The following is a 288,358-nucleotide window of genomic DNA, read 5'->3' as shown; positions in this document are numbered from 1 at the left end:
GATTAAAGTACACTAGGGTTCATTTTCCCAAGAACTGGGCAACATTTTAAAGGGACACCGATACTGAAACGAATAAACAAAAGTACTTGTAACAGAAGTTACTGGCTTGTGTCATGAGATGGGGCAGGAAGACTCTTCGGTCATGTGCATGGTCCTCTGGATATTCAACATTAAAAGGCGAGGCAAGTTTTTAATGTAAGAAAAGAACCTATCACTGTGCGTCTGTTTAAGTGGTAAAAAAAAAGGCAGCAAAGAGCTAGAGAACTATAGATTTACATCCTGCTCCCCCTGTAAAAAACTGCATTTTTTTAGACTCATGTTAAGTCAACATGGCTCCGTTGTGGTATACACTCATTTAAGTGTGTGTGTGCGTGCGCGTGTGTGTGCGTGTGTGTGTGTGTGTGTGTCAGTAGGTAAGTGAGATCTGGGAAAGCTCACGGTAGCGTTTGGCTGGACTTTTCAGTGTGCAAAGCCTCACAGGATAAGTTAATGATTCTCCTGACTGCCAAGACATATAAAGAGGACTCAGCAAGGCTTTCATAAATCTTCAAACAATGAAATTCAAAGATTAGTCATCTTTCAGCAAGCAAAGAATGTTATAGTGTGAAAAAAGGATAAACATAGAACAAATGTCTTCCTATGGGAACTGAGACGCTATTGTCATAAATGTAAGCATAAGCAGTGCAAGACCTAGTCTGTGCTAGAGCGAGGAACTGGAACTGAACGCACACCCACACTGACACACTCACAAAGACTGATGCGCATGTATGCTTTATGGACCTACGCTCTCCCCTTGCACTAACACACATTACCCAACCCACTACCAGCCACCACAAATCACTAGGCCATCTCATATAATCCTACGCCAGGCAGTGCCACAGCATTAAACGTCCAAACAAATTGTCCTTCGTCAAGTGCTCGCTGCAGGGGAAGACATAAAGCAAAACCAGATAGCTGGGCAGAACTATAGGCTTGGATCTAGAGCAGTGGCAGTCTCTTCGTAGCTTTAGGAAACAGAACGATAAAGTCTTTGCGACTCTCAGCCTGTCAGCCTACATTAAACTTCCCTTTGCAACTTTTTGTGAAAGAGATTTCAAGGATAACAGAGGCACTGAAGGACCACTCGATAAGACAAACGGGCACATGTGCTCTTCTCTCATCTTATTCCTGCAACGGTTTATCAGAGTCAAATAAAGTAAACTCCTTCAGTTCTTTAGAGTCACAAGACTACAGTTTCACAAATAACTCCTTTTTAGACTAGATTAAAAATAAAACATGCATGTATAAGCGAGCAAATCCTTTGAATGCCTGCTTTCAAGTAGATTTATAGATTTTTATCTGCTCTTGTTCTGTGGCTCTGGAGATGGAGATCCACTAGTGGATTATTATGAATTTTTTATACAGATAGCCATGGTGCCCAGATGGTGACTCCAAAGGATGATTGTAACTTCTGACTATTCATCTAGCACCAACTTTATCAAAAAAGTATTTCTGGGAGTTGGGTGTTATGTGAAATTGTTACCTGTATTAAATAAAGAACTATGAACAATTCATCTAAGATAGAGCTAAATCTACACATATTTAAGCTGGTTGTTGTTAGCTAGTATACTTTATTCACCTTTAACGTTAAGCATCAATAGCTGTACAACATTTGATTTTTACTTTTTTCATATTGTTTTTTATTTCAACCGTAACCCATAAAGGAAATGGTCATCCCCTTGCTTTATTTGGTAATGTGCTGTTTTTTGCAACAATGACACGAAGCACAAACAATAACGCAACATATTAAAGAACAAAAGAGATACATGTTTGTTCCTAGTGTAGACATCCTGGACATCCTTTACTGGGAGATCTGAGATATGCATTGGTCTAATAGGAGCTGGAAGTGGGCATGGTCAGGTTTCTGATAAGAGTGAGGGCACGGCTGTATCTGGGAGATCTGAGAAATGCCGAAGGCTCTTGTGAAAAGGAAGCTAGACTTAAGCTGCTGAAGAGACTTATCTTTACAGTTTCCTATACCACCTGCTGACAGATCCCAAGACTGTGTAAATTCCTCTGCCCCTTGAAATGACTCCGACCAGACAATGAGACGACACTTTGTGTACTGATGTTTACTATAACACAGAGAACAGAAGAGATTTTACAAGGTATGTGGGACACAAAGACAAACACAAGTTACATGTGTTGCAAATTGTGTTTGAAAATGGACAATCCTTGAAGTAAACTAATGGAGCGTGCTTTATACCCTGTCTGCATATACTCACTCTGTGATTTAGCACAAAACTCCTGCAGGATACATCAGTATATTAAGTAAGTATATTAATTTACTGTATTTATCAGAAGCTTTGCTTTGATGGCTCAGTAGCATGAGTACATTTTACTTAAAAAATCTCCTCTAAATAGTCATACAGTTTTGTTCAAATTTGTAGATGACAAGAGGATGATTCAATGTGTGAAGAACTCCAGGGTTGGAAACATGGCTCAGTGTTATTGTAAAATGACGGTGTATAAGTCACTCCTGAGATGGCTTTTGTACTATTGGAAAGAGTTATTTACATCCGAAGAGCTGGGGGCATTTATCATCCGGGGATAGTGGCTCCCCTTCAAAGTTTTCCTTTTTATGACGTGCATTATTTCTCGTGCACACACATAAACAAAGCCAGGGCTGCCGGCACTGAATCAGCAGACTGTGTCACCGAGTGGCCTCTGGGTCAGGCCAGCTTTCTTGTGCCGCCAGTGCTTACATTAGCATGTGAAAGGCTAAAGCTGTTCCAAATATTCCCTCTAAACATTTATCCTGCCTGAACCCCGCATGGAAAAATTCCAGGGAGAGGGATGGATGTAGGATGCAACTACTAATTAGCTTTTGTCATGACAAATCAATTAACAAGGTGACAAAATGCATGTTCAACCAATAAACAGAGAAAAAAGGATTCTAACTGACTGAAAAAAAAAGTTATTTACTCTTGGGTTTGATTAGGAAATAAGTTTGCGTAGTTGGGATTTAGGAGTTTATATATTTGCATTTTATTTCCATTTTCACATGGGTTTAAAACATGTTCCACATGTCTCTTCCTTCATCAGAAAAGTCCAGCCTGTCTATAGTATGGCAGGCAGGCAGGCACCGGGAGTCTGTGTTTACACTGGAAGTGCCTGGAAATGAATTTCCCCACACTAGTCTCATTTGTCTTATCAATCTGTAAATGTGCTGCCTTGATGATGGAGAGGCACATTTAAAACATTCAAAAAGGTGTTTCTCATATGCTCGAAACTGGCTTCATTCCTCTTTATGCAAAGCAATAAGCACCAAGGAGCAGCTAGAAGTGAAAAAACAACATCCTGTTACTTGGAAGCACCCAATTTTTGCTGCTGCACTGCTGCACATTTTTTAAATTAGCAGAGTGCGTCTGCTGGGGGAGGACCTTGGTGGGGCGTATAAATATTCAAAAGGTACATGTCGTATTCCCAGTCTGCTCATTCTGTTAACTTTTCCACACTGCGAGCTGAATCATCTGTCATTCACCCTAATTTAATCATCAGCCACTCTCATTCAATTATCCAATATAATATGCAAATGAGGTGAACAATGGCCAGCTCGTGCTAATTATGTACATCAGAATAATTAAATTGGATAGAAGTGGTGGAGGGGAACTGGACAATCATAAAATGGGGAGCAGATTCTTTAATTAAGGCTGCAAAAATTTTATTAGAATCTGTAATCTGCCCGTAAATTGTTGAATGGTGGCCATGCACAGGGGGGACATTACTCTTATTGGAAAGCGCTCCCTGAAGACTGGTTCACGGAAGCACAGTGGCTCATATCAAGGGCAAATCCATTCTAAAACAGGATTCCTATTTATTATAGCAGTGATCCTGGAATGTGAGCATAAACAACTTCCCTCAAAAGACTGCAAACCGTAAAACTGTTATCATACTAAAAAATCTTTTACAAAGAGAAGCGATGACTATTGTTGGCACTGTGACAAAATAAAGCAAATAAAATGTCAATACAACTTAGTGAGCAAAATGTTCTCTTTTCTTCTTGGTTGTTGCCCCACCTTAATGAACAATCAGAACTCTATTTAAACTGGATTTTCAGTCAGCAATAAGCAGAACTAAATGATGTAAATTGTGCATTCTGTGCCAAGTCAGCAGAGCATGCCTGGCAGCCAGTTAGACAGAGAAACACCACCCCTAATCCTCTCCTCTGCTACTGCATGCATGCAGGCACTGCTGCCTTCCTACAACAGCACAGCCATGTCCAGCAGCACAACACAAAACAGTTTGCCATGGGACACACAATGGCTCAGTCCGAGGACCAGCAGACAGCGAGCAGCAGGGCTCTGGACGAGGTGCTGAAGCCACTGAAATATTTACAGAGGAGTGTTTTGTTGCTTTTGTGCTGAGTGATTGAAGGGAGCTGTTCAGGCAGTCTGTGTGGTGCTGCTGCTGTTGAAAAGGAAGTCACTGGATTAAATACAGGAAAGGGCAATACATAGATCACTTTTTGTCTTTTAAAATTAAAAATATTTGTATTTCAAAGATTTATCTGTTTTTCTGCCTTGAAGAAAAGAGCAGGGGCGTTTGAAGTTTGAAGAAGTTAGAATCCTGCATAATCCATCACCCTCTGTGGCGACAGACAACAACACCTCGGTAACACCGTGGTCTATCCCGCCTGAACCAGACAGTATTTGTTAAACATGTCAGGGTGACAGAACAGCAGCAGGTCAGGAGCTCAGTAGATTAAAGTGGGAGTGAGTTTGAGTGAGGATGTAGAGACATGTAAACTGACACATGACAAAATACACTGCAGTGATAGCTTGTCCACTATCTCCCGCTCTGCCAATATATCCACAGTAGATGTGCCCATAGAGAAATACGATTGTTTACACTGCACATCCTCTTTGTAGTGCATAATCTTCATGTTAAACCAACATAAAATACTAGTAGATTCTTTTTTTCAATCAGTGAACTTTTTTCCTTATTTAGGAAATTTGCAACATTGACGGTGTTAGGTGTGCAAATAGCTTAAAGACAGACATTTTCTGAATATTTTTTTCATTTTAGATCATAAATGCTGCTCTTAAACTTTGTTTCAGTGTTTAGTGACTATGTTGCATATATCCTAGGATAACCAGCTAACAGTCAGTTGACGTGACAATAAGAAATCACAGTTTTGCGTCCCAGTAAACTTCAAAAAATAAATCTTAAATTCATCTTTTTTTTCTACGTTTGGAAGAAATGTAAAGTATATTGACTGCAAGCACATATTTAGCATCTAATTTTTAAAGTCAGCTGATTTCATTTTGTCACCATTGTCGCTGACTGAGTGAATGCTGTGCTCCTCCTTTTAACATTTTTTCCCAAACCTTGTGGGGATTAGGTGTGCCTCAGTGTCACTACATATTGAAATAAAGTGTAGTACCTTTAAGATCTTAAATTGAGTTAGTGTAGCCTGCATATTTTTGTAAAACTACTCCAAAAAGTCATCACTACCATCTGAATAAATATTTTCATTCAAATGGCACTGCATTTAGTAATCTCGCATGAGTCATTCCACTCGTGTCTGTCACACAGCTTATTGTCCAGCCAGCTGTACAAACTTGGAAATATTTACTCTTCTCATCGTGACTGGTTCTGTAGTAATCAAGTTAAAGAAACCGTATATATTATAGACAACTGCAGTCTGACTTTTGGATTTCTTTAAACTTGAATCACTGACCACACATTCAACCTTTGCGTCACGTCTTTGACTGGCTCTGAGTCTGTGCTGTCTAACAGATTTTTTTTTTTAGGAGGAAATATTTCACAAGTAAGCTCTGAGTTACAGCAGGGGCAAGGGAGGAAATCACATTAGAATAATTCAAAGTAATCACACTGAAACTCTGATATATGGACTCTTTCTCAGCTCTTGTTCCTCCTGTTTGTTTGTTTATGGCTTAGTGCCTGTCTTTCTCAACAGAACAGTTTGCAGATGATCTTAAAAAGCAAACTTATTTATAGACACTTCTCCTAAAACACCCAAAGCAAATAACAGAAAAAATGTGTTCTCTGCCTTCTCATATTACTCAGGTTGCAAGCTTGAAAAACAGCAGGTTTGCTGAGTTTGGCTGACGCAATAAACAACACTATCTCATAGCTCTGTCTTATCCACCCTGAAGATGGATGGGCGGGGGCCAAAGGTCACACTTGTTCATTCTTGCAGAGGAAACATCTTATCCTAATGACAGTTTAGAGGTAAAATGAGAATACTTTTCCCTGAGTACTGGCACATTAGGATGGACTTGTGGCAAACAAGACTTAGTCCCTCACATATGTATTAATATTAAGGCAACAAAAAAGCGATCATTTGGTAGTGATTTAAAGCGATATACTGAAGAAGTCATACACTGTGTTTTTTGTCCTAATGTCTGTTAAGTAATGAGTATAAAACGTAATTTACACATTGAGTAAAGCATAAATATGTAACGTAAGTAGAATTGAGTGACTCAAGTAGAGTAACATCTCAGTGACTGTGCTTTCAAATAAATATAAGGTATTTATTATTTTGACAGCAGAAAATTTGCTCATTGTTCTAAACATTTTTCCAAGATACTCCCTTTGTGAGAATATTACTTGTGCAAATCATCAGGGGTGTAACTGACTTACATTCAGCATAATAAAAAAAATGTTTGCAGTCTGTCGGCAAAGAAGGAGACGTTAAATGTTGAGGTTTAGCTGTCAAAGTCCACATCCTGAAAAGAAATCACTGTGCTGAGATGAAAGGATGGAAAGCAACAGGCTGGACAAGCGATTACTTGATTTCACCTAATTATCCAAGTTGTCTAAACTAATTATGTAATTAGTGTCCAGGTCCAACCCAATAAATGTTAAACTTGTTCACAGCAAGTACACAAACAAACACCAACATGTCTGATCTCTCAGAGTGCTGTGACTTAAACCCCTTTCAGGATTTATAATGAGTCAGCAAACATTTTCATTGCACATTTGCACCACTTTCCACCCTAAATCAGAGAGACGGACTTCCTCCTATAAATACCATGGACAGGTATCTCTTACTCAGTGGCATGCTTAGCACAGGATGGAGACCTGTATGCCAATACCTCCACAGTGTAAGGGACTGATTGTGTGTGGGGTTGCCTGGTCACACTTAATGCTGCACTAAGACATTTGAGTATGGAGCACATCTATTGTACCTCAGCCAACGGTGCTCTGTGGCACTCTTGTCCTCTCAAAACCAAGGCAGGAAAGAGGAAGAGAGAAGAAGCGCTCATTTCCACCTCCTCTGCCTAAAATCAATGCATCTCTTGGACACCACAGGGTCAGGGCTGTCAAATGGCACTAAAGAGACATCATTAGGTCTCCTAGATGCCACGGGGTACTTCTTGATGGACTCTTCTGAGACACTATCAAAGACAAGTGAGCCTCTGTGCAAAAGGTAATGTTTTAAAAGATAGATACACACCAGGGTATGAGGACTAAATCTTGGATAAATGCATAGTGAAGTGAAGCCTCTTTTCTCCTTCTCACCCGGCCATGCTGCTGTAAGTAACACAGCTCCAGAATTCCCAGACAATAACTCTCTCATATCCATGACTATAAGTTACATTTACTGGCTACTGTGAAAACTGCTGTTATGATGTGACTGTGGAATGAACAAGGGAACAAGGGGCAGGTTTCTCACACATATTCAGTGACAGGAGCACAGCCGATCAAACAGCTGGCTGTCATTAGAGCATGGCAGCTGGGGCTGACATGGTAGCTGGCAGGAGCAGACAGTGAGGGCCGACGCTGACACAGACAGGAATCAGTAACGTAGATGTAAGATATGTCATACTGCTGGTACAATTTCTTTTGAAGAACTGGAATAAACATCAGGCAAAAAAGAAAAGTGACATTAATCATGTTTATTAGTAACGTACTGTGCAGTGAGTGAGAGGCAGAGTACATCCTGAACAGGCTGCCAGTCCACTGCTTTGCCAAACAACAGCCTTAGCATAATATCTCAATGGACTACGACTAAAATGCAAACCATGACCATCAAAATCCGAGGAAATAAGGGGATGTACTTCTATTTCTCCTAAATAAACTTAAAAAACCCTTCCTCACACTTACATTTGTACCTGAATGAAAAAGTGGCAACTTTTAACTGCTACAATGAAAAAACAAAACAAAACAAAAAACCCCAAAAATAAAAATAATGAATAATGCAGACAGTAAATGAAAGGCACCTTTTGCTGGATGGCAGTGGAAAGTGACAAAGGAAAATTTGATAGTCGAAGAGGAAATAGAGGAAGTTCTGTGCCAAAACGACTGCTTCTGAAGCAATGCCAGCAAGCTGTAGTGGAAAGAGACAAGACAGATCCTGGAAAAGTGGATATTCTTGGGGAAAACAATTAGACATACATTAAATAAAAATAAACCTTATATCATATTTCTCTCTGTTTATTTATTTATTTGACCTTTTTAAAAAAGTATTTATTTTTTGTTCATATGAAATGTCCATCTGGCATATAGCAGCAAAGTACAGAGGAGCAGGGAATGACAAAACATTCTCCAACAATGGGAAAATCCACCAACAAAGGGAAACTGAAACTCAATACTCTAACCTTTAGAAAGAGTCCACCATGACAAAGCACTATTGGGATATCACACATTTGTCTGGCAGTGACAGTTCCAGAGAACTTTCTCTCTCCGCCCACTGTAGGACAAATCACTGGTAATTGGCCTATTACCCTGTCACCAGGTCTGCTTCTGTAGTCAGGCTCTATGAGCCCTGTGACGAGCCAGTGGAGGGATCTGTCTCACCTTGTCTGAGTGGCTCAGGTATGTCTGCCCCCAAGGGACTGCAGTCCACTTCTCTTAAAGGTATACCCTGCAGAGAGAGCTGTCCATCACCAGACCTCCCAGTGTGTCAGAATACATCAAGTCAGCTCTGCAGGCTGCGCCGCGTTCGATCATTGCTGCTAAGAGCCCTTTTTCAGCTTTCCCCTTCTCCAAGACAATTCCACTCATTCACATCGTTGTTAGAGCTGTCAGTCACTGCGGACTTTACATGCAGCAGTAATTACAATTTCAAACTACTCACAGTCTCCCTACTCTGTGTGTCACATGTCACGATAGGACTTAAGCTTGTTGTTATGACAATCTTTACCTAAAAGGGTTTGCTAAAGCATCTATTGTCAGTTTGTCAGTCTTTGGACATGAAAGTTTATTGTGATTTACCTCAAATTACAGACTTCTCTGTGATCTTTTAAGAGGTAGGTTATGTTAAAATGCACACCTTTATGATGCTATGTCACTCATTTTATGTAATGTGGCTCTAGTTTCAAATTTCCAAACCTAAAAGATATCTTTTGCATATAATCACAATAGTAATTTGTATATCATTTGTATATATTTACAAATTACTATTGTGGAGTGACATTTACAATAATCATGAAGATTTGAAAGTCTTAAGCATCTTAAAATAACATGTTTATATTTCTCTGGCTTTTAAGCAGAAGAAATATGGCTCTTGCAATTATATCATCATAAACAATGAAAAAACTACATGAAATGTGAATAGCACAAAAGTATTTACAATAACTAATGCTGAAATCTAAACAAGCTGAAATGTTTACAGGCAGCAAGCTGAGAAGAATAATCCTTCAAGCACTGTCATGTAAGACAGTGCTTGAAGGATTTGAGTCATTTACTGACTGACCAGTACTTCACACTTGCTCTCAATTCAGCCGCATTTTGTTTATTGTGGATTAAAACCCCTTTTCCTCGGCCTCTCCAATAATGGATGGCTGGCCTTTCCTCATTCCATTAACTCAAGCATAATTTGATCTCTGAATAAATTTTAATGAACACAAATTTCACTGCGAGCAGACAGTTAGTTAATTGTAGCATTTTAAGAGTGACAGTATCTGTGCATTACCTAATTGTATCTCAGTGACTGGCCGTGATCATTTACGCCACAAGGCATCACTAGAAGACTCTGCCAGCACCCAGTGAAAAGTGGGCTCAATTAAAAACTCTTCATAAATATTAAACACTATCTATCAGCAAGTTATTCATATAAATGATGTATCCACTTGTAAGCACAGACGATCAACATCTGAATGTCCTCTGTAAATACAGCTCAGTCATGGAATCCTTGCTCTGTTCTAATTCCAGAGCTGGCCAGTTTTAAACAGGCACCGTGCCAGGCCAGCACTTCGCCATGCTAGCTAACAGAGAGGTGGTAGTACTAATGTTTGGCTCATGTTCATACGGTAAGTGATCGCCTTCGTCAAAGCAGGGAAACCCTGCACAGGGCTGATTCGTCTGTCACCATGATGAAGGAGGCCTGCTGAAAGACAGAGAAAGCTTGGAGGGAAAAATAGGACTGGTGAATTTATTCATAGTTACAATAAAGCATGTGATATTTCACAGCTGAAACTCATAATAATGCAATTTGCTAGAGTTGTTTCCCCACAAGACAGATGTCAGATTACTAAATATGAAAACAAAAAATTCTACTAAAAAGCATCAGATGATACTTTGATAAATTTTAAAAAAAAAATGGCACAATTTTAAATTTAAATTACTTACATTTTCATTGCATAAAATTTCAAAGCGCATTGTATCTTCTCATAGATGATTAGTCTCGGTGAGAATCCCACAGCATTGCAGCATGAATAATAGCACATGTCTCTATATTATTAATAAGCTCAGGGCTGAAGCTGGTTAGTAGAAGTCACGGTGACAGATGCTTTCTGGTTGGGTGCCAAAAGAAAGGCAAGTGAGAAGTCTCGGAAGTGTTTGCAGCAGGGTATAACAGAGCCCTGCAGGTCATGTTAGCCCTGTTCAGAAAACCACGGCTAAACACTGAGCCAAACTAGGGAAGCTTTACAGAGCCAACCTTCCAATCCCAGAATTAACACTTCAGAAGGACATTATAGTCTGAGCTCAAAGGAAGCTTGTTAGATAGAAAGAATGTAAAGCACAGACAGAAAAGGACAGAAGCACGGAGAAATAAAGAGGAGGAAAACCAGACAGTACAAGTAACAGTGGAAAATAGGGAAGTCATCTTTTAAACTTGATATCAACTGGAGTTTTTGGGACTGTGACACACTTACTGTAAATGTATAGGAGTCTAGTTAACAAAAAATAGCGAGTAATGTCAAATGAAGAACTGTGTACCACACTTTGTGATAATTAGGAAATAGGATTTAAAAAAAAGAACAAAACAAACTTTTAATAATATGACATCCTATCATGTTCCCTCGATTCTAGCTTAGATATTTTTAATACCTGATGATACATTATAATAATAATTACAATAATAATTATTTTGCATAATAAATCACATAATCTCTAATGCTATCTTTATACAATGTGTAATTTGTGTTTTATAGTTTTATGGTATTTGGAAACACTTCTTAGAATCAACTTTCTGTTAGACTCTCAATTCAGTGGCCTCACAGACCACAAATGCAACAGTCAAAGCCATTTGATTTGGGTGTTTTCTAATATGAGCCATGTGTGTTTCATTCTTTTGAATGATTCTGACAAGTCCACATTGTTTAGTCTGCCTCGTTCCGTTTATATGAAAATGTGACAAATTCAACATCGCTGCCGTCTTTTGATTAAAAGATAGGCTTTAAAAATAACCCATTATTGCACCGTGAAACAAATTAAATTACCAGAGAAAACAGAGAATTTCTTATATAACCAATAAGGATTCTTTCAGGGAGGTATTTATGTGAACGCTACAAATGTGTGGCTCAAATTTTTTAGCTTGAAAAGCTATAGACGAGCTTTGAGCCGTTGAGATTTAATTTTAAGAAATCCACGCAAACAGAGGTGACTCTATCTTGCATTTATACTGTTGCCGGATTCATTTGTGACTCTGAATGCAGTGCTAATTCCTCAGACACTGTATTCAATTATTCATGCCAAGTACATAACTTTTCAATTAACTAATTGCCAGGCTCTGGAGAGCTCTGTGTACATGGTGCCCCGGGCAGGTCATCAGCAGCTATGAAGGCAAATTCTTCACCTGCATCCTTAATACACACTGACTTTAAGAGAAAATAATTTCATAAATATTTAAGAGAACAAAGTGAGCTTTTAAAATTATATACCCACAGAATGAAGTAAAACCTTGATCAGTCAAAGATTTTATAATTTTGCAGACATGCCATTCAACCACCTGCACATCACCTATGTTATCTTTATCTGAAAAAAAAAACATAGCCAGAAATATTTAATGTTTTTTAAAAAATATGCTATGTATCCTATTTTAATTATAGTAGCATTCAAAGATTTCAATAAGCACGAAATGGGTTGGAGCAGTGATGGGTGAGGAAGTAGCAGACAGCTGTAAGGAAACTGTTTGACTCACTTCCCAAATTCTGCCATGTTCCTCACAATCTAATCTCTCTGACCTGCTGACCTGCCCACAGAGATAAGAAGCAAGAACAAAAGGGGGTTCCCATGACCAAGCGAGCCTGCGGTTCTACATTGACAGCTATGATGGATTTGCATGGATTCTGTAGTTTCTCATCTTCAAGGACTTGCAACACCAGCACATCAAATAAAACCCTTTTTTAAAAATCTTTGTGTTTATGAAACATTACTAATATATCAAAACAAGACACATATAATATCTAAAATCCAACGGCCAGCTGCGGAGATAAAAAAAAAAAAAGGAGCCAGGGTGGAAGTGGCAAAAACTGCAGTAACTCCCAAGACTTGTAACATTTCAAACTTTACAGCAATAAAAAAGCATGTATAGAGCCTGGTACAGAATATAGTTTTGGCCATATGGATAGCTTACCCCGTCATAACTGCTTTTCATGGTATTTTATTATTATTATTACTGGATAAGTGAGTTAGGGATGTGGCCTTGCTGACAGACAGATGTCCAGATATAGGCTGCAGGGTGTGTGCTAGGCCTCATTCATTGCTCTGAGTCTTTAAATAGTAAATCTTTACCTTGTTGATATGCTGTTTGTACTTTATGGATTTTATAGGGTTCTATGGCTAATATTTTGAATTACTTTGTGGTACAGGCCATTCCAAAAGTTTGTGCTTCAGTATTTGTAAGTGAAATTCTAGCGTTCAATAATTTGTTAAGTTGCTGATACTAATTAGCTGATATGTGTGTCTGCTCATTTCCCATAGAGTGTTTGAATATAGCTTGCTAACCCAGCTATTTAAAGAGCACTAAAAATGTAGCACATTACCCTTTCGTTCATACAAGGCAACTTCTGGCTCAGAAAAAAAAAAAATCAGCTTGGTAGAAAAATGGTCACACAAAATAAGTTGAAAAAAAAAAACAGCTGCTATGTCCAACTTTTGCAAATCCTAATTATAGATAACTTCATTTTGCAGTATATAAAGGCTGGAAGTTGTGAATAGCAGAAACTTTTTTCATCTGTTTTTCTGCAACCATTTAAGATTTCAACATGAGCGAGACCTCACTCAGAACAAAAAAATGTGTCCAACATTTCAACCAGAAATAGAAGTCAAGGGGAGAGGCTGAGATTTGTGATATTTTAAAGCAAGCTCCTGTTTATTCCTTGTCATAAACATCTCAGTGTCCATGATAACTTTCTCCATCTGGTCCTCATTCTCAAACCAATACTCACTGGAATAACAGCAGACATTATAAACCACAAAATATATCAGCCTAAAGAAGCTAGGCACGGAGCTGTGGCCATTCCAGATCGAGCAGATTTGAATATGGTTACAGTACGACTGCTTCCTCCTCCAGGCAGGTAAACAATGTAATAGGAAACTGTCACAACTGATTTGAGGGGCATACAGCCAATGAGGGGGGACGATATGACATGTCTCCTCAGATCACAGCTTTCTGATGGCAATCTGTTTAGCTGGAGAGTGTGTAAAGAGTAGCAGATCATGCGAGGGGAGGGAGAAGTGGAGAATGCAGGCAAGGGCAAAAAAGAGAAATGATGATGGTAGAAGCGTAGAACGGGACCAAGATGACGAGACGAGAAAGAGCATGAGGAGGAAGCAGAGGAAAAAAGAAAGGGGAGGTGACAGGGTGAGTGCTGGATAGTGATAATACTGGCTCCTTTCAGTCCATGCACAGGGGTAAGGTGAGACTCCCTCCAAACTGTGCTTTCTGGGCAGTAGCCCAAACCTGGGGCTGCCTGATTGATTTGCCCAGTAAAAAGCCCACTTGTGCAGCTGTGCCATAGCTGATTTCTCCCAACCAGCCTTATGCAGCTCCCACTGCGGAGAAACCACATTAACCAACATGTAGAAAAGGCTGCTGAGAGCAAATGAAGGTGACAGCACTTTTCTTGACAGCCAGAAGATTTAGAAACAGTTTTTACTACATAAAATACAGTGTAATCAGAATAAATAAGACATGTTTGACCTGCTTCTAGGTATGTAATATGTTGGATCTATTTTATTATGAAATGTATAATGTTATTTAATGAGACAAAGGATAAAATGCAGAAATATTTATTTACCATTGTTTTTATTGCTGTAGTAACAGGTACAGTTTAAAGCACAGTGGAAAACAGCTGAGTATAGGGGGATGCTACAGGAAGCTTCTTCTCAGTTTCTTACAGGTGGGCAACGTATTCCCTAGATGTACATCTCTCTAGATGTGCTGGTAAATCATAACTTCAACCAAAATTGATCTGATATCCATTATTGTTCCTTGTTGTTCCCTCCTTTGCCACTGATACAAAAACATAAACATGGTTAAAATATGTCTAATGTCAGTTAATACACAATATTAACAATGTCTTCTTTTGGCTGAATAAGTGAGTTTTTACATTGAGATCTGTGTGCAGAGATGTGCTCTTTCTGTTCCTGTGTGAATCAAACCTTCCCCGATTAGACATTTAGAGTGGATGGGATAAGGCGGGCCCCAGGTGGCCCCCTCTGTTAAATGGCAGATTAAAGAGTGCACAACTAATTTCTTTAGGCTAATCTTATTAAAGGAAAAACAGCTGTCAACTGTCACCATGTGAATACAAACGGTCTGCAACAAGCTCAGAAGTGCGTCTGCGCCATGTTGGTGGGATGCACATACAAACACTATTTCATGTATGTTTGTTGCCTGCAAATTTTAATATAACACATATTGTTTATTCAAAACCAAGGGCATCCTAAAAGCTGAAACACAATATTGCAACCTCTTTGTCTTCCATTATATTCGCCCCTAATCATAGTTTCTAGGCTACGCTAAACTGCATCAAGCAATACATACAGCCTTTTTTTTTAAAATCTGTAAATATAGGCAAGGATTAAAACTGGCTCTTTGTAAAGCAGTAACTCATTGTGAAGCTAAGGTATATTTAAACTGTGATTTTACTACACTGCAAGTAATTAAAGCTATATTTCCATTGGAAAGAATGAAACTTTTTACAAGATCAGCATCTTTTCATGGTCATCACTCGCTCACATTCACTGTAGTTGGAATTTTGGCCCTGTGCCCTCTGACATGAGCTGACACCAGGTGCTCAGTACCCCAGGGTATTTTGAAGACCCCCCAGTTTAAAGCCTCATCACCTCTGAATCCCCACCCACATAATCCCACCACTCAGATACACACAAACCGACAGGATCCCTTTTTAACACTACATTTCTTTCAACATTTTACATAGGACCATTATTATATTCTTTTCATCATTTGAAAAAAAGGTTCGTTTGACTAGCAGTGGCTTATGACACCCAAGTACCGCAGCCTACACACTTCAGCGCCGCACCATCACGGCCTTTTGATTGCTCCACCTCTCTGTAATTGCTGGTGATTAACCCTGGCATGGGAGTCGGCCAGAAAGAGTTCCTCTCCCTTCTCTGCTGACAGTTCTTGTCAGTGGGTTTGAGGGGCAATTTGGCTGCAACATGCCTTCCCCAGTCTCTTGTTACTGGGGAACTATGCTGTGCTTGACCCAGCACTGCGAGACTATCTGCTGAATTTCTCCCCCTCCTTCTTTCTCTTCTCTGCATTTCTCCTTTTTGCTCTCAGTTTGTTCGTCTCTTTTGTGTCATTACGTCTCTTATCCTTGCTCTAACCTTATTCTTTTTCTTCCACTTTTGCTTCAACACTCCTTCGATCTCTCTTTCCCTCTTTCTTTTTTATATTTGTCTGTCTTTCTGCTAGAGTTCACATCGGACAACCCGACTCCATGGCTTTAGTGCCTGGGCTGCCTGTGCCTGCCTGCTTGCAGGACTGCAAGGGGCAACAAACAATGGGCATATTGTTAATCTGTCCGTAAGAAAGCCTTATCTTGTTGTAGACATGGTATTAAATTTCGGAGTGGCCCCATGCGGCCAGGCTGGGGGAGGGACGTGTGAGGGGGGGAGAGAGAGAGAGATGGGGGGGGGGGGGGGGGGGGTGAACGATGTGAATAATAAGCTGTGTAATCTCTTCACCTACTCCAAACAGCTTAACCCTGTCAGTAGTTGCCGGTCCAGTGGCACCCTGGACCTAGGTTAATATTTACTGTATGCAACCCAAGCATGTATGACAACACTGGTTACAGTTTAATGAGTGAATGTAGATGTTATCCAATAATTCAAGTGTTTTTGTTTTTGATTTTGTCAGGCAGATTGTAAAACTGTTTGTTTGCTTGTATATTACAATACTGTAATTTTGATCCTTTGGGTAACTATCATAATATCATTTCAGCCTCAAAATCCCTAAAAATAATCTACAATAATAAGCAAACAATAAATATTGATATTTTCAATGTGCTGGAATGATCTTAAAATTGTGGGATATTGTCTGTTTAGCTCATCTTTCTTAACTCTAAGATCCAATCCAAATTCCAGAACAGATGCTTTATCTGGTTGAGGGGAAGAGGATTAGAATAGCTACAAATTACATTTTATAGTTTGGGGACAGTACCCATTCTTCCCTGAAAAATCTTTACTTGTCATTTGTTCACTCACACAATGTCATAAGGAAGACGTAAATATTTAGTTTGAGATGCTTACAGTGGTTTCAACATTTTTAAACTAAAAAGACTAAAGATCCCACCTGTGGTGAGGGATCATTCAAGATGAGCTTACTCGGGGGTGTGCACCCAAAGTCCGGATCCCAGAGTTCAAAGTGGACCCCCTGTGATTACAGGAAATAAGAAGGTGGATCAGGAGATCAGAAAAGTGTGGAACACATGCACACATTGCCATCCTTTTTACATCCAGGACCACAGCGCATTGTTGAGTGAGATGAAAACCATGATTATGCTACTTTAACAAGCAAAACAGATGTTGTACAGCAAAGATTTTCCAAGCTGCAGATGAGAAACTAAAAATGACATTACAGCAGTGTTGCAGAGTTATAAATTCGTCATTTGTTTCATTAAGTAAATGAAATAAGTAACATCACAAATCAGCAACTATGTCAAGTAATATTGGCGCTACTTGTACCTGCTGTCAGGTGTCTGGCAAACAGCAATGATAAAGCTGATTTTTTGTTTTTTTGAGACAATAAAAAAAAGCTGACATTAAATTGACACATCCGCTGTGACAAAACACCATTTTTGACTTGTTCTCCTCTTATACCACTGCTGATGAGGAGGTATTGAAGCCTATCATCCGCGAGAATGCTGCACTGAGTACCTGGTACCTGATTATGGTCAAAAAACCCTTTTCAAAGCCCTCTGTGAAGCAACTGTTGCTATTTGTGAGAAGGCACATCATGAAACAAACACATCAGTAAAATAACAGAAAGCTTAATAATAACAAGCTTGTCTTTATTTGCATGCAATTTCCAGGTATAAGACTGTACTGTGAACTTCCTGTGTGGCATAGTGTAGAGGGAAATTTGCAGGACTTACTTAACCTGTAAGGAATACCAGACTAACCTGGCTTGACTATAATTTCACAACTTTCCTCACCATGAAATAAACTGCCTTTATTGATTTGTTATGAACATATGAAAGAGGTTTATGTTTATGACATGCATGCAAAAATGAGAATCTTTTATTGCTTTTATTTCTATCTGATGCAACAAAATCGCACACACTATATATTGTAATAAAAGCATGATAAAGTGTAATTTGCAATTACTGTCTCAGGTGTGAAGTGGCACTCAGTGTTGCTGCAGCGTTTTCTATCAGTGTCTCCCTGGAGACGATGTGATTCGTGGTCTTTTCTGCTGACAGGAGGTTGGTGGCGAGCCCAGACAGCAGAGACAGAAACGCCACTGTCAACTCAAGCTGCTCTCCAGCAGCACCTACTGGAGTATGCATGAGCCTACAGACTAAATACAGAGTCTATGTAGAAACACAGCCCATGCCACCTATTGCACTGTTTTTTCATCTTGTTATTTAGAATATTAGACTTCCTTAAGGCAATCAACTAATGTGTACTGACAGCAAAACTATCTATACCTAAATGTGTTTTCATTTCAGAATCCTGCAGTGACCTGTTGCAAAATTGTTTGGCGTTATTAGTTGAATAAAGACTGAACATTATCACAATTATAAAGGAAAGAGGCGGTGGACACTGTGTGTGTTACCGTGAAACCCTGGTGAGAGACAGTACAATAGGGAGAAGCTGCTGTTCCAGGTTGGAAGGAAGAGGATTATTGTAAAGAGTGGATACTTGAGCTGTATAAACTGTGCTTCATCATGTCTTACCATTCACATGAATAATCACTACGGAACACACAATAAAGCTTTGATACACAACAGAACATAGCAGAAGTGAGAATTTACCGATATAGATATAAGAGCAAATTCAATTCGAAACTGGAAATAAAAATGATAAAAAACATACACAAAAGTACATTGATTATATATGAGTCATGACCATCTTTTTATCATACTAAATGCATGGGGGTAATAAAAAGTCCAAATTTATACAATTAATATCATAGTTTTCCTAAAGTCCAGTCTTTGCTCATCAGTGTATAAATATGGCAAGTAGTTATTATCTCGCTCCCAAATGATTTACAGCAATAATGGGAAGGCCAGTCTGCTGGGTCAGTTCAAGGAAACCTGTGGGGAAGCAACATTACCAAAATAAAAATCAGTCATTGTCCATTTCAGGCTTACAAAGAATCAGGAAGAAAATTTTTGTGTGTGTGTGTGTGTGTGTGTGTGTCTAAGAGGGAAAGACAGACAGACAGAAAAGCAAGCAAGAGGATGGATGGGCACATCCCTAGAAATGGCAAATGCTACTAATGTGTTGTGTGTGAGCTTGTCTTTATTTATTAGGGACGTTTAGGGTCAATGTCTTGGAGACTGTCCATGTACATTACATGCATATTCTGGCTGCAAGTTCAGGAGCTGGTTATTTATGTGGACAAGAGCAGCTGCTTCTCCCTTTGAGAACTACAGTCATCACTCTTTGCAGGGAGAGAGAGGTGTATTTTATTTGCAGTTACTCAAAAAACTGAAGGCTCTCATACAGATGCGCAATAGCTACTGATACAAAATCTAAGGAACTGCCTCTCATTGTCATTATAGCTGCAGAATAAGGCTAATGCAACAAGAAAAAAATCATGATGAGCAATAATAATAAAGAAAATATACATAAAATGTTGTACAGGCCACAGGTTTAATATAAACTGATATGTATTTATAACATGTTTTCCCTGAGTCGGTCTGTATTTTCTGCTAGACTCATGTTATTTGTTGGATCAGTATAAGTCGATCACAAAACACTCCAAGCTTCAGTAAAGATTTTGAATCAGTTTACTGAACAATGTTCAAGAATCCAACAGAAATAAAAAAAACATGAGAACCATGCAATTTTTTCCCCCTTTTTTAGCCTCTATTTTGGACATACTGAGGATGATGACTTTTTGTGCCTATTGCATGTATTCTGTTTGGCAATGATATCTACCTATGAGGTGCATGACTGGAAATTAGAAATAAGAAATTACAAGTCTGGCTTTCTTTACCTTTGTCTGAAATCTGAAACAGAACAGTTGCTTCAAAAGTTACTCTGAATATTAAGTTTTGCTTTCTAAGTGAAGAGAAAGCAACAACTATAAGCATGATAGGTGCAGCTTAATGAACTCTCAGTTATGTCTGTCTACTCTCAGTCCTGGCACTGAAGACAAAATTCTCCAGGTTGCATCTTTAGAGAATAAGCAGATTAACAAATCCCAGAGGTTCTTTGAAAGGCAGTTGTTGTGATCTAGGTATCTTTTTTGCCTCTGTAGTCTTTTTAGTTAATGACTTGACTTACTTAAGTGGTGCTGATCAATATGCACCGGAGGTAAACTTGCTGAAGTTACTGTCTGGGCTGGCATCAGCACACTTCACACCAGTAGGAAGTAAAAACACAGGATTAGGAGGGGAGAATGTGTTGATCCAAATGTATCATTCATATGAGTTTGACCTTGGTGACGGAGAACACGTAATAAAGACAGCAGTCTTTGGTGGTGCATTCAGCAAAAAATGAAGTTTGAACTGAGTGTGAGGGTATGAGAGAGACAGGGAGGCAGACTGAAACATTAACAAAATATGAAGGGAACAGAAAAACAAGTTTTACAAAAACATTAACCAACAGTAAATAAAATAAAAGAGTGCACGAAACAAGACAATAAATGACTGAGGATAGTTGTTGCATGCAAATACAGAGAAAGAATGAACGATGATAAAACAATATGTGTGAGAATGATGTGGCTTTTGTGTCCTTCCTGTGGTCCATTACTGTAAAGACAAACCCCGAACGAAACAGATCCCAGTGGACCACCATGGCTGTTGTGGGTTTTTACAGCTTCCTGGTTTGTCTCAGTGTGAATGTGTGTGTGAGTTTCTGTGCTCCAGGTATTGCTCATATTGTGGGGACCTACAGTGGCAATAGGGGGATGTGTCATCCCTACAAAAAAAACAAAACAAAAAAAAAACAAACAAACAAAAAACCCCAAACAAATTCCTATTATATAAATATGTAAAGTTTAAAGTTTTTAGGTGAGGGTTTGGTTAAAGTTTGGGTATCTGTTGGGTAAATTAATGTAATTGCATATAAGTTATTATGTGTAAGTGTGTGTGGGTTCCCCTGCTATTTTATATGCACTTATAAACAAAATGCATAAAAGTATTTTTTGAGGTCTTAGAAAATTATTTGTAGTCGATGGCAAATACCAAAGATACAAGTATGTGTGTTATTGTTTACCCCAGAGCGTTAGCACCATATCTTTATGAGGAATAGCTAGCAACTAAAGATGGGATCCCTCACTAGCATCACAGTCCTCTCTGGCTCACACTACTCAACATTAGCGATAACGCAAGAAGACTAATCTCTCTCACACCACATAAGCACACACAAACACTTCACACATGGGAAAGAAAGGTTCAGGGGAAGCCCACTTTAGATGAGAACCGTACCCACTTGCTTATCTTACATACACTCTTCACACAAGAAGATTTACAGGAGACTGTCTTCAAGAGCCAAAAAAACACAATAAAGTCAACTAACTTTTGTAACACTTGACAGCCTATAACTTTGGCTAATGTTTGCAAAATGTGCAGTGTGTCAGCCTTCCTGACACACTGATCAAATTTTAAGTGGTATTCATCCATTTCGGGTAGTCTGCATTTTCTGTTTTGGTTTTAAAAAATGAATTAGTAATTGCTTGGAGAGCTCAAAAGTTCCAAGATTCGATAGAGCAAACTTTCGAGCCATTAATAAGTTTTTCAGTAGCATAAACAGAATCTCTTTATTGTTCTACCTATTGCATTAGGATTCATATATCCCCTTTAAACAACAACCACACCCATATCAAAGTGTTTTCTTGTTTTGCAGCTCAAACCAATACTTTCTCCCTAATGCACACAAAAACCTTACTTCATATTCCACAATCGTGTAGATTATGATATTGATCGCCCTTCTCTGTAAAAGCATTATAAATATAAAGAGCATTTCTCCATTAACGGAGAGTAGGAAGCTGGCTAATGCTAATGAGCCTCAGAGTGGCCATTCCAGTCCATTAAGGGCTCTTAGCGCTGGGAAATGATTGTGTTTTTGTAGGGAGAAAAACTAACACAGTCACGCGGACTCACAACTTACACACAGGGAGGTTAATGATAAATGGTACTAATGGACTTTCTGTACATTTAAGGGGAGAAAAAATAGGAGATTGGAAAATGAGAAAATGTATTTGTTGCTGTAAACTTGAAAGACTCAATTCATTTGAGGATCTAATTTGATTTCTAATGCATGACATGGAAGTGAAGGAGTTTTATGAAGCTCAGGAAAGTTACACTGCTAATGTTACGTCATGGATTTTAAGAAGTTGTTATAAGATTAACTTTGTATGGCAAGGGTGCTTCAGTAGTTACTGATGTAATAATAATGCAAAATTATATACTAGGATACAAGGGTAAGAGCACCTTGAATAATGATGTATGCAGTCATGTCATAAAGAAAATTTCTACAGGACTCTAAGCAACCTAATGAATCTTGGAGTGTACAAGTACACCCTATAAATTAAACTTGAATCATTAGCTTGAACCAGCTTTAGCAGCAATAACTTAAAAAAAACATTTTCTCTATTACTTCATCAGTCTCTCACATTGTTGTGAAGGAATTTTGGCCCATTTGCCACATTGCTTCATTTCATTGAGGTTTGTGGGCATTTGTTTTTGCATGGCTCTCTTTAGGTTTCACCACAGCATTTTAAACAGGTAGAGGTCTGGACTTTGACTGGGACAGTGAAACATCTTCATTCTTTCCATTCTGTTGGAGATTTGCTGCTGTGCTTTGGATCATTGTCCAGTTGTATGAGCAAATATCAGCCAAGCTTTAGCTGTTAGATAGATGTTTTCACATTTGACTCTAGAATACTTTGGTATACAGGTTTTATGGTTGACCCAATAAAAGCAAGGTGTCCAGGTCCTGCGTTTGCAAAACAAGAAAAATCATTACCCCTACACCACAGTGCCTCAAAGTTTGCATGAGGTTTTTGTGGTGGTAAACTGTGTTTGCAGACTGGCCATAATGTGGTACTATGCATTATGGCTAAATATCTCCCCTTTGGTCATTATTCCAGAAGTCTTGTGGTTTGTTCAGATACAACTTTTTCTCCTGACAATCCTTCTAAACAAGCTATATGCATTTTTACAACTGTATTGTAATGAACTTAAAAATGTAAAATGTTAACTGAGTTACAGTGGGGCAAAAAAGTATTTAGTCAGCCACCGATTGTGCAAGTTCCCCCACCTAAAATGATGACAGAGGTCAGTAATTTGCACCAGAGGTACACTTCAACTGTGAGAGACAGAATGTGAAAAAAAAATCCATGAATCCACATGGTAGGATTTGTAAAGAATTTATTCGTAAATCAGGGTGGAAAATAAGTATTTGGTCAATAACAAAAATACAACTCAATACTTTGTAACATAACCTTTGTTGGCAATAACAGAGGTCAAACGTTTACTATAGGTCTTTACCAGGTTTGCACACACAGTAGCTGGTATTTTGGCCCATTCCTCCATGCAGATCTTCTCGAGAGCAGTGATGTTTTGGGGCTGTCGCCGAGCAACACAGACTTTCAACTCCCGCCACAGATTTTCTATGGGGTTGAGGTCTGGAGACTGGCTAGGCCACTCCAGGACTTTCAAATGCTTCTTACGGAGCCACTCCTTTGTTGCCCGGGCGGTGTGTTTTGGATCATTGTCATGTTGGAAGACCCAGCCTCGTTTCATCTTTAAAGTTCTCACTGATGGAAGGAGGTTTTGGCTCAAAATCTCACGATACATGGCCCCATTCATTCTGTCCTTAACACAGATCAGTCGTCCTGTCCCCTTGGCAGAAAAACAGCCCCATAGCATGATGTTTCCACCCCCATGCTTCACAGTAGGTATGGTGTTCTTGGGATGCAACTCAGTATTCTTCTTCCTCCAAACACGACGAGTTGAGTTTATACCAAAAAGTTCTACTTTGGTTTCATCTGACCACATGACATTCTCCCAATCCTCTGCTGTATCATCCATGTGCTCTCTGGCAAACTTCAGACGGGCCTGGACATGCACTGGCTTCAGCAGCGGTACACGTCTGGCACTGCGGGATTTGATTCCCTGCCGTTGTAGTGTGTTACTGATGGTGACCTTTGTTACTTTGGTCCCAGCTCTCTGCAGGTCATTCACCAGGTCCCCCCGTGTGGTTCTGGGATCTTTGCTCACCGTTCTCATGATCATTTTGACCCCACGGGATGAGATCTTGCGTGGAGCCCCAGATCGAGGGAGATTATCAGTGGTCTTGTATGTCTTCCATTTTCTGATGATTGCTCCCACAGTTGATTTTTTCACACCAAGCTGCTTGCCTATTGTAGATTCACTCTTCCCAGTCTGGTGCAGGTCTACAATACTTTTCCTGGTGTCCTTCGAAAGCTCTTTGGTCTTGGCCATGGAGGAGTTTGGAGTCTGACTGTTTGAGGCTGTGGACAGGTGTCTTTTATACAGATGATGAGTTCAAACAGGTGCCATTCATACAGGTAACGAGTGGGGGACAGAAAAGCTTCTTACAGAAGACGTTACACGTCTGTGAGAGCCAGAGATTTTCCTTGTTTGAGGTGACTAAATACTTATTTTCCACCCTAATTTACGAATAAATTCTTTACAAATCCTACCATGTGAATTCATGGATTTTTTTTTCACATTCTGTCTCTCACAGTTGAAGTGTACCTCTGGTGCAAATTACTGACCTCTGTCATCATTTTAAGTGGGGGGACTTGCACAATCGGTGGCTGACTAAATACTTTTTTGCCCCACTGTAGCTGACTCTGAGGCCTTTAGACTGTGAATGCTCCAGACCTGCAAACATCTAAAACATATGGTTTTATAGAGGCGCTTAAAAGTGCATTTCTTCTAGATAACATCTTGATTCTTGTTTTGAAAAGGACATATTAAAGACAAAGGACCCTTATTGTGAAAAGGTCTGGTAAAGGTCAGGACATTAAACAAAGGGCAAACAGTGTGTGCCTGTGCTTTATTCTGAAACCCAGCAAAGGAATGCACATGGGACTGTGTTAAGGATTGGTGGTGGAGGTGCAGTTGGGGTCTGACTAAACAGTCTGTCTATTGAAACAACAGGAGACTGAGGGGGTGAGAAAGGGAGAGAAATACAATGAGAAAATAAGAATCAGGGGGGAAAAATGGGAAGAAAGATCATCCAGGGGTGAGAGCAAGCATGTGAGAAAAAGAGTTGGAGGTAGTGTGTAGCTGAGTGTGAGAGACACAGGAATAAATGGTGGATGCAGGGAGGAGGAGGGAGGGGCAGTGACTACCTGTCTGGAGAATCAGTGTTCCCTTCCGACCTGTAACGCTACTCCATCTGCATTGTTCAGTGACGGACAGAACAAGACACAGTCAAGAACGGCTAGCCAAGCTGGGGTATCAAATTATTCTAAGGGAGGAAAGATTTACCCTGCACCCCCGCCCCAGCCAGCCCACCCTCATCTACCCACATTCTCCTTCCTTCCTTTTTCTCCCTCTCTCTTTCTCTCTCCCCCTTCTCTCTCTCTCTCAGTCTCCCCCTTTTTGATCCCTAGCCATTCCTGCTTAATCTCAAAAGGCAACGCATGCGCTTAACCTCCACATACACACACAAATGTCCATGGACAAACGCAACAGAAACAAATAACATACCAGCACACAATTACACACACGCTGAAACATGCTCACGCACTACAATGCATGTGTGAATGCAGACTCACAGACACACAAAGGGGTTAGAATGGAGAATGAAAAGTTGAGAAGAAGCAGGTCTGTGTGAGACCAGCAGCAGGGAGGTCTCTTCTAATCCTGGGAGTCCAGAAAGAGAAGGAGCAGGAGGAGGAGGAGAACACGCAAGGAAACTGTCAGAAGGAAGGCGTTAGTCAGCCACCTGGGAGAAAAGAATACATACATAGAATTATTTTTGTAGACTTTAATAAATGAAGGAGGGGATCAGGAAAGTGTCCACAATGAGCCTTCATATTTGATTACCAGGCTCTTATTCTTTGGAGCTGCTTCTTTTAAACACAGCTGTTGTTTTTGAGTGTTAAATGCTCATTGCTGATAAGAAGTCTGTAGTAATGAGTTTATTAATAAAAAAAATCAATATGTTCCATGAGAAATCATTCAGCTCCAAGGTTTTTGTTTGAGAAGGAGTTTAAAGTGAAAACAAACTCTTTAGCTAACCCTAGAAGTCAGATCATCAGATTGATACGAAATTCATCAAATCTGTGAATGTAATGCTGCCAATGAAACTTTCTTCAGATATGATAAGCAGCTTATAACATAATGCCAACCTGACAGATTTTCAGGGTGTCCTATAGCTTTTGTGGAAGACCTGTGTGGAAATGGTGAACCCACTAAAACTGCTGGAAAAATGTATAATGTGTGAGTTATAAACACCTCCCACTTCAAAGGGCTAAGAGGTAGAAAAAAAAAGAAATATATGCTCAAGGCTTAAAAAATCCAAACTGATAAATTATTCAATTAAATGTTTAGATATAAATGAAGGTACTGAAAACACTGTATGTATCCAAATGAGTATATTTTATCCTTCTTCCTTTAATAAAAATCAGATTAAAATAAAGTATACATGACACAACAAGTAAAAACGCTTAAAGTGTGTCACATCTAAAGCCAAAATCTCATATATCTTCATGATTTTCTGTGCCAGAGTTTGTTTTGCAACACCTGGACTTTGGCAAAGTTGGCAATGATAAGCAAGCTTTGTCTTAAACAGATCTGAAAGTTCAAAGATGTACAATATAATTTTAACCTGCCCTGCCAACTTCAAACAGACACTATGACAGTCTCACAGTGTGGGTGCTTTGTTTCCGACATATTGCAAGTCCCAACGCGTTACAGATGGAAACATGGCAAACGTTCCCCTCAATTGCATCTGTGCAGCTTCCTGTCTGTAACTTCAGCAAGCCAGTGGTTTCATCATTCTTAAGTCACCAGCAAAATGACATGTTGGCATGCAGCAAAACGCTAAGGTTTCAGCTGGCTGGATTCCACTTATTCTGTCGACTACCGTCTGAATGGTGATTTCCTGACGGGACATGTATCTTTGAGAACAATCATGAAAGTGTTTACTTAACAAAACCCTGTGGACGTGTGTTTCTGTGGGTGATTACCACAATGGCAGACTCATCCCAGCACAGGCGAGGGCAGGAAAAAGTTTACCATATAAAAGACATTTAAATACACATGTAGGGAAATCAATGGTATAAAGATGTTTTTATGTTTAACAAGCTGTTCCCAGTAATACTGGTCTGTGTAGCTAGAGTGGCCATTGTGTGGCCATCTGATCAGTTGTAGATTTTAAGAGACATACTGTAGTTTTTAAGGTCATCAAAGCATTGTCCATATACATCTGGTGTTTTCCAGGAGGAATCCTCTAAAATATGCTGTTATCCTCTTATTTAAATGCTTGTCTTTGCAATGTCAGTTGTCTTTGTTGTACAGTTGTCTTGGTAGTTTATGTGCATTAAGAAAGAGCATGTAATCAGAGGACATATAACCATAGGGCTGGCAAGAAAAACAATATCTCTTACAATGACAGACAAAGCACAGAGACAGAGACAAAATGTTTCCTTCACTGACCAGCGATTAGATTAGAGGCTCAGTTCTTGAGCAGCAGACCAAAGATAAGCAAGAGAGGTGGACGGGGTGGGATGGGAAGAACGCTGTCCCAAAGGTAAGTGACACAACTCAGCCTGTTGTACCCTATGATTAGCCCTTTGTGTCCAGTCATTTTTGGCTGTAATAAAAACACTAAGGCAGGGCTAATAATTAGAGAACTTATGCCTCGGAAAAGGTGGAACAGGGTCAGCGGATGGTCCAGACAAAGTCTTTGTACTGCCTATTCCTCACCCCCCACTAATTAGCTGGAGGGTAGAGGAGGGTGGAGAAAGAGAAATACAGGGGATGGGAAGAAGTGGGAGAACTCAAAAGGATGGCTGGAGAAAGAAGTGGAAAACATGACTATTCAGTAAGATCTCGGGCAACAGATGGAGAACAGCTAGGAATGAAGTCGATCAGACAGCAGTGGGAGTGGTGAAAGGGGCCAGGCCTGCTACTGTTACAGTACAAGACACGGGAACACACAGTGTGATGGAAGTTGACACGCCATCACACACATTTTAACATAGCTAAACAAATCCTTAGTCAAGTAGCAATGAATGCCCTTAGGTATTCCATTCAGCTGTGCCAGAGTCCTGCTGTTTAATTTACAGTAACATCAATTATAAATGTACTGCAGCGACTACATCAAAATGTTTACAAAAGCTAAATGCTCTGAAAGGTTTATGGATTCATGAAGAATGAATTCAGTGTACGAGGTGGGGGGTACTAATTTTAAAGTTGTTGTCATTGTATATAACAGGACATAGACATTTCACTTTTATTATCCATTCTTTTTTCAAAATAAAACCTTATTGTGACTATAATCAATATTGCCATAGCAGTGAATTTTAAAAAAACGTGCACCTAAGAAAGCTATTCCTAAATATGCATATGCAGCAGCCACAGGCTTAATGCTCTTGGTTACTTTTCAGTACTCTCAGGACATATTGTTTACATCTGTTTTCAGTGAAAAAGTTCCCGAATGTCAGTACAAAGACATTATTTGGAACCAGATACTGAACATAAATGAGCATTTATGAACTAAAGTTGTACATGTTAAACTGCAGAGTTGTAAAAGACTAAAAACCAAGCAAACAACAGAAAAACAAAAAAACAAAAAAGGAGGACTGCTTTTGGTTGACTTGCAAGTAACCAACTTCTTTATTAAACGATGATATTGTTGGTCAGTGTTGTGTATGTAACTTGTCTCTGCTGAAGAATCTAGTAAACTCCCACCGTTTAATCTGCACAAATATCACTAACTGATAACCCGTCTCTCATGTGACTTTGGCATACATTTCCTTGCACTGTCTATACCATACCAAACCAATCTCCAATGCCTTTCAAGTAGAAAGTAAATGAAACATGAGAAACATTTTTCTACCTTTTTGCAGATGTAATATTCTTTTGGCTTCTGGAGACCCTCTACTAGACTTGTGTTTTGTCAGAGTGAGGCCATTTTTCTTATCATATTGTTCAATAATAGTCAGGTAGCTGAGGAGCCAGGGAAATCTGCACGGCTGTGTTGAAAGTCAACAAACTTAATACCATACCACCTTTATTTATAAAGCACTTTAACATAAAACCAGAGTTCACAAAATGCTGTACATGCTAATAGCATAAGTAAAGAAAATTAGAGAACAGATGAGAGACTTGGCTGACATTCAACTTCCAAAAAGATTATCACTGGGTTTATATTCCTTCGCTCTAATGATTATAGGTTCAGGCAGTAAGAGCCCCACTGCATAATGCACAGGGTAGTTTTTTTTTTACTTTGTGCTACTTGAAACATGTTGAGAGTCTGAACTGTGGCTGCCTGAATGGGGTCCTGAGTCGATTTGACAAGGGAAGCCTATAATCATCTGTTTAATAATAGTATTTATAAAATAGAATAAGGGACAAGGGTCAATGCAAACATGCCAGAAGCAATAAATTAACACTTCCTGTTTTTCATGAAGCCATAGTACTGAGGAGTACAAAGCAAATGGCCATAATCTATTAAACCACTGTTTACACCACTATAACTTACATGCCATGAGAGTGACCATGAAGTGTCAAGACAGGCATCTCTTTGCCGCACAAGGGAGGTACGGGAAAGCTCAACAATCATCAAATTAGCCTCTAAACACCCTCCCAGTGGACAAAGCTGCCAGCTGTTGTGCCCAGCAGCCCCCAGCAGCTCCCGGTATCCTGTAAACACTGTCTATCTTGGCTACCTTTTATTTGAAAGGTGTGACAAACAATGGCAGCCCTGCATTGTAAACATGTGAGCTCATGACTGGTTTGAATTGCACAACTGCTGAATTTGTGCTGCAAATTTGAGCAGAGTGGAACCAAAATGCACTTTGACACAAAATAAACCATTACCGGCCACTGAGGGAGTTGCACTTGGAGGGCACGGGCTTTGCCAAACAAGTATATGGGTGGAAGGAGAGAGGGGCAGACTGTAGGGATGGTGTCTGCATTTTCTTCTCTCATTGCTTTTAAGCAGAACTGGAGCACAAGGTCAGATAATCCAGAAAAAAAAAAAAACTTGATGTAAAGGTGGCTCCAGGATATAAGAAACGGTAGTTAAGTTTAAAAAAAAAAAGACTTACATGAGTTGTCATGAGAAATGTGCACAAAATGGTCAATGTTTCCTGGAGCATAGATGGTTGATTCAACTTCCTTTCCTGCGCACAACTTGAACTACCACGAGAAGAATGAAAACTGTGATGCCAGATTAGCATCAGTACATCCATTTTTTTGCTCTATTAGGATTAGAACTTGAAGTGCTGTCCACTTGGTCCCTGATTGCCAAAGACATGAGTCGGTAGTAGCTCAGAAGTAAACTAATAAAGTTTCAGTCAGCCAAAATGAACAGAAGTAACTAAGGCAGGCACATTTTAACACCACGTCATGGCACCAGCTCAAAGATCAAACAATATTCTTATACATATTTGAAACTTAAAATGCAAACTATGTCATTTATATAGAAAAATGCTGTAGTAAAGTAAGTAAGAATTAATAAATGTACAGTAAATCACGGCAACAGATATCCAAAGACAGTGAGTCTTTAGAAAAAGGAACAGTATTGTTGGTGTCTGTAACAGTGACAGCAGCCAGTTTATTGACTGAAGTTGATATATGATCTGAGTGTTCTGCAGGGGGATACCGTGACCTTTGACTTTGTAGCCCTCCGGCATTGCCCTTGTGCTCAATGGCAGATGTGACTGCAGCAGACTTTTCTGCTGTGTGACAGCTTGTTAGCCCCCTACTCCTCTCCCCACCCCATTCTGCACTCACACTCACAGTTTTAAGCACAAAACCATCACCAGTGCCTGTGCTCTTATTGCAGGTCTTCTTCTTACATTGAACCCACACGATTTCTGCACCCCCCGCCCCAACCTCCATCCCACCCCAGGAGATTGACTAGAAGGTCCAGCTCCTGTGCATTTAGCAGTGATGGATACTGTCTACCACCTATGCACTAATCTCCACATACAGGATCAGTCCTAGGCTCTATGACCGACCGTGATATAAGGTATCCAAATAAGAATGGTTATGTCTCTAGTAATAAATGCAATAGTTATCTACCTTGTCTAGCCTTTTTGACTAGCACAAAGGGGTGGGAATAAAAATAATAAGGTTTTACATCATGATATTGTTTACTAGCCTGGCTGTTGCTTTGTTCTCTAATTTAATTATCTGTCTTTTCACATGAATGCCAATGACATCTTATACATTTGTTTCTCATTACGCTATGGTTCTCATAAAAAATAAGAAATACAGTTTGCACATATAATAGTTGTGTTTTTTCTTTACATTTGTCATTTTAAATACCATCTTTTATCATTGTAGATACTGTAACAAGTTTTTGTATAATCAGCCGTACAATATTGCACTATAGTCTCCACGAGCATATCTTGTGCTACTCTGCTGTGGCTAAGTGGAAAGAAAACAGTCAGTGCTTGCCAGTGAGAGGTGTCACTTGTTCTCAGTATTAGCAGTAGAGTAGATAAGAAAACAGATGGGACAAGGGAGGTCAGAGGGCTATGCTACGGCTGACAGGTTTGTTTATTTGGCCTGTCTCTGATATCCTGCTTTCCCCCTCCACACCCTGAGCTGACTCTGCCTACAGTCTGACCTGGAAGTGACCACGCAGAGATGGATCAAGGCCACTTTTCACCAAGAAAGTCAACACTAACTGCCCCACTCACCACTCAAGCCAACTCAAAACACATGGGGCAAGTGTGGGCCTATTACCCCTTCTCTGACAAGAATAACAATTGACTAATTTGTAGTTGCATAGCTGAGCTAAGTGTAAAAACTGTAGGGGGGATTTTAGCCAAAATAAATATGGCTGACTCTAACAGCAAATACACATATCAAGTTAAATGATGGAAACTGGTTGAAAAAAGTCTCTTGACATTTTGCAACGTACTGTTACTATTACATGGATATATGTTACTTAAGAACTTTCTGCAAGGAATAACTGGCTAAATTCCAATATCCAGTGTCTGTGTGAGGTCTGAGGTCCTTATTCCTGAGGTAGGCCAGAAGTGATAACCCTGCCTGGGCACCAAGATAAGACCATTTACCAAGATCCCACTAACACCAAGCCTAAGAGGCTCTGTAGGCAAAAGGAAGATAAACTGGATCCAAATTCCCGAAGACTTCTAGAGTTGACATGACTCATTTCCATTAATGACAGATGGCACTAAACAGATGGCTGAAGTCGGAAAAAATTTATAAAATTTCTAGGGAAACCTTTGAGTCTTATCTTAATACACACTATTTTCCACTAAAAGTTTATTATAAGTATCAGATCCATTCCAGACTCATTCAGTGAAATCCCCCTCCTTACATTTATTCTCCAATCGTCTGTAGTCTTGGTTGTGTATTTAAGAAAATAATCATCAGTCGTCACAGAGTAGTGCAGGAATGACTAACGCTCAGTAACTGGAATTTTACTGTGATGTAAGATGAAAATCCCAAAATTGAGTAATCTCAGTGTGTTACCATGGAGTGTATAAGGATTAAAACAAAGACTGTGTTTTGTAGTATAAGCCCTTTTCGAAGTGTACGTTATATGTAGGCAGCATCAAGTGCTGTATAAACACAGGCAAATAATTTTCTAGTCAAACTTGAGCTCTGCTGAAAAGCTGGTACAACTTTTCTAGAATAAAAATAAAAGGTCAAATGAAGTGTTTAAGATGTGTTTAACATACTATGCCATGCTTAATGTATTCCAAAGAAGGATAACAACTGAGAAAGCTCTTCTTTTCATCTGGCTTAACCTTGTAAATCCATGTTTGAATGATGCCAAGATAACCAGATGGCACAGACAGGGTTTAACTAGCACCTTCAAACGTCCCTCAGTAGATGGGAATGGGATGTAATCCCTCCAGTTCTAAACAGACGAAGGAAAATCAAAAACAATGTAGAGCTAAAAACAACCAAAACATCTGCAGGACAGCCACACGGAGGCAGAGGGGACAGCAAGCACATGATTTAGCCAGACAGATGGTTTTGCTCCACCATCACTTTTACTCACATAGCCTACTCTCTCTCTCTCTCTCTCTCTCGCTCTCGCTCTCTCTCTCTCTCTCTCTCGCTCTCGCTCTCGCTCTCTCTCTCTCTCTCTCTCTCTCTCTCACACACACACACACACACACACACACACACACACACACACACACACACACACACACACACACACACACACACACATTAGGGCAGGGCAGGAGTGAGAAGCGGAGCCTGGGAGTGTAATGCTGCAGTCCAACCCACCATTCAGCAAGGGGTGGGAATGTACTGCACAAAACACCAGTTGGTTTACATTTATCAGTCGAGTTGTTCAGTTTACAAAATTACACTCACCATGTGTGCAGTAGAAGTTGAACAAACACCAAATTATATCTGCACTGCACATGTGAAATAAACACATATGACTGCAGAAACATAGAGTTACTTACTTTATTCTGTACAAGTGTCCTCAAGGTCATCATACTCATTGCGGCAGTAAGAACATTGCGTTAATAGTCTCCACTTACTAACAAACAAATAGCATGTGCATGCAGGAGGAGATATGTGTGTAAAACATGGGGAAGATCTGAATCTTGATTTCTCTCTCACTCCTTGGTATATGCTCACTGTGAATCAGACCTGCTCAGACAGCCAGCAATGACTCCTGTTTAGACTGGTCCGGCGCCAGCCATCCCCGCACTTCGCCTCAACAGCGACAGGTGAGAGCTTTCGGCTGACTATCATCACACTCACCACTGACAACACCATTGCACATCACAGTCAATCCATCATTCTTGTCATACAACAAACTTGTACTTCTACTGGTGTTAAGGAATTAAGCAGGAATAGTCTCCAGGAATAGTTTCTCCCACTCTAAAGGGGTTTTCTTTGGAAAACAGTGGATGTAGCAAAGGACAAACTGGAAAAATTGAGAAAACCCCCGCAAATACACAATAAAGGACAAACATGTATTGTTATGGTTAAATTTTTAAATGTTATTTTATTTAGAAATATGTGGGTTGCAGTCATGAGATGAAAACACCAGAAATACAATTTTTGAATTTAAGAAAAATAATTAGCACATAAACCTGTGTAAAACTTTGCAAGACAGGCACTCTCGTCTCTTTCAACATTTAAAAAAAATGTGTCAGTATATTGTAGTATGTAAGGCAGTTTAAAAATCAGACCACACAGTGGTCATGAGAACAAAATGAAAGGTGAGGTACAGTATGTCAAAAAGATGAGCAGCTGCAGCCAGTTCAAACACAAGCTTTAAACATGGCTGGCTTAAAAATAGCATCTGTATTGATAGATGAAGTTCATTAGAGACCTGTGTGCATAGCTTGGAGAATTGTTTTGGGTAAGTTATTAATAGTCATGTGATTTCGCGTGCATAGATGGTTTAGATTTTCCAGATCTATGGTGGTGCAGTATTGTGTGTAAAAAGAATAAAAGTGACACATAAGTACAGACAAGCACACTGAAACAGAACAAAGATTAGAAATGCATTTATTTCTGGCCCTGGATCAACTGTGTTCTATTTCCGTATGACTAACTTTTTGAGGAGGAAGTGACCGATTAATAAGTGGATTAAAAATATATCAAGAAATATCACTGCCATAAAATCAGATCAATTTCAATTTAACAACAGAAAACTAAACCCAAGAGTTGGATAATATAGGAATTACTGAGCAGCATTCTGTGTTGTAGCTGCATAGTTTTCTTAGTAACGTTTTTATGTTATTTTCTTAAGACCAGACAACTGAAAAAAAGTCTAGAGTTATATAATCCACCTTGTCAATACAGCCTGAAAGTGTAAACCAAAGTTTTAGTCTTTAGTCACCCACTGTGACCTTTATAAAGGTGAATATTACACTATTCCTTCATGACAGCTTTACAGTCTTCTAGGTGAAAATGAAGACCAAGTGTGAAGTAATATATTGTAGCTAGTCTGGACTCAGTTAAACGGCTGGTGGTTATAAATATTAGCAATCAGCTGGGGCAAAGAGGGGGAAATATGCAACTTCAAAGCTGAACTAATAATCAATTAATCAAAGTGTCCCTGCATTCACCCCTTTGTGGGACTGATGCAGACAATCCTCGTCATAAAAAGAGATCAGTGAGGAATTTGGGTTTAAAGGCTGCTTATCAAGCAAGTCAGTAGACATCTGTTTCCAAGGCTTTGTCAGTGCATGCATCCATCGCGTTACATTTTCATAATGTGTAGTCACCCAGTCATGTGTGAGAAACTGTGTAAGTTTTATTTTGTAATGTGAAAATTAATATTTTCACTTGGTAACATGTGTGGGGATTTGAATCAGTCTACATGTGAAATGTCACACAGCTATCATAGTGATTCCAGATGACAGACACAGACATTTATTACCATAGATGATGAAAAAAACAAAACAAATATTTTTTAAATTTTTTTTTTTGCTGATAATAAATTGTTGTAGAAATAAGTGCAGATTGAAGAATCTGCATTTATTTCTATTTTTTAGCTTAAAACTGGTCGTTAGTGTTAAAGACAGGATAAAAACAGTAATGTCAGAAAGGCACAGCAGTGTTTCATGTACTACAGAAAAAATGAAAATAGTCACAGAATCACCTTTTCTGACATTTGAGTTAACCTGTCTTGCCAAATCCCTGCTGTACATACTTCCTATGTGTGCAATGTACATGCACAGACTCACATAAAGTTGTGTCTATGATTTCAGACCACCACTAAACTGACTCACAATCATTGTTCTAACCAAAGCTATTATTAATACCTGTGAAATGCAAACTCTTACTGTACTGTATGCCAAAATGGAAACATTATAACTTAGAACATGTGCATACTGTACACTATGTCTAAGCATGGCACATACACAAACATGAATGAGACACACAATGTGCACAAACATGAAAACTGACTTCTCTCTTTCTCGGTCTCACACACACACACACACACACACACACACACACACACACACACACACACACACACACCGAATTGTCCGCTGTGACCCACCTCCCTCGCTCCTTCCGCTCCCCATTTACAGCCTCTAAAAGCCTTTTCCATTTAACAGTGGGCCTGGGGCTGTGAGTGACAGGGAACAGAATGGACCTTATGTTGTCACTTTCGCAGCGCTGTGGCCTGCAGGGAGGCCTGGCACAGCGGTCTGCTCCTGGTGGCAAAGTGGGTGGTGGGTGAGAAAGGCTGTGGGGGAGTGGAGGAGGGCAATGCTACACAGACCTGCAAGGGCACAAACAAAAACTTTGCTAGTTTCAAATTTATGTAGAAAGTGTAGCCTGAAGGGAGGCATGGTATGGCTTTCTGTAGTTTTTTTTATATATATGAAAGGAATGAAGGTGCCATTGATTGACATTTGACCAGAATTAAGTGATCGTAATGGGAAACCATTGGTAGCACCTGCAGAGAATTATTGTCAAAACAATATTTGATTGATTCTTGAGTTCAGAGCAACCCCAGTCAGGAAACACGCTGTAGAGTAAAAGCTTTTAGAATGTTTCCCTGCTGCTCGAGAGTTTGACCAGGACTTATTCTCACTTTTGAGCTCAAACCATGTCCTGAAGTTGCTTTGAATGCCAAGTACAGTGTTAAATGAGTTAGAGGTTGAACACAGTTTCATTCAGAGGAACATAATATGCTGAAATGTCTCTCAGCCTGACAACTTTTGGATAATTTTACATTTGTTCTTTGTTCCTTCAAACCAGACACTTTCTGTAAAGTATGCTTTTCATTTTTTTGAATCTCAGTTTTTTTTTTAAAACTTTTGCCATTATTTAACACTCACCACACATCCAGATAAGAAATGTAGAAACACATATGCACAACTCTACAGTACTACAGTGCTGTTAAGCTTCATGATGACCAGCTTCCTGAAATCCCCAAACTGAATTTTATTGTGAAAAAGAAAAGTTTTCCTAAAAAGTATATCCCTCCCTGGAAACTGTGAGGATCAATGAAAAAACAAACAAACCTGGATGAATCATCTCAAAAAGATGCCGGTCAATTGTTTGGCACCCATGTGTGTCTGCCCAGATCTATTAAAATGATATAAATCAGTTATTCAGGGTTTGGTTACAATTTTCTTTTACTATGGGTCCAAGATTGGCTCAACAGTCAGGCATGCAGCGAGAAACGGGACATGTGACATTGACATATGACTAGGTGTTGACAGTGAGTGGCAGGTAGACTACCTGTTTCACAGTTCACTTGGAGATTCATTAAGCATTTTGGACAGGATTCTTTGGAAAGGGTCTCTTTGGTGAAATCTGATCTCCGGCCTAAGGGATACTGTAATGTTTTTACATGAATTGCCCCAACTATGGGTGAAGGCTCTGCTGCAGGCCAGAGGAGCAGAGGAATAGTGAAGCGAAGCGGAAAAGGAAGGAGGTGGATAGGTTTGTGCAGGGTAAGCCCTACATCCCTGTCTCTTTATCTCTCTTCCTCTCTCATGACAAATGGCTCATCCTGCAATTTACTTTCTATTCAAACAGGTTCTCAACTTTTTTTATGTCTCCCCTTCGTCCCCATGTTGTGACAGGCATCTAAATTGATTAAGCTGTGCCCCAGGATCTGACACTACAGCGTGTTGCCTTCTATTTGTTGATTACTATTGATTTTCTTTGATACTTCATTTAAAAATCAATGGTCAGAGCAGAAGAAAAATAGGCACAGTTTACACATACTTTAACATACTATTGTGCGGCAGAGAAGGCCGCAGTTTTGGCAGTCGCTGTGATGGCAGCAGCCAATTACGAGGAAAGCTCTTAACAGGTGAAAGAGAGAGGGCCCCAGATCGATTCTAAGCTTTCTTCTCCAATCACAGAAAGTGGCCATAAATTAAAGCGCATCTGTTTTGTTCTGAAGACAGCCATGAAGCATGGCGGCAACTTTTTATTTATTTATTTTTTATTTCTTGATATCCCTGGGTCTTTATACAACCACCACTGAAATAGTGGCTCTATCCTCCAGCATTACATGACAGACAGAAAGGACAAGCGTCAAATAACAGGCAAACAGTGTGCCTACAGCTTGATATATCAGTGAAATTTGACCTGTCCCACCACATTTGAATTTACAATGGCAGCATAAAGTAATTTACAGTAAGTTATGCTATTCCACTCTTGAGATCAGCCACTCAAGCTGTATTACTTCAGAATCAGTAAGTATGAGGTATCTGTGTGTTTTCCATAAAGCTCCGGTCTGTAACTCTTCACTTAAGTTCATGGATATATTCAACAGTTACTGTTTTTGTTAGCAATAACAGAAATAGTAGTGGTTGACATAGCATGAGATCATTTGAGGGCAGTAAAGATGAAATTGACTGACAGATGCATGCAACAAAACTGAAATGCACTCAGTTGTTGGATGCAGTTAAAGCTCACTTAACTTCTAACTTCTTCAGTAACACACAAACACATGCTCATACGCACACACACATACAGAAGCTCTCTAAATGGCTTTTAACTGCTAAGTTGACCTATGCTAAACAATTAATGTTAATTATTAAGGTTCTTTACTGAAATACAACAGAGGTGATTCTGATCTAATGTGAATTTTAACAGAAAAATCTATCTAAGATCTAGGTGTCTTTTGTATCTAGTATGGGCCAAAGCACACTTGCAAGTCAATTTTTTAGTTTATTTTAGAAACCATTGTAGTGATAAACTAAGTAAAAATTTGTGCACTTGTGTTGATTATGTATGTTGCTGGAAATTATGCTCTTGAGGTCAGAAAACACAATAGTTTTGAAGAAATCTGCCTAGAGCCAAGGGGAACTGGAAATTGTCTGCAGATTCACTACTTTGATGCACAGTCAATGATCCGCTGCTACTATACAAATATTACAAATGTGTTGGAGATGACTTTAGATGAATTAAACTATGTTTGCAGTGTTTATAGCATCTTCAGTTGTTCAACAGTTCAACTGACTAATAAAGAGGCTCACATCTTATCACTGCTGGTGCTATTTTTTTCACATGTGTAACTCCCACTTTATCTCTCTCTTTTTTTCGCCCTGCCCATGGCATTCGATGTCTGTCATTTCTCCTCGAATCCCTTTCTCTCACCTATTCTTCTCTCTCTACCCTTGTGTCACCCCTTTCCCAAACTCAAGCAAGCAGAACGGAGCACGCAGGTCTTCTCCAGTGGACCAGAACACTCTGTTCTCAGAGTTCTCACCTTTCACCCTGGGTGAACGTGAGGCGACACTCAGGCCCCCAAGCCCCGCGGAGACTAGAACACAACACCTACCTGACTAGCTGGGCTGTATGGAGAATCGGCAGTACAGTGAAAGACACAGGCTTGTAGGGAGAAATGAAGTAGAGCTAACAAGTGACCGACATTATAGAAGAGTGTAGGTGATGTACAGACATCAAAAGCTGGTTTTAATGCAAAAGTTTTCTGTTAAAGTCCCAGTTCTAGTGAGATGTTGAGATCTTCAGTCTGGAGACAACATTGCAGAGTGGTATGAATATGCATTATGTAGTTGTCCTGTTCACCTGCTGTCCAAGAATAGAGTGAAAAAACAAGTTGTCACAAAGACATATCAGAACTGTGAATGTATGAATACCTGTTTGCTATATAAAGTGATTAATTGTGTGTGAGTGTTGGGCTGCTGGTTTCACATTGAACCAACATAAGATTTTAGCTAATTACACTCACTGCTAACACTCAAGCAAACTGTGCTAAAGCGTCATACAACACACACTATACATTTTTATCACACTGCCATAATAATTCTAAAAAATCTGTGTGCATGATGGCCTGTTGGCCTGTATACGGTGTGACTGTGCAACTGTGTGCCAGCAGTAGCGACCTTGTCCCTGCCCCCTCCAGCAGGAGTGCCAGATGCTCAGTAATCTGTGTGAAAGGCGATCCACCACTTAATGGGATTGTTTCTGTTGCACCTTAAAGAAGAGGCGAACAGCAGACCAGAGCTGAGCAGTCATCCTCCATAACTGCTGTCCTGGGACCTCAGGTGGACACAGTGGGTGAAGATACACCACAAGATTGCTGGGGAGAAAGGAGGGGGAGCTTCACACCTCGGAATCATAAAACAGAACTGAGCTCCTCTTCCCTGCAGAGTGCATTGTCTTAAAACAGATGGCTGACATATTGACAAGGTGGAGAGAGATGATATGGTTGCAAGTGTGAAAACCCTCGAACATATGGAGGCCTGATTATCTCAGTTAAATATGTTTTGAGGCTATGTCAAACAGGTGTCTTTTCATGCTAATCAATAGGTAAACTGCTCGTTATAGAAGGCAGCAACAATAACCTGATCTAATTAACACCTTGAGAACTGTTCATATCTTATTCATCATGGCTGGACTAGCAGTTCAGCAAAATGAGCAACTGTCATCAAGGGTCCAGTTTTTAATTAATTTTATTTCTGCAAATTGATCGAGTGATTTGTTCCCAATTGCTTTGGTAATTTGTGCTACTAAAAGCACAGCAGCAACCTGATTTGTCCACTGAGTCTCAACAATGAGTTTTGTAGAAGGCACAGTTTGAGTTTTTGAATATAGCTTTGAGTGCCAGTTGTTCTAAAGAAGAAAAATCCAGCTGCTGAAAATTATGATCTCACTTTAGCAATATATGCCACTATTGAATATCATCAGTGTTTTTCAACATTCTTCACTTTCTTATTTGTGATTGATCAGCGATTCCGCTCTCTGAGCCCAATCCTGCTTCCTGTTAAAAGGGAATTCTTCTTCCCCATCATCACCAAGAAGTTTTGATAGAGATTGTCTAATTGTTTGGGTCCTTGCTCTTCATTTTTCGCTTTTCCTTTTTCGGTAGTTTTAGAAAATCTGAAATTATTATGTATATAGGAAAAACCCACAACTAAATAAGACCCTTAATGGATTAACTCTGCATGTTAAAATGGGACTTACTCATCGAGCTCAATTAAAATGCCAAGAGACTGTCTTTTTGATGTTCAAACTGGGCACATCTTGGCAAAAATCCAGGACACTTTGTCCATAATCTGAATACATCAGTGACTTTGACAAAACACCACTATTTAACACCCTGGAAAAAAGAACAGGTTGGTTTTATGCAGATAAGCTTATGTGGTATTATTTACTAGGTTCTGTTGGGCTGTATCTGGCCCATGTTTATTGTACAATTTAGGTCCACATGTCAAATTTAGGACTTATACATATTTAGCAGTTAGGCCTACTACACTTTCTTCACCATCAAGCCCAGTTCTGTGCCAAAGTACAATATCTGCATTATACAGTAACCTATTTATGACATCAGACGCGTTAAAAAGCTGTAAATTCCTTTTTATCTCTTACGCACAAAACAGTATCAGTTCTCATCCTGTATTGCCATATAAATATGGGACTAATCAGATCCTTTCCTAATGGTAATTTGTGATCAATAAATTGTGGCTAAAAGGCACAGTTTGAAACCAGTGGGGTCAGCAGGGGCCAAACACCAACTGTTTGCCCCGGGGCTGCCTTATTAATTATTCAAGTCTGGTCATTATATACAAAGTTTATTATTATTCTGCTTAATAGATGTGGGGGTGAAAATGACTTTGATAAACATAATAAAAATTTACTGAAATACATCTTTTAATCATTATTGTCACCAAAGACGCACGGCCTGGGACAGAGACATGAACAGCAAAGAGAAGACAGAGAGAGACCGGATCAAAGAAAAGAGCAGATACATAAAAAATATAGAACGAGGCAACAACATATTTATCTGTATGTGCGTAACATGAGAAGTGGTTTCCTTCCTTCCACCTCTGGCAGCAGTAAAACTGTCCGTGTCATAACGCCCAGCGTGTCAAAATGATATGTTTAACCATCTCCTACCTATTATGCAGGACAATAGTTGCTCAGGATGGATTTCCTCCCAGTGTGAAACGACAGATTCTTCTTCTTTCTTGCCGAATGCCCACTCGGCTCACCGCTTCTCTTCAAAAGACCGCGACTATGTGTCACCTGTGTAGAATGCAAAGACACGTTAGATAGAATTTCACAGCAGACCTCTATTCATGCTTATGATTGCTTTGTTTGGTGGAGAGATTTCAGTATCCATAGGGGATGAGAAGGTGGGACCTTTGCTTTATAAATGAGCCGTTGCTTTGTCAACAGAGGAGTGGGGTTATCTCAAGCAGCAGCTGAAAGAGTGATAGAGGGAGATGATTATCTGGGAGACACCGGTATGGCTATTGGGCCATAAGGATACTGTATGCATCGAAGATAAAAGAATAAAGAATTAAAACTCAGTAATTCTATCACTGTTCCAGTGCTCCAGTGGGGACGGAATAAATTCAAATCAGAGCTCCAATCAGTTACTAGTTGATAGTTTCTCAACTGAAAATTAATCTGCAGCTATTCTGATAATTAAATTGAAACAAAGTTTGCAAAATGCAACATTTAGAGGGTTCATGCTTCTTTTCATTTCTTTTGACATATATGCTGCGGACTGAATAATGTGTGGTTTGTGAATGTGGGAATCGGATATGTTGGCTAATTACTTTATGCTAATGACATCCATTACTGACTCATTCAAGAGTAGGCAACAGGTCAAGGGGATAAAAACTGCGAGTATGCTTTAAAACTGTATTGAATTTATTTAATTTTGTCATACATTTTGTGTTCAGACATTAGTTTTTGCCTGGTTTAAGCACGTTGTTACTTTTTTTTAACAGTTACTATCCATTAACTACAACCCCTGAGTTATATAACACCACTCTATGTTTACATCACTATTTTTTCTTTACATTTTGTATAAAAGAGAAAGATATTAACAATTGTGTATTTTACTGAAATGTGAAAATTCATCTGAATTTCTTCTTGAATTGTATATCTTGATGAAGAGATCAATGGATGATATGAATGAACAGGAGAGGGAAAATGGAAAACAATAAAGAACTTTAATTTTAGTTAATTTTATTGATTACAAGTTAATTCGGGTTATTTTTAATTACAATTTTTATAAACTAAATAGACCAGTTTATGTTTTCTTCACAACTGATAGTTAGAATTTTGAATAAAAGCAACACCAATACAGCAGATCCAGATCAATCCAAATAACTGTAATGAGACCTGTCCACTCTACAGAAGCTATCATTAAGATGCATTTATAATGTTTCAAATGACAAACAAATAGCAGGAAAATAAACACACATCAGAAGACTGCAGATACTTCAAAGTATTTTTAATGTCTGAATCCTCATTTAAACTTAGTCTTTATTCTGAAAGACAGAAAGAGACACATGCACAGTTGAATGAGTGAAGACCAGAGGGTCACAAGGGAGGGGTTGGGGGCTACAGATCAGGGGTCCTGTTCCTTTTCCAGCCTTTTCAATTAAGCCCCAGCACACTGGTAACAATTTATGAACATGACCTTCCAACTTTCCAGCTCCCACACTCAGCTCTGGGAGCCAACCTCTCCAACCCCCCAACAACATCAAACCAGCCCCCAGTGCACCTCTGACACTCTGACCCACTACACATAGCCCATCTTGACAGGAAAAACCTACTGCTACATGCAAAAGCATATGTGCATTATGTATGTATTCAATGCAGGCGCAGAACCACACACTTGCGCACAAGACTGGGCCCCCTGCGTTCACTTTGAGGGGTCAGTGCTTATTCTTTAGCACAGGCTCAAAGGTGAGTAATAAAAAAAAATCCAATACAGTAAATGAAGAGGGTCACCGGCATATCAATATATAATACAGAAAAGGGACAGATGACAACCCATAAGCCGATGGAAAGCAATTGAATTCTCTGTTTCTCGCTATCTCTGGATGCATCAATCTGCAGCTGTTGATAATTGAATTAAGAAGGAGACGTGATTAACAAGTTCTTCAAAAAAGCTGGAATTGCCTGCAATCTGACGCTTGAAGGTCTTGATGGGCTTCCTCGGGTGCAGAAACTATTTGTGACATCTCCACAGTTCAGCCAGCTGTCTTCATTTTAATTAAAAATCTTTCACGGGTATAAGAGTTATGGAAGGTGCAGCGAGGGCTCCTGGCAGCCGCCTGAATGAAATACCACATAACAAATTGTGTGTGTGAATATAGTAAGCAACAGCTACATCAATCGAATGAGACGGAGGATGCGATTTCCCAAAAAGGGGCCATATCCGAGGCAGCCAGTGTCCAGTGATGCTAGACAACTTTATTGAAACTATGAAACTTTATATGATATTATAGGACCTGCTGTCATTAACCTGAGCACATTGCATCACCGATAACTTTACTGCAGCGCTGTTTGACTTTGGCAGGACTGTAATAGATGCCTGTTTCATATCTTGACTTTTATTCAACCTGATACATGTAGTCAAATATCTATTAGAAGTATTACCTTAAAGAGCAACTAAGTTTTGGTGCCAGCACTAAAAGCCTGTGAATTTTTATTAAGCTGCATTAAATAAATGTTTCTGATGTTACAGTGTTTTCATGTCTTTCATTCTTCTTTCTTTTTCATGTACTTTGAAGTTGCAAACTTAAATGTTATGAATAGAGAGGCTATGTCGGTCAGAATTTCAGTTAAAATAATTCATTTTAGATATTTATTTTATTCAGCATACCTCTCGTTAACATTAGAGGTAATTGTACACTGTTTACTTACTTATATTTGATTTTTAACTGTGATTTTTAACCAGAGAGAACATAAGCATAATGAAAACGTGCAAACATAAATCTTGTTTTAAAAAGTTATTTTTTATGCTAAATGGAAAAAAAGACAGAGAACACTCTACTGGGCTTATGAATAAGATGTCAAACAGATACTGGATTATAGGAACAACTTTGCTGTCAAAGTAATAATAATAACAAATACAATTAACACTGCTGGCATAGCAGACACTTGACATTGTTCATCACAAAACAAATTAGTTCTGATCTCATTGCTTATTATGTCATGTCTGTGCAAACCAATGAATATAAAAAAAGACTACATGCTATAGCTACAATATATCGACTGTGGCAGTAATCCGAGACACCTGTGTTTAATGACTATGTATGTGGGGGCCACATTTGCAAATCATTTTAAATACCAATGAATGAGACATAACTCACTGACCCTATGAGTCTTCTAACAATTACACCTTAAAATGTGTCTGTTCTGCATGAGAATGTAAAAAGGAAGGTCATTTTTTATAGTTGGTTATTATCCGATTTTTATTATGCAAAACAAATTTCACTCTCCACAATTCCACAGTCTGTCATCTTTATTCAAGTTCACTCTCGAAAGACCTCCATCCAACTCGCCACTACTCCTTAATAGACTCGGGTCCTCTCAGTGACACCATAACTCACACACACATCTCTCCTGAAGCTATTGTTCTCTTCGCTATATCGCTACAGCAGGACTTCTGCTGCAGGGATAAAGAGTCAAAAGTCTGTCATGTGTAAGTTAGCATTTCTGATCGCATAAATTTTTACTTACATTAATACAGTACGTTTCTTCAGTCGTGAACACACTGTCTCAGTTCTGCCTTCATAAAAACAAATATCAGATATCAGAGAGATGCACTAAAGATCAAACAGGCCCCAGCCATAACAGGGTCCAGTGTTGTGCATGTTATTAACCCTTTAATGTCATGACCCTTGCAGGGCAGTGGAAAAGGAAGTAATGAATTAGAGTGGAGCTGGGAAGGCATTAGAGATTAGGTAGTAGAGAGGGCTCAAGTGAGGAGCAACTGCAGGGTCAAGGGTTAGGTATATGCCAAGATTTGTCAAACAATCCCAGCATGTGTCGTAGGTCGAGTTATTGTGCTAGTAAGTAAACAGACTGTTGTACCGCAATGCAAGAAAGATTTCAAGTTGTGAAGCTCAGTCTCAAAGTAAGATCAGTAACCGTGAAAAATTAACATTATTTGCCTGTAAAAATGGAAAAATTGAAAGTCATGTATTATTTGCTCAGGCCAATCAGAAAGATTTGGCAATAAAAATGCCTGACATCCCACAAGTTTATTGCTTTTTATTGTGCCCCAGCATGGCTACTTTTAATCGGGTTTTTGAATTGAACGTTTAATTTCCTTGGTAACTTTTAATTTAATTTAATTTACTTTTTTTCCAGAAAGTGCCAGCGGTTCCTTTCTTTTCCATATTCCATAAGACTAGGCATCCTAATTGTTTTGGGGTTTTTACTTATAATTTTTTTTTTATTGTTATTTTTTAATTTATTTTATTTCTATTACTTTTAATGTAGCAATACTGTCAATGGTAATTTTTTAAAATTTCATATGCACATCTAACTCTAGCTCAACCTTTGAAAGTAAATTAATGCAGGATTCATTGCTTTGTGCAGCTGATCCTTCCCCTTTCGAATGTAAAGAAGCACTTTAGAAAAAACCCTGACGAGGTATAAATTGCGCAATGCTCTGTGAGAAAAGACCTAATTGTCTTTCCCTGCATGCCTGCCATCATAGGTGCCATAAGTAAAGCATCCCAATAAATCTGGCGGTCATCAAAGAAGTTCTGCTTCCAAGACTCGTAACAACAGACTCTGATCTGAGAGACAGAGGGGTCAGTCACCAAGCCTGACTCACACAGAGATCGTCAATAACAAACTCTCCTCAACTGTCCAGCTTCGGGACTTGGTTCCTCTGATACATCATTTTGTTATTCTTATGGTGAAACATTACACACAGAACAGCCAGACATACTGACGATGTCATAAATGACGACAAGCCCCAGATGTGGGAATCTAAGTAATCTTCAAAGGTCAGTAGATCTTGTTGTGGTGTCTTTCCTGGCGGCAATGACGAGAAGTCATGTTATGTTTTCTGCTCATCATTTGACATATCTGACAGTTATTTACAATGGTGGCGTGGTAAAAGGCAAACCCTGTTTAGGAAAAATGTAAGTACACAAAGCAACAGTGTATAAACTGCTTTGATACATCTGCGGCTGATAAAGTTTTTCTCACTGGTGTTTAAGTTAGATACTAAACTGGGAATGGCCTGTTTCTTATAAGAGTTTACATATCGGCAGTGCAGCCATCTTTGCCGGGATCAACTGACTGTGGGGATACAAGCACTTTCTCTTAATATTTAGTAAGGCATGGTATTTATTATAGCATTTTGTGACATCTAAATGCTATACATACAGGGAGTGCAGAATTATTAGGCAAGTTGTATTTTTGAGGAATAATTTTATTATTGAACAACAACCATGTTCTCAATGAACCCAAATAACTCATTAATATCAAAGCTGAATGTTTTTGGAAGTAGTTTTTAGTTTGTTTTTAGTTTTAGCTATTTTAGGGGGATATCTGTGTGTGCAGGTGACTATTACTGTGCATAATTATTAGGCAACTTAACAAAAAACAAATATATATCCATTTCAATTATTTATTTTTACCAGTGAAACCAATATAACATCTCCACATTCACAAATATACATTTCTGACATTCAAAAACAAATCAGCGACCAATATAGCCACCTTTCTTTGCAAGGACACTCAAAAGCCTGCCATCCATGGATTCTGTCAGTGTTTTGATCTGTTCACCATCAACATTGCGTGCAGCAGCAACCACAGCCTCCCAGACACTGTTCAGAGAGGTGTACTGTTTTCCCTCCTTGTAAATCTCACATTTGATGATGGACCACAGGTTCTCAATGGGGTTCAGATCAGGTGAACAAGGAGGCCATGTCATTAGTTTTTCTTCTTTTATACCCTTTCTTGCCAGCCACGCTGTGGAGTACTTGGACGCGTGTGATGGAGCATTGTCCTGCATGAAAATCATGTTTTTCTTGAAGGATGCAGACTTCTTCCTGTACCACTGCTTGAAGAAGGTGTCTTCCAGAAACTGGCAGTAGGACTGGGAGTTGAGCTTGACTCCATCCTCAACCCGAAAAGGCCCCACAAGCTCATCTTTGATGATACCAGCCCAAACCAGTACTCCACCTCCACCTTGCTGGCGTCTGAGTCGGACTGGAGCTCTCTGCCTTTACCAATCCAGCCACGGGCCCATCCATCTGGCCCATCAAGACTCACTCTCATTTCATCAGTCCATAAAACCTTAGAAAAACCAGTCTTGAGATATTTCTTGGCCCAGTCTTGACGTTTCAGCTTGTGTGTCTTGTTCAGTGGTGGTCGTCTTTCAGCCTTTCTTACCTTGGCCATGTCTCTGAGTATTGCACACCTTGTGCTTTTGGGCACTCCAGTGATGTTGCAGCTCTGAAATATGGCCAAACTGGTGGCAAGTGGCATCTTGGCAGCTGCACGCTTGACTTTTCTCAGTTCATGGGCAGTTATTTTGCGCCTTGGTTTTTCCACATGCTTCTTGCGACCCTGTTGACTATTTTGAATGAAACGCTTGATTGTTCGATGATCACGCTTCAGAAGCTTTGCAATTTTGAGACTGCTGCATCCCTCTGCAAGATATCTCACTATTTTTGACTTTTCTGAGCCTGTCAAGTCCTTCTTTTGACCCATTTTGCCAAAGCCTATACAGCTTGGAGTAAGACAACATGCATGAAGAGGATGATGTGGACAAAATACTCATTTGCCTAATAATTCTGCACTCCCTGTAAATAATTATGAAATATGAAAAACTATCAGTTAATGGTATTCAATTTGATCATATATGGACATTTTTATGAAATTTGAACCCTGAAAAATCTTCACTGCCTGATTCATGTCAAATGACACGTGCATCCATTCTGCAAGCAAAATGAATCTTGGTGAAGAGCAGCAAGCCATATCCTGAAAATGTCTTTTAAACACAAAGGAAGGAGGAAAAAAGGGGAACGAAAATAGCCAAGCTACAAAAAATTTGTTTTAAATTAGTAAAAAAAACCCTGAATTCCTGATCTGTTTGTGTTGTTTATACACACCCATCTTCTTTGTCAATAGAGCTCAAAAAGTCTTATACACGGGCCTCTGAAGACATTGAATATGTTTTTTAAATGAATCTTTTTTTCTCTTTAGTGATTTTAAATGAGTAAACGATTAACATCTCATGACAATAGAACTAAAAATGAAGACACAAAAAACATCATATATCACTAAGCAATTATTGAGCTAACCTGCTATTCTTTAAATAATGATAAATAAGTGATTAGTAGTTGCACATGTTAACTTTGCTGTTTTGCTTGTAACGCTGTAAAATTCGGTTCATTGTCATTTTACTGGTAAAACTAGTGGTCGGCATCTCCCTGAGAGAAGCATGAATTGTGTAGGTTCTCCCTGAATCTCTGTGAAACCATGCCTAATGTCAATTAAACAGAGTGGCTTAGTGACTATGACCTAAAGATGATAGCTGGTGTCAGCTGCTGGCCAAGGTCACGCCACAGCGTTAACAAGATTTGATCCTCTGTGCACTTTCCTCGCTTCGTTCATTTTATCCTTTCTACTTGTCCTCTCTCCAGTAACAATATTTCACTGTCAGCTTTTGATGCTCTTGGTTTTTACTATACACACACTTGAACTCTTTCCTGTCCAGTTTATGTCTCCAGTCCAGTCCAGTCTTTGTCTCCCCTCTTGCTCCTCTGTCTCCATGATCATTTTAATCAACAAGATGCTGGGTGACATTCATTGTCTCACCCCCCATTTCATTTTGTCCATTTGCAGATAAACGTTCAGCATGTTTTGATTTATGGCTTGCTGTCTCTCTTTTATAAGCATAAACATAAAAGATCATTTATCACCATGGACACTTCATGTTCAATGTAAGTAGTTAAATGCTCATTTAAATATGTTCTCAGCAATAATGAGAGAACTCTATATGACAGTAAGCATGCTGAAAGAAATGGAAGAGTAGCATCTAATATCTAATAAGTCTCACAAGTCTCAAATTTTTTGGTAAATGGTAAATAACTGTGTTATTTGAATTTAAATGTTTAATTTTTCCCTTATTAAAACCTTAATTTTTATAGTCATTATTTACAAGCAGGAAACTGATAACATTAAAAACATTAAAGGCTTCACATTACTGACATTTAACTGCACTTTCAGAGAGAAAACAGTAAAATATTAAAACGGCATTTTTGTGCGTCCGTTAAAGCGTTTTTTTTTTGTTTTTTTAAAAAAAAAACTTTTATAATGAAATGCTTTTTGGCATTTGTTAAAAACGGGATTTTGAAATCCTGTTCAAACATACTTTGAACTTTAACTAGTCTGTATGCATTTGAAATTTATTCGATATTAAACTTGTGATAAATTTTATGATACTTGACCACCACCTTATGTTTTAGTGATTTTTGGCTGTGTGATTTTAAATTGGTTGTAATGGAGCAGAATGCTTATTTCTGAGTGGGTGAATCAGCGGTGACTCTAGCATTTAGATTGTTTTACTTTTTAAAATTTTTGCTCCTCTTGTTGTGCCCACAACTTTTACTAAAGACAGCTCAAACATTAAAATAAAGACAAATGTGTTCTCTTGCACAGAGTTTAACTTCCAAAGCATAGTGACCCACAAAACACGGGCAAGTGTCCTTCCTCTTTTTCAATTCTTTCCCATGTTAAACTTATTATACTTTTTTCTCTATGAGTTTTATTTTCATTCTTTTGGTGGGAAAAAATTGATTTGACTGGCAAATGTCCATTTCAACCATCCATCAGTTCATTGGTTGAACAGGCCCATTATGGCTGTATCCTTGGGGCTGTGTAACATATTAACTGTGTCCTGTTTTTGCACAACAGATCATAACATACTTTCAAAGCAAATCAATAAAGCTCTTACCAATTATATTAGCTATAAATAGCTTTTTAAGATTTAACTAACAGTTCAAAACTACTGTCGTTCACATGCACACATACTGGTGCATATCTCCATCTTCAAACTAAAAGCCTTTACTAGATAACAGAACCTTGATGAGAAGGAAATTCCTAAAATAAATTGAATTTCAAAATGCTTGTGCCAATAAAAGCCCATAAATATTAAAAGTAGAATAGCATGGGTTAGTGCACCAAAACAAATGGGTTAGTGATGCACTGTGCAGTAGTAGTTTTTTTGGGTTTTTTTTTTCCATAATAAAATCATTCATTAGAGGGAATGCCTTGATTCTTTGAAACGTGCTAGACTGTCAAAATAAAAGCTTCCAGATGGTAAATACATGCAGAGCTGAAAAAAAGAAACCAAAAACAACAAAAACTGCATTTCCTCTGAATGTCAGGCAGCAAAAGAAAGTCAGTCCCCACAGATTCCCTTGTTAAATGTCCAACTTAACAGCATAGAAAATTATGTTTAAAGCCTGGTACAAAAAATTACAATTTTTTTTTAGGTCTTGTCCACTACATTCAGTTATACCTCTTTTGGAGCTTTTTGAAGTATTTGCAGTGAATTATCTGGTAAATGGTAAATGGCCTGTATTTGTATAGTGCTTTACTTAGTCCCTATGGACCCCAATGCTTTACAATACATTCAGACATCCACCCATTCACACACTGGTGATGGCAAGCTACATTGTAGCCACAGCTGCCCTGGGGCGCACTGACAGAGGCCTTAACTTTGGTACAGGCCATCCAAGGCTGTACTTTAGTTTTGGTGAGTGCAATTCTAGTATTTTCTTATTCTGTGTTACGTCCCCTGGCTAGTCTAGGGGGTTGAAGGGACGAACATAAAGGTGGATAGAGAAGGAGGAGCCAAGATGGTAATTTTAGAAGGTTTATTTAATACTGGTGATGGGATCAGACTGAGGTATAACGTCAGGGTGAGCCAAGGCCAACATAACAAACAAAACATCCCTGATGTTGAAATAAAAGAAACTTACCTAACTCCAAAGAAACAAAATATACAACCCATAACCATAACCTACCTAACAACACATAAACAGGAGAAAACAGGGTGTCAAAACAAAAGGCAGCTCTCCCCTACAAGCAGTCCGAACATGAAACAACAATGCTCACACAAGATACAAAGGCATGCAAGCCTGCACAAATATGGCAACCAAAATGGCCAGAGGGCCCAGAAGCACAGCTCCACAGGCCTTAAATAGTGCTCTGCTGATTACCAATTAGCCGGACTCTGCGCAGCATCCAATCAGGACAGAGGATGTGGAGCCTGGACAAAACAAAGGGTTAGTAGGGAGAAGAGACATCCTCCTGGGGGATGTAACATTCTGTTACATAGCACAATTTAGCAAATTGGCGTGTCTCTGCATTGCACTGTTCATGAATGCAGCTTGGTGACCAAGATTCATAGATGAGCTGCTAACATAGTTCCCTTTCCTCCATATAAGGAAACTTCTGGCTACAAAATACTAACAGAGGCCAAAATAGTAACACTGAAGCTAGAAAATGCAGGGTCCAAAACCAATGGATCACATCTTTTATACTGACTGTGTAAAAGGAGCTCTTAACTCTGTTGGCTTTTAAAAATAAAACATACTTTATCACAAAAAACAACTTACCCTTGTTTACCATGTTATAATATAAAAGCTCTGTCTGGTAACAGAATCATATATGAGAGTGAGGTCAAGCTATTTAAAAATAATCATAAGAAGAACTGAGAGCCAGTGAAACTCTAAGAATAACAATATCTCATTTCTCACTTTGAACACAAGATTTGAAAAGATGAGGCACACTCATAAAGCCATGTCAGTGTTTCTGTAGATATTTGCTACAGTTACTGAGTCATCATCAGAAAATCAATTCATTTTACCAGACATACAAAAAGCCATACATTCATCTCCGGTAAGTAATGCTTAGCTCATCACTCAGGCTCAGTAAAAATGATTACTCTGCTCAATAAAGACATTTTTATTAAAAGAAAAAAATCCCAATAAAACATGGTTTCAACAAACAAATGGCACAAGGAAAACCACTTAAACACAGGTATACACAACAACACAAACACATTCACTGTGGACTCAATCATGTATGTGACTTGAAATCATCATGTTACATTGAAAACGCATTGCTCAACAGAGGTTCAGACACACAAGGATGTGCACACACAAAGCTCACAATCCACAGTCTTTTTTGGGGCCTGAAGCAACACAAGTATTATCTTTAACATCATCATTATCATCAGCAGCAGCATTAGAGGCCTTGCCAGGCTTTACAGGTCTGACTCAGATGATGTGATTATCTGCTCCACTGGCCACTGTCTCCTGGCTGGTTAGAACATATTAGCAAGTGGGATGTTTCTGCCTGGCAGAGCCACCACCCTGTGTTTTATATATATGGTTGCACTGGCCCGATGAAACATATTACCCCATCCCTAACCCTACCCACCAGTAAAATCCTGCCCAGGAGGGTCAATACGCCATACTGCTTTGTTTCAGCTGTAAGAAGAGATATGTGCAACAAAGGAGAGGGGAGCAGAGCTTATGTGTGCATGTGTATTATTTTACACTTGTGAGGAACATTTCTGATATAGGGTTAGTGTAAGGGGTTAAAAAGTGGCAGGGTTTTCTTTCTGGGTAAAGACGTCATGGGTGATGATTGGATGATTTCATGTCTTTGTTGCAAACACAGATGTGCATCATGCATTCATACATACAGCATCTACTATGAGGAGGCCCCCTACTATGGACAAAGCAACCAGACCAATATTCTCTCAGTCAGAGAAGCAGTGAGATGAGACAAGGATCAGTCAGACATAATGGCTGAAACCTGTCGGAGCGCCGGGCTGGCCCACCAGAGATTTACTCCCAGACACAGCAGCACTGTACAAGAGCCTTTAGCACACCTGCATGCTTCACTGAAGCCATGACAAGTGTGAATATCTCAGCCCAGGTTCAGTAAAAGTGAATACCCCAGTGGAAACATGATAAAGGTTTCACAGTACTAAGAGTCTAAAATGGATAATCATGATGAAACCACCTGTATAGAACTATATTTGCCCTTTTGGGAATTTCCAGGTGTTTATTTAATTAGACACGAGGCAGATTTTCTACCAAATTTACTGGGAAGGCATGCAATTGAGCAATAAATAGGAAAGATTTTTATTTTGTGTTTCCAGAATGTAAATTAAAATCCACTCTTAGCTTTGTTCAAACCTTTAAGTAAATGCTACCAGTGATTTCAATACTTCATAGGTATGCCACTGTCAGATTTTTCCTGTGTTTGTTTCAAGTGATTTCAGGTGGAAGACATCAGAAACTTAAAAATTGATGTTTCCACATATGAGCTACTGCATAGACAGTAATAAATGCAGGCGTGAAATCTATCCAAACATTCCTTGTGAAGATTTAAGCATTATTTTATGAAACTAAAATGAGACTACATGAAAGAACTGATAGGTCTACTGGGTGCTTTGTATCCTAACAGCCACCTTAGCCAACTTACTGTGAATGAGCTCTCTGTTAAGTCCTGCAGTAAATTTCTCACCAGTTAATAGCTTCTGGAGGGCTTTCACTTAACCGCTTTCACACTTCTCACTGTGGCTGTTACTTGGCTGCTGCTGATGCCAATGTAGCCATCACCCATCTCTCAGCTGCTCTCCATCTATGGATGCCTACACTGTTAACTTTATGGCAGGTCTGTCTGCGAGGGCGGTACTACCACAGCTCTGTCAACATATTGCCAAGAAACCTGTTGCCTGAGGTAAAAAGTGGACACACTCGTCTTTTTGTCTATTTAAGTTCTTTCACACAGCTCTGTGCCTTACATAAATTGCCTCCAGCCTTTGGTTTGTGTCTACTGCATACCCACATGTAAGACCGTCAGGCAGCATACACAGGCCAACACATACAAGATAATAAACCCTCTACTGCAGACATCAAACTACCCTGTACTACCGCAGGGATCGAGGAAGTGTTTCACATCAGATGGTATGAATTATTTGCTGGAGTCTCATTTGAGGCTTCTTGACATCTTGGGGTTTTTGAAGGTGAAATATTTATGGGGCCAGTGTTAGCCAGTGCAGATGGGCACCTCAGTGTTCTCTTGTTGTGTATTTGTGAGGAAATGAAGGTAAACCACAAACAGGGCGTTGGTCCATGTGCTAGATGATTTCTGACTGCTCTCTCATGTGTTATCAGCACTGACTTGTCAGCTATGGTTATGTTAGCTGTCAGATAAGTTTAGATCAGGCTATGAGGAGAAGCCTTCCATGAACACAAATGGTAAGAGATAGGCCATCTCACTGTGCTTCAATCTGCCAAGACTAATATCATCTATGATATGAAAGAACCTCATCTCTCCAGAATAGAGTCTCAAAGTAGCATAAATAATTTCGACATACAAGCTGAAATTACAGTTAATAGTATTATTATAATGCATTTGGCATTTTTTCCAAAGCAATATTAAAATATGTGTATTATGAGAATGGATAAGGTTTGATTTATTGCTTTATTGCAGATAATTTGGCTGAAAGATATCAGTCACTTTACCATACAACAAAGTTAAGTGTATGATAATTTAGTTCTTTTTTTTCATGCATCCTTGTTAAACCAATAACAATTCTAAAGCCAACATGAAATATTTCCACATTTGTTTCTTTGTTAAGAGAAAACTTAAGCATAAAGAACGGTCCCACCATGTTTCTATCTAGGTACATGTTTCTTTTTAGACGGTGAGTGCAGAGGGTTTTCACCCACCACAGGTTTTCATCCACCCAAGAAGTGCTTCTATGCAGTCCCCCAAAAGTGCCCATCACTGAAAGTGGGTGACATATCTGCCAAATGCTGATTATTGGACAAGTGGGCTGGAAAAGGAAAGGAAGTGAAAGTGGAGTTCACTAGGACAGACAAGCGCAAAAAACTTCATAGATCAAAAAAATACAGCATGAAAAGCACAGACAGTGGCTGGAGGGGACACGTTACATTGTTTTTAACACTTATTTTCAGTTCAGCTCATTGCATGTTATAACTTTGCTCTTTGTGGATGGCTGACAGACCATCAACAGTACAAGCAAGAGTGGCCCACAGACTGGTTGCATCACATACTTTCTACATTGCCTCCATCAACAACAGAACTCTCTGCAGGTAGATGGGCCTTCCTGAAATTGGCAGCAGACTGCAAACACAAAATCTTGTATAGTAGCATAATTCTTTATAACTCTTCGCTTTCCAGGTGATATTGCATGATGCATAAAAAGAATTTTCTGTGTTTGTAATTCAATCAATTTTACCAAGATCCCCAAAACCACTGGCTGAAGTGCAGCCAGTGGTTCTTGACAGCTACACATCCACTGAGACCATTTCTGATGAAATGCCAGTGAATGGACCAGCTGAAGGACCTGATTTAAGGTCATGACTTAAATCAGGTATCAGGACACCAGCTATCCCACATCTTTGACTAATAGCTCTTTATTTTATGCCAGTCAAACTGAGCTATCATTTAAATTTTTGTAGGTCAGTGGTTCAAAAATTGATGAGATACAATGACTGCACTGACGATGAGTATCAAGGCAGCCAGTGCCCAAAACTTTGTAAGACTTTCATAAAGCCTGAAGAACTATAGAAGAAAGTCTGACTACTTGTAAGCAAAATATAAAGAACTAAGAGGACTCATTACTTTTGCACAGCACTGTATATTGTATGCTTTTGGTCTTTGGTGCCAAAAGCCACATCTCCTCCTCTTAGAAACTTGGTTGCCTGGTACAGTGGGTCAATGCATTTTCCTGTATTGTATCAATTTACAAGGCCACTAATTTAACATTGTTGCAGTTCATTAGGTTAAAATATACAACTGACCTCAAATTAAAGATGCAGATAAAACCAATAAATAAAGCTAAGTGAGGAGACTTTGCAGCAAATATCTTACTGAAATTTCTGGTTTACTTTAACCCTCAGGCTCAAATTAAACTGTTTGTTGCTAATGCACAACCAAGTCCTGCAGTGGTACTTCTGAGTAAAAAAAACCCCCATAAAACATGTATGTGGGGTAATCAGGTTGTTAGTTTTTAACTGTTGCAAATCGGCAACGCCTGCCTTGAGAGGGTTAAAGAGAAGCCTCAGTAGAATATGACTCTGGCATAAGGCTAGCTTGTTGTGCATGTCCATTAACAACAAGCCGTATTTTGTGCATTTATGTCTCAGCTTTCATATATATTAACTTTCAGACCTCTAAACAATGTTTTAGTGAACCATATATAAGTTGTTATGGAGGCAAGCTGTCTGAGCCTCATGCATTTAGTTTTGAAACACTTATCCTGCTGCTGACAGATAAGACTAGAGTTTTTCCATGACAACCCCAGATTCAGACCACCTAACAATAGCTCCACAACACTCATTGTGGCAAATGGACTACAACAGGCCTTAATGAGGACAAAGAGAAACCAGCTTTTTCAGTGATCTGATTGTTGTCACGGTAGAAAAGTTTAGACTGAATCTTATACTTTCTTCAATAGTTTAACTATAAATGTAAACATACAAAGGGCCTAAAAACACCCCAATTTACTGTTTTTGTAAGAATTTTGCTGAGACTTGATTATTTTGAAAATTAAGAATATATAAAAGTGCTTAGGCTGATGCTGATGTCTGTAGAATTGAAAAGATACAATCACTCGCAAAACATTTAATTGAAAACCCAGTTTTATTAAGTACAAGAGAAAAATGTGTATTTTAATTATTTGAATCAAGTGCAAAATTTTACTTTGTTATAGATACGTAGTGTGTGGTCTTTCATGTCTACTGCAACTCTCTGTATAATTTTACACCATGGATGTAAGCTGGGCAGGAAATAGTCCTTGTTTAACTCCTTTCTTTGAGTAATGAGTGGATATTGTTTGGGTGGCATTCCTGAAATGTGCTGGATAGTTTCAGAATTGCTGGACAGTCTGTCCTTGTTGCCACCTAATCTGGAGTTATAGCCCACACTGAGAGAAAGAGCTTGACCAGCTTCCTTAGATTAGTATCAATCCCAGAAGGCTATTAAAAAGCCATTTGTCTCAATACAAATGGCAGGCAGTCATATGTGACCCAAGTGTTGCTTGTTTTATTTTAACCCTATAGAGTCTCTGTCTGCCACAACACTGCTTGTGTTACAGCAGAGTTGCTAATTTAAAAAGGCAAAGGGGGCCGTTTTACCTTACCTATATTGGATGTGCATGTGGCAAGTCCATGTGAACTCCTCTTGTCTAATTATACGGATGAAGCATAGACTAAATAGGCTAAATTGGGAAACCAGAAAATGAGTAACTGAGTTTGAAATAATAAAGCTGTTCTGTTATGACAAGTCAAACAATTCCCATTAGACCATAACTGGGTAAAGCTAACCTTTATAGAATATATGGATTGTGTGATTATCCTAGCCAAACAATGCATGACACAAGAGTCAGCTATGCTACAGTTGGTAGTGTGTATGTTTTCAAAGCTAACTTTAAAAAAAGTAAGCAATTTCCCCCAGTAGATGTTAGGCTACATTTTAAGCATTAAATTAAAGGCATTTTCCAAGATACTCTACACCCTGAATGTTTTTAAAGGTCTTTTTGACATCTGATTGCTACGATTTTTGCCTCATGAGAACACTAATGCTAACAGTCTGATAAATTCACTGCTAGCAAGTGATCATTCTGTATCCTGCCCCCTGCATGCTTATACACAGGTAGCAGGCTTGTCTAAACCAAAGCTGATGCAAAATTTCGAACAAAGTCCCACTATGATTCACCTGACATTTTCCAGAGTGTGCTGCAGTTACCTTGGTGAAAAATGTGTTATGTCTGGGGTGGCAAGGTTGCTCATGTAGCAAACCAATACCCAGGGATCTTTAAAGCAGTAGAGGAGCAGCGCTGTAGAGAAAGAGAGCGAGACAGATGACAAAAGCAAGAGAAAAGAAAAAAGAGATGAGGATAGAGACAAAAAGAGGGCACGAGTGAGAGTTGTAGAGAGCAGGCAGGTTGGAGTGTGCTGGCAAGGCCCCAGTGGAGCCATCGATCCAGGCTGGCCTTACATCAGAGACAGGAAACCTGAGCTGCATGCTTCATCACCTTCCCCACGGAGTCCTCCCTCACTTCTCTCTTCTCTTCTAAATCTCTCCCCACAACCATCTTCTCTCCTCAGCTCTCCTACACAGCTTACTAGCGAGTACGCAGCTCCATTTTTACAGCCTCTTCTCTCCTCTCCTCTCCTCTCCTCCCGCCTGATCTAGAGCCTGTCAGCTTCTACTACATGCTTCTGTCAATTCATCATCTACGGCTGAGACTAGCTGCACCAGGCACTAAGTGCACATAGCTATCCATCCACAACCACTCATTCATTATACTCCATGTGTATGCGTGCACTTGTGTCATTCATTGTGCGCACACGCATGCACATCAGTGTGTAAATAATGCACAGCTTGTCTCTCCTGTGTGCTGAAGCTATTCTTTTGAAAGTGGAGGGGTATTATGGGGGCCAGCGCAATGCAACTTGGGGGTAACAAGGTTAGGTTATCGAATTTGTTTAGGCGTCACAGTCTCCTGAGGGAGCAAACCCAATCCCCACACCACCTCAATTTCATCTCTCACCCTGCTCAGTCTAAAATATCTCACCAGCACAGTGCTAAGGGGTCCGCTGAGTGGCAACTTGGGAGTTTGCTTATATATGTTTCATGACACTGTAAGACTCCATTTACCATACAGTTTAAAAGATGTTATCATTTAAACTCTGTAATTAGCCACACCAAATTAAAAGCGGAGTGTTGTAGAGTTTCTTAAGTTTCCTTGGTGATTATGGTAACAGTGACTATTGTAGCGCCAAAGTGGCTCTACAGTGTGTGTAAAGCACTTGTTTTGATCCTGTTTTTTTATATCACCAGTGTTCCAAAAACTTTGCTGTAACTAGTAGCCTGTATTGCCGTCACAGTGAAAGCAAAGCTGCTAGTTTAGCAGTTCACCGGTAAAAGTGTGTTAAATACTGTCAGAGTTGCTGAAAATAGGAAATATCAGGATAATTAAAATGATTTCATACACTGAGTGTAAAAGAACAGCCACTGAAGTATTTACACTAAATTAAGATTCAGATCAATTTGGATTAAAAAGAAAAACAAGAACAGGTTTATAATACTCAGAAATATTTATTTACCATTTTACCAAAGCTTCTTTATCAGTGAAAGAAAAAATATTTGTTGCCAGTGTGTCTCATATGGTGAATGAAACAGTTGTGATTTGGCCACTAGAGGAGAAGCCCACTCTTGCATTAGTCATGCGAGCTTTTTCAACTTAACAGAGCTGTAAGCATATAGCTTCAGTTATTATATATTAGCAATGATAGCTGTGCATTCAGCAAATGAACTCTAAATTTAAATGTCCCACTAAACACCTATCCATTGTTATTCATCAGTTAAACATCATCTTTCAGGCCACACATTCTACACAGCACTCTGTGAGGAACTCTCATCTTTCACAAGGAGACATGAGAATAATGAACAACCCAAACAGGACAAACACACGTTTTCTTATTTCTTATACTGTATTGATCTTTTCTATTGATATCATCCCCTTCCTCTCTCTGTGTATCTTGAAAGACACGCAGACACACATGCACACACATTTTCCGTCTTTCCTCACACACCACTCTCCATCAAGGCTATATTTCTTACAGTTTATAGTAGTATTATAGTATAGTATTCCCTCCCTGTAAATTCCCTGCCTTCTTCATCATATTCCCATCCTGTGCAGCCTGTTCATCTGCCGTCCAAATCAATGCTGATGGAATTCCCCGGACGAGACTGTTGGAAATATACCATAAATATACTGTATATACAGTATCTGTCTCAACTAAATGTGATTACATGTATCTCTATAGGGTATCTGCCTAATATATATATATATATATATATCTTGGTGAATGTTGCTTACTGAACTTCAAAGAAGGGCTGCCAGGATTGCAGGTGGTAGACTCAAGGAATGAAACACCTTCTATGCAAAAATGTAGACGTAACAGAGGAGAGCCTTCATGAAACATTACCCCCAGGAAACCAGTCTGGCTGTTATCATGGCTACTCTAAAAGGGCATTAGCCTGTTCTTTTTACATGCATGACTAGTTGGTGCATTTGGCCCCTCCAATGAATTTTTCAACATCACAGGTATGTTCAGCATCCCGATAAAGAAAAAATGCAGACACTAACAGAAACTGAAAGGCACGGTTTTAGATTTAGGGGATCTGAATAATATAAAACCAGAAGAGAGAAGATTCATAAATAGCTCAGAGAAGAAGAGGATATGGCTACATCACGTGTTGATGGCATGTAACAGAAAAATAGCTTTTTTGTTAGTTGTGCCATTAGTATAAAAAATTTTATTCATTTTAAAGTGGCACCTAATGTTTGCTGAATTTGTTTGGGGTTTTTTCCCAAATTTATCTGTTCAGCCTGGTCTTAATTAGGGACTTGTGAAATAGTGATGAAACGTGTAAAAAGGGGATTTGTCTATCTGAACAGACATGGATTTAATATGTGTAGTATCTTGCATTATACTTGAACAAAATTGTCTGAGAAGAAGCAAGACAACCTAGAAACTGAAGCTTTCAGGCTTGTGGACACACCATCTGTTTCTTAACCTAGCAAAGAGTTTTTGGTTAAACTAATTTTTAGTCTTTGTTTGTCCTCTGCTCTCGTTTCTCTTCTCTTCCCCTCACCCCCAACTGCTCATGGCAGATGGCTCCCCCTTAATTGTTCTGCTGGAGGTTTCTTCCTGTTAAAAGGTAGTTTTTTCTTTTCCCTGTCGTCTAGTGTTTGATAATAGAGATTGTTTTGATTGTTCGTGTTTTTCTCTCTGATTCATTACCTTTACCACAAACTGACTGTTGTGATTGCGTGCTGTTTAAATAAACTTGAATTGAACTTGAACTGAACTGAATCGTTTTATGGACTAAAAGCCAAATTCTAAATTTTTTAAAAGTGGTCTTGGACAATAGTTCTTCAGGGTTTCTAAAGTACTCTTTGTACTTAACCATTTTCAAAGTAATGTTTTTATCTACAGATCTACAGATCATTCAAGCACAAAAGAAGGATAAACATAACAGACAACTTAGGGAATAACTGATTTTAAACTGAATCTTTAGGGATTTTTTTTACTATTCAGTTCAATTCATTTGAATTTTATTTATAGCGACAAGTCACAACAAAAGTTGCCTCAAGACAATTTATATTGTAAAGTAAACAGAGACCTTAGACTTGGCAGACTGCAAGTAAAAAGTAAAACAAATACTTTTCTTTACTTTAGGCGTTGGACACAGATTCGAATTGTAGGCAGATTTTTTTCATTGTTTGTTTGAGTCTTTTTATGTTTTTTCTTATCACTGGATTTAATTATTAAAGATACACTTGTCTCTTTGAGAACTAAGAGTTAATGGTGCCATCTTTACTAACATCTTGGTAGGCCTTACTTTGCCTCTCATGCAGCCACACAGTGAGTAAATGGTAATCATGATCAATATCTATTTCCTGTGGTGTCAAGTTTCAGAATAATGTCCATATTGAACCAATGTTTCAGCAGACTCCAACCACAGTTTTTCTCTCCCAGCCATCCACCGTTTCCGTTGCTGAAGGAGAGAAAATCCCTACAAATCAGATTAAACAAATGATTTTCAGACAAGCCATTGATCATCCATCTTGTTTCACTGGCCTAACTAGGAGATCCTAACAGTGCAGACTGGGCATCTGAGAAGGGAATGTGCCTCTAATAAGGTTTGCGATTCCTGTTTATCCTGCACAGATCAGCAGTGTTAACTTAATCTGTGGAAACTCTTGATCTCACTCCTGCTCTGAGAAATTCCACCCTAAAACTGAACTCAGCTGTTGTGCTCTGAGCACAAGTGTTTGATGTGAGAACACAAGTCTTTACAAGGCAGAAACTCTAGCATGTGATCTCAGTAAAACCAGCTTACGTTCATGACATTTCTGTGGACACTAATTTTGGAAAATTTAGGGTAGGTCAGGTCACATTTTCTTGTGTTGCTGAACGCTGTAAATCAAGGGATTCGTGATCTGGCATGATTTTGGGGTTTTAACGGTGGGAAAGAGTTAAATTCACAGACATCTCAAGATCAAAGATCCAAAGGCCATATATCCTGCTCAATATAGATCTTTGCTTTTAAGGGCAGTTAATATTAATAGAAATCTTTGTTGAAATGTATGAATGGCATCTATGATGGTGAGTAGAGCTCTCAGTTACTAACTCACCCCATTGGGAATCTTTGTAATACTGCAAAACAGCTCATGTAAAATGCATTTCTACATCAGTAAACTGAGTTATTACTCTTGGGGGAAACAAAAAGACTAGAACCCATGCTAAGGACTAGTAAGGTAATCAATGTACAGTCTGTGCTGAAAGCACAAATTGGGGGAGGGGATACCTACTTAAAAGCTTGCACTTTTATGTCTTAATCAATTTATGGGTGTACTGGTCAATAAACTGGTGGATTACTTTGAAATACTGCTTAGTCCATTGACCACCTGTGTTTATGACAGAAGCTACAGAGGTCGTGTGTGTGTGTGTGTGTGTGTGTGTGTGTGTGTGTGTGTGTGTGTGTGTGTGTGTGTGTGTGTGTGTGTGTGTGTGTGTGTGTGTTGCGAGTATGTTTTTGTCTTTTTTTCTAGTTAGTTGAACTCCTAACATGGTGACTGGTACCAAGACTTCAGTGTCTTGTTGGATTGTTTACCACATCATTAAAGAATTGAGGTGAAGAAGCAAAAAGCTGATGTAGTAATTCTACACCTACCAGATAAGAAGGCTGACATACATTTTTAATTATGTGTGAAAATGCCATTTAGCTATTGGAGATTCAGGTGACACAATAATCCACCATTTTCTGCAAAACTTAGAAGTCCTGTGTTATATAACACTTATCTATAGCTGCTCAAGACTGACTTCTAAAATAATTACAATTTATTGTGACTAACTAACTGTTGTTAGCTGCCATTAACCTCCACGAGTTAGCAGCAGGCACGAAATGTCGTGAATGTTTTTCTTTTTCCAAATATCTGTTTGTTTAACCTACATCAGACCCACAGGGTAACAATATAATTTTATGATCACTTGGGTGTATGGAGGCTGTGGACCTGCCTAAACTTTTGCTGCATGAGGATTTGTTGTGTTCACCTAAGTGGGAATATTTATGTTGATGAGTGTAATAAATGAAATAACGAGAACTGCTGGTATCCTAAATTTCACCAGTCAGAGTTGAGCCACAACCATCTGTTTTAAAAATGCTGCCAAGATGTAACTGAGTTGCCATTTTCCTGCAGTTGAAACTGCCCCATAACCTTATAGGGTTATGTGGATGAAAACATTAGGTAAAGGTAAAACATTAACATATTTCCCAAGAACTTCATCTTGACTCCATGAAAGATGTGTACTATGGACAATAATTTACAAATATCTTAAACCTTCTCATAAATTTTATTTTATATTTGTTTCAGTGTAGCCATTTTTCTTAAATTTCAGCATTTAAGAAAATCCGCACAGGAGCAGACTGTATATTTGTATTCCAGTGACTCCCTTATAATACGGACTCACTTGTTCCATTTTACAGACAGGTCCAGGGCTCCTTTCACTCTCCTCCTTTCAGTTTCATTTTTCATCCTTCACACTTTCCCTTTTGCATCCTGCACTCCCACTCCTTTTTCGTTTTCTCATGCTCAGGCACACAGGAAGTGTCAGGCCAGGCCAGGTTATTTCAGGCCTAATTGGGAGATTGATGTTCTTCCAGAAACCTGGCACCTTGACATGCCTTTCATCCTCCCTCGTGCACTTCCTCCCAAATGGCAAGAGCCAGACATGTTGACGGCTGACTGAAACACAGACAACTGTCCTTTTTGGGGACTTTGCTCAGTCAATCAAAGGCAGGACTGACATTTGAGTGAGAAATGACGTCACCAGGAGAAAACCACAAGCACCAATGCACTATTTTAAGAAATTACAATTTGTCTTGAACAACTTTATCTAAGACGATTTCATAGCACCATTTATACCTATTACTAAGGCTATAGAAAGACGATAAAATAGGATATAATTTATTTATCCCAGAGTTAGGAAATTCTTGAATGGGCCAGAAGGACTGGGGCATCCATTCCAGCTAATGGGCTTATTTGTGGGGAATGTCGAGATGGGATCAGTAGGAGCAGTAGCTCTATCATGCCCTATCATTAGGCCACGTCGGAGTGGGCTGTAACCTGAAGCTCGTGTCGACCACTTCTACAACACAAGCAACAAGAAGCTGGGGCAGGCAAGGGCCACTGGAGCATGTCCTGACTGGTGCTGTCTGCCTAAATAAGATGTGACTTTGAGAGGTCTGGACCAATTTGAAATGGTTTGTTCACCTAATTACAAAAATCACATTTTGTCACAAAGGGGCCAGTATGACTGACAGTGTGTCTCAATGCCAACACGTTGCCAACCCTTCCAAATTCAGGCTTTAACTCTATGGAAAATTAAATCTGAAACCAATTTTATTCTAGAGTTGGCTGGACATGCAGAGGTAAGTCTCTCCAAAGTTTGGAAAAAAGGTTTTTAATGTGTTCCAATAATATTTTTGTTAGAAACAGTGAGACCCTCTGATGCTTTTGAAAGAGAAATATCCAAAAGAAGGACTAGTAGTTGTCATTTGAACCATGTCAGTATGTCCTTGTCAGTGTAGCTGTTGGTTCTTATTTTGAGATATTGATTTGTGCTATGTGAATCAAATTTAATGTATTATTATTATTGTAATTATTAGAAAATATGCATGTCTTTACCAAAAATATACAAAAAATGTTTCTGACAACCACACCCTTCACATAAAAAATGCTAACAGGCAGAAAAGTGAACTATGACTGAACCAAAGCTGTCATCGGTTATTTCTGTAACACTCTAACAACTGAGCTTTTGGCTTGGCCTAAAGCTAAAAGGTTTGCTTTGTGTGGGACAGACTACAAAAGTCCATCTGAAGGGTTTCCACCGAGAACACCAGCACCAATGGCCACAGCTAGATGCCCATCCATGGCTAGATGGGCAGCTGAAATTACCAATTAGTTTACCAATTGGCTGCAGCAGATTCGATTGGTTTGTAATTAATTCTAGTTACTGGCCCGTAGAGCAGGACGGATGGCGCCATGCCTTTGTCCTACTGACACACTATCCCACAGAGCTGGGCCTCGGGGGGGAAGCAGCGGACATCAATACAGGGCCCTGCAGCTACTGAGCCCTCCACCTCCTCCTCAACACACACACACACAGACAGACACACACATACAGGGACACAATATACCTTACAGACTCTGCTACGCAAACACACATAGATGGACCCCCTTGCAGCGCACAACTGATTCCGGAGAAGGCGAAACCTCAACCGCCTGAGAAGGTGCTGACGACAAACAAAGACAACAGAAATCTTGTGTTTCGAGACCCTGACCCTATCCATGTGTGTTATTGTGTGTATGTGCTTGCTTGTGTGTTTAGATAGGTAGGTAGGTAGGTAGGTAGATAGATAGATAGATAGATAGATAGATAGATAGATAGATAGATAGATAGATAGATAGATAGATAGATAGATAGATAGATAGATAGATAGATAGATAGATAGAATGTGCAGGCAGAGATGAAAAAGAATATCATATTTTCAACATTTTACCAATTTTTTTTTCTGTTATTTCATCCACAACACTCAAGTAATTTTGCATGTGCAAGCAGGTGTGTGTGAGACTCTGTGTGTATTAGCAAATTGTGGCGTAGCACTGGCCCAGAGCGGAGGTCACATGGCTCACTGATACCTCCCACACTGAAGGTCAAGGCTTCTACACCCAGAAGGAGAGGGGGGAGGTTGAAACAGATCGATGATCCAGATAAAAATACACTGCACCTCAGCGAGTCTGCTTTATAAACACAAAGGCACACACACATCCACAAACATATTCACACACCCCCAACAAATGACTTCAGTGCCACTACAAATGATCCTGGCCTCTTCTTAATGAAAGTGATATCAAAGTGAGACGCCACAGCAGTGACTGGTGGCTTTTAGCATAACGATACAGTAATAGAAGACCATTAAAAGATCATAACAGCTTAAATGATGAGAGGTCTCTGTTGTTGCTCTGGCCTAAACCTCCTGCAATCAAAGCACTGTTTGCACTCAATATAAAGGAGAACAAGTTGAGAGGTAAAGTTACACCTCATAATGATGGTGTATGAACCTCCTCAGAGCATGCAGGTGAACAAAGTCCGACACAGAGCGGAAAGAGCGACTGTGGGGGCCTGGAGAGAGACCAGAGAAAACCAGACAAGACTGTAGCTCATGAAAGACGACAACGCGTGATTTATGTAAGCTGTGAGAGGAGTGGTAATTGGAAGTAAAGCTCCACAATGCTTTTAGTTAATGACAAGTCGACTAGTGAAAGATGTCTGTGCCACCACCGCCCATTATTAAGGATGCTGGTTAACAGAAGCAAAAGGGCCGAACCGGTGAGCACTCATCATGTAATAAATGAAGAGCAATGCTGACAAGGAATAGAGACCTTGGCAGCTACAGTCCCAAACAAAATGTGACAAATCCAGCTTTGCTTCTTAATGTCATGCCCAGCATAGTACACTAATGGCCAGCTGGTATTCTTGCTTTGGCTTTTAAAATATGAAAAAATATTGCAAATTTTAGTCTGCTCTCTTCTGGTGCTCTACATAATTGCTGTAAGTCCCAAACTTTTCAAATTTGAAAAATAACCCACAGAATTAAACACAGGAAGCCCCGAATGACTAATAGCTCTCAAGACATCTGTGTAAAGAAATGACCACTTCATCCTAGAAAATGAATGAGCAACACATCTGATCTCACCGCACTCCTCATCATTAGTATGAGCCGCAGAGACAGATGAGTAAAATCACCAAAGAGAGTTAAAATCAATATTGTTACTATCTTTCAGCATGAGACGACTGCTGGCATGACAGTATTTATTAGTACTATAACTAAAACCTATGTTGTTTATTAGCTCATCTGTACAATCAAAGGAAACAAAATTGTTCTGAATTTGAATTTTAATGAGTTTGCTGCATGAGGTGCTGATGATGAGATGATGGAGAGCTTTCATTTGCAAGACAGTGCGAAGTGCCTCTTGTCCTGTAATGTATGAAGTGACATAAATCAAGACAAGGCAGGAGAGAGCATTTGATAAAAACTAATTAGGCATTCAAGCTCTGGGTTAAAGGGGTCCTGGTGTTATTCAAACAAATTCATTAATCACAATGTGCATGTCAGTAGACAATATACAGACAGAGGCATAACAGCTTTAGCTAATTCGTTTGCTGATGTTAATAAAATATAGATGAATTAAAACTACAGGCTCATGATATATTAGTTTATATCTTGATAACAATACTAAGCACAGCTTTACATGCAGGCGTGAACAAGGTTTTGTCTACAGACATATAGACTACTATACATTTACAATTTACAACCACAATTCCAAAAAAGTTGGGATGCTGTGTAAAAAGACAGAAAGCAATGATTTCCAAATCTCATAAACCCGTATTATATTCACAATAGAAATTAAAAAGCATATCCAGTGAATTTTTTTTTATAATTTTAAAGAAAAATATTGACTAACTTTGGGTAACAGGGACATGTTTACCACATCTTCTTTAAGTCCATAAATATCTGGGAACTGACGAGACCAGTGACTGAAATTTTGGGAGACCTGGAGTTTTGTGGTGTGAGGTTTGTGATAGAGGATTTCAACTGCTAAGCAGTACTCGGTCTTCTTTGTCATTTTTCTTTTTATGATATTCAATTCAATTAAATTTTATTTATATAGTGCCAAATCACAACAAAAGTCGCCTCAAGGCGCTTCATAGATAGAGAGAAAAACCCAACAATCTTATGACCCCCTATGAGCAAGCACTTTGGCGACAGTGGGAAGGAAAAACTCCCTTTTAACAGGAAGAAACCTCCGGCAGAACCAGGCTCAGGGAGGGTCGGCCATCTGCTGCAACCGGTTGGGGTAAAAGAAGGAAGACAGGATAAAATACATGCTGTGGAAGAGAGACAGAGATTAATAACAGACATGATTCAATGCAGAGAGGTCTATTAACACATAGTGAGTGAGAAAGGTGACTGGAAAGGAAAAACTCAATGCATCATGGGAATCCCCGGCAGCCTACGTCTATTGCAGCATAACTAAGGGAGGATTCAGGGTCACCTGGTCCAGCCCTAACTATATGCTTTAGCAAAAAGGAAAGTTTTAAGCCTAATCTTAAAAGTAGAGATAGTGTCTGTCTCCCGAATCCAAACTGGAAGCTGGTTCCACAGAAGAGGGGCCTGAAAACTGAAGGCTCTCCCTCCCATTCTACTTTTAAATACTCTAGGAACAACAAGTAGGCCTGCAGAGCGAGAGCGAAGTGCTCTAATAGGGTGATATGGTATAAGGTCATTAAGATAAGATGGGACCTGATTGTTTAAGACCTTGTATGTGAGGAGCAGGATTTTGAATTCAATTCTGGATTTAACAGGAAGCCAATGAAGGGAAGCCAAAACAGGAGAAATATGCCAAATGTTTTCAGTTGGTCAAAGATCTGGACTCAAGGTAGGTCAGTTCAGCAACCATGCTGCTATAATAGATGTAGTATGTTATTTAGCATTGCCTTGCTGAAATATGCAAAGGCTTCCCTGTAAAAAGTTGTCATGTGGATTGGATCTTATGTTGATCTAAAATATAACCATAAGCAGTGATGGTGCCCATCCAGATTTGCAAGCTGTCCATTCCATAGGCACTATTGCAGCCTCCTACCATCAGAATTGCAATCTTTTGACCTGAGTGCTGAAAGCAAGCTGGAGGATGCTGCATTCAGGAATTTATATTTCAGTTCGTCTGACCACAGAACAGTTTTCCACTTTCTCTAAGTTCTTTTTAAGTGTGCTTTGCATGATAGACCTTTAACCTGCATTTGTGGATGGCACAGCAAACAATGACTTCTGGAAAGTTACAGAGCCCATGCAATGATTTCTATGACAGAATCATCCCAAATTTTTATTCAATTCAATTCAATTCAATTTTATTTATATAGCGCCAAATCACAACAAAAGTCGCCTCAAGGCGCTTGTGTGACATATTACAGTGCCACCTGATGGGATGAAGATCATAGTTATAATCTTTAGGAATCTTCTGATGTTACACACTGTATGATGAGAAACTGAAATGTTTTACAGTTTTATACCTAATCATTTCACTGCTATGTTGCCAATTATCCTAAATGGTTTCAAACTGTGGCAGCATGGTGGCACGGTGGTTAGCACTGTTGCCGCACAGCAAGAAGGTCCTGAGTTCAATTCCAACACCAGGCCGGGGTCTTTCTGTGTGGAGTTTGCATGTTCTCCCCGTGTTTGCGTGGGTTCCCTCCGGGTACTCCGGCTTCCTCCCACCGTCCAAAGACATGCAGCTTGTGGGGATAGGTTAATTGGATAATCCAAATTGCCACTATGTGTGAATGTTCGAATGAATGTGAGTGCAAATGGTTGTCTGTCCCTGTGTGTTGGCCCTGCAACAGACTGGCAACCTGTCCAGGGTGTACCCCGCCTCTCGCCCTATGACAGCTGGGATAGGCTCCAGCACCCCCCGCGACCCTGAAAAGGATAAGCGGAAGCGAATGGATGGATGGTTTCAAACTGTTCCTGTAGCTGTTTCTTTTCACTTCCTTTTCCACTGAATTCAAAATGGTCCAATATAAAAGTACATTTTCTCAGTCTAAACATTCAGATTGTTTACTGTTTCCTATTGTTGATAAAATATGGGTTTATGAGATTTGCTAATCTTTGCATTCTGTCTTTATTGACATTTTACACAGCTTCACAACTTTTTTGGAATTGGGTTTGTAGAAACCAGGTCACCAGATTGTTCTTAGGTCATGCGTTCGGAAGTGCGTGATGATTAACTAATGTTTGGCCAATAAAATGCTTGAACAGAAATGTTTTGTGTAAATGTATTTATACAGTCAATTTCCATGGTTACCAAAAACAGATGACTGTAGCCTCCATCCATTCAGGCCAGAATAAAGCCTTCTAGTTTCAATTGTGTTGTGAAAATTTGTGCAAAAGTGCATTAACTACACTATAATCAATAGCACAATGTGTCAACAATAAGATGTCCCCATTCCACCACGGATGTATCGAAGCCACTCAAGCTTGCGAAACATACTGAGGGAGGACAGAAAAAGGATGTTTAGGGTGCTCGGAGCATGCCTGTGGCAAACCTCCGTCAGATATTGTTTGTGTTTAGTGCTTGGCCCCATGAAGAATTTATGAAGCTCTCTGGAACAGTGGTATCATCGGGACAGGGGAGAATCAGAGCATAGCAAAAACTCCATCTCTGCCTTTCCTGTGCAAAGCTCTTGGCATTTATGAGAGCCATCCATTAGCGTCAGCCAGAGGGCCCAAATCTTGCACATGTATGTGGTCAGTGTGGAACGTATATGTTGTGTATGTGCAGAGAGGAGGGACAAAAAAAGAGAATGGGGTTAACAAATATTACTATAAGTAAGACAAACAAAGGAAAGAGGAGGAGGTAGAAGAAGAACATGCTCAATTGACATATTTTATAGTTTTTTTCTATGACAACTCAGTTAGTCAAGCTGTAAGATGATTGGATAGAATGTTTATTGCATATTAAATTATACGCTCTGGTACGGGCATAGACTCTCGGGCAGCAAGGCCATTAGTACTGGTGGCTTGTTTGAAGCCTTAGGCAATTCCCAAATGCTCAACAGTGAAAGTACATGTGTATTTTAAGAATCTGTGCAAATGATGTGGCAGGAAATTGAACAATTGCACAAAGATTTAAAAAAATTAAAAACAAAGAGACAAAACTAAGTCAAGCAGTAGAAAAATTAGCTTGGAGTGGAAGGAACAAAGCATGAAGACAATAGACGAAGAGTCTAGCACAGTAGAAGAAAAACACACACTCATTCGCTCACACAGATGATCTTCTTACACAGCCTTGGCTGTCTGTAGACTAACCACAATCCTGCTCCCTGCAGTGCTGACCGCAAAGCAGTCAACAGAGGCACACTGGGCCTTATCCTGCATGACACGCTGGTCGATAATCATGCACACCACCGCATAGCACAACACCACTGTAACTGCGATACCTGGGCCTGCCTGCCTGCTTGCATAAACAAACACGCCTGGATGGAGCCACACTCCATCACTATTTTGTTGTGAGAAAATAAAGATATATGTATTGAATATTTGATATTTTCCACCCACATGGCTATGTACAGTACATCTTTTGTAGGTTATTTTATTTGAAAAGGGACCATTTACAATATTAACATAAGTGTTGCCATTCAAGGCATTGTACCAGAGCTAGCTTAAGCTAAATTGCATCAGTAGTCCTATGCAGAAGATCATAAAAGAACACGCGAGAGAATGGTTTACAGAAAAACAACAACAACTCTGAGCCTCTTGAATTTGAGTGTATGGAAAATTAAACAGGACCCAATTTAAACTCCTACCTATCACATTAAAAATAACAAAACATTTATATCTGTCGTACAAAATCTACAGTTTAGAGGTACTTTTAAGATAAAAGTAGTGGTTTCACTGGTACCTCTGCTGAGGCCTTCCACCACCAGTGGTTTCTGTGTGGGTTTGTTTCAGTTCTAGTTTGTATGAATGTTTACATCTCAGCAAGATTACACACAAACCACCTGAAGGAATATCATGAATGGAGTAGGCAAAAGATGGAAAAATATGTGGCTCCATACCAGATTAAAACCTAAAACACAGACAAATCTCTCACCACCGCACCTAGAAAAACTGAATGAAAAGCACAAGAAATTTTCCTCAACTCAAGTCGGGGTATCTTTTACTTTGATAAGAATGAAATAAAATATACTACAATAACTATAAAAAATGCTACAATCCCAAACAGTAAATGTAAAACGTCTCAATCTTAAAAAAGCAAAGAGAGAAACAGCAGTAATTTGCTGATACGCCACCATTTAGATAAAGACCACAGAAGGATGAAGTTAGGGTTTAAGCATTTAATAATTAATTTTGAAATCTCTTTTCTGTGAGCAGCACAGGCTTCCCTATCTTCTCCACTTATGGTGGATGAGTAGAAGAGGAAACCTTGCTTTCACTGCTAAAACTGAATGGAAAACAAAAGGAACATGGATGGGCAGATGGCAAGAAATCCTTTATACTACAAACCTAAAACAAACCTCAACAGCCCCACCTGCTGTTCCATATGGGCACTGCCCATAATAATATAACATAACATAGAACTTGTTGTCATTTTCATGTAACACTGGAGTACAAACAACAATTGAGGACTAAAATAATTTAATTTAATTAAAAATCAGGCTACTATTCAAAAATATTTTTGGAATAATTTTTGGATTCCATAATCACCGAGAGCAGAAATCTAACAAAAAAACTTCAGGTAGTCGAAAATGTATTGGCAGAAGAACCATAGCCATGAAACAAGTGTACGTAAAATGTTAGTGTTTTATTCTTCACAAGATGAAACTGATAGAGCACCCACAACTGAAATAAAAATGCCACAATTTTCATCCACTCTAAACTTAACACATAAATCACACAACCATTTCTTATGGCTTCCATCACCTCACAACATCAAGTCATTTTGCATTTATAAATGTTTGTGCTGCTAGCATATAGTTCTCTCATTTAAGTCCTCTGAGATCAGTTTGTTATGTTTGTGTGTGTGTTTGTGCGTATGTGTGTTTTAAAACACTTTTTGAACTGTAAATCACTTAGTGCCTTACAATTTTTTCAACAGGTTCTTCTTCTTTTTTTCTTTAATAAAATTAATACTGCTATAGGCTGCGTTGGTAAAGATCATTTCATTTCATATATTGAAGCTACAACTTTGAAAACCCTAACCACTAGAAGAGAATGAATGAATGAATGAATGAATGAATGAATGAATGAATGAACGTTGGGAGTGAAACCCTAACACAATGCTGGCTATAAATGTCGACCTTCTGTTTTTTAAAGGGTTATTTAAGGACCGTGTGTATTGTAAGATTAGACAAATTAGTAAAGCTGTGTTAGTTATGTGGCAAAAAGCAGCTGTACTGTAGATGAGACAAACAATAACATTATGCACAACTCTCTGAGTTACCCACATACCACATAACACACTGTCAAAATGCTATAGCTCAACTTAAGAAGATATAATAGCCTAAAAATGTAACTTGGATATTAGACTTGGGTGACAAAACACTTGCTAATTTCCATTCTTTCTGCTGATAATATCTCAGCTCTTATTGTCTAATCCACTTTTAGTAACCTGAAGATATTCATTAAAACATAGTTCTGGGATTTGCAGTCTTCTAGCAGTACATCCAACTACACTGCAGCTTTTCAGACATTTGTCATCATTTTACTAACAGACTGAATAAACAAAGACACACCTTCGCATAGAAATACTCAGTGTGAGACAGTAAAATAAAAATTTAAGACGCCTTACTTAACAACAACCTGAAATTTTAAGAGATAACACAATATTTTGAGTTAGAATTGGCTGAAATAAATATATAGTTTATAAAAAATAAACTATAAGAAATAAATTTCTTGCAATGAATTCCCCCTTCCCCCAGTGAAGCTAATTTAATTTATTTGAAATGTCCTGAATTAAAGAAGTAGGACAGCAACTGACAGCATCAGGATGAATGTACTCAGTCCATGTCAAAGAAAACAAACTTGATACCTTTAATCAGTTTGTCAAATAACAGGGTGCTTTTCACTTTATGGCCCTTTAAACCTTTCGAACAAATGCAAACAAAGGATAAGTGCAGGTATGCACACGCGCACACATGCAGCCCATTTTCTTCCACTAAAACGACACAGTCCTACATGCATGCAAACACACATAGCTACACTCTAAAAAACATTTTTTAGTCTCTTTGAACAGCAACAACAAAGCAAAGGTGGGACCTGGTCAAAACAGAGTGGCCACCTGTCTTCACCTCCATCAGACTTTGACTTGCCTTAATTAGGGCAGTGAAGCCAAGCATAATCTCTGTCCTATGTCAGTAGATGAAACCACTTAGCAAATTAGCAGCCTTCTCTTTCTAGATTCACAACACACACGTGGACAGATGTGGATGCATAGTATAAACACATACTGTAAAAGCAAAAGTACAGGAATGTGCGAGTACATACACCTGCATGCACAAACAAGCACCATGGGTTATTAAAAGGTCTGGAGAAACTATAGCACCAGGAACATGTAGAGGCTGGATGAAGAAAAAAAGTAAGAGGAATGGAGTGAGAAAGAAGAGGAGAGCATGAGGGAGGTGAGAGAAGAAGGGAGGACGATGACATCGGGAGTGGAGGTGGAAGAACTGAGGCGAGAGGAATGGAGAGGAAACAAAGGCAAACAAAAAGTAATAAAAAAACTGGGACTGGGAGGCAGGTGAGAGGGACATGATGTGTTGTAGCGGAAAAAATGGCCACTGGTAACACCACAGTCCAGTCTGCTGAAGGGACCATGTGGGGGGAAGAAAGGAGAGGAATAAGATGGAGGGGGAATTGCTTATGGCACGCAACCCTCATGCAAGGGTCAACACCAGTACACATCAGCTTAAATGGACAGCTACATCCAAACAAGTCCTCATGCACCTTTTCTTTTTTACTAATATGGTATCCATGTATAGAAATTCACTCAATCCACTGAAAAACAGATGTCAATGCTAATCAAATATTTATGCAAACAAACAAAAAAATGTATGTGCATTTATACATGTGTGCACTTGCTGCGTTCATCTCAGTGTCCAGGGAAGCACACCGGGGAATAAAGAACACATGAGGATCAAATTGATTAAAGCTGGAGTTCTTAGCAGTAATACTGAGGATTAGGACAGCTAATAAATGTTTCATTCAAAGCCAGACATAGCTCAAACGTGAGAAAGGTCTCAGCTCACTCTCAGGGTTTGGTGTGACTCTGCTCCTTTCGCTCCTCTTCTCATTCTCCTCTGCCTCCTTCAGCTGTTAGTTTTCAGCTGTATTATGACAGCCACTACAGATCATCTCACTAGCAACTACAGGCCCTGCCCTTGCGCCTACACATCATTAACCCTCCATCTGTCAGCTTCCTAACAGGTTCCCACTAATGTGGCCAAGGACTCATTTCATTCCATTCTTAGCCAACAGGCAGAAGAAATTAACTTTCAACTTTACTTTGTCCTGTTCAATCCAAACCTGCCTTTTTTCTCTGACTTTTACTCCTCTCTCATTTACCTTCTGATTCTGCTTCCTCTTTCATCTTTACATCATCCCCTTCCTCACATTACCTTTGCTTATCCTTTTCCATCTTTCTCTGCACTCCTCATCCACTTTTAACCTTTCTACTGAACAACTCTCACACCCTCCCCCGTTTTCGTTCACTATACCTGTTCTGTATCTGGTGAGATTTAGGGCTGGGGCCAATGGTCAGCCGGGGATTAACAAGATGGAGGATAGAGAATGTGTGAAAACCAGTTAAGTCACACACCACTCTGCCTGTGAGAGGCTAAAATGCACAGAGAGAAGCGCAGATGACTTACATATATGTCCAAATCCAAGCAACCAGGCAGAAGCAGTTTCTGACATCACTCTCAGCCTGTGCACACTGTTTGGACCACTATTAAGTGCGAAGACACACAAAATCAATATAAAATTATTGCAAGTCTTGTTGCAGAATTGATCTAGAAAATCAAAAAATCAAAATGTACTGAAATTTGATACAAAAAATTAATTTTGTGTAGAATGCGCGGTAGGATGTAATGGTTCATGGTAGCGCTGGTGACACTGGTCTTGGCAAATGGGCTGTGTGGCTATGTGTGTAACTCTATCTGTGGAGGGGGAATACAGCAGTGGTTGGGTAATGGAAAGGTCATTTAGCCAATCCCCCAGGTAGGGGGGCTGGTCTGACACGGCTCGTTTGTCACAGTTCAATAACTACCACTCCGGAGAGTGTGAGGGAGACAGAGAAAACATGTGAGAGAAGGGTAGGAAGTGTGTGTGTGTGTGTGTGTGTGTGTGTGTGTGTGTGCGTGTGTGTGTGTGTGTGTGTGTGTGTGTGTGTGTGTGTGTGTGTGTGGGCTTGTGTTCAGCCCCTGGAAGCACAGCTGATTCCCAGGGCTTGTCCCTCCATTTGAGGCTTCAAACGGGGTCACAACGAAGGCCAAGCATGATGGACTCAGACATCATGATGTGAAAACTTGTGAGCCTTGGCCTGGAAGAATTATTTTCGCTCTAACTGGTAAGTGTTTTAGCTTTCCAAGTGGGAAAACTGAATTATTATTCTCCTCTTGAACCCAGCAATGGCCACTCTACTGATAGCTAGCTTTAATCTAAAGCATTTGGTAAATAATCAGAATGAAAACCAAAACAGCATTTCCTGAATACAAATTTTCTGTGGTTGGGAACTGATGAAAAAAAAAGTTATTGTAAGTACTGATGTAATTTCCTACTATTTTATGTCAATTTATTGGATGCTTTTTCGTTCGTTATCTATGTCAGCATTGGTATCTGATATTCCACCATTTCAAATCTGAAGGAGTACCAGAAATTACTTTGAGAAATGACAAACACTGATTAACTGTTACTCAGTGAGTTGATGGGATTTTAATGCAACCTATTTAAAAAAGAACACTAATTGGATAAATAAAAAAGAGTAATTATAGAACAAAATGCATATGCAATGCAAATAAAAAAACAATAAAATAAATAAAGCCCCATTATTCTGAGTTAGATGTATTGATTTGTACAGTCCCTTTAGCATGTTGTTCAGTGTGTGACAAAATGATTTTCCAGCTTTGTGAGAGAGTCAAAGATTTTCACACATCTCACTGAGCGACTGGTGAGAGACGCCACAGCCTGTCCTTCTTCTCACTTTGAAAATCAATATTAACCTTCTATGTGTTCATTCACGTGTCTCTGTGGCTTCCCTTAGAGATGCCCGAGGCACAGATTTGTATTCATCTCAACTGGGTCGAGAGATTTGGGATTTTATGTCAGACATCCCATACAGATTTAGGAACTGTTGATTCAGGTGGGTTTGATTCCCATAAAGTAGACTTCTTATATTTAGCCAGTATAATATTACAAGCCTTGATGTTTTACAAAGATTTTTGGCTCCCTCTTGTGGTAATCTCTGGAATGTACATGGCAACAATAGTTTCTGGAGCTCTAATGACAGAAGGTTAATATGCTGATGATGACATATTATTAAAAATAATATTATCTAATTTTGCAGCACTTCATAATGTCATCTTGCAAAACAACATGGTAAATGATTTAAGGAAGAAAAGAGAGAATCAAAGTAGTCTAACATCACCTTAAAGCACATTTAATTGTATAATATTAATGTCTTAAAATACTGATAAAAAATGTCACTGCAACATAATTAAAATAAGACAATTATGATTTACCACTAATGCTACTTGCAGCAAGTAAACCATCAACTTTTGGTTACAGTATGTGACACTTAAACATATTGCTTGTCTCTGTGTAAGTATTGATTACATCAGCAATGCAACACATCACACATAACACATAACAATGCATAACAATACAAAGACATACTGACACCTTTACCTAGCAAGGCACATGTAACTGCTGTGCTCTGACACAACTGTTAGACCAAACATAAAGTGAAAGAGTTGCCGTTTCACAAATGGGCTGAGCTGTCTGTGGTCAGTGACATCACGGGACAAAAGCTCTTCCTCATTCAAAGTGACTCACTGACGTTTCAGCCATACAAGGTTGTTGGTAAGCTTTTAAATTTGGAGAAATGTCCTGTAAGTGAGGTCGGCACTAAGAGTTGTGCTTAGTTCAAGGAAGTAAAAAATACAATGGCTCCTTTGATGTTTAAGGATGCTTTCTGGGTAAGTATATTTTTGTGGTATTGTTGTCTACTTGCTTTGTTATAGTTTCTAAACTATAGTATGTATTAATTATGTTGAACAGACTGTTTTAGGAACCCGAGAAACACCACGAGAAACACCACGTTACAGTCAGCTATCGCTTGTTAAAACATTATATATTTTACACCCTAACTGTCATCTGTAAGTTACAATTTGCCAAATCAGGTAAACCACAAGTGATTATAGTTTATACTAGTATAGACACACAGCAGTATGGGGTGGGAGTGGGGGTGGGGGGGTTAAGGTAAGCTTTACAACTTAAAAAAAATACTTAATATGCACAATTATCAACATCATACATGTAAAGACACTGTAACGTGTTGAATCACCACTGCGTGCACTTGAAGCGATCTAGAGGGTTGGTTTACCAAGTGTATTAACTCTAAGGCTGCCATGCCACATACAGATATCTTTGCAGTACACAAGTGCTAGTTCTGCATTTTACCACAAAATGAGCCTAGAACATGTTGCAACACCTTTTTCAGAAATGCTGTTTATTGCAGCAGTTTTCGTTTTTTGTGTTTCGTCAATGCAGGGGTCTGACATCACTTGCCACGCTGGGTATGAAGCCGTGACCCAAAGGTTACGAGATGGAAGGCAAATGTGCAAAGATGTGGAAGAGCTATTGAAGATGAGGTTGGATCAGCTTGTATTTGTGCAATCAAAATAAACTTAAAATCATGGGTTCTGTGATTTTAATCATAGCTGCGCTTCTCTTTCCATGATCTTTACTTTACATGACTTCATACATGGAATCAACTTCCAGCTTGATCATAACATTAAGAAAAAAATAGCTATCTAGTTGTCATTTCACTCATTAAACACCACATGTGGCTAGTCATGTATGAAAGATAGCAGGCCCATGACTCATTTAGGTCACAAGATATGAGAATTTAGCTATTTCTTCTTTTAATTCTGTGTCTTGAAATATGAAAATATTCTGCATTAACACTCATTTGTGATTGTTGAAATATATTAATTGATAATGACAAGTAATTCAAGATAAACCTTAAGATGTCACCAAAATCATCTTTGTGATGTTATGGCCTGAATAGAATGACGTAACATAAAGTCAGTGATCCTTTAGGTAAAAGAGCAACAAGAGTTTAAGTAGCAACAAAATTTCAGGTAAAAATGTTGGTATATGCATGTCAAGGCAAATGTTGGACTGTTATAACAGACTTTATATAAGCTAATTCAGTTTTACAAATAAATACTAAAATATACATTCTGGGTTCTAATGATTTGTCTGCTTATTTATACTCCACAGGGCACTGGCAGAGGAAAAGTATGGAAAGGAACTGGTGACTATTGCTCGCAAAGCTGGAGGACACATAGAGATAAGGTGAAAAACTTGTTTTGAGGTCAGCATTATGTATTGTATAGACTGCCCAACTAGTACATAAATATAGCAATTTGGACAAAAACTTTTATTTGGAAGGGTTTTGGTAAGGGATGGACATGTTAAGGGTGACTGGCACTGACCAGGAAGACTACATATAAAACTACAGTCAGGCACATCATCGCCACATTCTTTAAGAGGAAACACATTTGTGCGTGATACAGAAAGTGAGACACAGAAAAAAAGAGACTGAAGTGTAAGTATGTGTGTGTGCATGTGTGTGTGTGTGTGTGTGTGTGTGTGTGTGTGTGTGTGTGTGTGTGTGTGTGTGTGTGTGTGTGTGTGTGGTAAGCCCCTCGCTCAGTGTACAGTAGGTCATAACTTGTCAGTTTCCTGTTCCCTGCTATCTCAGACATCTGTACTGAACTCAATATATTCTAAGAGCCGCAAAAAGGAAACAATGAGCCTCCAATAAAAGAATCATCTAAGTGCAGTAAAACCAAATAAATCTTTTTCTTTTTTCTTTTCTTTTCTTCTTTAAACAAAAAACAAAACAAAACTAGGGCACAAAGTCTGCCTGTTAAGGTTTGGGTGTCCTCACGGTCTTGGCAGCTGGTTAAACAATAAAACACAGTGCAGAGTTCTAGCAATAAAATTGTACTCAGCTGCTATTTTGCTTAAAATTTTGCTTTAAAAATGTTAATCTGCCTCTTTGTGAAAGAAACACAAAGTGCAAGCATGGTGAATAATTTTGATTATGAATGTGTGTTGTTTTTCCAGCACTTTGAGGGCATCATTCGAACAACTAAAAACTCGTAAGTCCATGTGCTGTGTAAAGTTACACCCATATATGTGTCAAATGTCAAATGGTTCACAGTGCCATTTCGATGTTTTTTGTTGCAGAAATTGAGAACATTGGAAACTTTCACATCCAACTATCTGATATATTGAAAGAGGAGGTGAAAAAGATTGAGAGTTTCAGAGAACGTCAGAAAGAGCAGAGGAAGAAGGTATTTGGGAAATGTGTGTTGCTTAACAACTGACTTATTAAATAACCCCCCCCCCCCAAAAAAAATGGTTAAGGTGTGAATACTCTGAGGATAATATAATTCTTTATTACTTTTAGTATTGCACAAGTCATTAGAATAATATTGTAACTAATGGCTGTTTCCTGTTTGGAAAACACTGTGTTACGTAAGTGTTGACTTAATCCTGCAACCATTTAAATCACTTTACAGACACTGAGTGTGATAGCAGCTGATAAGGGGAAACCTATAGTTTCAAAAATCAAACGATTCAAGACTTGAGTAAAGACTAATTCAGTCTTTATCAAAGTGACATCAAGACTTTTATCACATTAACAGTAAAAATCCAGGTCTTTTATTCATTAATGAACAATAACTGCAAGTATCAGGTTTGCATTGAAGCAACATATGCAAGTAATTTCAACCTTTTATCTTTAGTTTGAAAGCATCATGGAGAAGGTTCAAAAGAAAAAAGTTTCATTCTTCAAGAAGACCATGGAGGTAGGAGACACTTCCACTCCTATCATTTATCACTAACACATGGAACCAGCGTGATTTAGAAATAAACATGAAAACTTAACCACATAAAGGTTGTTTAATTTATGTTCAAGCAAGCACAAAAAATAGAAGTCAGATTTTTAAAAAAATAAAAAAATTTTGCATCACTTATAAAAAGTGTTCTTCCTGTTGCTTTGTCGGAAATAGAACTAATAACTTTTGTTTCTCTTTTTCTTAGTCTAAGAAGAACTATGAGGTGAAGTGCAAGGAGGCCGATGAGGCAGAGCAGGGGGCTGAGAAAACAAATGCTACGTCCAAAAACCCTGAAAAGGTAAAATAAGTGCATGAGCTACCTCGCTAAAAGACAAATGTTTTTATAAGCAACAAAATACAAACTTTTAGATTATTTGAGAAATTCACCACAAAATATGCAAATGCCCACTGTCAGTTCTATTTATGAACTACAAGTTTCCAGCTGTCAGCGGTGCAGTCTTTATGATGGGACTTTTCTGCAGTTGTGCAACAGTTTGCAAGGCGGAACTAAAGTGTGTTTGTGTGCTGGTGTGAGATGTTTTCTTTTCTTCTTCTATCTCTTTCAAGACCATTCCCTATACAACGTATTTATATATCAGTCTCTCTGACTGGTGTTAAAATGGTTACATAACTCACTGAACGTGGCTTCCTGTGCACCGATTTCATTCACAGGTACGTCACAAGATAAAGCAATGCAGGCAGGCGGCCAATGATGCTGGTATGCCTTCACATTTTATTTTTAACTTGCATGCATTTTTAGTATATTGCATTCATTGTCCACTACTTTTTTTGAGAATATTTCATGGAAAAATAAATTAGGAGAGTGGAAAACAGTGCGGCGGTCATTGTTGTGTTCTTTACCAGTGTTTCATTTGTTAACTGTAACTATTAACTATGCTCTATTCTCACAGAGAAGGTGTATTTTAACAACATTGTTCAACTAGAAGCTGTTCGCCAGGACTGGGAGGGGACACACAAAAGTACATGCGAGGTACTGCAGAATATTTTCTCGTTAACTGCTTTCTAACCATGTCTCTATTCAAAATAATGGCTTTTAACCACAGAAATAGCTTCACACCACAACCCCTATAACTGTGAAAACCTTCCTGGCAGCGACCATTTGCAGAAGTACATTTCATCTTGCGCTGAGAGAGCCACAAATGGAAAAACATACAACCATGCAGAAACACACTTAATCACACAAAAGTTCTGCTTTATTTTTTTCGAACGACAGCCTCTTTGTGTTGACTTTGCTGTCACTAGTGGACACACACACACACACACACACACACACACACACACACACACACACACACACACGCACACACACACACGGCACCTCTTGGTGGTGCCCCTGTAAGTAAGAAGAGAAAAAAGAAACTATAATGAGCTTTGTATATGTTAAGGCAATTCAACCCTATGTCACGGCAAATATCACGTTTTGCTGTGATACTGAGTTGATCATTACCCAACAGGGTATCATTTCAAAATGCGTAACAAACACACAGGTTCACTGTGCCCATTTTGCCTCTCTGAAACGTGAAATGGGCACGCATGCAGAAGTTGCATTACTGCAACCCAGTATCATGGCAAATCTTGAAATAGTACATAGTACAATAATACATTGTTGGTAATAACACAGAATTCATTTGATAATTATAGGTGTTCCAACAGTTGGAGGGAAATCGCATCAGCATGCTCAGGTGTGCTCTCTGGGACCACTGCAATCATTTCTCCATGCAATGTGTCAAAGATGATGAGGTGAAGTAGTTTTCCCTTTATTTAATATTTAAACAGAATAAAAATGTCAAGAAGAATAAAAATGCAAATTTCTATTCTTAAATCAAGTATAAGTACATTGTCTTGCTGGATAAACCTAAAAAAAGTTTTCTTAAAAAACAAAATGAAACATGCAAGTTCGTAACAGTTACAAAAAACTGATTTTAAAATTTTATTCCCAAATGTTCTTTTAATGAGAATTTATCAACCAGAATTGTAATAATAGTGCAGTTTTCACTCTTTGTCGTTCTTCTGATCACATTTTAGTTCAATGAGGCTTTAATTTTCAAATCTTAAGTGTGCTTAAGTTGAATGTCAGACCACAGCTATGGCCTGCTACTGGATAAACTAATGGATTGTGACTTGAAGCATGTTAGTAGGCTCATGTAGCCTTGACTTCTTCTTGAAAGTTATTACAATCACTTGGCCGATAGTTTTATGGGCTCCGTACTTGCCACTTTCTTAACCATTCTAAATATAAATAACTGGCAGACAGAAAAAGTGTGTTTTCCAGGATTTAGGAATCTAAGATTTTGTAAGAGCTGGTGAGCAGCATTGGTTGATTGTATATAAACCCAAACCGGGATCTTTTCATAAACCTAATTAACTATCACTTATGCATAAACCTAAATGAAAAGTGAAAGTAATATAATAGTAATATAAAATGTACTGAATTCCTCCTTTTTAAAACCAGTCTTACGAGGAGGTGAGGAAATTTCTGGAACAGTGTGACATTACCAAAGACAACAACTCTTTCATAGAAATGAAAGGCACTGGATTGAAGCCACCAGGTGAGCTTTCACAATTTGTATTTACTGGAAAGATGGTTGTTTTGTTTCCTTTACTTATAAGTACAAAGTTGAAGTGAGAAAAGTTCCACTACAAAATAACAGGATATAAAGAGTGCAGCTCAGCTTCTTGACTTTTTCTTTCAATTGACAGACAGGCAAAAAGTATCACTTGGCCTCATTTCTCAAATGAGCAGGTTCACTTTTCTTCTTGCAGAGCCCATAGTGTTTGAAAGCTATTACAAGACGGGGACAGTCAGGGACAACAATGGCCAAGCTCATTCTGTAGGAGGAGAAGAAGATCCCTCAAAGAGGTGAGACAGAATTAAAATCTTCTTCTTCCAAGCAGTTCATATCCTGCGATGCAGGGTCCGATGTTTTGCATGTCTTCCTCCAATTCTCCCTATCCAGGGCGTCTTCTGGTGTAACATTCGCAGCCTTCATATCATTTTTGATTCGGTCCATCCATCACTTTTTTGGTCTTTCTCGTGGCCTGTTGCCACCTAGATCTAATTGCTGTGCTGTCTTGTCTTTGCGATGGAGTTCTTATCGCTACAGGCAACATGGCTGTACCATTGGAGCCGCGCCTCTCTTGTCCGTGATCGGTGTCACTCCCCATCGTTTCCTGACATCTACGTTCCTCGCTCGGTCTAGTCATGTGAGACTCAAAGGCCACCTCAGCATCTTCATCTCCATGGTGTAAAGGGCTTGTTCGTGCTTGGTCATCGCTGGCCAGCACTCTGACCCGTAGAGTGCCATTGGGCGCACGATCGTCTTATAAACTTTCACCTTAAGATAGATTGGCATTCTCTTGTCGGATAAGACTCCACTGATCTGACGCCACTTCATCCACGCTGCGTTGACACAGAGTCTAGCGTCTGGTAGAGTTTTGCAGTCCGAGGTGACAAGGGACCCGAGGTACTTGAATTGGGCAACTTTAGTCAGTGGCTCACTGTCAATAGTGATGGTACTGTTAGTCTGGGGGCCGCATTCAAGGTATTCAGTCTTCTTGATGTTCAGGTGCATGCTGTTTTTGGAGAGCCGATCTTTCCACACTTGTGTTCGGGTTCGCAGGGCTAGGCAGAATTAAAATGGGAAAAAGAAATCCAGGTGAGGCCCCCACTTATATCACTGAGCTTCTGCAACCCTACTCTCCAAACCGGATCCTTAGATTCACTGATAGTGGTCTTCTAACCATTCCACGGACCCATCTGAAAAACAAAGGGGGATCGCGCTTTTCAAACCTTGGCTCCAATATTGTGGTACAGTTTACCTCCCCCACTACGCAACATCAACCCTTTAGCTACTTTTAAAACAAAGCTCAAAACACATCTGTTTAGACAGGCATTTAGGTAATATTCATGTGTAGCAAACTGTGTTATTGGATGTGCTATTATACTGTGTTTTACTGTTTCAATTGATATGCTTTTATACCTTTTTTATACCATTTTTATTGTTTCATTTGATATGTTTTTATTCCAATGTGAGTTACTTTGAAATAACTTCCTGTTTTAAAAAGCGCTATATAAATACATTTAACTTACTTACTTATTAATTCCAGAGGAGACCTGCTTCAACAGTATTTATAACATACTATATACTATACTATAGTGTATATAATATACTATATAATATACTTTAGTTCATATAATGTATATAATATACTTTGTACTCTGCAAACTAAACACAAACCATGTCCTGAAAATATTCTCTTTGTTAATCATCATCTTTATCTTCATCGTTTGTTGTTATTTTTTTAATGTTAGAAATTTGGACCTTTGCTCGGTGAATTCACAAAAGTAAACATTTGTATCTTAAATATCTTTCTTGATCTAAAGGTGTTCTGATCCCCTGCTTGGAAGGTCTCTGAACATTGGCATGGACAGTCCACTCAGCCCACGATCTACACTGTCATCCATTGGAGAATGTAAGTACTGCAACTGCTCACTCAGTTATATTGTTAAACTGTAGGAAAGACCTAAATCTTCAATATTTTGTTGGTTCTGCTATATTTTATGAATTACATATATAGAGAGTTGGTCTTTCTATTCATATATTGGAGGTTAGAGCAGTCAATTAATTTGAAACATTTCACTATATGAATCAGAGATAAAAATGATATTCTAATATTATATCAAGAAAGTACACTTTAAAAGTAAGAAAGAACTTTAAATTTGCTATAGTGGACTTGATGAGAGGCCAATCTCTTCTCCAATGAGTCATGTATGTGCCAAATGTGTAAAACTGTATAGACTGTTGGTTTTGAACAGTAACACATCACAGGCCCTGTTGGTCTCTTAATGTATTTGCATGCATACACACTGCAATTATAAAACATGGGGCTAGAAAAAGTATTATATGTAGTCATGGGTCAAACACATAGGTGTGTGAATTTGTTGGTTTTTGTGCTATTTAAAGTTGGACTCTGTGGGTGGATGTGGGTGGCTACCTTTGCCCTTAGTGTGAGAAGCTGCACTTTGAAAATCTTTGTCATGGAGCTTAAAAGACATAACAGATTAATAAATTTATTTATTTATTTTTACATTTTGTGTTTGCACTTTCTGACATTTAATTCTGCTTTAGTTCAGCTTTCAGATGACGGATATGCACCCCTTCCATGCATTCACCAAGAAGTGCCACTGTCCACGGGTCCACCTGATGAAATCTTCTATGTTGTGCTTTATCAATACACTGCAAAGGTGATTTGCATGATTATTTTAAAACCTACAGCAAGAAAGTGAACATTGAGCAAGATGATCGAGAAAGAAAAGAAGAAAATAGACAATATTAGCAGTACTGTATTTAAGCGATATTTGCCTGTAATTAAGATGTGCTTTCTTTACATCGACTGATCAGGAAGAAGATGAGCTATCTGTGAGCCGAGGAGAAGTAGTTCGAGTGCTGGACCAAGAACAAAATGGGTGGTGGACGGTGGAGAGGAATGGGTTTAGTGGACTGGTGCCAGGAAATTATCTAGGCAAAATTTAAACATGTACGCAAATACAGTAATTTTCTTTATATCTCAGGAGAAATTCAATTTATTTATAGTAATTTCATGAAAAAGAACCGTAAATCCAATTCTTACTTGCCTGCCCCTTTACCTTAAAAAAGTAGTTCACAAAATGTGGGTGGGCTATTTCACTGATAATATGCAACTTTATTTAAGTAAAATGCTATGTGCATCATTTTTTATCGTTAATATAATTAATCAAATTAAATACTGTGGGGGGTGGGGGGTTTATAGCTTATGATAGAGCATGCAAAAAAAAAGAACTTTGAGAACCACTGCCTTACAATGAGTTTTATCATAAAATGCAATAATTTATGTTATTGGTATCTGATTTTTGCCCCCAGAATGACTGGTTTTGGGGGACAAACACACTGTGATTGTGTAAACACAATTGTGCCCCCACAACATGCGTGGTATACACAGAACAACAGTTGCAAATGCAAGAAAGTAGACACAAAGAATGTCAATACATCAAAACAGATGTCTCATATGCTTAAAAACTTGCACGCTTGCAAAGACACACACCAAAGCGAACACATGCCACACACAATACAGCCTACAGACACACACATTTTTGCCAGGCTTTTTTTCCCAAGTGCTCTTACAATACTGGCTAACATGAAAAACTAACCAAAAACCTGAACTAAAAAAGATCATTTAGTAAGCAGTAGACTACCTAAGCAATTAATGCAAGTTAAAGGAAATGCATTCACCAGCTTATATCAGCCTCATTGTTTAAACTGGTTTGGATAATCAGTATAGCTATACTGTTTATCTCATCTTTAGTTCCTATACTTGTAATATATGACTAAAGAATGGTTAGCCATCTACTTTAGAAAACCAATGAAGAATTTTAAAATTCCCTTCATTCAGTCAAGTTACCATGTTTTCAACATGAATCTGTATGTTACTAATAGTAGCAAACTAGTACTGCACCAGTACATTCTAAGCACTGTAACATCACATACTTTTTTCATTAAAATTTGAACTTAAATGACTTGTGATAAGATGAATCATCTTATTCATCTCAAATGACAAGAAAACAGAATGAGTACCATGTGTAAACCACCAGTGACTGCTAAGTTTAACAGCATTAAGCAGCCACATATATACAGCGGAAATGTTTATGCTTCTGGCTGTCAATCCTTCTTTGTTTAGAAATGCAGTTTGTGACTAAACTATGACATAGTCTTTTAAATCATCCATTTATTTGGTGCACATGTAAGCTGGTGAAAATAGAGGGCTGGATTTCTAGGAAAAGGAAGGTTTTCATAGAACTCTATGCTGTCCTTAACAACTGAGTACAAATTATGATTCACTACCTTGTAGAATCACCTTTAGCAGCAATAACATGAAGTAATCGTTTTTATACTTCATCCGTTTCTCACGCTGTTGTTGAAGACTCATCGTTACAACATTGCTTCAGTTCATTTAGGTTTGTGAGCATTTCAGTCATGTTGAGGTCTGGACTTTGCAACATATTTTCTATTTCAGCCATCCTGCTTATGTGTTTGGGATCATTATCCTATTGCATAGCCCAGTTTTGGCCAAGATTTTGCTGTCGGACAGATGGCCTCACTCTTGACTCTGGTGTTCTTTGAAATACAATGGCTGCAAAATGAGCCCAAATTATCAGCCCTCCAAAACCATGCTTAACAGTGGTATGGGGTGTTTGTGCTGATGCGCAGTTGGCTTCCAATAAATGTGCCCCTTTGCATTATGACTAGGCATCTCTCTTTGGTCTTGTTCTGGAGGTCTTTTGGTTTGCTCAAATACAACTTTGCAAACCTAAACTATTATTCCATCTTCTCCCTACAATTCTTCCAAACAAGCCATACTCGTTCAGGAATTGTACTGTCAGGAACTTAGATATAACACCCTAAATGAGGAATGTAGCTCTTGGCCTTTTGCAATTTTTCTAAGTATTGCATGGTCAGACTTTGGGTGAAATTGCTGGGGAATTTACTACTGGGAAGTAGATGTGGTCTTGTAGCGTTAACATAACAAAACTAAATGCTCCAAATTAGTAATCTGCCAAAACTTCTTCTTTTACAGAGGTGGTCACACTTGCTGATGATCAGTTGCATTTGATTAGCAGCACCAGGCTGATAATTACCCACTGTGTAATGTGTTTTTCACAGGACTGCATAAAATCCTGCAAAAACGTTCCTTTTCATATGACTGTAGTAATCATCATTTATATCTGCTGTACATAAAAGTTTTTCTGTAAACCTTCCACAGACCATCAGCTACAAAAGTAGCACATACAGATGAACAAACTACTAGAATAAACTATTTTTATGCTTGTCAAGTGACGGCACATTTAAACATGTTTAATATAATTCCATGCGCCTGATGATATAGCCATATGATATTGCTTGTTTAAGTACTTTGTGTCGGTTTGGGTTTTTTTGGTAGCATATTTACTGTCACGTGAAAAAAAAAATTAAAAGAATCCAGTTGAGGTGTATGAGTTTATTTGTCTCCTTTTATCGCTCATATTTTTCTGTGGAACTAGCTAAATATGGGATCAACTTAACAGCTTAAAAATATTAAAAGGGTACACACTTTCACTACAAGGTACAAAGAATGTGTATTTTTTTAAAAATCAGGTTTAAACTTAACAAATCAAACTAAACAAGTAAATGTGTGACTGTAACCGATTAAATCTACATATATAAATCTTTAGGTAACACTGATAATACTCCTACTGATGGCACTGGAGACCAAATAGTTAATTCACAATTTATATCTTAGCAATGCCTTGTTAGTGAAGCCTGATTTGGAAATTTACAATCGGAATATTTGTGAACATAAACAACTCTTTCACCAAACATCGCTTTGAGAATGAGATGCTGCTCCAACACCTAAAAAAACCAAACATTCATAATTCTTATTCTGCAAATCTTAAAAACTAGACTGCATTCATGGAACAGCTATGATTAAAACGTCAGATCTGTACTATGCTAAAAAGATTTGTCTGGTCAAACCAAGGCCTTGGTAACAGAGTACATGTTATTTTTAACACAGCTTATACATTTGGACAACCACTAAATATCTCCAGAGTTCCAGCCATGGTGCAAAATAGCACGCCAAGAAAAAGCTTTCATACAACACGACCAGTCTTATTTTCACATTTAAGCTTCTCGTCATCCTTATTGGGCATATACACAAATTTTATGAAGCCACAATTTAAAGAAAAAAATTGCACATCAATAATCAGAAATCAATTAGCCATATACAACTTTGGCTTTTGTAAATATTTCAGTATTTGTAACAAAAGGATAAACATTTAAAAGTAACAGGAACTTGGAAAGCATGTCAATAAATAAATGGTTTTCCCTTGAAGCCCCCACCCAAAACGTCAGTGTTCGCTACTTTATCATGAATTGTGCAAGGTGTGCTTGAGCTTATATAACTATAGCTGATAACTAGTGTGAACATGTCCTGTGACGCTCCTGTTGATTTTCTTAGTGTTTTGTTGGCCGGCTGCATTCTTCATGCATAGCTGTTGGTTGTGACCAGCAGCTCATACGCTGGGTCGTGGCTCCTCCTGCACAGCACCACGCAAGCACAGAGCATGCCCAGCATCTGCAGGCAGACAGCACAGGGATCAAAACTGTGAAGTAAATTTTTTCCCTTCAGCAACCTCCATGTGAATTTCATTAAACAGCACAACTCAACAGTTTCAAATTTTAACAGGAATATTGGGACACACTATAGAACATACTCTGTAATGTATAAGAACTATACTTGTATTTATCACTATATGGACTCTGGCTGTAAAGTTGGATGTTATGCTGACAACAACCACAGCATAGATGCTTTGTTAAACATAGATGCTTTGTTAAACATAGAGTCTTTGACCACATTTACTTTGTCTCAATTAGGTCAGAGCTACTTTCAGTTCACTTGTTACCAAGACAACTGCAGTTTCAATAATACACCCTACTCACCTGAGTCTATTGCAAGACTCTTTAAATATAGTTCTGATTATAAGCTTTAGCTGAGAGATGATGCGGCATATAAATATGTAAAATCTCACTATAACTATCTGCAAGACAAAATATAGGTGTCAACATTTTAAGACCCTTGTGTTTGCAGCTTATATTCCTTACCTGTATAGATGCAAAAGTCAACGCAGCCCATATGACATACATCATAATCTCCTTTAATTTATTCACAACAAGAGCTTCACATCCCTAAAGACGAAAAATAAAAAAAGTTCTCCAGCTATAAACACACTTGTAACATGCTGGAAAATACTTACAGTCTCTGCAAACGATTTAATTACAGACGCCAAACTAGTGGTGTGTACCTCTTGGTAAAGATCTGCTGGTCGAGTGAGCGTGCCTGTACAGTTGCTGATGTTGGGCTGACAGCAACTGACGGGGACGCTGTTGTTCTTGGATTCTTTAAACCAGTGGGTGTTCTTCCAGTCAGAGTAGTTGTGAATGCCGCAGCAGTGAAGCTAGGACAAACGGTGGATGAAAATGTTTAATTACAATTTTAAAATTCATCATCATCTAATATATATATATATATATATATATATATATATATATATATATATATATATATATATATATATATATTAGGGGTGCAACGATATTCGTATCGATATTGAACTGTTCGATACAGTGCTTTCGGTTCGGTACGCATATGTATCGAACAATACAACATTTGTAATTTATTTTATCAACTTTCCTTCTGACGATGCTGTCTGTGTTGAGCGCTCAGTGAATCTGCGTTCGACTACTCCGCCTAGGCTGCACTGTCGAGCGCAGATCCACTGAGCGCTCAACACAGACAGCATCGTCAGAAGGAAGAGCGCAGGGCACCTCCCCCACCCTCATTCAGATCTGGCGTTTGGAATTATTTTGGTTTTCATGTGACGTATGACCCTGAAGGTAAGCGAGTCATGGACTAAAGTAAAACAGTATGTTGGATGTGCCATGCAATGCTCAATTACATGGGTGGGAACTAGTGTGTTAGCGCAGTTAGCTCGTTAACGTGTTGGCCGTCTAGCCCCATGCACGGGGCGATCGGCGGTAGCTCGTTAACGGAGATTTGCCGTGTTGTGGCGTTAAGGTCATTTCAACGAGATTAACCTGAAAGCACTAGTGGGAACACAACGAATATGACTGCACATTTACGCCGACATCATCCTAGTGCAAAGACAAAAACAACAAGCATGCTACTAACTTTACCCGAGTCATTTAGACAGCTGTTAGCACATGATTCTCCTTATGCTGCTGAGAATATAGCCCAGAAGAAGCGGATAGTATAGCTTTTATTTTGGAAAGAGACATTTCTCTGTAATAAACTCTCTTTTCCAAAGATGAGTGATTCCTCAATCAGATACAGGGCTTGCAATATCGCTAGCCCGACGTCCCGGAGCTAGCGAAAAGTCGGGCTACCAAAATCTATCTCTTCCCTGCCCGTCGGGCTATTGTAGGAAGGAAAAATATATGTCAATGCTTTTGCATTCTTTCAGAAATGTAGCTGGGTAATTATGTCATTGGCATCGGTGAGCCACTGTCAATATGTGACATATTGAAATCGCGTTTGAATTTGCGCTTGTTTTTTTGCTTTCACTTTGCAATCGTGCGAACTGTGTATAGAGAGCGACAGCACTGATCTGTGAGTGATGATAATTTGTGCACCAATTCCTCTGACATCGTCTTATTAATCGTTAGCTTACTATGCAAACATGACAAGTGAAATCTCCCGCAGCTTAAACATGTGAGAGGTTGATCGCGCAGAGAATCGCTGAGCTTATGTGAGTGCGTGTGTAAAAGCAGCAGGATTTATATTTGACTACGATGACCTGGATGACTGAGAACCTTCACAGACAGATATATATTTTAGTTCTGCTGAGCCAAATAAGACAGGTCAGGGTGAAGAAGTGACAGCCAAAGAAAAGCTTACCACAAAACGGAGAAGTTATGACAAATCAGACTATAAGGCAAAAAGAAAGTGCAGCTTTATGGTTTCATGGACAAAATAATTTCTGTGGCTGCAATATGACGAGCTAAATAACCAGGGCTGCACATAAGTGGTCCGCAGGTGCGCATTCACTGTCAAAATAAAAAACACGCACAAGGGTTAGGGTTAAATTTAAAAACTGTACTTTTGAGTTAAAATATATATTTATAATTTTAATAAATGACAAATTAAAAAGGCATGAACATTTTTTTTGTATTGAAAAAATATCGAACCGTGACACCAAAGTATCGAACCGAACCGAACCGTGAATTTTGTGTATCGTTGCACCCCTAATATATATGTATATATATATATATTAGAGCTGGGCGATAGAACGATAACGATATGTATCGCGATATAACTTTTACTCGATAGAGAAATTAAGCTATCGCGATAGACCTCGCCGCTCTTGTCCTCTTAAAAAAAAAAAAAAAAAAAAAAAAAAGGTCAGCCAATCCAAATTAAGTAGCGCAGAGCCGAACCAATCACAGCCGCAGCGTCACGTCGCGTGACTTGTTACGTACAGCACAAGTGCCAAGCCGCACGTGTGTTTGTTTGGGAAGCAGCCAGCGGGTAATGGAGCCAGCGGGTAATGGAGGAAATGAGTGTGCCGACTAGAAAAATCAACCGAGCGTGACCGAAGAGAAAACAGATGATGGTTCCAATGCCGGAGAAATTGTCGAACGGAAGAGCCATAGAAGTTCCGTAGTGTGAAGGTATTTCGGCTATTTCAAGTCTGACAAAAAACAGAGTAGCGTGCACTGTAAATTGTGCCGAAAGCAAGTCTGGAAATACAATAAACTGGTGCATGTGTCACACTGTGCGCCACGTTATTGTTTCGGTGAAATGAATTTCTACAATACTGTTACTGTTAATTCTACTCTCTGCAGTGTTTAAATGCTTACATATACACACAGTTACTGTCCCTCCACACATACGACTCGGTTCTGCTTCTATGCCCCAGCTTTGTTTACTTTTTCCCACCGAGGCTTCTAGACTTCTGATTGGCCAACATTTCTGCACGGTTAGGAATCTAGCGCCACCTGCTGCTTTGGCATGTTCATAGCAGCGTTTTCCTTCATTTCTGCCTTTATGTGTGGACGGGATTATTTTTTAAAACGAAAACGGAAAATCTCCGTTTCCAAAAATACCCATGTACGTGTGGACGTAGCCTCAGTCTCTGACTGGAAGCGCTAATTCGTCATTCGGCTTTTGTCAGACGAAAGTAACTGTTAAAACTGTTTGAAAAGCTAAGCTATACAAGGAGAGATTGAGAATTTCCTTTTAGTTCTCAGTTTATTTGATATTGACAAAAGTTAGTCAGTTTTGTCTGTTCTTCTGTAAAACAAACTAAGATTTATTTTTAGAATTAATATTTTGTTTCTAAGTGGAATTGACAATTTAGTCTGTTTCGTTTGTTCTATTTTGAAACTTAAACGCTTTAGCGGCTGCCTTTTGTGTAGTTTGCAATATTTGCCTTTATTTATCTGAAAAAGTCTCATGTTCCTTAAGTACATCTACCCTGTTGAACTTATTATGGGAAATAAATATTTAAATAAAAACAAGCTGCTGATTATTTCACATTTTACTTGTGAGCAACGGCACATTTAAATCTTACAAATATAGTTATTTGGCTGATATCGTGATAGATATCGTTATCGCCTGAAATGAAAAAAACATATCGTGATATGAAAAAATCTCATATCGCCCAGCTCTAATATATATATATATATATATATATATACTACCACCAGGAAAGCATAAAAAGTAACGTAATTAAAAACTGCACGCACTCACTTTTTCCTCAGTTTTAGATGACAAAATCATTTGTCACAATAGAAGTTTTTTTCTCACCTGCCTCTGCACATAATCAATCGCCCGGCTAGGAGCATCAGTGTTGGTGCCGCTGTATTCATTGTAAACTTTTTGAATGGAGTGATTCACCTCATCTTCTACCTATAAAAACAAAGAAAAGAAAAGAAAAAATAACACAACTGTCACTATTCACCACTCATTGCTCACTCAAAGTAATTTGCTGACTTAGTCTTATAACATTGTCAAAAAACTAATTATAGAAGCACTTTAATCCAAACAGATTAAGGATAAATGAGAGCGGCTAATTTAATTACATTTATTCTTCACAGCAGAAGGAGCTGTTTTACACACAGTAATAAACCATTTATTTGTAAATTACATAAAAACTTCCTTGTTCACAAGGGGTTGCCACAGTGGGTAATTTATCCTGAAACAGGAGACAAATTAAGATTTAGCAGCAGCATTACATTGTCGCCTTTAACAGAAGAGAACGTGACCAGCAAAACAGTGTTTACCTTTGCTCTGTATATGTAGCCGAGCACCACCACCACACACTCCGTTACAAATACCAGCAGGAGTATGGCAGCAAACTGAAAAACAGGGACAGAAAGCTGATGGTAAAATTGATCTAAAATTAAAGAAAATATTGAACATAAGACATTTCCTCTCTGTCTTAAAGCCTATATTAAAACTCTTAAATCAATAGGCAGTTGGCCACTGAATGCATTAGTAATTAATAATAATAATAATAATTGTCCCCATTTATAAAAAGTGTCTTTTCTAATGTAATTTCAATGCAATGTGAGGTTGTATCAATCAAAATTGCCAAAACAAGGGAAAATGTCAAATTATTGGCATTTTATTTTTAAAATCCCTCCCTGCATTTTTACCGCATTTTAAGTATTTTCTTCCACTACTGCAATTTAATTCAATAAACTCCCATTAAAACCCATATTGCATTATTATTGCTTTAGCAAAGCCATGTATGTACATTCCCAGCAAGAGTCGGTTGTCAGCATCCCCCAGTAGTAAATTAAAAAAGGGAGTTTCTTCACCAACTTTCAACAAAGCAAAAAGTTCTCAAAATGTGCAACAAACTGTTCTCACTAAAGACATAAACTTCTTTCAGCACTTGAGGCAAAAACACAACCATGCTATGAAGGTAATATAAAGGCTATGATATACTAGCAGCTGCTGATGTCTGACTGAAATGTAAACAAACGACTCCCCCAAGCGCAGCACTTGCAAGTTATGCTCAACACCACCATTAGTGATGGTCGAAAGGAAGGGCTTTAAAATGCTAGTTAAGAAGCTCAAAGCAATATACAGCATCCCAGGTAGAAATGAGGTTTTAGTGCCAATATTGTGAAAATGCCCTTCCTTTACTTACAATATTAATGGTGCTGCCTGAAAACTGCAAGCATGAAAAACACCATTCAGTATTTTTTACTTTATCATCAGAAATATAGCTATTGCAAATTTTCTTGATATATATCACCCACCTTCCTTGGCACTTCTTAACGTGTTTCCTACAGTTTCCTACCATAGGCATACAACCACTTTTTTCACTCACCGTTGCCAAGCCACAGGAGCTTTCACGTATTGTTGCGCAGCAGCCAATCAAACCGATGATGAAGAGAAGAGTTCCGACAGCTATGATTACAACAGCTGGAATCAACGTGTACACATCTTCAAAGAAGTGGTCATAGTCATCATATGTGATAAACACATAAGCTCCAATGTAGCATAAAATTCCAGCTGCAGCCTGCAGAGAGAAACAGGGAAAAATAACCTGCTTTTCCAATGCTTCAATTTATGTGAGTGCAAATCATTTAATAATACATTTTCGGCCTAAAAGAATTTAACTGACACTTCTTGCAGTTGCACCACCTGACTTAAGCCATCTTTGCAACTTTTGTAATTATTTTCAATTCAGACAGGCTTTTACTTAATCGTCTGTGTTAACGTTTTTATTTGGTAGCAAAAGCATACACTTCTCCCCTATTATTAGTGTGAATGCTTGAAAAGCATTCACAGTATTGTTCTTCTAATCTTTATTATTATTAGTGTGAATGCTTGAAAAGCATTCACAGTATTGTTATTCGAATCTTTATTCTATTTTATTATTATCTATTCCGTACGTTTTTTGTAATCCTACTCCTTCAAAACCGTTCAACTTAGAAAAACCATTCAAACACCGTTAGATTCCTATTCTTTTGGACAACACTGCTTCTATTTTTCATATTTTTAACATTTATATTTTTAATTTTATTCAACTTTATTCAACAAAAATTTATAATGTATTTCAATGGGGAGACCCTTCAAATCCTCATTCAACTTACTCATTTTTAAACTCTTACTACTTCCACATACATTGACATAGAGCCACCATTCAAACTTTAAAACGAAGACAAGACATTCAACTATTCAACTTGTATTTATCTTTTCAATACCTATTATACTTTTTCTTCAGTTCCAGTTTAAGTTTCATGATGTTTTTTCACCCGTTTCAGAGTTTATAATGGGTGTGTATGGGACGGAATGTTGGGGCTAGAGTGAGAGAGCTCAACTGCTAGAGTGAGAGGAGCAAAAAAATTAATCTTAAAATATTTTTTAAAACTGCTGCTGTGTCCACAGCGTTTGCTCTACAGCCACCATTTTACCCTCAAAACGTAGCCATCGCTGTCCTCTTTCATCCAATGTGTTTACTATTGTCCTAGGTGTTATGGTTCTTTCATAAATGTCACCAATGCACAGCCTCCTCCCTCCAACTCTTCCATAGACTCTAATGTTAAAATGGCTCAGAAGGTTCGTTTGAAAATCAGAAGAGCATGGTGTCTTTACACTGTCACCACGTCCATATAATAAACTCCACAGGCATGAAAACTGAGAATTCAGTAGACTAGACATTGCTGTCGCTCACGGTGAAAGAATTTCGTCAATACGACTTGTACTTTTCATATGGGAACGATTTGTTTCGGCCTGACTTTTCTGTTCATTTTAAGCAGCAAAAGTGAGGTGCATGTCTGTGTCCGTGTGTATGGAGCCATTGGGTGCGGTCACTATAGCAACCAGGCTCACACCTGCCTGCTTAACGAGCTCTCTCTCTCACTCTGCCAAGATTCATCTGAAACACTTCTCTTTCAAGTGCTGCTGTCTCCACAGTGTTACAGCCATCATTTTACCCTCAAAACGTCGCCATCGTTGTTCTCTTTCCAACATCTTGTCTTTCAAAGCTCAGAGATGTAAACTTTTTAAACTGTGTGGATCCAAGTGGAGGGATCACATTTTAGTCATTCAGTGATTCAAAGAATATGACCTTTTAATATTCTTTCAGATGTTTTCTGACTCTAAATGTTCTTTTCTCATTTCTTAGGTTTTTCTAATTTACAATTAAAACATTTTCAGCTTTTTTCCAACTTCTTCTTCTGTGTAACCTTCAGCTTTTAGCAGTTCAGCACTTTTGTTTTCAGGTTAAATTCGGGTTGTTTTTTTTTTATCTCATTCAAGATTTTTAACTTAAATTCAGTAATTAATTCATTTCAATGCATACATTCAGATTCAAGCATTCACACTGCAGTTTCTTCAGAAAATGCACTTTCTAGTTAGTGTGAATGCTTGAAAAGCATTCACAGTATTGTTATTCGAATCTTTATTATTATTATTATTATTATATATTCCGTACGTTTTTTGGCATCTCACTCCTTCAAAACCGCTCAACTTAGAAAAACCATTCAAACACTGTTAGATTCCTATTCTTTTGGACATGAATGCTTCTACTTTTCTCATTTTTAACATTTATATTTTTAATTTTATTCAACTTTATTCAACAAAAATTTATAATGTATTTCAATGGGGAGACCCTTCAAATTCTCATTCAACTTCCTCCTCTTTAAACTCTTACTACTTCCACATACATTGACATAGAGCCACCATTCAAACTTTAAAACGAAGACAAGACATTCAACTATTCAACTTGTATTTATCTTTTCAATATCTATTATACTTTTTCTTCAGTTCCAGTTTAAGTTTCATGATGTTTTTTCACCCGTTTCAGAGTTTATAATGGGTGTGTATGGGACGGAATGTTGGGGCTAGAGTGAGGCAGCTCAACTGCTAGAGTGAGAGGAGCAAAAAAATTAATCTTAAAATCTTTTTTAAAACTGCTGCTGTGTCCGCAGCGTTTGCTCTACAGGTATGATTTTACCCTCAAAACGTAGCCATCGCTGTCCTCTTTCATCCAATGTGTTTACTATTGTCCTAGGTGTTATGGTTCTTTCATAAATGTCACCAATGCACAGCCTCCTCCCTCCAACTCTTCCATAGACTCTAATGTTAAAATGGCTCAGAAGGTTCGTTTGAAAATCAGAAGAGCATGGTGTCTTTCCACTGTCACCACGTCCATATAATAAACTCCACAGGCATGAAAACTGAGAATTCAGTAGACTAGAAGCTGCTGTCGCTCACGGTGAAAGAATTTTGTCAATACGACTTGTACTTTTCATATGGGAACGATTTGTTTCAGCCTGACTTTTCTGTTCATTTTAAGCAGCAAAAGTGAGGCGCATGTCTGTGTACGTGTGTATGGAGCCATTGGGTGCGGTCACTATAGCAACCAGGCTCACACCTGCCTGCTTAACGAGCTCTGCCTGCCACTGTGCTAAGATTCATCTTAAGCTCTTCTCTTTCAACTGCTGCTGTGTCCACAGTGTTACAGCCATCATTTTACCCTCAAATTGTCGCCATTATTGTTCTCTTTCCAACACCGTATCTTTCAAAGCTCAGGCATTTAAACTTTTTAAACTGTGTGGATCAAAGTGGAGGGATCACATTTTCTTCATTCAGTGATTCAAAGAATATGACCTTTTAATATTCATTCAGATGTTTTTTGACTCTAAATGTTCTTTTCTCATTTCTTAGGGTTTTCTAATTTACATTTAAAACATTTTCAGTTTTTTTCCAACTTCTTCTTCTGTGTAACCTTCAGCTTTTAGCAGTTCAGCACCTTTGTTTTCATGTTAAATTTTTTTTTTTTATTTTTTTTTATTTCATTCAATATTTTTAACTCAAAATTCAGCAATTAATTCATTTCAGTGCATACAATCAGATTCAAGCATTCACACTGCAGTTTCTTCAGAAAATGCACTTTCTAGTTATTATTATTATTATATATTCCGTACGTTTTTTGGCATCTCACTCCTTCAAAACCGTTCAACTTAGAAAATCCATTCAAACACCATTAGATTCCTCTTCTTTAGGACATGAATGCTTCTACTTTTCTCATTTTTAACATTTATATTTTTAATTTTATTCAAATTTATTCAACAAAAATTTATAATGTATTTCAATGGGGAGACCCTTCAAATTCTCATTCAACTTACTCATTTTTAAACTCTTACTACTTCCACATACATTGACATAGAGCCACCATTCAAACTTTAAAACGAAGACAAGACATTCAACTATTCAACTTGTATTTATCTTTTCAATATCTATTATACTTTTTCTTCAGTTCCAGTTTAAGTTTCATGATGTTTTTTCACCCGTTTCAGAGTTTATAATGGGTGTGTATGGGACGGAATGTTGGGGCTAGAGTGAGACAGCTCAACTGCTAGAGTGAGAGGAGCAAAAAAATTAATCTTAAAATCTTTTTTAAAACTGCTGCTGTGTCCGCAGCGTTTGCTCTACAGGTATGATTTTACCCTCAAAACGTAGCCATCGCTGTCCTCTTTCATCCAATGTGTTTACTATTGTCCTAGGTGTTATGGTTCTTTCATAAATGTCACCAATGCACAGCCTCCTCCCTCCAACTCTTCCATAGACTCTAATGTTAAATTGGCTCAGAAGGTTGGTTTGAAAATCAGAAGAGCATGGTGTCTTTCCACTGTCACCACGTCCATATAATAAACTCCACAGACATGAAAACTGAGAATTCAGTAGACTAGAAGCTGCTGTCGCTCACGGTGAAAGAATTTTGTCAATACGACTTTTACTTTTCATTTGGGAACGATTTGTTTCGGCCTGACTTTTCTGTTCATTTTAAGCAGCAAAAGTGAGGCGCATGTCTGTGTACGTGTGTATGGAGCCATTGGGTGCGGTCACTATAGCAACCAGGCTCACACCTGCCTGCTTAACGAGCTCTGCCTGCCACTGTGCCAAGATTCATCTTAAACACTTCTCTTTCAACTGCTGCTGTGTCCACAGTGTTACAGCCATCATTTTACCCTCAAATTGTCGCCATTATTGTTCTCTTTCCAACACCGTATCTTTCAAAGCTCAGGCATTTAAACTTTTTAAACTGTGTGGATCAAAGTGGAGGGATCACATTTGAGTCATTCAGTGATTCAAAGAATATGACCTTTTAATATTCATTCAGATGTTTTCTGACTCTAAATGTTCTTTTCTCATTTCTTAGGGTTTTCTAATTTACATTTAAAACATTTTCAGTTTTTTTCCAACTCCTTCTTCTGTGTAACCTTCAGCTTTTAGCAGTTCAGCACCTTTGTTTTCAGGTTAAATTCGTTTTTGTTTTTTTGTTTTTTTATCTCATTCAATATTTTTAACTCAAAATTCAGCAATTAATTCATTTCAGTGCATACATTCAGATTCAAGCATTCACACTGCAGTTTCTTCAGAAAATGCACTTTCTAGTTAGTTTTTTGATTTCATAATTAAACTATAGTTTTTGTATGGTTGCACCACCCTGACATTTGAGAACATGCAAACCATTAAACAATTATTTTAATGAGCTGAACAGCTTTAAAATGATTGTTATATCAGATTTTGAATGTATAATAATTTAAACCCCAGCTTTAAAAGTGTTCTTAGTCTTCTCTTTTTTCACTACTTTTATTTAACCAAGAGAGTCCTGGACAAGATAGCAGCCTTACAAACTCAAAACATTTTTTCAAAATGCTACAAACACAACATTATATATAAGATCTACAACATGATATCCAATAGAGAAATATTCCTTATGCTGTTTTTATACTCACACACAAATATAGGCATGTTTACCAAAACGGAAAAATTGTAAATCATATATATTTTTTGAATAAACTCAAAATATAAATATATTATTTATTTATCAAATTAAAAACCTACAAGTAATTCATTTAATAAATGATTTTAAATAGAAATCATGAACTTGGACACAAAAACAAGACATTTCAATCACCCACATGTGCTATAACGACATCATAGCTTCACATGAATAATGGTAATTCAGGCTCGCAGACAAAGCACGCATAAGCAGTGTGGACTGGGCCTCACGTCTCTATATTATTCAGTCATCCTGCTTGATCGTATATTTTGAATTTTGCTCATCTATACATGCTTTAATTTAGCTCTGCTGTTCTTTTAATATACTAGCATGATGCAGCTCAAACTGCGCTGGAGGTTAACTCAGCTGCTGCTGCATAACGTCATAGCTATAAGTTGTGGGCGGCAGCTAAAGAACACGCTACAGCTACAGCTACTGCTAACCACTCAAATGGGTTTCCAGTTAAGGTCCGTGCATCTTACAGTAAACACTAACGTCAGAGTGAGTCTGTACACATAATTACCGCCATATAATGCATCTGTTTTATCGCCTAACTGCAGTGCATCTCTGGCGCAGTTTGCTAACAGTCTCCATCCTTGGCCTTACTGGGATGCTGCACATTGTTCAAGCATCTGCCGTTTCCTTACCCAAAATATTAGATTGAGGAAAACCAAGACGGTTTTAGATGACGTAATCCCACACTGGCCCATCGTATCGAGAGAGCTTAAATGGAAAGACTTAGTATATATGTATATTTAAAAAATAAAATACTGATGCACCTGCACCTTTGCTGTTAAAATAATAAAATGGCTTCGTCCTGCCCCACTGTGCAGATTCTTCTAGGTTTGACCAATAAAATAGCCGCAAGGGAGCGCTGCTCGGTCACGTGCTCTGGTGACGTCACCATTCAAAACAAACAAACTGGGGGTAATGCTGGGACGTTTGTCTACAACATTGTACTACATTTGAGCTAATGATCTGTGAGTCTGTAAATCTATCGTGCGCTGTTATTTGAAACAGCATCTATTTCATAAAGTTCTGACACAGCACCAGAGTTAAAGTGAGCTTGATCAGTCTTTTAGAAGTAACTCAACAAGTTTGATATTTAGAATTTGCATGTGGGGTGTTTCTTTCTTCTCCCTACATGCTGCTCTCCACAGCTGCAAGTTTCCTTCATGCCAACTACCAGCTGTGCTACTCCTATTTTACTGCAGCTTTCCAATATTGTAGGCAGGAGGTTTCTGAGAAACATAAACTGGCATGAATAGACTAATGCATGTATGTATTTTTTAATTTTATTTAATGTCTTATTATCTTGATGACTGCACTCATTAAACAGTTTTTCCTTATCTATGTCCTTTGAGTTTGTTAACAAAGCTAGCAAAGTAAAATAGCTTCATGGTGTCAAGCTCAACCCTGTCTTTAAACCTTAAACCTTATCACTTAACTCATTAATGACTGAAAACTTTGGGAGTCTTTTTTTAAAGCATGTTAACACCGATATACAATGAAACTACCTAACATGAACTGAGACTGAATGCCTTGTTTTTTTATTTTGACCTATCAGATTATATTATAAAACTCAAGTGTGAACAGATTAACATTTGGTATTTTGCTGTTTGTAATCTCATAAATATACAGCTTAGACAATAGCAAACACACTGAAACTTCCTAAAATCAAAAACACTTAAGTGGGTGAAACTGAAATGGTCACAACTAGTATTTAAGCATCATTATAGACCAGAATTTGTCCTTTAAAACTCATGTTGAAAAGCTTGTGTCCAAACTGAACTTTTGCAAACGAAACTGAAATTGAAAATTAAGTTTATTTTATACAAATAAATACATTCCTCCAGGTGAGGAATTTTTATTAGATTATGATGATCTCGTTATAAATGCACCTGGCCTAGCACCTGTACCTAAAGAGGTTAGATAATGTCTACCATTGTGCTTTACATGTTATTACTGGTTGATGAAATTGTGTGTGCTGCTGTCCGCAGACTTCCCTTTGGTTGTTTTTTCATATATAAATCTCAGCTTGGGCTCTTTCCTTCTTATTTGTCTGTTTTTATGTGTAAAACCTGCTGCCAGTATGCCCTATCCTCTCATAATATTTTACAAGTGTTTATCTCTAGAGTCAGAATGGAATTAGAAAAAATGCTTTTAGATACCCTGCACTGTTTCCTTGAATAATCTACACAAGGACCTAAAATTGTCAGAACTGGTTATGATGTGGGAGTAGTAGTAGTAGTAGAGAATAGTTCTCTTGTGACTGTTTTTGATCCAAGTATTGTAACTGTTAGGTATTTTAGTACCATGGTAGCATTTACTGGATATTGTTTTATAGTGACATTATGCAGGAAAACTCTGTCATTCAATAAGGCCCCTTTGTTTCAGTGTTTTTCTCTTTGACCCAAGAATTGATGTGTGAGAATCACAGGCTGGTACAAGGTTGAAATACCACAGAGATCACTCCCTCAGCTACATTAGTTTCTTAATCTTTTAGACGCCTGTTGAAGGCCAAATGGTTTGTTTCAGATTTCACTAATGAAAGAACTCTTCGTTTTGTGCCTTGAAAATATGTCGCTGAGATAATCACAATTGTAGCTGAACTAATAAACTACACAAAGGATGCTTCTTCACCCATGGGCAGGAAGACACTGCCTTATCTTGGTCTGTACTGGTTTAAACTGATAAATCTGCTGTCTCATGAATTTTACCCTCTATATAAACTGTTGTACTTGTGAATAAAGTTGAGTCACTTTGGGAAGACAATCTAAAGCAGTCTCTGTTTTCTTGTTCTCCCAAGCTGCTCCCGAGCTGCTCGTACTAACACGCTGAATGGCATGCTTGAATATTACTTGAGAATATATTTGACTGTGTTACAGACTAAGGGACATTCTCTGCTGATAGGTGAAGGTACATTCTCTGCTGATAGACGTCCACGCCTCGGAGGAAGCCGATCCACGGAGTAGGCCCTGGAAACAGTTTCCTTCAATTTTGGTGTCAGAAGTGGGATCCTGACGAAGGTAGGCACTCGTCTTTTATTTTATAAGACTGTGTTATGCCTTTCTCAGTGATCCACATAGAAACGGGATACGCTGACGAGGCCTTCTTCAGTGGCCCACATAGTAACAAGTGGGATACACTGAGGAGCCTTCTTTAGTGGCCCACATAGAAACACAGGAAGTTGCCTGTTGTTTTGTAAATAAAAGCAGAAAGGACACAGGAAGTTGCCTGCTGTCATAAACTAAGAAGTTGCTCACCAGCAGAAAGGACACAGGAAGTTGCCTGGGGTCATAAAACGAGAAGTTGCTCGTTAAAAAGTGAGAAGTTGCTCACTAAAAAGATAAAATTGCTAGCAAAAAATCAAGTAACCTCAGGTGTGCCACAGCAAAAATAAATACTAACCTAAATCCTCCTAGCGTGTAAACCCCTCTGGAAATCACTGAACATGGGTCAGAATTATTCAAAGACCACAGACAGGTCCGATAAAAAATCTAAAGTACCTGTAAAACCAAAAATTAATAAAATACAAAATAAAGTCTCAAATAAAGGCTCAGTACAACTCCCATTTCCGGTTACGTGTAACCTACGTCCGCGAATCGGTGAAGACGTCCATGATCACGTATCCAGAACATGCGGAAGTGCTTATGTGACTGACTTTGTTTACAACTTACGGACTGTAAGTTCAATGCATTCTAATTTATTTCCGGAGCCCTATCCCGAACGATTATCGCCAGAAAACAGGTCAGTAAAACTGAAGGCCAGTGCAGATACTACCACGAAAGCTAAAAGTGTTAAGATAAAGTTGAATTTTGATGTAGAAGGCTCAGAGGAAAGTGAGAAACTAATGTATGCAGGATTACCCGCTCCAGCACAGCAAGGAAGTTTCAGAGGACGGAAGGATAAAAGTAGAGATATGTGTTTTTATTGTGGCTCAGTTTTCCAGCAGCCGCAGACACCCAGAGCAAAAATGAATTTGTGTATTTCATTTAACATAAAGGGTGAAATGTTTGCTGACACTGATAACAGCTTATGTTTTCTCTGCCCTATGTACCGACATGATGGAGAAGGAACATCCTCTGTGTCAGCTGGACCCTCAGCAGAGAATGAACTCAACATCCTTTTTGTCCGGTACTCTATGTCACACACTGTGCCAAAAAAACGTGTACAGACGCCACTACCAGGTAATCCCATGACTGGGAGCCACACTTTTGTTTCTCTAAGGTCAAACAGTGATTTTGTCACATAACTCAGACATAGTTTATGACATAACTACACCATGTCGTCACATAGATCTAACCTACCCTATCGACTGTACTATTTCTGCACTTACCTTGCCAGCTGAATACCAGAATATGACATTGTGGTCTAAAAGTGAGAATGATATAGGATTTATTGACTGTACACTTTATCACGTACACCTATTAAAACACAACAAGCCAGTATATGTCAAGCAACATCCCATTTCTGCCGAAAAAGCCGCAGCCCTAGATGTCATGATAGGAGATTTATTGACTACAGGAGTAATAAAGCCCACACTCCTGTCAATCCTGTGCCAAAGCCTAACAAACCTGGCGTATGGCGTTTCATACAAGACTTAAGGCAAATTAATGCAGTCAACATTCCTCTGCCACCTCTCGTTTCAGATGTTCACAGCATATTGACATGCATTGCATACACATTTTACCGTGGTGGATTTATGCTCCGCTCCTTTTTCTCAGTACCTGTGCATGAAGACACACAGCCGTTATTTGCATTCACACATAGAAATAAGCAGTACACTTGGACTCGTCTGCCTCAAGGCATGATAGACAGCCCTGCTGCTTTCTCAATGGTGGTACGTGCTACCCTAGACGGCTTCACTCCTCCAGAGGGCTGTACTCTGATCCAGTATGTAGATGATCTCCTCCTCTGTGCTGAAAGTGAAAAACTATGTCAAACTGCCACACACATGCTACTCCAGCACCTCCAACAGACTGGCCACAAAGCATCAGCAAAGAAAATGCAGTACTGTCAGACTTCTGTTCAATATTTGGGATTTACACTGTCTCACGGACAACGTTCCATGACTACAGACAGGGTCAAAGCTGTGACCTCTGTCCCTAAGCCCACTACACAGAAAGAAATGCTGTCTTTCCTAGGCATGGTGAACTATTGCAGACAGTGGATACCAGACTGTTCTTTTCATGACCACATTCTGCGTGAATGCTGCAAAAAAGACAAGCCTCCTCGAATACTGTGGTCCACAGAAATGACTGCCTCTTTCAATGCATTACAGGGAGCGCTGACCTCCGCCCCTTGTTTGGGTCTGCCTGACTACCACTTACCGTTCCACCTGTACGTCACAGAGAACGGCACAACCTGTGCAGGTGTATTGGCCCAAGAGCATGGCTGTGGCTACCGTCCAGTAGCCTTCTACTCAAAGGTGCTGCCAGCAGTAGTTCAGGGGATGCCGGCCTGCCTGAGAGCAGTAGCAGCTTGCTCTATCATGATAAGGGACTGCGAGAAGCTCACACTCTCACATGACACTATTCTACACACCAATCACCAGGTCACGACCATTCTAGCAAACATAACTACACAACACATGACCGCACAACGTCGCTCAGGTTATGAAGCTACACTGACTTCAACAGCAAATCTCACTATAAAAGCAAGCAGCACACCCAATTCGCCAGCACACTTACTTATTCGTATGCTGTGTTCCTCTGACCGACAGGATGGTTCAGACGACCCTGACGATCATGACTGCATGACACGTATACAGGAATCCACAGCACCATGTCCAGATTTAGAGCAAACACCTATCCCAGACTCAGTCATTGTTTATGTGGACGGGTCCTGTTCAAAACCAAATGACAACTTATTTCTTTGTGGCTATTCGGTGGTGACATTGCCTGACATCATACTAGAGGCTCACTCATTACCATTTCACTCAGCACAAAAAGCAGAACTCATGGCTTTAATACGCGCCTGTGAGTTACATGTGGATAAGCGGGTAACAATTTACACTGATAGCCGTTATGCATTCGGTGTGGTGCATGACTTTGGCACATTGTGGAGACAAAGAGGATTTAGATCTGCTGATGGAAAATCGATCGCTAATTCTGACCTTGTTCAAAGACTTTTGCAGGCTATACAGCTGCCATCGGCAATTGCAGTTGTTAAAACGAAGGGGCACAGCACGGCTGACACAGACGAAGCAACAGGTAATGCCTTAGCAGACGTGACAGCCAAGGCTGCAGCTCCCACCTCCGCAGGAAGTATTATCTGTGCCCCTACAGCTGCCACTTGTTACACTCCCAGACTATTTAGAAACAAATGTTGATTTAAAATTTATACAAGAGCAAGCCTCTGCATGTGATTACACCTGTTGGGAGAATAATGACTGTACCTTAGATGACAGAGATGGCTTATACAAAATCTTAAGGGTTTGATTGCCCTCCCATATTCCCTGATGCCAGTCCTTGCCCGACATTTTCACTGTGTGAGTCATGTCGGACAAAGAGGGGTAATAGGGGCAATAAAATCAAGATTTGTAATTGAGAAAACATCACATGCAGTAAAAGCATATTAGCAACCTGTCTAACATGTGCACGAACTAATGTAGGAAAACCAAAAGCAAAACATCAGCATTTACCACAACCAGATTTTCCATTTCATACATTATGACTCCATCTGCAGTAACCAAATTATTTCCATTTGAAATAAGACTATTTCCAACACCATGGTCAGCTTCCAGAGGGGCACCGCTAGTAGAAGGTGATGTATATTGCATTGTCCACTGATGTTCACAACCTGGTAGAAAAACTGAATAATAACTATCAGAAAGTTTGTCTCTCTCAGCCTTTCCCCTCCACGGTTCCACAAGTGGAGACAAGGAGATGCGTGTTGGTAAAGTCACTAAACCCAAGGACACTCTGGGAGGCCGTGCGTGTTCCAGCCCCAGACTGTACTGGCAGTGACGAAGAACCAGCATCCTCACAGACGGACAACCTCAGTGGATTCATGCCAGCAGGGTTAAGACCAGCCCCACCAAACCACCTAAGGCGTCGGATCAAGTAGATGACGTCTCCGGCGAGCCAGCGCCCGGATTCAATACACCTATAGATGACGACTCAGGCGAGCCAGCGCCCGGATCCAATCCACCTACACACACACAATCACTGATTAACACACAACGCCTGAAAGAGCCAAGACTCAGAAAGCCCTCTGATCCCCCGCCTGAACAACAACAAGGTACTCGAACATCCAGCAGGAACAGAAAGCCTAGAGTACCACACAATGTCTAACCTAATAAAGATAGACTCGTTTCATCCTGATAATGGAGAAAATGAAATGCCCATTGTCATCACACGACGCTTATTCTGTGTCTCTCGAACCTGGGACCAGGCCAGGAGACGACTAAAGAACTGTCTTTTTTATATATTTAGGTTATTAATCATATCTACTGCATTAACCTTAGGATTTTTATTTACTATTTCGTATTGTAAAGTGCAACCCTGTTCACATTTCTGCAAGCCACATTTTCAATGATAACCCATATAGCTACTAGTACAGCTACTTCAATGTATTTGCAATTAGCACAAATTGATCCTGAGGATGTGCCAGATGTTACCAATGATGTTCCTGATGTGTATATTGAACATTAGGTTGTGAACTATTACATTTTATGATTTGCTTTTTATATTATGTTATTACATTTGTGATTTTTCCTTTCTATTTGAGTTATTATTTTAAAAAATAATAAAAGAGGGGAACTGTTAGGTATTTTAGTACCATGGTAGCATTTACTGGATATTGTTTTATAGTGACATTATGCAGGAAAACTCTGTCATTCAATAAGGCCCCTTTGTTTCAGTGTTTTTCTCTTTGACCCAAGAATTGATGTGTGAGAATCACAGGCTGGTACAAGGTTGAAATACCACAGAGATCACTCCCTCAGCTACATTAGTTTCTTAATCTTTTAGACGCCTGTTGAAGGCCAAATGGTTTGTTTCAGATTTCACTAATGAAAGAACTCTTCGTTTTGTGCCTTGAAAATATGTCGCTGAGATAATCACAATTGTAGCTGAACTAATAAACTACACAAAGGATGCTTCTTCACCCATGGGCAGGAAGACACTGCCTTATCTTGGTCTGTACTGGTTTAAACTGATAAATCTGCTGTCTCATGAATTTTACCCTCTATATAAACTGTTGTACTTGTGAATAAAGTTGAGTCACTTTGGGAAGACAATCTAAAGCAGTCTCTGTTTTCTTGTTCTCCCAAGCTGCTCCCGAGCTGCTCGTACTAACACGCTGAATGGCATGCTTGAATATTACTTGAGAATATATTTGACTGTGTTACAGACTAAGGGACATTCTCTGCTGATAGGTGAAGGTACATTCTCTGCTGATAGACGTCCACGCCTCGGAGGAAGCCGATCCACGGAGTAGGCCCTGGAAACAGTTTCCTTCAGTAACAATCTGCTGTTGCATATGATTCAGGTTCAACTGTGTTCACTCGCCTGTATCAAATGTCAGTTTTATATGTTTATTTACTTACATATAGACTCCCATAAAGACAAATATTGATTTACGTGTTTTTCGTTTTATTTTTTATACTTTCATCAGCACCTTCCTTTGAAGCTCTTAAAAATCCAACAGGGAAATTCCACACTGAGATGTCAGTGATGTGTAATGAGTGGTTTTATGCCAGAGGGTGGCAGTGTATCATTGCTAGTTTTACAAAGGCACACAAATTGTGAGACAGAGATTTATCAAGAATGAGCAGTTGGCAAGAACAGCCTACAACCATATAATAATCTGTTTTTCAACTCCATGAATTTTTTAGGTGTTCAGTATCAGGCTTGAATAAATAATAACAAGCACAGCGTGCCCACACAGTCCCCTGGCAAAAATAAACAAATGTAAGAAATACATGTCACCTATGAGGCTCGCATGTTTCTTAAGAGTGCAGGATGGATTACACAGGAGAAAATTAGATGCAACACTCTATCAGTAATGACCTAAAGTGGTGCCCAAAGCCATGGCTTTATTGCAAGAACACTGGATAAATTCGTCTCTGTGAGCTTTTGGTGTTCAAACTAACAACAATGGAATTTACAAATTTCACTAGCAGAGATTGCCTGTTTTGACACAACATATATTCACTATGTGAATTATGCATCAGGTTTGCCTGTGGCAATCACTTAATTCATGATTAAAATAGCACAATATAAAATATAAAAAGAAAAGAAAAGACAAAAAATGGAATACCAAATGTTCCAATGGCAGAGGCATACATAACTGTAACTTTGGGCCATATTCTTAAAACTAATTACCCCTCAGTAAAATCATGAAATTCTATATTTTTATCTATGTATGTGCAAATTTTATTTATGGGCAGCACGGTGGCACATTGGTTAGCACTCAGGACCTCACGGCAAGAAGGTCCTGTGTTCAATTCCGCCACCAGGCTAAGGTCTTTCTGCTTGGAGCTTGCGTGTTCCCCCGTGTTGGTGTGGGTTTTCTCTGGGTACTCCAGCTTCCTCCCACAGTCCAAAGACATACAGTTAGTGGGGTTAGATTAATTGGTAACTCTAAATTGCCCATAGTGGTGAATGTGAGTGCAAATGGTTGTCTGTCTCTATGTCTTAGCCCTGCGACAGACTGGCGACCTGTCCAGGGTGTACCCTGCCTCTCGCCCTAAAACAGCTAGGATAGGCTCCAGCCACCCTGTGACCCTGAAAATGATAAGTGGAAGAGAAGGGGAGGTACACATTTAAAAACAGGACCACACTGGGACTTGAAATTGACTTGAGATGCAGACTGAGTTGCTTAGTGAGGATGTTTTTTTGGACAAAGCTTTAATAACAGAATGATTTCATAGTTTTGCATTATTAGGTTCGGTTTAAGTAATTTCCTGTTTTATTCAGTAATGACTGGTCCTTGTGCATTTCTATTGTTTGCACTTCCTCTAGATGTTAATTTTCCCTCCTTGGTATTTCGATGTGGTCAAGTAGTCAAATTTGCTCCAGTGTGAAATGTCCAAGAAGTATGTATGTGGCAGTCATAACACAATCTGGTCAAAATCTCTAACTACCAAGGAAAGGTGCTTCCTTTAGCATAAGATATACTGGACCATTCTATATGAAAGAAAAAGAGATAAGGTCAGAACTCATAAATATAAAATAATCAACAAAAATAACAAGTGATGGACCACTCTTGTTCTTCTTCTTGTTTCAGTTGGTCCCTTTAGCATCGCCACAGCAGATCTGTCAACATATCGATATCCCTAGCATCCTCTTCTGTCACACCAATGCTCTTGATGTCCTTGTTTGCTACATCCATACACCTTTTCTGTGTTCTTCCTCTTGTCTTCCTGCCTGGCAGCTGCATTTTCAACACTCTTTGCCAGTATATCCACCATACCTCCTCTGCACATCTCAAAAATGCTCAACTTGACCTGTTCCTGACAGTGTGTTTTCCATTTGATGCCATAAACTTGTGACACAGTTCACATTATCTCCAAGAAAGTTCTGGCCTACTCCTACTGATACATCTCTGAATCTTTCTGACACAAGCTTTTTCTGACACGTTGGCTCAGAGATCCTTCTCTATCACTCTCTAGTTCTATCCCATCTATAATCAGCATTCTTTCCTCAGTTAAATGAGCAATGGAACAAGTGCAAAGTAAACAGAGAATAGAGGAACAGTGTTTCTCACTTTCCTAGTAGTAAGTAAGCACATGCTCAGATTTTATTAAAACATCACCTTTCTCAAGAGTTAAACATGCAACATGTTTGGACTTTACTAATTATTTTACCACTACATCAAACTGCAACAGTCACTTGCCTCACATTTAAAATAAATAAATAAGAAAAATACCAAAATTCTCATAAAAATCAAATGCTTGTACATTTTGCATATCTATGTGATGACTGCAAAGTTCCAGGACACATGTTCGCACTTTTAAACAAAAGAAAAATGAAAAGAAAAGAAAAAGGAACGAGAATGGTTTTTTTATCGATTTTTTCCTTTTGTCATTTTTAAAAGCATGTTTTAGTGCTTTTCATTCTCCTTTAAATTATTGTGCAGGCTTATTTTCCTGTAAAAATTGTGGCCAATTTTCTAGCCTACTAACCTAGTTGGACACAGCATCCTGCACCTGAACATTCCAGGATCTAAAAGCTGTTGTTTACTGGACAAAGACTTAATTATAAATGTGTGTGCTCCAGATTCTAATGTGAAATACAAAAATCAGAAGTTACAAACTTAAGGGTCAATTTTGATAACCCAGTTTCTAACAAAAATAGACAAAATGTTAACAGCCTACAGCAGTCTAGAATTTACCACTCAATAGAATATGGCACAGTTACAATTGTAGCCAGGTAACAACAGTTTGTTATTTGCAGTACTGTGATTTGTGGTTGAATTGTGCATGTCAGTGGGACTCCCACACTACTAAGAAGCAGACACATCTCCACATGTAACTTTAGCAAGGAAGGAGCTCTATCCAGAAGTAAAGTAAATCATTTTCAACTCCTCTTTATCTATAGTGACCCTTCCCTGGAGTTGATTGTAAATGAAAATGTATTAGAATTAATTATTCATTCATCTGTTTATTGGAATAGCATTTCAGCAGTTTCTGAAATACTCAGACCACCCTGTCCAGCATCAACAATCACGCTATATTCAAAATCACTTCGATTTCCTTGTGTTTGGCTAAACACTCGTTACTCTTTTTTTAATGAAGAGAAAGAGAATTGATTAACTGCAAAATAATTCAGTGTTGATTTGGTGTCATGAAAAGTAGGTTTTGAAAGCGTGAGCAAAAGTTTTGAGGATTATGATTTTCTGATCAGCACTAGACACGAAGCAGCCATCGTTGTATTTTTACTCAGTTGTATATAGTATTTGTATTTGTATTCTATTTTTATCTTATTGTATATTTATTTTATTTTATTCTACTGTATATAGTATTTTATTTTATTCTATTCTATTCTGTACAGTTGTGTACTGTATTTATTCTTATTGTATTCTAATTTTTGCCTCATAACTTTTGCACTGTCCACTTCCTGCTGTGACAAAACAAATTTCCCACGTGTGGGACTAATAAAGGTTATCTTATCTTATCTTATTGAGACAGAGAATCATTTGGTTGTAGGCATTTTCATGAATTACATGTTTATCTGAGTTTGGCACTAGTTCTTTTTTCGTGTAACAAACTCAGTGAGCCAAGTGCCCAACAAAAGAAAATTATGGATTTTTCTTTTTCAAGAAAGCTTCCCACTTTGCACAGGGCTCAAAATAGTTATAATATCTGGTTCTTACCCATCTTCAAATGTACATATTCAGCAGAAACTGGCAATAACTATCATGGATACATGTTATGTTTTTGCATGACTATAATTTTAAAAGTTTTGAACAAATGGTGTATCATAGGTAATAGGGTTCATATCGTACTGATATCAAGATAACAGTTCTTGACCCTCTCAAAAACACTGCCGGAAAGGTGTATTAGAGCTTATAAAGACTTCCTCTACTCACACCTCTCACCACGTTGGATTTGATGCACAATCCACACCTTGAAATGACACAAAGCAGACAAGGCATTGTGGGAGAGAAATTGAAATAGCCTATCCATTTCAAATACAACAGAATAGCTCAAGGCAAAGAAGTTGCATGGGCCATCTCACTGCGCTCAACCAATATTGATCGAGAGAACAGATCATCCCTTTATGCAAAGGACAAAAAAAGTACAAAGATTATATTGATTTCATGTCGAAATATTCAGGAAACTAAGAAGTGTGATTTATGTAAGCTTCCTACATTTATATTTATATAAGTGTTATTTTTATAAGGGAAAAAAAGGTTGACGCAAATGTTAATGAAAGGTGTATAAATAAGACCTTTATCCATATCTGTAATACTGTGTTTTAGGCCACAAGTGTTACCAAAGTATGAATTCAACTCATCTCAATGAAAGGTGCCCAGACATTATAGCATTATCAACCTGCATCTTTTCTGTGTTGCTCATTCTTGTGCAAGTGGACACCAGCGGTGTATATATAATAAAATCAGTGTTTAGGCTCACTAATGAATTGTTTGGGAGGGGCTTTTGCAATCAGAAAGAACAAATCGATCTATAATTTATCACACATCAAAGTCAAAGCAGTGCAAATCATTATTTTATTTAATACAAATAACTAAACAAATGACAAGAACATGTAAAATAGATCCATCAAAATAATTGGAAAAAAAGATGTATTGCAAATGAGCAAGCCAGTTACAGTAAATTACAATCATGATGAGCATGAGACTGTACACGATTCTTATTTATTTTAACTCATAAGCCCAGGTGACCTTCGATCCATGTTAATGCGTGCCAGGTTTGTATCCTTTACATCACTTTCTGGTTCGGATGTAGTTCTCTAAAATCTTCATCAACAAGTCCGCCTCCTGAAAGAGAGAGCATGACATTGCGAGTTAGTATATTATAACACAGAAACAGCCTTTTGACATCTTATATCAAAAACGTGGGAAAGTTTTCTCGCCTGATTTTTCGAACGACTTTCTTGTGTATCCATCTGCGCTTGCAGCGCCACCCGCAGAAACTCTTGGAAAAGCTCCCCGAGCGCACTCTGCTCTGCAGGAAGGGTGACTTCCAGCGCATCGGCACCTTGGTCCTCATTTGAAGGCAGCATAGGAGTATCCACGACACTCTTCTTGCCCATGAAATGTCCTTCCAAATCGAAGAAACACCCATTAATTATTGCTTAAACTAAGCAAAAATTGGAAGACATAAGACATAATAACTTTTCAAAAAAACATAACACAATAAAAATGTTTTTTAAAAAAAGAAAAGAAAAAGAAGGAAACATGCTATCTATTAAAATACATACAAAGATGAGATGGAACCCAACATAAATACGACCCATGTGTCTACAGTGTAACTTCAGATATTCTTACCTGTAGCCCAAAGATTGCCTCTTGGATGCACTTTGATTTTTGCAACTTTATTTCTGAGCTCAGTCAGGTCGAAACTCACTGCAGCGGTGAAAGAAAATAAAACAAGATATGTAAACAAGCCACACTGGCAGACATTATTCAGTGTAAACCCTCTCATTTCAGCGTGTCAACTAGTGAAGTGTCCTCCAGCGCGCAAATTTCCAAGTGTCTCCTGTTGGTTGTAGATTGCTCCGATGTATCCAGCTTTTATAGGCTCTCCCGACCGGGGTGGGCTCTTTGTATGATGCGTATATTTTTCAGTCAGCTTGCTGCATAAATTGAAATGAAGACAGTTGAGTCATTCTCAAGGTTTTGTTGGTCTGCGCGTCGGGCTGTGCGTATTTCACGCGCCACGCGGTTATTCTTACTCAGAGCAGACAGGAACCTTTGCTGAAAAACACTCCTCTGACCAAGCTATGAACAGCAACATACCGGTACACATATGTGTGTTTATTAACTGAAATAAAATTCTGTATTTGGAATTGTTTTCAGAAGTTCCGGAAAATGGAAAAGGTATATGCGTGGATGCATATGGCATTTCTTTTAAGAGAATTCAATCAAATGCGTCATCATGACCTTTCAGTTTATTTTTAATCTGTATGATTCTATATAGCATCGCAGTAGACTATATTTTAACTATTAGTATAAAAGTGTCATAGGTGAGCAAAAACTAATGATTTTTTAAATGTTGTGCACTGTTGGTGCAAATTGCTGGTTAGAGCCACAAAATTACACAGGGGGTAGCTAATGCTTTCCTCTCCAGCATAATCACACATATAATCATTTCCTGCTAAGGTCCCTACACCCCTTCTCTCTCCCATGGCCATGCCTAGCCCCTTACAATGAGCAACATGACATTTGGCCAGTTGCAACATGCCACTGTGATCACCGTCAGTTCTCCGTGGACAAGAGAACCTGCTGATTCTCACTGCTAATTTAGAGCTGAAAAGACAGATGGCCTCTCTGTCACTTCAGGGTGCTAAAGTTACAAGTATAGTGAAAGAGCTGCAGTTTTAAATCTTGCTCTTTTATAACCTTTCACATTAGCACACAATCTTGTGATTTCATAAATTGTGCACAGCTGAATGTCAGTTTAATTAGGAAACCACCTCACCATCAAGACAAACCTATGTTCACAGATTAAATGGTAAGAGACAGCCACGGCTGCCTTACGATATGTGGACATCAGCATCTAAGGGTCAAAATAATAGATTTAGACACGAAAGTCTACAATTAACTTCATGGATTGACTAATGCTTGGGGTTACTTGGATTTGCTTTGTTCATTGAAGGCCAAACCAAAATTAATTAACAAAGCTTGGTTCAAAAATCAGGGTTTGAGAAAATACTTCTTTAACACTTCATAACTCATATGAAAGTTTAGTGTCTGAAGTCAAGACTGCATCATATTTATGAAATATTGGTTTATAAATATACATGGCTTCAAATGGAAGTGGCAATCCACACCTAACAAGGTCGTCTCTCAGGTCAAAGGAAAACTGCAAATGCAATCAATTTCAATCCGAGTTCAGGTGCCTTAACACAATTTCAAGTGGATCCATAGTAAAATTATAGTTTACACCTCCCACTATATGATTACATATTAAAGCTGGATATCCAAGATTTGATTGCAAGTGTGTTGATGTCATCAACAACCATTTCTGCAGTCATTAAAGCTCAGCCCATAGAAATAAAACACTGGACCCCACTCCACTGACCTTTAAATAGAAATTTACCAAACAAGCCATTACACCATTTAATTTGCAACAAAATGTGCGAGCAGCAAATTATCTCTGGCACAGCCCCAGTTTCTCTCTCTCACACACACACACAAGAATCAGATGGTGAATTTATGGGGGGTGGGGACACACAAACAAACCCCAAAACCAGAAAGAACTAATTATTTACCATCAAAACTCTTAACTTTCTTTACCAATTCCACATGAAGAAATACATGAATTCTATAGCATTACTAACAATGCTTGAAAACTTTAATGACAACCAGCAACAGAAATACAAAAACTCATTTTTCAAATATTTGAAGAACTCCAAACAAATAGCAAATAAACTGTATAATTTCTTTTTTACGAGAAGGTATAAGATGTTTGACACTGATTTCAACAGGCAGAGGAAAAAAGAAATCACAGAGACACAGAGTAAAATAATTCATAGTGGATGGTAACCAGATTTCATATTTAATTTTCATTCATATTCAGTTATCATAAAATACTTCACATATTGGTCACATAAGACAATGAATTTAACAGGAAAGAAACGACTGAATTAGTCATTAAGAACGCCGTTTCACTTTCCAAAGATTACAAATAAAGAGCGACTACATGCTAGTTTTAGCCTAATTCCCTCACAAAAATATTTTTAAAGCTTGGATATTTCAAATGTAAACACCCTATCCACATTTCTACAAAATGTTCAAACAAATGGTACAAAAAGCCAGTTGGGTTTGACAAAGTCTAACTTAATTCTGTTCTGAAAGGCATGACTGAGGTTTCCTGGACGTAGTTTATCCTTCTCAAGTGCTGAAGCTTGGGCACCTCACTCCCGATGGACCAACACAAATAGACCCAGCAAGAAGAGCACAGCGTACTGCAGAATTATAGCAGAGGAAGAAGAAATCAGAACACATTCTACATTTTTAAGCCTAAAAACCAGAGATTGTTTGCAGCCAACATACTTTAAACTTGGGGTAATCATTCATGAGGATGGTGACAATTCCGATGTATGGCACAAACCTGGAAATGATTAAAAAGAAAATGCTGTTAAATGTTATTGACACATACTGTAACACAATGTAATCCACATAAACAAAACATCTAAAACTTCCTTCAATGAATTTTAGAATGAGCAAGTATGAATGTTACACTGGATTTAAAATGCTGTTTTAAGCACTTACATTTACTTGTTGTAGCTATTAAGTGCATAAGCTTCAAAGTCAACAGAATAAACTTCTATATTCAAGCGAGTGGCCTGTTATTCAGTATCGAGACCAACCTAACATTAAAGCTTCCTTAGATGCATTTGTTTTTTAAACCTACATGGACTGTTTTCCTGCTTGTACTGTTCTGGACCACTCGCTATGTAGTATGTGTGTGTAAACTATTCATATTGTTCTTCTGGCTAGATTTAGATAAGGAAATGTGTTAATTAGCTGTCACACAACAGTTTCCTTTTGGATCTTGGCTTTAACCTGGTTCACAAACAACACCTAAAACTTTTCATTCGTTTCCATGTCCAGCAAGAAGTTTTTCAATATTCCAGGATAAGCAGAAAAAAATGTAGCTTCACAATGGGACTTCACCAACCAATAGTGGCTGTTATATTAGTTACATATATTTATAAATATACAGTCCAAGTGTGGAACACCCAATCATCGCAATATAACACAAAGTTGGTGAAAAGCAAACGATACTGATGTCATATGAAGCATAAACCCTTGTGAATTCATTTATCCTGCTTTGATCCAAATGAAAGTGACAACAGTTGCACTCGAGAGCCAATAACAAAGCAGGCCACAAAAACATTTAAAGGTTATGGCCACAGTACATTGCTTTCTCCTTATGGTGTTTTTATGCTCGCCGTGCACCCCCATCATGGGTAGTCACATGCCGATTTTGATCTCACATCACAATGCCTGTGGCACTTTTGCCAAACATGCACCTCGATTTTGTAACCTGGCACATTGTGCCACAGCCGCTGCAGCAGGATTTAGACAACAAGTCTATCACAGTGTTGATTTCCACTGCTACTTTAATTGATATTCCACTACAGAAGCTCAGAGATGCACAGATATACAGAGGGAGATGTTGATTTTGTTGATAAAATGCTGTGCAAGTGTTTCCTTCCAGTTTTGACTTCCTCTCTTCCTATATCAGCGCTTATGTGGCGCTATTGTCTGAGGGGCAACACCTATCATTCAGGGTAATACTGCAACAGCTTCCCGTGCCTTAATGGCAGGCATAAATAAAAGCAACTGTGTGACAATATCGCAGCAGCAAGCAAAGCAACCACTGCGAAGAGTATATCTTAATACCTTATCCATCGAGGCTGATTTCTTTCTAGTTCTGATTTTTTGCTTGTGTCCTTCTCACTACTGGTAGCATAAGATGGTACACGCAGCACCTTTGGGCTGTACAGGTAAACCATCTCTTAGCACATCCATATACATACCATGCAGGAGCAAAAACCTTACAAGAAGGTTTACTGTGTCTTCAACTACAGTCGCAAGCATTATGTAACTTCAATCGAATTCTCTAAGAATATGGCTTCCCAGGCTATCGCTGAGCCTCCAGAACTGGTCATGCTAGATGATGTTGCAGAGAGTATAACATCACCACAACTCTGGACTCTTTCACATCTACACATGTTTATTTTGAACCTGCTCTCACCTGTGACAAGACTAGAGCATCAGTCGACATAGCGTTTTCAGTGGGAGAAATGTGAAATGAAAAGTCATTGTGCAATGTATTGTTTCTAAAGTTGGGGAACCTGCAGTCAACTGAGGCTGAAAAAGTCACTTGGATGAGTGACGAAAAGTTTCTCCCACTGAAAACGCTACGTCCAGATGAACAGAATCAACCTTTTGGGATACATTTTATTGGAGTTATCTGTATCAAATATGTTTTAGGACATCTGTCCTCCTATGCATTTTTTCCCAACCAAAATACTTACCCCCTAGCTCGTCCCACCACATCTTTTTTCTCCAGCCAGTGTTGACCCTGCTTGTACAGCCCTCTGTCATCAACTGCGTTGTTGTCCCCTTTGGTCAAGAACTTAATGTCTCCATTTTCCCTGTGAACAAAGTATCAGCATGATTTTCAGACCGCAGCGTCACTAAATACCCATTTCAATACTGTGTAAGGATGAGGATTCATGTGTGTAATATAACAGAGGCTTCCTAGAACATTAAATACAAAACTGGTGACAAATCAAAGGAAATCCAACAAAGTGCAGCAAGGTGTTAGATCACAACATGCTACATTAATAGCTTAACTTTCTGCTGCTCTTGAGTGCCCCATCCTTTTCACCACATCAGTCAAAATATAATAAAATTCCGGTTTAACAGATGGGAATGGGAATCCAACCTAACAAAACAACACTCATAAAATACACATTCATACTTTTCATGAATCTTTAGTACTCTGTGTACTATTGGGATCTCTCTGCCTTCTATCCTGAAGACAACAATCTCTCCAACTCTGATTGGATCCTCTACCCGGTTGGTCAGAAACAAGAGGTCTCCTCTGTGGAAAGCTGGCTCCATACTTCCACTGAAATACAAAAGATGCCCACATTAGTAAAGCTGGCAACATTTAATTTTTTAAAGTTTGGAATAAGCATTAATGCCTACTTTAAAAATGACAGTTTTATGCTGCATAGCTTATATAAGGTTAAAAATAAATCAAGACACTAGCTAAGAAATTTTTAATTGGGTTATAAAACAAGTTTACCTATGCCAATATGAATCTTACTTACACAGGGTCATAAAGTAATCTGAATCACAGTCATTACCAGCTTTGGCAAATAATGGCGTACATAAAGTGGTAAACATGCCCCTCGCTCAGTCTTGAAACCTGTTGCTGCTATCAGATGTAAGTAAACAGTTAAAATTCTAACTTTCAGCATCTTGATTTTCACTTAAATATACGCTTTACATGATTTGCAAATCATCACATCCTGTTTGAAATTAACAGTTTACACAGCTTCACAACAATGAAACAGTTCATTTAATTCATAAAGAGTATGTTGTCAACCCCCAAAACTATACAAAACGCCATATAAGAAAGAGCTAATAAAAGTATACAGGAAAACTGAGCTTTGCATCCTAATAGGATAAGGCAGTGTTGAGTGTACAGTAAAGCATGGAGAGAGTGAGGGGGGAATGACACATGGTGCATCTGAACTCAGTCTGCTGCACATTCTTGGACAACCATGTGAGCTCAAACGCATTAAAATGTAAAGAAGAAATGTGCCTTTTGAAGGATGTGTACAACTCTCCTAATATGTACTTCAAAAATCATAACGTTACCCACTTCTAAGGTATAAAGCTTAATATCCTTGGAGAATATCATTGTTTTTTTATCTGCAAGAAAGTCCAATCACCACCATATGGAACATGGTTCTTTACTACACAGAGGAATTTCCTCCAGTTTACACAAACATAAATTATCAGCAGATATTAAAAAGGGACAAGATTTAAAGTAACAACAAAAACACCGAACTCACCTGAGAACAACAACAATAGGACTCTCACTGCCAGTGACAACCATGAGTCCCTTCCAGATCATCAGCGCAGAGGAAACAATCATACCAAAATTCAGCACCTGATAGTAGAGCTGCAAACAAAACGAGGGAAAAAAACGAGTTATTTCAAAATACAAGTCTGCATGCTTAACAAGTATAAACTAGCCCAACTTACTGAACACGGCAACATTGCTGTGCGTTTGTGAATTCAGTGGTGATTCATTTTTAGCACATTCGGCATTTGACTTTTGCTAGCGGTGCTATGACAGTAATGTTAAACCAGGAAACCAGCTAGCTACACCAAAGTCATCTATTTTTATTTTATTTTTTACACGTGGTTAAAATAGGCCCTTCGTAATGCATTAGAGAGGACGAGCTTTAAAATATAAATGCGCATGAAACAAAACACTTTTGATGGCGCAGAGAGGTTGCAACGGTAAAAACGGGGTCGGCGGCTAGTCATCATTAGCTATGAGCTCACTTGCCATACAAAGAGGTGGCCGTGAACTAACGGTCTGGTACCTACCTGCCGCTTATTCATGCGACGAACATCGTCGAGAAAGTCTAACGATAACATCTTTGCAAAACTAGGGTGTAGAAAAAGTCCTAAATCACATTAAAACGTTTACAGTGACGACCATATGGATGCACGGTCGGGCAGTAAAACTTGCATCCGAAACTTCCGGGTGCGCTCCACCGGAAGTCCCGCCCGCGCAACAGTGCTGTGTTGAGGTGTCAATTCAGGATACGAGACGCGAGCAGAGGGGGGGTTTCCAAAAAAGGACACCACACTGTCTGCAAGCGTGCAGCTGGCTGCTGTGTTTTCTGTTGGAGTTTACTGTAGAATTTAAGATATGTCCTGAAAATGAAAACAATGAACATGGACACTATATTGAAAAAAGGACAAAAAAGGACACATCCATTTTTCATTCTCTTTTTTAATTCAAAATGAAATATATACATAACAAATATATACATAGATATATATTATTTTAAATTAGTTAAAAAAATAAAAGTCTAGGAAATATATAAATATATTTGCACACTTTGTCCAAATAGAAAATTCTAAAGTAAGGCTCACTTTTGGGGGGAATGGGTGTTGGTTAACTGTGTGGCAGAGCTTTGGTGCTTTTTCACAAACAGCTCACATTTTGACAGATTTCACCTTGCGTTAACCAAAGGAATTTTAAACATCTTCTGTGGGAGAAAAAAAAAAAACAATAATCAGAACACATCACACTTTATAAACCATGTCTGTGAAGGTTCTCAGTCATCCAGTTCTCGTAGTCTAAGGAGCTTGGAAAGAAAAGCGCTTGGACTTCTTTAAGTTGCTTGAAGACGTTTCACCTCTCATCTGAGAAGCTTCTTCAGTTCATTTTTTAAACCACTTCCTTATGTTGCACACACACATCCACATACCCACATTTCTTAATTATTGAATTCAATATTGCTATGGGGTTGTATTTCTAGTGTTTGACACGGGCCCCTTAGGCCCAGCATCAGGTTGGATGAGTTTGGTGTGGGAGAATGTGACTGGCCCGCTCAGAGCCCCAACCTCAAACCCTGAAAGCTTTTGTGATAAACTAGAAGGGAAATTGCAAGTCAGGTGTTCTTGTCCAACATCAGTGTGTGACCTCACAAAAGCTCTCCTTAGATAGGAAGACATTCCCACAAACACACTTCAAAATCTTGCAGAAAGGCGTCCCAAGAGACTGGAAGCTGTTGTAGGTGCAAAAAAGGGTAAAAGTTTAGAAAGGGCTCTCAGAAAAGCTCCTTTAGTAGGTGTAATATGTAGGTGGCTCAATACTTTGGCTGATATAGTGTATGGCAGTACTGAATGTTAATAATCATTTTCAGTGTCCTGCCTTAGAAGATTTGTGCAGGTTAATTATTTCTTTGGAATAAGATTGATTTTCAATATTCACTGGCGTGTGTTCTCTGCTTCCTCTTTCACCAAATCCTGGCTTATTTCTAGACCCCAATTGCTCTGCTTACATTATCAGTTATGTACTAACTTTGGCTGATATTTGGTTTGTGGACAGGTAGTCCTCATTGAGTTTATAGGATCTTTTTTAGTAGCAATTTCCTGTTACTCATTTGATTTGAAAACCAGCACAATTGGCTCATCAGTGCAAAATCACTACAGAGTTGTGATGTCCTAACCTTCCAGATTGCATCAGAGTCCCTGAGTCATTACTTTCACATTACTGAGTGCAGCTTTAAATGTTCACAGTGCAAACAGCAGCCATCCTGTTTCCACTTGTGATCCAGATGAAGTAAAGCTTGTAAACTGTGATGTACTTATTGTGACTGGGATAGTGTCATTATCTAAACAGCCAACCATAAAATAATCACTTAAACTAATAATTTATTACATTAATTGCTGCCTTAAAGGTGGCTAAAGTTTATTCTGCAAATTAAATAGCAAATGTAATTGCATTGACTTTCCACTGCAACTTTAAATAATGCGTCTCCTAATTAAAAGTGCAATAATGTAACAAAAATGACCAGTAATTATTAACCATTTTCTTCTATCATAGACTACATCTAATTTCCTAGAGGAAGTGCGTTTGACTGAGCAAGTGATAACATAATTAGTGGACACACACGTGAAACCTACAAACATTGCTTGGTTGTTGACTTAGTCTGATAACATGATCAGTAGAATATATGTCACGTGTGTTTGAGCCACAATTAAAAAGCCATTTAATTGTGTTTTTGTTCCCAATTTGTTCCAAAGTCCATTTTAAATTCTGCTTTTTTCCAAATAGGGTTATGTATATTTGGATATGTGTTTGAGTAACACTATTGGATTTATGTGACACATTGTCATCTGATATGTATGCATATTATTGACAGGGCTGATCTCATGCAACTGTGGGGGCCTAAATCTACAATAAAAGGTAAGCTTTAAAAAAAAATAAAAGCAAATATAGTATGGTTTGTGCTTATTATGCACAACCTCCAAATGCAGGAAATGCAGCTGTCCAGTTCGCACACACCACAGAATTTAGTTATTCATTAATGTCTGTTTGGCTTCACAATTGGTAACCTCTACAGTAACTGCTTTTGTTTATTCCTTAAAGACCAATGCGACTTAAATTCTGTTTGAATTTATATTTTCGTAAAAGCACAAATTATCAAAACAGACTATTGGACTGAATTTGTTTGTCATGTCTTTACGCTCTGTTACAATAGTTAAATTGTAGTCTTGTAACTACTAAAGGTTAACATTATGATGCAGAGAATGCTGTTGTTCCTGTGTGTTGTTTATTGGTGTTAAAGCAGTCTTCCTCCTTTGAATAAAGGACAGCTTTAATAAGGTGATGGGTTGTTCTTTCCAAGTCATACTAAATATAGCAGGGGTGCTGATTGGTATTGTGAAAATTACATTTAGCTGATTTACTGAAGCCGTTCACCTGCATTCTACAATGAACACGAATATCCCTACAAAACTTTTACATGATATCCCAGGGATGTTGTAGACATACCCTTTGACTCCCTGTTGTCAAAACAGGTTGCTGTCTCCTCTATGTATCATCACTGCTTTCTTGTCTCCAACATACAGTATGTAGACAACATTGATTTTATTTAGATTTAGCCTTTAAGCTCTCCTGTGAGAGAAAATAACCCGAGATATGTATCAGAACTGTTTTGTTTCATAGTCAGAAAAAGCTTCCTGTGATATGGTAGAATAACTCACCACTGGCAGTCAACTTAGCGATGCCACTGAGACCACTGGCAGCCTGCGACTTTTGGAGAACTGGAGATAAAACTTTTTTCAAATGCCAGCTAGTCTGTGGCATTTAGGAATGTGTGATCCTTTTCATATAATCTACCTAAATGGTCACACCCATGATGAACCAGCAATGGTAATTGAGGTCAGTCAGCCACAACAATGTGAGTCAAATAGTCAGCTCTGTAAGAGAGCACGGTCTCTCTGTTTCTGCTTATATCCTGTTTTTCTATTTTAAACCTATTTTGAACCTTGCACAGCCTGTAAAGAGCATTTTTATTCTTTCACAGGTTTCTGCCAGTGTTCTCTGCTGAAAGTATCGAATGCAAATAAGCTCCTTTGTGATCATCATGTTTTATATATTGCCACATAATAAGCCAGAGTGTGAAAATCAACGCTGCAAATGTGTTTAATGTGCTAAGGATCTGGGTGCTGAGTGTGAGATCTTGACATTAACTCAACATTACGTCCTATTAAGTGAAATGGAACTTCCTTTGGCTTAAATGTGCCAGTAAAATTTCTACAGTTTGTGACTAATAATTCCCTCATTTACTGTGTCATGTCATGAGTATTAATGCTTAGTTCACGGCTAGTGATCGAGCTCCTTATTGCATTTTATCAGAGCTACTCAGTGCACCATGAAGAGCAGTGTCAGTGCAGCTTTTCTCTGTAATTTTCTCACCTCACCCATACTTTTTTTTATTAATGTCTTGTAAGAAACAGTTGGATTATATCATTAGTGCACATCATTTTCTGACGCTGAACAAAGGTACAGAGGTATAGAGCATTGTCAGAATGAAGATGATGTTAATTAAATTCTTAAGCAACATTAATTTTAAATACATTTTTTTCATTCGGTGGCAGTTTTGTGGTAGAAATATGATCATTTAAAATATTGAAAAAATGCTAACTCTCTCAAGTAGCATAAAAATGTACTCAGTAGTTTTAAGCCCAAACAAATGTGACATTAACACTAAGAGACACTTCTCATTTTGGCCCACTACAGCATAATATTCACCTAAAAATTAGTCAAGTTTAAAAGAGACATACTTTAGATGTCCAGTTAAAACAGACAGAGTTTAATGTCAGTGTGAAAGTGTTTTTTCTCTCTCTTAGTTTTTGTCAAGAGCACAGTGATTGAACTAACAGTAGGTGGCAGGAGTGTTGTGTCTTCCTCATCTTGTTACCACGCCTCAGTCACACTTCATCCATGGTAAATTAATAAAGTAATGAATGAAGCAGACCGTCTTCAGTGTCATGTGAACATGATAGCTATTTATTAATCTGTATAGCTCATGGGCCAGTCGGTTCGTTTTTTTTTCTATTTGACATTAAATAAAGATTTGCTCTTATTGTTAAGATTGTTTGTTTTTCCCCAGCTTGCTGGAAAGTCTTTTATTGCTATTATCCATGCTTATGTATAGTTACCTGTTTTTATGAGGCTATCAAAGACCTTTTTTGTTCATTTCCATGATATAAAGATATATCAGCTGTAAATTACCTATGAATTAGTTACATACTGTAGTTGAATAAGCTTCAAGGAAGTATATTTTACTTGTGTCAAGTGAAAATATATTTCAAAGCTGCACTTAATTGCAAGCTATTATATTGTTTATTAAAATTGTAATGAAAGGTTTCTTTTACAGGCAAATTTGTAATGCAGTACATTCATGGTAGCGTGTAGGAAGTATGAAATGTACAACATAAAGCATCAGGTATTCACACCAATGTCTGTCATCTCTCCCCTCTGGTGACAACCTCTAACCCTCTTGTGCTACTAGACAACATAAGAGGTGACACTAAGTAACACTTTTTTGCATGAATTTAGCTTTCCAGCACTGTTCACACTTATGAGCGAGGCCACCACTTACATCAGCAATGACTCACAAAATCAAATATGATTAGTGTGATGAAGTTAGCCTTTCACGTAGTAAACACACACTGCTTGTGTGATCCTATCAAAGATATTACAGAATGTAATTGCATTTGCCCCTCAGCGGTAGTGTTATTAAACATGCAATGGCCAAATTTGAACACTATCCTGTTTCACAGGAGCCACAGCATTTGATTAGAACACAAAATCATAGACATTACAACACATTTAATGTCAGCACACACTCTTTTCACATTAATGCACATTTTTGCCACCAAGTGTTGTTTATGTTGGATTTTGTACCATCAGTTAGATGATTTACTCATTCCAAGATGTGCTGTATACTGATGCTCCACTAATGTGACTTGAAAGACAAGACAAATATATTATTGTATACATTTTCTGCTGTAGGTAGGAAAAATAAAGCTAAAGCATTTAGAATTTTAAAAACTGTCTTAAGCTGTTCTCATGCTGTAATTAGAAACTTCATGCTTTGATGAGATTTCAAAGAGTCTGCATTAATAACAAGGGTCACTGAGATACAATCTTACTAATCTTTCTAAGTAAAATACATATATGATAATGAGTGAAAGCTGATGTCTGAGACAGAGTGGGATGGCTTTTATTAGTCAGCCCACTCCATAATAGGCACATTTGTAAGAGAGACACTCCAAATTTAAAAGGTACATTTTGGACTAAGACAGAGTCTCAGAACATACAAGATCATATCTTTTATTGTGCAGCCAGTTGCATTCAAATGTGCAATTTCTAAAAATGCAGTGCAAATTACAGTAGCAAGTAAACATGTCAGGTTATAATATAAAAGCACAGCACCGTTAGCCACTGTACAACAGTGTCACGTGAACAGCTGCATTTGGCTTGATATTCCTGAAAGAGAAAACTGGCTGGTTACTCTCAGCCTTTAAAACCTGCATTGCGTGATTGGCTTAATGCATATCCTGTTTCAAATATCTTTTATTAGAAGCAAGTATCACAGTTGTTACAAATTAATAGAACTTATGCCCCCTTTTTCTCTAAACAAAACAAGACAAAACAGACAAAAAAAAAAAAAAAAAAAAACACCCACTAGGAGCCCCGGTCCCCCGACTGCCAAAAATTTATATTTTCCCAAGATATGCAAGTAAAGGGTGCCAAATTAGTTCAAAATCTTTCACATTGCCATTCATGGTATATCTTATTTTTTCAAGGTGAAGAGTATTTGTAAGCTCTGCAAGCCACATCTTTAACACAGGAACCTCTTTGCCTTTCCAAAGCTGCAGGATCAGTTTCTTTGCGATGATCAATGCATATGAAATAAACCTTTTTTGAGAATGTTGTAAAAGGTAAGTGTGACCTCCCTGTGTTAGATCAGGTCGATCGGCTTAATGCATATCCTGCTTCCATTTTTCTTCTTGACTTCATTTATGTGACCACAAAAGAGTAAAGTTGAGAATTACACATAGACAACATAGAACACAATTCCACTTCAGTCCAAAGTGTCTGACATTCATATAGGATGAATACACTGACCTGTGAGAGGCATCCACAATCAGTAACCTATGGTATTTGATGAATAGAACAAAAGCTTAATGCATTTCTTTACAGAACAGCTTTAGCCCTAGGATTTGCTACACTAGATAAATGCCTAAGTCCACATTAAATAGCAAGGAATGATGGCTGTTAATAGTAAAAAGTTATATCATTAATAAACATCTTTTCCTGTCTCTGTAAGATTTATACTTTCTAATAAGGTACCAGCAGGCTTCTATCATTCCACAAGCTCTTCCTGGGCTTGCTGTGAATATATCCAACATCTCACGTCTCATTAAGAGATATTTATTCTATGCCATTTTCATTGTTTTGGGAGCATCAGCAGCTTTCTGTTTTGTTGCCATCTTGCTTCCTTCTTGCTCAGTCTTCCTCGACAGTCTAGGGCTACCAGCAGCTTTCCTCCCAGTCTGTGGGCTGGAGGAGCCTGCAGCCATCTTGCGCTGAAGCAAGGGACTCCTGGAGCTCTTTGGCTTTGCTGGTGTCAGCAAAGAGTCCATAACTTTTAGTGACCGCAGGCCAAGTAGACCACAAAAGTAGTTACACTTGTGCTGAGAGACAAACTGTTCAAAAACTTTGGGATTCGCTTCGATAGATAAACCTTGATGCCTGTAGCAATGCAAAACAGAGAGCAAAGCTAGATGTAACAGACATGATTCCTATAAATGTAAATTACCTGTAAAATGAGGTGTTCGCAGTATAATTTGCAGAAACGAACAATTCAAATAATACTGACCCTGTTGATTTGACTGAAATTCCAACACCGGTGATCTTAGTGTCAACACCTGCAAAATGACACCCCAAAATTACTTGTTCATGTAACATAGTCATATTGAAAGATGTACAATTTAAATACCCTCTGCAGTTTTAGAAATGTGAAAGACAACATGTACATTTTCCAAACCTCACAACCTAAAATATATCAAAATAAAATAAATGTCCGTATTGGGCCTGAAAGTATCTGGAATACTGTTGCTACTCTTTCAATTTAAATGTTAAAACTGAAATATCCTTTCATTATTGCAAGCACAATTTTAGCCTATGAGGTCATGTATGTAAGCAATATTTTCTTCAACCAGTTTGAGCTTCATTTGCTCACTGGACCTTTATTATACTGGAGAATTTAACACAAACTTGTTAAATGTGAATCTTGTGATGTGGGGTAAGGTGGGACATAAGTAGACAAGGTGGCCTCTGGTAATTTTCTGTGCCAAACCACAAGACATATTCCAAATTATAGCAAGTACAGGAAAAACACAAACGTATTACTTATTAAATATTACTCTGGCTTCATGTGTGACCATACCTTCAAGTCGAGTGAACAGCAGATTTCCATTGGTCCACTGAAAGATCCAATGCTGCAGGGTACAGCACTTCTGCTCCACCTCAGAGCCAGTCCTCATGTCTATTCTGCCAGTATAGTCCAGGTCAGAGAATTTCTGATACACTCCTGTGAGATCTGTCTCCACTGTGGCGTATGGTACAGCGTTCGCTGGTCGGTACATCAAATAGACTGGAATCACCCTGTTTAACAAAGATTGTCAGGGTGTAGGAGATGCTTAATGGTCCCTGTTGTATAGATAGATATACAAAATTATTATAACTTTTTCAAGAAAAAATAAAGTGTACTCACTCAAGAGAGGGACCAAAGTTTTCTATAACTCTTGTCTCTGCAGCAAAGATTTTACAGTATTCCCGAGCCAAGTTCTGAATTTTACATTCCTGTATGTAGAACATTGGAGAATAGCCAATAAACATCAGCTCCACCTACACCATTTATTCAGTCTTTACTGGATTAGTGCCATAGTAATCCTATTAAGGTGGCAGAATTGACACCTGATCCACTTTAATACGGGAATTGCTGTTTATCGAATGACATATTTATGAAGGCATGAATAAATTATGACATTAGCCCGTTCTTATATACCTGCTTCATGATGTCCAGGTTTGTATCTATAAGACAGCTGTCCTCTTTGCCTCCATAAGCGATGGGGTTGCATACTTTAATGATACATGTGTTACCAGACTCAAACACAGGCTCCAGACCGTAGATGACTTTTGCCCTCCAGACTTTATGAGAACAGCCATCTCCAATATGAGATTCCTTCATCATTATGCGACCAAAGAATTTGTTGCCCCAGACACCAGAATCAGCCACTCCCTTGCTGAATATTAGGGGTGTCATTTCGATTTCCTCCCCAACTGCATTCACAAGTTTTTAATGGTGATAGTTAGAAAAGAAAAGCACAGGAAAAAAAATGTTATCTTAAGATGTGAAATGTCATCTTACCCCCAAGGTCCTCGCGTATGGACAGTCCAGTCAAGACTGCAAAATAATAAGAGAGAATACAGAAAAGTAATCATGTTGCAGACAGGAAATGAAAGGAAAAAATTAAGTATCTAGTATTCCAAAGTTATTTTAAAACAGTACATACTATCTGCACTGAGCAGAATGTCTGTGGAGTCTGTCCCATAGTCATTTGTGATTGAGCATCCGTAAACACCGGCATCTTTGGAAGACGCCTGAACAATGGCAAGATTGACCTGGGCTTCATCCCCTGCTCTTGAAGACATACAATTAAGAAATAATATAAAAATGTTTAAGAAGACCTAAACTTACAGTACATATTGAAAGAATGTAACATATTTCCAAAAAGATCACTCTGAGAACTTACTTTCTTTTAACCTGAGTAATCTCCACCTCATTTTTGTACCATTTAATAGTCGAGTCACTGAGAACGTTGAAAAACTGGCACCACAGTTTCAAGTGTCCAGAGGCATCTGCAAAAGTTTCAGCCCTAATCTTACGGATAACTTGAGGAGCTGGAGAGAAATAAAATTAAACAAACAGACACATTTTTCCATAAGTGCCCAGTTTTATAAGTTTTCCTATACAAATTAAATAGCAAAGGTCTGTTATACAGTGGGGCAAAAAAGTATTTAGTCAGCCACCGATTGTGCAAGTCCCCCCACTTAAAATGATGACAGAGGTCAGTAATTTGCACCAGAGGTACACTTCAACTGTGAGAGACAGAATGTGAAAAAAAATCCATGAATTCACATGGTAGGATTTGTAAAGAATTTATTCGTAAATTAGGGTGGAAAATAAGTATTTGGTCACCTCAAACAAGGAAAATCTCTGGCTCACACAGACCTGTAATGTCTTCTGTAAGAAGCTTTCCTGTCCCCCACTCGTTACCTGTATGAATGGCACCTGTTTGAACTCATCATCTGTATAAAAGACACCTGTCCACAGCCTCAAACAGTCAGACTCCAAACTCCGCCATGGCCAAGACCAAAGAGCTTTCGAAGGACACCAGGAAAAGTATTGTAGACCTGCACCAGACTGGGAAGAGTGAATCTACAATAGGCAAGCAGCTTGGTGTGAAAAAATCAACTGTGGGAGCAATCATCAGAAAATGGAAGACATACAAGACCACTGATAATCTCCCTCGATCTGGGGCTCCACGCAAGATCTCATCCCGTGGGGTCAAAATGATCATGAGAACGGTGAGCAAAGATCCCAGAACCACACGGGGGGACCTGGTGAATGACCTGCAGAGAGCTGGGACCAAAGTAACAAAGGTCACCATCAGTAACACACTACAACGGCAGGGAATCAAATCCCGCAGTGCCAGACGTGTTCCGCTGCTGAAGCCAGTGCATGTCCAGGCCCGTCTGAAGTTTGCCAGAGAGCACATGGATGATACAGCAGAGGATTGGGAGAATGTCATGTGGTCAGATGAAACCAAAGTAGAACTTTTTGGTATAAACTCAACTCGTCGTGTTTGGAGGAAGACGAATACTGAGTTGCATCCCAAGAACACCATACCTACTGTGAAGCATGGGGGTGGAAACATCATGCTATGGGGCTGTTTTTCTGCCAAGGGGACAGGACGACTGATCCGTGTTAAGGACAGAATGAATGGGGCCATGTATCGTGAGATTTTGAGCCAAAACCTCCTTCCATCAGTGAGAACTTTGAAGATGAAACGAGGCTGGGTCTTGCAACATGACAATGATCCAAAACACACCGCCCGGGCAACAAAGGAGTGGCTCCGTAAGAAGCATTTGAAAGTCCTGGAGTGGCCTAGCCAGTCTCCAGACCTCAACCCCATAGAAAATCTGTGGCGGGAGTTGAAAGTCCGTGTTGCTCGGCGACAGCCCCAAAACATCACTGCTCTCGAGAAGATCTGCATGGAGGAATGGGCCAAAATACCAGCTACTGTGTGTGCAAACCTGGTAAAGACCTATAGTAAACGTTTGACCTCTGTTATTGCCAACAAAGGTTATGTTACAAAGTATTGAGTTGTATTTTTGTTATTGACCAAATACTTATTTTCCACCCTGATTTACGAATAAATTCTTTACAAATCCTACCATGTGGATTCATGGATTTTTTTTTCACATTCTGTCTCTCACAGTTGAAGTGTACCTCTGGTGCAAATTACTGACCTCTGTCATCATTTTAGGTGGGGGAACTTGCACAATCGGTGGCTGACTAAATACTTTTTTGCCCCACTGTAGGTACTATAAGAACCAGCCTGTATACAGAAAATGAATTCATGAAAAGGAGAAACTTCTGGTTTTGTTAGATTCTAATGAGGAGGTTGTGAATCACGTCTCTCTGATGACCTGCAGCATGGATTGCTGCCTTTCACGGTGTCTTGTCTGATATGGCCAGAAAAGATGCAATAGTGGCTTTTCAAAAGTAGTAAAATACAAAAGTACTAAAACATTTCCTTTGTCTCACATGAGTGAATTCTGATAAAGCATGAGACCTTCAGGCCTTTTTTTTCTTTTTACCTTTGAATGGGTTACGCTTGTCCTTCTCTTCAGGTTTCCTTTCAGTTTGAATCTCCTCAGCAGGCAGCTGGCTGGGTGTTTCTGATGCCATCTTCTTTCTGCTCAAGATGGGTGAACGCCTTTCTAGTAGAGCGGTTTGTTCACCTGTGGGCTGAAGTGCAGATGACCGTCGCAACACGCTTGGAGATACAGAGAGGGCCACAGCAGTTGTGGAAAGCTTGCTGCTCTGCGTAGATGCTTCCCTTTTCAGAGTCTGGTTATCAGTTGCTGATGTGACCTCTGTGGTATCGTCAGGTTTGGCCTTGGGTGTTAGGATTTTGCGGCGAGCCCCAGAGGCCAGCTCTTGTGGAGTAGCAGAAGGGATGGGAGAAACACAGGTTCTTTTCTTCAATGATGGGCTAGGTTCTGCAGTTTGATTGGCTGTGGAGTCTGACGGTAAACCTTCCTTAACCTCCTTGAGAATAAGTGGAAGATTATTCCCTTGAGTGTTAGACCCAGTTTCAGAGGGAAACCTTTCATTACTTTGCAAAGAACTTGTATTTGTGTACTGCTCTTCCATTTTGCACTGATCAGAAACTGTTGTCAAATCCCTTTCATTTGTGCTGCTGAGCTTAATTTCTGGAGTTAACTTTTGCGTGAATTGCACGTCTTTGCCTTGAACATGTTCATCTTTGGTACGCTCCGAATTTACTATATTTGCCTCTTGAATACTTTGCTTCTTATTTGTCACTGTAAGTGGAGACTCAGGTTCCTGACTGGCAGTTCCACATAGATTTGAAAGTGTACTGATCAGTTTGACTTCAGAAGTTAAAGAGGGAAAATTTAGTTTGGGTGTTGTTTGTTGAGAAACAACAACAGAACAATTTTCTGGCTGAACTAGAATTGAAGGTTGGATTTCCTTGCCAATATCCATGGCACCTCCATTATACTTTTCAACACTTCCGTGAAGTCCTGCCATGACTTTATTTGTTCCACTGTCTATAGCAGAGATGGGTGGCATCAAAAGAGCCTGAAGAGGCTGTGATGTTGCACTTTGAGTCTTAGATTGCTCGTAGTCTGTTTTATGAAGTTGATGATAAACCTCCATAAGTGTTGCCTTTATGGTTGTGGGGGGTGACTCGTCAACGCCTTTCTTATTTTCTCTTTTAGGCATGAACTTTTTCACCTCCAGCTTTCTGTTATCTTGTACTAATTCCTGGCGTGCCCTTGCTGTTACACTCTGATTTTGTAGTAAGTTAGAATGGGGTGGTATGTCAGATACTGGATTAGCCAATGCTGATTCAAGAGCTTTTATTTGTGATCTTAAAAGTTCAGCAATAGAAATTATTTTTGTTTCAGGTTTTGAAATTTCTTGAAAACCTTTGATGTGTTCTACTGAGGTTGTGTTCTCTGCGCTTTTTGTTAAGCACGAGGGAGAGGTGTCATTTATATCTTCCATCAAATGTTTTAAGTCTAAACCAGATTTCTTCACCACTTTTGATATGTGCTCTTTCTGCCCAGTTTCATTGCAAGGTGCATCCACAATGATTCCTCCAGTGTATTTGTTCCTTGCATCTTTGCTCTCTTCTGTTTTAGTTTGTTCAGTCACATTTACAGCAGCAGTTTCAGTTTCCATCTTAACTATCTTCTCATTTGGATTGTCACTCTCTACCAACAACTTAGTGAGCTCTGCCTTCTCATCATGTTGTATTTCTGTCCCTTCAACAGCTTTTATAGTTGTGTTAACTTGACTCTCCAGGATACTGAGCGAAATATTACACCCTAAAGCGTTCTCGCCACTGACAGGGCTTTTGAGGGGTGACTTCTGCACTTTTGTGGAAAGAACTTCATTTGATGCCTTGGGATGATCCCATGCGTCCTGTGTCATTGTGTCAATGGCTGTTTTAAAACCACTATGCAAAAGAGGGGTCTGGATGTCATCTGCCACGGTCGGCCTTTCTATTGCAGTCTTTTGTTGTCGCGAGCTGACCATACACTGGTCTGGTGGTAGCTCAAGGCTGACAGGTGCATCATTCCTGTTCATCTTTGTGGGATCTTGTGTAACCTAGGGACATAATACAAGCACAGATTTTCCAAGCTGTAAATACATATTCCCTTATCCCTGGCTATGCTGGTCATGGATAAACACATGCAATTTTTATCAATAGCAACTGTGTAACCAGCAACAAACAGGGAAAGGAATGAGAAGACCTTAGGACAAAGAGAAATTTATGAACTGGAGAAAAGTTTAAGTGTGTTAATCTGCTCCATTGCCAACGCCAAACAAGAGTTGAGTTTTAGTCGATTCTTGAATTGATAAATAGGTTAAGAAATATTGCTCATCATTCAGTAGACAACTTGCCAATATACTGGAAAACCTCAAAGAAGTGTGATTTCAATTAAGCATAATTAATAAAGGAAAACATAAATATGGTATAAAAGCACGTTTGTGGAGAGGCAGTTATTAAAGTCTGCTAGTGAACTGAACCATGGATGACATAAGCCTTAATATGACCCAATATAGTCTAGGATATAAAGCAATACTGTGCCTCAAAAAGCAGCCTTTAGTCTACACAATCAAGAGAATTACTCTATATTTCTGCTTCTTTCTCTTATCCTCTTTGCAAGTCTGGTATGGGAAGGCCTGTTTAAAATGAAGGTTGCTATCCTGCACGCAAGACTGGCCTCAATTAAAGGGAATGCAAATTATTTTAAGTGCCGCTCCAGCCATTCAGTGTTTTGTCTCAGTCATAGGTGCCGTCAGTATTCAGCTATGCAGTAGAGGTTGATGTGATTGCGTAAGCAGTATAAAGACTGACAATCAGTGATAACTTTGTTTCCCAGCCAGTCATTTATTTATTTTTTAATGCAGTGAATTAAAATGACAAATTTTGTTCCTATCACAATTACTTTCATTCAATTGCAAGGAATGATAAAACTTTTAAAGGATGACACTTTTTTGTTTTCTAGAAAAGGATCTAAAGAATGGGATGTGATAACTGATCCAACTCTGCATCATTTTAAGCTGCAGCTGGCAGTGAAATATTGACAGGAAACAGCTAACCAAAATCCATTTGCCAGGATAGTCGGCTTACCGAATAACATATTACATCTCAGCTATTTTATCTGTGCAAAAACATTTTACAAATCTTGCTTTACCCATTCACAGTCTTTCTGCTAAGTTAGACTAACTGAGAGAAGCTTTAATTTACAGACATGAGAGTTGTGTCGATCCCTCAATAAACCAAAGTGTAGGCTTCTTCAAAGTCATTACTTTAACTTTCTGGTAGTCTGCTTATTTCTTGTAATAATGTTTCAAAGAATAATAAAATTGTTTATATTTAAAAATGTAGAAAATCTCACTTTCAGACCTTTAAACTTAAAACAAAATCAGACCCACTACATCAGTATATCTACTGCAACTGTCAACATGTGCGTCATTTAATTCTTGTGACCCAGTGGGGGATACTTGTAAAAGCTGTAAATAGATTTTGGATGCCTGTGTTAGTGATGGGACTGATTTTGGCAGCACAAAGCACTCATGAGCTCATGTGAAAAGGTTCCCTCACCTCACTTGGCGTGGGTAGTTGAGACGCAGGCCCCTTTTTTTGGCTGTGGCTTGTTTCCTTCTCAGACAGCTGGTGTCCAGCCGGTTTACATGGATGCTGAAATAAAGCAGTCCTGCTGTCACAAGGTGTATCCACTGACTCACTGTGTTCGTGGACTAGAGATCCATCAACTGAAGGCTTTGTCTTTACATCACCATCCATGATTGTTGCGTGAATGTCCTCTTTTAATTTGGTTAGGAGTGTTGATCTAACACTTGACAGTGGCTGTGTTGAGGAAATGTAAGGTATTTGCTGTTGTCTTTTCAAACTTTCTTCTGTACCATTACATCCAATTTTCGGCTCATGTTTTGCAGCATTTTCACCTTCGGTTTTTGACCCAGGATGGCGTGAAGAAGCAAAAGCAACAGGGGACAGTGGCACAGTGAGTTGCTCTTTCTTTGAAGCCACTGTTACCTCTGTACATATCTTTTCACCCTGTGACGGCCTTTGAGGAAACACTGCCACCTCTGATGCAGATTTCTGATCTTCTTTTATCATGTTTGTCACTTCTGAATGTGTAATTGATGAACTAGAAATAATCTCTACTTCCATAATCTCATCTGAATTCCTCTGGATCTGGACTGACTCTTTACAGGTCAGAGCTGCAGAGACCGAGGGCTCATCTTTCAGCCTTCTCTCCTCAGACACTCTCTCTGCTAGACCATCTGCTTTTCCAGCTTTTGCACTGTTGGAAATTTTAATCTTTTTCTTGATAAAGGGAGCTTTCGTTTGGTGTGTCGTAAAAATCTTCTGGGGAGCGTCATATAAACATTTCTCAGCCTTACTGCCAGTATTATTAACAGGCTCTCCTTTAGATAAACTAGACATTGTGCCATTAGGGATTGGGACTGGCTTTTCTTTAACCTCCTCCCCAGGGGCCCCTTGTAACCTGGGCTTTGTCTCTAGAACAACAGCTTGATGGTTCTCCTCGTTACCATCATCCTCCATTGAGCTTGGTGTGCTAAGAAAAGCCTCCATTGTCGAGCGGCGTTTCCTCTGTGTACGATCGGGACTCATGGTTCGTGGTGGCTCCTGGTTTTCTTTGCCTTCTGCTTCCCTGCGTCTGCTCTCAGCCTTCTGTTTGACCTTGGCAAAGTAACGCTGGTGGATTTTGAACTCATTCATCTCACCCACCTCCAGAACACCAGAGCAAGAAACAATACCTTTACTGTTGATGGCTGAGGCCTGGTATATAGCTGCATCCTCCACAGTGCACCTGGAAATTAATCAATATCACATCAAGCAGCAGTTGTTGGAAAGGAAAAACATTTTAGATGGCAAAGCTATTATTTGAATTTTCTTTATATCTCCTTTGTGGATTTCATCAAACAGCATTTTCAAGTATACATACTTGTAAATATGCAGGGAATGATTTTGTCCATTGTGGAATATTTCATATTTAGGAAGTCCACAGTATCTATCCAACTGCATGTCGTCTTTATACCACGTAACCTGAGGGGCCGGGTATCCTAGAAAACAAAACAAACAAACAAAACTGCAATCATTTGTAAATAGATACTGGAATACCATAGGTCAACAATATAATTTAAACTGAGACATTTTAATATTTCATAACATGTATTAGCTTATTTTGATTTTGATGGCAGAAATATGTCTCAGAAAGTTGGGACAGGGTCATGTTTACTACTGTGTAGCATCTTGTTTCACAATACGCAAAATGTTTTCAATTAATGAAAAGTCTGGACTGCAGGCAGACCAATTCAGCACCTGGAGTCTTCTACTACAAGGCCATGCTGTGTTAGATACAGTGTGCAGTTTAGTACTGTCTTGCTGAGATAAACTGAAAAAGATACAGTCTGAAGGCTGTATATACCTTTCAGCATGCTGACTTCCCAGATGTGCAAGCTGCCAATTGTTGATTTTTGGAAGTGTTTCTGAGATCATACACCTGGATCATGCAAAGCTGCTTCATGGCCTAAAGATCACAGGAATCCAATATTGATGTTCAGCCTAGCCCCTTGTGTAAAGATATTTTTCAGATTCTCAGAATCCTTTGATAATATTATGTATTGCAGATAATGACATTTTTACAGAACTAACAATTTTATGTTGATGAGAATCAGTCTGAAATTGTGCTACAATTTGTGGATACTGTTTTTTGCAGATTGGTGAAGCTCTGCCCAATCTTTGCTGCCAACAAACTGCCTCTCTACTGTTCAACTTTTTATACCCAGTCATGTTTTTGACCACTTGCGAGTTAACCTAATTAGTTTCTTCTCTTTTGTTGCCCCTGTTCCAACTTTTCAAAGATGTTTCTCTGCCATCAAAATCAAAACGAGTCATTCAACCACCCATCCATTTTTTTTTTTTGCTTTTCCGTGTCAGGGTCACGGTGGGGCTGGAGCCCATCCTAGCCACCAGAGGGAGAGAGGTGGGGTATACTCTGGACAGGTCGCCAGCCTCACACAGGGATAGCAGAAAAACTAATACACATCAAGATTTTTCATTAAACTGTAAAATGTCACAATTTAAACAATTAATGTGTTTTCTATTTTTAATGTGAATAAAACATGGGTTTATGCAATTTGGAAATCATTGCATTTTCTTTTTAACTTAAATTTGACAGTTTCCCAACTTTGTCGGTGTTCAAAAGGTTTATCTTTGTATTATTCTTGTCTTTGACCTTCTTTAAAAAAAAAAATGCAGCATAAGCACAAAAACATACAGTGCATTGTTTTTTTTTAGATTATTATTTTTGTTTCTTTGTGCTATATTTCAGTTCAGTTGCTCAGATGTATGGAGTAGGCAATGCTTACCTCTAACCACACAGGAAAACTTCACGTTTGAATTTTCGGACACAGCTTTTGACTTCAGGGTAGCTTCAAAGGACGGCTGTGTTTCTTCAGTTAAATGAGCAATCACACTGCAGAGTGTGCTCCTTACAAGAAAATGGAGTTGGTCAGTCATGGTACTTATTTGGATTCATATGTCTTTTATCATTTAAAAAACCTTGTTTATTGGAGTTTTTTATCTGTATATATTGGGCTTGATTGTTTGTTAGTTTTTTCATATCATTTAAAAGAAAGTCCCAAGTCAAAATATATGTAAAATGATGAATGTAAGAACTGAAATCAAAGGCCAAAACAGTTGTGAGTTTTGGAGGCAAATACAATTAACTTGTTTTTTTTTTTTGGTTTTTTTTGGTTTTTTAATAAAATGTTTCTTTGATCTTTCACTACAGTATTCAGTATAAAAAGCTTTACATTTAGCCCATATTTACATTCATTGCATGAAAAATTTGATTGTCCAAAGATATGAATGAAATATGAATATATGAATGAAATGATAAAAGCTTGAGTATTAGATCAGTGTACAGTCAGGTGAGATCATTACGCTTCACTGAATATTACTCATGATTAATAAACAAGGCACTAAATGTTATACAGTTGGTACTATTATTGTTTTGAAGCAAACACTAAACAAGATATTGTGAATATATATACATTTAGCAAAACAATACAGATGGAGAACAGAAAATTAGATTCAGTAATGATTCAGTAACTAAAATCAGGAACACAAATCACTGGTAATTCTTGATTTTAGCTTTGGTAATACACTAGATATGATAAGTAAAGGACATAATCAGTGGTCTCTGCAAAGTTCAGCTGAGGCTGACAGAGTGAAAGTTCCCCTAAAGCAACGATGCAAGATAACTGGCAGATAATGTTACTCGGTTTGTCCTGCGTCAGTAGTTTAAAGAAGAACAGCAGTTTAATCAAATATTACACAAGATTAATTAAAAAGGGGACCTGAAGAGCAACACCTACTTGTGCTATAAACAAATCTTCCCATGCAGACGCTGTCGTGTATCCTTGATGTGAAAAGGGGCCAATGGTGCATAGCTGAGATTGTGTTCTTAATAAGCAGTTTATTTAAACTCTGCCGTCCATGGCAACAACAAACAAAAAAACACCATGCAACACATGCTCATCCCAGGTTAGGTAAAACCCTGAATTATAGATATATTATAGAATAAATACATGCTGGGATCATACATACTGCATGTTCCCAGCAGAGATGGTTCAAGTGGAAGGACAGCACCCTGAGTTAGTCTGGATTCTGTACCTGTTTTCTGGCCTCACATTAGAGAGGTAGCTGCAGCCACCAAGGCGGCCACTTCCATTGACATCTTCCCCATTGGAAGACCGCCCATTCCCATTAGACGAGCGTCTTGTTGTCCTCCATGAAGTCATTTTCCACCAGATGTTGTTTTGTTGCCAAGAGAAGAGTTTAAACTTTAAAACAATAAAGTTGTAAAACATTAAAAACAAATGTTGTATATTAAAAACACAATTATTCAGCACAAGAGATGCTAGGTTAAGATATACTTTACATCTTCTGCATGTGCTTATCCAGTAGCTACATAAACAACATTCAGCAGTCTATTTTACACAGTTAACTCACCATACACAAGTTTCATTCCTTCCTTTGACAGACACCCCACAGCAATGGCTTAAGGCACTGCAATTTCCAATCAAACATGAGCATGCGTAGGTTCCTGGACTATTTATAGTTGGCCTGCAAATAGGCACAAGAGCACATCACACTTTCCAAAACTCATCTTTATAGCTGTTTTATAAAGAGGGGGGAAAAAACTCTAATGGATTCACCAAATATATATCTTAAGTAGAGAAATAAATGTAAAAAAAATCAAGAAGATGCTTTAAAAACAAAAACAAAACAAAACATTTTCCATGTCCAGATCTGTTAGTTCACCAGATACCAGGAAAAGAATTTAAAGAAACATGGTTAAGTCTTTTTTTCTCATTCTGTTATTAGTGAATTACAGTTTCGCAAAGACAAAAAAGATTTTCTCTTTGGGTATCCTCTGTCCAACTTTTTAGCTGTGTTTACAGGCTGTGGTAAAGAATCATTTGAGCCTGTCAGTCAAAAGGATGACGCCTTTAGTTTTGAGTGCATTAACATGAGCAGCACATTCTTACGGTCACATAGTTTCCTATTTAAAAAGTGTGGCGTTAGGAAACTCTCGAGTATAAGTAGAACATAGCAAAAACAGCTTGAAGTCATCATGCAACAGCATTTAGCCCAGTATTTCCCAGAATCACCTCTTGTAAAACCATTTATATATATATGTTTATTCAAGACAGTGAAGTTTGCTAAGTTCTCAGACATGTATTGTTCAGTGGCTGACAATTGCATTGTGTCCCCAGAGGAAAAGCAGTAGGAATAGAACAGCCTTATATAGGCAGATCCCACTGACTCCCAAAGAGATATGGGCTCTAATCTTCATACAAGGATGCACAGACACATCTACACACACTTTGCTGCACACACACAAACAGAGAGAGAGAGAGGGAGAAAGAGAGAGAGAGAGAGCGAGCATTTATGAACAAGTTCATTTAATTTTTATTTATTTAGTCAGACTAATGTGGTTTTATTCTCCAGGGATTCAAGACTGATTCAAATACTTGGCTCAGTATGAAAACAAAATGCTGGGACAATCTCAATATTAAGCAGAAATTAAATTAACTTGCAAGGCTGATAACTGGATGCATAAGTGACATTAACAAATGTTTTATTTGTCACCTATATAGACTTCTTCCATGATAAACACACTCCAAACCCCCAAACTTGTCTTTGAACTGACTGGCACTGATACTACTACAATGAGTTACAGCTTCCCGAGTGTGTTCGTCCAAGTTCAAAGGTATCAAACTGCATTATCTCTCGGGTTACTACGTATTCTCATCATATTACACATGCCTGCATGACTTCCTTACATCTATTTACATTTTTCTGTTCCATCCATTCGTCATATTCTTTTGTAGCTCCCTGCCAGGGCCGTGACGCAGTGATTTGATTTAACAACCTAGATTAAATTAAGAATTTAATTTTAAAAGAACATTTTTAAATGGAATATGTTAAGACTCTTGGAAGCAATGGAAATTGAACACACAGTTGGGCAATTCATTATGGATTCCATTAGTTATAGCATACCACGCACACACACACACTGGTGACTGACATGTATAGGCTGCAGGATCTTGTATTTGGCTGTACGTCAGTCAGCTGTAGAGAGGCTGGAAAACACAGTTGCGTGTTGTGGATATTCTCCAGTGGGGTGTATACAGAGTGATGAAAGCACATCAGGGCGGTGAAACAGAACAGAAACCAGAAGACTCTGGGGATACGTGTTCAAAGACTCTGTCATGTGACTGTGTTTGAACATGTATCCCCTTAAGCATGTAGGAAACCTGCTGATGGAAGAGGAATTTCCAATATATAATAACTGGAAATAAAAAAAAGAAACATATATTTATGCTTCTGGTCAAGTGGAGAAAAATCTTAAGTACACCAGTTTATCTGCCTGCAAAATTACCATCCATATAAAAAATAAAGACCTGGTTAGATACCAGCTAAAACATCAATAACCATTCCAAGGTTTTCTCAGAAGTTTGTTTTCCTTACTATTTGGAACATCCCAGGAATGTTATGCCCTGTCCCATGTTAAGGTCTTAATCTCTCTCCAAATCTCAGTGCACGTGAGGTCTGTAGTGGAGTGCATAATTTTAGCATTGCATGTCTATTGCCTCATGTTTTGCCATTTATAGCTCTACACAAAATCCTGTAGTGGCTTAGTGGTGCAGATTTATAGGGGGGCTACTAATGATGCTCTCTGAGATCACTACCTCTGGCTTTGTTTATACCATTATCTCTTTTGCAAAGATAATTGTGCTTCTATCAGAAAATAAAAGGGGGGTCCTGTGGGGCAAATGTAAATTGTTATAATCAGTCATTAGAACCTGTGTGGTAATGGACATCCCACGACAACAGGACCATTGTCATTCAGGATGTGTACAGAGGGGTGTGTGCGTGTGTGTCCCCGATGGTGACAAACATAGAGCAAAAAAACTGAAGCAGATTGGACACCCATCAGCTCTTCAGTTTCACTGTGGCATTTATTTACCACCTCTATGGACTTCTAATAAATAGTGACCTTTCAGCACGTGTTCATGAACCTTTTACTCGCAGCTTCCTCTTGTCCTTCAATGTTTCTCCAATTATAATGTCATTGGTACAACAAAAGAGATAATTAGATTTTTCTTTAAAAAAAAAAAAAATTAGCTTCACTATTCTTCCTCAGCTTAGTCTTACTTGGCCACCAAAGAACGTTACCCTTTGGTCTTTAACAAATAGTTATGACTGTTTATGTACTTTTTTTGCAATTTAAGAGTTATAACATTTGTTTATGAATAGATGGTCTGCAGTTTGTCATGTAAAACCATATTGGTACCTTTGTATTGATCAACAGAAATGTATGTCTGTTATTTGTCTGCTTTGAAGCCTATAAACAGACGGGCATGTTCACTGGTGTTGTGGTAATCCTCATAAAATGGTGATGTAAACTTACACTGACCCACTTGACCCACCGTGCAGTAGCTTGTATTGAGAGCTTTGCTAATCAAGTGTTAGATTGAACTCATATTATTTTGTAATGTAACCTAAAGAAGAACCGTTTTTGAACCTTGGAGAGCCCCTGTCCTATTATTATGGCCATAAAAATTTGTTGCATAAAGTGGGGATTAACTCTTTCATGTTGCTGCCTGTGGAGCAGCCTCCTGAGATAAATCACTACTATTTCAGCTACATGAAACACCAGCTGCATGGGAACACACTGTTCTAATTCAGCTGGGATGTTACAGTTCCCAGATCCAAGATGGTTTGAGTGGTGAGGTGACGACGTGGACCCATGGGGAGAGGGGTACACCCACGGACAAACAGGAGGAGCCAGCTATTCTTGGAATTTTGATTGAAAATTAATTATTCTTTTTGGGATTAAGGCTAAACATTTTCATAATATCAGAAAATGTTGGAATGCATGCAGGTACATTGTTGAATAGGTGATTTCGGTTCACCCAGGCTTGCTGAGCTCTGCTATGAAAGTTTACCGGAAGAGTGACCCAATGCCAAGTGTACCCCAAAACCCCCTTGTACATTAATGCACAGTCAGAGAACAGATTGTTTTGATGTTTGACAGGTCTCTGTGGAAACTGAGCTTGGCTTTGTATGGCCGCCTGGCCTGCTACTGAGCCTGTGACATCATCCTCTGGTTATTCACACCAGTGTCAACTCCAAGGAAGCAGAAACAGGAGAAGACTTGAGCTCCAAGAACAGCTGTGTGCCCCAAACACACTCACTTACATCTTTGCCTTTATGTCGCACAGCCCTGTTCATACTGACTTTCACCAATTGTGCACTGACACAATTAGTAATTGATTAACAGGCCTTATGTAATACTGCATCTCAAGCATAATCCTGATAAGAAAAAAAACTGATGCTCATTGCTACATTTAGAAAAAAAAAGGAAAGCAAAGTTTTAGGAATGAGGAAGCTGGAAAAATGAATTCCTTATAGAAAGCAGACAAATGACATTGTAGCTAGAATCAAATTAAATAAAATTAAATTTGATTGTTTTTATTTTTAATATTCATTGAGATTAATTGAGATTCAATATTATTCACCAAAAATATTAACAGATCACTTCTACTTTCTGTTTCTTTTCTGCAAAGAGTTAACATATAAAAGGTCAGATGTTCTGTGCTGACCACAGATACTCTAAAAATTTATTTATTTATTTCTCATTTTTATGACAGTTAAATTAACTCCATTACAAATGTTCCAAAACACATAACAGATTAAATCTTTAAATAACTTTTAAGAATATACTTGGGGGAATATTCTCTGTATACATGTACTTGAGTTGAGTTTTTCTTCAGGTATTGCAGCGCCATCTAGTGGGAATAACAGTACATAGACCTAGCAGTTTTAGGACCCACACATTTTATTAGTTAAGACACAATATTAATTTTCCATTTTGACATTTTATTAAAGAGCAACAATTTTGAATGATATGGAAATGACATAAAACTTTGCAAGCTGATAAAATGAGCTGAAAAGATCATTTCACCTAAACAGTTGTCTTAGTTTTGAGTATATGAGACAGCTGTACGATTGGACACAATCCTCTGTGTAGTCACGTCCAAGTTCTAAGTGTAAGATTTTTTTATTTTAATGGCAGCAGATAGAAGACAGAAGTGTATGCTTACTATTAATATAACAAGAATCTTATTTGACAGTGATACAATCTGACTCATAAACAAATCATGTGTAAATTGTGTCAGTTTGTTTGCAAATGTCAACAAACTGACACAATACAATTGATGTCTGATGTCAATCAAACTGAGATGTTGGATTATCTTATCCAAGATTTAAAACTTTAAATTTTCCACTTTTCTTGATTTTCTATTTTTTTAGAACCATTCTTTCATTGTCTATAATTAATGTACTATTTTCTGATGTGCTCCTTGAATTGTATGGTGGGCGAACTGACCGAACCATTAAAGTTAATGCATATCTACCATATTTACTGTCTGCATTAATTTTGTTTTTTAACTTAAGTCTATTTTTACACCCTTCTAACATGGAGACATTCAGACCTGCTTATTTTTTTCCCTATGTAACATAATAACAATTTGACACAAGGTTATTAACCTTTAGAAAACATGACCTAATCTCTGTGCAGTCTCTCACCTGACCTTTTTTAAATCCAAGAGGGACTTTTAAACACTGACATAAATACAACATAAAAAGTAACAATAATAATGATATAAAAAAATAACCAATGAAAATCCCAATAAAAACACAATATAGAAAACTGTGGACTGAGATAAAACTAAAGTACTGGAAAGATACCAAAACGTGAACATGATTTCTAATTACTTTACTTTTGCTTTCTTCTTGATAATTTCAATGATGGATGGAGCCTTCCGCTTTACACCTTGGAGCAAAACAAAGAAATAAAAACAAAAGAAGAAACAGAATTTAGTTGAAGCATGACTAATATAAAAGGACATAATGCTCCTGTATGTTTCTTGCAGTACCTTTGCTTTTGCTAGGTGACTCTGGGGATCTCTTGGCATAAGCAAGTTTCATCCTCTGAATATTTTTCTTGCTGATCACTTCGTGCTGTACAATGGGATGTGGGTAGTCTTTACCCACAATACATCCTGCTGCCTGCTGGATACTGCGTGGAGCTTTCCAAGGTTCATAGATATATTCTGCTGGGAACTTCTTCAGAAGAGGGAGGTACTTCCTGTAAACATAGGAGAAATGCTAAATCATTATAAACGATACATGTAATGAATGTGAATTGTTTAGGTAATACGTTTGGCTGATAGATCTTACCTGATGTAGTCTCCATTTTTGTCTGTCTTCTTCCCGAAGGCCACTGGAGAGTAAACCCTAAAATACTGGTGGAAGAAGGTGCTCGCTGATAGCCACTGCCAATTTCCAGCATTCAAAGCCCAGTCGCCATCTAATAAAAGCTGCTCAAACACCTTCATGAGCAGTGAGAAAATGTTACAGGTACCATACTGATTTAGCATATGTACTGCTGGACTCATGATAGAAAAAAAAAACACAAGTGTTGTGTATAGCTAATAATAATTACTATTAGTAGCAGTAGTATTGTAATATTTGTGATATTAGCAGCTGCAGCCTTTGCGAGCTGACCTTCTGCCCTTCTTCCCAGCTGATCCAGAGGTCTCCCCTAGTAAGGAAACAAGCAACAGCATGTCTGGCCAGGTGGTGGATCCAGCCCTCTTGCCTGAGCTGAGTCATGATAGCATCAATGAAGGGGTAACCAGTCCGAGCCTTTAAGGAGAGTGTGAAATAACAATGAATCATCTATGACACAGAAAATTAGATTACTCCACATTTAACAACAATTGCATAAGTACATCAACATGAAAACTCCTCTTCTCGCACCATCAATTTTCTCTAGAGACACTTCATTCAAGGACTCAATCTCAATACCTCTCTCCAAGCAGCTAGATAATCAGGGTTTGTGTCCCAGTCCACCTGAGTACACACGCTGTTACCCTCCATCTTGTTAAAGCTAGGAATGCCCAAACTGGCTGTGTAGAAGAACTCTCTCCAGAGTAACTGGCCATGCAGAGAAACTGGAGGATCTGAGTGTTTATTCTGCAAAAATCACACAAGTCAAAGACAAAGATTACTGCAAATACAAGCACATTGCACGTACAGTGTCTCACCACAGGAATCACACAAGGAAAGTATTTGAAGTGGCAATGATTAATTCAGTTTCTTTCCTGTTGAAATGTATTAAACAATACTACAGCATAATTTTCCTTACCATTATTAACTACAATATCTGTATGTAAAGTGCATCACTCACCCCTCTATACACCTCTGTGAGTCTCCACCAGAAGGTTCTGACTGATAAGCATCCAAAGGTGACATAGGGACTGAGAACAGTTGTACTGGGGCTCAAAGAGTTTGGAGAAGTCTGTGGCTTCTCAAAGGTGCAGACCCATTTCTGAAAGGCATACACAGAAATGTTTCAGAGAATGTAGGCATGTCTGTTGTTACAATCCTGCAAATAACAGGATGTAGATGTGAATCTAATTTACCGTTCTTTTCATATGTTCATCTAGTCTCCTGAGAGCCTCCTGTTCTCCTCCTGGAAACAGATCCTCTCCAAGAGGAGCAGTGTCCAGGCCGAGCTCCTCCAGTGTAGGAATCCCATATTCCTTCTCGTGGTTTTCTGAGGATGGTGTCTTTACATCTTTGACAGTGGGGATAGATTTAATCTAATCACTTCTAAATGTTGACATTTGCTTTTTAGATAAATGTCCATACATCATTGCAAATAACTTTGTCTGACAATTCAGTAACACTAGTCTGTTTTTCTGGTCTTGTGATACCTTTCATATCGTCCATGGTTGGAGCAGGGATTGGTCTCTTAGGGGGACCAATCGTCTTCGCTATTGCTTGCAACTTGGTATAGGTAAGTGGGGGTTTTCCATTATTTTCCTCAATTATTCTATTAAGACAAAAAAACAAACAAACACACAGTCAAGAAATGACAACACAAGTAGCACAGAAAAAAAATCCCCTGTCTGAAAATGCTCAGCAAGATTTTTACCTTTCAATATTATAAAGAGTGTGTGAGACTTTGTAGATGACTTCAACTCCACGTTCTTTGGCCAGTGACGTCACTTGGCTGTCGCGCTGCAGGCTGTAGGGCTCTGTGTCATACTCATAGGTCAGCCTGGTTACTTTCCACTTGGTGAATAACTTGGGGAGCACATCTTCTGGCTTCCCTCTCACAACAAACAGCCTAAGTAGATTAAACATACCATAACATGACAATATAGGTTGATGGCAGCTGTCTGACTTTTTAAAAAGTGTTTAATGTTGCTGAGTGTCGACTGTGTCTCTACCTAGAGTTGAGCTTCCTGAGGCTTCCGTCAAGGTCCTTCAGCGCTCCAATGAGGAACCTCCAGCGGTTGATACCCACACACGCGTTGTTGTGGAGGTAAGGGTCCAGTATGAACACAGGGTACAGCTGCTTACAGTCCTTGAGAGCAGCCATCAAAGCTGGGTTGTCATGCAACCTGAGTCCCTTGCGGAACCAGTGAATACACGTGTGAGCCATACCTGCGGACACGTGAATCACAAACATAAGGCACCAAAACATCAAGTTAATGATCTTCAGTGAGCTTGTGTCAACGCGTCACATAAACTAAAATTTTAAAAGAACTGATGCTGTAGGTTAACATCCATTCCTCCTCTCCACCTCATGAATTTCAGTTAATGGAGAGCACATCCTTACACAGACACGAAACCTCAGAAATGTAAACGACTAAGAGTTAAGATCTTTAAAACTACGGTAAATACAGCACAAATCTTAAACCAAACAAAACAACATTACGTTTCACAAAACAATATGATGATTCCTTGGAAGTTCTGAGCATCCGCTTAAATTTACACTTCAGCGGCAGAACCTGCAGAAACCTCTAAACTGCAACTAACATGCAATGCAATAAATCAACGGTATGATAACTACAGGATATAATAACATTCAAACATTTCAAGCCAAAAAAAGAAAAACTTTACCTTCTTAGGGCTTTTCAACTTTGCGCGATTCAGATCAACTGCTGTAGAAAAATTCAGTGTTTGGTAACAATCACATTCAGAGTGTTACAAAACAGGAAGACGTGTTACGTCTGCAGCAAGGGCAGCCAACCAGAGCGAGGAGGCTTAGCAAAACCACACGTGGTGCGGCTGTAGCAGTTTGTCGGTTTATCCACCAGGTGGTAATGTCGGGCAGACAATAACCGAAGTTATGCTCTTATAATGTCACACTAACTCCATTTGCTGCCGATAATTATTAAAAGTTGTGCAATGTATGTGTGTATATTGCTTATTTAAATCATATATCTGAAGCTTACCTCAATCACTAACAATAGCACCACTTTGACAAAGTTCCGGGGAGGGTTTACTAAAGAGACCTCGTTTTTGCCTCTCTAAACCCGTCAGCTCATCGTAGCTCGCCGTGATCGTATAGTGGTTAGTACTCTGCGTTGTGGCCGCAGCAACCCCGGTTCGAATCCGGGTCACGGCATTGTGAAACAATGTCACGGCAGATGAGTTTCTTTTCGACTATGTAAGAAAAATATGTGGCTTCGTGATTATTTTTTAAAATTCCGGCCGTAAATGTGTACGACATGAAACAGGTCTAAAATACGTGGTAGTTCACTCGTTTCCTACCACTGGGAGTATTTTGGAAACCGTATCCAGCCACAATACAAAGGACTAGGGCCCTGTTTCCCCCATTGCTCCATTGTAATTACCATTAAGCACCCCCAGAGAGAGACGTGGTTGAAGAAATTTGAGTTTTCAGTTTTCTGTTTGGTCCAAACTCATCCAGCCGAGATCTTTCTCTGTACAATAAGCTGATCAGTTGTAGGATAATAAATACCGCCTGTCCTCCGCTGCTCGTGAGCAAGGCATGCCAATGAATTATGTTGGGTCGCACTCGGGCATAAAAGCAGGGAAATAATAAACAAAAAATAACTTGTCATTTAAAAATAGCCTGGCAGAAACACAGACACATAAATATTCTACTTTCTGATAAACAAAGTGCATTTGAGTTTAACAGCTTCGTCATCTATAAACAATGCGTCTCTCTGACTACATAATTAAAGACTGGAAACCAACCTGTGGAGGTGAAGCGGATTGAATGCTAAAATATGCTGTTGCCTTCACGTTCTGTCGGAAATATCCATTTTAACACACACAATAATAAATTAACTGGAAAATTTGGCACGTGAGGTGTGACGTTGAGCGTAAGTATGTTTCGGGAATGTTCAGCTGACGCATTTCTTCTTTTATTGCGTTAGTTATTCGTTTATCACCTTGAATTAACTGAGCAACTTCTAAAACAGGACAAAGCACCTGCCTGTTGTTTTACTTGTGAAGCTGTGTTATTATTCCATGTGGATTTAGTCACGACTTGCGGCAGCCTATCGGAATTTCGACTTCTGTTTTTAACTCTGCGAAGGCAGCATCAGTTCCCGCTCTGTTGGCTGACAGATTCGCCATTCATCAACCAGCCCGCCCAGCACCATTGAGAGCGGCATGGCAACGGCGGAGACGGGGGGAGAAGGTGTGGTGAGGGGGTGACAGTTTAACCGGACCAGAGAGGAGCAGCAGCAGCAGTTACAGCAGTGTTCCCACTTCTCATTGACTGGAGAAACGCAGCACCCCGCTCAGTCCGCGCTCACACACAAATAAAACGATGCACCACCGCCGCCTGTCTGCACACGCGCTGCCGCTGACCAGGTGTTGGAGCAAAGACCAGGGACGCCGTTAACGCCTCAGAACATAAACTTGTATGTATGTGCTGTGTGCACCTCTCTGTGGTCCCGTTCGCAGACGATCGAGAAGATGCTGAGCCGACTAATGAGCAGCAGCATCAGGAGTCTGGACAGGGAATGCAATTGCACCGTGAGGCTGCTGGACGACTCGGAGTACACCTGCACGATCCAGGTCAGTGGAGACCAACATTTCCTGTTTCTCAAATCACCTTGTTGCGGAGGACGTGCTTTTGACACGTAACAGGGTGGCGATCAGGTAAAGTGACGTTTTCACCGCTCGCCCGTCACATTCAATGTGATGCTTGCAGGAAACATTCAGATTAATAGAGGTGTCATCTACGGCAGGTCCAATCATCTTCACATTACACCTGATTGTATGTTTTATGGTGCAGCCTGTCATTGTGTAGCTGCGGATGTTAGGCTTTCGTCAGAGAGATACCTGTGTGGACATGCCATGATGAGCGCATGTGGTTCGTGCATTGCGTAGCAAATATCAAGGATGGCCAGATGACTCTATATGCCAACAGAAGGAATACACTAATGTTAAATAAATACAAAATAAAATATCAGCATGAGCTGTGTTTCTTGACAGCTTTTTGCATGCATTGATTAGAATGCATTATAAAACTAATCTGGATAATCTGATCTTGAACGATTTCAGTGGAAGAGACAGTCAGGATTTCTAGATTCTTTAGCTACATCAGCCAGTCTGGTTTTATCATAGAATGACAGAATGTTAGATGTTTATATACTAATTATGTTTATAGTTAGTGTAACCAACTCAGGTGTCATAGTCCCAAAGGTGGTTGACCTTCAGACTGACCTCATGTTTGGCTGGTAAACTGCACTTGTGATGAGAGGGATGTACATACATTTTTGCATTTGTGGTTGTTGTTTTGAGCCATTTAGAAAGTCTTTTATATCTGAGTCAGCTTTAACACAGAAATATTCTTTTCCAAATCTATAACGAGTATCATATTTACATTTTCAAAGAGTTCTGCGGCACAAACCTTAACGATCTAAAAATTGTTTGAGTTTTTAAAAATGTGAACATAAATGACAAATACATGGCTCCAAAAATTATTTCTCAGAAAATCTTATCTTATAGAAAAGGTAAAAAAACAGAAGCCAGTTTCTTTCTATTGTGTACTTTTGCGTCATTAACTGACATTGTAAGTAAAATAAAAATCACATTTTCCTTTAGTCTGAGTTACTTTAAATAAAATAAATTGGCACGAATAAAGGCAAAACATGATTGCAGTCAATAATTGCAGTTTGTTTATAATGAGTGAATGCAGGAATAAGAGTAAGTGATTAATGTGCACTACCTCCTCTGTAAATCAAGTGTGTTTGTGTCTTTTGTGTTACTGCATACATTATAAAGTATGATTTGTGCGTCGTCTAACCTGGTCTTTGATTTGCTGGAGGTGCGTTTGATGCCTCTTACTGGAAGAGATTCCAGCGGTGCTGAATTAGAGATGACAGCAGAGAAAGGCCATCAACACCTGCTCATTTCTACGATCTGACAGCAAAGGCAAAGCAAGGCTTTCAGCATGTAACAACTTAAAGTGGCGGTGCTCAGGGGACAGATAAAATAGGGATTTTGTCAGTGTCAGGTCTTTTCCTATCTGTAAAAAAAATCAGCATTATCAACAAGTTGGGAGAAACATGAATGTTTTTCATTCAAATTATTCAGTTTTTTTAGTGTAGCATGTTGGTGAGTACTCGTTTAGATGACTTTGAGGCTGTCCTCATAGCTCAATACACATTACTGTTGAGAGAAAATGATGTGCTTTGTAGATGAATTGACTTTTGACCAGCTTGCCAATTTACCTGAGTGAGTTTTAACATTACTGTTTAACAAGCAAAACACCATGTACCATTTGTTGGGACGACATGGTGTCCTTGTGCTTTCTTTTAGTTTCAGCCTGTACTTTTTCCCCTTTGACTTCTAAACAGCTCCTTCCCCTGAGTGTGATTCAAAGTGTTTGGCTGTCAAGATATGCTGATCCCATCCTTTAAGCAACTGAAACCACACAGCAGGGACAGAATGCCTAATTTCTAGTGGAGCTTGTATTGAGAAGGATTAGCGCTCTTTTGGCGTATGTCATTATTTCCAGCATGGGAAATAATGACATACGCCATTATTTCACACTATGGGGCCCTTGATGAAGCACAACTGGTCTAAATGGAGACATAAATAGGATCATCGGCTTAATCAATCGTCTATTATTCACAACAACAATGCCATTTATTTGCTGACATCCGAATGGGTGAATGCAGTATTTAGGAAACTCTATTTTATGTCTTACACAAAGCATCTCTAAAGCTAAATAGACACTGGTGTTCACTTCATTTTGCATCGGAGTAAAGGACATTACAGTGTCCTTAGTGCAGGATGACATAATTGTGGGCTCAGGGAAATTGAGAGTGGATGGTAGCTGTCCTTTCCTGGCCCACCTTACAGAGGTGGCCCAGAATAAAGGGTCCTCGTGGGGCCCAGTGGTCACATTCTCCATTTAGCTCAATTAGCCTACACCTTTAACAGCTGCTGTTAGAGTGAAATAACATCTTTTGGGAACAATGGGAGATACAACCTCCATAATTGGGAGAATTTCTCAATGTGAAGACAAGCTAAAGTGGAGTAGGAGAAGGTGAAGGTGTCCTGTTGTTTTAACATGGACTTCTAACTTTGCCTGTCAGTTGGCCAGGCCTGCCTACAGTATAATCAGACTGAAGAACGGAGAACCATGTTCACTCATCTGTCCTGTTCTGACAAGACTGCCCTTCACAATATTCACAGACGTCGCACATCCACAGATGTTTAAGCCTCAGCTCATGACTGAGCAGTTTATGCAGGGAAAAATTAGGAAGGTAAATGGTTGCTGTAATGAAAAGGTGGAAGGTGGTGCTGAAAACCCCAAATTTTAAAGAATATCAAGTTCAGTAACCACAGGATCAGGACTGGGACCACCTGTTGCTTATGAACCCCATCAGGAAAACTTTGAGATAGTTTTGAAAAAGCAAAATTTCAGCATTTAAAGGTAGAAATGGCCGTGCAGAAGGAGTAACCTAATGGACATATAGAGCTGTGCAGTTAATTGGATTTTATGTTCAGTTACATTGTGTAATAAATCCAGTGTTCCCCTTTTCATTACAGTTGAGACTTACTTTAAAGGCTAAAAGGTCAAATTCACTTTTCCACAGGCTGCTTAAGGTTTACTTTAGATTTAGCCAAGATAGAAAGACATTGGTTCAGCTGAATTCAGCTGTTTAGAAACACTGTGCTCAGAGTGACTATAGCTACACTACCAGTCAAAAGTTTGGGCACACCTCCTTTAATGGTTTTTCTGTTTACCTTGTAGATTCTCACTGAAGGCATCAAAACTATGAATGAACACATAGAATTATGTAGTAAAGAAAAAAATGTGAAATAACTCTAAACATGTTTTATATTTTAGATTCTTCAAAATAGCCACCCTTTTCTCTGATTACTGCACAGTCTTGGCATTTTTTCGATGAGCTTCATGAGGTTGTCACCTGAAATGGTTTTCCAACAACCTTGAAGGTGTTCCCAGAGATCCTGAGCACTTGTTGGCCCTTTTGCCTTCGCTCTGCGCTCCATCTCATCCCAAACTATCTCCATTGGGTTTAGGCCATGTGACTGCGGAGACCAGGCCATCTGGCACAGCGCTCCATCATGTTCCTTCTTGGTCAAAGAGCCTTTACACAGCCTGGAGGTCAATGTCCTAAAACTAAATGCAAACCCAATGGGATGGCATATCACTGCAGGATGCTGTGATAGCCATGCTGGTTCAGTGTGCCTTCAGTTTTGGAGAAATCCCCAACAATGTCACCAGCAAAGCATCCCCACACCATCACATCATTCCTTGTGTTTCAGGGCTCAACCAAATCTCTTCTGCTTATTGCTTTTCCTTAGTAGTAGTAGTAGTTTTTTTTAAATCAGCTATTTGACCATAAAGGCCTGATTCATGCAGTCTCCTCTGAACAGTTGATCTAGAGACGTGTCTGCTACTGGAACTCTATGTGGCATTTATCTGGGCTCTAATCTCTAACACTTGATGGCTTTGCGACTGCACTTGGGGACACAAGTTTTTGCAAGTTCTTAAAGTAATGATAGACTGTTGTTTCTCTTTACCTAGCTGATTGGTTCTTGCCATAATATGAATTCTAACTAATAGGGCTGTCAGCTGTGTACCAACCTGACTTCTGCACGGCACAACTGGTGGTCTCAAAACTGGAAAGGCACACCTGTGAAGACAAAACCATTTCAGGTGACTACATCATGAAGCTCATTGCGAGATGGCCAAAGGTTTGCAGTGCTGCCAACAAAGCAGAGAGTGGCTACTTTGAAGAGTCTAAAATATAAAACATGTTTTGAGTTATTTCATACTTTGTTTACTACATATTCCACATGAGTTCATCAATAGTTTTGATGCCCTCAGTATGTATTGTCACAACCTGGCTCAAAGAATGTGACAAGGATAAGGGAGACCACACCACTGGCTGTCACAGTATCTACAATGTAAATAGTCATGAAAATAAAGAAAAACCATTAAATAACAAGGTGTGTCCAAACTTTTGAATGGCAGTATATATGGAGAGGTATAGCTTGTATAACCTGAGAAAGCTTTAGTATTACTGGAACCAGTCCTTTTATTCTTAGTGATCTTTGGCCAAATATAAATCGACTGGATTTATGATTTTATACACTTTACCAAGTTCTATTGCTGTTTCCTTTAGGGGTATCCACAATGAACCATCTGCCTTCATCTAATCCTATCCCTGGCATCCTCCTCTATCTCACCAATCCTCTGGATGTCCTCCGCATCCATTAATCTTCTCTGAGGTCTTCCTTTTTTCCTCATGCCTGGAAGCTCCATATTCAACATCCTTTGTCCCCTATCTCTCATCTGCACATGTCCAAACCATCTCAGCCTTGCCTTTCTAATTTTTGCTCCAAACTGCTCAACCTGAATTATCCCACTAACTTTCTCATTTTTAATCTTGTCCATCCTGGTCACTCTCAATGAAACCCTTAACGTCTTCGACTGTTCCACCACCAGCTGTGCCTTCCATGTTTTATTAGTGCCATTATCTCACAGCTATACTCTCACTACCATCTTGTGAACCTTTGTCCTCTCTGGTACCTGCGTCTTACTGCAGATCACAATGTTGCAAGCATCATAGTCCACGGGGCCCCTGCCTAATCTCATCTGTCCACTTCTCAGTGTTATGGTCCTTGGGTCTCGGACGCAGGTTTTTGAGTTCTTTTAAGGTTTAGTTTTCATTTGTGTTTAAGCATGTGTTATATTTGAGTTTGTTTGTTGTTTAGAGTTTTTCCTTTACAGTTTTTCTCAAATGCTAAAACACATGTCACAAATGTTACCACCAGGTCCCCCAATGTCCAAACACAACACCCTTCTCTAAAGCTACATAAACACAACCACACCTTCCCACTGCAAAACTCAAACTCCCACACCAAGAGAGCAGCTCGAAGCTGTCAAAACTGTAAACACTATACACAGCATTACACACTACAGCAAAACAATTGAAAACACAATGCTCAATTTGTGAGAAGGTTCTTTGTTCCATAACTGCCAATGCATATTTTAGAAACTATACAGTAACGGATCGTCGTAGATCTCTGCAGAGGATTAGGCATTTAGATTTGTGAGTTTCATATGAGTAGTATAAATCTATAGAAAATCCTGCATGTACGTACACTACTGTAACACAACTCAATGCAAAAACAGAATCTATTGCACACAACAGTAATCTTGAAAACATGAACAGGGTGTGAAGTGTATTTACGTTATTCACACCACACACACACCACAATCGCTGTGCGGCATCATGTCGCTGAGCTGTTGCTCGCATCTCGTCCGTAATGATGGTGCGAGGTTGTCTTGCTCTCCCTCCTGGACCTTCTCCTCTCCCATGTTGGCCTTCTCCTCTTCCTCGTTGGTCGCTCCTCTTCCTCCTCTCATTTGAACTCCTCTTCCTCATTGGCCTGCTCCTCTTCTTCCAGGGCCAGCTCTTCTCCCTCCTCTGCATCAAATTCCTCTTCTCCTGACTCTGCCTTCATCCATTGTGTTTGTTTGGAACCTTCAGCATACTGTGCACTCTGAACTTGCTTTTACATGTGGGTACAGCATTAGCAACAAGTGTCTTCAATTTTGAGTCATTGTGTGTAGTGAATGACGCCAGGTGTGTTCCCTGTGTTCAAAGATTGGTGACTGTGGCAAGCATTTTGCATCACATGGGCTTTCATTTGAGGATATGAGCAGAGTTGTTTTGCAACATGTGTTTTAGCAAGGAAAAATGTGTTTAGATTTATGAGTACAGAGGGTTGTGTTTTGTGAATTGTGTCTTCATGTGACATGTGTTTATGGTACTGGAATATGGTGGCTACATTTAGTAAATGTGTTTAGACTACTGGTCATTTGGGTTACAGGATTGGCTTTTGTGTTTTAACATTTGAGAAAAACTGTAATTTAGTTCTTCTTATTACAAGACTTTCAAGTCTTGTTTTCTTATGTTTTGTATAGATTCTTTATCGTTTATTATTTATTTTATTGATTATAGACTCTTCATCATTATTATTGTTATTAGAGTTGTCTGTTCTTGCTCACTAAGGAAATTCTGTTTATTGTTAATTGATTATTCATATTTGATTCCTTGTTTTCCTTGATTCCTGCTCCCTCTGTGTTCCTCATGTCCTGTGGTTGTCTCAGTCGCTGTGTTTGTGCTCATATTTTGGTAGCTTCCTATTTTATTTTGGTAGTCCTTTGTGTCCTCTTGTGCTCTGTATTTAGTTTTATTTCTCCCTTTTCTTGTTATCTTGATTTCTGTTCGCCTTGTTTTCTCCAGCAATATTTGCTCTTTCTGATTACCTCATCTTTCTAGTTACAAATGTAAGTCTACATATTTGTGTTATTGTGTAGCATTGTTTCCCTGCCTTCCTCTTTCCCTGTTTGTTCTTGTTCTTTGTATTTTTGTTACTTGGACTCTGTTTTAGATTTGTATTATTTTTCAACCTAATAAATGACTCATCATTAATTTTTTTGAATCCCACCTTTGCGTCCTGCATTCTGGACCCTCACTCCTTCTGAAAATCACATTCTTGATGATCTGCATGTTTGATTTGGTAGTGATTTTACGCCGGATGTCATTCCTAACACAACCTTTCTCATTTATCTAGGCTCGAGCGCTAGAAGTACACTCACTTGTGGCCCCCTGTGGTTGAGTTTACCCACAAACACATTGATGGTGGCATGCTACCATGCAAGGCATTGCCTTAACCAAAGGGAGTAATTTGGGGTACTTAATGTAAGGCAGCTCGTAAAGAGGAGGAGCATAGATCGAATCACCAATCTGCAATAAGCAGATGCCCTCTACCTGCTGAGTCACCCTATCCCAATCAATACGAGGATGAATAGTTTCTTCATTCAGTATTACAAAAAATAATAATAGTATTTTATCCAGACCATTCAACAGTACAGGCATGATTGTCCAAATCAATAAGATGATAGGACAGGGATTTAATCTTTAAAACCTGTTAAAATAAGTGAGACACACTGTTGATTCACTACTGTGAATTACATTTTCCTCCCATCTGCAATGCCTTGATGCTTCAGGTACCTTGCAGTTGATCTGCAATATACATTAAAAAGAACAAGTTTACATTTAACTTCAAATTTTATTGCTTGACCAGTTTCCTTTATGTGCGTCTTTTGCCTTTTATTATTTTTGTCCTAGAATATATTGACAGTGTTACTCTGGTTTGGATTTAGCCTTAGCTCATGAGTATCTGTGTCGGCTTCTTTACTCTTCTGAATTAATCACTGTAATTAAAGAGGTGTACAAATACAGGGATTATTTGGATCTACGTGTTGTTTGGCAGTTATGCCCTGGATGCCTTTGAATTATGTAGTCAAGGAGTGTGGTTAAACAGCCACGGTCTAGCACTAGTAATAAGCAGTGTCTCAACACAGAACAGCAGAATCAATTCTCCAATAGCTCACAAACCAGTGAGTTACATTTCATGAGATTATTCTATGAAAATACAAGCTATGTAATTCACTCAAAGCTCAATATAACATACAGTTGAGCAAATATCATCCAGCAGTCAGGCAGTTAATATTTGGAGTTAAATATTGCGGGCCATTTGCTCTAACTTAATATTCCTGTTGTGAACCAGAATATGTATGTATTAGTGATTGAAAGCTAGGTGAATGATAGAAATGCAGTGATGCAAGGAAAGGTACCTTATCACTGTGATTAAGTGACTCAGTCACCTGGCACCAACTCAAGCCCTGGATAAGTCGCTAATGAAATTAGGATTGCTGTAATGAAGCCAAATGCGCAACTTGGAAGAAGCTTGTCTTGTTTGCATTGTGAATGCATTATTGAAATAGGCTTCCGTCATCTCCAAAGTGGTCTCTGTCCACTTGTATTGTTTTCCACTTGGTGTACTCTGCTAGAATTTGAGTAGACGTTGTAATATTGTGTTTGGATACATGCAAGGGCCTCTACTGATTATGGTGTCTTCATCAAGGTTCCACACTAAAATAATGAACATAAGAAAAATAGCAAATTACAAATTTTTGAGTATCTCTCACAAGAGACCAGAAGGCACTGGGGCATTCAAAAATATCAATTTGGTGTTAAAAGATTGTTCTATAGTAAAACTGGCAAGTTTATAAATGGTCTTCATACACTGAACTACAGCAGGTATTGATTCACTCTTGATAAATATTATACTTTGGCTCCCAAATGGTTTGGGTTTCAGGTTGTTTTCAGTTTGTACCTTGAGGACAAACAATAGTCAAAGCACTTATGCTGTGCTAAAATTTCATTTGTATTCTTCGGTTAATCCAATTCATGGTCGTGGTGGGGCTGGAATCTATCCCAGCTGTCATAGATTGAGAGGTGGGGTACACCCTGGACAGGTCGCCAATCTATCACAGGGATAACACAAGGAGACAAGACAACCACTCATCCTCATATTCACACCTACGGGCAATTTAGAATTACCAGTTAAACTAACAAGGATTTTTTGGGGTTTGGGAGCCTGAGTACCTGGAAATAACCCACACAGTCGCAGGGAGCACGAGCAAACTACACACAGAAAGGTCCCAGCTGACCAGTGGATTCAAATCCAGGACTTTCTTGCTGTGAGACAACAGTGCTAATGCCATTGTGCATATTACTACTTCTGGTAGTAAAAATCTTGATATTTCATGGCACTCCATCAAGATATTTCACCAAAAAGCACAGACATAAACCTCCTGGTGGCCCTTGTGGAAGAGCTAGGGGATCACGTAATGATTCATTATCTGAATGTCTGTGCACAATGTCATAGCAGTCAAACTAGTAGGTACTAAAATACGTTGTTCAGAAAAAATGTGGTGCAAGTTTTTTTTTGTTTCTTTTTTAAAAAAAATGCCATTCTTATTGCTTCATATTCTTGTTCATTTCAGGGGTTGTAATTTAGATTGCAGTTACTGACGAATATAATAGTAATCATGGGTTTTGCCCTAATTGAACAGCCCTGGACAAATCTGACCAAATTTCTGGGACTTCATTGATTCAATAGACAACTAACCAGCCTTCAATTTGGACTGTGCATTCTGTAAATGTTTGCGCATCAGATCAGCTGGTGCAAGCACGGATGCTGTCACTCCTGTCAAAATGTCTTTGATCAGAGCTTTCAGTCTCAGCTCTGTTGGATCTGCCAGCTGGAGACAACAGAACTGTCTTTGAATTTGGAAGCTCCCAGATGTTAAAAAAGAGCTAAATGAGGTGTTCAGCCTTTAATTTTTGGACAACTTAACAATGAAAAACTGTTGATAGCTTTGTTCTCTCATCACAGTTCGTGGCGCTTCACGTAGCACCTTCAGAGGTGCTAAAAGAAAAGCCCAGCATGTAACTCTCCTTTGATGAGTGTTTGGGATATACTATTGAACATATAGTTACAGAATATGCAGATATAAATTTCAACTGATGGCCAAAAAAGCACAAGCATAACATTCAGGGAAAGAATTTGGCCTCCTAAGTAGATTTATTTCTAACCTGTAAAGGCTTAATATAGAATAAAAGTAGGATGTGCTTTAAACAGAGCTCTTGCTTATCTGCCTCGCTTCCAGCTATGTGCCACCCTGCTGACATGTCTGTCTGATGAGAAGGCAAACTGCTAAATAACATGTTAATCCATAATGTGCAGAATTGATGGGATGAGCCTTCAAGGCTTTGGTGTGCTTTAATCCTGGGACTTTAGGTGTTGGCAATGACACTAATGTGTAGGACTCCAGTGAAGTCAGGGCAACTCTGATTAAGAGGCTGATTCATTGTCTTAGTCAGATATAACCCATAATCCATAGTAGATTGTATGCCATTATGTATTGTATGCCACAACTGTTCAGCAGCTCACATAAACTTTTAACCACTGATGTACTGTTCAACGGTTAATTGAAAAGTGGATATTCTCTGTGTACACTAGTACCAGCAGGTAACTGAGCTTAATGTAATTACTTTTATTAAGAATTAGAGAAGAGAATTTAGTATGTGAAAATTAATCATAAAGTGAATCGCACAGGGACAGATCTTTTACATCCAAAACTGAGACTCCTAAAAACATTTTGTAGCTCTTGTTGGCTCTCAGATTGCTTTTCATGGAGCTCATCCCACACTGGCTAACCAGTATTTGTATAAGGTGTAATCAAAAAGTGACTGTGACTATAAAAATGAAACATTATACCTGATTTAAATTTGCTTGCTATCCCCTTCAGTTTAGTCTCCTTTAGCAGCTATACACTGCTCTCAATCGGCCATGTTTGAGTCGTTCCCTTGAAGTTCTGTTCTGACCTTGAATGTGATAACAGCCATACTGAGATCCAGTGAAGTTTTTAGTTTTTCTAGGCATAGTTTGGGGTCTTCTTGATTGCATCTCATATTTTAACACTGACACTGGCACTAAGTTGCTCAAGTAGTAAAAGGAGAATTTTCCAGTACACATAAAGCATTTGTCTTTGTTATGCCATTTGACTTGTTGTATAAAAGCATATGAAAAGAGCCGTATAGTAAAACAAATCTTACTCTCAATGCTCTAACACTCTTTTTTTCTTTGTCCTCGGTCTCTTTATCAGTCTTGTTCTGTCGGCCCCGTTTGAAGTATCTTTCATCTCGCCTCTTTTTTTGTTCTTTGTCTCTTGCCTGCCCCCTAAATTCTGTAAAATCCCCTCTTTGTTCTGTCTCACTTTCATTCCCCACTTCTTCTCTATGCCTGTCCTCTCTCAGCCCGTAGCACTGCAGCTGAGCAGATTAATGAGCTTGGCCTGAGTGAACCTGACACCAGTAAACATCGCAGCAAAGACATTCTATACATGACACAGCAGATAGGATGGTAGAGGCACTTAACTCAAGACTAGAGATTACAGCCATTGTTTCATACATGGAGGACCCTGTGTTTTATCTACACTAGCAGCATGATTCTAGAAATGGCCACTTCTTTGGTTCTTTAACTCACATTGAACTCTTAGGGTAGACTGATGTTAAATTTTGTGCAAGATTCAATGTTTACAAGTTACCTTTTTGACCACAGTGTGAACATCTGGATATCCATACCTTGGTTCTTGACCAAATTCCAGCAAAACTGTTGACATCCCTGTGAGGGTTGGGTAATTGAGCCAGTATAGTGTCCATTGGCAGAATTCATGATAGGATGACTTTTACTTATTTTACTTTTTTGTGATGAGGAGGTCAGTATGTAGCCTACTGTTAAAGCACTATGTTGGAGCTCTATTCTAGATAAACTATTGCCTGTTGCTAGAAGTGTGTCTGGTTGTGGGAAAGTTGTGTTGCACACATGTCAGCAAATATATTGACAATTAGTGGTGGTTATACTGATGGTAAGCTGAAGGTTTTAAGAATTAAAACAGTTTCTCTTTCAGACAATACTAGCATGCTACAGTATGACAGCAAACTGAAGCACAGTAGCATTGTGCTCAAGCCTAATAGTGCATTCCAAAGGTTGGAATTGGAACACCTGCTAAAGTCGAATTTCCAAATGGTAAAGCTGAAGTAGAGCTACCAAACCCAGCTTAATCCAAAATGCTGTTGCGTATTTGTGACAGGTTGAATAACATACATACATGGATCACTGCTCTGTCCACAAATGTGCTGTAGTGGTGTTTTTAAGTGCCAAAAACAAGCATTGTGTTGTATTGCTCGAGATACACTAATGGATCTACCCTGCTAAGAGGGACAATAAACTGTATTTTTCATTGCATTACTGACTTTACTGCTGGAACTGCACCTCGAGGTCCAACTTGCACGATAAATGAAATGCACCATCTGTACAGTGTCATGGAGTCAGTAACATGGCCTGGCATATCAGCGTTATTTTAATGTCTAGCATTCGTACATAACAGACAGCAGTTGTTGTTTTTTTTATCCACATACCTATCACACTCAGAATGCCAGAAAATGAAATACAATATATTTATTCTCTGCTTCTTTTTCACGGTGGTGATTTATGTCTCTCAGGGAGCTGGCGTGTCTTTTGCTGATGCCTTTGAAGCATGCAGGAATAAAAATATGAGAAAAGGTGTAGAGAGCCGTTCACTGTTGGGAGGCAGTAAATATGAGTGTTTCTGAAGCCTGCTGATACAACCGAGGTGTGCTTAATTCTCAATAAAACATAAGAGAATGCCAATGTGATTGTAGGTCAATACAATATTGACTCAAGGTGAGATTCATCAGTTTAATTCTAATAGTTACGCTTGGCGTTAGAAATGATCTGCATAGTATAGTGTGAATAGAAGACACCTATGTTGCTAATTTTAATTATGCAGCTGAAACACAATCAAGTAATTTTCCTGTCGTACTTGGGAGGCATCAAAAAGATTATGGTATAATGTGGGGAACTGAGTAACAGACAGACTGTAACCACCCAAACTAAATCACCCCTCTGCATGTATAGAAGCAGTTGTAGCTCAGGGATTATGTACTACGATTCCCATGAGACTGCAAACACCCTCAAGGTGATGGTCTGTAAATGGATGTTTCTCACTTTTGCAATTTCCTCTGTCTGTCTCTTTGTAACACCAATTTGCACATTACTCAATTAGTGGATTCTCCATCTGCAGCGTTTGGCTGCAGCTACAATCAGGTGTTAGCGGTACTGTATCCCACATCTTCACAAAGAAGAAAAAGGAGAATGAATGAAAAAAAATAAGCAGAATGGATGTGTATTAGCCTTTCAACACTAGTTGATATCAGAAGCACAAAGAAATCTTCTCACCCTGGCACAGGCTTTACAGCAGGGAAATCTTTAAGACTTTACAGAAATGAGAGAGCAGTCTCTTGTTCTCGCCGCAGTCTTCTCTGGTGCTCCTATTCCCCTTTTGTCTTTCCTTTTATGTCAAACTTGAAAGGGGAGACAAAGCTTGTTTTGGAAATGCAGGGGCTTGCTGTGGAGTTGAGAATGTTGCTTGAAAGGGCGAGCTGAGGCACAGTGGCAATTCTGCACACGCTGATGTTGGCCTCACTGATGTCGGAAATCGTTCCGTTGCGATTTTTGCTCAGACACGGGTCAAATGTTTTATTCATGACTCAGTTCCCTATTTAATCATCATACTGATGATGTTCTCATCGAGGTGCTCTTAATTGCCAGTGTGAGTATTAGTGTGTGTGTGTGTTTTCTTTGCCTGTGTTTCTGATGTGTAATTGTGTGTGTCATTGCTGAACAGTTTATTTGCGTATCTGATTTTCTTCTTTTCAATGTTTGTGTGCAATTTCTGCGTTAATGAGAGATGGCACAAAAGATTTTGCTGGTGTCCACTGGTGGAGGGTGCCTCATAAACAAAAGGCATAGAGCTTTAATTACACGTGGATGCTGACATCCTGTTGGGGGGCTGCTGGCTTTGCAGATTGCAGACAACAGTATCCTCTGTTTGTGTGTGTGTGTGTTTGTGTTTGCATGTGTGCATCCAAGTGCTTCTGAATGGAGGTTTTGGACTGGACAAAGGAGAATGGAGACATAGCACCATAAGGATCATTATAATGACTTTGGGATTCTCACTTGGGTAACACTCTGTGCGTGCTAATTACTTTGTTGCAGAGACAAAATGAAAATGCTAAATAATTAGCGATGCTTCAAGAAACAGCCGAGATCACTCAAAGCGGTAAAGGATTGATTTTGGGCCTGTCAGTTAAATCATTTTTCCTTTAAGTGAACACTATGTATATGTTGCATTTTGCATCTCTGTGGGCTGAGATGCCTGTTGCAGGGGCACCAACGAGTATTAAGGCTGTACATATCCATGCAAGTTAGTTAACTAAGAGTGCCTCGGTCTGTGAGGTAATTATTGAGTGTGTGCTGTGGTTTGTGGTGTATGTGTTTGTATTGTAGCTGACTTGTTTGTTGTCTCTTGGGAATATGCGCTTGTCTGTGCCATACTATGAGATGATGGTGTGCTCTTCTTCTCTTCTTTGTCAATTCACAGGACCAGTTTAAGGGTAGAGGTGGAAGCCACACAGTATTCAGCGCAGTCTGATCATGTTTGAAAAGAAAATCTGAAATATGCATGTTGCATCGCTGAGCATACAAGAACATAATGATGCGAGCAAATAAAATATAAAGTGTCAATATCTTATTAGTTAAGGTATAAGAGTCAGCATGCAACAAGTATTCATACACTTATTTACAGTATTTTCTTTTTTTAAAATTTGTGGCCTGATAAAAATTGAGACAGATACATTTTTAACCTCCTAGGACCTGGCGTCTACATATGTGGACATCACATTTTGGGTTGTCTAGACCAAAATACTAAATTTTGCTCTACAAGGGCCTGATATCCACTTACGAGGGCATTATACAGCCACTGTTCTATCAAAATTTAAAACAAATGTCCTCTTATGTGGATCTCATTTTTCTCAGAAACAAAAATCAGGTAAAAAAAAATAAAAAAATCAGGTAATTCTTTTTTTTTTTTTTTTTTTTACATTCATCAGGTCCCAATCAGCCCAAATAGCAAAGAGAAATTGAAAATGCATGCCACGAAAGAGTTCGGGTCTTAGGAGGTTAATGCATTTTATGATGTATAACAATACTGTGCACAACATTTCAACTAAAATAACCTTCATGGATGTACACAGAACTGCAAGACTGTGGTATGCCATTTATTATATTTATTTATAATAATTATTTATAATACCTTTCAATGTGAAAATTAGGAAAACGTGGCCATATATGTGTTTCTCAGTATGTAAGGTACTGTATATGTTCTGAGACTGCAGTTGTTCCACCTGGCATTTCAGCAAACGTCTAGCAGGGATCTAGCTTCTAGTTTGTGTTGTTATCTTGAAATGCACATTACCATTTTTTTCATCAGCAGTGATGGTGTGAAATCATCTGTGTTCCATCAGCTAAATTGTTTGCAGTGGCTGCAATATAACAAAGCTGAATACACTATTGTAGTGTACCTGTAGTTGTATTAGGAGTCTACTAACATGTCCTTAAAACAGAATATAATGCTAACGTGTATACCAGTCACCCAATCACCATGCTAGTGGTTTTTTAAATGGCTTCTTCTTGTTTTTTAACAAAATACTCAAAGGCTTTTATTTTGAAGCAGCTAAATAATGTGCAGATTTAATTACAGATAGTAGCATGCTTTTTTTCATTAAACCAAACATTAAGCAAAACCAAGTTAATGCTGTGAACCATTGGGCTGGACAGAGAGGCACACAAAAGAAAGCGTCTTTCTCTGGTGGGGAAAATATTATTTTATTTTTTTCATTGTTTTAAAAAGATAATTCGGCATGCTTTCTTTTTTTTCAGAATCACAAAAGTTACATTCGACTTTTAGTCACAGTTATGCAAATGCCAGTGGACATGTCTTCTAGGAAAATAGAAGTAAAGAGCAGAAGTTAAACAAATCACTTCAGTCCTTCAGATGGCTGGATTGAGATTTTCAAGAGATCAGCTGGGAAAAGAGCAAAACTCTGGCTGCGGTTTGCACTGATATAAACTGTATCTAGGCTTATGAATCTTTTACAAGGCTTTGGAAGAGAAATGCTGCTCCCATGGTCCCATGGCATTTATTAACTCTGAATTTAGATATTTCTGCAATATAAAATGGGTTTATTGTTTTCAGTTCTGCTGTTGTTTGCATACAGAGGGTTTTTTTTGCCCATTAATAAAATCAGCCCTCTGATCAGATCATTTTCCCTCAACATCATATAATTTAGTGAGCTCAGTAACTTCAAAATGCATTATGTCACTGTAAATCTTTAATAGCTTACTAAAACACATTCATAAATCTTTAAAATTGTGATCAATGTAATTCAGTAAATAAATAAATCTACACCAGTGCACTTTCAAGTATAAATCCTGCTCTAGTGTAAATCCTAGACTTCACACTCTGACTGTTTACTTGTGGTTCCTAGGCTATTTAAAAGAAGAATGGGAGGCAGACCCTTCAGCTTCCAGGACCCTGTTCTGTGGAACCAGCTCCTAGTTTGGATTAGAGAGACAGACACTCTCTATAAAATTGGCCTTCAAACTTTCCCTTTTGATCAGGATCAGGTGACCCAGAACCCTCCCTTAGTTATGCTGCAATAAGCCTAGGCCGCTTGGGGCTTCCTCTGATGCACTGAGCATTTCTTCTTCACTCACCTCTTTTCTCTCTCTCTGTGTGTTTATACAACAGTCTGCATTCAATCATTAATCATTATTAAAGTTTCTCCCTCTTTCACAGTGTGTCTTTTATTCCGTCTTCCTTTCCAACCAGTCACAACACATGGCTGCCCCTGCCTGAACCTGGTTAATCCAGAGGTTTCTTCCTGTTAAAAAGGAGTTTTTCCGTCCCACTGTTACCAAGTGCTTGGTAATCAGGGGTCGTCTGCTGGTTGGGGTTTTCTCTGTATTATTGTGTCTAAACACACAGCCTCAATATAGTTTACTTAGAATAACAGCCAGAGGCCGCGGGACTGAGCGCTAGATTGATTGTGCTCACGGACTCCAATAAAATCCAGAATTATTAATTTTTTTCTCTCATTTGTTTAAATATTTAAGGTATTGATCAGTTCTCAAATTTGTTGAGACAAAGTAAGATAAATTACTGCATGAAGTAACCATTATTTAGGTCTTGCCACTGTTTTCATTTTATGTGGGTCTGTTTAATCTTAGCACCCATTTTTTTCTTTTAAATCTTTTATATCAATCAGTATATTATAGAATACTAAATTAATACAATACATTTCTAAGGAAACAGCATATTCTGATCTCACATTGATACCAGTGTCATGTGTTAGGTCAAAACTCTACAATTCATTAATTATCATTACGAAGGACTAAGCCATTTACTTCCCTCCCCTTCACATCATCCAGAGCAGTCTGGATCCCCCTCTTCATACGCTACGGCGCCTCTCTTTTTAGCTCATCTGCGGTCTATTTTTAAACTCTTGCTATAGTGGAGAGAGTCTGTGTGCATGGAATATTAAGCGCTCCCCCTGTTCTTACACACTCTTGCTCTTCCCCTCTCTAACTGTGGGTAACTGTAGTCATCATCGGCTCACTTCTATGCAAAGAACAGGCCACACTTCAGTCAAGTATCAGTCAAAGAACTCTCGCTTTTTCCTCCTGGATCTGTTGCTTTCCTTCTTTTGCTCTTCTCTGCACACAGAAATAGACAATCTATCTATTTTGTTTCATCTTCCTTTCATCACCTTTCTAATATTCCTTTTTATCTCTTTGCGAAACTTAGTTTTTTCAACACCTTCTGGCACGGTAAGCAGTATAAACAGTGAGCAGAATGGCTAACTGACTATTTTGTAATCTTATGACGTCTTGGCGAGCGGCTGTTCTGAAGCACAGGGCAGCTCAGCGTTGCCTTCCGCTTAGAGTGTGCGTGTGTTTCTTAAAACTACAAGAGGGAAGATTCAGCAAAGGTTTGTCTGCACTGTGAGAGCTTTCTTCTCCTTTCTTCACCTCTCTCTGAGTGAGGTAGACAGCATGAGAGTGACTCACTGAGAGGGTTTGATCTCCTCTACATATAGCTTCTGGCATTTTGTATGCTGCTATGCTAAAACTGAATTGGTGTTTTGGATGTTTACAGACCCAACACTTGCATTGCTAGTGGAATGGTTTGTGAATTCCAGTAGGGATGCACCAGTATATTGGGAAATCAGCTGATATCAGTCTTATTGTTTGATATCATTCTTCCTGCAAATAAGATAATAAGATTTGCTGGTAGTTATTTGTGGTGTCACAACAAAAAAAGAGGAACCAGTTACAAAAAGTAAAAAATTTACTGCACATTTTTATTTTAAACATTGTGATCCATATTGGCCCTGTATTTCAGAATCAGAATTTCTCTAGCATCAAGGGATTGAGGCTTTTGTGTGTGTGTGTGTGATTCTAAAATAGTTGACATACACTAAAATACAGATGCAAAATAGGGAAAGTTAAGCATATTATGTTACATAAAAGTTCTCGATTTAGTATAATTTCAGAAGCAACTCCTCATACTCATGTCACACAGAGTCAAACGTGATCGATGGCAACAGTTTCCTTCATTCATCAGTGCCAAACACACAGCACTCATTTTCTTTTTGGATGTGACTGTAGTATACAATAAAGATCATTTGTCAGTGTGCACATATTTGCATAAAGAATAAGTGACAGACACACATACACAGCAAAAATAAACACACACACACCTTCTGTCATTAGCACCGCTGCTGGCAGTGAATCTATTTCAGACACATTTTTCATCAGTTACTGCTGATCCAATGGTCACAGTATGAAATATGGATTTGAATGTCCACTGAAAATGTGATGGCTTAGATTGGCTTCCAGCCCTGATGAGAAGAGTTTCAAGTTGCCCATCAAAACAGATAAGAAATGGGGAATGTGGACTTATGTTTGTGGATATATTTCCCCCTTGAAAGGCACTTGGAGAATCGAAGACATTTAGGATTTGGATTTTTAGGGTCAGAGTTTTGTGTAAATAGCATCAAAAATATGAAATCACGGCTCCATTCGGCCTTATATCAATTGCTTAAGCTGCTGCTGGTGATATATTAGTGGGCAGGATATTTTCTTGGCACATTTTGGCCCCCTTAGTACTGACAGAGCATCATTTAAATGCCATGGACTACCGGAGGATTGTTGCTAATCTTTTTGACCACAGTGCACCCATCTTCTGATAGCTGCTTAAAACAGGATAACGTGACATGTCACAAAGCTCAGATCATCTCAAACATGACAGCGAGTGCACTATACTCAAATGGCTTTCACAGTCACCAGATCTCTACCCAGTAGGGTGGAATCTGGAATCTAATTGGAATCTGACAGAATGGGAGATTCACATTATGGATGTGCAGCCAACAAATCTGCAGCTACTGTGTGATGCTATCATGTCAAAAATGGACCAAAATCATTGAAGAATGCAATTATATTGTCATTATGTAGCTAGGTACATAGTGACATTATGTACCTAGTTACTTCCAAATGTTGTTCTTGGGCGACAGAAATGCTCCTAATCCAGATTTTAAATTATTCATTATGTCCCTCAGTCAAGGCAAGAAATGATTTAACTTTCAAAATTTACAGCTGGAGAAGTTAGCTCTTCAGATGAAATGATGTCCAAAAGCTCCTGAAGACATTATGATATGCTGCTTTACAATGTTTTCCATTTCCACTTTTCAGTTACACTTTTGTGTGGATTTAAAGAATGAAGCCATTAATCACAAGATGATGTTTATCTAAACAGACGTCTACTTAAATTCCCGGGCCCTGTTTCAGGCCTCAGAAATCATGACTCCCTTTGCATGTTTAGTAACAAACCCCAGTCTTTAATCAAAGATGTGATATAGAGCTATAGTCCTGTTTTCTTTGTTTTCTATTGTTTTTATTTTCTCGCTGTCCGACTGTCCATATTTTTAAACTCTTTATTTTCCAGTCATTGCAGGGACTCTGTACCTCATCTAAATCAAGAGAACAACAAGCTTCTCAGTCTTGATCAGTGGTGTGTTAGGTTTGTGCTCTGATTTCAGGTTAAAAATTTTTGCTTCATATGGCTTATGGGATGAAAAACAGAAGAGACTTTCTTTACCGCTCCCCCTTAACACAATTGCACACAGATGTTTGATTGAAAGACTTAGTTCCTCTCTATTCGCTGTGGATTTGGGCTTTCCTGATTCAGCCGTTTTGACACCAAAGCATATTTTAACAAGGTTTCAGTGACTTGGCATAAAAGCCCAACCGTTTTCCAGTAAAGTCTTTTTCCTATTCATGTTTCTTATGAAGCAAGTGGAAAAACCTTTAAATCTAAAAATCTTTAAAATCTTATCCTGCATGGATTAATAATTGAGCTCCTATGACTCTGAATGTGCAGCCGTGCATCGTCTCATCACAGCAGCACTGTGTCCCAGCCAGCCAGCCAGCCTAGTGACTTTCCACCGCCCTTGAATTTTTGGAGATGCTGGGGAACCACTGGTCTCCATGGCAACAAGATTATTACATCACTACTCTCCAGCTGCTGTCGTCAGGCTGGTGTTTGGCCAAGCTCTGCGGCAGCCTGGTAGTGACTCCACACACTCATCACATACACTCACTGCTGTGCATGTCAGAACCCTCACTGTGAACTCTTCCAACTGTAAGAGGAGGTCCATATGTCCACAAATATCACGATTTTGGTGTGAGACTTTTAGCTGTGATTAGCATAAGTTAAAATGGATTTGTTTTATCTTATGAGTAAGGTTTACAAAAGTTTGTTAATCCATTTTTAATGTTTTTGGGACATTTTACAGACAGAAAAGTGTTGGTTAGTCCAGAAAATTATTTGATAGAGACAAAAATAGGTAATTTCATCTCTTCTTGAGGTTATATATATAATCAACATTCCTATGAGAAAAAATAGTAGTATGAATTAATAAAATAAATACAATAAATATATGAATACATCTAAAAGGATGTGTAGTTTTATATTTTACCATAATTACAAAGGATCCAACCAACATCAAATGACTATAAATTGGAGATGTTATTCCTCAGTGCTTCTGAGACTTCTAGGCTGTCTTTACCCCAGTTTGGCTTTCGCCTCAGGGAAGGTTAGTTCCTAAAACATTTGGCACTATTTAAATGGGGTTAACAGTTTGTGTTAGCCCAGTTTTCAGTCAGCTTGGTCCCTGTGGGTGCCTGTGATAGATGGCTACATGAAAGTAACGTACCTACAGTTGGCTGTAATGTGCAAATGCAGAGGATGGGGTTATGATTGGTACAAAGTATTCAAGGCTTCAGGCTTGTCATCTGTGTAGCTTCAACAATCCTGTCTCCCTTTCCTTAACCCCTGTACCTGCCAGCCAGGTTTTCTCTGGTGGAAGTGCATGAAGGCAGAATAATCTACTATGTCCCTCAGCTACATCATTCATCAAGTTGTTATTACTGTTGCAGACTGGACAGCATATCCCAGAAGAGCATGTGTACTTTCAGCTTTAGCAGAGGTCAAAGTGACCTTGCTGCCTGACTGAACTCTTCAGTCTGACTTTGGTCCCTTGGCTATTGAACATTTATTTGCATGCAGCTTGCTGCATGCTCTAGGGTCTCACTAAGAGGAGGGAGTGATGGATGGATGAGACAAGTATCAGGTGAGCTGTAACTGGAATAAGAGTAGAGATGACAGTGGGAAACAGTCGGTCGAGGAGTGAAAAATCATAGTCAAATGGGTCTCTGTGACTGTGGATCATAATAAGTTTAAAAACACTGTCCACTTGGCATTTCAAGGCAAAAGTCTTCTTATGTAGTTTAATCTAAAATGAGAACACATCTCTGCAGAACGGTCATGAAAGGTACAAATGAAAATATATACATCTTCAAGAGAGGTGAACAATCTCCTGAATCAAAGGTAAGGTCCAAGCTGATGTGCCTAGAGAAGAAGACAAAGAAGAAAAGATAGAAAAAGCTAAAGTGAATTTAAAAAGACCCATTAATTGATGTATTTGTTGGTAAGCCTTTTCACTGTTGAGCTGCTTCTCTATCCTTCAGCATTTTTCCATCCGAGAAGGCTTATGGATAGCTTTTTACTTCAAACCACAGATCCGATAAAGCTTTTAAATGTTTTCCTCCTTTGCTTTGATTTCATGCAGTGTGGACTAATAAGTCTGAGAAGTTAAGATTATAGTATAGATTATAGATTTGAAGATATATAGTAAACTCTTCATGCCGAGAAGAAATGGAAACTTGTTAAAGAAATGTTACTGCCAACAAATTATGGGTTGACAGCGCTTTCATTTTGAAATCTTGCTACAGTATCTTGCAAATATTCCATCCTTCCACTTAAACGTACCGGGAGAGGGTATGCAGAAATCACGCAGACACAGAGCAAACCATTCACCTCTTTGTTTTTTTCCCCCCCAGTAGTTAAATAAATATAAATAGTAATATTAATATTTTAACTCATTTTAAGTGAAGGGATTTAAATTTGGCTACTCTCCAGATCAGTTTAATCTCTTCTCATCAGCAGTCATTTACAAATCATTCCATAAAAGTACCGTTATATCCCGCTGAATTTGTGCCTCCGCAATGCAAGGTGAATCTCTTCCAATGTTTCAAAATCTTCAACTTCACCTTTTCAGGAAGTGGCCAAAGTCACAAGGAGAGATAACTGGTAAGCAGTCCTGGTTGTGAGCAATTAAGTTGTGCTGTGGTAGCTAAAAAAAATACAACTATTCTTTATTTAACTCTTACATTTAACAAATTAACTCTTTTAATGTTCAGTTTTCAGTTTTGTGCTATCTTGCTGGCATTATATTCTCCACCAGAGGCATCAGGATATTTCAGTAGAACACTGAATTTAAATCAGGCAAGGTTTGTGATTTGTATATATAGACGAGTAAATAAGCAACAGTTTGTTGTTAACTATGTCTAACTACCTAAAAGCTGATGATAAACTACATTATTTACAAAATCAAACATGAAAACGTCTTTCGGACAGCTGTGGTTCACGAGGCAGAGTGGGTCATCTACCGAATGGAAGGTTAGTGGCTCGATCCCCAGTTCCTCTCCACTGAAGCGTTGCCAAACCACTGTGGGGTGAGATGCTGATACTAATTACCTCCGATGTGTGTGTGTGATAACTAGAATGCACTTAGGGGAGACTAAAGTGCTGTGTGAGTGGGTCTGTGAATGAGGCTTGTAGTATAAAGTGCTTTGAGTGCTCATTTAGTCTAGAAAAGGGCTATATAAGTACCAGTTCATTTATCTTGCTGTTTTTACCTTTCTTTCCTCATTACTTCTGGATTTAAAATGCAATTTTATTTATGCAATTTTATTATTCTTTACTCTTCATCATTCACACTCGGATCCATTGAATCAAAAACTTAGCTCTATGTTATATTCAGTTGACCCATTACTTAGTTCTTCTATATCTATGGAAGGGTAAAAACACTATTTTTTTTAACTATATCATTATCATTAGTGCACTGGTGATGTGGTTGCCGCTCAATATTCAGATGTGAAAAATCAATGAAAACAGGATTCAGCTGCTGTGTTACTCATACATGTTAAATAAATAGTTTCAACAGCCAACACTAAACTGGGAGACATTATATTTAATCTGTTCCTTAAAACATATCACATTCAAGTATTGAGATACAGAGTTAAGAAAATCCACTAGCTTGGTATTAAGAAAATCAGTTTTTATATCAGTGGTTCTCACTTCTGCAGAGTTACATGGTGTTAATTAAGGAAGTTGTTAATTCAATTAATGAAATGTCACCAATTTGACATCAATTTAGAAAGACGTTTATCTTAAAAATGATAAATGAGCAGTTATGCCAGAATCTAGAATGAGTACATAAATTAACACATACTCAAATTTGCTAATTGAGTGTATTAATGAATATTTACACTAGGGTGGTTCATTTGGGATGAGAGGGGAAGATTGGATAATGGAAAAAAGAGTAAACATGTGAACAATTTTTGTATGTTTGCATTAATCTGACAAAAATCAAGAGAATTTGCACAAAGAAAGTAACTTAGATGGGTGAATTTAATATTCTGTTTTTTTTACACTAAAATGGATAAATCATAAAACCTATTCCTGGTTCCCCGAATAACTTGAAAACCCTTGAAACTATAGTTGTTCATTAAGACTATCTAGGTTTTTGTGCAATTGCTGTTAAGCATTTCTGTTAAGATTCTGTTCACATTGTTGTTAGTTGGTATGAAATAGTGTCATCTGCATGTGATGACTTAACAAAACTTATTTAAGCTTTTGCCTTGCACATCTTTTTTATCTTCGCTGAGCTCTCCTCTGTTCTGCATAAGGGTGGCTCAGCTGTTGGTAATTAGTCACTTCTGACGTTGCAGAAACGCCTGACCTCAGTCTTACCTGGATACTTGGATGGATCGCTAATTTACTCTGGTGGGGATAAACCACTATGAAAGTGCCTGTCATGAATTCCCGCTCTTGCTGTAGATGACTGTACTTGTTTAGCTGTTGATTAATCAGCAACATTATTCTCATCCAAGGGCAAAACTTTCACTGGGGACTGGACGCCAGGAATGTCCCACCCATTGCTAATTATATTCCATCACTTTTAAACCTTGACTTCAATCTAGTGACATAAATGTTGTTTTTAAAAATACATATATTTGTTCTTCATGAGTCATCCAAATAAATAAATAATTATATAAGCAATCTATACAGGCATTCTTATTTTACAATGTGATAACCATAATTTTCAGCAATGAGTGTTATTGGGATATAAAATTTCAGACCAGATAGAAACTAAACAAAACTACTTGCATGGATGAAAATGCAATCCATTCGTAATAAATAATATTTTCTCCAAAGAAACATCAGGAGTGATAATCACAAATAAATCTCTAAAGGTCAAGTGCTGATTTATTCAAATACATCATTACTATTGGAATAATATGGGGGACATCCTGCAGAGGTGTACGTCTTCTTCTACCTCTTAATTTTCGTATTGTCTTATATTATTTTATGTAAAGCACTTTGTGACTGAGGTCTGTAAAAATCTCTAAACAAATGTTGTTTCCTTGTTTGGTTACTTCAGTTGGCTTTTCATTAGCCATGGTAATTGATAAGAATGTAATGTGATTGGAATTGTAATTCCATTGCTTATCGATTTGATTCTTTAATGATTCATTTACTGATTCTCATTGGGTTTTCACTGGCTCCACTTTGATAGTTATCACCATCTCAAATGTTTGTGCATGTTGGAGGCATTCATTGTTGGGGTCACTACTCAAAAAAAGTAATGTATTAAACATATAACACTAAACACTTTATTTAAAAATAATGCAAAGTGTTACTTAATTGCTCTCAGGAGAAGGTAAGTAGGTTGTTACACTACTCGTCACATTACTTTCTAGTTTCTCCATAAATGACCTGAAATGCATGTTCTCATAATTACCATTTATCAATATAAACCTGAGGCTACACTCCCGCACACCAACACAAATCCCTTTCCTAACAAGGACACAGACGTATGAGCACAAAGCCAACAGCACAAAGCAAAGATGAAAACCAGCAGAAACAGACTTCAAAGTGATCGCCACAGTGATCCTACTTTAGAAACATAAACAGGTAGAAACAGAGGCTGCAGCCTGACTGCTCATCCCTTTGTTACCTGTTGAAGTTCAGGGTCTGGCTGCTGGGCGTGGGTCAGCATTCACTTAGCTTTATCATCACTCACAGTCTGTGCAGGGGTTTGTACGCAGTTTGCACGTCACCATCTTGCTCTTGTCCTTTTGTGTAGGAAAAATAAAAGTAATGTCCATATCCTCACTGTAAACAGCAACACTATTTTCCTCCTCCAGCACACAAAATGAAATCAGCTGAGTGTAGTGCAAGTGCAAGTGGAGCCGATAAGCGGAATCGATAGGCAAGCAGACTAACAATTTCAAGGAACCAAACCTCTTTGATACAACTGGTCTCAAGTCCCATCCCTACTTAAGATGCTTGAAACATTTCATTTAATTTAATTATGGAGATTTTGGAGTGTTTAAGTGTTTCTGTGATTGTTCAGGGGATAAGAGGTCCAAAACACAGGACAAAAGGATGGGTAATAATCCACAATCCACATCCTTAATGCAGTGGTGGGTCATTAATAAGTTAAGTAGCATAGCAAACAGTTGAGTCAAAAGGAAGGTAAAAGGTCTCGCAAAGGTCAGGGACAAGGAGCAAATGGGGGAATACATATGTATATACTGGGAATATTTTAAACTAAAATGATTCTGTAATACTGTTTAATTTTTTTTTTACCCACCAAACAGTACGACTGGTTTGATATTTTTCACGTCAGCAGCCAAGGCCATACTTGTTTGCTGTGTATTAGGACAATCTGTATGCCATTCATGCTGTCTCTCCCTTCCATGGCCAGCCTTGCTAACATCATTTAGAAAGCATCTAAAAGTCAATTACAAACTCAGAGGATCAATAATTGCTCTGTTCTTTACAGCAAACGGGGTCTAATAACCAAGGCCTCAAAGCCCAATTTTCTCTAAATTAGTCTATGTTTGGTTGAACAGCCTGACTTCTAAATCTAGTGGGCTACTTTACTCCAAACATCACATCATTTGTTAACTTGACATTCCTTCAATATCCAAAATTGGGACAATGATGGATGATTAGTAACCACAGCTATTACTAAGAAACACAGTATAGCCTTGCTTGAAAGATCTGACAATATTTTTACTGCAACTAGTTATCAAGATGCATGTGCTTGGCAGTTTATTTTCGCATACATTATCTGTTCTCCATCAGATGAAAGAGCAGTGTGCATGCAGACATTGACGCTATGGACGTATGGCTTAAATAGGGCTTCTTTAAGTGTCAGTCATCCTTCCTAATACAGTGCATCAGAGAAATGAGGCCCGCTATATTGGCAAGAGTTGGCAGCACGTGATTGCAGAGAGCTTAGCAGTCAGCCTCCCTTTCCTCCTCAGTGCACAGCTAGAGTGACACAATTGTCTGAGGTACTGGAGCTTTTAATTGAAAAACTTGTACTGGAAGTATCTTTCCTAAATGAAGTGTCATCTCAGTGGGATTTTCACTCTTACTCCTCAGCTTGGAACACTCGAATGAAGAGAGAGAAATCATTTTAAGCTATTTTTAAATATCCAGCAGGGTAGAAAGATGTTTATTTTTTACATGGCCTCTAAGAGAGGAGTGTATGTTTATATACTGTGGGACCAGTTACTTTTCATTGCAGTGCCCTTGCTCTGTACTAAAAGGAAGACTAGAAATGAATCAGCCCATTGAGCCGTGTGAAATAATGAAAAATTAAATGAAATACTTTAGGAAGAAGCCGTGATATACTACTGTGTACACAGCTATCATTACTGTCTGCCCATAATTTTAAGCCCAACTAAGAGTCAGCTATAACAGAATATTCATCTTTCACCTAATATTGTTGATAATGGACTTTATTAGAATTCATTTAGAGTCTCATTTCTGTCCATTTGATGAATATAATTTCAACATTTACTGTTTTTTGCTTTAAGTTATTAGCTTCTTAGGGAGGATAGAGGTTTTTAGCAGTTAGTTGCTCGCAGACTGCCTTTGTCTGTTTAGTGCTAAGCAGGGAGTATCATACAACAGGTAGTATACAAACTGTTCAAACTGTACTTATATATTGTTAAGCGCTGGTTCTCATCCAAATCAGACCCTAAGTGGTCTCAAGAAGGGATCAAAACATGAAAGTGGCATAAAAGAAAAAAATAATGATGATTTTAAGGAATCTTATTGACAGGCCATTACAAGTAGAGATGAGCTCAGTTTAAATGTTTGTAAGCTAAAATGTCATCCAGCTCATTTTCCATCTACATAAAAAGACAAATACTGAAGAGAATGGACTGTTAACTCTCTTGTTGCATTGGATGCTTGGTTGGCAGAGGTTGCCTGTCCTGTGCAGCTTGCCCATTTACAGTAGCCTACAAGAGGAAGCTGGCATTGAATGCTGGGTTTAGCTGGGCATGTGCCTTCACTAGAGGCTTTGCTCACACTAGGATAACAGACAGTGTGAAATGTGAAATGAGCCATCTTAGCCCTGTGTGTACTTTTTCGCTTTAAATAAAATATTACGTGAAGTCTGACCTGAAGAAACAAAATGACCTCCTGTCTTAAGTTGAATTTGAGCCCTGCAGGTTTAAAAAAAGTCAATTTAGGTTAAAAGACAAAAAAACAAAAAAAAAAACATCAGTAATAATGTCAAGAGGTCAGGGGCTAAGCTGTAGCAACATGAAAGCAAGGAACAACATAAACTGTCAAACAGGTGAAAAGCATCACAGTAATCTTCTGGTTATGTGAAGGCATCCCCTTCTTGACCTGTCTGTCTTGTTGGACAATAACGTCGGGCCCAGACTTAAACAGTCTCAATCACGGCACAATCTGTTTCCCTTTTACGACTGTCTGATTTTTGTGTGAGGAGCGTGTTGCGGAGCTCGGGGCAGTGTGACAGGAATAAGAACGACTCCTGCTTGTCCTCTCAGGGGCTCGGTGAATATCTGCAGCTATGCAGCTAATTGTCTCTGCCGCTTTGCGTCGGCATTCTGAATAATGCTGCAGCAGTGTTGTTCCTATCACAGGCTGCTGTTTGCCTCTGGCAGTGATGAAAGGGAGGGCCAGCTTTACCTGTGAGGATTTAATGAGCATATAATATAATAACAATAATTACTTTTAAGAATTGAAACATTACCTTCCTCCTCAAGTGTTTAAATTTTATTTCTGAGAATAAAAACATTATAGCCTCATAAACCCTCAAAAAGCACAACTGCAGGAGTCAGAGACTTTCTTGTTGCCTTCCTTTAACCCTTGGAATTTTTCACAAGTGTCATTGTGTGCTCATGAGGATCGATGGGTCTGTGTGTGTATGTGTGGGCATCCCAGTTCCAGAGGGATCTCATGCTCCACTGTCATTAATGAGACAAGATTTATTCTAAATATCACTGCACCCTTGTTCAGCCCCAGAGTCTAGTATGGTGACTGGAGTAAAATAAATGTGTCCACCTCAATCCATCTCAGACCTCTCTGCAGCACACTTTGGTTCTTTTTTTAACCACAAGGGCAAATATTTATGTTAAATTAAAATCAAATTTCCACTGTGCCTTGTGTTGCAAAAAATTCAGTGGGATTTTGGACTGGGCTGGCACGCTGTCAGTTCACTTCAGCAGACAAGCAATCAACCCGACTTTTCAGCCAATATAATTGTTATGCACATATTTTTAAAAAATGTTAGGAAAAACCTTCTTGTACCTTTTAATCAGTCTCTCCGACTGTCTTGTAGCATTTTAATTTGAAAGGGAAAAATCATGCACTGTCGTGAATGTATGTCTGCTGTACCAGGACACTTTTTCCTGTCATATTTGAAACTGTTATCATGTGAAACTAATCTGGAGCTGACTTTTGCTGCTATACAGCAGCAGACTATTGTTTAGTTTTAGCCCCCAGCACTATATGGACCTCATATCACATGCATGCATTCACAATTGGTATAGTTGACGGGTGTAATATTGTAGGCTAGCCTTGTGTAATTTGTCTGTTCATTGCCTGGACTTGGCTGAGCATTAGTGAATGTGTTTCCTTTCCAAATATGTTTATTTATAGCTTGCACACTTGCTGTATTGCAGCTGAGCTGCATTTTAATGATTCAGCAAAATTCTCTTTCTGGCTTTTTTTTTTTTTTTTGCAGCCCTCTTGATATGTACAGGCCTCTGTGATGGGCTTCCAACTATATCTTTGAAGTTGTTGTTTACATGGACCCCAGGAGACCCCAGGCAGAACAAAAAGGTGGAGAGGGATTAATCAATAGTTTTGGTAAAGGAAGGGGGAAGGAGGGTAATGTCTGCGCCCCCAAAACCTCAAAATTCCCACTCTTCCCTCAGGCAGAGATGATCAGGGTTTAATGAACAGAATTAGTTGGGAAAAAAAACTTAATGTAACAGAAATATTGCCTTAAAAGAATAATAATTTTGGGAAATAGACATATTGGCTTTGTTGACAAGTCCAGTACTTCTTTAATGTCTGTACATAAAAATTAAGCTGGAGCCAGGATTTGTAAGCTTTGATTAAAACGGAGACTGAAAATACTGAGAAAAAACTGGCATGGCTATGGACGAATGGAGGCAGATATTAAATAAAGTAGCGTCTAGAATTAGTAGCAAAATGAAGCATTACTATAGCTTTTCATGCATATGGTACATTTCTATGTCTGAATAGATAAAAGATTATTCTATTTTTCGCCAAGCAGTATAATTACACTTCAGGATCAGATTTAAGTTACTGATGTTTCTCTGTAAGAAACTTAGTGAGTTTTAAAACTTATGCAAATTTTCTATTTCACTAAGCCTGACATGGTGAGTGCTCCTCAAAGGTCCTTCACTAATGGAATCCAGCAGTCTGAATATATTGACATGATGTGACTAGACTTTCATGTAGTTGTATGAGTTGGTGTGCAGTAACTCTTGTCATCAAAGATATTTAAATCTGACGCTGCAGATTTAATGTGACAGGGAAGCTGGAGGATGAATAGATCAGCAAAGAAAGGAAATAAAAGACTGCAGAATTTGTGTCTAGGCAATGGTGCAAATATGGGATATAAATGTGCTTGTATACTCCGTTCATATCAATAACTGGTGATGCTACCATTCAAAAAATAGCAGTGTCTTTATCTGCACCTGCTAACACTTAGACTATATGGCCATTAGTGTGATAGGTTTCTCATATTGATGCTAAAGGATGTAATTCTATCACAAGGTTTTGGATAAAAGACAGCTGGCTGTGTCACTGTTGGGTTGATTTGCTTTACTAGGAAAAGCTCCAAAATTGTACCTCAAGCTCTCTCGAGTAAATAGAGTGCTATTTTCTCTCCAGTCTTCTTTAGAGCATGCCAGAAAAACGCAATATGCTTTTTCATCCTACAGTGGTCTTCATGCACTCACCCTACTGTCTGGCTTTCTTCTTTAATTTAAGTCCTTTTTAAAAATAAAAATAAAAATAAGGACAGAGGTGTAACATTGCTCCTTTATTTGCTGTTTAATTAAAGAATGAAAAAAGTAAAACTTATACACATATTATCTGAAAATAAATCTCTAAAAGCAGAGTTTTAAAGGTTAGACTTTCAGAGTGCTGCCCTTCAGCAGACAACCAGAGTTTACAAAAGAAAGGTTAGAGATGGGCATAACATCACAACATGATAAAAGAAATTTTTTGGGGGTTTTTTGTCCTGCAGTTTGGACATGAGAGGTTTTTTGAGGGACCTTGTCCCCCTTTGTCTTTGTTGGTTTTCAGCTTTAAATCAGAGTTTCTCAAAATCTCTTCCCCTTTCCAAATAACTTAAGATACTAAAAGCAAATGTTGGAATAACCAGATTTCCAGTAGGATGATGATTTTCTTAAATACAATCACTCCGAAGATGCCACCTGTTGTTTAACATTTTTGCTGTTTACACTGAAGCAGCAGCTTCCTCTACACATTAATCATGCTGTTTTCGAATGTAAAACCTTCCTTTTCTTATCTGCTTGAGGCTGTTCAGTGGCGTTTGATCAAGTTGTCCAGCTCACCTGGTACACAGAAGAGCCTGTGTGTTTGTGTAGGAGATTTAATATCACAATGCAATAGGGCGATTGCCCCTTTTATGAATGTGGCGAAATCGTGGGAGAAAAATTATAAGGTAAACCAGACAGCAGATTTATATATAAAATGCAGTGTAGGCTCTCAAACTGGAATAATATGAAATAATATGAAATAAGTGTATGTACATATACACTTATATGTTAATGAAATGTTTAGATTTTATTATTCTTATTTAGGGATGAAACACACCACAAACCTAAGTGATGATACTGGGGACCAACATATGATTATATTAAGTCTCTGAAAGAGTCCAAGTGCCTTTATGTGAGTGTGTGTGTGTGTGTGTGTGTGTGAGTGACAGAAAGAGGACACAAAATCTATCTGAAAGCAAAACAAACTACCTGTGAAAAACATTCTAACTAGGTTTTTAATATTGTAATAAACATAAATTTGTCTCCCAAAAGCAGCCTGAACTTGTTTCTCCATGATTTATTGCCACATCTGTGGATTTATTTTCTTTTGTGGATTTAGGCACACACTTATTTTTCCCCATTCACTTTGCACTGGGTTTTAAAATTGTGCCAGTATATAGAACTTTAAATTTATGTAACGCCACCAAGGCATAAAATTTCATTTGAACATGGTGATGGTCTGGTTGCTTCTCTAATTTGTCTATTTGTTCTACTTTTAGGCTTCAGCAGATGGGTGGAGATCAATTTGAGTCACCTGGGGCCAGTGTTTCTTCTATGTTGGGAGGGACTCTTGCTTTCATATTTTATGGTCCACATAGGTCACTAACACAACCTCATAATTCATGCAAATGTGTTTATACAAAAAAATAAATGCAGATATAAAATACTATAATTTCACTCCGTTTCACAATAGACCTGCAGGTTTATTGCTCTGGGTCACAAAATAAACTTTTAACATATTTTCAGGCGAGAAAGTAGCTGTGTAAACATCAAATATCTGCTCGGTTTATCAAGATATCGCATATTTGCAAAAGTGCCTCGACGTTTTCGGAGACGTCTATACCCACCAGCTCGACAGCTAGCCGGGAGTCCGAGGGTCACTGAAGCCGCCGAGAACGGCACAACTCCCAGCACATCATTTTCAGATCACCGCAGACTTTTGGTACTCTGGTTAAATGTAATATATAAGTCACTTAGACAACCTAAAAATGTTATTGTTGGGCTTTTTTTAGTGTTTTGTTTGTTCGTGAGTAAATCAGTTTGGCTGAGATTAAAGTTATTAGATTAGATAAAATAAAACTTTATTAATCCCCCGGGTGGGTTCCTCCTTGGTTTTTACACAGCTGACTAAACGTCAAACAGAAAACTGATTAAACAGAAGTATGAGACGGTCGAGAATTTACGCCAGTGTCCTGTTATATTTTAGATAGCAAGGAGCAGACGGCTGAGTTTATTAAACTCCACCGAGACAGCGGTGACGCTAATCAGAAGGCTAGACCGTCTAATTTCCCCAGCCGTTTACTTCCAGCCTACCCGACCTTCTGAGGACCCGGCCCACGTAGACCGCGAAGGCCGGGTCCTCAGGAGGATGCAGCCCATGAATTTGGACACGACCACTAAACTAAAATAAAACAGGAAGTAACTAACAGAGGCTGGACACACACACACATAAACAGTAACTTTACACCAATAGAAACAATGAGGAAGACCAGGAAACTTACATTAAAACTATATGCAGAGAACCCCTACAGAGTACATATAGGAGCAAAAAGAAAACAAACGTCAACAAAGTAAACTAGTGACTAAAACAATGAAAACAGGAAGCTGTAAATTCCAAGAACTCCAAATAAATAAAAGCAAAAAGACCGTGGGACTCTGACATATGCATTGGTAAAGGTTCTTTGTGGGCGGTTAATCACTGCTCATGTGCTGAGGATGAGATGAAAACAGCAGGCAGCTATAAATGCCCACAGATTAAAACACTGAAAAATATAATATTGTAAAATTGTGTATGAAATAAAAAGATTTTTATTAGAGTATTCAGAATTGTAAAGACAAAAAAGTAATATGAGTGAGATTTTAGGAATAAGAGCATTTTCTGTAAGGTACTGGGTAAACAGGAATTATTGGTCATGAATACAAAATATGTCCCCTGTGATTTATGTTGTATGTAAATAAAGATAAAGCTGGTGAGATAAAGATGGTCAGCAAGGTGGCTGTTTTTTTTGTCTGTGGGCAAGTACCATGTGGGCATTAAGATAGATATATAGCTTTTTTTGGAAGTAAGTGCTCACGGAGATTCAGATCAGAAAGACTAAACATCAGTTTAGTGTGCTCTGCACGCTGGGGACAGTTAAAAAAAAATTACAATATGTAATGTCTATAATTTTGTTTATTCTTTTTTTTTCCTTTTTTTAAAATTAGAAACTGGAAAAATTAAAGCATGCTAATTTCAGCATAACATAACACTTAGAGAATGTCTAGAATTATGACTATTAAGACGGATGTTAACCTTGGTTGTGGTTTACTGAGATTAGATTACATTCACTAGACACTTTATTCATCCCCAGGGGACATTCACAAATTCCAGCACATCCTCCCTTCTTTGCTTAATGTATATAAAGTAAAGGTCCCTTTGGTTTTTCTCAGGTTTTCCACTTGTCTTTATCAGCACATAAGTTAGTAGAAGAATGAAGCCGCTTTAGTGCTTCTCTGGCGCAGTTTTCCATTCTAAACCTTTCTGGCAACATCACGAGTGTTATGACGGTCCACTGATGGCCACTTTGTCCCCAAAGGGAAAATAAACAATTCATTCAACGCACAAGCGTGCTCATTGTACATTCTGAGGAGCAGGGGGAAAGCTAATAAAAAATCTTTTGTGTGAAGGATGCATTAGCGTGACTTTGTCTGAGTGAGAAGTCTTTGTGTGTATTCGTGTGTATACACACACCATCTGGTGCATTTGATGAACGCAGATAATGATAGCGTATGGGAATGTGTGCATGTCTGCATGTGTAGCATGGTTTTAGGAAAGCCAATTCCAAGTGGCTGGTGTCTGTGAGCCCTAAATCACCCAGTGTCCTTCCGAATCCTTGTCTAGATGCAAGCACAGCAGATGCAGGGCGCCTGCTTCCATCATGGACCGTGATCACTAATACATTTGACCTGCTGACTGTTCGGTCAGGGCAACAGTATTGGCTGTTAGCACTTTTTACAGAAGGACTTCTCTGATACCATAGATAGAACACTGTCTATGGTATCAGAGCTCAAAGCATTTTGTTGCAGTCCTGCCCTTAGGCATGACAGTGAAGCTGCTTTTACAGGAAGAAATATTTCAAAAAATATATAAAGTATTTGTACTGAATATTGTTTTTCTCAGTGTCACAAAGTTTTTCTTTTCTTATTGTTTTAATTGGGTTTTGCTGACCCTTTCCTCTCACTAATTTCACCACAATCTAATCCTATGACTCTTATAACTTAACGTTGTGCAGTGAGCCAAATAATCACTCAGCCAAGTAATAACATCTGATTATTAGAAGTCCTCCTTGAGTTATTCTGTTAAATGAGCTGCCGTTACAGTGCCTAGGAAACTGAATAATTATTGGGCAAAGTGACTTCTGGGCATTTACTGCAGTTACCTGAACAAGTATTTTTTTTCTGCCACTTTGCAGAAACAATCTAGGAGCCATGTCCACAATAGTGTGGTTTAAACCCCTCCTACTATATACAGAAGAAGTTGTTTGTACAGGGATATGTCAACCTTTCACAAATGCTCCACAGGGAAAAACTCACCAGATACATGACATTTGTGCTGCTGCTTTACACCACCGTTACATAACAAGTGTCACGGAAGGTAAACACTGCTTGATGCTAATCGAGTAGACGTTGAACACAGACAATCATTGCGCTCCTATCATCTGTAGAAAATTCCACAGATTTTTGTCACTTACAATTTGTTATTTTACAAAAGTGAGAAGTGGGTTTTGACAGCAAGTAATATGTCCAAAAGTATCCTGCATACATGTCTATTTTTAAAAATAATAAGTGTCAGCTTAACAATGTTTTAGTTCTCTCCTAATTGATCTGTTTTTCACACAGTAGCTATAGTTTTGCTTTATTTAACTGTTTTTATAATCTGTGCTCTTTGATCTGCAGTTCCTCTTGGTTAGAGACTTGTGAGAGAACTGCTTAAAAATTGCTGAGCTCAAAGCCGTTGTATACTACAGTAACACATTTTTCACTATCCTACAAGTATGGGTCAAGTTTGTGCTGCCTGATTGGCTTAAAATTGATTTGAACATTGTGTGAAGGTTTAGCTTAATGAAAATTAAAGGTTTTCTGCATTGTAAGGGTTTTTAACACTTTTTTTAAAAGCCTGACTTCTCCCTTTTTCTCTGGCTTTGCTGTATACTCTCAGCTAAGTCCTTAAACTCTTTAACAATCAATGAAAGCCAGAATCTTTTTGCCTTGCCATGTTCTCAGGTGACAAAGTGATTAGTATCCTGATTTAAAATGTGCAAAATAGCCATGATAGCAACATGGTAGTAATAATAATAATAATAATAACGGATTGGATTTATATAGCGCTTTTCAAGGCACCCAAAGCGCTTTACAATGCCACTATTCATTCACTCTCGCATTCATACACTAGTAGTGGTAGTATGCCTCAGTCAGTTAGTTAGTCCTTCTCTATATGCTATACTGCTTTTTTCAGGCAACCTTAGGAAGGGATAATGAGTCCACATATATAATCCTGTTATGTTTGCACCAAACCAAACTTACGATGCCATAGGGGATACCACAGATGGCAGAAGAATGTGATGGTGAAAAGGTACAAATACTCTATAAAAGACATAGAAGCACATTCAAGCCAAAAAAGGGCAAGAGCAAGTCCAAAAAATGAAAAATAACCTTCATGGCTCAAATTTTCACCTATTTATTGACCAACCCCCCCTCCCCCCCCCACCCCAAAAACCCCCCAAAAAAACCAACATGATTACTCCTCATCAGAGAAAACTTTGGGTGCCTATGCAGCTTCTATAGCTGATCCTTGTAACTTTTTAATAGACTGCAGTAAACATTTAATCTACCATCTTCTTCACAGGCAGTTTATGCTTGTTGTCATAATCTCTGTGCAGCAGAAGGCACCAACAGAGACATTATTACTGTTGGTGCACGGTAGGGCTGGGCCATATTATACCGTTCACGGTAATACCGGTATAATGTTAGGCAACGATAGGAAAATGAAATATCGCGATAGAATGGGAGTAAAACGCACATGGCAGTGCCTTTGTTTTCATACGCACATGGCCGATTGTTGAGTGAAACAGATGAACCAGAATTGGTTTGTAAAAATGGTGCAACTTCCGTGATGTGGAACTGGTTTGGTGTTTGTCCGTCAGATACACAACAAAGCACATTTTTTGCAGAACATGCAAGCGGCCGTTGTTATTGTCGTATTTGTCGGACTAAGATGCTCTTAAATCTGGGAGTAATCTGGGTCCTAAACTCCGTAAACTTCAGGTCAAACAACACTGCAGCATCACTTAGAGTTAAAAACTGTCTAAATTCTTTCATCTTTAATAAAACGATCAGCATTGCTGCTTTACCAGGTGTAACTATAAAGTTTAACTTCCAGGCATCCATGAAAACAAAAGTTATTACATTTAACGGAGTTAGAAGTTAGCAGGAAGCTAGCGGAAGTTAGCTCGCTAGTTTCGCTAGTTACCTAAGCATGATATTGCATGTTCTGACTGAGAGATTTCTGAAAAAAAATCAAACGTACAGCTCTGCTATCACTTCCAACATAAATGAAGACAGGAAACTAAACAGCAGTGACGTTTGTAGGGTTACTGAAGTTGGGCTAGCTGGTATATAATGATGTGCTACGTGATCGCTAGCGACACAGCTATGTTAGCATAACATAAACAGTGAAGCTGGAGGACTAACACTAACACTTTTCCACTTATAAAAGTTAACGTGAAGGTTCTTCATGGTTAGAAACAAATGCAATCGCATGGCAGGATGCTGTAAACGGACCAAACTTCAGTCAGGAGAACAACTGAGATAATCCATCCACAATACGAGGTTAGTCATTAATATACTGCAACAACATGGGAATAGAGCAGCTGCCAGAGAATTCAACATTAATGAATCAATGGTACAGAAGTGGAGGAAGCAAGAAGAATGAGTTTAATAAAGTTTGATTTATCTGACTGCTTTGTTTCGCTTAATGTGCCTTATAATCCTGTGCACCTTATGGTCCGAAAAATACGTACTGCACACTGCAGTTTAATGTTGCAAAGCACCTCTTTTTAACTTCAGTGGATATTATACATGGTTATGCTCAGGATATGTCAGCCCATTTCTACTGGAAATGCCTTTTGGTTAAACTTTCAGCAAGGAATTTGCATTTGCACTGTTACATTTTTATAAAGCTTTAATGTACATAAAAACCAGCTTCTTAAGTGAAAATAAATGGAAGGTTGTCTTTTTGCGCTAGTAATGTTGTGGAGTTGTATTTTGTCTCGCATCAATTATATCGTCGGTTATATCGTTATTGCAAATTTTCAAATATATATCGTGATAAATATTTTTGGCCATATCGCCCTGCTCTAGTGCACGGTGAGTGTTTGTATTTTGACTGGTCATTTCCTGTAAGTGCTGAAGACTGCGCAGAAGCACAAGTCTGCATCAGCAGGATACATTAATGCAGGAGGATTGATGGCACAGATGCCAGTTGCTGGAACAGGTGGAAAACATGGGACGCACTACAGAAAACTGCTGAAAACCATCTGTGTTTGCTTTGTTTCCTGTTTTGACATTTTCGGTTCCTGTTCCAGCTGTGAAGCTTTTTTTTTGTTTTTTGTTTTTTTGCAACAACACCCAAAGTTTAGAAGAAAAGTGGAGCAAGCAAAGATATAAATTATTATGCCGCTGTGTATTCTGAATGTTTATCAGTGAATGAGTTGAACTGAGAAGGTGAACATGGTAAATAAAATGCATACTTTATCATTGCACTTGTTATCAAAGTTAATTTTATTAAAGCCATCCATTTTCTAAAATAGCTTTAGAGTCATTAATTAAAAAACATGCATGTGTGGGGAGGAGGCTAGAACCGCCTCTGGCACGAGGAGATCATGAAAACTCCATAAAGAAACCGCTCAGCAGATTTGAACCCAGGACCTTCTTTTTGTGAGCCAACAGGACTTACCATTACACCAGCTGTGATAAAACGGCAACATATTTAACTGACAATTGTTCTAGTATAACATTGCTTCTTTAACAGTAATGCAAGGGTTTTCAATTAAATGTAGGTATTGCCTGATATTCCTCCACAACTTGCACGCCTAAACAGACATGCACACATATTATTTGGGGTAGTAATTGTAAAATGTAATTAATTTCTCTACCATTATTTCAGAAGCAAGCAAAGGGAAAGCCAGACACCCAGTTTTCTTGCAGGTGAAATGGAGCTGGATGTTAATCTGCATCTACATTTGTAAGGCTAATACAAAAAAACAAAGATGTATACACTTACCTTGGTTCTGCTGTAGTTTAAATTCAACAGTGAACACCATTTAGCAGCTAATATAGGTTAAAGCTAGATTTTTAAACACCATTATATAAGACTCCAAGACTAAAGAAAACGTCAGTCTGATGAATTAAAGTGTGAAGCATATTACATTACTATTTGAAGAAAGTCTCTTGTGATCACAAGCAGTGTTCCAGATTTTTGGCACAGTTTAGCGAATCTAATTTAGAGTATCCCTTCATTTTTTAAAAAGACTAAATTCAGAGAGACAGTAATAGCTTAATATGAGACAAATGACCTGTTAGTAATGTCTTGAGGCCAGAGTTACCTCCAGTGATTTGTTTCGGCACAAAATAATATTGTATTGTCAAGCCAAAATTCAAAGATGGCCACTCAAATTAAATTGTATTTTTAGGCTTATATTGAACAACCGTAGCCACAGGGATGTTCTTGATCTGTCATCTGTCCACGTGGCCCACCCTCTTCTCAATATCTCAGAAACAGCTTTAGGGATTTCTCTGTGATATCTAAAACATAAAAGACAAGCTTCAAAGGTTAGATATCAAATGAGCTGTGTATGTATGCATTACACTTCTAAAAATGTCCACTGAGACCCCAGTTACCAGATGGTTGTTAGTGTATCTTTTACCCATATATAATGAAAGAATGAATTTCTTCATTCTCTCTCTCTTTTTGTAAGACATATCAGTCATAATCTAACAAATAAAGAAAGGAAGTTTAGGCAGAAATAACTCAGATATAGCTGACTGTGTGTCACAGAGAGCAGTAACTGGAATGTGATCCATTTAATTTATCCAGCCTTACATTTGCCCTCTGTGATCTTCAGTATCAAGATCATGAGCTATACAGTGAGCAATTCATGTATCTAAAATGACCAGGAAATTTAAGAACCTTCTGATTGCCTTTTTGATGTGCATGTGAAAGAAAGTACATGTACAGCAATCATGTAGCAATAAAATGTCTTTCTTCAACTTTATATGTCACATATTTATAACGAATGCAGCTAGATAGAATATATATTTGTTGTATGTGTGTTTTTAAACGAAACTTTGACTGTGATCCTACAGTAAAAATGCTGACAGGGCGTACACTGCTGCAGAGCTTGTTAAATGCCAGACACGGCTGCAGCTCTTTCAGCAGTGATTCAGCAGCTGTGCTTCCACTTGACTTTAAAATGTTTCCCTGGTCTCGTACTTGTAGTTGCATGGACATAGAATAACACCATAATCAAGTTTTGATATAAACCCTCAGTGAAAAATTTGAAAGTGTAGCAACTACAAGGAAAGTTATACAGAATTTTAATGAAGACTTTTTAGGGGCTCTGCTCAGTGTTAAAGGCAAAGGCTGCAAAGTCTGTGCAATGAAAAGTCTGATGCTATTTAAGAATTTAAAATGTTTCTTAAATGACTGATAATCAGAGGGTGGTAAAAAGGCATTTAGGTATTAATGGGGACTGTGCATTGGGAAAAAGTTACAAACATGTATTTTGATTGCATGGAGAATGCAAATTAGCTGCAGCTTTCTTCATAATGATATATTGTCTTGTAATTAATGGGTTAATTATTAGCATTTTTGAGACAAAAATAAGTTACCAGTTTGCTACTATAGTTGTTGCTGATAGGTTGAGGGCATTTAATGTTAAAACAGTGCAGAAACTATAGTCTCACATCCTATAGAGCAGTGGTTCTTAACCTTGTTGGAGGTACCGAACCCCACCAGCTTCATATGCGCATTCACTGAACCCCTCTTTAGTGAAAAATAAAATGTGATTTTTTTTTTACTGGTGCACAAAATGAGCCATGCATGTCATGGCGGAGGCTCTGCCGAACCCCTGAGACTGAGTCACTGAACCCCTAGGGTTCGATCGAACCCAGGTTAAGAACCACTGCTATAGAGCATACTGTATGTAAAGCATTTCTCCCACACAAATTACTGTGTATATAGCAGAGCTGAACTGTTGCCAGCTACAAAGCCCAGGTGTTAGCCGTGAACATGAATATTATTTTGAAATGCAGCCTATTTCAAGAAGGTTGGCCGCTGTTTATGGTACACGTCACCATGTTTTGTTTGCCTATCTGGTCTGAAATATGGAATATTGAAAATATAAGACTGGACACTTGTAATTAAACTTTTTAACTTTCAGCCAAAGTTTTGAGATTGTGTCAGGCTTTATTGTGAGAGCAGTGCTCAGTGCTTTGAATCAGAGGTTAAAGGAAGGACGAAAAAACAGGTGCTCTGTGGTTTGGCTTGTTTTCATCTCATGCACATCACAAGATTTTTCTAAGAGAAAAGACAGAGAGACTGCTCAGCTGGGGCTACAAGACATCTGTGAAGGTTGTCTTTCTTTTTGTACTGGCTTCCCTCTATTTATTTCTTTTCCTTTTTATATCCTGCACTATCCTGCGTTTTCCACATAGCCTTTTATCTCTCTGTCCAAAACTCTCTCTCCCCCTCTTCCGTCTTCCACTAACAGCATGTTTAAGCAATAGCGTACACTGAGTATGGTTGTCCTAATAATTCTTATGGGTTTCCTGATCTCAGGGACACTTCTCCACTGTGGCATCTCTTTAATGAAGGCCCCAGGAGCTCGAACCTCTACCCAAGAAAGGATTTATAAGACCAAGCCGAGGAGTGATTGCGAACAGTCCCAGCATTGTTCAGTCCCACTGGGCCACTTCAAGGGCAATAAAGATGGCAGCCTGCTGACAGTGAACATCTTTTTAAGAGGATCACTGTCTTTTCCCCTTGCAGCTGAGGGTTGTTTTAGGGGCATATGAGTGAGAAAATAAAATATGTGTATTAAACTGTAGTCAAGCAATGTCATAGCATGTTAGTGTCTCACAGATTGACACTACATTGTATATAAATTTTTGCTTAAGCATGTCTTTGTGCAACTTTAACAGGGTTACATCACCCTACATTATATTGTTAGTTATTCTCTTTTTCTGATGAATAAAACACCCACTGAACTCTTTGCGTGGGTTGGTCGTCCGCGCCATCATCATAATGAACTTGAAAGGGTGGTGTTTATTCTAAACCTTAAACCAGGGGTGCTCACACTTTTTCCGCATGTGAGCTACTTATAAAATGACCAAGTCAAAATGATCTACCCACTACAAAAATCCAAAACATATACTTATTTATAAATATATTGAGGATTCTTTATATCTACAATGTATATACATGCATAACCGCAATATCCAATATTTCACAACACAATTAACTATGTAAATTTTTTGTCATTACCTGAGTTTACTCTGATGACTTGCACTGAATTGAATCAGCCAGGGATGCATAGTCCGGACAGTAGCTGCTGACGGCCAGGTTTAAGAGAAAAAACCGAGAGCTAAAAATTGGAGTTAACTCGCTGACTAGCTTGTCAGTTTTACTACACTTCGCGCCGCTGTTTGCGCATGCGCAGCGACCTAAGCGTCAGAAAAAATCTGATGTCATCTGACTGGCTTCCCTGTATCAATCAAGTGACGGGATGGATGATAGGCTGGCATCTATTTTTTTAATGCCATGCGATCTACCAATACTACCTTTGCGATCGACTGGTCGATCGCGATCGACGTATTGAGCACCCCTGCCTTAAACGAATCCATTCATTTAGAGCCCTAATCTATTCAACCACATTGTTAAGAATAAGAAAAGGTGACTAATATTCTGAACAATCATGCTGTGCCCATCAATTTGGAATGGCAGGCTGGTCTATTTTATAATGGTCAACTCTGGGTTGCCAAGGAAAAGAGGCCAGTCAAATCATCATATTCACTGCCATAGCTGTTGTCACAGTGTGGCACCATAGTTAACAGCCACTCTTTTGCTTCCTTACACCCTTCATTAGCAGAATTTTAAATTCAGTGATTGTTTCTTGCTGAATTATACCTTGTGACTCACAGCTTTGCCTACAAAATGTTTATGCTTATCAAAAACCAGACACTGCATCATGGTCACTGCCGCGTCTTTTTTTTGCTTGTTTCCATTAAACACTGGCTTGTGTGTCTGTGTTTGTTTTGCTTCCTCTCGTTGGGTTTATTTTTCTCACTTTTTCGATTGTCACCTCTGCCCTCATTAATATCACCTCTAGTGTGCTCCTCTTGTGTAGTTACTCTGTGTGTTGCCTTGTCAGTTGTCAGTTTGTCTTTTCGGCTGTTTATCTTTCCTGTAATTCCCCGCATAACCTCCTCTTGCTTTTGTTAGTTTTGGATTTTTTTTCTGTAGATTTTTCTTTGTTGGCTTTTATTCAGACTTATCTGTTCTTTCCTGAATCACCAACCACCTTTTTTGTTTGTGTGTGTGTGTGTGTGTGTGTGAGCGTGTGTGTGTGTGTGTGTGTGTGCGTGTACGTGTATCCTTTTATTTGGTTGTCCATTTGAAAAAAAGACTATATACTGATCAGGCATAACAGTATGACCACTGACAGGTGAAGCAAATGACACTGATTATCTTTTCATTATAGCACCTGTTAGTGAGTGAGACATATTAGGGAGCAAGTGAACATTCTGTCCTCAAAGTTGATTTGTTAGAAGCAAGAAAAATGGGCTAGCTTAAAGATTTCACCGAGTTTCACAAGAGCTAAATTGTGATGGTTTGATGACTGTGTCGGAGCATTTCCCAAAGTGCAGCTCTCTGTAGGCATTACTATCCATCAAAAGTGGTCCTAGGAAGGAACACTGGTGAACCCGTGACAGGTTCTTGGGCAGCCAAGGGTCATTTATGCGCGTAGGGAGAAATGGCTGGTCTGATCCAACAGACGAGTTATTGTAGCTCAAATAGCAGAAAAAGTTCATGCGCGTTCTGATAGAAAGCTGTCAGAATGCACAGTGCAGTTTGTTGCGTTTGGGGCTGTATACCTGCAGACAGGGTGCCTATGCTGACTCGTGTTCACCAATGGTTGCCATGTGTGCATCAGAACTGGCCCACGGAGCTATTGAAGCAGGTGGCCTGGTCTGATGAATCATGTTTTCTTTTCTATCATGTGGATGGCCTGGTGTCACTTACCTGAGGAACAGCTGGCAACAGGATGCATTATGGGAGGAATGTAAGCTGGCGGGCAGTGTGATGCTTCGGGTAATGTTCTGCTGGGAAACCTTGGGTTCTCCCATACATGTGGATGTTGTTTTGACACGCTGCAGACCCTTTCATCAAAACAGTACTCACTGATGGCTGTCCCCTCTTTGTGCTCTGCCGCAAAGTAAGAGGAATGGTTCAAGAATGGTTTGAATTCTCCAACAATGACTTTGAGATGTTGACTTGACCTCCAAATTCTCTAGATCTGGACAAAAAAGTCCAATCCATGGAATCCCTATCTTGAAATTTAAAGGATAACGTATTAATATCTTGGTGCAAGGTACCACAGTACATCTTAAGGGGTCTAGTGTAGTCCATGCCTCAATAACTGTTTGGGCAGCAAAACCAAAGAAATGGGCACTTACATAGCATTAGGTAGGTGGTGATAAGGTTATCCCTAGTTGTTAATATGTTTTCAACGTTTTAATGATTTGATCATGAGAGTTTATACTGTGAATCACCCATATTTTTTTCATGAAAAAAGCCATATTTCACGAATCCTGTTCTAAAAGCTAAGATTTAATTGAAATGTTCAGCTCAAAATGAGTCACTTTACTCATGTCAAAAAGTCCCTCTCCTAACATGACTTCATACTCACTGTGTTTTTCTTGTGTTGAACTGAGATTAAATCTGAGGACGAGCAATATATTCTGAGCAATTTAAAGTAGTGTCACTGTGCTGTGCAGCAAGAATGAATCACCAGTAAATTAATGGCTGTAGAGGAAAATAAAGACCCAGTCTCATGCAATTTGGGGGAAAATACATGGAAATGAGAGAGCTTTATCTACAAGAAGTGGTGTGAGTCATCCCCATAGAAATGCCATTGAGTACGGTTTTATTCAGTGTGTCTACTTTCTTTTTTCCAGTGTCAGCACGGGTCTGCATAGCCTTGTGCTTTTAGTTGAGCTCTACTGAATTCAGAGAAGAATTCCATGCTCTTTTTAATCATGCTGCTGAGAAAGAAAAGTGATGTTTTGAGTCTTGAGTTTGGATCCATTGAGTTCTGATACAAATCCTTAGCTATACTTTTAGATTATGCACTTTCAAAGAGGCTATTCGTGCAAGATGTCAGGGATAAATAAATACTGTTCTTTAATACTGCTCTCACATGCGTCCATGAATTATGCAGCTAGAGCAAACAGCTGGGTGACTACAGCTGTTATGGAGACAGCCTATTTATTTAAGTAATGTAAGATATACTAAGCAAACATACAGAGAAGCTTAATGAAACCTAGTATAATATACAGTGCACATCATCACCAGGTTATTTAAATGTATAGTAGTACTATTACATCACCATGGTGCTGGTGCCTGTTGTCTATTTATTTAAAGTAACTCGTGTATGTTCAGAATATACACGAGTCACTTTCTTTCTTTCTGCAAAAGCCATTGCAATATAGCTGATTTATTTCTTCCCTGAGATTGCCAGTGAAGGCATGTTGAGTGTAAATCTTCTTACCAAACAGCCGTTGACTGACAGGAACATCCACTACAGTCTTTCGCTCTGTAGAATATGGAAAGTACACATTACCATATCATAAGATTATACTAAGCCATTTACAGGCTTGCAGCTTTAGGGACAGCTTCTTAAAGAACAGCAAAAATCAGCGTAAAGATCATGCAGTGGAGCTTTGAGATATGCTAAATATTAACTTTGTTGTTGAGCTCCAAAGAAGCAGGCAACGTTTGAGACCACCGTGAACCATACTTCCATTTAATCATCTGCTAACCTAAAGCTGAGAGCTGTGTGGCGTTGCAAAACTGGAACAAAACGTTGTCAAGCACCACTTTTACCAGACGCTATTATAAGCAGTAATTTTTTCAAAACTATTCCCACAGTTGTTGCAATTTCCATCCTCTAGCTTAAAATGACACCATTATTTATTGATGTGGTGTTTCCCAAGCTGATATGGAACCCCTCTCAATAATTAATCTAATGCAAGGCCTGGCCATGCTGAGAGAGCGGCGTGCTGCTGCTGTTGATGCTCCCACTAAAGGAGCACAGTGATCATTTGGCCCCAGTCTGGGTTATTTCCATCTCCCCGTTTATCACTTTTATTGTAGCTGTGATGAAACACGGCGCGTGCCTTCATAAAGCACTTACGGGCCTCTGCTTGTTTAATACATTCCTCTCCCTGTGGCAGGTCTGCACTAATCTAATTTACCCAGAAGTCACTGTGGCTAATATCACAGTGCACACATGCCCATGCTACTACACTTATCACAACGCATCTCATAAGAACCCCGATACATACATGAACATGTATATATGTAAAATGCTACGATTCTTATTACTCATAAGTTTACTGCTATTGCCACAAATAATTCATTCAGCTTTCCCAGATTTATATGAGTTTGAGCTGAGCCTAAAACGGGTTAGTGTACTTTAGCCAAACTTAATCCCACTCCTCCAGGACTCACCATGGAAGAATTAGGATGTGCAGTTTTTGAGGTCAGCTGCTTGTATTTGAAATCTCATTGTTTCAGATGTTAGCCAGCATTCATGAGCCTTGTGAAGGTTAAAACGCTTGCATGTGGTCAGATTTAGTCATGCACTTCATTTAACCTCATTCACTGAAGTATAGGCTAAATTTTATTTCAGTTATTAAAACTATCAAACCCATTTGTGTAATGACACTGTGATGAAACCAGTAAGAACTAGTTTATCATCACTATAAAATAAAAATTGTAACCATGACATTCGCAGACAAAACATAGCAAAGATCAAATGGCTCAGCGCTGTGGTCTTTCTACCCTATGTTCCTGCTGTACATCTTCAACTATACATCCTGAAAGATGCTGTCATAAGCTTTAGTAAGTGCACAAAGACTGGATTAGCAAATTCCCATAACTGCTTGAGTGTCTTCCCAAGAGCAAAGAGCTAATCCATCGTTCCTCAAAGGCACTGAATGTGAGTCTTGAATCTGAAGCCAGTCTGTCTCGATCCAACTAAAGCTTTCTCTGGGAGGACTGATAAATGGAGCATACTCAGTGGACTTCTTTCTAAAAAGCGGGAAAGGCAATTTTCACCTGTAAGAACAGTGTGCATAGTCTTCTCCTCAATTTTTGAGTTATATAAGAGGCAAAAGAAAATCCTTTTTCGGATCCTCATCTTTTCTAGAACTCAAAAGTTGATTTCTGTGACCATAAAAACTGGTTTTGGTCTACAGATCTCTGTCTGCTTTTTTGTGATTTATCACAAGTCTTGAATGTTCCCCTTGGCTCGCATAAAATCCATATTCATGAGATGGTTGTTAAGATTATTTGATCTCTTACATTAAATTATACCTGAGGTTGCAGGCACTCTCAAATACACCTGAGCAAGCACACATGCAAGTGTTGGGGAACAGAACCTCTAGGCCATTCATTTATTCTGATCAGGGAAGACCAGTGAAATCAAATGCCAAAGCTTAATGATTTTTTCAGTGAATTTAATGTAAGCTGACAGGATAATATTAGCCCGAGCTACTTTATCGGTACAAGAATACACACATAATTAATTAATTAAATAATTAATAATATATACTCATATATGTACTCATTTTAACTGATCATACACTGTACATCACAGTATAAAGAAAACATAGTTAAGGCCTAAACCTTTAGAAAGTAGAGTTATTCTAGGAAAGTGGTTTTAATGAATATGTGTGATTAGTTTTTATGCTTTTTTTGTCTGTAAATTTGCTATAAAGCAAATTTAATTCTAACAGTCTAACCCCAGGGTTCTCAATGTGCGACCTGTGGGCTAGTGTTAAACTTTACTCATGTACTTAATAAGAAAAGAGTGGACTATTAATCTATAGTTTTTATCAATATCATACCATTATATAGGAACAGAGCAAAAGAAAGGGGGATTCTCTTCAATTCAATATCTAACAGACTGAACCTTTAAATGCTGAAATACACAGCTGCTGTAAAGAAATATAACAAAAAAAACACTACAGTTACAACAATTACCACAAAAATCATCACCCTCTGAGCAGATATATGACAAACACTACAATAAAAGCAAAGTCGGTGAAGCAGTCAGTTATATGATGGCTCCCTTAATTGACACTCAAAACGTTGAGAACTCCTGATCTCAACCCAAAATATACTTGCATGAGAGACATCAACTGGACAATAATAGAAAAGATATTTCAGAGTGGCTGCTGACAGAGGATGTGGTAAAATTACCGGAGCATTTTACTTCAGCCACATTTCGATACTTGACTTGCACAAATGGTAAATGGCCTGTATTTGTATAGCGCTTTACTAGTCCCCAAGGACCCCAAAGCGCTTTACACAACCAGTCATCCACCCATTCACACACACATTCACACACTGGTGATGGCAAGCTACATTGTAGCCACAGCCACCCTGGGGCGCACTGACAGAGGCGAGGCTGCTGGACACTGGCGCCACCGGGCCCTCTGACCACCACCAGTTGGCAACGGGTGAAGTGTCTTGCCCAAGGACACAACGACCGAGACTGTCCAAGCACGATTGCCCCACAAAGGCATGAAAGCAGTCTGGTTGCCATTTTAGCTACAGGAAATAAATGTATTCATGTCATTTCAGCCACTTAAGAAAAGTATGAAGTGTGTTAGCAACTGTACAGGGAGTGCAGAATTATTAGGCAAATTTTGTCCACATCATCCTCTTCATGGATGTTGTCTTACTCCAAGCTGTATAGGCTCGAAAGCCTACTACCAATTAAGCATATTAGGTGATGTGCATCTCTGTAATGAGAAGGGGTGTGGTCTAATGACATCAACACCCTATATCAGGTGTGCATAATTATTAGGCAACGTCCTTTCCTTTGGCAAAATGGGTCAAAAGAAGGACTTGACAGGCTCAGAAAAGTCAAAAAATAGTGAGATATCTTGCAGAGGGATGCAGCAGTCTCAAAATTGCAAAGCTTCTGAAGCGTGATCATCGAACAATCAAGCGTTTCATTCAAAATAGTCAACAGGGTCGCAAGAAGCGTATGGAAAAACCAAGGCGCAAAATAACTGCCCATGAACTGAGAAAAGTAAAGCGTGCAGCTGCCAAGATGCCACTTGCCACCAGTTTGGCCATATTTCAGAGCTGCAACATCACTGGAATGTCCAAAAGCACAAGGTGTGCAATACTCAGAGACATGGCCAAGGTAAGAAAGGCTGAAAGACGACCACCACTGAACAAGACACACAAGCTGAAACGTCAAGACTGGGCCAAGAAATATCTCAAGACTGGTTTTTCTAAGGTTTTATGGACTGATGAAATGGGAGTGACTCTTGATGGGCCAGATGGATGGGCCCGTGGCTGGATTGGTAATGGGCAGAGAGCTCCAGTCCGACTCAGACGCCAGCAAGGTGGAGGTGGAGTACTGGTTTGGGCTGGTATCATCAAAGATGAGCTTGTGGGGCCTTTTCGGGTTGAGGATGGAGTCAAGCTCAACTCCCAGTCCTACTGCCAGTTTCTGGAAGACACCTTCTTCAAGCAGTGGTACAGGAAGAAGTCTGCATCCTTCAAGAAAAACATGATTTTCATGCAGGACAATGCTCCATCACACCCATCCAAGTACTCCACAGCGTGGCTGGCAAGAAAGGGTATAAAAGAAGAAAAACTAATGACATGGCCTCCTTGTTCACCTGATCTGAACCCCATTGAGAATCTGTGGTCCATCATCAAATGTGAGATTTACAAGGAGGGAAAACAGTACACCTCTCTGAACAGTGTCTGGGAGGCTGTGGTTGCTGCTGCACGCAATGTTGATGGTGAACAGATCAAAACACTGACAGAATCCATGGATGGCAGGCTTTTGAGTGTCCTTGCAAAGAAAGGTGGCTATATTGGTCGCTGATTTGTTTTTGTTTTGTTTTTGAGTGTCAGAAATGTATATTTGTGAATGTGGAGATGTTATATTGGTGTCACTGGTAAAACAAAATAATTGAAATGGGTATATATTTGTTTTTTGTTAAGTTGCCTAATAATTATGCACAGTAATAGTCACCTGCACACACAGATATCCCCCTAAAATAGCTAAAACTAAAAACAAACTAAAAACTACTTCCAAAAACATTCAGCTTTGATATTAATGAGTTTTTTGGGTTCATTGAGAACATGGTTGTTGTTCAATAATAAAATTATTCCTCAAAAATACAACTTGCCTAATAATTCTGCACTCCCTGTATGTCAATGAAAGAGGGTTAGATTTAACTAATTAATATGTCTAATTCTCTGCAGTTCAATGGGATGATATGGCAGCAATGATATTTACTCTGTGTGATGTGTAATGTTATGTGGCATTACCAATTAAGAGAACTTAATAACTCTGTTTTTAAAGCCCAATTACTATAAACTTCATGAGTGTTAAATCTTGAAAAAGAGGATGCATAACAGACTTCGTTACCAAGGCCTTTTTTCAGTCCTTATGTTGAATATAAAACAAAAGACAATCTCACTACAAAGCCTCTTGTACAAGGTCTTAAATGTGTGTCTGTTTATCTTAATAGCAGGTTATTATATTTCAAAGTTTCATGATGTTTTGACTATAAAAGGGTTTTAATCCAAATATAGCACAGATCCAATTATTTCCTCCACAGCAGTAAAACCAAAGGAGAGAAAGCAGTGAGAGAAGCAATTCCCACAATGAAATCACATGACCACAAACCACATAACAGAGCTGCAGTTTATCTACTCAAAAACAATAAAACTGTGCTTTAACTAGAAACATATAGCATTTCCTCCCTGTAGCCAACAGTGTATTGCTGCTTAACTCTGAGTTTAAGGATGTTGAAGAACACTTAACTTCAGATCGATAATGTTTCAGTCTTTGTCTCCCAGTGGAGCAAGTGAAACCTTACTGAAGTTCAGTGAATCTTATTAGTATGGAACACAACACCATCCATACATTACAAGTGTTTGGTCAGCTGCCTATGGGCAGTTTTATTCTGGTGCTTTATCCTACATAGTTTAGTCAAAGCAAATAATGAGCACAGGACAAAGTTACAGTGTGCTTTGATTTCAGTAATACAAACTGCATCACAGTGCAGAGTCAGGTAAATTACTAGGGACAACAGGATTATATCATAATGCACAACAGGAAAATCAAGGTCAGAAGTTCTTTACTTAGTCAAACCACTTAAAATGTGCTGTAAGAGACACTGAAACCATTGTAGAACATGTATGTGTTTACCTCTGCTGCAGCTATAAAAAGCACGTCTGCTTGCTTACCCAAGTGAGGAAATATTTTCTCGGAAGACTAGTAATCTTGATGAATGGCTTTTGCAATTATCTTTCATTCCTCTTCATTTATATTCTAAAGTGTTGGACAGAGACAAATCATCCTGCTTCTTCTTTTGTTGTTTCATAACTTGTATGGATATTGACCATCAGTTACTCACTGACACACACAGGGAAACACAGGCAGACACACACACACACTAAGATATGGCATATACTAACACTCGAGTGCACATATTAGCATAGCATAGTGATTAAGTGGGATTGCATAGTTTACACTACAGAGCTAAGCAGATGGAGCGAGTGGGAGGTACAGGCTCTGAAAATGCTGTGGATTTAGAGGTTTCACAGGTGTATCACCATCCATTATAACAGTGAATGTGCGTGTGTGTGCGTGTGTGTGCGTGTGTGCGTGTGTGTGCGTGTTTGTGCATGTGTGTGTGAGAGAGAGAGAGAGAGAGAGAGAGAGAGAGGGCAAGAGGGATGCGCCTTTCTATTTTTGCTCCTGGGCTGGTCAGCAGGCTTGTCCTGGTGAGTCTGGGTGTCTGTCATGACAATGACATACAGACACACTGACAGAGGAGATGGAGGGTCAGCCTGGTGCATCCTGGGAAAGGTCTAGTAAGTGCACATCTTGACACAACTAAACATGATTCATGTTAGGTTGTGCTTTGGTGTTTGCTAAAGAATGGATCAAATACTTCATTAAAAACACGTATTAATTGCATGCTTCTAAGTTATTTCTTGCGGCAGATTTTTCATTATAGATTCATTTCGTAAAGACTGTTCTGAATTAACTGACAAATTAATTGTAATTTTGTCTTCGCCACAGTGGATTTTAAATCAGACAATTCAAGGGCTTTACAAAAGCATTGCATCAAGTGTTTAGGAATCGCAATAATTCTAATACATAATCACCCATTTTCAAATAAACTAGCATATGTTTACATGTAAGGAATGTTTTTAATACTTGATGGAAATCCTTTGCAGTCGTTGACTGGCTGTCTAGTGTCCATGGACACCAAATGTTGTTTTCTCCTTTGAAGTGGTGCCTTCAGTAACTGAATAGCATGCTTTCCTTTTGTTGAAATCAAGGGACTGACTTGCCCGTTGAAGAACATCCCATTTGTTTCCCTTGAACAAGTCTCGGGTTGCTTTTACAGTGTGCTTTGCACCATTATACATTTCCACTGTGAAGAGCTGGTTCTTTCTTCTCCGTCCTTCCTCTTCCTATCATGTTAATACAAGTTCATCTTGGTTTCATTTGTAAAAAGAACCTGTGGCGGTTTTGTTAGATGCTTTCTGGTAATGTGGCGTTCCGGTTCATGATTGTAACCAGTGGTTTGCACCTTGTCATAAACCCTCTGTATTCACATTCATAAAGACTTGGCTGTAAACTTTAACAACGATACATCTACGAAGATATTCTTGACTTGGCTAAATATTACGAAGTTATTTTTGTTAACCAATGAAACAATTTTGTAATCATCCAATTTAGATGTCTACTGCGGACTTTAAAGATTTTTAGTGTTGCTGGGCGGTCAGTGCATGCTCTCTTTTTAAGAACATACTAGATTACTGATATGTCCATTCCCAATGACCTAATGATAGCTGATAATAGCTCTATCGTGATTAGCACGCTAAGGAGCCACAAATTCAGACTTTGGAGGAATATAAGATGTAACAAAAATAAGCTGTTTAATTAAGATGATTTAAATAACACCATGAGAGGAAAAGTGCACGTGTGCACACACACACAAAAACAAACAAACTTCTACAACAGCCATACAAGGGAACAAGGGAATTTGCTGAGACAGAGACTGTTGGAACAGTCCTATTTAAACACATGAGAGTAATTAGAAGAAGTGGACACAACAGGGTAACAAGACTCAGACAATAACAATCAAAGACAATGACACATGAGGAAGTAAAGCTAAACATAAGACACTAGAGACAAGTAACAATACTAGATAGGAAGAAACTGACAAATACAGACGCCAGACACACATATGCACAGTCATTTAACATTCAGGGAAACTAGAAAAAAATGAACCAAAACACAAGCAATCTGGTAATGCATGTGAAAAGCTAATAGAAGCTAGGTTTCAATTAAACAATAACTAAAAATAATAATCCTAACAAAAATCCTCAACTAAGGGCTAAACCTGAAAAACATAAGTAAAAAGCTTAAAATAATAGACCTAAAGGCCATAATGGCCTCCTTACCTTGTATCAACATCTCTTTGGACCTCATATTGAGAGTTCTAGTGAACATCTACCGAATGTATGCTCAACCGTTAGAATCATCTCAAGATTTCTTTATCTGCTTAATTTGTCAAGAAATAAGGAGAGAACAGGCCACACTGGTCATTTAGCATTCAGCATGTGATGTAGCTTCACTGGCACAAAGAAGAGAATGATGTTGTCAGCAAGGCTTCATGTTCAGACAGAAACCAAGGCAGATTTGTTAAAGTGGAACACCACACGAAACAGAGTAAATAAAATAATAAAATTGTTCAAAAATCTGATCTGATACTGAGTGATATGAAAGTGTGGACAGGATTCATCATAGATTCACACATTGTCCGACATGATATGTCTCAGCAGGCCTGAGCATAGATTGTGGTTCACACATGAACCAGTCCTTCAGTGCAGTTATTCTCCTATCCCCTATTGATTGTGGTGTTGGATAGAGACATATTAATCAGAGTCATCTGGCCTTCTTTGTTCTCCGTCGTCTCCCTGCGTTCTTGTCCTCTCTCTTAATTTGATCTCACTTTCTGTTTGGTTTTGCCTTTCCCTTCTCTTTCTCCCGTTCTCACATATCTGCCTATGACTTTCTCTGACTCTGCAGTTTTGTGACACTTATGTGAACACTGTGTCTTCTGAAGGGCAGAGTCAGATATTTTATAGTGTCCTTTACAACAAAGACAAAATATATCCTATATGTACAGTACAGTGTACAAGGGGCAAAAAAAATTCCCTTGCTGTACATCCAATCCATGGTGATACGCCTCAAAGGAGACATTTTAAGACATACTGCAATAAATCTCCATTATTATATAGTGAGGATATCAAGGGAGAGGTATAACAGTGAGTGTCTGCAAACAGAGAACACGGTGGAGACTCTGTCAAAGCCTGCATTTCTTGTCAACGTTGTCAAAATTGATTCAATTATAAATGCAGAAAAGTACCATCAGACTTTGATCCTACTGTTAACTGGAAAGTGTTTCAATGGCAAAGAGTTTGATTTTTAAGGATATCAGTGTTTCCAAATACACTGCCAATGCAGTAAAAGCATAACTGGTAGGGAAGCGAATTGATAAGAATTTAGAAATTCCGATCCCATTATCGATATCACTTATCGATTCTCATTGGGTTCTTATTGGCTGCACTTTGAGAGTCACTACCATCGCTAAGCAGCATATCAAAGACATTACATTTGTGCAAATTAATTGCATGCTGTTTGGTCAAATGTTTGTGCATGTTGGAGGTATTTTGCCTGTTGGGGTAATTACTAAAAAAGTAATGTATTACATATATTACACAGAACACTTTCCTAAAAGTAATGCAGAACATTACTTAACTACTCGCAGGAGAAATTAATTTGTTACACTACTCATTACATCTGTTGTTACATGAAACACGTTGTCTACATATGCTACAGTCCCACACACCAACACAAATCCCTATTCTAATGAAGGCACATATATAATCTTTCTCCTACTATTTAAGTATGAATACAAAGCAAAGATAAAAACCAGTATAAAGAAACATGGAAACATTGTTACCTGTTGAAGTTCAGGGTCTGGTTGCTGGGCGTGGGTCTGCATTCACTCAGTTTTAACACAGTCTGGGTTCTGGGCTAGCTTAGGGTTAGCATGCTGTATATGCTAGTACTTGCAAAGAGCCAAAGTTGTGTTGGAAGTATAATGCAGTTAGGGTTGCCAACCGTCCCTTAAAATACGGAATCGTCCTGTATTTCGAAACAAAAGTACACGTCCCGTATTGAGCTAATAAGGGACGCACTTTGTCCCGTAATACAGTGAGAATCAAAAGTAGTCTATAAATGTTAATGGAATTAACGCTTTGTTTGAAAACATAATTCCCAGCCCCTCTCCTGCTTTGTGACCAATGAGCTGACAGCACACTTATGACAATTTGAGTATGACAATTCAGATTACCGCTCATCTCATTGGTCGAGGAAAGGTCGCTTGCGGAGAAAATACCGGAAGACAACAGATGACCACAACAACAAGCATGGCCAACAGGGAACCAAACGCCGACACTGCGGTGCAAGTCTCGGACGACAGTACACCTAAAGCTGGGCAGACACTGTGCGATTTTTTCAGTCACGTTATTCAGCTCCTGCTCAAACTGCACGATTGACTCGCAGAGGTTAGAAGTTCATAGGTCACGATGCAGGGTCTCACACTATACCGCCCGATGCGACCTGAGTGCTCACACTGTGCCTCCATAAAATGAAGGTTATAACAGAAAATCTGTCGCTCTCCCTCTCTGTCTTTCACTCACACAGACACACCACCACCATCAACTTTGCTAAACTGATAATGAAAAACATTTATCAGGCAGCTGTGATTGAGCAGCAGTGTAAATCCAACTATTTTCACAGTTGTTGTGGTCGTGATAATTTTGTGATGCCACATAGAAAAGGCTCGGATGAGCTTTCCAAAGTTCTACAAGTTGTGCCTCCATCGCTTGTGGATAGTGCACACGCTGCACAGCCGTGCTGCTCCATCTTTTTCACCGACGTTTACAGTGGGGCAGAAAAGTATTTAGTCAGCCACCGATTGTGCAAGTCCCCCCACTTAAAATGATGACAGAGGTCAGTAATTTGCACCAGAGGTACACTTCAACTGTGAGAGACAGAATGTGAAAAAAAAATCCATGAATCCACATGGTAGGATTTGTAAAGAATTTATTCGTAAATTAGGGTGGAAAATAAGTATTTGGTCACCTCAAACAAGGAAAATCTCTGGCTCTCACAGACCTGTAACGTCTTCTGTAAGAAGCTTTTCTGTCCCCCACTCGTTACCTGTATGAATGGCACCTGTTTGAACTCATCATCTGTATAAAAGACACCTGTCCACAGCCTCAAACAGTCAGACTCCAAACTCCGCCATGGCCAAGACCAAAGAGCTTTCGAAGGACACCAGGAAAAGTATTGTAGACCTGCACCAGACTGGGAAGAGTGAATCTACAATAGGCAAGCAGCTTGGTGTGAAAAAATCAACTGTGGGAGCAATCATCAGAAAATGGAAGACATACAAGACCACTGATAATCTCCCTCGATCTGGGGCTCCACGCAAGATCTCATCCCGTGGGGTCAAAATGATCATGAGAACGGTGAGCAAAGATCCCAGGACCACACGGGGGGACCTGGTGAATGACCTGCAGAGAGCTGGGACCAAAGTAACAAAGGTCACCATCAGTAACACACTACAACGGCAGGGAATCAAATCCCGCAGTGCCAGACGTGTTCCGCTGCTGAAGCCAGTGCATGTCCAGGCCCGTCTGAAGTTTGCCAGAGAGCACATGGATGATACAGCAGAGGATTGGGAGAATGTCATGTGGTCAGATGAAACCAAAGTAGAACTTTTTGGTATAAACTCAACTCGTCGTGTTTGGAGGAAGAAGAATACTGAGTTGCATCCCAAGAACACCATACCTACTGTGAAGCATGGGGGTGGAAACATCATGCTATGGGGCTGTTTTTCTGCCAAGGGGACAGGACGACTGATCCGTGTTAAGGACAGAATGAATGGGGCCATGTATCGTGAGATTTTGAGCCAAAACCTCCTTCCATCAGTGAGAACTTTGAAGATGAAACGAGGCTGGGTCTTGCAACATGACAATGATCCAAAACACACCGCCCGGGCAACAAAGGAGTGGCTCCGTAAGAAGCATTTGAAAGTCCTGGAGTGGCCTAGCCAGTCTCCAGACCTCAACCCCATAGAAAATCTGTGGCGGGAGTTGAAAGTCCGTGTTGCTCGGCGACAGCCCCAAAACATCACTGCTCTCGAGAAGATCTGCATGGAGGAATGGGCCAAAATACCAGCTACTGTGTGTGCAAACCTGGTAAAGACCTATAGTAAACGTTTGACCTCTGTTATTGCCAACAAAGGTTATGTTACAAAGTATTGAGTTGTATTTTTGTTATTGACCAAATACTTATTTTCCACCCTGATTTACGAATAAATTCTTTACAAATCCTACCATGTGGATTCATGGATTTTTTTTTTCACATTCTGTCTCTCACAGTTGAAGTGTACCTCTGGTGCAAATTACTGACCTCTGTCATCATTTTAAGTGGGGGAACTTGCACAATCGGTGGCTGACTAAATACTTTTTTGCCCCACTGTACGTGTTTGCGCGTGAGCAGTGTGAGCGGCTGTGGTGAGACCCTCACGAGCGATTGATGATCGGGAGCTGGTCGTGAGGTGTTAATCACTTCTCGTTACCCCACGTATATTACACGACGCACGATGAAGGCCAAAATCGGTCTGATCACCAAATCGGTCGCACTACTCAAAAATCGTCTCAAAATGGGCCAAAAATCGCACAGTGTAAGCCCAGCATTAGAGCAGCAATGTTTGTTCCCCTCAGAGAAAGGGAAGAATGGGAAAAGGAAAACACCTGGCTGGAAAAAGTTAATATGGGCATGTGCAGTGAATATCAGCGCTATGTGGCCAGAAGTGTGATAATATAACTTATTTTGTGTAATAAACAACTGCAAGGATAGATGATTACAACAAATTGATGACTAATACATAAAAGTAATACATAGATGAATAATGATGATGAGTTAAGATGCGTAATCATGGGAACAAGCGGGTTTACAAACAGGAGCAGCTGATTAGCATTAGAAAAGCTGAAATAATACCTGAAGCCAATTGTACTAAATGCACTAAATGTGCACTGTTACAAGAATGTTTTTCTTTCTATTATTTTCTATTATTTTAAGTTAAGCAGGACAGAGTTCTTTTAAAGAAAGATTTACTTATATTCCCAAAAGTTAAGCATGACAGGCTTCTGTTTAAGAAAGAGACCTGTTTTACTGTGTTAATGTTGTCATTTTGAGCTAAAAATAAATGGCTAAATGATCACTTGTTTCACATGTGTTCATATCACAAAGAATAGAATATGCATCTACTTAAATCAACTTCAAGTCAAATGGTTAAAAAAAAAAAATTTCACACACAAAAAAAGAGCTAGAAAATTCACCACACTGGGAAGGGTGAAGACAACTGGGTTGCCCGGCCCTGGCCACGAGGTGTCCCTTATTTATTTTTCAGAGAGTTGGCAACCCTAAATGCATTTGTGTCTGTTCTGGATGCAGTTTGCACTTTACCATTGTGCTCTCACCCTTTTGTGCAATAAAAATAAAAATAATGTTCATATCCACGTTGTAGATGTCACCACTATTTTTCTCCTCCAGCACACACACTGAAGTCAGCTGATTGTAGTACTTGTGCCGGAGCTGTGAATGGAATTGAAAGGCAAGCAGGCTAACAATTCCAAGGAATTGAACTGCTGGGAGCCGGACGTCTAAAAGTACTGGTTCTTGATTCCCACCCCTAATACCTGAATATAAAAATACACAATGGAACATTATCAGTCATAGACTGGCGTCCTAAGAGCTTGAATTTCAACATCATTGAATCACTGTGGGATCATCTTGACATAGAATGAAACAAAAGGCAGCAATAGCCAAAGAAGAGCTTTGAATGTCCTTCGAGACGTCCTGTAGACTACTTGAAGAAATTACAGCTTGCCTAAGAAAGTTCAGGCTGTGTTGAAGAATAAAGGTGGTCAGACTAAATGTTGACTTTCAAGCTTGTTAGAATTATACAAACTCTTTTTTTGCCACATATACTTAATTTCCATTTACAGTGCTATTGGACCACCCGTATAGTAAAAAAATAGTAAAAAATATATATATTTATTTAACATATTTTTAGGCAAACTGTAACAAACTAAATTCATGCTTTTATAACCAGATTTCAACCAGCACAGCAAACTTCACTGAGAAGTCAAAAATTAATCAAGCATAACGTTCAACCACTAAATTAATTTACCTCTTTGAAATGCAAGTAAATTAATGCAATTTTGGTGTTTTAAAAAACCCCGATTTACTGCTTTACTATTTGTTCTGCTTTTTTAAAACAGAAAATTTAAATATGAATGGATAATAACAATAATTTTAGCATTAAAAATATCATATTGATTGTGCATACTGATGTAACCATTACAGCAACATAAAAAAATATTTTGGTAATTACTAACACTGTGAGTTTAGAGCAGCTCTGATATAAACCTTACACTGGGTGGTGGTCTAATAAATGTTCACAATTCGTTTGCATTTTTCAGTGCATGACCACACCTATTGCTCCTAGCTGACTGAAGTCCATTCATTCAACATAGGAGAAGTGTATGTGAAATGCATGTGTATGTCACGAAAACCCCTTTTTAAATCAGTTAAGGTAACTGTTCCCTTTTCTTTCTCAACATCACTTTTGGTCTATACTACAAGCCCAAGAGGGGTGAAATATTGCAGTGTTGTCCATCACAGATGATTTTTGTTGGCACTGTTATAACACACCAAATTACTTCTCACGGTTCATTTTGCATTCAGTGGGAGCTATGCGTCTTAATGATGTAGTTAAATCTAAATAAAGACTTCACTAAAATAGATTTTCAATGAGTCACATTGGGTACATGCAGCTTTTTGTAAAGCCATATTTACTCTGAGTTAAACTGCTAGTTCCAAAAGTGAATAACGTTAACTGTCACATCTGATATATGTGTGTGTGTGTGTGTGTGTGTGTGTGTGTGTGTGTGTGTGTGTGTGTGTGTGTGTGTGTGTGTTACAGTATCCTGGGGCTCCCCCATATCACACCTGGCTCAGCGTGTCTACCATTCACTTAAGACTTATTTCTCCATGCAGTGACCTGACTTTGATTCATCCTCTGGCCCTTTGCTTCACTTCATCTCCCCGTCTATCTCTCCCCCTTTCCAGTCCATCTTCACTCTTTTGGTCAAGTACAGGCCCACAGAAACAAAAAGAAATCTAAAAAAAATTGTCATAAATTTAGATTTTTTGGCTGCATTGCATGACAAGGCCTATATCTTCTTTCCAGTCTGCAGTGAGCCTACTCACTGTCTTGCTGCTTTTTCGGGACTTTTTCTGCTGCAGTAATGTTTCAGAGCATTCACAGATGGCTGCTGCCTCCATATGAATATTTGATAGCCTTCATATATCTCCCTTGAGGGTAGTAAAATATTAAAACATTTTCTGGTGGCCGTTTTGACTTTTCAGAGGCTCAAAAAGAACAGAAAAAAAAAGATTGACTTCCTGATGAGACAGAAATAAATCAGCTCGATGTGGCACGATTATTATGTCTTTAAATGTCCTCTTCATTTTATAATGCATGATGCTGTTTGCTGCTCTGTCTGTAATGTGGAGTCTAGATTTTGATTCCACGTGTTTGTGTGCACAGTAAACAACATTGATCTGCTTGGGGTTCATTAACTGTGTCCCAGTATGCAACTACTGTGAGGGAGGATGGAGACTGTTCAGTCATGTCTTTCCCCTACCCTTCTGACTTTAATATCCCTCAGTAATGGGCACATTGGTTGAATCTTCTAATACTATCTCATGTCACGTCTCTTTCAGCGGGACGCCAAAGGACAGTACTTGTTTGACCTCATCTGCCACCATCTTAACCTGCTGGAGAAAGACTACTTTGGCATCAGATATGTTGACCCAGACAAGCAGAGAGTAAGTATGAATCTTCTTCACAACCAGGGGTGCACATAAGTGGTCGGCAGGTGCTCATGCGCTGTCAAAATAAAAGACGCGCACCAGATAAGAAGTTGCAACGCGCGTTTGTGTACAGAAGATTTTCTGGAGGAGGACAGACATTTGTTTAGAACTCTTAAAGATGTCGAAGAAGCAAGCTCCTTTAAGCAATTGCTTTGATGCTCCTCCGCCTTCAAAGAAATGTCAGAAGGAGCCCGAACCGCAAAAGAAGCGCGTATTCTTCGAAAAGTGTTTGCAGGAGGTGAGCTGGCTTCAAACAAATGATGAACGCACAGAGATGTGGTGCGGAATGTGCCGTGAAAATCGTATGTACGCAAACGCGCGTTGCAACTTCTTATCTGGTGCGCGTTTTTTATTTTGACAGCGCATGCGAATCTGCGGACCACTTATATGCACCCCTGTTCATAACAAACCCATCAAATAGAAAAATAAAATAAAACAAGTTAAAAAAATTTCCCTCTGTCAATAAAACCCAACCTTTTAATATCTACATTTCCCAGCAATAATTATCTCTTGTTAAGTTTCTTACATTATTTGAGGTTTTGTTCACCTTTTAGATCATTTGTGAGCACACGTTAGCTGGGTCCTTGTCCTCAAAAATCCATTTTATGCCTCAAAAAGGTTATACAGCATTGAGATTCATTCGCTACGCTGGATTTAAAGGATAACCATATTCAAATATAAATCTTAAAAGCGCTGAAGAAAATAATGGGAAGCTGATGCAAGGATAAGAAAGCATTTGGGTCTATTTAAGGATTCTGAACAGATGGGTAGATCTACAGATTAATAATAAAAGCTGGCAAAAAGCCAACCTCTTTGACTGAAGTGAATGTGAATTAAAGGGAAAAATGATACAGTGATAGGTAGATTTGCAGAGCTTGAACTGAGGACTCCTTAATTATTCAACCTTTAACTGTAAATAAGATTACAAATTCTTTAAAAGGTCTAAAAAGCTTTGTTCTTTTTACACTCTCAAAGGTCACTTCAGTATTTTACTTCAGTGGTGATATTTTTACATTTTTCAGCCTCCACCAGTAATCCAACAACCACCCATTTTTGGATGGCGGTTACTTTACAGCCTCTAAATACACAAAGTCATAAGCGAAACATATGCTATTTAATGCTAAGAATGTGCAATCCAATAGGCTCTGAGATAGTGGATGATTCAGAAATAAACCTGGAATAACGATGCTTTGTTGTACAGCATTTCACATCACCATTCCCATCATGTATGACTGCATTTGATAGTCAGACATGATAAGACTTTCTGCTGGATCTTTGTGTAAATCTTTCAACTCTAGCTCAACACAATGAAAAGATAGGAGATACCTTGAGGGCTATTCAGCATTGCGTTTTACACATGCATTATTTACCAGGTTGATATCTCAAGGAGGCAGATCTTGTAGAGAACAAAAATCTTCAAAAAAAATTGCCCCAGAAAACTAACCGACCTTGCCTCAGCCAATCGCCCTTTCTTTATAGCATCTTTGGCTACCCTGTGTTGACTTCCGTGCCCCATTGTCAAACTGTAATTATCTCACTGATTAAAACCACTAATGAATCTTGATGGTTGGTGCTCAAAATAAACAGAAAAGCAGCACTGTCCTGATTATCTTCTAAATGTCTTTCTTTTCTCTGCATGGTGACTGTATTGGAGGGAGTCTAAACAAACAGAAGGCGAGGCGATGGGAGTAATTCTACTGTGCCTTCCAGCTATAGATTTTAAGTCATCATGCTCAGCTGCTGAGTAATCAGACCCCAGACTGACAGTTTGGCAGATATCGAATCAGTGTTAAAAGTGCAGGTCTTTACTTCTCTTTCTCTTCCCTACAGCACTGGTTGGAGTTTACAAAGTCAATTGCCAAACAAATGAAATGTAAGTATTTAGTTTGAGATCCCTGATGAGTTTGTTGATACTGTTTTTGGTTTATTCATTTTCCAAGATGTCCAGAGTTGATTAGAGTAAAACCCCTGAAAGAAATATATCTCCTGTTTGTAGCCCAGCCTCCATTCACCATGTGTTTGCGTGTCAAGTTTTACCCACCTGACCCCGCTGCCCTGAAAGAGGAAATCACCAGGTAAGACATTAAGATGGCTTAGTCGGCTCCACATGGGAAAAGGTGGGGTTAATTTATATCATATTCTTCTTCTATGGGAGACCTTTTGAAGTTTAAAATATGATAATTTTATGTCTTATACCTGAATTTGCTTAGAGCTAATTTTCATCTGCAGATAACAGTTGAACTTTTTGCACAGTAATCGAGCGAATACAAACAAAATGACACATTGCAGAGGTGCACACAGTAATAAAATATGCCATCAACAAATGATATTTGACTGTAAGGTGTCAGTTTTTACAACTGCCTGCCAGTTCACATCTCTTCACAGTCATGTTTTGCATTTCTACATGACTTAAATGTCTTCATTACAACAAGCAAGTATGCTAATGTCACACTGTCTGCAGCCATTTGTATTGACTACTGGGAAAACTAGAAAAAATAAATAGTTAACAAACGTAAAAAATTAAAATAAAAACCAGATGTGCAAGAAAAAAGGGGGATTTAATGCATACCAAGAAAACTGAGCGACTCATTTTCACTTGCAAATTTCCTTCTATCAGGTCACGGGGATCTGTCACTTGCAATTTCAGAATAGGGTCAAGACGTCTGCCATTACACTGAAATGGGACTGCCAATCATGACGCTCATAGAAAAGAGAGAAAAAACAAATTACAGACACACAATGAAAAAAAACTGCAGTGTCAGCCTCGTTTTATTTGGAGCTCAGGGCATTAGAAAATACTGAAGGGCAAACTTGAGTTCCTTTTGTTGTGCTTCAAGTTAGCTTACATTATTATTATTATTATTATTATTATTATTATTATATGTGTGTGGAATATTCCTTTTTAACACAACTTAAAGCAGGAAATGTGTATAGATGTCTACCTTTTTGCTTCTTACACTCAACAATCTAAGAAATGCTGACACAGATCAAACTTAAATGGCAGATGTAAAATAATAAAAGTCTCCACAGCAAAGAGAGACTTTTATTGAACCAAAAAGGGGTGGGGAAGACATCTTTTTCTTCTGCCCTTACTTATCTCATAAAATCCAATCAGATAATGCCTTTTTATGCTTCTGTAGCTGGCTTTTACAAAATGGAAGAATGAATAATACCACTGCAACTTAAACGAGATTTTTAGGAAATCCTATTTGATTTTAAATAAGGAATCCTTTTCAGTAAATTGTTATTCGCTTAAGGAAAAAAAACCCTGGAAAGTATAATAGCAATTTTAATGGGAACGTTGAAAATGGGTTTCAACTTGGCCTCTTTATTAATGAGCCAAAATGACCCTATAAATTATCTAAAGTCCAGTATTAAAATGGGCAAGTGGTTATGAAGGGGCAGAAACCCACGCTTTTCAATTTGTAAGAGTACTCCGAGTTCAGCACAATGGCCTGTGTGCAGAGAGGATTTGAGTGTTTCCTTTTGTGCAAGCCGTGGTGTCATGAAGCTCTGTGCCACTACTGTATGGCGTGCAGCATCTGTGACAGCTGAACAAACTGCTGTGAGGCGTGAGCCGGAGAGCTTCCAAGTGCACAGATCCCTGTAAATCACATCCCTCGACTGGTTGCCATGCAATGAAATCTCTTATTCACAATCCAGCTCATTTTGATAGACCAGCGCGCCGGCAAGGCAGAGCCCCTCCATCCTCATCCATCTGTTCCGACTAGAGGCTTTTACAGACAAATGAATGCATAGCGGATAAGCAAAAATATATCTAAATAATACCAGTTATTTCACAGCAATCCTGCTTTTGTGTATTGTAAAAGAAACTTGGGTACCATGCAAGATTTTGTGAGCAATGAGGTGGCAAAGGCAGTAGAAATTACATAAAAATGAACCTTGTATGAAACTTGCACACATTGAAGACAACAAGTAATAACCTCAGTAATGTAAAATGCTCAATAACCACACTTTTTCCCAGCAATGCTTAATACTTCTATGCTATTTATTGCTTTGCTGCTTGGAGAGAAGCAGAATCACAGCCGTATGAAATGAATTTAGGGTGAGCAAAATGACAGACAGGAATTCTTGGATGTTGTAGAAGAGACCAGAAGATGAAGTTGTACCCAGAGGGTTTGTCCATGAAACTGCAATCATATTTTAAATCAATCTCAATTCCCAAAATGATTATGTATAAGCTCGAAACTCCAGCGACAGACTGGTCCAGACCTGTCCAGGGTGTGCTCTGTCTCACACCCTCTTCAGGCTCTTCATGAACATGTAGAGAAGCTGGGAAAGGCTGAAGCAGCAGAGGATGGATGGATGCTCATGCTCTGTGTGAAATTAGAATAAATTTTCACCTTCTTAAATGCATGACCAGTCCATTTTAGAAGCCTGGACATAAGATGATGACTCATTTTTCTCATAAATTGTGTTATAAGTGAATTAAAAAATGGGCTACAAAAAGGCCTGAGTATTCTAATAAGGTTTCAAAAGTTACATTTATGTATTTTACATTTTACTGTGGTTGTGGTCTACAAGGTTGCTTATTCGTAGTAAACACAGACATACAATCTCAAGTCGCCTTAAAACACTCGTGTCATAATCTGTCATCATGTCTTTCACTCTAAACACTTTATAGAAGTCAGCCTCAGCTCTTATTTGGTACTCTCAGAATTTCATCTTCTAACAGTGACTTCCCATATACTATATACGCAGCCTCAAAAGGCACTTTAATTTTAAATTGTAAACATCTAGACGTCCTATGAGTAATGACCCAAATCAGTTTCTCTGTGTTCCACTCCACAGATATCTTGTCTTCCTGCAGGTTAAGAGGGATCTCTACCACGGCCGCCTCCTGTGCAAGACATCAGATGCAGCTTTGCTGGCTGCCTATATATTACAAGGTATGACAAACAACCTTTTTTGAGACGAGTATGTTTAATCATACTGTAAACATATATTTCACTGTGTGGTTGTGTGCAAACATGTGAGCAGAGTGTGTTTAAAAGCTGAAGACTCATAGGGTTCATACTGTTGTTTGCAAAGGGAATCGGAGTTTGTTGTTTTTATGCTGAACTGAATTTTTTTTTTTTAAATAACAGTATGAAAAGCAACTTAGATAAACTCAATGTAAAAAAAAAAATCATCAGTTTAATTTAAGATGTTTACATGCTTTGAAACCAAATCTGAGAGTTCTGACAAAAAGACTTCCTGGTTCCTCTGGGTGTTAGACTCATCAACATGCAGAGGGGTGAGGTGCATTAAGAAACAGTTTCCCTGTCACACACACTACCAAACATCTCTGCTGCCAGGATTCTGTCTCTCAGACATTCCCTGAATCTAAATGTCCTCTGTGTCTCTTTATGTTCCTACAGTAAATAATACAAACCGCAGTGTGCCTTAGAACGCATGCATTAACAAAATTGTGCATTTCACACTAAAATAATGTAGACGAATAAACAGAATAACAGGCCAGAAAAGAAATGTAATTTTTTTGGGTGAACTGTGTCTTTTAATTATTTAGCAATAATCACTTGAGAGGGAGAATAACAGTTTGAATAAGAAACAGCAGCCTTGAGTGGCTGCAATACAAATGTGGTTTCAACCACACCAGTCTTTAGAAATATTGTATTTTTATACACCAGATAAAGAGAGTTCATCTGCGGGGGCTTAAAAACATTACATATATATAATATACACTTAATGCAATGTATACAGTTTATTTGTGAGTTGGAAAACATCTCAGCAGTTACGACAATCACAACTCTGATACTATCACATGGGCAAAAAACTTCCCCAATCTTTTGCAGCTGGCACTGTAATTAAGTTAGCTGTCATTAGCCTGGTTATCATAGCACCTATTTTTATGGTGGATCTACTTTTCTTAACCTAACCAAACCAAACACAACAACAGCTCAGATGAAACTGAGAAACTTTGCAGATTTACATGCTTTTTAAATATTTTTTCAGTCACAGTGTCTTTTATGCTCTTTTTATTAAGTCTGTCTTCTTTTTTCGGTGGGGGTGGGATGGCTCTGTGAAGGCTGTGAAGCCAGGAATGAGAGCTATTCCACCAGGATTTTCCACCACTGAGTCACACTTTTCACCATCTGAGGTGACATGTAATCGCCAATAGGGACACCATTTCTCTGAAAGGACCTATAATTGGCCAGAGTCCCCCTTTACAGTATAGAAGAGTCATATTCTCCAAGACTTGAAAGAAGTAACCAAGAGGAAGAGCAAAGTATTCTCATCTCAAATCACTCGTTTTACAGTGTGCTTAAATTTTGTTATTGACTTTTTGCCCAATTATGCTAAATAATTACTACCTATGTTAATTTGAAGTAAATTACCATAGCTGTCTCGTGCTGCACATCAATCCTTTAGACACAAATAACACATTTGAAGGTTTCAACTCTGATAAATTCCACTAAACTGATGTTTACATATTACATTGTGTTGATCTTTGTTTGAATGTCAAAGTTTTGATTCAGAATAAAGATTCGTGTATTCGTGAGCAGATGTTTTAACCTTGAAAAATTATAATCTAAGTTTAATCTTTTTACTACTTTTTACTACTATTAGTTTAAAGAAATGTCTTTCAGTATCATGCACCCCAGCAAACTCTTTTCTGTCAAGGCCAACCACATAAATGAGAAAGTCAAACATTGTCACTGGTAGCTGAACACAACATAAACTGAAATAATTCTGAGTAAAAGGAAAGACCTTTTAATGTCAAAATTGGCAAAGTGAAAATATTTTTCACTGTTTTCTATGTGACATTTTCATGCTCAAAGATATGCTGGGCAGCAGGACGGAGATAATATTCTCTTAATACTGAGAACACACTGTCTCTCTGTGCATGATTATTCAACTTGTACAATTTATCTTTAAACTGAGCTAATAAGAACAACCCCTGTATGATGAACATAATTTAGTCCAGTTGTTTGTTTGAAAGTTCAAGCAATAGCATTTAGCTACGATTTCTTTATCCCATAGTTGGTTGAAGGGTCTTACATCACAAAAAAGTGACTCATGGGCCAGCTGGTAGCACATACACCATCTAATTTATTACCTCAGCAGTCCCAGTTCCAACTCTGGCCTTTTGCTGTATGTCATCGTTTCACACTTAGCTTTACCTATCAATTAAAGGCAAGGCAAAAAGCCAAACATAAAATCATTTAAAAAAGTCATCCTTTTCTTTTATTTCTTTCTTTTTAATTTTCCAGCTGAAATTGGTGACTATGACCCTGGGAAACATCCAGAGGGCTACAGCTCCAAGTTTCAGTTCTTCCCGAAGCACTCAGAGAAGTTGGAGCGGCGGATTGCTGAGATCCACAAAACTGAGCTGATGTAAGGTGGCATCTGTCCAGATGCCTGCATACCTGTGTAGTCTCCTTCAGTTTTATCAGAGGCAAGGTGCAGGCATCACAAGAGCATAGCTGACTTGGAGCACCTATGCAATCAACTATTCTATATAATATATAGCTTCTTATTTAACTTACATGAGTGCGGATGCTTTTAGATCAACATACGGCAACATTGGAATTCTCATTTAGGATATTAAGACAAGATAGGCAAGCATAATTTCTTATATATTGTAAAAAGTTCTGAACTTTTAATTATGTAGCAGGTATTGTGAATTAAAAGCAGTGATGTAGAGGTACCTAGATGTTTTTTCTGTCATGTGGTACAAAACCTTTAAAGAATGTTTAAAAAAACATGAATACATTTTTTTTTTACTGTGCTGGTAATTTGTTTTAAGATTTTGGAAAAATTGTAGTTCTTCTGTGGATTTAGACTGACTGGATAATTTAAGACCAGCTCAGTGATGTTGAGACTAGGAGTACATTGTACAATGTTCTGTACAATGTTGGAAGATGAACCTTGCAGATAGTATTCCTGGGCAAAAGAGGATTTAATCAAATAAACAGCTCCACAGTAACTTATACTTGCTGTATATACAATGTACAAAACCCAGGAGGACGCTGGCACTGGGTATAGATTCAATCCTATACTGCCCTCTGTTGCTCATTTCCTTCCCATAATTAAGTACATTCCCTGGAGTTAAATGTCAAAGGTTGTCCGTAAAACATTTTGCATAAGAATAACAGTGTAATTTGCTAAGATACAAGAAACTTGAGTGTGGCAAAGGGATAATGACGTTAATTCAGTTTATTTCAGACTGCCTGAGCAAAAACAAAGAGCTACAGTATGTTCTCCAGCCGAGCTAATGTGACTCATACACTAGTTTCATCAAGGATTATTAATAGAAGAAAATGTAGACAGCAGATTGATTTATAATCCTTTCATTCCTGTGGTCAGTACAACAGCTGTTAGAACATTATAGTCACTGCTTTAAAGTTTGACCTGCAGGGCTAAAAACTGAAGTAAGCTTTTGTTTGATTCTTTACACACAGTGAACAGATTTAATTATGTATCCTTGATCTGCACAGTTTACACCCTGGTAGCTATAGACATTTAAAAGAGTAAGTAGATGGTTAGAGACTTTTTCTTTAGGAAAATTAAAGCATCCAAACCTTTCTGATGCTACACATTATCAAGTTTGATAATGATAATCTTCACATAAGTCTGTCTCCATGAATTAAGAGTTGTGACAGAACCCAGTATGTTGACTTTATTTATTTAACTTTTTTCTCAGAGGTCAGACTCCTGAAACATCAGAGCTCAACTTTCTTCAGAAGGCTCAGATGTTGGAGACATATGGGGTCGACCCACATCCATGCAAGGTTATCATTAAGATTTACAGTAAAGTGAACCCTAACATGAATGACTGAATGTCATTGTGATTTAAAATGTTAACTCAAATCCATGTTTTTACAAAAACACGGATGTGCTGTCAGGATGTGTCTGGGAACCCGGCTTTTTTGGCTTTCACCCCTTTTGGATTCACTGTGCTGCAAGGAAACAGGAGGGTTCACTTCCTCAAATGGTGAGTAGAGATGAAGAGTTGAAACTTCACTTGATAATCATATTCATATCAAAGGTTTGTACTAGCAAGACAGTGACTTTATTTTAAATAAAATCTCCCCATCAGTTGCAGAAAAAGCTCAAATATGAATTAAGCATCAAAAGACTTTAACTTTTAAACTTATTTTAAACTTTTATGCCCATGAATATATCAGCTACATTCCACTTCAAAATGACCTCAGTGCTTTAAATAAAGAAAAGAACAAATAAAATCCTAAACTTGATACAATTTCACGCATTGTTGGAAAAAAACACACAAAGTACAGTACAATTTTTAAAATATTGTGAAATGTGATGCAAGAGAGTCCAAAGGAAAAAAGTAACCAGTTATCCATACAAGAAGATAACAGTAACCTTTGCAAGACCGCAGAGAAAGCTTCGAGGTTTTCACAGCATCTGACTTGTTTTGTTGTTTCCAAATCAGCATTTGAGCTCTTGCAGCTCTTGCACAGAAATGAATCACTGTTAGCCCTGTTAATTTACCTACAGCTCTTAATATTTTACAGCCTTTTTTGGTTTATGTCTCTCCTTTCTTTTGCTCACTTTCTCCCCTATTCTTTCTGGTCTGATTTCTTTGTTACTCTGTTTGGTTTGTCTTCTTTATTTTAACCTCAGGGAGGAGGTGACCAAACTTAAGTTTGAAGCAAAGACGTTCCATATATATGCAAATCAGAAGGAGGTATGTGTATTCATTATTAAAACTGCCTATTCTAGCCTGTGGAGCTCAGGAAGTTAAATGAGTGCGTCCATGTTTTATGCATGGAGACTCTGCCACTGGGGAGCCACTGTACTATATTCTTAATGCGGAAATAAATGAGGAAGGATTTGACAAAATTGTGTGCTACCCATAGGTTTTAGCAGACAAAAGAGTAAAATAAAGACACTGTGTTAGAGGCGGTTGATGTTTAGATCAGAAGGATTATTTCTTTTGGGTTTTCTTTGGCTGATTGGTTACAGTGCCCTTTAAATATATCTGTATAGACACCTTCTCATATTCTAAAACTCAATGTAGGCTTTGGTTTGAATGAGAATGTAAAGCCTTTAGATGAAAAAGAATGTTGCTTTCATCACAAATATGAGTTAATATAGTGGACTGGTTACAGGATAAGAAGATCATACTGACTTACTTTGCACCTACACCAGAGGCCTGCAAGCATCTTTGGAAGTGTGGGGTGGAGAATCAGGCCTTCTACAAGTGAGTAAAATTACATACAAAAACTGAATAGGTATCTTTTCATTTAAGCTAATGACTGTATTTATGGTTTTTCACTCACAGGCTGGAGAAGTCAAGCCAAGTCCGCACTGTGTCCAGTAGTAACCTCTTCTTCAAGGGTAGTCGCTTTAGATACAGGTATCAACAGAACAATATGTTTATTGCAAAGCATGATATGGGAATACTAAGTACAATTGGGAGTTTTCAGTGCTTGCCGTAGTGGTCACGTTTATCTGTTTTTTAGCGGAAAGGTTGCAAAAGAAGTAATGGAACAAAGTGCTAAAATTAAGAGAGACCCCCCGGAGATCCACAGGTAACAATCATAACAATCATGCATTGATTAAATTATGTAACAAATTGATTAAGCTCTGAATGCACTGTCAAATGTGTTTGTTTGGGGCTTTATGCATACATGTGTTTTCTCACAGGGCTGGTATGGTGCCTAGTAGGAGCTGTCCATCCATCACTCATGGCCCTCGTCTAACGAGTGTGCCAAGGACCCGACGAAGAGCTGTGCACATTTCCATTATGGAAGGTAAACCGCACAAACACAAGAGCAAAGTGTAGCTGAAGCTCTCACTGTGTTGGTGGAAGTCATGGGAGTCAGTCCTCAAACTGCCAAACAATATATGTATTTGCAAGTGTGCAAAAAGAGGGCTGTTTAACCAATAATTTTACCTAGTATATGCTCATACTATAGCATTGTTTGGTTAGTGATGTTAGTCCATTAGTGGATGGTTACTATTAACATGCTGACATCATAATATATCATTTTTGTGGATATAAATTATTTGCTATTGTTACTTTATGAAATACAAGTGCTATTATTGGGCTTTATAAGTGCACAAATACTGCACATGGATCATTTTAGACTGTTGGTTGCTAGGTAACACGATGGCGTCACAATATCTATAGGTAAGTGATGGCTGTGATGGTAGAGCGGGTTTTCTACAAACTGGAAGGTCCACTGTTGTTATCCCCGGCTCCTCCATACTGAACCCTGAGGAATCCATTTGAGTGTGAGAGTGCTTGTGAAAGTTAGATAAAACACTAAGACATAGATAAAGGCACTGTATGAATGTTCATGTGACTGGGTAAACGAGACTTCTAGTAGAAGGTGACATGATTGCTCACACTGAAGAGAAAGGCGCTATAAAAGTATTCTTCTTCTGGCTGCTCACTTTAGAGGGCATCTGCCTCTATTTCACCCTATCCACAGGTCGTCGTCTGTCACACCAGCCCTCTGCACGTCCTCCCTGACTATATCCATGAATCTTTTCTGTGGTGTTCCTCTTCTCCTGCCAGACAGCTCCATTTTCAACACCCTTTGTCCAATATATCCACTAGATCTCCTCTCTTAAACAAAGTACCTGCACATCCAAACCATCTCAGCCTTGCCTAACTTTGAATCGAAGCCGCTTGATCTGAGCTGTCCCTCTGGTATACTCATTTCTAATCTTGTCCATTCTCTTTGTTCCCAACAAAGAAACTTCAGTTCTGCCACGTCCAGCTCTGCCTCCTGTCTTTTTTGTTAGTGCTACCATCTCCAAACCACACATCATAGCAGATATCAGTACCATCTTGTAAGCCTTCCCATTCACTTTTGCTGCTATCCTTCACACAAGTCACCCCCTGACACTCGTCTCCACCCACTCCACCATACCTGCATTCTCTTCTTCACTTGTCTTGTGCACTGTCTGTTGCTTTAGATGGTTAATCTGAGGTGCACTATAAATCTATCCCATAAGAACCATCAGAGTTCTAAGAGGAACCTGTGTGCCATATTTGGTTGCTCAAATCCTGATAATACAGGAGGTATTAAATATGTTGCTATAGCTCAGATAGTTTTAGTTCATTTCTTTTCCTTTAGTTTACTAATATAAACACTTTATCCACTGTGCTTTTTTTCTTGTTTAAACATATAAAGTCTTCCCAGTTAGGCCAGGTCTTACTGTAGCTACCTAAACTTCTTAGCTAAATTGCTGATTTCCATTAAATCTTGGGCCCTGGTGTTGAGGCATTACACTTACCTCAAAATATAGATTTTTATTATCTTTTAAAAAATTATTTTATTGGTTAATTTAGAGATATCACAGTCTGCCTTATAGTGTGCCCTGGGGGATCAGTCCCCCAGGGCACATAAGAAATCACTGTCTTAATCCTGTGATTTGATCTGGGTTGCACAGCAATGGCACAGCATTTTTTTTAGATTCCTTATAACACTATCAGACATAGTTGTGAATACCTGCATGGAGAAAGAGCGCAATCTAAGTGCTTTTCCATGTTAACAGCCTACCTACTTGCAAATGTCAGTCGCTTTCTCTGTATTTTTGTGAGATCTCACTCTTTCTCTAAAGGGTGTGCTTTACTGAAAAGTGCACACACTGCAGTGCCCATCAGCAACTGGCCTCAGGTATTATTTTGACATGAGAAAGTCATCCTGTCAGTTTATAAAGGGCACTTACCATCCTGCCTTTCCTCCAACAGGCTATTAACCTTTTGCCAATGCTGCCACTGAGAGTAAGTTTACTCTTTGCCGATCGGCCTCAGTCACACTAATAAACTTACAACATAGCCTGTCTGCAAAAAAGAAAAGCAAATAGAAAAAATTTATTTTATCAAACCAGCCTTAGTTCTTGTCCTGGACTCTGACATTGCACCCCAGTGTATCAGCAGGGAAGCAACCCCCCCTGTGTTTTGTCGTGTTGCTATATTTGTACTGGTATTTCAACTGGCAATGATATCTCAGCCTGAAAAAAGCTCCTGCTGTCAGGGACCATGCTGTGTGTGTCACAGCCGACAGCAGGAGGGGAGGTCGAGGTGAACTGTGGCACAAGGGGACCACATTCCTGGGCCTTGTCTTTCACTCTGACTGTCTTTCTATTTATCTACCGCTGTCAGCCCGCCTAACAGCATGTGGGAGCTTACTGCATAGAAGGGAGTAGTGCTGCTTAGCTAGACCAGTCTCAGTTGGAGACAAAGACAGGCAGCAGACAGGCAGAATACAAAGAGGCCGTTTTAAGATTTAGAAAGCGAAAGGATAGCAGTTGAAAACGTGTAGAAACTCAATTGGAAATAGTGCTTTTGCTGTTGTGTAATCATGGTGAAGTGTTTGATCCGCATCAAGACCAAGGTGAATGTTCATCTGCGTATGATCAACCATTGTTATCGGGATGTGAAGGTGCGTGTGCTGTCTTTGGGACCCAGGCTTTTGGGCAAGGCTCTGGGAGTCCTTCCCCTTTTCCCCGCTCTACCGGGGGGATCTTCAAACTCAGGCTCTGGACCTGGGTTAAGACAGGAGTCCAGGGCTCCTTCCAGGCTAGCTGTTCCACTCCAGTTACATGGCTGCAGCCCAGCAGGCAATCGTGCAGGTAAAAATCAGGCTGGTTTTGTTGGATTGAGATATTTTGTGATAGATTTCCTGATTTTTAAAAGTGATTTTTTTGTGGTTATATTTCAAAACATTACAGTATTAAGTGACTGTAAGACCTATTGCTAAAATCTAATGTGATAGATAGAAAGTTTGCACTGTGATGAACCTCCAAAAAGCAGCTGTGAGAATATGAGAACTGAGTAAGTTCCTAGAAGACATCGGTTTTATGTTGCATGCTTGCTTTGGGGTTACAGTTGCCATTTGTATTTCCTTGGACATAGATTATATGATGTGAAGGCTAATTTTCTTCTGCATAAGTTGTGAAAAGCTAGCCATTAAAAAGAAATCCAGCTTCCCTTATGACTATATTAGCATAAGAGATGTCAGCACAGTGTTAAAGAAAGCACAAATGTACCAGAATATTCTGGCAGCTCAGCAAGCCAAGCTCCAGAGGCTTGTGGAAACTTTGCTTCAGAACTAATTAATAAGGAACAAATGAACGTAATTTCCCTTTAGACCTCCTCTTTTATGTGCTATAAGGGACAGGTTCTTTATATCCACTTTTATATCTATAACTTTCAGACATAATAAGCATGTCTTTTCCAGGCATCTACTAGTTATGTGGATATTCATGAGCAACTATTAATTGCTGCATACCTATAAAAACTGCCTATCCAATGCAATGGCACCTACATGTGTAAAGCTGTTATTTCCAATATTACCAGATCAGCCTGCAAAAACAACATGATGGATAGTCTGTAAGTCAGTCCTCGATTCTAGGTATTTTAATACCGCCTGCTTTCAGAAGAGAAAAACAATACAAAATGATGACTTAACAATCAAGTAGGTTTGCAATCTACAGTCTATTTTATGGGGTAGTGGTTCACACATGAAAGATCCATAGTTCAAGACCAGAGGGAGACACAAATCCTACTGTACTCTTAAGTGCTGTTTTCCAGGCTGGATAAATAGGAGGATTGCATCTGGAACGGTGTCTCGCACAAAATCTGCGCCAAATAATACATGTGGATCCATCTACATCCACGCATTGGGGACAGACAACCTCTCTATGTTTAAGATTAGGGTTAAAGCTTTCCTTTTATAATATTGTTTAATTTAGTTAGGGCTGGATCAGGTGACCCTTAATCCTTCTTTAGTTATGCTGCAATGGGCCTGTTAGAAGAGTATTTCTTCTCCCTTAGTTCTTCACTCTTCTCCACTCATCTGTTTTCATTCTCTTTGTGCTTTCACACAATCTCTGCATTTAATTATTAGTTTTATTAGTCTTTGGTTTTCTTCCACAGTGTCACTTTTGTCCTGTCTCCCTCCCTTCACGCCCCAACCAGTCACAGCAGATGGCTGCCCCTCCCAGAGCCCGTTCTGCCAGAGGTTTCTTTCTGTTAAATGGGAGTTTTTCCTGTCACCAACTGCTTGCTCATAGAGGGTTGTCTGATTATGGGGGGGGGGGGGGGGGTCTTCTCTGTATTAATGAGAGTGTTTAGTGCTTTTTAGATGAAAGTTCGTTATTGTCCTGGATCCCGCATCTAAGACAAAATCCCTTTTTTAAGTGGTGCAAGGAGCACCAAACTTCCTTCCGGTTATTGAATCTTATGAACTCCTGTCTTTCCCTGCTGTTTGTGTCAGGTTTGGAGTCCCTTCGAGACAGTGCTCACTCCACACCGGTGCGCTCAGTTTCGCATGGCGACTCCTTCATGCCTTCAAGGAGCCAGACGGTAGATGGCAGTGAGGCAAGCACGTCAGCAGTCATCTCAGATGAGAACTACAGCCCCTCTGACAGCGTGCTGCCTACACCCGTGGCAGAACATGGAATGGAGATGCCTTTGGCTCGTCACCTCAATGGTGCCCCCTGCAGCATTGACGAGGAGGAGTCAGAGGCAGGGACATCGAAAGAGGGGCAGGCCACAGAATTTGGGCACAGCAGGAGAGAACAACGTATGGTCAAGAGGAGGCCCGCAACATCTAGCGAGGTAGAGGAGCTCAACAAGTTTATCCTGAGCGTGTTGCGTCTCTTCCTGGTTACCATTGGACTTCTGTTCGCCCTGCTGCTGCTTCTCATCATGCTGACAGAGTCGGACCTGGACATTGCCTTCTTAAGAGACATCCGCAAGACACCTGAATTCCAGCAGTTCCACTTTGAATACTTCTGCCCTCTGCGGCGCTGGTTCGCCTGTAAGTTACGATGGATGGGAGGTTTCCTTGTTAGTGAGGCAAAGTGAAAACAGACCAAATGACTCAACAAAGGCCTGCGCTCATGGAAATTGGATACAGATAACAGACAGGTCAGAAGAGAAGGCAAGAGGAGAGAAATGGATGGCTCTGTTCCTGATTTCAACTAAGCTTCTCCCAGGAATAATCCTGTCACAAGCCACGTACTGTCCCCTGAAGAGCCTTGTTTATTACGTTTGACCATCACTACGAGGAAAGGAAATGTTACTTTAGAAATTCAGGTCATCAAGGTATTTTATTTTTTCACAAAATCACAGGAGCTGGGTTTAATTTGAAAACTGTATCAAGTATGCCTGAGTTCTCTTCTTCAACCACAGATAATAGTTGCCTTTATTTTTTTATTAATTTATATGTTGTATCATCACTGTAATACAAAACGATCTGAGGTGTTGGGGTGCAACTGAGAGTTTAAGACATTTAAAAGATTTAAAAATGGAGGGCAGACTATATCATCAGTTTTTTATATCAAATCAACAATATTCATGGTGATTAAATGTTATTATGGCTGCTGTTTTCAGGTGGTGGGCTTAGAGAAAGCGTGAAATTGACGAATAAGCATTACTGAATGTAGATGAGTCCTGAGTCAAACGTGTTTGCAAATATTATAGTTTTATACGATTCTTAGGCAGATGCAAATAGACGTTACACATTTCTCCAGATGTACTTTACAATCCCAGATCTGAAACATTCAATTTAAAAACACTGCTAAACGACTAGTTGTAGTAGCTTTGTGACACGGGTGTGTGATGGTGCTGCCCTGACAGAAGACTTTATTAGCGGCCAAACATCTGCTGACAGTTTTTGTCCAGACACTAGGGAACTGTTAAAGTTTCATCATCCAATGACTAGAAATTAAGCCTTTTTAAGGATATAAATAAGTAATGGAGTTTATAGGTTTACTGTTTAAGAAATAGCAGCCAAATAACTCTAATAACTACAATGAACTTCTGTGCGTGAGGAACAGTTGTCACTTTGCTGTAGTTACTTTTACAGTAGTTATAAAGGTGATGGGACTATGTGAGCTAGCGCTATAATGGTAGTCAAGTGTCTGGTCAGTTCTTTGACTACTGCAATCTGTAGGAGTAGTTCATCTTGATGTGCAATACTGTTAATATAAAAAAGCAGATCCTTTCTATCAAGGGAAATTTGACTTTGTTTTACCTTTGTAAAGTGCAAATATTAGTGCAATTTTCCAACAGTAAATAGTTAAGAGTTTGTTTTTAGTTGAAGACCCATGTTGAGTGACTGTCCTTCACCTTTGTTTAGCTCTGCTCTGTTAAAAAAAGTTATGCATTTATGTGTAATGGCTGAATATATTTAAATCATTTTTGTACCATCTTGTTAACGCACTGACAGTTCCTCACAGTGACTTTTAATGTACTTGAAGCTGTTTTTCGTTTGTTTTTGTTGCAGTGGATCTATGGTTTTCAGCCCTGCACTCACAAATGAGCCTAAGATAAGTCATGTTTACGTCGTTCTGCAACCTTCATCAACACCAACCAAAGAAACCGCTGTTGTCCCATACTTCTGTCAGTTTGTGTCAACAGATGGCAAAATAGTCTGCTGTCCTTCTCCGGCCTTATTTCTTGTATTTCACAGGTTAGCCTACAGTGTGTCTTTACAGCCCAGAGCAACAGAATCAATTCAAACTATGAGGTCAGTTTTCACTCTAAAAGTATTTGCCCTTTCAACAAGCCTACAAGTGCTTAGGATGCTGTGTGTATACAAGGAGCAATCAAAAGATTTTGTGGCTCTGCCCATAAAAAAGCAAAAAATCATACCTGATATTAGCTTGGCTTAGGTCACATGTTGCACACATCTGAACGTCTTTCAGTGCTGTTGACATTTTGAGAATGCTCCCTGGAAGTGGTGTCTGACCACTTGCACTTACCTGTGGGCAATGTCATCATGGACCTCAAACTCACGCAGAGAGCTAAGATGAACTTTCTGTTTTCACCCAACCATCATGTTGACTTTCATCACTGGAGATGAGAATCGCAACTCAAAGACCAAACAGTCAACAGTGTTCAAACCTGCAGGCGCCACAACAGTTCAGGAGCTGACCAGTCTATTTTTCATGAAGTTGCACACTGAATAATTCCCCCAGGGTCGACACCGGGTTGTCCCTTAATGCCCTGAAGCTTTAAAGGAAGCACATTTGAAGCAAACCACCTCAGCTGTGGCAACAGCCAGAGATCCATGCATGCCTTCCCAATTTTGTCTCCCTGAAAAGTTCATAGATTCTAAAAATGAAATTCAATCAATCCCTGTGAAGGGTTTTATTGCCCCTAATAAAATATCTCTGTGGAGCTGCAAAACATATTCAGACCTTATGATGAACATGACACAGCCTGTTAGCTATGGATTATCAACATTAATAACTGATACCACATGCTTGGGGATTTATATGAATATAAATATATCAAATAAACCTTGTATTTTTAACATTAATACCATGTTTTTATTGTATTAAAACGTTTAGAAATTTGTTAACAAGAAATAAAAATTTTAAAAAACTACTTCCATGTAAAAGCCTAGAGTCCAACCTCTGTTTGGGCAAATTATTCAAACTGAAAAAAGTCTATTTTAATTATTAGTTTGAATTTGAATTATTATTTTGATAATTGGCAATGAAAGAAAACAAACCCTAAAAACATAGCCATTGCTCATTTTCATTTCAAAGTATTATTTGTCACAACCACACACACGTGTAAAGAAGTTTACCTTAACCCTTAATCCCTGCGATATCTCAATATCAGAAGAAAGTGAAATTTCAACAATGTGTTTCAGTTTTTCTGCATGATAAAGAAATGCTGCTGTAAGAAATGAAAGAAATCTGTCAATATCTTTGGACTTAAATTGTAAGAAATAAATGCATGAAATTACATCTCACCGCCCAAACTTAATGTAATTATCAAACAAAGTGACCTAATTTCTATCAGGTATGGTTTATACACTGTTTTTTTTTTTTTTTTGGCAGAGTTGCAGAATTTTTGGATCGCACCTGGTATGGTACAACATGCTGAATAGACATATGTCATACAAAAAAAAAAAAAATTAAGCATGAATTATGTATGCAAAAAAGGATTTCAGTTTTGCAGGTTCCTGTAGGTGATTTAGAAAGTTGATGTGTTCAAATCTTATTCAAAGTTAACACAAGAATGATTGCTTTGAGAGTTGCTGTAGCGTTCAATGTGGAGCTTTAAATGCTGGTTTTATTTTTGTACCCAGAGTGAAAAAAACAGAAGTATTAGCACCAGTGTTTTCCCCTTTTACCACAAAGTTTAGAGAACAACATAAGCATCTAATGAAATATTTATATTTTAATTTAAAAAAACAAAAACACAAAAATAGATTTTGGGGTTGTTTTCAGACTTGACTTATTTAACCTCCTAGGACCCAGCGTCCACGTATGTGGACATCACATTTTGGGTTGTGTAGACAAAATACTAAATTTTCCTCTACAAGGGTCTGATATCAACATACGAGGACACGATACTGCCACTGTTCTAGCGAAATTTAAAGTGAATGTCCTAATATGTGGACCTCATTTTTCTCAGAAACAAAAATGAGGTAAAAAAAAAAAAAGCATGTAATTCTTTGTTTTTACATTCATCGGGTCCCAATCAGCCCAAATAGCAAAGCGAAATTAAAAATGCGAAAGAGTTCGGGTCTTAGGAGGTTAATTTAAATGGTGTTCTGTGGTTTTTGATTGATGCGAGGCAATTGTGTATTGAAAACTACGGCTAGTAAAGGAGAACATTTAGCTTTTTACTCACCTTTATGTCGAAAAATCTACAACTAAAGCAATCGGAGCAATAAATGTCAGATGTAATAACCGTAAACTACAAAATGTTTGTCTGAGTCACACAAACTGTTTTAAATCCCCTCAAAAGGTGAAACGGTTTGCAGATGTATGCGTGTACCAGCAGTGGTAGACCGCTCTCTGCGATACAGAAACTTCTCCAAAAAAATCTTTTCATGTAAATCGTGTTTGGTTGTCTATCTTAGACTAATTTTTGACTGAGTTTATAAATGTATCACATACAGGTTTACTTGGCAGAAACAACTTAACACCTGGCGGCATGGTCAAGATTTCCAATGGAAGAAAACAGGTATATTTTTAAATAATTTAAACAGCATTAGTAGCATTTTTAAACTGCCTGAACCTTTCCTTGTGCAATGTAGTTCACTGGCACGGTGACCAAGGGGTAAAAGTTCCACTAATAAGCAACTCTTGTTTTCAGTTTAATGAATGATGTAAACAAGGCCTCAGACATGGCCTTACTGTAAGCTTCCTTCCTGTACCATGGCCCTGCACATGGAAATGTCTCTGTAAGCATGTGTCCTGCATTTATTACCTCCAAACAAGACTGCTTATTTCCAATCACTGAAGGAGGACTCGTGTAATCTATTTATGAATAAATATCATCTATTCTTGACAACTGGGAGCTAGTCTGGCTACAAGTTCAATTCTGAAGTCACAGAAGCAGTAAATAAAAGCATTTAGTGTGAAATTCAGTGAACAGTGCAACCCAGATCAGCACCATGTGGAGTTTTTCATTGCATCCCTGCTTGAAAACAGTAAAGTGTGGTCAATCCTCTCTCATTCTCACACATGCACACCTTATTTTACCAGCTTCAGGTGATAATGATGCTGTCACTACTGGTGAGATTCACAGCATTCATGTGTACAGTATTTTGTAATAAAATATCTATTTATTATGTTTACTTTACAAATGAGAAAACAAAGGAAATTAACACATAACAGGCATTTCCAAAAGCACTTTCACTGACAGAGAGACTCAGTGCAGAAATGACATTTACATCACATAAACCTTACATAAAATAATAAACCATGAATTTTTCGAATTGGACTCTTATGTTAAAGAAAATCCAAATAAACTCCAAATATCAAAATAAACCAGTCTACACACTGACCTACTGTAACTTGTGGCAATATATGACATTAAGTTTCTCTGTCACTAGTTGTGTCAAAACTGGTTGTGATCATGGAAGTGTACCTGTCAACAACAATAGATGAACAGTTGGTTAGTCGTTACCCTGCCAAATAAACATGACACACATGATAAATCTGTCAGAGTAAAAGGTTTCAGAGGAGAAAATGGATATTTGAAGACACTAAAAACAGTCAGGAGGCACTAATAGAACGCAGGTCTACATGTGCCAGAGAGCAGCCACACAAGCTTTAAACTGAGCTTGTATGACTACTCTCTGAATACTGCCCATGGAAAAGAAAAACAATTAAGGTCTTGCAGCGGCAGCACCCTGCTGTGTGCATGCTTCTTTGCAAGTCTGACAGTTTTAAGAAACACTGGGTAGAATAAGTGAAAGAAGAAGAAGAAAAAAAAAAAGGCAGCCATATGAGGAAAATGTGTCTGACATCCACCAAGGACACAATTGCAAACACAGGAGTGGGTTCAAAACAGGCTTATCCTGGAGTTAAGGCTTCATGTCATTTGAGAAGTTGAGCTCATTCAGTCTTCATGAACTGAAGCATCAACTTACAGTAGGTTGGAGAAAAGAATACATTTGTTTCCTACACTTTACTGAATAAGATTAATGCAAAGATTTAGTGAGACAATCATGTGGCAGACATCCAGTGTGCAGTATAATGTCTGGATGGGGAAAAATTAACAGTAAAACTGAGAAGAGCCAAGCTGCTTTAAACTGACAACAGCAACTTAAAACAACACATTAAACAGTGCAACACAGCATGTTGAGTCAAAGTGGATACAACAGTAGAAGACCACATCCAGTTCCATTCCAAATTTCAGTTGGCATGAAAGTTTTAACTGGAACAAATCTAAATATTATAAGGTGTAAAATGAGAGGAAGCACAAGATAATCCCTTTGTTTAAATCTAATGTAGCTATAAATGTGTATTTTGTGAGCAGTGAGGAAGAAAATTCTGCTACTTTGCTAATGATCCTGCATTGCCTCACTGCAACATGTCTAAGAATATGACTCACAATTTGATATGATTCATTTCACTGCTTCAGGTGTGTTACTTTGCTTTAGTATAAGAATAGTAATGTATTTAAAGCTCTAGTGAGATACAGAATGAAGATGCTATATTGGAAGACTTGTCTAGTTAGAAGTTGATAGGCTGAAAATCCAGATTGTTACCAAACTGTGTCCCTGCTACCTTGATGAACCGAACCAAGACCGGCTGATCAGACATTTTTTTGGTCTTCAATTTAGTCAGAAAAGACGTGAAGGCGTCCCGACGCATTTCCACCCAGCAAGGCATTCCTTGTAGGATGGAAAGCAGTGACAGAGAGGACTGTGCTGAGATTCTCACTGTCCATGAAGGAATGTTGGAGTTGACCGCTTTCATGGAACACCTGCACCCTCCTAGGCTTCATCATGCTCCCCACCACGAAGCAGTCTTCCAGTTTGGGGTCCCACGCAGCTGATAGTTTGGTCAGCCAGCGACCTGTTTGCATGTCATGTCTGCCAATTTAGATTGAGAAGGCATGTTGAAAGTACACAGTTATTAACACAGAGATGACTTAAAAGAACAGGAAAAGTTTAAAGTTCAATTTAGTGGATGTACCTGATGGTTGTCAGCAAGGGAGATTTAGTAGTCAGTGTAGATGTGTCATATATCCTGTTAAAATAAATAAAGAAAAAAGGACATTGTGTTGGAACTGAAAAAAAATTAAGCATATACAGCATGTCAGTGATCCATCAGCTTCACCTTATATTGTTATCCATACAGGAAGTAAGAACCCTGTTTCCAGTACAAGGGGAGAAATAAGCACTGGATATGCTTAAAGAGTGGCCATGCAGCTGGGACACTGCCTGGCTTTTGGTCTTCTTCAGATTTCGACTGTCATAAATACTAACTACCCTGCCAAAAAAAACCCACACACACACACAAAAAAACAAAGAAAAAAAAAAACAAAGCATACACTTAAAATTTAAAGACAGATTCACATAAGAGATGTGTAAACATTATAAAAAATTTAAAAAGCCCATACTTGCTTTCAGCCACCACAAAGTACTGCTTCTGTAAAGGGTGGACGTTAACACAACGCAATGTCTTGGGGTCCAGTGTGTGGAGGGATTCATGGGAGTTTCTGCAGATGAAATAACATACTTATAAAAATGTTTGAGTGCAACATTAAAGTTGTTTAAAAGAAAAGAAAATGTACTACTTTCATTACTTTAAGACTATGTCATTATCTCACCCTGGGGTGCGCCTGTCAACAATGGCAACCTCTCCATACCAGTTCCCGACCACTAGTGTCGAACAGTCATGTGACATGAAGTCAAACGTTTTCAGGCCATCTTCAATATCATACACCTAGAAAACGGACAACCTTTTTTATTCGTGGATCACAACGTAACCAGATTGAACTAAACTAATGAAGGTATCTTACATCATCAAAAACAGCCTTCTCTACGTCCATGCAGCGAAGGGATCCATCGTAGCTGAGGCTCAGCAGTTGTGTGGGATGAGACTTGGAGAATGCCATGCAGCCCACTGGACGGGTGTGGGGCTCAAAGAGCAGGACACCATCCTCACCCCAGTCACCACCCTAGAAGAGCATACACATGCAGTAGTAAATCAGTGGTTGGAATTCATTTAAAATAAATAAAGATTTTCAGAGCGAAAAAACCCAAAAAACAAACCTGAATTCAAACATGAAGCAGGCCAATTAGCCTGAGGAGAACACTTGTGAATTTTTGCAGCCTGACATGAAGCTTTACTGTTGAGACACTTTCTACCATCTAGTGGTCAAGAACTAATGCATAGTTAAGGCAAAGAAAACTCACCAACTTCCAGAGTCCCACTTTCCCCCACTTGTCGCCCGCAGCCAGCAACAGGCTGCTGGTGCAGGGGTGGAAGGTTGCAGAGAAGATGCGATCCTTCACCACTTTGGCCACTTTGTCCTCATTTACCGTCATATTCTTCAGAGACGAACGGTACCTGTGTTCAGACATCAGTGCACTTGTTTGTTCATCTGTTTCTCAGGTTCTTCCAAAACATCTGACCCTCAGTACATCAAGAGTCACTTTTTGTAAACTGTGCAGTAATCTTACATCCAAATAAAAATATTAAATCTTACCCTTTTAGGTCAAGCTGTATCTTTTTATCTACTTTTACATCCTGTGAAAAGAAAAGCATTTTCATGACTTCCCAATCGAATAAGAACAGTTACTACAGTGGATATGCATAAGAAATTATGCTTGTGGCTAATATGGGCAGTATAAAGTATTCACATTTAAGTAGGAAAGAAGGGGGCAACATGTTAAACTGAGTGAGATTGTAAATAAATATTGTATAGGAAAAAAAAGGGAAAATATCATAGAAAGCTGACTCTTACCTCAGAACAGAGCTCAAGAAGTTGTGGAGGCAGCTTGCTTCCTTCTTCCACATTCACTGGATCCATGGGCAAAGGGCCAGAGGGCTTCTTTGCTGGTGAAGACTTGAAAGCAAGTAAACAACTATAATGAGTAACATACCCAGAGAGGAAGAACGAGAAAAAAAAAAAAGCTAAAGACACTTAAGATGCAGCAGTGGAGCTGTGTGAACTGACACATTACAGATGCATTATTAGACTATATGTTGGCACCTGTTCATAAATAAGTGTCCCTCTCGGTTCAGGAGGAAGCTCCAGGATCTCTGCTTCTTTTTTTTGGAGTCGCAGTGATTTGCGAGGTGGCACGACTTCTTTTACAGCAGCATGTGCCCTGCAATCAAAGAAATTTAACATTACAGGAGGCCCAAAAAGATATGTTTCCTATTTTAACATGACACAGGGTCAGGATGAATTCAAACCGTTTTTCCAAACATAAAACTTTCATAAAAGTTACTTTTTTCTTGTACCTAAGGACGTTGAGTTGACAAGTCTAGTCTTATTTCCTGAGCTTCAAAAAGTTCAGTCTCAAAAACAAATACAAAGTATATTATAGGAGCACTGTGATGTTCCACAGAATACATGGGAGGGGAAAAAACATGTTGTTCTCATAATTTCTGCACCACTGTGGTTTTCCACAGTATCACGATGCCTGATTACTCCGACTGTACCGTGTGAGACCTCTCTGTGATGGCTTTGGTCGAGTCAGCTGCTTGAACTCCTCAGTGGCCTTTAAACAAAAGAAAACAATAATTGATACTCTGATAATCCAGACAAATGACAGAATCACAGATATGGTCCTTTTCATAAGGATTTATTTCTCACTCAGTCTACCTGGGTTAATCACACCAGTAAATATGGCTTGTAGCTGGTCTAAATATCTACTGTTGCTGGTCGAATTTAAACTTTATGTTGATGGTGCTGATAGTGATAGGTTTAGGTCCATGAAAGATTTGCAATGCAGATGATAAAGGGCAGATTTAGTCAATAATATACCTGGAATAAGTTGATAGAAGACAGAAAAGCTTGGTTCTGTCTGATGTTCTCCAGGCGCTCCAGTTCATAGGCAGAAAGTCTCCCATACCCTTCCTGTTACACAAAGATACAGCACTGACACACTGCAAGAAAATTGCCGATTTCAAGTCATTAGAAGTTCCTTAAACTACCATGAGCTGGATGACTGAGAACCTGCACAGACACCTTTCTGTCAGTCACAAAGTCGAATTCAAACTGTGCCAAGTTTCCATACTCACAGGTGCATGCTCCACGTCACTGTTTTCAGCACCCTCCTCATCTTTTGGTTGCTTATTCTGACTACCATTTTCAGCGACAGCTTTTGTTTTCTATCAAGAAATTACGACAGAATTAACAAATCGTCAAGTTTTAAAATGACTGTTCGACCCCATCACTGTGAACGAGCTCTCACCCTTTTTTTCTTGGGAGTTTCATGTTCGGGAGAGTACTGGAGGCGCTTAGGTGCAAAACCGTTTCTAGATGATCGTCGCACTGTCGCCTCGAGATTCTCAGGGGTCATTTCCTACAAGGTGTCCCTCGTTAACATTTTAGTCAGAGACATTAAGGCACTCATTCAACTTTCTCACCGAAGATTTATCGAACTCACAACACACCTCCACTTAAAACTGTGCTTCTTGATGCTAATGCTATGAGGTCGCTGCCTAAAACAGGGAGGATAAGTTTAAAAACAGGAAACCACATTAAAACAAAACTACTGTACCTTCACAAGCACAACAGCTTCGCGCTTTGTTCGGAGAGTCGCCATTTTGGTTCATTTACGACGACAGGTACGAGTATTTGTTTGAGAGAAGCGAGACGTGAGCACCTCACAAGTGACAACTATTACGGTCATGATAATTACAAGGGGGCGCAATTGGCGCCACATGCCGCAAATGTTTTGTAACTGGTCCTCCCCTTCTGTTGTGAAACAGAATCCTGGCACCTGATTGGTTTATATTTTTACGTCACGAGAAGAAAGGTTTAGGTCCCTCCCGCCAACAACCAAGCTGGCCTCAGCTTCTGCTGGGATGATGTCGCCATCTTATGGCAGGATAGGGGAATAGCAGTGAGAGGAAAGTCATGGTTATTTATTCACAAATTGGTTAACGTTTAACAAACAAACTGCCAACGTTTGTCAGTGGATAAAACAGAAAATCTATATATATATATGAGAGAAACACACATTACATTAACTTTTTTATTTGCAAAGTATACAGAAATAGATTAAATAGATAATCAAAAACCTAAAATATGATTAATTGTCCTGATTTTGGGCCTCATAAGATTCTCAACAAATGTTCTATAATCAACAATGGTGCATAAAAATAAATGCTGCTGTAAAATCAACATGTAATCTTTATTTGTTTAGTTTGGCATGTAATTTGCAAAGGCCTGCAGGGTCTTGAGTTGAAATATGTGGCCTGTATTGTTTCCATGGAGCACTCAAAATTTTAATGTCTCAGTTTTAATAAAAAAAACATAATAAGGTGTTTAGAAATTAAACTTCCAGAAAACATGTTAGAAACCCTAAGTTGACATCAGGCCTTTAGGCTGAATAAAATACATTTCGATACACACATGCTCAAGAGTTTCCACTTTGTTGCCCTTTTATTCAGATGCTTAAGGTAGCGGGTAAGAAGAGCAGGCAGCCAGTCCACACATGTTTTTTCCACGCTCAATCAAAAAATATCTGATGAAATAAAAAGGAGAGATATCAGCAATTCTTGCAAGCTGTTACAAGTCATAAAGCTCGGATACACACAGACTATATTTACCCATCCTTTCCCCAGGCTGTGCCCCAAGAGTTCTTCACAATCCAATACGGCACGTCGTTCTTCTCAGTGCCATACCCCACCGCCAGGACTGCATGATTCACTTTGTCTGTTGTGTTCTTACACTGGGTGCTAAATAGACAAAACTAGATCAATAGAGCACATGTCTTTTGAAGGTTGAGTGGGCAGATTGTCTCTTTCAATATTATATTACAGCCTACATTTGCAAAATATGTGGTGTAGCTGACTTATATGCATAACATATAAAATATTTTAATCTTTTCAAGCTAGTACTATGACAGTCATCATAGAGACACTTCTTTATACACAGTCCCCCATTTGTAGTTTTCAGAGGCTTAAAAACAATTGTTTTATACTTCTTTGCAAATGATTTTATCCAAATAGTAAAAATATGTTGTTTGTCTGTCTAAATTAGTGTATAAGTAACAGAAACAAAGTGGGGCTAGTATATTCTGGTCTGCTCTTAAAATCCCAGACCAGCTCTACTTCTTGAATAGTAGTATGTGCATAAGCGCTTGTTGAGTTATCAAGGTCCTGATCTCACCTGGAGTAAACACCTTCTTTGTAGTGCTTAAAATCAGCTGTAACGTCAAAGCCAAAGGTGACAGGGTTGAGCCGGGCCACTGCATCGACCATGGCCTTTTCATCATACTGTGAATGGGCATACACAAATTATAACATGTACCTGAGCAGGTCGATGTATGAGGAGTTCCCTATTTACTATAAAACAGTTGCTTTTTTTAATAGTACAAATTAAACTTCCAGAAAACATGCTTCAGACAAACTGCTTCAGATTATTTAAAACAGTTACTCTATTTCCCCCAACAAGTAACAACAAAGACACATTTTACTGTATTGATCTGTTATTTTGTTAACCAGCATATGCAAAGGCACATTTATTGTACAATTTCATCCACAGTGCAATTTTATTTGTTCACACACTCACACTCGTTATATTGACAACATCTCGGACAAACGCAGCCGCAAGTGAAGGCTCAAAATGGCATTTTCCCTCCTAAAACAGGAAAGATTAAACTTTTTTTATTGTATATTTTATCATATGTAAAATATAAATAAATGAAGATTTTACTCTCAAAAATAATACAAAGGCTTTGTAGGGATAATCCTCCTCTCTCATGAGACCTTTGCTGTATTTGATGTACTCGAATGCCTGACTGGGGAGCCCACTGCAATAAACCACACAGCTTTTGATTGGTTGAAATTCTATACTTACATTATTATGCTGTTTCTATAACATAAAATGTCCCACATGTTATAGTTACAGGCCAGACAAACATGATTCCTACCCAAAGCATCCATAGTTGCTAAAATTTCTGGAACAGTCCAGCAGCTGCTGCTCCGACTAAAACAGAGATAAATAAAGAGCATTCATCATATATACTCAGAAAGAGTGGATACTTTTCTTCTGCCAGCTATATTTGTGTATAATACTAAACTCTTACCAATTGTATTAGTTTCCCAGTAGCAATAGCATTCACTGACTCCAGACAGCCAGTGGTGGAGAAGGTCCAACAGCTGCCACAAAAACCCTAAAGATACAAACACGACACAACTCAAGCAACTGATAATGCAGTTATGTTAAAGAGGCACTTCACAAATATTTAAATGCTTACCATGATAATTTTTGGTGCTGTAAAATGTAAATGAAAACAGAAGGAACCATCTGTAAATCAAACTCTCTATTTGGAATATTTAATAATATCATATATTACAGAATATATTCTCTCAGAGGTTGTGACTGAGGTATGTTGTTTAAAAAAATTTGCACATGTAGAAAACATATATCTTTATTTGTTTCTCACTTATCACTTTAAGGTGCTACATGTTTAAGGTTTAGCAAAATATTTCTGGAGATTAAACACAAGACATAATGTTTTTAGTAAAGCATGGTTTGTGCTTCAATGCAACTCAAAGAAAGCATGATAAAATACAGGCTTTGTACGACTTTGTAAATATTGTACTTTGCACAATATTTCTTTAACAAAAGGAGAATATGGCTATAAAGGCTTTAAGAGCTATAGAACGTATCAGGATACCTGATTCTTCACAGGAGTCACAAAGTCGCCCTTCATCCTCCAGTCTACAAACTCAGGATAAGGACCTGTCCTTTTGACATGACTGCCTTTAGTGACTGAGCAAGTCTAAAAGATGCGAAAAATCAAAAGATTTTAAAGGAAATAAAAGACAAACTCTGTACAAAAGCACCTGTTGTGTGAAGTGTTATAAAATTAGGTAATTTACCGAAGGTTGCGTGAAAAGGTAGAATTTCTTGAATTCCTCAAATGTCATGTCTGAGAATTGGTTCAGACCCACTAGATTAAAACATGAAGAGCAGGGTGAGAACTGGATGATAATTTTTATAACATTCTATAGCAGTAAATGTTTTTATTTATTTGTTCTTCATTCTTTGAGGAACATTTGCAGCATTTTGTTGAATCTATGGCAACAAGAACGAATGTTGTTCTGAAGGCCAAAGGAGATCCAACCTGGTACTAGTAAAGTGTACCCAATAAAATATCCAGTGAGTGTATATTGCGTATTTTAAGGCAGAAATTGGAGCAGAACTATACTGTACTTGTGAAGGAGTGATTCCCAGCATTGTGCTGATCAACTGTCCTCTTATTTTGAGTGAACACATGGAGTCTGTGGTGATATTCCTCAGTGCCATAAACTTTGTTGTGCTGCACAAAACCCCCACATAAAAACAGACATAATGAAACAAAGGAAAGAAAATTTTAACTATGTTTAACTATATACAAACCCCCCCCCCCCCCCCCCCCAAAAGCATCAGAATATAAAGGTCAAACTCTCATTAGTTTAAAAATGCACATACCTCTGAAATCCACTGCTTGAAAGCATATTCTTCTAATGGGAAAGAAAAATTTTAGTGGATTAAGTAACACATAAAATGGACCTGTTATGCTTTTCTTGATTTCTAACAGACAAAGGCTGTTGGAAATATTAACATCAGAGGTGTATGTACAAGTAACCCTTATGAGCCAAAAGCTTAGGCTTTATCCTCATCTCAACACTCTTCTAATCTTACATGAACATCATTCAAATCATTAGCATCATTGGATCTGTATGATCTCTGTGTTAGCGAGAGCAGAAATCCCTAATATGATCATCTCAGGCAAATATCTCTGGCCCCACCCAGCTGCTGTTTAAAAAAATCCCCTGTCTAAAACAGCAGGTTTTAGAGGATCAACTACTTACTGGGCTACACTGAGGACCAGCAGGAAAACTACAATCTGAATCATGCACAACTACCCAAGTAGAATTAAAATCTGGTTACCAAGTACTATGCCTAAGTACAAATTTTAAGCACGTTATCCATTCCTCATGAACACATCAGCAAACTGTCGTTTTCATTCGACAGCTGTAATTTCACATAAATTGAGCACAAAACATTTAGAGTGCTCATATGAAATATGCTTTCATAAACCTTTTAGAAAAATGGAAAATAGTATTAGCTTCATCTCTTCAGTGAAAAGTAGCAAAATTAAACTTATCCCACAAAAAATGGAGACGTTGGTTTCTGCATGACTGCTTTTATAGTATGTTACTGATCATTTTGTTAACAGGATCCAAGGACTGTTAACAAAATGCTTCACCCTTTTCTCTGCCTTTTCAATTTCAAGCAACTGAATTTCAATTCTAGCAACTGCTGCTGCTGAAAGAAATGTCAAGTTTTAAAATAAACAACAATAAACTGCTGAGAACCTGGCAAACACTTACCTTTGACTGAAATTAAAGGTGATAAATGGACGAAGCTAAAAATGGCAGTAATAAACCACACAACAGTCAGAGCCATACTCTCCACAGCAGATTACAGCAAGCTTTAAGGGCATCACATGACTTGACTTATTTTTATGACTGCTTAAGAGCCCCTACTACTGAAACCCCCCTTTGAATTTCCCCCAGCAAAGCAACAGTCGTAAAGGTTATGGTCCAGTGCACCCAGTTCAGAACATAGTGTTAAAACAAACAGTGCAGCCTGTGAGACACTTCTCCCCCTGAGAAAGAATAGATTTATTAACAAGAGGTAATCAGGAAAGAATACACTTTTATACAAAACTGGAAATACTACTCAAGCTTTTGAAATAGACTGAAAGATAATTCTCATATCACTGGGTATTGCTCACTGCAAACATTTGATGTGCCTGTTAGAGAGTAAAGATTCATGTGCAAGGGTGGGGTTTAAATACAGTACACATACGGTTCTAGGTATAGATTCCATTTGAACACGTCAAAGTGGTACATGCCTGCCACTTAAGCTTTAGATGTTTTTCTATACAAAGCCTGTAAAAAATACATATAAATATTTCAAGAAGAAGCACAATATTACTACTGTATAGTTCCTGCTAACACATTGGAATAGACAGGATACAGAATGTGTTACACTTATAAGTTGTTTTCAACATTTGTTTTAAAGTATCATACACAGAAAAGTTATTACAGAGTTGAACGATCATAAGGATAACACATTTCGAGGGATATGTTTTTTTTTTTTAACACATTGCACGTTAGGAAATGCATCAGACTGCCTGTACACAGTACTGTACACAGTAAATATTTCTGCTTTATCGGCAAATCGTAGAACAAAATAGTTTACATACTTTTGTGGAATATAATCCATTTCATGATTAAGGCAAAACCATAATGCACTGGCCAAAGAGGATTAACCATAACAACTATGCTATCACTGTCTGAGTGTAAAAGCTGGGAATTTAACTTCCTGAAGTGGCTCAATCTTGGTTACATCTGCTACATACATTGCCTGGTGCTTATACTGTATATACATCATGTTGCCCACCAGGGGAATTATGTGATAGTAAGCAAAGCATAAAAACCCATCTCTCCAAACAAAGAAACAAACAAGCTTATCAGCGAATCGGCAGGTGTCAGGTTGACTCCAGCACTTTCAAATCTCTTGTTACTCTGCGGCTACATAAAAACATCAGAGCACATGATTCAGCTTCAGCCGCTGCAGCGGTCTCACTTTTCCTCCCTCTCTAAGGTGGGACAAGATGGACTGAAAGAGGAAAAATGTTATCCAGATTTGATAGTCTGATGGTTTTAATCATTAAGATTTTCATAAGATCAAATCCTATTTTTGATATTATTACTTGCCTGAATTTTGTTGCAGTAGCATTTTAATATATTTACATTCAGCAAGTCCCTCGTGATCATTGCAAATATTGTTATCAGCCTTGTTCAGTTCAAATCAAACAATAAAATCCTCAAGAATCACACAGATTTATATGGAAACTTGTTTAAAAATAACTCCAGTTGTGTTCGGTTCTCTCTTGATTTGGGGGAGTTAATCTTTATGTGGTAAATGTGAACGTTTCTTGCGAATGAGAACCATTTGGTGGTGCACGTTCCCTTTAGGATATGGCTAAACGAATTTAAAAAATAACTTAATGTTAACATGATATTTAAGACAATAAATAACATATAAATACTCTGTAACTATAGAAATAAACCTCTCTGGACTTACACTCAGTCTCTAATAACGAATATACACGAGTCCGTGGGGAGTATATACTAAAAGGGCACTGCCTACTCTGTCTAATACAAATAATAGTAAATATACATTTTGATATATTGTTTATGTACACTCAATATGAAAGCAGAGTGAGAGAGATCATCTTCATGATGAAGTTTTGGGCTCGATTCTCAGGGATGCTTCATACAGGCTCTCCTCATCCAGCACATTACTGCGGTCGAGCAAGTACTTTGTCACCTAAAAAAAAAAATAATAATAAGGAAGACACAGAGAGGGCGGGTTATTCACAGTTTATCCAAGGTTTCCTTTTCTTTACACATTTTTCTTTACACATTTAAAGTAGGAAATGTTGTGTGAGAGCGAGTTCTTTTAAAACAATAGCTGCACTGGTCAGAAAGTACGCTGGTTACTGTGGCACAAATCCAGGCTATAGTCACTTTCTATTATAAATGTTGCATTCTTAGGATTCACTAAAATGTGTCTGCAAGTGTACAGGTTTCACTAATTTTCATCGTTTTATCTTATTTTCAGTTGAAAGGCACGTGTAAGATGGCCAAATCAGATCGGACTCATCATGATAGTAGATGGTACGCACAGCTGCCCACAGAGCAAGAAGATGACTGCTGTTTGAACAGTTTGGAAAAACATGCAGTCATGAGGCTTTGTCTGAATTGGTGTAGTAATGATTACACAGAACATTGGCTGGAACATCAGCTCGTTGAAAGGAAGAAAGTTTCTAGTTTTGATAAGTTTTTTTCAACTTGACACATTAATTAAAAGGCAAAAAAAATTAAATAAGACCAAAGGAAAACTTTCTGACTATGAATAAACTTCGGCTAATCCGAAAGTTGCAGAATTTCAGCAAAGCTGCTCATAGATCATTGCCTGAAAGTCCAGTTTGTCTTTCTTGCACTCGTGTTTCTCTAAAACTAGCTGGATCTTGAGAAAATAGTGATCCTTCAACTTGATTTCCATATCAGTCAAGAAGTAATAAAAAACTTGTTGCACAACTTGTTTCCACTCAGCGTTCTCCCTCAGACTCCTCCTGAAGTTACAGCAATACTCTCAGTTGACAGTCTCACCTTAGGGCATGACTTCACACTGCACAACCATGTGAATAAAAAAAAAAAAGGTCTCATCACCAGTGATGGTTCTCCACACAAAATTTGAGTTAGACTGAAACAGGACTTCCAGGAAACGATCTAAAAACAGCAGCAGAGCTAAAGGCACAGAAGCATTGTACGAAGAAAATGGTCTGGCAACAGCCAGTTCCTAGAACGTTTTGAGCACGCCTCATAGAGCAATACTTGACAAATCCAGACAAGAAATAGAAAGCTGCAAAACAATGAAAATGAACAGTAACTTCACCTTTGGTTGATAATCAATCTTGTAAGCTGTTTGCTGAAATTGTCGTATCTCTCTGATAATGTGAGATATCTGCAGAAAATGACAGAAAATCACATAAAAGTCAAACGTGTCCAACCATGAAGAATAAATAGATGAATCACACGCATGTGAAAAACACCTTACACAACAGCACAAGGTTAAAGTTAGATGTTCTGTACCATTCTCATCTTGGAGAAGTTGACAAGGTTGTCTTCAGTGTAGTTGGGTGTTCCCTCCTCAATGAAGGCCAAGTCAGTCAGGTACATTCCCAGGTAGGGGACACATGGGGGGTCACAGCTGAAGACACCAGGCAGGTCAGAGAGCCAGTTAACACAAAACGTTTTTAAAAAAGTAAAAAGTTGGTTTACTTACTTCTTCAGAGCTTCTCTCAGGTTTTTGAATCTGCCTTCTGATGACACCAGCTTCTGTAACTTGTCAATCACAGTCTTTGTCTAGAACATAGATCAGGGGAAAAATGTTACTGTCACAAACTCGAAATTTAATCGGAATCTTTATTAACTGGAGAAGACAATGACAGGATTGTTTGAAATTACCATTAGTAGACTCTCTTAGAGCATCCTGACTTTCATTCATTTTGTTCAACTTAAAAAAAAGTCCTTGTTTCATCAAGGCAACATACTGAAGCTGCTAGAAATGCTGATTGCATTCATGAACTGTGTACATGTTAAGTATCGCTCTATGCATCTCTGACTAATTAGGATGTTTTATTTTATTTATGGTAAATGGCTTGTGTCAGCTTGGTCGAGCGACCATGGAGGAAGACATCCAACGCAAGAACCAAAGAGTCAAGATGACCTTTCAGGAGTATGCAAACTGTCATTCAAAACACCTTCCACATCACCATCCTACAGCCTTTTTGACCGAATGGAACAGACAGATTTAAATAACCTCACAGAATATTCCACTAATTGGACTGAACCATTCTGCTTTTACACTCAGGACTCTAGAAGATACCACTAGTTTAAAACATTTACAACTCGCCCCACATAAAAAAACCCCCACCAATAATCAAATTATGATAAATAAATGAATAAATAAATTGCCATGCCCTATACTCGTGCCTTACTCTCCTTCTCCAACCAATAATTGTTATTCCCAGGGCACAATTTTCCCCCCTCACAACACTGGAACCAGGAAGCAGCAGACTTGTGACGTTCTAGCTGACGACTATCATTTATACTCGCATATTATTTAACCAACAGAATTTGTGTGCCTGTGTACTTCAATGTACTATAAGCATGACAATTGGAAATATAACAAGAGAAAATGTCAGTTAAAATATTTATTCTATGGAGGTAATCACAGCTTTTTTCTTACCTTTTTCTGTGTAAGTACTTTTTATCTAACAGTCATACACATTCATACTCTGATGGATGCATGGGAGAGCAACTTGGGGTTAATATCTTGCCCAAGGATATTTGGTACGCCGACCAATAATCAAATTATGAATAAATAAATGAATAAATAAGCAGCCAGGGATCGTACCACCAACCTTCCAATTAATAGATGACCTGCTCACCCTCCAGAGGCACACCAATTATGAAAGGTCATATGAAAAATTTCTAATACCTGCTTGGAAACTTTGAGCCAGGTCTTCTTGAGGCGAAAGATGGAGCTGCGATTGAGAGACGATGTGATCTCCAGCACAGCATTGTAGTTGTGGAGGCAGCGGCCGATGTCGGCCACTGCCACCCATTTCTCAATCACGGCCACCCGCATGTTGACATCATCCCATTGCAGGATCTCTGTGGCAATCTTGTTACTGATCTAGCAAGAAAAGAAACAAATACACATTGATAATATCTACAAATGTTCCGTATCTTGCCCTAAGATATCTATCTAAATATCTTTAGATTAATACTTACATCATTAAAATGCTTGGTAGTTGTCATTATGTATGGAGTTCTCTCATTCTTGTCGTTCTTCATCCAGCCCTGACCGAAGAACTCCCTGTACAAAACAAAATGTTTACACAGAATGAACAAACACATCACGCGAAAAGATATTTCAACATTTCACGTGTGTCCTTCTCTCTATCCTCCCACTCTAACCTCTACAATTTTTATCTGTTTACCTTTGTTTGTGTTCTTGTATACACACCTGAGTGTGTGACTGTATGCGTGTGCACTGTATGTGTGTGCACTGTATGTCTGTGTACTTACTCATATGGGATGGCCTTGAAGACCAGGTGATCCAGCAGTGTGAGTTGCTCAGCTATCTCCAAGGCTGAATGGCTCTCGAATGGTTCAGTCTTAGAGTCCTCCATGGCCTGACCACAACAACAAGCAGAAAAAAGCATTACCACAACTAAAGTATAGAAAAAGAAGGGTTTTATTCTGAAAAGGCTTTTTTTGTGGTCTTTTCTCACCATTTGTGTGATCTCTTCGAGGGTGACCTGGTTGTCTCCAGGATCCTCCTGGGTTAGAGTTCTACACCAAAGAAGACATAACTGTTATATGATCTTTGATACATGTTTTTTTCCAAACAATTCTATAACATTGATATAAAAACCCCACTTAAGGAGCTATTAATTTCTCGTTTTTATTCCTTTTTAGTTTGGCTTCATAATATTTTGCACAAATACTTTATAGGGACAGGTGTTTTAGATAGCTCCTGTTTTGTGATGTTGCACCCATTTAAAAGTCTAGTCTGTGTTTCACAGAGGAACAGATAATACTTCTGGGGCTGACGCTCAGTAAAACAAAGTTGAAAATTTAGGCCGAGTTCTGGGCTGATGGATTGTGTCTCCGGTTCCTGTTGTTACTACAGAAAACAAGTTTTTGTCTTGACAAATCCACTTGCAGAAAGCTTTTTTTTCCACTGGGTGCTCACAAACAGTTGTGTCATACATGACTGTAAGAGCAATCAAGCAATGATAACGGAAAACCAACCTGATAATGTTGGCAGCTGCCTTTCTTTCCTGTGTAAGCAGCTCTGGGTCATGCATCACCTCCTCCAGGAAGCCAATTACTCGCATCTTCAACTCTGTGTTCAGCTCAAAGTCCTGAGGATCCACAAATGAACAACCACAGTGTCATTACTGAAGTGTTATGAGCTTTTTTGTTGTTGTTTTTTTATCCTGTGAGGGCACAGAAAGACAGAACCAAACAAGAAAAAGAAAAAAGAAAGAAAAGGGGACTGCACCTGCGAATGTTTGGAGACCCAGTGACGCAGCACATTCAGGACTCGGTTTGTGGCAGCTCTTCTGATAACAAACTCTTTGTCCCCATTTCTCTGGTCTGTAGGGAAACCTGGAATAAAAAGTGAACTCCTAAAGCACAAACTTGTGTTATATACCATCAATATTTTATGATCTTTCTTTTAAAATCACCAGGGGGCTCCTATTATTGTCTGACTTGTCTGGGTGCACCCTAGTGAGGAAGACACTACCTTGATTATATTGATTAACTGATCTCTGTTAAATCTAAACAATATCTAAACACAAGCATGGATTTATAATCCAGTATGGCTAGATTACTAGATTAGAGACTGTTTCAATGAGTAGGCTCCAGCAGATCATCAGCAGAGAACAAAGGAAGCTTCCAGGTAGCCAACAGGCGTCGCTAGGAGTAAACAGAGGTAGTAGCTCTGTAACTGACCTGTGCTGGCAAGGGACATACGACGATACTTCTCCTTGGTTGGTGTGCCTTCATTGGCACCAGCGGTAGCAATGGCAAAGGCTGAGGCAGCAGAAAGAGCACTCCTGTTGTTGTCCAGCTCCCGGCAAGATGACACCACCATGCCATTGTTGAAGGAAAACAGAGAAAACTCTGCAGACAAGAACGCAAATGAATTTAATTTGAAATCATACTTAGATCAATATTGACATAAAAGAGTTGAAGGGCACCTCCTTTGGAAGACAACCATTACAAAAACACTTTCAGTTTACCTTTCTGAGCTTCTTAAAGATTAGGCTGAAAGGTAATTTGTTTATGCTGTACACACAGTACCGCATGTGCATAATCAAACTAAGTTGTTGACCATCGGAGGGCAACAGAGAGCTAAAACAGACGCAGCACAATGCATCATGCAGCTTGTTGCAGTTACATTGTACACTCCACTGTGTCTGCCTCTCTGCCTCCTTCCTTCACTCCCTCCCTTCCTCCCTGCCCTCCCCCATTCAGCCGGGGGCGGTATAGAAGAACACGCACATCGTTGCCAAGGTACAAGGTTTCCTTCCACCTACTCACACGAGGCACTGGCTTCCCTTGTATCCAGCACCGTGGGAAGAGAACACACTGGGAATGAATTGCGCCTGACTACCTATGGGGTGGATGCTCCTTCCCTGTGTTCTACGGGGAGGGCCACGAGGCTGTGGGTGGTTTTTACCAAGACCTTATTTGGCAATTGCTACGCTTATCATTTCCAGAAAAAAAAGTTTGATATAAATCCGCTGTGGCTATATTTATTTACCTGCTCGTCTCATCTCCGCCTTTAAACACGTCTCACACAACTTGACTGCTGGGTGGTAAAAATATTTCATGCTGACTTTGATTCTGACTTCACATTTTTAAACATTGACAAACCCAAACTATGAAATGGGAAGCAATAATGAAAGCTATTTTAACATTTTGTAACATTTCAACAGTTTCATATCGGTGACACAAGCCAAGAAGAAGCAAAGTTAAGCATTTCATAAGCATTAAAGAAATTATTTTACACACATTTTTCACTGATAGATGAGGAGATTAATTCCACTCTCGTATTCTCTCTACAAAAAATTTTGAAGCTACAGCCAGTGACTTTTAGTTCATTGCAGAATGAGTACAGGCATAGAAACAACAAAAACCTGCCTAAGTGTTGTTTCAAAATTCATGAATTGATAACATCTTCTCACGTTCTTGTGTTTGGCTATTTCTTGGCAGGCATGTAACTCTTTTTTGCAAAGATTACAAAAAGAAGATTAATGTTAAGTTTACGCACTGTCTCAGCTAAGCCAACCAGCTTCTGGCTATAGCTTTGTTTTTCTTCTGATGAAAATACAAGAGTCAAAACTTTTACATGTTAGAAATGAAGTGCATTTCCATTTTTAGCCCTCCTGACTCTTAAAAAGTCAGGAAATATAACGTCTAATCTGAAACCTGGCCTGTATTACTTCTACTATGTCTCCAGTGCAATTACACTAGGCAAATCCTCCTTTGATTCCATTTTTGTACATTTTATGGAGGATGAAGCATATGAACAGTAGGCCTGTGGATTTTTTTTTCTACTGACATTATGCATTATTATTGATTTTATTTTATCCCTTTTTTTGCCAAGACACTCCACTGTCAGTAACACTATCCAGTAAACTGCTCAAATTTGCCAGCTCGTACAATCTTGCCAGCTCATTTGTCTTTTTAACTGGTGGGTGTGAATATAAAAGTAGATCACCAGACACTCTTCAACAAGCCTCGGACATGCAAGCTTAAACAGCTTCAGCAAGATTTGCAACACAATTAAATTACTCTACCAGAGTTTTTTGCCTTGACGTTCTTGGGCGTTGATGGTGACTTAGGAGGAGACATTTCTGCTTCTGCATCGTCACTCTGACTTGGGTCTTCATCGCACTCCTCTCTTACAGACAGATCTGAACAGACAGAGTAACTCACCATTGGGGAAAAAAAGCAACACAGAAGAAGACTGCTAGAAATTTACAGTCATAGGAAGCAGTTCACCCCAAAATAGACTTTGTTTAGGCTGGAGTTTATTAGGAGATACTGCTCATACAGATGTTTGCACTCTTTTAAATATAATGGGACCAGTTGCATCTTTTTTTTGTGGTGCCCTAAGTGCCAAAAGACCATCAACATTTGACAAAAAAATAAATACAAAAATGAATCACAGGTGATATGGGGTAAACTGTCCCTTTAAGTTTTACAAAACTTGGCTGATCTTTTACTGTTATGTCACAAAGGATAAGGTTTTAAATAGGCTTTTTTAAAAAAAAAAAAAAAAATTTTTCTACAATACTCCCTCGGACAGAGGCTCTGACCTTGCTTGTTGGCAACAGACTCTTCAGCTTTGCCTTCAGCTTTGGATTCTCCCTCATCAGGGATTTTGCTGGCCATGGTGCTAGAGATGTAGAGCTTGTTGATGTCGAGGGTGGTCTTACTGAAGGGTGACATGGTGGAGTGCATGCTTGCATAGCCATTGGGAGAACAGCTGAGTGCAGCCAAGTCCAGGGCTTTGCCACCCGTGATGATGGGGATGTTGAGTGAAAGTTTGCGGCGGCGGTTGGGAGAGGATGACTTGGTGATGGAGAGTGGAGGAGGAGAGGAGAACTTGCGGCTGGCACGTGGCGATGTGGGTGGCTCGCCGTAGAGGAGTTTACTGTTCTGACTGCTGGCAAAGAAAAGCTCCAAAGAGCTACAGGAGAGGAAAGGGTGAAAGAGAAGAGAAAAAGGAGGCACGTGTGAAAAATGAGGGGTAAAAAGAACATTTTTCACAGCTAAAGAGTAACTTTTTTGAATTTGTGGAGGGGAAAATTCCCACAATCTGACTAGGAACTATAGGAAAGAGGAGAAATGTTAATAAGGGGGGAATGCATGGTGCACTCTGTGTCTGTACACAGAAGCAGTAAGGGAACGCGTTAACCAGAAGGCTCTTTGGGAGCTCCTGACTCTTTTATTTAAGCTACATTGTTTAAGACAGCATCCTCCTTGCACTGAGAGCCACCCCCTCTGAAGGCCTATAAATAGCATGTCAAGTGACAGTGTGGGAGGCACGGGTGCTGCCAACAGCAACCAGCCCAGGGGAGGCCCACAGAGGCATGGAGAGAGAGAGAAAGCCAGATAGTGGGGAAAGTTGGAGAAAGAGATAGAGGTACACCGCAAAAAAAAAAAAAAAAAAAATAGCAGTGGCAAAAACAGAGATACAGAGAGGGAGGGGGTGAGTCGAGCAACATAGTGGATATGGATTCCACCACAGCAAAGGCTGGTGGCTGAGAGTGGGCGAATGGGAAGCCTCCAGCCCTGTATGGTGTTAGCTGCAGCCATGTTGTGTCTCCTTGCCTAAAATTATAAGAAAAATAAAAGCAGTAATTTAAAGAGATGAGCAAGGAGCATAGATTGGAATGATGAAGGCTGGGAGCATTAAGACAGGAGAGGGGCAGAAGTACAAAAACAGGAGGCAGGAAGAAAATAAAGGCATAAGGCAGAGTCGAGATTCAAGAGAGGAAAGCAAGTAAAGCAGGATAGAAGAAAAACAAGAGAAGATATTTAAGTAAGAGATTAGAGAGGAGTGTGACAAAAAGGAAGAAGGACGAGGAGAGTAGGGTCTGGGTGCAAAACACCACCATCAATATTTAATACCGTAGAGCCGCTGCAGATGATGGGAGAAAGGGAGAGAGGGAGGGAGAAGACGAGGAGAGAACGAGAGGGTGGGGTCCTGCAGCAGAGTAAAGGGTTGCTATGGTGACAGCGCAGCGAAGAGAGGGATGGTCAGACTTCTGGAAAGAAAGATAAAAGTGAGAGAATGTGAAAAAAAAGGGCAGGAAAAAGAAGAGGAGGAGTCAGGAGGAGGTGGGTGGACGCAGGACTCAATTAACTGTGATGGCGGTCAAAAGAAGTCTTGGTGTGACCTCTTGCTTGCCTCCTCCCCAGTCCCTTCTCACCTGGGCAGGATATGATGGGCGACTTACAGGCACTCCACGTGAGAGACTAATTCTGACACTGGGGAAGTCCCGTCTCTTCACTGCACCATTACTGCACTGTTGCTGCATTCTCGCGAAAAAAAAAATTACTGGAAATGTCGAACTTTGTTCATTTTTTGCATTTGTGACAGGGATCGCCCTTGCAGTGAGGTTCTCCTAAGGGTTTAATGTAAAAGGCCCTTTTACCCTGCTAAGTAAGCTGCCCACTTAAATGCTAACAGTGAATGTGGAGAAACAAGAACATAGACACAACTCATGTGAATGTCTTACTTAGAAACAACCTAATCACAGTTTCTGCTACACAAAAGTCGAATTAATCAAACCAGTAAAATAAAGTAAAGTAAGTATCCAGCTAGAGTGTTTTGGTGTGAGTTACCCAGTTCGTTATCTTTAGAGATGTTTTCCTTCTCTTGAATATAATGGAAGAAAATGGAGCTCGCTTTGTGGTGCTCTAAGCACCAAAAACAACATCTGAAAATTTTAGTAGAAATTTCTCATTCCAAGGAAATGAGAACAAAAGAATGTTAATGAGACTGATCTGTGTCATGTACTGATGATGAAGGAAGTATGCATTTACCAATGCTGCGAGGCTCATGCTTGTAACAGTAAACATGTAAACATGTAACAGCGTCTCGCTGGGCTGAGCTGTAACGTTTGCTAGCTGCATTTATACTTTTCAGCACTGATGGTGACTTTACAGATGTATGCTGCCAATACTACTAGGCAAGGGTCCCTCTAGGACTTAGCATCCATGTTTTTTAAAAATAATTCCAAATTGTGATTTTACTGAGCACAGAACACTTTTCAAGGTCACTCTTTTGAGGACGCCAATGTTCACATTTTGGACAGAGAGGACAGATGGTTTTAAAGAGGAGTGAAAGAAGCCATTTATGTCCACTGTGAGCGACCATCTTTGAACAGAGGCGGTGGTTTACGACACCAACTGTCTGCCATCTATAATCCGGTTTTGAGATCCCTTCCCAGACACCTTAACGCCCACTCACACCCTGGGCCAACTGACCTCAGGAAATCGCATGATAAGGTGGGGCCAGGTTTCACAATGAGCTCACCCGAAACCCTGCGTGATTGTGACCCACACCCGTTTTCACACCTTGGCTCATGTGATTAGGTAGAGGATCATCAGGGTGTCCTTTGTCCCTCTTTGGGGGGAAACTCCCACAGGGTTTAAATCTGGGACTCTCCACCATTTGACTCTTAGAACTGAAGAAGTTTCTCGGATGAGAGGTGAAACGTCTTCAAGCAACTTAAAGAAGTCCAGACGCTTTTCTTTGCAAGCTCCTTAGACTACAATGACCTGGATGACTGAGAACCTTCACAGACAACACTTTTCAACTTTGTTTCAGTCTATTTTAAATGTGCTTTGGCTCTGAAAAGACGACAGAATTTATGGATCATGTTCGCATATCGCTTATTTTTTGCCTAACAGAGCTTTAACCTGGATTTATGGCTGGCATGGTGAATTGTGTTCACTGAAACTTCTTGAGCATGACAGAATTACACCTGTTTTCAGGGTAGTGTCTCCTGAGATCATGGGTATCCAATATGGATTTCCAGCCTCATCCCATTCACACAGCAATTTCTGCAGATTCTCTGAATCTTTTGATGATAGTATGTACTCTTGAGATACACAAAGTCAAGATGCCTTAAAGAGGCAAAATGTTCATCCAGCTGTTGTTAAAAGGAGAGGGGATGCTACACAGTGATAAAGATGGCCAGTGACCCTGTTTTTTGAGAGGTATTACTCCTATCAAATTCAAAATGAACCATTGTTTATCATGAAATAGTTAAATATCTCAGTTTAAACATCTGATATGTGTTCTATGTTCTACTCTGACTAAAATATGTTTGGAATTGGGGTTGTACTTCAGTGCAAATTAAGAAATATCGGAAATGCAACTTGGTATAAAAAGGTTGGCATTAAAAGCTCAAAACTGATGAAATAAGGTTTTGGCCAGCAACTAAAATGCAGTTAGTGTGAAAATGTTTATACCAGGGAGCTCATAAAATCCCTCATTAAACCTCCTGGAATCATTTCACTTACCGTGCAGGGATGGCACTGATGGGCTTCTTGTAGATGGTAATGAGCTTGTCCAGTACTACATCAGCGCTGGTGAAGACACGGTAAGAGTGGAGGAAAGTGTTCAGGAAGTCGATGGAGAGGAAGCGCAGGTCGGTCAGCCTCTCCAACAAGCGCTCCACACTGGCATAGCGGATCTGCAGCACCTTGCAGGAGTTCATCATCTTGCTGAAGCGAATGTCGACATCATCACAGTACAAACTGGTGTCTGACCTGTATTGGATTAAAAGTGAGGTTAATAAAGTTATATAGAGATGTAGCTCCAGTTACTGCAATTAAATGCCATTTAGTGGCCGTGAATTCTTGGCCTTCTTTCAGTTCGTGCATTAAGTTTATTATTTCTCATGTTTGGCTCTGTGTTCTTCTTGATCTGTGTTAGGTAGTTGTCTATAAGGTTGTTTCCTGTTTTTCTTTGAGTTTGTTTTCTCTGGTTTCACGTTCTGGGTTTTACTTCCTCTCTGTCTGAATGTCTTAATTGCGTTTTACCATGTCTCATTCCTCTATTTCCGATTCCCAATTAGTCTCCAGTGTATAAATAGTGTGACTGTCTTTGTCCAGTTGTCTGTTGTACTCCATGTTTTCCTCCCATGAGTTTTCTGTGTTCCTCATCTCTGTTCCTGCGTTTGCAGCCTGTGAATGTTAGATTTTTGCTCATCTTTAGGTGGCGTTTCTGGACTGATTATCAGCTTTATAAACAAAGCTCACTTTTTTATACTTACCATTTTTAGTCACGTTTGAAGTCAGTTTTCTACTGTGTGAATATTAACACAGAAGCCCTATACATTTTTAGGGATAATGTTAGCATTAGGCTACATCATGAGCCTGTAAGTATGAGCATGTGCAAACATCTGTGATTTTTATGCAGCCTTTTGAACATACTTTGTATGTGCTTTACTATTGCTACAGTGTGTCCAAGTCTCACTTGATCATCTGTGGCACAGAGACTTTGCTGTTTTCCTCAAAGGCATTCATCATCAGGCCATTGCAGCGGATGTTGTCAATGCACTGTAAGGCAGAAAGCACAGTGAGCATAACAGTGCAAGAAGACGAGCATGTTTATAAACATATGAATGCTCCAGGCTCCAACATTTATCAGATCATGTGTGTAGCTTCAGTAAGTTTGGTCTCTTTGCGTGATTCATGCTCCGTATGTCCCCTGACAAAGTCTCTGGAGGCTACTCGTGTAGCCAGGTAATGTATAACAGACATCCAGTTCAAGACTTCCTATTCTTTGCACTGATCACTGCACTGGTGTTCTCTCTATTTTCTTTCCACACACAAATTGTTTACTTGCACTTGATCAAAATTTTATTGGCCAATACATCTTCAATTACAGAAGCTTAAAACAGCAACTAAAATCTTGCCCATTCCCAATCGAATTTGTATATTGAGATTATTTATCATTCGATTACCACTTCATTACAAGATGACTGACAAAATCTGTAGATTTACAGAGTTTGAGAAGTGTTTTTTTAAAGCTGCAGCAACAAAAAAACGTGAAATCAAATGTCTTAACATAAGCGGCGAGACATACCTGACTGATATCACTTGTCCACGCTGACTTCTCCAGTCGGGAAGAAGCCACAAGGATCACGGTGTAAGGCTGGACGTCTTTGGGTTCCACCATCAATTTAAAGTCCAGGTGTTCTGTGTCCTGACCACTGCGCTCCCCTTTGGCTGAAAGGCAAAAATAAAATAAAATAAAAATTCTAAATAGGAAAGAAAACAATATGCTGCACTTTAGAATAGATCAGCTACTGTTTTATTTATTTTTGTTTCAGTTTGTTCACATTATTTTTCTGCATACGTTATGCTTATATTTTATATTGATTTTATATTCCTAAATCTTTCCACAGTAAAGTCAATAATTAACCTTGTAATACAGTAACGCAGCGGTAATGTTTGATTTTGCAAATACTGAGCAAAGCACAATAATGGAATAATCTTTGCTTTATTCATTGGGGTTATTACCTTGATTTGGAACAAATATCAGTCAATCAACAATTGTGAGTAATTGTTTTGGCTAACTTTAATAGCAGTAAATTAAAAAAAAAATTCTGACACCTCAAGTAATGTGGGGGTGAAGAGGAAACGGTGGAAATCATGCAAAAACACTTTCTGTAGAGATAATGTGTTTTATATGCAGAGCATTTAATCCAGCCACACCCCACAAACACCACATTCTGGTTTGTAACTGTGAAAATTTAGTTGGTAAAGTGGAAAACATTCTTCGTCCGCTTTTAGGGTGATTCACTAACTGTTACAGCCCCCCGTTTGTTAGATTGTTACGCCTGTATGGCGATGCCAAATAGAAAAGTGGTATCACTTCATTTTTCAAGCTCTTCATACAGTAAACACTCTGCAGCTTCTAGATGTATGTATTTATAAAGGAAACATTTGAATCCACTACACATAATAACTCACACTCATCATCAGTCCCCTCCGGCTCCTCAATCAGAGTGCAGTCTATGAGAGACACCACTCCATTCTGTAAGAGGCATGAAAGGTCACAGGGTCACATTCACCATGCTGCCAGCTAACAGATCATCATCAAGCCCATCCTTTAAGGATAACATACTTAACAGTATAACATTGATTATACATTTATAAACAAAATAGGTGAAGTGTTTTATAACTGCACCCTACACTCATGTAGAATGAATTTTTACTGTTTTTCTACTACTTGGCCTACTTTAGGTCAATCCTGCCATACTTTAGTGATGTGAAGTTTTCCTCCGGAGCCTCGGGTGCAGATGATAAGATGTTTGGAGAAGAGGAAACACTGTCTCTCTCCTTCCTTCTTCAGAGACAAAGAGCCAAGCCGGCCTCGTGTGATCTTCCCTTTCTCGCTCATTGGCACCTGGATCAGAGAACCTATGAACACAAACACGTGTGCAAGAAAAACATATAAGCAAATTTTGAATTTGCTCTCTTTTCCTTCGTAATCTGAAAACTGGCCATACAAGAAGAAAAAATAAACTACATAATTTAAATTTAAAAAGAAAATCCAAAAAAACCCAATGTCCATACATTTTGGTGCAAAAAATGTGTTATTTGTGTCATCATTTCATCAAGGATTTCATTAGCACCCTAAATTAATAAAAGAAACACCCATGCTTGAATACACCAGCAACTTTTACACTTAGTGAGTTTTTTTGGGTTTTTTTGCACGATAAAAACTCAGTTTCAAGTTTGTTTTTATTTGTTGACCATAACTGCAAACCTTGTCATATAAGAACAACACAAGAAAACGTTTTCTTTACCTTGTCTAACAAAGGTCTGGCTGGTATCAAGAAGCACTTCACAACCTTCCACAATCATTCGTTCAATGGCTAGATTCTTCCTGATGTTCTCCGTCTCGCTTACCTCATCATGCATGATTCTGAAAGGACAACAAATACTAATGATTTCAGGTACTTCTTAATTAAAGCCATATGTTTTTTCTTATTGTTTCTATAGAGTTCATCAACTCTTATAGTGAATTTGCTCCACTGTTCTATTACGTGAAATGAGAACAGTGACCACAAAATCAATTAAAACTGTTAGAAATGATAGACACTGTGTCTGTGTCTGACTGTGTTATATTTTTGGTACTTTGCGTCGATTGGATGAGTCACTGGCTATTATAGCTCTGTTTTCTGTATCCTTATGCCAAGTACAAGATATATTAAAATACAGGTACTAATTCAGGGTTACTAGTTTCTGATTTACATCAGACAAAGATCCCACTGAGTATGTTTGTGTTGTCGAGCTACATTGATAGTTCTACCTGGAAAGCTCCTCCAGTTTTGATTTGGCATAGTCCAGACTGTTTCTCTCCACATGCTCATGGGGAGTGTGAGCAAGCAACTCATGAAGAGTCAGGATGTAACGAGGAATCTGAAAGAGATGCGCTTTAAATGAGTTTGACTGAAAATGTTTTATTTTGTGTTACATGTATCTTTTCAGTCCAAATTTAAAACATTACTGCATTTTAAACTATTTCACCACAGTGTGTTGCAGCACTAATGCCTCGTGTATTTTATGTGAATTTTAACTTTAGCATACAGTCAATATATATACATCACCGAATCATAATATGTGTAGTAATGTGTAATAGTGAAGTCATCCACATTGTAATTTTACCTGAAACATGGGGTAAGTGAGGAAGGTCTCCAGCGTCCTCTCCTCACAGTCAGGCTTGGCCTCGTACTGCTTCAGCAGCTTGTCGAAGTCACGGTTCTGTTTGCAGTGAGCCAAAATCTGCAAGCTGTACTGGTGGTTCCTCACAAACTCTTGGTAGATGTTTAGCATTGGCAGTAAAATGTCAAACAGGTCAGCTAAAAAAAAGAGACAAAAAATTCCATAAACCATAAAAATTGGAAGAATCAGTGCAGACACAAAGTACCATTGAAGGAGAAGTCATGTGCTCGGTATCTGTATATGTTCAAAAAATGTTTTTTATACTCTCACCCTCAGTCGCCTACCCGACAGACAATAAATCATTATTATTTTTTGCAAGGAAGGAAGGGCGTAGATTCATTATTTTTAGTTGAATTCATATCTTTATGGTATGATTTCAACTATGTGTGTAAAACTGACAGTGCTTCTCAATGATGAAAACACTTTCATTGTGTTGTGTTGTAAGAAACCTCTGTTGTATCTGAAAAAATGTATACATTTAACCAAATGAAATTATTTTTCTTAGTTGCAATTTAGAAAAATTAACTTATTATTCTGTGCCTCTTACCTAGCACCAGTGTTGGCCAGCTGGCTATCCTGGCCTTCAGGCCCTGGTAGAAGATCTGATGGAGGAACATGATGGTCTCACTAATGAAACAAATAAGCAAAATGGCAGTCATGAGCTATTGTTTCTCCTTCTGCTGTCCAAAAATGTTGGCAGCTCCCGCCATGCCGAGTCACACCACTCTCACAAACAGCATGACCACCAGCCACCTGTTAAGGAAGATGCTGCTGACATCATCGTGGGTGATGGGCGGTTTCTTGGAGCTGGCGGCCATTCGGAGTGGCCGCAGGAAGTTGTTGACCAGGATGTGGAGTTGCTGGACGTATTCGGCTTCGGCTTCCAGCATGCTGAACACCACCTGGTTCCTCTTTCTCATGCTTTCAGCGTGGGGCGAGCGAATGTAGTCTTGGATGATAGTTTTCCACTTCCTGCGGCAAATCCATCCTCGCAGGAAACTTTGGACCTGTGACAAAAAGATTTATCAAACATTGAAAAAAACCACAATTTTTTATAATTTTGGAGATTTGAGTTTTAATGGATTTCCATGACTTCCGTGGATTTTTTATAGGGTTTTCTCTGTATTATTATAGTCTTTATCTTATAATATAAAGCACCTTGAGTTATGCAGTGAATCAAATGTGTGTGATGTCGTGTTTCTGCTCATAGCTGTTACACTGACGACACTATCAGCACAAAAAATAGACAGAAAAGTGGATCTAATAATTTGCCGTTAAAGATGCTTAAACATTTTTTGTGATTAAAAGCCAGATAAACAATTTTATATTTAGTAGAGACCAAAAGGTGCCAAAAACTGTACCAAACTCACAAAATGCTAAAATATTTGATAATTAGCCTTCCATTAAGACACAAAATAATGATCTTATAATTTACATATATATATATATATATATATATATATCTTTATATCTATATATAGTTTATATCTTGTAAGTGCTGCCCCAAACTGAGCAAACAAGAGTCAAGGCAAGTTTAGACGTGTCCATTTATTAGGTAAGTTCAAATTAAATAATGCCTCAGTCAAAGGCGTTGCTTTCCACCAGGAAAGGCAGGGAACTATGCCAGTGGCAATGTGCAAAGTCTGCACTGACAGTAGGAGAGACCTGACCCCCCTCAGAGTACCCCACCTGACTCGACTCACTTCTGTCGAAAGTGGTATGCATACACTCAAAGTGTAAGAGGAGTGAAAAAAGAAGAAAAAATAGAAATATCAGCAGATAATAACAGTTAAATATAATCTTAATTTACTAAACATTGCTAGGCTAGCCTTAGCTGTGTGAGAGAAATACTTGAGAATAGAATAGAATAGAATCGATCTTTATTGTCATTGTACATGTACAATATGGTCACTTCAACTACCATCACTAGCTAGCAGACCAGCCTACTGTGTCCACTTCTGCTGGCTTGAGATCAGATTATTTACAGTGCTGAATGCTGGTGGGAGGGGCCCACATTGAATTATTGCACTGGTTCACATCTATAGACTGGTAAGTGAGGTAGAATGTTTATTCCCCAACTGGGTGGTAAATGTTTGCTTGAGGCTGGAGGTGAAATCAGTCACAAAAAGAGTGGAGCACCAAATAAATCTTTGTGATTGATTTGGTTCCTAGCAGATTTGTGCAGTTACACATAGTTTACATGGAAGATGCCAACTTGCCCACAAACACGTCCCATCTGTTCACCAAGTGGCGCTGAAACTCTGAAAAGTGTACTGTAACCCAGAAATGTAGAACATTTACTTTCAAAGTAAAAGTTATGCCTTACAATGAAACCAACATATATTACATGATGGAACTATTACTTTGAAGGTGAACAATGTCCATCTTGAGTTTGCATCACAAGTTTCACGGTTTCTCTACCACTTAGGAAATAGGAAATAGCAAATATTACCAGACAAGTCAACATTTTCTATGCAAACTATGTTCAACTGACTATTAGTCATCATCTTTTCCAGCTGTACAGTAACTAACATTTCAAAGCTTTCCAAGCTCTCCAGCCTTAATTCAGATCAGGCAGCTCCTCAGTAGAACTGAGGACAAAAGAAGCTGATGACTGCAGTGATCTAGCGTGATCAAGTGTGAGCTTCCCTGAATTTATTAGGATTTTTTTTTTAAAACTGCAGGTACCCAAAGATGTCAAAAATCTGTTTCAGAAATGAACAACATCCCTACTGGAAAAGATCATCAGTGCTTTACCTTTAGCATCTTTGCATTAATTTAGGTTTTCTTGATTAAAAAAGGTAAGTCAGGCTTTACCCTTTAAAACTGTGCAATACTGATACAGATCACCTTTTTGATCTTCTTGATCTCTGTATCATCCTCACTGGGGGGCACCTCTGGATTTGACTGGATCTTCTCATTGTCCTTCAGAAGTCCAGCAATCTGAAATTCATCATAACCAGTACAGGACTCAGTAAGAGGAATATAATATGTGGCCAGATAAACTCTACTCATGATCATCTCTTATTCCGAAATATGTTTCACTATGGTTGTTAATATCTCAGTTCATGTTCTTGAATTACTTTTTGTCCAGCTATCCATTAGCTGGCTCAAAGGAATTATAAACACAGAAACTGCACCAGACACATCAAAATACCAGTTTTGTATTTCATTCAAATCTGTTGCATTTGCTTCCATTATACACAGCATGTGAATACAAAACTTCTGATAAAAGACTGAAATTAAACAAAATAACACAAACACCATTACTAGAACACTCTTTAGCTGTGAAAAGTGAGATAGTAGATCGTGTTTTTCAGCCACAGACTCCAGTATCATGTGCAACAAAAGCCGATTCATGCATATTGAAAACATTTGGTTCAGCTGAAGCTAGCCATTAGCACATTAAAGAGAGGTGCATTTGATTTAGTTTAGACTGAATAATTAGGATACAAAACACTCAACAGCATTACAGAGTCTCTAACAAGGACATCCCAGGGGCACTGCAAGCTACAAAGCTCATCATGAACTCAGAACATTGTGGTTTGGAATCTGGGTCATGACCTTTGTCCTGTGACCACATTCTCACTTTATCCTCTCAGCCTGCCTGTTTTTGATCGCTTCTCTCTGTATGCTATCCAGTAAACACACATCACACATATACAGGTACTGTGTTACTAGCATGAAATTACAAGGCAAGTTACCTCTGATTTCAGTCGCTCTATCTCGATTTCCCCATCCTCTATCTGTTGTCGAAGTTGCTTGGCAACCGTTTTCTCCGTCTCCACTATTTGGAGTAGATGAAGATACTTCTGCATGAGGGTCTCATGCTCTGTAGCCAGGTTCCTGTAACTATACAGACACACACGCAAAGACCTCATTAACGCATGTTTCAGGGGCTCTCCATAGCTTTATCAAATCAAATACAGACCTCTGATCAGCATATGTTTGGAACACGGACCTTAAATCCTCAGAAAGTGCAGGATTTACTTACACAACCAGGTCTTTAAATACTTGATGGGATAGCACTCCATATGTTGGATGCTTTTGTGTGAGCAATAATTAAACTGTTCACGTGCATGTTATTTAAGGCCTATATTCAATACAGTCAATTATGTTCAGCTTGCCTAAACCTGGCCTTGAAAATGTCCTGTCAAAAGAAATGTTTGGCAGGTGTTTTAGTTAAATCTTACTCAGTTTAGGTGTTTTCTAACATGCCCCACTTGCAAACCTCTAAAACGTCCCATATACAGTGGGGCAAAAAAGTATTTAGTCAGCCACCGATTGTGCAAGTTCCCCCACTTAAAATGATGACAGAGGTCAGTAATTTGCACCAGAGGTACACTTCAACTGTGAGAGACAGAATGTGAAAAAAAAATCCATGAATTCACATGGTAGGATTTGTAAAGAATTTATTCGTAAATTAGGGTGGAAAATAAGTATTTGGTCACCTCAAACAAGGAAAATCTCTGGCTCTCACAGACCTGTAACGTCTTCTGTAAGAAGCTTTTCTGTCCCCCACTCGTTACCTGTATGAATGGCACCTATGAGTTCACCTGTTTGAACTCATCATCTGTATAAAAGACACCTGTCCACAGCCTCAAACAGTCAGACTCCAAACTCCGCCATGGCCAAGACCAAAGAGCTTTCGAAGGACACCAGGAAAAGTATTGTAGACCTGCACCAGACTGGGAAGAGTGAATCTACAATAGGCAAGCAGCTTGGTGTGAAAAAATCAACTGTGGGAGCAATCATCAGAAAATGGAAGACATACAAGACCACTGATAATCTCCCTCGATCTGGGACTCCACGCAAGATCTCATCCCGTGGGGTCAAAATGATCATGAGAACAGTGAGCAAAGATCCCAGAACCACACGGGGGGACCTGGTGAATGACCTGCAGAGAGCTGGGACCAAAGTAACAAAGGTCACCATCAGTAACACACTACAACGGCAGGGAATCAAATCCCGCAGTGCCAGACGTGTTCCGCTGCTGAAGCCAGTGCATGTCCAGGCCCGTCTGAAGTTTGCCAGAGAGCACATGGATGATACAGCAGAGGATTGGGAGAATGTCATGTGGTCAGATGAAACCAAAGTAGAACTTTTTGGTATAAACTCAACTCATCGTGTTTGGAGGAAGAAGAATACTGAGTTGCATCCCAAGAACACCATACCTACTGTGAAGCATGGGGGTGGAAACATCATGCTATGGGGCTGTTTTTCTGCCAAGGGGACAGGACGACTGATCCGTGTTAAGGACAGAATGAATGGGGCCATGTATCGTGAGATTTTGAGCCAAAACCTCCTTCCATCAGTGAGAACTTTGAAGATGAAACGAGGCTGGGTCTTCCAACATGACAATGATCCAAAACACGCCGCCCGGGCAACAAAGGAGTGGCTCCGTAAGAAGCATTTGAAAGTCCTGGAGTGGCCTAGCCAGTCTCCAGACCTCAACCCCATAGAAAATCTGTGGCGGGAGTTGAAAGTCCGTGTTGCTCGGCGACAGCCCCAAAACATCACTGCTCTCAAGAAGATCTGCATGGAGGAATGGGCCAAAATACCAGCTACTGTGTGTGCAAACCTGGTAAAGACCTATAGTAAACGTTTGACCTCTGTTATTGTAACATAACCTTTGTTGGCAAAGTATTGAGTTGTATTTTTGTTATTGACCAAATACTTATTTTCCACCCTAATTTACGAATAAATTCTTTACAAATCCTACCATGTGGATTCATGGATTTCTTTTTCACATTCTGTCTCTCACAGTTGAAGTGTACCTCTGGTGCAAATTACTGACCTCTGTCATCATTTTAGGTGGGGGAACTTGCACAATCGGTGGCTGACTAAATACTTTTTTGCCCCACTGTACCACAGTTTTTGTCTCGTTTTAATGCAATAAAGCTTGGTAAACTCTTTTATATTTTCTCCAAAAGTAAATAAATAAATTCCATATTTTCCCCTCTTTTCTCTTGACTAAACTTTCAGGGGCCTGCGCCACAATTCGAAAAACACAGATTTAACTAACTTTAACAATGCAGATTGTTAACCATAAATAAAGAGTAATTCAGAAATACTCAAGCCCCATGGCATTTACATGCCAGGAACGGCTGAAAAATTTAATTGAGATACCTTAATACAAGTCTTATTTACTTGCTAGCTATTACAGTGTTACAGTAAGTGCTGCTGCCTTGATGGTGCACTAATCAATTTAATCTTCAATGACTCTAATCAGTCGACCTTTTGTCACTGAATTGCAAACTGTTGACATTTAGAGTGATGGTATTGTTTTGCTTTCATTAACCTTCTTTGTGCCCTCATCATAAGTGGCCATTTCACTCATTAGACATGTGAGGACTCCATAAATCAAGAATCAATATTAATAACCACTTTGTTTTTTATTGATTTACTTAATACTTTAAATTGGTGTCGTAAATTATCAGTAAAACTGGTAAATCGGCACTCACAGTTCCCTAGGAAATGTTTATTCAAAGGTCCAATCATCTAGAAGGAGATAAGTAACATACATGCATACATGTGTTACTCTCATTATAGTATGACCGCTGTGTTGTTTTAACATTACAAATTAACAAGCAATCATACAACAATACAAACCCAAAAGGGTCCAAATGATAGTTTGCGGCACACTGAGTCATAGCACTTGCATTTTCCATCAGATATACAGAGAAAAATCTATTCTATGCCCACTTAATAGAATAAAAACCAAGCAGCAACCTATGTTAAAAATGTAGGTAACACCATAATCCCTGCAAAAAAACCCCCAAAATCTAGTTGAGACTGACTCCAAATGCAAATTGGTTTCTGTAGATTTCCAAGTTAAAAGCCTATCTTTGATGCAAAAAGTTTGCAGACCAACAGCCTCCACTTGTTACTAATAGCTAGTGATAAGTGGAGACAGTTTTTCATGTTCAGTATTAGTAGTAAGCAGGCCTATGTTCGAGTCAGCATGATTTTCACTAACTGAAATTGTTATTTATTTATTCATCACAGTGAATTACACCTGATAGCTAGCCAGCCCTTACTAAAGCTGATGATTAGCTGCAGATGGGACAGTTATTTTCAACATTATGTAGAGTAGCTGTAATTTCAACTTTGTCAAATCTTAAGAAGTTAAGAAAAATTGCCCAACTTTGGCCCAAATTAAATTTTTGCTTTAATTTTAACACTTATTTTTGTACCACTGTCAGTTTTCCCACGGATTTCAAATCAGGATTCTTTCTATTTTATTTACTTTATTTATTTAACCCTTATTTAACTAAAAAGTCTGTTGAGATTAAAAAATATTGTTTTCAATGTAGACCTGGCCACAAGCTTGTGGGGATAGGTTAATTGGATAATTCAAATTGCCACTAGGTGTGAATGTGCGAGTGAATCTGAGTGTGAATGGTTGTCTGTCCCTGTGTGTTAGCCCTGCGACAGACTGGCGACCTGTCCAGGGTGTACCCCGCCTCTCGCCCTATGACAGCTGGGATAGGCTCCAGCGCCCCCCGCGACCCTGAAAAGGATAAGCGGTAGCGAATGGATGGATGGAATGGATAATAATAATAATAATAATAATAATAATAATAATAATAATAATAATAATAATAATAATAATAATAGTATAAAAAAAACAACATACTTTGGACTCTGTAACACACATCAAGCTTACAGGTACACACAGGGAAAAATCGTAACTAATGACTGTTGTTAGGATCCTAACCAATCTGCTGGTACACTTTACAAATATCAGTAGTTAACATACTTGACCATTTTTATGTTTGCAAGTACAAACACTATCAGTTTCCACTTGTCAAGTTGTAAATTCAAGAATTACATGGTAATTTATAGTGGACCTGACTTTATAGATGGTATAAAAGACTGACTGAGCCAAAATGATGTTGCACATTCATTAAGGAGTTCATTTTGTGAATCCTTGAGCTGGCTGTTTTTCATCATCTTCGTCAGGTAAGCTCACACTAAAGCATATAATGCTTTATCCACCCTGACTCTAAAAGGGATCTTAGTTTGCTAAATTGTGGTTATGGTGCAAACATTTTCAATTGATTAAGAACAAAGGGATGTTTTCCTAGATGTCTCTACAAGTTGAATTCATTTTGCAGATACAGAAGTGACCCACTGTTTGCCATTTAAAGGATACAGCTTTTTATGCTTTTTTATACACTCTCTATATAAGTTCCAAACTAAATTTTCACATCTTTATTGACTGTAGATGTTACAAGCACAGTTCTCATCAAGATCTGCACCCCTCAGAACATCCTTATCTAAACAGCTGTAGGTAAAAGGTCATGTGTGAGAGCTACCTGGCCTGCGTGATGGCAGCCACCCACTCATCACAGTCCTTGACGTCCTCTGTGCGCAGCTCCAAAGCCTTCTGGTTGTCATGATTGAACGTGACAGTGAAATAATACTGGGAAAACAAAAGCATAGTGAGTGAGTCAGATATTTGTTCAGCATATAATAACCAGGATATCTGTTATTGTGCTATAAAATGTATGTTGCTACCCTTTAATCACTAGTAATCAGCAGCCACTTCCACTGATCTGTATTTTACTTTACTTAAAGGTGTATTTATACATGCATACATGTGCTGTATGTGTGAATGAGTGAGAGAGAGAGAGATCCTGAGGGAAAAGTCTTGAGAGATTCATTATAAAGCCTTTGTGCCTTCTGTCTGTAACCTGGCAACTCACCTCTGAATTGGCGGAAGCCTCTTGACTGACGCCATGTTTTGTTTTGTTTTGTTCGAGTGGTTTGGCTGCATTTTAGCGACACAACCACCCCTGGGTCCTCACCCCTTTTTTACACTCTCACCAATTATCATAGGGTTGAGTTATGGTAATTATGGCGAATGCAGTTCAATTGTTTTCTAATAGGCTTACTGGATAAAATCCTCAAATCACCAGAGTGGTGGTCACCGCACTACTAAACAGCTAACCTATTTGTAGTAGAAACACATCAAATTATATAACACTGATGCATTGTAAACAGACCCCCACAAATCCAATATATTGGATTTTTTTCATTTATCCTTCCCAAATGCCAAGAGCAATTCATTTGTGAATGAGAGTAATGTTCCTTATTTTCTGACGAGCAGCAGAACGGGCCTTTGTCAGTAATGTGCTTCCCATCTCTCACATCCTGTGAGCTGTTGTGTTAAACCTTTTAGGTGGCTATATTTAAATCCAAGTCATTACAGGGTTTGGTTTTTTTTGCCAAAGATACAGTATCTGTTGGTAAGTGAGACAGCACAACCAGTAAGTAAGCTCTTGTTAAAATAATGTGTGAACAAAGCAACTAAATTCCATCTGGAATACAGAAAATAAGACAATGTTATATTTATGTAAGATTAATGTTAAAGGCATGTTTTAATCACAAAAATACAGAATGACTTCTTTTTTATGTTTTTATTCAGCTACTCATTCAAATAAATAAATCATAGCAAGAATAGCCAGTATCATAAACACAGTCTAGATGGGTGATGAATGAAAGGAAAAACCAAACTGTTGACCCCAAAAACAAAGAGATCTGGTGGGTGGTTCAGTTATGCATTGCAAGCAGTATTTTTGGTGGCATGGCTTGGTCCCCTTAGATGGAAAGGTTATTCAAAATCAATATGAACTAGTTCTGGGTGTCCCTTTGATAGACTGGCAGCCTGTCCAGGTTGTGTTCCACCTTTCACCTTATGCTCAACCCTAAGTTGGATAGACAGTCAAAAGTGAGGATGAATGGATGGACGATGGCTAGCTCAGGATAAGCACCTTCCTCCTATGATAAAATATTTCTATTCTTATGTTAGTGGTGTTCTTCAGGATGGTATTACACCCATACACAGGGTACGTTGGAGGGTTAAATAATGTTTTAACCCTCCGACTTTAGTCGTTACAGTATACATTTCTGTCACAAAGACCACAGATTCTATTTCAGTTTATATAATTGGCCAATTCACACTGATATTGTCCACTGAATATTGCCAGGTGGATTATCACGATTACTGTAAACTGGCCAAAGCCATGCTGTTTATATATAGATGATTTAATGTGTGACCTATATTTTCAGATTACATCATAAAGTCAATGAAGTGAGTATACACAGAGACTGATGGAACACCATTGCTGATTACTCTTAACAACAAAGGAAAACATATAGCCCATCCAGCATTTGCACTCGCCACTACCTAAGAAAACTCACCTCCCATTTCTTATAAGCCCATATTTGCTGTACTTGCTAAATGGAGTACAATGCCAAAGCATGTTGTTGCACATTTTGTTGGCCCCTTCAAATGTACTTTTTCAGATGCAAATAGGGGTTGCCATAGTAACTGTGGGCTTAAACGTAACTCGCCTTCTAAATGGGGAATAAGAACATTTAAAAAGTAGAACACTCCAAAGAACACAATGAGAACAGAGAGCCAGACGGAGAGGGAGGCAGAGAAAGATCTTCTGCCTTTTTGAGGAGTGAGGGCTATAAAAAGCGCTGTAGCCCAGCAAGGTGGCAGTTGGCTTGGCATCTATTCGCTGTATTGTCCCTCTCCCTGTCACACACAGATAAGATCCAGTGCTCTCCTGGCCATTTCTCCTGCAGCTCTGACACACACTCGGTGACATACAGTACATGCATACACACCACTGAAATCTGGAATCTGCTGTAATCCTTACATGAACCAGTTTCCACGTCAGGATTGTACAGCACCATTGTCTGTGACCACCTCTGCAGTCTGCTGGTTGACTTAGGTGTCATTTTATGTTTTTCCCGAGTGAGGATGGTGAAAAAGAAATCTGTGTGCCAACAGACACCTTGAGAATCGATCAGTCTCCCTGTCCGCATTTCACCTTTTCTGTGCAGTCTCTCAGTTTATGGATCAATACAGGCGTATACAGGAGTACACTGAGAGGCAAATATAGACTTAGTAGCATGCACACAGAATGAGCCCTGCAAGATTTACACATGTGGACACATAAAGACATGACTGATTGGAAACTACAAAGTGTGCTGTTCACACTGAGAGAAGGCCACATATTTGTGTGAATACATTTTCAAAATTTATATGTATATAGTTTTGCTAAACTAAGAAAAGAAGCCAGCTAGAAAAAAAACTGAAAGAACATGTTCCTGACACATATTATGCAAAGGGACATGTGTGGAACAGAAGACTGTGTTATGCTAAGTGAAGGCTTTCAAATTCATTTAATTCATTGTTGAAATAAATTCACTGGAGCAGTCTGCATGAACAGCTGTCATCGGAGATGTCACTCAGTACATATTGCACCCCTAGAATAGAGCATTTCTCTTCTCCTGATACGGTTTTAAGGGAACAGACAGTGAGCAGTAAACAAAGTTGAATAGTTCACGAAACGAAAGCAAACAAGTCCTCAAAAGTGGGTTAGTTGTCTCTATCTTTTAAACAACAAATGACCAATATTGAATTTTCTTGCTGACCCCCTCTTCCCACAGCTGTGCAATCCTCACGATTAAATTGCATAATATAACTAAAAAAAAAAAAAAAAAAAAAAAATATATATATATATATATATATATATATATATATATATATATATATATATATATATATATATATATATATATATTCTTCGTAGTATCCCCTACAATCCTGGCTCCTCTGTCAGCAGACAGCAGAGGGCAAGAGCGTTTGAGGAACATATGACAGCTGAGTTCAGCACCATGGACAGCAAACTGGGTACAGCTGTACTTGGAGCAGAAGCTGTGGATTTCACAGATAATGGATTTACCCTGTTCCCATCCTTTATTTATTCTTCTTAGAGGCTATACAGTAAAACACAATTATTGCAACAGAGGGCTGTGATCCCAGTCTAACACAATATCAGACAATGTTGTTTTTGGAGAGATTGTGAATAATTTGACAGATTTTTACTGTGGATGGGAAAAATTGTATGGCACACATGCAAATATAACCAAGCAGTTCCATAATTGATTTATCAGTGTTTTGGATCAGATCCTCTGTTTGTTTGCTTATTTTTTGTGATTGTTGGGGGAGGGTTATCTAAGGAAAGAAGACCTCTGAGGCATCATTTAGCAACATTTTGGTTACAATATAGTGAAGCTTAGCATTTGCCACCAAATAGCCACATGGAATTTAAGATTTGGATATTTAGGACGTGAAGATTTTCTTTTATGAAAGTTCAGTATAGGTTTACCTCACTTGCCTTTTCTTCCTCTTCAGTTTATTATTATAGATTTTTATTGAACTTGGAAAAACACAAATCTTTTTACAGACATGTTAACTGGTTTCCACTTTTTTCCGTCTAACACTTTAGGTTTTTATCTCCTAACCTTGAACACCAAAATCGCCACCTTCACAATAACTATCTTCAAAACTATCAACAATTACTTCCTGGAAAGTTTTTTTGTGCAAATATACAATATATTAAAAGTGGAACACATCCACAAGACCAAAAGTTCAGACTTTCTAGAATTTTTTGCTTTAGTTCTTTTTTTTAAAAATTCCAGTGTAATTGGTTCAAAATCACATTCAGAATCTGTTTTATTCATAAACAAAGAATATGATTACTGAACAAATAAAATGGCCTATCATTTTGACTTTTACCTTCAGTTCTTCATCCCCTCTGCTGCAGGGAAAGCAGAAGAGACTGCAGCTGGCAGAGCTGATTTCAGAAGGTGACTGCAGTCATAGCTCACAGCAGCTTGACCACTTCTCTGGCTCAAATGCGTTTATACACAGTTTTTATTTTTATATTTTTATACAGCACCAGTTTGCCTCAAAACACCAAAGCACTTCCAACATGGGAAACTACGCTCTCACTAAAATTATTTCTGAATGTGTTGCAGGCATAAAAACCCCCACTGTAAACTGTTTTTTTGTTTTTATCCCTCACACATATTAATCCATGGCACTAAACGCCAGGGGAATTAAAAAAAGAATAGGGGGATGCACTGAGAAAGAAAAGCATTGCTGGGACATCGTTTGGTTTTCATTCATGGCCGTCGTTAACAACCCATGATAATGAGAGAGCTATCAAATGAGCCAAGCCGCTATAAACCGGGGAGACACAGTTGCCAAGGTAGGATGCTATTAATATCAAGACAAGGAATTAAATCAATACGTCAAAACAACAAGGAAGGGGCAGCTCTCCTCCGCAAGATGGCAACCTACAAAGTTTGGATGCAGTTTAAGTTTACTCCTTATATGTGCTGCATTCCCGGAACATTTGGGGTGTCTAAAAATACAGCGTCTTGCATCCAAATGTGATGCAACAGATGAACAGAAAAGAGGAGGCTAAGATAATGTGCAAAGTTTGCAGATATTTGCGTGAATTCTGCTAACTTTGTTTGCTGTTGACGTGGTATTTTTCGTGCATTTAACCTCGGAGGAAGGCTGTGAGGCTATTTTGGTTCATAATCGAGAAAATCAATCGGTTAGGATGACGCCATTACGTAACTCTAAAACGTCAAGTCAACTGTAATGCAAAAGCATCTCTGGGAAATTGTTTGCGTGATGAATAGGCGATATCTTCTGGTGAAAAGTGTCTACACGATACCTCCTGTTATAAATGTGGCTGTAACGCAGAGCCCAGCTGATCAAAGGGATTTTAAGGGGGGAAAACAGTAGGAGGGGACCGCTCTGTGTATTCGTTCAGTGAGACTGACTGCCTTGACAGTGTCAGTCAGACTTAAGGGAGCTCCCCGTGCGATCAATATCTTACCTGCTTCTCTAAGCATTCCTTCGCTGAGAGAGACGGTTTCGGTGACGGTGCCCGGTCACAAACACATCCCTCCAACAGGTACAGTCCGGAGGGGCGTGAGCTCGAGTCGTTTTCGAAATAAAAAAGCATATTCTGCAACAAAGCGAACCACTTTGAATGCCATTTTGTGTTGTCTGAGCTTTTTTTACTCAAGCAACCTCGCCTCGTCCCGTCTTTCTTCGCCAAAAGAGCCAGATAGGTGATGTGGCCATCATTGAGTCTGATCCCTTTCTGCATTTTGGCTGAGAATCCGAAAGGATCTGCGGGGATGCCTGCGGATTCTTACATGTTCTCCTTCTCAGCACCTCCGAAACACAGTCAGACTTGGTGGGCAGCAGCCCACTCCAGTGTGGCCATCCACACTTGCTGCACTGATTTTTGCAACAGCCAAAGGAAAAGAGAAAGAGACGATGCGCGTGAAGAGTCAGTCACACACTCGGCTGCAAAAACCTATCCACGCTGCAAGCCTAGGCTACTACCGTAGCCCCGACGCCTTCTCAGAAAAGCCTTCCTCATGAGCGCAATCGCTCATGATGAGGACTGAAGTGTCCGCGTGCAGTCTACCGAGCGCGTGCGCGCACGCACGCACACACACACACACACACACACACTCAGCACCCTGCTCTCGCAGGGAGAACGCGCAGTCACCTGACCGGTCCCCGGAGCTGCAAATTTCAGCGCCTTGGACAGAAACTCCGAGGATAAACACAGACGGAGAAAGACGGGATTCACGTCGAGAATCCCAAAGCTTATCGGGAGGCTTTTCAGGAATGAAAACACGCACGCACACACGCGCGTTTACGTACACACCTAATATCACACGCGACTAATGCAGTGAGAGCGTCTTTCTGTGTGTGCACTGAAACTCACAAGCACGAGAAAGTCCGGAAGGAACACTTGATCCCCCGCTGAATATCCAGTTGCTTAGCCAATTCAAAGCATTTTCGTAGTAGAATCAGTGTAATGCAATAACGTAATACTGCAATATTGCAATATTTATTATTATTCCAAAGAAGACTGGCTTGCACTGTTAATAACACAGAATGCACAGAACCACAGGCGAGAAAACAAAGCTGTTTTAAACAACATGAGCAATGCAAGTGGTCTGGAAAAAGTTGTAAGAATGCTTAAACATCCATGACATCCACCTGTCATAGGTGAAAGGGTGGGCCACACTCTGGACAGGTCACCTGTCAATCACAGGGATAATGTAATGAGACAGAAATCACACACATGGACAGCTGCAGAGTCGTTGTTTAACTTAAGAAGCACGTCTTTGGATAGCAGAAACCCATGCAGGCACAGGAGAGCATGCAACAAGAATTTTCATTCATCCTCTACCACTGGATGCAGAGGGTTTATAAGCATAGTGCTCATGCCAGGGAATATTCAATCAGGTGTTGCGTTTAAGTCCAGGTGTAAGGGATTTGCACTTTATGAACATATCTGTTTCCCCTAAAAGAAAATACACTGCACTTTTATTCCAAGTAATAGTTATAAGCTGTGAAAAGAGGGATACTGATTTTGCTCTAACCTTCTCAGCTACTTACCTAACTGCATGGCAAAGAAAGCAATTTATATATTGTTTTTATTACAAAAACAGAAAACTATAACTGCTACGTGAATCTGTCTGTCTGTTCCCCATCTTCCAAGTTGAAAAGAGAAAAAAATGAAAGTGTTGTGAGAGCACAGTTTCTCTGGCTTTGCCCACATTCACATTTCCTGCTTAAGTGTTTAAAAAGTTCAGAATCCACGATGTCAGCAAGCCGGGCAGCTGCTGATGGTGAAGAGCCTCACAATAACCATATCATATGTGCCAGTGTCTTAACAATTTCAGTACAGCCTCTGCTCTTCCTGAATTTATTCCCACAGGTAAAATTGAAGCCAGATTTGCTGAGGGCTTGCACTGCTCTTTCCATATCACTGCAAATTCACATAAATTGTTTTGTTTTGGGGGGTTTTCCATCTTTTGAAATAACATGAAACCTTTGTCCTTGGCTTGCTTCATCCTGTTCTGCCCCCTTTTATAAAACACTGAGTTAACAAAAGCCTCTCAACACTGTCCACTGCTGGTGCATTTACATATCTAAGAGGGCGAGAGAGATACTCATTAGGGTTGGCCCATAATTAATCCTGGATTAGCATATTGGGGCGAGGACACACACAATGGTTTATTTCATCACAGGGTGTCTGACAGTGGGATCACAGTGCAGTGTCTATGTGCGATCATTAAAAGGATCCAGGGAGGTAACAGGGGATAATTGAGTGAGATTCTGCTGCTCTTGTTGCTGCTGTTTTTATTGAACAGGAAAGAGGACACTCCACTTTTCTCAAGCATTTCATTTCTTTATCTTTTTGGTAACAGGTGCAGTGAAGATTGGCAGCAATGTGGAAAGAGAGAGATCCAGTAGTAAGGAATGAGATGAGCTGCAATTCAACCCCATGCAGCCATTAGCAGACTAAGCCTGCTAGGACGCCCCAGGCTCAGCTCTGTTGCCGAGCTTCTTCCGTCCCATAATCAGCCTCTCAGACAGGAGTGGTAATGAGGTGGTGATTCTCCTCCGCGACTGGGACTGATAGTAAAGATTATTTTTATCACTTCTGATAATAGATGGGTTAAAATGGAAAGGGAATGTAAAACACTAGAAAGACTGAGGTGATGAGTTAAAGTCTTAAATGGGATTCAGACCAACTCTATCCAGTCGAAAAGCATTTTTCAAAAAGGAGACATCCACAGGTGGAGACATATTGTGCAACAGGATTTTTTGAGATATTGTTTCTGGGTTTCTGGGTTGATGGTGAAAAAGACAAGTCAGATGTGTTCATTATCAGAGATGGGATAAAAATGGGGTTAATGAAAAGTGCAGATAATGAAACAGGAGCATGATTATGTCTTTTTTGGTCACTGGTGCAGAAAAACTGAGAATTGTATAACTCTGATATATAAATAAGGGGGAGGGGGCGATAGAATCAAACATTTGACAGACTAATATTAGCAGTTTAGTTGTTGTGATTCTGTTCACCTAACTTCTGTACCTTCCCTTGTTTAAGCTCTATTTTTGTCTCCACCAGCATCCTATTGTTTTTGCTGGTTTTGCAGTGGGATAAATGTGCCACTTGCACGACATCCTTTATTCTGTTACTGACTGAATGTCCACTGTAGGTCTTTCTCAAAGGTTATGCAGGATTTTCTCAATTTTGTATAACTGGTTTAGCCTTTTTATGTAACCAATACATTTTATATACAGTATGAGTATCTCACAAAAGTGAGTACACCCCTCACATTTTTGTAAATATTTTTTATATCTTTTCATGGGACAACATTATGACACTTTGATACAATGTAAAGTAGTCAGTGTAAAGCTTCTACAACTGTGTAAATTTGCTGTCACCTCTAAATAACTCAACACACAGCCATTATTCGCTAAACAGCTGGCAACAAAAGGGAGTACACCCCTAAGTGAAAATGTCCAAATTGTGCCCAATTAGCCATTTTCCCTTCCTCATGTCATGTGACTTGTTAGTGTTACAAGGTCTCAGGTGCAAATACGGAACAGGTGGTTTGAATTTGCTGTTATTGCTCTCACCCTCTCTCATACTGGTCACTGGAGGTTTCCCATGGCACATCATGGAAAAGAATTCTCTGAGGATCTGAAAAAAAGAAGTATTGCTCTACATAAGGATGGCCCTAGGCTATAAGTATAATGCCAACACCCTGAAACTGAGCTGCAGCACAGTGGTCAAGACCATAGGGCAGACTAACAGGACAGATGGTGTTAGGGTGCGTGGCGGCAACCAGGTGAGGAGTACCAAGACAAGTGTGTCTTGCCTACAGTCAAGCATGGTGGTGGGATGTCATTGTTTGTGGCTGCATGAGTGCAGGGGAGCTACAGTTAATTGAGGGAACCTGAATGCCAACATGTACTGTGACATACTCAAGCAGAGTATGATCCCCTCCCTACAGGAACTGGGCCACAGGACAGTATTCCAACATGACAACAACCCCAAACACACCTCCAAAAAGACCAGTGCCTTGCTAAATAAACTGAGGGTAAAGGTACTTGACTGGCCAAGCATGTCTGCAGACTTAAACCCTATTGAGCATCTGCGGGGCATCCTCAAATGGAAGGTGGAGGAGCGCAAGGTCTCCAACATCCACCAGCTCCATGATATCATCATGGAGAAGTGGGAAAGGATTGCAGTGTCACCCTGTGAAGCTCTAGTGAACTCCATGCCCAACAGAGTTAAGGCAGTGTTGGAAAAAAAACATGGTGACCACACAAAATATTGACATTTTGGGCACAGTTTGGACATTTTCACTTGGGGGTGTACTCGCTTTAGTTTCCGGCAATTGTAGACATTAATGGCTGTATGTTGAGTTATTTTCAGGTGACAGCAAATTTACACTGTTATGCAATCTGTACACTGACTACTTTACATTGTATCAAAGTGTCATATCTTTAATGTTGTCCCATGAAAAGATATAGTAAAATATTTACAAAAATATGAGGGGTGCACTTACTTTTGTGAGATAATGTATATAAGGAAAGGCCAGGTGGTGGGCCTTTCTGTGTGAAGTTTGCATGTCCTCCCCATGTCTGCTTGGTTTCTCTCTGGGTACTCAGACTTCCTCCCACAGTCCAAAGACATGCGCTTAGTTGGGTTGGGTTAACTGGTGATTCTAAATTGAAATAACCTTTCAGCAGGCCTTGCCCTACAGTAACTGGGATATGCTCCAGCTCCCGTCATGACCCTAAATTGGATAAGCGGAAAAGAATGGATGGATAATGCAAAGCCATATTTAATTGTGATGCACCAATAATTAGATTGATTAAGACCTTTCGTTGATCCAAGTAGGAAAACACTTTTTCCAGATTTATTGTGGTGGTTAACGTGTACAGTGACGGGAGAATTACCCTAGCACATTTTTGAAAGGTGGGGGAAAAGACAAGCATACTGAATGTAAAAGGCTCTGACCAGGCTCAGAACGAGGATATTTTTGTTGTGAGGTTACAATGGTAACTTCAAAAGGGCTGTTCTGCCATAAGAATGAAATGAGGCAGTTAAATCTAGGAACTACCGTTTTTTGTGTTTAATTGTCAGGGTTTGAAATATGGTGAGTTATAAGAATAATCGATTATACTGTTATTATATATATAAAAATAGTTACTCAATATGAACTTTGATAGCAGCTTGTGTTCACCATGATGTTTCAGTAAGCTTGTGCAATCTCACAACGTTTATTTCCATTCAGAGTCAAACCTTGGCTCAAGCTCCCTGAACCACTACTTCACCATTCAAGCCCTCTGAATCCTGACATTGTTATCTTGGAACATACCTGTGCCATCAGGGAAGGAAAGAAATCCATTGATGGAAAAACCTGGGTAGTCAGTATTTTGAGGTAGGCAACTGACCTAATTTTTTTGGGCACATAATGTTGCTCAACCTTGACCAAAGCCCAGATCATAACACTGTTTTTATAGGCTTGTAGGCACTAGGGATGATGGGTGCATCACTTCATCCACCTCTCTTCTTACTCTAATGCACCCATCACCATGGAACAGTGAAAAACAAGACTTATCAGACCACATGACTCTTTCCGAATTTATCCATTGATCCAGAGTCCGATCATTAAGCTCCCTAGCAAACTGAAACCTCTTTTTCTGATTAGCCTCCCTGATAAGTGATTTTCTTAAGACTACACACTTGTTTAGTCCCAATCATTTGAGATGTCTTTTCACTGTGCATGTGGAAATGCTTTGACTTTAACTATTAAACATAGCCGTGAGTTCTACTGACCATTTGTTTTCTTAATCAGTAAAATAACGCCACAGAAAATGATCATTTTACACTTTTTAAGGTAAATTGAAGACATTTGCGTTATATGCCATTCTTCTGACACTACATCAAAGGTTTGCCTTCACCTTCCACAGTGTTTGTATCAGTGACACTGTTGCCTCTTTGGTGACAGATTGGTCGGTGTCGGCAGGTCTCTGACTCTGGGATCTGGCTCCATCTCTACGTGCTCTGCTGTGTGCCAGATACTGCATGCAGGGTCACCACCTGGCTGCACCATCCTCAAGCCGAACAGCACTCAGACTAACAGAGAGAATGAGCTCAGACAGAAACAAACAACCACCTACAAAAACAGGAAATATGTCATTTTTTAGAGAATTCATCTCATTGTTATTGTTTACATTTTCTGTTGGTTCTTGAGCATTGTAGTTTGAGGTTAATTAGTTAATGAACACATACAAAAGCATCTTTTTTTCTTCAGTGCAAAAAAAAAAAAGAAAAAAAATAAGCTTAAGGAATTTTGTTACACCCCAAAGTTAATGTTACCTTTCTTTTTTGCTCAACTGTTTTACACAATGAGTCATGATGTCTGATGCCACACTGCGTAACAGTACTGAGAAAAGACTTCACAGAAATGGGACAAAGATGTGACTCAGAACAAGAATAATTTGAAACAAAGAGCAAATCTGAATATTTGGATCTGTCATTTTGCCCACAAGGTTTTAACTGACAGAAACTTGGACTGAGACTTGACCAGCAGACAGACACCTGAAAATACTGCGCAGCTCTGAAACACTGTCAGCACAGCTGATAGCATAACGCCCAATGTGGTGTAAACAAACAAACAAACAAACAAACAGACAGACAGACAGACAGACAGACAGACAAATAAAAGAAAACATCTTTGCTTGGTGCAGGTAAACCAAGCTCATTTAAATCTGAAATCCTACAAAATAGAGCCAAACCAGGAAGAAACAAACCAAACCTTAATAATTTTATCTTTTAACAAATGTCAAAAACAACCAGTCCTAAAAGACAGCCCTCAGTATGGTCTGTCTTCTCTCTTCCACCCTCATCCACCCTCTGCAAACCTGCACAGTGTGACCCTGCCAGAAAGGCATCTGGGTCTCAGTCTAACAGGTGTCATTCACAGAAGCTCCGAATGCTGCAGCGCAGAATGGCTGGCCCAAAGATAAATGCTAATGTCATGCAAATGCCATATAGCACATCTGAAGGTGAGGCATATTAATGAAAGGCAATCAGCCCGAAGAGTGCACCGTCCTTGACAAGAAAGCTTCCACATCCTCAAATGTTACTGAAGGTCAACAGACAGATCATCACTTGAGACACTGCTGCGGCTTGAGGCAGCATCTGCCATGGCACGTTGCTGCAAGGACACATGCATAGGGCTCTCGTGTGCTACTGAACATGCACGCATTTGTGCACTTGCCCTTCCAGACACCATCCACCATCACCCACATAGATGCACAAACACATAGTCCTGGCAGTGGGATGGAGGATTCTGACTCATGAAGGAATGTGCTCATTATTAAAATATAGTCAGCGTTGAAACATCTTTAGCTGATTATATTTTGGACCAGATAAAATATGTGGTAGAACATTTTTTTCCAGAGTTTCAATGCTTTCTTGTGAAGACCGTGTTTGTTAGTTAACCAGTTAAGAAGATACTTAGAGACATGGCATTTAAGCTCCACAGTTCCAACAGTGTGTAAAACACAGAGTGAGAGCACAAGGTCAAGTGCAGGGCACTGAAGCACGGTGATGCATAACAGCATGTGGAAGTGGCTGCTTATTCAGTTCAGCACACGTGTCCGTTCGGGTCAAAATATCTAGCTGCTTAATGTCCTTCTGCTCCAAAACACATCAAAGTTCCTAATTAACTGCCATCGGAATTCTTATATTATAGTAACTATTTGTATATGACAGAGGTCGTTTATAAAAATGATTAATAAGCTCCTTTTTTGAATTATAACCTTGCCACATATAAGTGCTTCTTATACAAATCACTGTAAACCTGTCATGGTCCTAGGTCGCTGACCCAGTGTTTTGTATTTTGAATTATTATATAGACTTTGAATTCATTATTTATCATTTCTAGTCTCTTGGTTTCTGTTCCTGTGATCCGTGCTCCGTCTTCCCTGTGTCTCCTCAGGCAGTCGTGTCTCTTTTTCTCAGTGTCTAGTCTGCATCTTTGTTACTGTCTTGTGTTTCCTGTTTTACTTTGATGGTCCCATTTCCTTTGTAAGTGTATCTAGTTTTGCTTCCCCTTTTCACATTATGTCTAATTAGTCCCAGCTGTGTTTCCCTCCTGTTTCCCATTCCCGCATTACTCCCTTGTGTATTTAAGCCCTGTGTTTTCCCTTGCCATTTGTTGTGTTGTACCACACCCTCTCAGTGCTGTTTTTGCTGTGCTGCAGGTTTTCTTTGTTCTTAATCTACTGTTTCCCGTTACCTTGTTTTCTAGTTTCATGTTCAAGATTTGGTTTGGTTTTCTCTATTTTTTATTTTTATTTTTATTTTTTATGGAATGTTTTCTCAGCGCAATAAAGCTGCCTTCCTCAGTTCATCCCTCTGCATCTCATTAGTCCTGCATTTGGGTCCTACTTCCTGCCTGCCACACAGCATCAAATTGTGACAAAACCACCAAAAAGTTGGCCTAGCATGTTGTTTTTCTAGAGCTAGTAGCTAACACATATGGATCAGAGTGCTAAGTGCTATGGAGTGCTAAGCTAGCTTTTTAGCTAACACTAACAATCTTGGTCATCTGCATCTGTACTCTACATGGAACTAAAGGATAAACACACCTGTGCTAATTAGTACTAAGTAACTAACTCATTAAACATTTGCTTACCAAAACTGAAGCACAAACCTCTTGAATAGTCAGAACAATCAAGTCATATTATTCAGATAATTACATTAGAAAGAGACCAACAGGTAGTTGGTCAAGTTCAATACTTTCAGTTAGCCAGGGGAGGCCTAGGAGACACCAGTGTGTTACAACTGCTGCGTATTGACACCTGTCAATCAAAGTACCTACCCTCAACTCAAGTATGTGGTGAATGAATATTAAAAATGTTCACTCTCCACAGAGTTGCCAGAACGGGAAACAATCCACAAAGGTCAAAATCGTTCATTGTACCAGGCTGCAAACATATTTTTTAAAGTAAAGTTGGACATTTTAACATGGGCGCCTATGGAGCTTTATCCTTCCGTGACAAGTGGCAAGCTTAATTCTGGAGCTTGTAATCACTTGTGATTAATTCCACAACTACACAACTGAGAGGTAATTGAAGCACCACCAGAAAATAAAACTGTAAATGAAATGATATTATCAAATAAGAACACAACACAGTAGAGTGTGCATAATACTTACCTACAGCAAACCTGCAGTCATGTGAAAAATTAAGTAAACCCCATGATTCACACGAGATTTTACAGGAGTGCATACAGTCATATGAAAATTTTCTTTTCACATAAACGCTCTGGGTGCATACACAGGACGCTACAATATTAATAGACAGGTACAAAATATAGATTATATTATATCCCTACTTGGAGGTGACTTAATCAACAAAAAATGTTCAAGATAATAAACAAATATTCTGTTTCATTGAGTAAAACAGAATTAGCACTTGTTAGAACCTTTGGGGGGAAAAAATACACAACTGAATGTATTTGGTTGTACAGTGAGAGTTTTCTTGTGTTTTAGCTCGTCATTTTTGGCTTTAGAAAAATCACTGCAACAGTAAACAGAGTACACCAACTTGCAATGGTTAGTAGAGCATTTAGAAAAAGACCAGATTTGTATGTTTTTTTTAATAGGTGAGGGGAAACACTACGGAGCCCCGCAGGGGACATGGGAGAAAAAAAATTAAAACGGACTTTTGCGAGATCTCGCAAAACTAACTCGGGATCTCGCAAAACTTTTGCGAGATCTCGCAAAAGTCCGTCTTAATTTTTTTTTCTCCCATGTCCCCTGCGGGGCTCCGTAAAACACAACTCTAGAAAAATGATAACACATCCTCACTGCTTAAAGTGTTAATAAGTAAATACTGGCAAACAAGCTGGTACTATGGTTCTTCAAGGTTAGATGTCTGCAAAAGTTATTTTACATTTTTTGAAGTACACCTGCTTAAAAATACTAGTTTCTTTCAGTTTTCTGATATAAAATTACTGACTGTACTTTGACATTGATCCATACCGTAATAATGTTCTGTGTTGAGGTGGTGTAATGCTTTGCACATACTGTAAACTAAACCAAATGACAGTGTCTGACAGGGCAAAAGTGTTAGTGATAATTAAAAATAACTCAAAGGTAGATTGAATCGATGCCCCATCGCACTGATGCAGCAGGGCAGCGATGATAAAAAGATGAACAAACAAAAAGTTGTCACTGAAGCAAATGTACAAAGCTGCACACAGGTGCAAGCACACACATACCCACAGCGAGCTAAACACTCAAACACACATATTCCAGCAGAAAGTGTCATCAACCGTTCAACCTCTCTTCTGTCTTGTTCCTTTTATAGAAGCTGTTTGGTGAAGAGGCCCAAAATTCGATCATGCATTTTCTCTTGACTGAAGCCCTCCATATTTAGAGAGTCTATTTGTGGCAATGTCTCTCCACAGTTGCCTTTGCCATGCCCCGAGGAGAGAGAGCGAGAGAAATAGAGGAGGGGGGGGGGGACTAATAAACCTCCAAGAGTATGCCTCGCTTAGTTTCAAAACTGCTGCAGAACAGCCTCTCACTGCCCGCAGTGCACAACAGAGCACGAACATACTGATACACTGAAATAGGCACAGTACTGAGGGTCGACACAACTCGAAGAATACACAGTCCGACCTGTGCGGTTTGTTTTATATCCCTCCTCGCCATAGCCTGGGGTTGAACATCAATAGCTCTGAGTTTTACCTGAGTGATCATGCTCTAGAAAACAACAGCAAGCATAAATGATGATTAAAATCCTCAAAAGATTTTTTTTAAATCACCTATTAAACCTTTTCTGTTCAATAATAGACAGGACTTTGGAGCGGTCGTTAAACTAGTTGTTTTAAACAATGCATGAGGTAACTAATATGGATCTATAATTAGATTACTTTTGAGGGCATGCTGGAATTAATGTTTCATATCACTCTCTTCCTTTAGGCTCTTTTTTTATTGTGAGACTGAACTTTATAAGCTATTTAAAGCATCGTATGTTATTCACTCTGTTCATTGAGTAGAGGAAGAACTCTGAACCTCCAATTCTTCTAATATCATAGAGTGAGTTTGCTGTTAGTGAAGTAGTTGATCTGGTGAAGAAAACAGGCCATTTGTGTCACATCAGAGACTAAAAGAAGGCCTCAAAACACGCAAGAAATGTCACATCATCAGTTCTGCAGGTTATAGCCATGGACTTAAAAATGTACTTAAAACTAAGCTGTGGTTTGTCCTGAACTCACCTATTGTTTTGTGATTCACCATCTTACCACTAGAGGTCACTACTTTCTGCCACATAACACAAGTTATATAAATTACACTATAAAGTCAAGTGGGGTTATAGGCAACAGTGATATTTAAAGATGTCACTATATTAAATATTTTGTGTTAAATATTGGGCCAATTTTAAAAATGGCCCAAAGTGTGTAATCTGATGTTGGTCTTGCTCACATAAGTATGAATCAAATATAATCAATACCTGCGTTTACATATTTGCATAATCACTGTATTAAACTGTGTAACAAATTAAGAGTTCGTTAAAAAACCTGGTTATGCATCCTAAAATGATATATTTCAACACAGCAGTGATTTAATCTGCTTTCAAGCTTCATGGACATCACTAGGAAAGAAAAGGATAAGTATTAAGATAACAGGCCAGAAAGTGTGGTGATTTTTATTTTTAAATTACTGTTATTTATTTATTTATTTATTTTACAAATAAGTACCTAAAATAATACTTACTTAGAACTTGAATGATTTTATCAACAGTTGGCAACATAATTGTCAACAAAGCAGGTGAACTATGGGAACTATGAATTCATTTTTTACTGTCTTAGCTTTGATAGTTACTAAGAAACAGTAAGACACAAGCAGTCTGCAATAAATAAACTGTTTATTATTGATTAGGGCATATCAGCAGTAGTAATTGTAATGTTATCACTGACACAGTCACACAACTAGGAAGTTGTCTGTTGTACCTGAAGACAACACAGCAGTGTCTATGTGATTCTAATACACTGAAACACTAACTTAAGGTTTTCTGTTTACTTTACACACTAGCACACTGAATAAAGTGCAGCAGTGCAGCTTGTCAGCCAGCTTAAAAAAAAAAAGCCTGTTGAATCAAGTGTGTTTTATTTATGAAGCCACAAATTCGAATTCATTTGTCAAAGAGCATGTGAACATAACTTTTATACAAAGGTTTAAAACCTCAGGAAGACTCACAGACCCTCCGTCGTCCCACTGAGACCAGGAGAGTGGATGAGGTACAAGAGGACAAGAGGCAGACAAGGACAGCCTTCAACAAAGAGAACAAGAGACACGAGGTGCTGAGAGGAAAGGAAGCAGAAAACCGATTCAAGGCAGGGAAGTGAAAATAGTGAAGTGAGTGGAATTTTGCTTGTGCTCCTTTTTATAAAAACAGAAAATAAATAGTCTTTTCAGTTTTGCCATCCAAGTGACTCCATCTCTCCTCGATAAAACACTATAATATAAATTTATTGCATTTAGATTTTAATTTCTGACTCTTATTTTAAATAGTTTGATCCAAGACATATCTGTAAATACTGCGTTTAGTGCCTGTGCAAAAAGCTACCATAGTTTGTTTTTTTTAAAGAAAATTGTTGAGTTTATTGTAAGATGAAAAGCTGGGATTTTTAGAATTCAAGTAATGTGACTGAGAGTCCCTGTAATGAGGATAGAAACAGACAAAATTCAGTAAATGAAATATGTTTCTGGAAATAACACCAAATGTACTTATAGTGGAAAGTCATTTATGATATATGTGCTACT

The 288,358-nt window shown here is 38.9% G+C and overlaps 10 protein-coding genes, 1 long non-coding RNA gene and 1 other non-coding gene across 16 annotated transcripts; 4 read left to right on the top strand and 8 right to left on the bottom strand.

Annotated features, from left to right (window-relative positions):
- Window positions 1-78,610: 78,610 nt before the first annotated feature.
- Window positions 78,611-89,702, top strand: LOC146718441 (proline-serine-threonine phosphatase-interacting protein 1-like). Its single transcript, XM_085451539.1, has 15 exons — window positions 78,611-78,724; window positions 79,299-79,399; window positions 80,034-80,108; window positions 80,886-80,920; window positions 81,009-81,115; window positions 81,569-81,631; window positions 81,867-81,959; window positions 82,334-82,379; window positions 82,573-82,652; window positions 83,324-83,422; window positions 84,135-84,231; window positions 84,446-84,542; window positions 86,067-86,155; window positions 86,812-86,927; window positions 87,085-89,702. The coding sequence occupies exons 1-15, from the start codon at window positions 78,692-78,694 to the stop codon at window positions 87,214-87,216; spliced, it is 1,263 nt and encodes a 420-aa protein (XP_085307665.1). The 5' UTR covers window positions 78,611-78,691; the 3' UTR covers window positions 87,217-89,702.
- Window positions 89,694-102,928, bottom strand: LOC146718440 (tetraspanin-3-like). The gene is made up of 7 exons (XM_085451553.1): window positions 102,731-102,928; window positions 96,615-96,806; window positions 95,557-95,631; window positions 95,081-95,182; window positions 91,557-91,709; window positions 91,357-91,440; window positions 89,694-90,829 (listed from the first exon to the last, which is right to left on the bottom strand). The coding sequence occupies exons 1-7, from the start codon at window positions 102,791-102,793 to the stop codon at window positions 90,737-90,739; spliced, it is 762 nt and encodes a 253-aa protein (XP_085307679.1). The 5' UTR covers window positions 102,794-102,928; the 3' UTR covers window positions 89,694-90,736.
- Window positions 102,929-104,383: 1,455 nt separating this feature from the next.
- LOC146718439 (uncharacterized) lies at window positions 104,384-110,328 on the top strand. The gene is made up of 2 exons (XR_014918915.1): window positions 104,384-105,833; window positions 108,936-110,328. It is a non-coding gene; the product is annotated as an uncharacterized LOC146718439 (long non-coding RNA).
- A 4,920-nt stretch (window positions 110,329-115,248) lies between these two features.
- Window positions 115,249-116,427, bottom strand: LOC146718438 (bombesin-like). Its single transcript, XM_085477835.1, has 3 exons — window positions 116,046-116,427; window positions 115,631-115,818; window positions 115,249-115,535 (listed from the first exon to the last, which is right to left on the bottom strand). The coding sequence occupies exons 1-3, from the start codon at window positions 116,200-116,202 to the stop codon at window positions 115,482-115,484; spliced, it is 399 nt and encodes a 132-aa protein (XP_085333961.1). The 5' UTR covers window positions 116,203-116,427; the 3' UTR covers window positions 115,249-115,481.
- Window positions 116,428-118,255: 1,828 nt separating this feature from the next.
- On the bottom strand, window positions 118,256-123,053 carry sec11a (SEC11 homolog A, signal peptidase complex subunit). The gene is made up of 6 exons (XM_085451520.1): window positions 122,868-123,053; window positions 122,324-122,433; window positions 121,219-121,368; window positions 120,770-120,889; window positions 118,776-118,833; window positions 118,256-118,687 (listed from the first exon to the last, which is right to left on the bottom strand). Exons 1-6 carry the CDS (start codon window positions 122,916-122,918, stop codon window positions 118,637-118,639), a joined length of 540 nt encoding a protein of 179 aa, XP_085307646.1. The 5' UTR covers window positions 122,919-123,053; the 3' UTR covers window positions 118,256-118,636.
- Window positions 123,054-128,666: 5,613 nt separating this feature from the next.
- alpk3b (alpha-kinase 3b) lies at window positions 128,667-142,363 on the bottom strand. Its single transcript, XM_085451488.1, has 14 exons — window positions 142,317-142,363; window positions 141,978-142,147; window positions 140,669-140,790; window positions 139,243-139,360; window positions 137,853-139,107; window positions 134,305-136,348; window positions 132,174-132,321; window positions 131,934-132,061; window positions 131,789-131,824; window positions 131,426-131,700; window positions 131,132-131,220; window positions 130,805-131,022; window positions 130,235-130,283; window positions 128,667-130,107 (listed from the first exon to the last, which is right to left on the bottom strand). Exons 1-14 carry the CDS (start codon window positions 142,317-142,319, stop codon window positions 129,792-129,794), a joined length of 4,971 nt encoding a protein of 1,656 aa, XP_085307614.1. The 5' UTR covers window positions 142,320-142,363; the 3' UTR covers window positions 128,667-129,791.
- A 4,153-nt stretch (window positions 142,364-146,516) lies between these two features.
- Window positions 146,517-150,934, bottom strand: cry5 (cryptochrome circadian regulator 5). Of its 2 annotated transcripts, XM_085451508.1 has the most exons (11): window positions 150,855-150,934; window positions 150,179-150,395; window positions 149,881-150,075; window positions 149,660-149,778; window positions 149,366-149,520; window positions 149,131-149,271; window positions 148,749-148,916; window positions 148,446-148,586; window positions 148,119-148,270; window positions 147,815-148,026; window positions 146,518-147,711 (listed from the first exon to the last, which is right to left on the bottom strand). In XM_085451508.1, exons 2-11 carry the CDS (start codon window positions 150,391-150,393, stop codon window positions 147,650-147,652), a joined length of 1,560 nt encoding a protein of 519 aa, XP_085307634.1. In that variant the 5' UTR covers window positions 150,394-150,395; window positions 150,855-150,934; the 3' UTR covers window positions 146,518-147,649. The 2 variants fall into 2 exon arrangements, with proteins under 2 accessions (XP_085307625.1, XP_085307634.1); XM_085451499.1 differs by lacking the exon at window positions 150,855-150,934 and having other exon boundaries at window positions 146,517-147,711; window positions 150,179-150,435.
- A 356-nt stretch (window positions 150,935-151,290) lies between these two features.
- Window positions 151,291-151,362, top strand: trnah-gug (transfer RNA histidin (anticodon GUG)). The gene has a single exon. It is a non-coding gene; the product is annotated as a tRNA-His (tRNA).
- Window positions 151,363-152,342: 980 nt separating this feature from the next.
- Window positions 152,343-234,188, top strand: frmd5b (FERM domain containing 5b). 3 transcript variants are annotated; one of them, XR_014918908.1, is made up of 15 exons: window positions 152,343-152,789; window positions 213,761-213,865; window positions 215,741-215,783; window positions 215,907-215,985; window positions 218,723-218,820; window positions 221,146-221,269; window positions 222,579-222,666; window positions 222,781-222,869; window positions 223,523-223,586; window positions 224,011-224,102; window positions 224,184-224,258; window positions 224,365-224,433; window positions 224,549-224,655; window positions 229,138-229,970; window positions 231,154-234,188. XR_014918908.1 is itself a non-coding variant. In XM_085451436.1 (14 exons), the coding sequence occupies exons 1-14, from the start codon at window positions 152,688-152,690 to the stop codon at window positions 229,728-229,730; spliced, it is 1,728 nt and encodes a 575-aa protein (XP_085307562.1). In that variant the 5' UTR covers window positions 152,343-152,687; the 3' UTR covers window positions 229,731-234,188. The 3 variants fall into 3 exon arrangements, 1 of the variants encoding a protein (XP_085307562.1); XR_014918909.1 differs by having other exon boundaries at window positions 229,138-231,396; window positions 233,791-234,188; XM_085451436.1 differs by having other exon boundaries at window positions 229,138-234,188.
- A 244-nt stretch (window positions 234,189-234,432) lies between these two features.
- wdr76 (WD repeat domain 76) lies at window positions 234,433-240,097 on the bottom strand. Of its 2 annotated transcripts, XM_085451459.1 has the most exons (15): window positions 239,866-240,096; window positions 239,557-239,667; window positions 239,384-239,473; window positions 239,127-239,219; window positions 238,802-238,860; window positions 238,347-238,464; window positions 238,098-238,199; window positions 237,840-237,880; window positions 237,547-237,700; window positions 237,150-237,308; window positions 236,958-237,073; window positions 236,748-236,846; window positions 236,465-236,617; window positions 236,321-236,374; window positions 234,433-236,217 (listed from the first exon to the last, which is right to left on the bottom strand). In XM_085451459.1, the coding sequence occupies exons 1-15, from the start codon at window positions 239,908-239,910 to the stop codon at window positions 235,962-235,964; spliced, it is 1,650 nt and encodes a 549-aa protein (XP_085307585.1). In that variant the 5' UTR covers window positions 239,911-240,096; the 3' UTR covers window positions 234,433-235,961. The 2 variants fall into 2 exon arrangements, with proteins under 2 accessions (XP_085307585.1, XP_085307593.1); XM_085451467.1 differs by lacking the exon at window positions 236,465-236,617 and having other exon boundaries at window positions 239,866-240,097.
- A 231-nt stretch (window positions 240,098-240,328) lies between these two features.
- On the bottom strand, window positions 240,329-244,842 carry LOC146718431 (pro-cathepsin H-like). Its single transcript, XM_085451478.1, has 12 exons — window positions 244,697-244,842; window positions 243,792-243,823; window positions 243,534-243,639; window positions 243,200-243,270; window positions 242,995-243,099; window positions 242,401-242,487; window positions 242,245-242,300; window positions 242,043-242,124; window positions 241,884-241,952; window positions 241,482-241,588; window positions 240,920-241,048; window positions 240,329-240,834 (listed from the first exon to the last, which is right to left on the bottom strand). Exons 1-12 carry the CDS (start codon window positions 244,770-244,772, stop codon window positions 240,765-240,767), a joined length of 990 nt encoding a protein of 329 aa, XP_085307604.1. The 5' UTR covers window positions 244,773-244,842; the 3' UTR covers window positions 240,329-240,764.
- Window positions 244,843-245,431: 589 nt separating this feature from the next.
- LOC146718430 (ras-specific guanine nucleotide-releasing factor 1-like) lies at window positions 245,432-276,327 on the bottom strand. Its single transcript, XM_085451422.1, has 27 exons — window positions 275,512-276,327; window positions 270,112-270,218; window positions 265,495-265,642; window positions 264,641-264,733; window positions 262,544-262,797; window positions 262,338-262,417; window positions 261,734-261,927; window positions 261,378-261,487; window positions 260,872-260,990; window positions 260,322-260,482; window positions 260,033-260,096; window positions 259,143-259,285; window positions 258,531-258,613; window positions 257,573-257,821; window positions 253,852-254,225; window positions 253,330-253,446; window positions 251,477-251,647; window positions 251,022-251,128; window positions 250,769-250,881; window positions 250,246-250,306; window positions 250,040-250,146; window positions 249,743-249,827; window positions 249,447-249,644; window positions 248,229-248,308; window positions 248,036-248,153; window positions 247,839-247,907; window positions 245,432-246,707 (listed from the first exon to the last, which is right to left on the bottom strand). Exons 1-27 carry the CDS (start codon window positions 275,785-275,787, stop codon window positions 246,615-246,617), a joined length of 3,774 nt encoding a protein of 1,257 aa, XP_085307548.1. The 5' UTR covers window positions 275,788-276,327; the 3' UTR covers window positions 245,432-246,614.
- Window positions 276,328-288,358: the final 12,031 nt, after the last annotated feature.

This window comes from Copadichromis virginalis, linkage group LG1, assembly GCF_057382275.1.
Source record: "Copadichromis virginalis isolate Kocher_CV1m ecotype Utaka linkage group LG1, C_Virginalis_male_GT1.1, whole genome shotgun sequence".
Taxonomy (NCBI): Eukaryota; Metazoa; Chordata; class Actinopteri; order Cichliformes; family Cichlidae; genus Copadichromis; species Copadichromis virginalis.
The sequence above is the reverse complement of the archived record's forward strand: the minus strand, read 5'-3'. Positions and strand labels throughout refer to the sequence as shown.

Bases quoted from the DNA above. Each gene is read 5' to 3' on its own strand.
- LOC146718441 (XM_085451539.1), top strand. From the start codon at position 78,692: ATGGCTCCTTTGATGTTTAAGGATGCTTTCTGG. The intron at 80,921-81,008 runs GTAAGTCCATGT...TTTTTGTTGCAG, and splicing joins ATTCGAACAACTAAAAACTC to AAATTGAGAACATTGGAAAC. The intron at 81,960-82,333 runs GTAAAATAAGTG...TTTCATTCACAG, and splicing joins CGTCCAAAAACCCTGAAAAG to GTACGTCACAAGATAAAGCA.
- LOC146718440 (XM_085451553.1), bottom strand. From the start codon at position 102,793: ATGGGCCAGTGTGGGATTACGTCATCTAAAACCGTCTTGGTTTTCCTC. The intron at 95,632-96,614 runs GTGAGTGAAAAA...CCTGTTTTTCAG, and splicing joins GCTCCTGTGGCTTGGCAACG to TTTGCTGCCATACTCCTGCT. The intron at 90,830-91,356 runs GTAAGGAATATA...GTCTGCCTGCAG, and splicing joins TGACTTTTGCATCTATACAG to ATGCTGGGCATGCTCTGTGC.
- LOC146718438 (XM_085477835.1), bottom strand. From the start codon at position 116,202: ATGAGAGGGTTTACACTGAATAATGTCTGCCAGTGTGGCTTGTTTACA. The intron at 115,819-116,045 runs GTAAGAATATCT...TCGATTTGGAAG, and splicing joins AGGCAATCTTTGGGCTACAG to GACATTTCATGGGCAAGAAG. The intron at 115,536-115,630 runs GCGAGAAAACTT...TCTCTCTTTCAG, and splicing joins AAAGTCGTTCGAAAAATCAG to GAGGCGGACTTGTTGATGAA.
- sec11a (XM_085451520.1), bottom strand. From the start codon at position 122,918: ATGTTATCGTTAGACTTTCTCGACGATGTTCGTCGCATGAATAAGCGG. The intron at 120,890-121,218 runs GTATGAATGTGT...CTTTGTTCACAG, and splicing joins GTACTAAAGATTCATGAAAA to GGAAAATGGAGACATTAAGT. The intron at 118,688-118,775 runs GTATGTTGGCTG...ATAATTCTGCAG, and splicing joins ATGATTACCCCAAGTTTAAA to TACGCTGTGCTCTTCTTGCT.
- alpk3b (XM_085451488.1), bottom strand. The intron at 136,349-137,852 runs GTGAGGGAACCT...TTATGTCCCTAG, and splicing joins AACTACCCACGCCAAGTGAG to GTTACACAAGATCCCACAAA. The intron at 130,284-130,804 runs GTATGGTCACAC...GTCATTTTGCAG, and splicing joins GCTGTTCACTCGACTTGAAG to GTGTTGACACTAAGATCACC.
- cry5 (XM_085451499.1), bottom strand. From the start codon at position 150,435: ATGTTTTGGTGCCTTATGTTTGTGATTCACGTGTCCGCAGGTATGGCT. The intron at 149,779-149,880 runs GTAAAAATCTTG...TTGTCTTAATAG, and splicing joins ACTCTTTATAATATTGAAAG to AATAATTGAGGAAAATAATG. The intron at 149,272-149,365 runs GTAAATTAGATT...TATGCCTTTCAG, and splicing joins ATGAACATATGAAAAGAACG to AAATGGGTCTGCACCTTTGA.
- frmd5b (XM_085451436.1), top strand. From the start codon at position 152,688: ATGCTGAGCCGACTAATGAGCAGCAGCATCAGGAGTCTGGACAGGGAA. The intron at 222,667-222,780 runs GTTATCATTAAG...ATGTGCTGTCAG, and splicing joins TCGACCCACATCCATGCAAG to GATGTGTCTGGGAACCCGGC. The intron at 223,587-224,010 runs GTATGTGTATTC...GACTGGTTACAG, and splicing joins TATATGCAAATCAGAAGGAG to GATAAGAAGATCATACTGAC.
- wdr76 (XM_085451459.1), bottom strand. From the start codon at position 239,910: ATGGCGACTCTCCGAACAAAGCGCGAAGCTGTTGTGCTTGTGAAG. The intron at 238,861-239,126 runs GTATATTATTGA...TTTTGTTTAAAG, and splicing joins CTTCTATCAACTTATTCCAG to GCCACTGAGGAGTTCAAGCA. The intron at 236,847-236,957 runs GTGAGATAATGA...TTTCATCTGCAG, and splicing joins GTTGACAGGCGCACCCCAGG to AAACTCCCATGAATCCCTCC.
- LOC146718431 (XM_085451478.1), bottom strand. From the start codon at position 244,772: ATGGCTCTGACTGTTGTGTGGTTTATTACTGCCATTTTTAGCTTCGTC. The intron at 243,100-243,199 runs GTAAATTACCTA...CGCATCTTTTAG, and splicing joins ACCTTTTCACGCAACCTTCG to ACTTGCTCAGTCACTAAAGG. The intron at 241,953-242,042 runs GTATTATTTTTG...TTCCTGTTTTAG, and splicing joins ATTATCCCTACAAAGCCTTT to GAGGGAAAATGCCATTTTGA.
- LOC146718430 (XM_085451422.1), bottom strand. From the start codon at position 275,787: ATGCAGAAAGGGATCAGACTCAATGATGGCCACATCACCTATCTGGCT. The intron at 258,614-259,142 runs GTATGTCTCGCC...TCTGCCTTACAG, and splicing joins GGACAAGTGATATCAGTCAG to TGCATTGACAACATCCGCTG. The intron at 250,147-250,245 runs GTGAGAAAAGAC...TGTTGTGGTCAG, and splicing joins TCGAAGAGATCACACAAATG to GCCATGGAGGACTCTAAGAC.